The sequence below is a fragment of the Drosophila montana genome, unplaced genomic scaffold (assembly GCF_035044405.1).
Source record: "Drosophila montana isolate Dmon_TW-CO22-7 unplaced genomic scaffold, ASM3504440v1 contig_3200_1, whole genome shotgun sequence".
NCBI classification, from domain to species: domain Eukaryota; kingdom Metazoa; phylum Arthropoda; class Insecta; order Diptera; family Drosophilidae; genus Drosophila; species Drosophila montana.
This window is the reverse complement of record NW_026998080.1, coordinates 6,917-239,670: the sequence shown is the minus strand read 5'-3', so window position 1 is coordinate 239,670 and position 232,754 is coordinate 6,917. Positions and strand designations below refer to the sequence as shown.

The window sequence follows — 232,754 nt, the reverse complement described above, 5'->3', positions numbered from 1 at the left end:
CTAGAAAACCTTCCACTTTGAACTTTCCCCCAAACAATCAAATCAACGTTCGAGTTGGGCTTTTTATACGCACTTTTTTCTTATCAGCTTTCAAGTATTAATTTGGCTTAAGTTTCTTATTTCAATAAAGAAAGGCTAAATACTTTATAAAATCGTTTAGTTTCTTATATTATCTTTAAAGCAAATTAATTAAATAATGAATCCTGAACCAAATGGAAAAAAAAATTAAAATAATAAAGTTTGGTTCACTGTCAGATCTACTACATCAAGATCTAATTCAAAAATCAAGTTACATTAATTTGGGAGAGAATTTGTTTTTTATATATGTACATCAAATCTAAAGTTTGAGGAAAGAGTGCTGGAACTACTAAAAATAGATTTTAATCTTACCAACACTTAAATTTGGCATCTCTTGTTTGTCTAAGCTTTGAGGGAAAATCATAAAAAATGTAATCAAAAACGAAAAACTGTGTTATCAGTAATATCTTATACAGCTTATAGTAATGCAGCTTATAGAGTGCTTACGTTGAGGGGAGTATTTACAATTTAGGGGTTATGGACATTACCGAATAATGTAAAGGATTGAAATAATTCGCCTAGGGTTGTGTCTTTTGGAGACACCTCTCTGCAATGTAAAAATATATATATTTTCCAAAGTTAACCTATATTTAAGTGAATGTTCACAAGTTCCTTACAAAAATTGAAACTACGCAACTATTCTTCTCTATATATAAAGTTATAAAAAGTTCTATATGAAATTATAAAAAATGGGTAGAATTTTTAAAAAGAAGGGAGAATGGTTGAAGGAAGCTGGATGGAAAGACGGGATATTGTGGATTTTCAACACTACAAAATAAATACTAACTATTTTTTTAAGTAAAGATATATATTTTCCTATTTATTTATTTTTAGCTTAGTAAATGAAAAATTTTATTAACTTATAAGAACTTCAACTAAACAGAGAACATAAAACATAAAGAAATGTAACTTTATCAGTTTTAAACAATTCATTATTTATGCTTATGTTTAATCAGTGTACTTTTTGGGAGATTGTTTTGAAACTTTAATGATCTATTGAAAGGGTCGATGCATAATCAGCTCTATGAGTTCCAACAAAAAAGGCAAATGATATCGTAAAGATCTGCCCGCCACATTTATACAGCTTTATCCCTTAATGTCCGCATACAATTTATACAATGAATGGAATTTAAAGTTGTTGAAGAGTTGGGTAAATAATAATTATTATGTGCGTCAGTTGGCTGTAATTATTGTCGCTGTGGTGTGGGTTGTGGCTGAGGGTGTGAGTGTGTTGCTGTGTGTGTATGGTTGTGTGTGCGTGGTTGTGTGTGTGGTTGTGTGTGCTTGTGGCTATGTGTCTGACAATGTATGGCACTTTGGCGGCTATTTTTATGGCCACACAGTTATAACCGTGTCTATTGCCGTTGGTTGGTCGCTAATTAAGTCCGTTTTCTAACTGCCCTCATGCACATTTTGGCTGGGGGTCTCATTAACAGCAAATCCCAAATTAATTGGGTATTAGACACAATGCATTACCGGCTAAGCGAAAAGTGTTGCCATTGTCGCAGGCTAGGCCTAGACTCCAAATCCAGCTCCACTCAGCTATAAAATGCGCAAATGGGGCGTGTCAGCAGCAGCAGCAGCAGCAGCAGCAGGAGCAGGCGCCCATAAAACGAAGCGAATGTATTATAAATAAAAAAGCAAGCCAAAAGCGACTGCCAACTCGCTTATTGATTCTCTGGCAGCAGCAGAAGCCCTGGCAGCCACCCAAGGGCCATTGGCCCATAAAAATATTAATGCAGTAAAAACTGAAATAATTCATATGTTTGGAACACAGCTATCCCGCTCCCTCTCTCTATATGCATATATGTATACTATCTATATGTTTAATATTGAAGAATATTTTTTTATTAAGGCACATTTTGTGCATTGTTGTTGGCTTCCTCTACAAATGCAGATATACATACATATATGCATCAAAGTCAGCAAAAATTCAAGTTTCTGTTTGTATTTCAAAACTGCAGACACCAAAACAAACAACACAAAAGCGAAGTCTAGGACGTGGGGGAGGGATTGAGGGGATGGGGGTGCGGCCCCATAGAGAGACATAAATTGGCATTTTGTCCAGCCGAGGCAGAAAATGTTTTGTTTATTATGGGGTCGCATCTATTTGCCTGTTTGTCCAGGCTCAAAGCTCCTTTTCAGATTTATGCGGCAAAGTTTTGACAACAATTCGCATGCCCTTATTAAATGCAAATTGAAATTTTAAATTCAAGCGAGATACTTTTTCTGAAATGAATTTTTAAAATTTCTATGACTAACAAAATTAATTAATTAATTTAGGCAAATGAGTTTGCAAGATTTGGGAATTATATAAATATATTATAACTAATCGGATTTTAAAATCCAAATGCTTGAACTTTAATAATAGTTTCTCCTTTTAGATATATTTTTCGAAAGCTAAGACAAAGTAACGATAGTTAGTCTAAGCAGAGACACAACAAATTTAAAGGAAAATAAAAACCGAATTTCGAACTTATTTTCTTATGTTCTTACAAGGGCTTTTATAGTTTTTTATTATAGTATTTCAAAAGATTTTGTGGTATATAGTATTTTGACAGATACGTTTTATAATGATCCGAATCTACCGAAAGCAACAAACAGAAAGACATGTCTATGGAAGTTCGGAGTCTTATTGGTTTTTTTTTTATAATAAGGCCCCAATCTTTTATTTATTTTTCTACCTATCTATCTATATATCTATCCATCTATATCTAACTAATCCATCTATCTTTCTATCTATCTACTTATTTATCTTTCTCTTTCTATCTATCAGTTATATAATTTTTTTATTTTTATTAAATTCAAACTAAAAAGAAGATATACCTTCATTTAATATGATTTTCTCAATAGTATATTTCTTTGCAAAAATTTATTTCAACTTCAACACAAATCAATTTTTCTTTTTCTCTTATTTAGTAGAGAGGGTATTAAAAATGCTATTTTTGGCATCTTGCCTTAAACAATTGTAAATGTTTATTCATAAAGCTTTTTCTATGCACAGGGTGGTTTTTCAAAACATTTTTTAAGCTCACAAAAGATTTAATCCCAGCATTTTCGTAAATTTGTAATAAAATATGATTCAAATATTTGTAAAATTCCAAGATTTATTTCCCAGCTAGTATGCCTTGAACTTAGTGTAGAGCAGCTAACTTATCGGTATTTGGATAACCCGCATGCTTATAGGCAAACAATAAGTAGTCGTCAGTCCATGAGCTGCACCTCCCTTCCCCTTCCCTGTGCCCCATTCAAAGATTCTTCCTGCTGTTTTCATTGGTATGCGTAGTATGCACACTTTGGTGTACAAGTAAATGTACTTAGGACATGCTAGCGATTTATTTGACTTCACTCACAAAACTACACACACACCCACACATACACACATCCGGTGGTGTGCGAGAGTGTGTGCTGCAAATTAACCCAGTCACGTACTGCGCTTAGCCGGGCCTAATCAAATAAACGCGCCAAATTAAACAGCAGCCGCAAAAACAACAACAGGCGACAAGTAAATATATGAGTGCGACACCTCGATGCCAGATTGCACAGGCAAATACTAGACGGCTAGAGAGAGAGCGAGAGAGAGAGAGAGAGAGAGAGAGAGAGGGAGAGAGGGAGACATATTTGTATTTGTGAAGTACTTTAGGCAACGCTCAACAGTATGCTAGCATTTTTGCTTCTATATATACCCTGTAAGCTTTGTTTAGATAGGATTTACTAGCTCTTCGAGATATATCACTTGCATGAATGTATCTCGATTTCTTGAAGCGTTTGAGTAAACAAACGTATTCTTAGCGAATTTATTTATTTTGTAGAAGACAAACAGACACAGCTTAGTTATTTTTAGTTCTTTATTCTTCGTCGCCTTTTACTTGCTTATAATTTGCAAGTGGTTAAAGCTGCGGACGGAAAACAAGGCCTTGCCAGTCGAGATTCAATAGCAAAGTCTGCCTTCAAAATCACATAACTTCTGTTGTAACAATTGCTCGTAAATATTATTTTAACTGTAAAATATATATTTAACCTGACTATAATATAAATATATAAAAGTATTAAAGTTCGGCAGCCCAAAAATAATATTTGCTTAATTTTAATGATTTTTAAAAATTATATTTCTAGTATGATTTATACCTTTAACCTTTTACAGGGTATCTGTGCGCTAGTTCGTACAGCTCTGAGTGCCAATTTCAAAGTAACCCATTTTGTTAGTCTTTTTTTTTATGTTGCGTGCCACATTTTGATAAGTTGTTGCAGCTGACGTCATATTAATTATGGTGGCGCACACACAGAAAATGCGATTGGCCTGTGCCAGAGATTCGATCGGGTCGGGACTCAAATTGAGTGGCACGGCATGAGTGTGCTCGCATCGAGTGGCAGCTTGTCCTGTCTGGGGCACACTTGAGTGCCTGCTGCTGCCCAAATGAGCTCAGAGGCAGAGCAGCTGCCGCGTCAGAGTTGCGCCTTGAGCTGTGGCAACATGCGTTGCCAGCTTGTTTACATTTTGTTGCTGTTGTTGCTTTTGTTGCTGCTGTTGTTGATTCTTTTTAAACATTTTTGTTTACCAGACGGGGCAGCACGTGCTGACAGCGCACCCCATCCGCTGCGCCCCAGCCCCAAGTGCTTCCCGTTCTCCGTGCTGTTGTTGTTGTAGTTGTTGTTGTTGTTGGTGCTTTGGGTATGCGGCAGCACCTGGGGCATGCATATTTTATATGGGCGTAAGCTGTTGGCACTGTCTCAGCGTCTGTCTCAAGCCGCCACTAATCGCAATTGTTGAAAGGGGCAGCACGCACATCATTATTTTTAGCTTTTTTTTTTTATCCATTTTACAGATATCTTATTTTCTGCTCTTCTTCTTCTTCTCGAGCTAATTATTTATTTATATACTTTGGCTTATTCCCAAAACTGGCGCATGTTAATTTCAATTTTGATGAGCAACGCAAATATCTCGAGATTTGCAATTTTCAATTTGGACTCTAGATGTGGCATGCGGCATGTGGCATAATCAACAAGTCTCTTTAGCTGCAACAAAAGGCAGCTTAGCTTTTGGCTTAAATATTCACTTTCGCTTTTGCGGTCACAAAATTGTGTCAAATTGTTTTTGTTGCTGTCGAAGCGAAACACTTGAAACTGTTCGTTGAACACTTTGAAAGTCGACGTTTTGATACCCTTAAAGTTAAGAGTAATTGTGGGACAATGATGCAGTTGGGAATTTAAATAAAATATCTCAAATATTTTAAGGCTTAACGGAACAGAACAAGGTCAAACAGAGTTTGTACCTCAAATTATTTAAGATTCTAGACCTTATCTATTCATTCTAGACCTTATCTATTTATAATATTCGAACATTAAAGGATATTCTTAGCATACTTTTAGGTTGATTTTCAATTGCTAAAAATATTAATAATTAAAGGCTGCGATTGCGGATTCCCAGACTTGAAATACTTTTGTCGTATGCAAAACGTAAACCTAGTAGGAATCTTAAGACAAATTTATAGTATAAGATAATAAGAGAAATATTCTTTAAAAGAATTAATCAGTTATTGGCGAAGTCTAGAAAGATCATAAAATTAGGATTTAAGTGCTTGATAAGTTAAAATTGCGTGTTTTTGATATCTTTTAAATTAAATCATGTATTAAATATATAAATAAATATTTTATGTATATATATTTTATATATATTTATATATACTCTATGTAGAGCTTAACTTCTTAAAATAAAATTTTATTTAAGTATGCTTACAATTTTTACTAATATATGACATTTTTTCTGTTTCCAGTATCAATTGTTTTTACGAAATTGGAAACTATAAGCACGCTAGTGCTAAAAAGTGCCGAGAATTAACTCTTTCTATAAATTCGCTGCTGCCTTACCATTCTAATTCGGTAAGTACTTTAATTTGATTAATTATCTGTATTTCAAGGCTAAGTATTATGCTTGGTAAATGCATCGATGAAGAACCTTTAAAAGCGCGAACGTTTTATGCTTTACCTTAAAACCAGATAAAACTAATTCTAAAAGGTCATCTCATTAGACAACCCGTGTGATTAATTTATTTTTCTTTTGAACATTCATTCATGAATAAAAACCATTCAAATTACGTTAAACATTGTGAAAGCATCGCTAAAAGAATTATAACTCAAAAAATACTCCAGTTATAATGATGAAATCTCGTTTGTGAGGTGGTCAAATGCTTTGATTTTGTGTTCTATTTACATCCAGTGCAAAAAGTGGCCTAGCTCGGCATGTACTGAGGATTTTATGTAATAAAACATAATGCGTAGCTTAAAGTTGAAGTCCATGTTGGTATATGAGCTGCCTCACGATTACAACTCAACGAGTACTCGAGCTATGATGACAAAAATTGGTATATGACCTGGTCAAATACCTTGATTGCTATTTACAACAAGTGTAGGAGGTGAGAATTGAGTGGACCAGCTCTGCATGTTCTCAAGATATAATAAATCATTATATGTAGCTCAAAGCTATACTCCAATAGAAAAATCATATTGATATATGAGCTGCCTTACAATTACAACTCAGCTATGAAGCTAAAATTCGGTTCATGCAAAAGGTGCCTCAGCTCTTCAACTACTGAAAATATAATCATGAAACATAATATGTAGCTCAAAGTTGAACTCCTTGAATCGATACAAAGTAAAGTAAAGGGCTCATGAAGCAATCCACCAATCGCGATTTCTTAATGTTTGTATTTCACAAGGTACTCCCGTCCATAGTGATGCAATTTCGTATGTCGGTTAGTGTTCACCTCCATTGTAAAAGTAAATATTATGACAAGTTGTTGTCTGAGGGCTGAGGCAAAAACTGTCTTAATTAAAGCAGACTTGACAAACAGAGTGCTGAAATATCCCTTCTCCGCGGCTGTCAGGCAGTTAATGAGATTGCCAAGAAATAGAGAGAGAGAGAGAGAGAGAGAGAGAGAGAGAGAGAGAGAGACGCGGCTTTCAAATGTTGCTTAAATAAAATACTTTTGTTTATTTGTTTATTGCACAGAAAAGGTTTCGCTTATTGTCTAAACACAGTGACAAATCACACCCAGTTTTTTTATTTTTTTGTTGTTGTCTGAGACTTGTCCATTCATTCGATCATTATTTTGGTTTTTATTTGCTTAATATGCGAAAGTTACGTATATGTGAGTATGTGTGTGCGTTTGGTTCTCATTTTGGGGACACGCCCACATTGCGTGGACGCCCACTGGTGTGCGGGATTATTAGACAAAAGGATGCCGCGTGCGCCGCTTGGCCTTGACAGGATACTCGTAACCCTCAAAGTCATCATCGAGCTCATCCTGCTCATGATAATGATGGCTGTGACTGCTGCGATGATGCTTCTTCGGCTCCTTATGCTCCTTGACCGGCACCGGAATGGGCAGCGGCACTTTCTTTATGACTGTCTTGGTGTGGATATGCGTGTGATGCTTCACCGGCACATGGATGCGAATTCTGCGAATGCGAATGAATTTCTGAATGTGAATGTGAATGGACTTGAGAGAGATTCTGTTTGCGTTTTGGGCCTGGCTACGTTATGTGCTCTGGTTATGGCTGTAGTCTGTGGACATGTCGTTAAAGGCGTGCCCGTTACACTTACTTAAGCTTGTCGTTTGATGGATGGCCGCTTGTCAGGGCAAACATCATGCATGTGATAAACACAAAACTTAATGCCTGCAAAGAAAAGAACAAAATAAGTAAAGGAAGCTAAAAAAATGTATATAAAAAGTTGATTTGGGCATAAGATTCTTTTTTTTGGTAACTGTGCTATAAGATTTTGATGTGCACGTTAGCTGAGTGTGTGTACGAATACATGGGCTTAGTAAATCTGAAAATATTCTATTAAAAATATAAAGTATCGGTACTTTTGTTTCTTAAAGAATATTCTTTGTTGCGCTAAAATATATCTTTTAATATTATTCAATTCTTCATGAAATACATATTGCTTGAAAAGATAACAAGAGTTCATAGTTGGAAATTTTACTTATAATATAAAAGAGTTTTGTTTTTAATTTTATTTATTTAGCTAACAAATAAGTGCTCTAATAGATGCAAAAAAACTGCTTTAATATTTGGTTATTATATATAAAAAATTGTTATTTCTATTATTTTTATTTTTTTTAATTTATATATAAATATTTCTTTATTTGACTATTTAACACAGTGTCAGCAAAGCACATTTACACGAATCCGCTCAAAAAACGTCTCTTCCCACTTCTCAATACTATCCGGCCAGTGTTGAGTAAATAAGCTATAATTATTAACAGCTCGTTTGATATGTTAGAACCATTTCACAGCACTGAAATCATCTGTATATGTATCTGTATCTGTATCTGCATTTGAATCTTTATAAATGTCTGCATCTGTATCTGTATCGGCATCTTTATATGTATCTGTAACTGTCGGTATCATCTATATCTATAGAATCAAGTTACAGGCTACAAATTTGTATGAATAGAGGGTATGCGATCATCACAGATTTCGTTTGTTTCGTTCTGTCTTGGCCTATGTGTGATAAAAAAAGCTTTAGCGTCTATAAACAAAACAATATAATTAGCATAATGCCCGTTGCCATTTCGATGTTTATGTCTATATTAAGCAGAAGCAAATCTGATTTTGATTGCCGCTGCCGCTGCCGCTGCAAGCCCATGTTGTGGGCGGGGCGCGGCAGCAGCTTAAAGGCCAAATCTAGGCGTAATTACAGTATCAAAGAATATCCCGAAATTCCTCGCCCAGCCGCTGACTTTAAAAGGCAGCTAATAGAAATTCTCAACTGTTATCGATTTTGGCCACAATTCGCAGCTCGACTCAAACAGCCGAGGCAGCCCGAGGCTCATTCAATTAGCAGTTTGTTGAGAAGCGTGCGGCAAAATGAAATTGAAATTGAAATTGGGGGAAATTGGAAAATTGCTTTTAAATGTTTTTGCTCATCACTTTCCAACTCATTAAATAGCATGTTGAGCTGTTCGTCTGGCCATCTGGCCAAAGTTTTCTACAGGGCCAAAAGAGCCAAAGCAACAGCTGCCTCAAGTAATTCACTAATAGACCAAGTATTATCCATGCTCGTAATATAAATATTTAAATAGTTTTCTTATACCAAACAATTGGTATGAAAAGTAGCAGAAATTTATATAAACAAATTCAAGTGACACTGGAGAACGCATGTGAATAATTAATTAGGTGTTAAAACTATCTTTGAATGATTATTACAGGGACAATGGAAGCTAAGTGAATAAATAAATTATTAGATAAATTTGACATAGAATGTTTTTTTTTATAATAAGACGAATCGCATGAATAAACACAACAGATGATTGTGTTTTAAGTGACCATGGAGGACAGCTGGGCTATTTGATGAGAGTAGAAAGTCCAGAAAGAACCGATATAAGCACAATTTAATTGAGATAAATGTTGGACAATAATAAGATACAGAGCGCTGTATTTGGCTTATATGACCATAGAGGACAGCTATGAATTGTGATTAATAAGAACAAATTATGTTAACTAGCAAAGATTCGAGATGAGGGTGAAAAATAGAAGATTATGAGGCAATAATTGCTTGTGTATGAATTAATAATGGAAAACGACTTGAATAAGTATAAGAAGAACTTGAATGGCACTTAAAAGAGTTATGTGATGACAAAGTGAAGAACAATTGAGTTACGAACAATTTGAAGTATTTGACTATAAAGAAAAAGTCGGTCCTGGGACAAGGACAATAAGTTATTACAAGCACCAATTAAATAAACTGTATGTTAAATAAGACCATAAAATAACTTAAAGAGCTAGAAGTGGAAACATAATGTAGTCACAAACTAATCAAGATTTAAGTGTTTAAAGTCATGTGGCTTTGATATGATTTATGATATCTGTAAATAAGATAAATGAATGAATATGTGTGTGGTTTTTGACCGCAAATGGCAAAAACTCAAAGCTTGAGGTTGAGCTGGAATGAATTTATGTTTAAAGTCAATAAGACTTGGCGTACTGCCATATCTATTAAACTGAACTAAATAAAGTGTACTTCCGAAATAAAATCTTTAAAATCTTTTTATATATATTGCGTACACTCGCAAACACTTGGCTGCCATTTGAAGCAAAGACCAATTAAATATTTGCCAAACACTTGAGGGCTCTTAAGGGACTGCATAATAAAGGCGTGATAAAATGTCCAAACTGTGCACAAACTGTGTTAAAAATGAATATATATATAAATTAACACTGTGTTCACAAAAATGTTTTTTTGTAACACGCGCGATTGGAGTCAATGAATTTGTGGGCGAACAAAAAGTTGAAATCTTTAATTCATATTTTTATTTTGCTAATGCGGTTTTAAATTGATGCAATTGTGTGTGTGTTTGAGTGTACTTTCTAAGCGGGCTTTTGGTGTGGTTTATTTATTTTTTATTTAATGGCAAATATTTATTCAATTTTTGCATAATTTGTGTGTCCAACGCGTTCGATGAACTCTGCAGTTTGTCGTTGTCGTTGTCGTTGTTGCGGGCAATAAATTAAGTTAGCGCCGCGGGAAAAGTAATTTTTTATTATTGCCACAAGCGAGCCAAAAAAAAAGGATGGTTTTTAATATTTTAACGCGTCTCTTTTTTTTTTTAATTTTATTTCTTTCAGTTTGTTTGCACTTTTTTGTTGTTTTCATTTGCTTTTTATTGAAATGTAATTTTAATTAACACTTACGCCTCGGGGCAAATGCATATTGACACGCCGAACTTTACAACTATGTTGCCAGCTCTTAATTAGTTCTTTTTTTTTTTTTTGTATATATATATACAATTTGTTTTTATTTATTTTTGTTGATCTGATAGTTTTGCTATTCGATTAATTATGTGAATTGTACAGCGCGTGGTTGGTTTTTTAGCAGCGCTCCAGCAGCGTCTAGAGTAGAAATGAAATTGCACTGGGAACTGGCGCTGGTCGCGGCTTAAATATAAAAAAAATCAAAGAAAAAAAATAAATTTGTGCTACAGTGAAACGTGCCACAGCGCGAAATGTTAACTTTAAGCCTCAACTGAGAGTGCAACAGAGCGAGAGGCAGCAATAGTGAGCGAGCGAGATAGCAGGTGTAACAGCAGCAGCAACAACAGCAACAGCAACAACAACAACAACAAATGTAATGACATGAAGTTGCCGAGTTGGAAGTAAATGAAATAAAAACATAATCAACACACACCGGCTGCAAAACTTGACCAGCTTTTGTTGATCAGAGAGGGAGAGTGCGAGAGATGGAGAGGGGGGGGGGGGCGCTGCTCAGCTTGGTGGTTTTGTATGTGCAGAGTGCGACAACAAACGCTGGCGCTAGCGTTGCGGCAAGTGCTTCAAAGCGTGGCATAAACATTGCAACCGCTGCCCGTTTAAGCGACTCACGAATGCGCTGCAATATTTTAGAAGCTTATCAAAGAGACGGCAACAGAGAGCGAGCTTTAAGCAGCGCTTAAAGCTTTTGTGGCAGCTTAATTGTATCCACGGAATACGTAAGGCTTTCAAGCGCTTTTTAAGATGTTATCTTAATAATGTTCATAATGATATTGCGATGACTTAAAAATATAGATGAATTTACATTATACCAAATAATTACTTACAAGACTAATTCCTTAGGTTTGCTTCTATTTTATATTTTATTATAAAACTATTAAAATAAATTCCTTAGGGCTATATATTTTCTATTTATAGACATATTAATGCATAGATATATATATATATATATATATATATAGATTTAAACTTCCAAATAGTGCCAATATCGGACTTTTCTTTGGGATTTTCTATAAAGTTTTAACAGTACCTCGCCAAACTGGTTCCCATTTGCTCTTCATGTAGATAACTTCTGCTCGATAAAATATAGCAACTATTCCAAAAAGTCTATAAAATTCCAACCAAAATGAGTAAAATAGTTCTACAATTATTTAAGTACCAACTTGCAGTATTTGCCTGCAGCTTAAACTCAAAATATTATATTTATTTCTCTTTTAAATGTTTTTCTTGACAATAAGCCGCAGCGGGAATTGTGCAGGGTGCTTAGCTCTTGACTGATAGTGAAAATACAACTCGTATAACAACAATAAAGACAACAATTACAACAACAACAATAGCAACAACAACAACAACGAACGCAAACGCACAGCGGCAATCACATTAGCAAGACAATCTGGAAAATACTCACACAATAAGCAAGAGGCGCACCGAGAGCGATGGGAACCGCCTCGAATACATGCCAACCACATTGTGAAAAGCCGCCAAACATGTAGCCCAGTGGGTGGGGTGGGTATAGGGGAAGTGGGGGGTCTAAGCCGGGCAGGTTGGGGCTCGGCAACTGGCAGCGCCAAAGTCAAAAGCGTAATTGAAGCTTGTGCCTCAGTTAAACGCAGGCGATTATGTCTGCTGGCTTTTCATGGCAAGCCGCGACAGCCGCGACAGCCGCAGACAACAGACAAGCAACAACAACAACAACAATTGGCAGCAGGTTCAACTTGCCACAAGGATTATGCCGCCTGAAGCTGCTTCCTGGTTGCCTCAAAAGCCCGCAACCGAAACTGTAACCGTAACGTTAACCAAAAACCGAAAACTAAACTGAAACTCGACACCGAAAGCCGAACAAAATATTTGATTTTACCAATTGGCTCTTAACGAAGTCATCATAAATTGAGCTGTCTGGCACGTTGAAATATGTCGCCATTTGAGCGGACCAAAAGCCCCCCTCTCCTCCCCCTACCCACTACCTACTCCCCCTCGCCGGAATTGACAGTTTTTGACTGTGGCAATTTAAATGTGCAACGAGCCAGCGACAACGAACAGCAACAAGCAGCAGTCATGATATTGCAATTGAGTTGATTGGCATTGCCATTCTGGCCAGCGGCCTATTACATCTAATCGGTAATCCATCTCATGCAGGAAGCGCCAACAGTAAAAGCAAAGTAATGCTAAAGGCCTAATGAGATAAGGCATTTCATCATTAAAATCATTTGGGATAGGATTTTCATAACCATCTAACAACATGTCGAAAATGCTTAAAAAGAAAGTCACAATTGAACTTATTAGGTTTTGAGTTAAAGAAATTAAATGAACGTCAATCAGATATACGTGCCAGATAAATCTTTAAAAACTCCCAAAAGCTACAATAAATCAAAAGCTTATATAAATATTAAAATTGAGCTTACATATCCTATTTCAAAGCTATCCAACAATATGTCGTAAACTCTTGAAAAAAGCTGCAATTGAGCGTAAAAGGTTTTGAGTACAAGCAATAACTTGACTTAAATCTTAAAGCTTTGGCAACAACTTTCTAGCTCTCGAAAGCAACAAGAAGTTTATGGAAGTATTAAAATTAGTCTTTCTAAAGCTCAAGAAGTTTTGTTCTATTTTATAACTATTGAAGAATATGTCTAAAATGCTCAAAAAGAAGTTCATAATTGAGCTCAAAATATTTTGAGTAATTGCTTGCTTAATTATCCAGCTTTTGAGAGAAATTAACTAAAATACTTACCTCTAATATCACATTAAAGCTGCAAGCAAGCTTAAAGTAGAATATACTGGTTTATTTACAAAGCTATATATTTTGGTTTTGGTCTGTTTTATTTTTAAATCAAAATAGACTTTTAAAAGCACGTGAACGTTCTTAAAGCTTCACTTAAAGCTGTGGTGTGGCTTAAAGCTTTTAAACATTAAAATTAAGATTGAATATGAAATGAACGCACTTAAAGCTCAACTCAAAGCTTTTTTAATATTTGAATCTGGTTTAAGATGTTCTTTTCCTAAATTTAGAATAGGATTTAACGCACATGAATATTTCTGAAAGCTTTTTTATATTACGGTGTGCTTTGAAGCTTTTATAAGTATAAAAAAAAATGTATTGTACATTAAAATCTTTCAAGATCAACTTAGAGCTTTTTAAATATTTTGGTATTATAATTGCTTGTTCAAAAATGTAGAATAAAGCTTGAAAGCACATGCACGTCCTTAAAGCTCAACTTAAAGCTTTTAATATATTTTGGAGTGCTTTTGAGATTTTTTTTTCAATTAAAAGCACATGAACGTGCTCAGTTTCTGCTATTAGGCTGACTAAGATCTTAAAGCCTTGCGCTTCAGCTTTACGCAACTCTTTTTAATTAATGGGCATTTTCTGCAGTTGCAATAAATATAATTTAGTATTAAACCGTTGCTACCAAAGGTGTTTCACGTGCAGTCAATAGAGCACCTAGTGCAACGCGTCTTCAACTGGTTTTGGACGCATTTTCCGGCCACCCGCATTGCATAACAGCAACAGCTAAAAATAATGGCCAAAAACGACACTTGCAGTTGGTCAGCAGCTCATCCATTTGTTAACTGGACGGCAACCAAAACATTTTCCGCACAAGTTAGCAGCTGGAAGACACACAAAAAAAAATGAAAAGAAACGCAACAAGCAAAGCGTTTTCACTTTTCTTCGGCCATGATATAACATTTGTGATATATATAATTGGTGTAAAGATAAATATTTATATGTAATATATACATATTTCTTTAATGATTTATTGGCCAGGCCAACTGGCCTGCAATTGCAGAGTTTTCTGAGTACATTTTTGTTGCTTTTTTGGTATTGTTGGCAATTAAATTGGATGATATAATCGCCGTCAAGTGTTGGCTCTCATAATAGAGTCAAAATCCCAATGCTTGAGTAAACAAATTGCGACCGGTTGCCGTTTACCGGGTCCGACTACGGCTTTTGGCGCCCGGTTGCGCGGCGTATACATAATGGAAGTGTTGCCAAGTGTCAAAAGGAAGAAAATACATATTATTAATTGAACAGCACAGAGCATTGCACCAAAATCGTTTGTTGGCCGGGTCATTAGCAGCAAATTAAGTGAATGTGACAACGAGCAGCAGCAGCAGCAGCAGCGACAGCAGCAGCAGCCACAAAGCAAACAAACAACAAACGGAAACAAAAAGGAAAAACAACGTGCAACATTAACAACTTGCAACAACTTGGCTGAAAGCCTTTCAATCAATCTCAATGTCAATATTTGTGCAATAAAAACTGGCGCAAGGCCAAGGGACGCGCTCGCTCAATCAATTGGCCAAGCGAATTGGCCCATTCGTTGAGGCCACATTTGGCTAACCTGTTGGCCAAGCGGCGCCACAAAGAAATAACACAAGAAATGAGTGAAACGAAAGCCTTTCGCTTTCCAACGAGGGTCTTTTCTAGACTTTTCGCTGATTTGAGCCGAATTTAATTTGAATGCGTAACAATTTGTGGGCCTATTTTGGTTTTTAAGAACTTAATTGGAATTTGTAAGATTTTATAGGCATTTTTATTGTCGCTTGGTTTTAGAGAAGTGCCTCTAGTACTAAATAAAAATAAATTTATGTATAGAAAAACACGTTTATTTCCTTTATTTTTTAAGTTTCTTTTTTATTTATAAAGTTTCTCTTTTAATGCAAACTCAAATGTTGTATTTAGGCATAGGAAATGTTAGCTGCTTGGAAGAGTTTTTCATACCTCTAAGATCTAAATTACGCAGTCATCCTATTTTTTATAAATCTTGTCGCCCAAGCCTCATAAGTCAGGTCAATATCAAAGCTCGTAGTATCGATGCGGTCTTTATTATTTCAACATCGATTACACTCGCTTATTCAGATTTCGATAAATATCTTGCTTTAATCGAACACTTAAGTATTTATTATGAAAATTACAATATTTAAATTTAATTTAATTCTAAATTTTTATACTCTAGCAGAGGTAATTATAATTTTGTCTTGAAACGTGTAACGCATAAGCTTTTTTGGTTTTTCAAAATATATTGAACAAACATGGCTAATAGAAAAGGTTCGGTCTGCAAGGGTATTAAATGTTCGGCGTGCCGAAGATAGCCCTTCTTTCCCGTTTTTATATTTATTTTATTTTATATACCTATTATATTTTAACAAGTTTTACGAAACCTTCTATTAATATTTACATACATGGATACCGTAATTTTGATTTAAAACAGATTTTCGTGAAATATGCAAATTTAAATTAAAATATTTCACATTTGATTGAACTGATTGAGCTGCCCTCGCACGTACACACACACGCACACACAACCGACACACACATATGGTGAGCGTGTGCACTGAGCGTGGCGAAAAAGGATTATCGAATTGTAAGGCCCGGAAACCAATACATCAGCCTGTTGTCTTCATTTCCTTAACCAATAAATTTTCACTTAACTATGTCGGTCGCGAGAGGCATGCAACATACAATAGTTGTTGCTGTTGCATGTGGCAGCAGCATGTTGTCTCCGTGTTCATGTCGCGTTGAATCCGAATCGACCATTGTTTGCCGTTGTTGTTGTTGTTGTTGTTGTTGTTGTTGTTGCCGATGCTTTCTGTGTGTGACACAATTTTCCCGTTTGGCTCGTAAATTCAATTGACGGAAGCGCGTTAAAGTTGCAACAGCTGCGGCTCGCAAAATGTTGCACGGTCCGAAAAACTTGTCGCCAATATATTTATGCATATATATGTATGTGTACATATATTATGCATTTGCATATTGATCAGAGCCAATCAGCTACGCCAGCTCCCAGGCAGCGGCTTGTAATTTATGAACATGTTAAAGACACATTCGTGTCCTGGCCAAATGTGGTTGCCCCCCCACCCCGTCCCGAAAATCTCCTGACCGCCTGTCCTGCTGTTTGGCAAGGCCAGTGGGTAAACTGGTTTTTGCTGAGCCAAGTGGCAAGATATTTGGCAAGTTCAGCAAACTTTTGCTATTGCCACACAACAGCAGAGCGCTGAGCACTTGCCTTGATGGCCATAAATCCAAAGCTCTCTTGGCCACAAGACGTGCTGCACAGAGCACAAAATCTTACAAGATAGACTCCCCTCTACCGCCCCCTCCCACCCTTCTTTCCGCCACCCTCCCCTTAGCATGGACACCTGCAAAAAGCAACTCGGACTAAACCGAAACTAAAGTTTTTCTTCTTTTGGCTGCTCCACTTGCGTTGAAATAAACACCAATAAACACAAAGACACACACTCACACTCTCACACACACACACACACTCACACGCAGACTCTTGGCCACAAATGAACTCAATGCCACTTAGATTTATGGCCAGTCTCCGGTTGTGCGTGTGTATGTGTGTGTGTGTGTTTGTTGTGCTTTAGTTGCGTATGTCCATTTGCGGCTGTCTCTGCTTGTGTGCGTGTGTGTGTGTGTTTGTGGCAAGGTCATTCTGATGAAGTCAGCTAGTAATAGTTTTTTGCTCATATGTTTACCTTTAAGCCGCAACGCAACCAAATGTTAAATCAACTTTGCATTTGTCTTTTTACCTAGTTTTCGGAGCCGGCTCAAACAACAAATTTGTGGTTAAGCTGACAGCATTGAGATAAAGATAATAGATAAAGATAACAATGTTGCATCAATTAAGGCAGAATTGTTTTAAAAGAGAGTCTCAATTTAATAGAGTAATAAATAAAGTGAATGTTTTTTCCTGTATAATATTTAATGAGCGCTAAATTGGTGACGAAAATTTGCTTAGAATTTGTTGTTAAAACTAAAAATCCTAATTGAAAGATTCTGATTAATGTTCTAATAATAATACAAAGTTAAATTAATTTAAATTATATAAAAATACACTTTTTTTATATTAATTTTATTAATAATATCATTATTAATTTTTGAATAGAGTAAATTATTATTTTTATTATTAATATTAATATAATTATTGTCTTTAAATATACAAACATAAATTATTATTATTTTTGATTTTCCTGCAATGTGATCTCCTTTAAAATGCCAATGGACTATCATTGATTAATAAAAATAAAGCTTAATTTATGAGAAAGCGCTTTGAAACTTAAAGCAACAATAAAGCTCACTTACAGCTTAAAGCTTGACTTACCATTTTCCGCTCGATCGAATCCATTCACTTGTCTCATTTAAAAGCTTTAAGAGCTTTACGCTGCAGCAAGCTTTGAGGATACTTACAACCTCATTGAGAGCACGTTGACAGTTTAAAGCCTAGGTTACAAGTTGGATTGGCGTGTCATATTGCGATTATTTCCTTTAATTGAGGCACAAAAGAACTCATTAAAATTGTACGCGGCCTTTTCCGTTTTTCCCATTATTCAATAATGTAGGCGCTGAGCTTTTTGAGTTATTGTTGACTGCTGCCCGACAAGCTGTGAAAATTGAGTCGTTGCGTTGTGACTTTTCAGAATGCAATGAAAATAGCCGCAAGGCATATCGCATGGCAATTCATTTCCCGAATGCCAGCCAGTCAATCAATTGGTCAATCCGCGCGGATTGGCTGCAGTTAATGCGACGATCCATAAATATGGCAGTAAATGCGCATATTAAAGAGCGGACATTAAACAATGCCGTTTTCATAGGCCGCCACAAGCTAATTAATAATTGAAAATGCGCAATAAAAGCATTTTCCACCCCACACCCCTCCCCCTCCCCCTTCCCCTTTAGCCGCACACACCCCTTGCAGTCAGCTGGAAAAACTGCATAATTGAAACGGATTAAAGCAAATACAAACATAATAAAAAACAGAAGAGGCGGCAAAAGATTTTTCACTCATCTTCTTCTTGGTTTTTGTTGTTGTTGTTTTTCCTTGTTTTTCTTTTCTTTGTATAATTCAGATTACACTTTATTGTTAAGAATGAATTGAATTATTTAGTTTTTTTTTGTTTTTGTTATGTTTTGTTTTCCATTTTTCTCTTTAGTTGCTTGCGTTTTATCATTCTTTAAAGTTATCTTCAACTTTCTTTGAATTGGTTTTTATTTTGTTGTTGTTTTGTTGTGATTGGTTTTTAATCATAATAATAATCGTAATAATCATAATAATAATCATAATAATGCAGCATACACATATGTATGCTCTTCTGCCTGCATTTATATATATATACATATATATAGTCCATATATATATATATATATACGATATATGTGTGTGTACTTTGTATATATGCATGTATGTATAGAGACACAGTTTATATAATTCGATTTACCTAAAAAACAATTTACAAATATATAAAAAACGAATTCATCTAGTTAAACTAAATTATGTAAGCATATAAAAAACGATTTATACGTTAAGTATATATACATATATGTATGTATGTATATATGTATATATATATATATATAAATTTTATTGTTTATGCTCTTAAGTTTCATCTTTTTTTTTTCATCTGCTGCGCTTTGTTTTGAGTTTTGCTTATTTTGCTTTTTTCATACCCTGATTAAAAACGTGTGGGGGAAGGGTATAAAAAAGTTGTGCTCACTGCAAATTCTTTTTGCTCGTCTATTTTTTTACTGCTGCTGCTGCTGCTGTCAAACTGTTAGCAATTTTCCTTATATAAGAAAGCAAAAATTGTTTACAACTGCGCAATAAATATTAATTTTTTCCAGTGCTTTATGTATGTAGCTGTGTTTTATTTATGCACGCGTCAAAAAAAGCATTTAAAAAAACATTAAACAAAGCGTAATATGTATAACATGCAGGTGAAATACAAATATTACCAAAATAGACAGCAAAATAGACTGCAAAGAAAAGAAAACGAAGGAAAGAAATAAACAAACAAAATGTTGCGCATACGCCGCGTTGTGCAGGAAACAGGCTGCGTGTGTGTGTGTGTGTGTGGTGTGCCTGTGTTTGTGTGAGAGAGAGTGTTGAAATATTGCAAGGATATTTGATGTTGAAAAACACAGTGCTGACAACTGCTTGGCGAACAGCAAAAGTAAATGCGCTGTCAAACGTAACAAGTACAGTGTGCGCTGCCTACGGTAAACAACGGCTTGGGCCTGTTTAACGGCGAGAAAGAGTTGCTTTGCTTTATGTATGCAGCACATGTTGTTCTGCCTTAGGCAGCGCACACTGTACTAACGCCCTGATGCCTTTAGTAGGTATTGCTTTAGGTATTTGTATTTAAACTAAAGTCAGCTGCCTGCTCATCATTTATAACTGTCAGTTGCAGTTGCTGGACCTATATGTATGTGTGTGTGTGTGGTGTGTGTGTGTGAGTGTGTGTGGCATGTATATATGCAATGTGCAACAGTCGTACTACGACTACACTTAATCATATATCATAATGAATGAATTAATTCAGCTGCTTTCATATGAGTTTTTCCGTTAGTTTTTCTTTCATTTTTTTTTTTTGTATATATTTTCAGTTTTTCTCATTTTATTTTCTCATGTTTATAGGGGGAGTTTCTTGTTGTGTTTTTTTTTATTCTTTTCTTCATCTGCTTCTCGTTTGTTTATATTGTAAATATTGTAACATAATAATATGCCATTATATGCTAAATTTAAATTTAGATTTACTCGTGTTGTTTTTTTCTTTTTTTCTTCTTCTTCTTCTCTCATTTTTATGTTTATTAAAAATTTAACCATTTTTTTTTCTTTGCACTAAAAACTTAGCATAAAAATTTAACAATATATATATTTATTTCTTGTATATATATTTTATATAGATACTTTTTGTTTTTTGTTTGTTTTTTTTCTTTGCTCAACTCAACTTTTAACTTTTGTTGTTGTTCTTCTTGTTGTCTATTTGTTGCTGCTGCTGCTTCTCTTCAGTTGAGTTTTCTTTATTTAACAATATTTTTCTTTCTTTTTGAATTATTTATTTCATGTTCTCTTGCCGGGCTATCGCCTAAAGTTTGCCATTTGAAAGCTGCTCCCTTGCTTTGTATAAATTATAACTAAATTTTATTCGCTATATATATATATATAATATATATATGTATATATGTGGTGTATATATATAAAGTATTTACTTAATTTTTGTTGTGTTTTGTTTGTTTTTCTTTTTCATTTTAAGGCCAAAAATGTCAAACGTAATTTGGTTAATTCACTTATCTCAATTGTTTAAACAAAACGAAAGCAGCCAAACAAATTATTCTAGACGCCGGGCATGAAAGCCGAAAGCCGAAAAGAAAGTGAATTAATTGTGGAATTGCGATTGGTAATTTATTATTTATATATATGTGTTTAATTGTCGCTTTTGCATTTCTCATTGCTGTTGCTTGCATACATTTAATTATAGTTTATATAATTAGTTTATTTAATAATATTTGCCTGCCTGTTGTGGGGAAAAAGGATGCGCTTTTCTTTTGCCTGTCTACCAAAAATTTCATATGCTAATTGCAATTTAGTAAAAAAGTACTATATATATATATATATATATATATGTTGTTTTTGTTTTTGATTCTTGCGGATTGGTAGGAAGCAGCATGAAGGGAGCGGTTCGGAGCGGGGGGAGGAGGGCATTTAAGACACACCAATTATCACCTACTATCCAAAGTTGGTTGTTGTTGTTGTTGTTCTTGTTCTTGTTTAATGCTAGTTTAACTAATGTAAAGTGTGTGTGTGTGTGTGTGAGTGTGTGCAACGTCTTTGTGTAGTCAGTCGTTTAATTTACCAGAAAGAACGAAACATAACTTAACAAACAAATCAAATAATCTAAAACCAAATTGCTTTGTCTTTAAATGTTGTTTTTTTTTCTTTTTTGTGGGCGTGTTGTGGGCGGTTCAGGTGTGAGGAGTGGCGCGGGGAGCTGTCCGGGTTGTGGCGTGCGGTCCATCAGTCTGTTTGGTATTTTTTTCGTATTTTTGTTTTATTTTTTTTTTTTTTTTTTTTTTAATATATGTATTTATTTTGTAATTTTTGTTTGCTTAAAACAATAAACTTGTAACTTGATATTACGTGTAGGCTCATCGCATATAATTTTTCCATTCCTTACTTTCCTTTTACATAATTATTTATTACATGTTTTATTTATTTTGTTTTTTTCGTTTCGTTTTATATGTATTGTATTGTATATCAAAAGTTTTTGTTTTTGTTTTTGTTTTTTGTGTTAGCTAAACTATTAAAGTCTGTTAATGCTTATGTTTTGTTTTTAATTAAATCTACTAAACCTTGGAACCGGAATTTGGGATTTGCTACCATGCTAAAAATATGATTTATGATTAAACGAAAAATTTATTTCAAAAGCTGTTTTCATTTTCTCTTTTTCAACAGAATATTTTTGCATAATTCTGTTTTTGTTGTTGTTGTATGTGCTGTAAGTTTTCGTGTTTGTTTAAAGTTTAACGTAAATATAATTGTAAATATTTGTAATTGCATTAATCATAATTATATAAGAACACATTTTTCCGAGATATTCGATTTTTGTTTTTGTTTTCTTTTTCTTTACATAAATGTTGCATTATGTATACGTAGAATCATATAAAAAATGATAATATTTAAGACATATATATATATATTTAGATATATATATATATATATATATATTGTATATATAATACACATGTTTAGTTTACAACAAAAGGCAGAGACAACCTAGAGGGTTAGCGGTGTGTTTCTTTTTCGGGGGAGGGGTCGGGGGCCGGGTAGTAGGTCGCGCTGGGTTTCTAGGTACAATACAATAAAATCAAGCTGAGCTCAGTTTACAAAATAGATACGCAAATTTTGGTATAGAAACAAGAAAAACCTTTTTCTAGTTTGTTTTTTTTTTCTTCTCTTTTTTGTTTAAGTACTTGGCTAAGGGGCGTGGCTATTTAGCAGTGTTGTAAAACGTATCTAACTGAAAACTGTTGTGTTTCATTATTTTGTTTAGTTTTGTTTTTTTATGTATGTTTTTTCTTTTATCTTGAAAACTTTTGCTAAAATGCATTTTGACTTTTACTTTTTGTATATTTTGTCTATGAAGCGAAAGATTAACTGAGTTACGTTTTATTTGAATTTTCTTCATATTTTATTTACTGTTTTTTTGTTTACTCATTTATTTAGCCTGGTTTTAACTCTGTTTTTTTCTCTTGCCTAGAAAAAAGTATATATAATATTTTTGAAATATTTTTTTTCTTTTTTTTTTTGTTTTGTTTGTAGCTTGCTTTATGTAATTTTAAGTGAGTCCTCGGCCAGGATCACATCCTTGGTTGTATGCTAGCTTAAATGATGATAAAGTTGGTTTTTCCTTTCTGTTGTTGCTTGTTGTTGTTGCTTGTTGTTATTGTTGTTGCTGTTATTGTTGTTGTTGTTGTTGTTGCCGCTTCAGTCCTCCAGCTGCAGCTGATGCACGGGTGATGTTGCAGTTGCCGTTGCCGCTGCCGTTGCCGTTGCCAATATTTCGAGCGGACAGCCGGCAGCAACATCTGCGACAGAACCGGTTGACGTATCCGTAAAAAGCGGCTCTGGTTATGTCAGATCCTGTTGTGAATCTATTGAGAATAGCTCCTTGTATAGCGCTGGGAATACAACATTCGGATGCTGTTGCTTAAATTTGCTCAACGCTTCCATGTGCAAAATCGAAATATCGCTACGAAAACAACAAGATCACAATTAGGTGTCATACATAGAGAGAAAGTTTGCTTTTAGCTAACCGGAAATTGGGTATATTATTGAGGAGCGTGTCCAGCACGGTCACATCGCCCTTGAGCGGCGCATGATTCGTTTCCAGCTCCTGCCGTATTGCATTCATGCTCAGATTGAAAAGCCTCTGTATTTCCGTATTGCCGCGCACTCCATTGCGTTCTAAAAAAGAGTTCATTTCAGTTAATGCGAATCGAATGCATATATTTTTGTTGTAGACTCACCTGGCCAGAGCAGCACTAGACTCTGATATAGCGCCAGTTCGGTTTCAGTCAGTTTAAGTTCGGCTATCGATTTAGCCGTTTGGAAAATGCGCGACACCAGACGCATCTCATCCGAGTCGGATGTGTAGAATGCCTCCTGCGGCAGCATCACATCGCCATACAGCACAGCGTTCTGTGAGAGATCTAGCAATCTGGACATGCGAACAATCGCCAGCTCGAATGAGCCCGTCTTCAGCAATAATATCTGCAAGGAGCGCAATCCGTTTAGTTCAATTCACATATCAAACAGATATTAAGTTCTAGAACTCACCTGATCATCCTGACTGAGGCGCATGAAGCCCGGTATTAGCTTTGCAAATTCGATTATATTCTGTATCATTTGTGTCAGCTTCTCGGCGCAGTCCAGCCAGAGCTCCTCTTGGCCCAGATTTTTGTAATAGAGTATGCGTGATAGATCCTGCAATGAGAGAGTATCAAACATTTAATATGTATAATTAATATAAATATATTTAAAGTATTTTATGGCATATTAAAAACTAATGACCTTTTGTTGTTTATAATAAGACTGATCTTTACCAAAATCTTTTATGCTGCTAAGAACTATCTGCGAACATTATGAGAATTAAATTATAGACTAATCTCTTCTCGCAAATTTACACAGCTTTGTCTAATGGAAGCAAGGATATTTCGGATAGTCTTATCTTTAAAGATATATTAAAGAAAATTTAAGAAAATTGTAATTTTCTTTGATATAGCCTCAAAATAGATTAGATTATTCGAAATATCCTAATTTTATTATTCGCTTCTGCTTGATGTTCTAACTTCGTGTTTCCTATAATTTTTTGCATTTCAGATCAAGAAAATTTCTTCTATATATTAAAAAATAATAATATATATATGCTATATGGAATAACATAGTGTTGAATCTCTTCCCTAAATGGAATATCTATATTTATACCGTTTTAAAGGATTATTTCATGCTTACAATAACAAATCTATCTGTATCCATATATCTGTATCTATCTATCTATATTTCTATCAATCTATCAATCGAATTATCTATTTATCTATATATCTATATATTAATCTATTTATCAATCTATCTATCAATCCATCTATCTATCAATCTATCTATCTATCTATTTGTCATTTTTATTCCTTAAAATCCCTGGTATATCTTTTCATTTGGAAAAGTAAATCTCGATACATTTTGACTCGTTTTCGTTTTGCTGATCCGATGCTGATGCCGAGTGAATCAGAATCAATTTCGAATCGTTTTCATTTCTAATTTAATTCCTATTTTTAATTAGAAATCGTTTTCTCTCCTACTCGATACCAATCGGTAGCTGCTAGCAAGGCTGATACTCTTGCAGTTGGTATTATAATCTTAGCATGAAATGTATATTGCATAGAAGAAGACATCTCCAATCCTATTAAGTATATAGATTCTAAGCCAGCATAAACAGCCTTCCGTCCGTCTGTCTGTTTCTATGCGAACTAGTCTCTCAGGTTAAAAGTTATCGTCCCGAGACTTTGCATAGATACGTCTTTCGGTTGCAGGCAGTATACATGTCGGAACCCGCCGGATCGTTGCTCTATATCATATAGCTGTCGTAGGAATGATCAGTCTAAAAGCAGGTTCAAAGTCCTATCAATATCGGTCAACACTATCGTATAGCTGGAATTTGAAAAACTTCTTTGTTTATAAATATATCTTGACCAAACCCGACATTTACTAGTTTAACAATGTCTACTTTATATGATTGAAATCTTATTAAGTTGGCAGTTCTATATTATATAGCCCAATAAGAAAAAAAGGTAGAATAATAGAATCTTGTATTGATGAAAATATCTCTAGATCTCCGCTTTATAGATCTTGTAAAATCTACCCTCTCAACTACTACGTAAAGATCTCTGTAGTAATCATATGCACTCCACTTCTATTGCCAATTTGATCTGATTACTTTTAGTTGCCCCTTTACACACCTGAGGCTTTCGGAACATGTCATGCACAGATTCCAGTTTGGTATTTGTATTTGCATGCGCCTCCGACAGGGTTTTGATCAGCACCTCGTTGATATCGCCATCCGCTGTGAAATAGAAGTGGGAATACGCATTATTAAACCGACTGCCTAGATGGCTTATTGAAGGAGATCGTGAGATACCATGACTTATAAATTCGGGATCGATCATTGTACTGCGCGGCTCGTAGGTGGTGCTGTCCACATAGTCGGCCGATATATCGTATTGCATGGTCTGCTGCGGCGTCACCGATGCCGAGTAGCCGTAGGGACTGCCGTAGCCGACCTCGTTGCTGGAGTAGCCGCCGCTGTAGCTGTGAAAGAAGGGCAGAAGACCCATAAATACAAGTAGTGTATTCAATATTTGACAAATGTCTGTGTAAGCATCGATACTGCACCTGTTGTAGTTGTTGTGCTGCAGCTGATCGCTGCTAGAGGGCGTTTGTGTGTCGTACACGGAACTATCCGGTGCCGCGTCGCTCTGGGCTCGCATCTGGGCGCGATGGAATCGGACCTCGTCCTCGACCTTCTCGCGCTGCTTCTTGGACATTCTGCCGAATTTTACAGCTGCAAAACACAAAGTTGAAAATTACTTAAGAATCTATCCCAAAGATTGCTTTGCTGTTTGTGTGAACTGCGGTCTTGTGGTCTGCCTGCATCATACCATCACGACTCATTCCCAATTTTAGGCACTTTTGCAGTCTACAGTATTGACAGCGATTCCGATTGACACGGTCCACAACGCATTGCTTGTTGCGCGGACACTGATAGTTAACCACGGAGCTCTGCGATCGCCGGAAGAAGCCCTTGCAGCCCTCACAGGTGATAACGCCGTAATGCACGCCCGATGATTTGTCGCCACAGACTTTGCATGGAATTATTTCAATTTGAGCTGCAAGCAAAAAAAAAGGTTTATTGTTATCAATTAGACATTTTCATCATTTCTTGAAGTAATAGAGCGCAAAACAAGTTGAAATGTGGCCTGGAACTAGTTTGAATATTAATCGATTTTTTATTTAATTGATTTAATGATATGAAGTTCCAATATATAGATTGGGATATTACTTAGATTAGACTTAGACTAAACAATAAATAGTAAAATATTTGAGTAGAAGAACTGTTAGCTCCCAATGAAATTCTCTATATCAAATTTTATGCCTTATGGCTTCGAGTCATCCACAAAGGTTCTTTATTTAAAAAAAATTAGAAAACCTTTTGAAAGGTTGTTCAAAAATAGAATAGAATCACGTAATTTCTGCCAATTATTCGTTATTTAAACAAAATTAGAAAACCTTCTGTTATATCTTATATTAACACGATTATAACTCGGGAAATATATATGCGATGATGGTCAAATTTGGTATACAGCGTGCTTATACAAAGTCTTGATAATATCAGATTAATACTTAGTCAAACTAATAAGTTTTTATGTTCTTAACGAAAAATAGGCAAAGATAAAGCTGCGATATAAATCCATCGAGGTCTCATCTAATATTGTGTAATATCTAATTAAGGATCTTTATTTAAACAAAATTAGAAAACCTTTTGCAGAGGTGCAAGGAAGCGAGAAGAGTTAGGAGATAATCGTATCTTATATTAACACGATCATAGCTCGGGAAATATATGCGCTATAATGTTTAAGTTTGGCATATAGCGTGCTTATATATAGGTATGATAATAACAGATGAAAACTAAATCAAACTCATAATTATTTGAGCCTGATGGCAAACAGAATGAATCTAGGCCTCATATGAAAACATGTAATTTGAGCCTAGTTTTATTTATAATTTTATACGTGTTGTATTTAGTTAGTTTAAGGCATTCCACAAACACGAAACAATGGACAATTGCGACTATTTTGGCGGCGTAAGTTGCCGTCAGGCTAGTGTATTGAAAGATCTCTAGAATAGTTCAGCCCGCAGACCACAATTATCGCCGTCGAGTTCGATGGAGGCGTTGTTATGGGCGCCGATTCGCGCACTAGCTGCAGGACATATGTCTCGAATCGGTCGGCCGACAAGCTGACACGGATCACGGATCATATATACTGTTGCCGGAGCGGGTCCGCCTCCCAGACTCAGACGCTGGCCAACACGGTCGCCTACGCGATGAACTACTACGAGTGCAGCGTGGGCGAGCCGGCGCTGGTCCGCGATGCGGCTGTCCATTTCCGGAACAAGATCTACGAGTCGCGCCAGTCGATGATGGCCAGCATCATAGTCGCCGGCTGGGACAGATGCCACGGCGGCCAGGTGTACAGTGTGCCCATCAGCGGACTCATGGTGCACGAACCCTGCGCCGTTGCCGGCTCCGGCGCGGCCTATATCCAGGGCTTTGTCACCGCCCACTACAGACCCGGCATGCAGCAGGCGGAAACCGTGGAGCTGGTCAAGAGCGCCGTCCAGCTGGCCATCCAGCACGACTGCAGCTCCGGCGGCATCGTCCGAGTTGGCGTCATCAACGAGTACGGCATGGACGCGTGCATCTGCTGCGACAAGGATCCCGAAATGGTCAAGTATGCCAACACAATTCTGTGGAATCTTGAATTCGGCGTTTGGTGATACGTCTCAAATCTTAGCTTGTGTCGATATTATAGATTTTTATATTATCCACCGACGTTTCTCTTAACTAGGGAGTTTACTTGGGAATATTACATATATATTATATAAATATATATATATATATATATATATATATCGATTCTTATGGCCAGATAAACTGTTATTGTTTTTATAAAGCTAACTTGCTGGTCGAAACATTTAAGATCTTTTCCCTATCCAAGCCTAGAAAAAAGATATTAACATCGGGAAATTCGGGTTTTTTTCTCAATTTATAGTATAATCAGAAAATCTCAGCACAATTCTGTGGAATCTTGAATTTGGCGTTTGGTAATACGTTTGAAGTCTAAGCTAGTGCAGATGTAGATTTTTATATTTTCACCTGGGGTTTCTCTTAATTGTTGGACATGGAAATTTGAAGGTTTATTCAGCTGCATGCTTGGGAATACTACATATAATTTTTATATATATTTCGATTCGTATTGCAAGCTAAACTGTTATAGTTTCTTTAGAGCTATCTTTCTGGCCGTTTACCTATCCAAGCCTAGAAGTTTGCTTACATATTGAAAAAGTTTGCAGTATAAACTTTTATAATCTTTTTTTCTATGCGTTCCCATATTTTTACCCATATTGAAGTATATAGTATACAATTTATTTTTTATTTAATTATCAATATCTTTTTGGTTTTCTAAGGTATTATTTATTTGATCATATTCGTATATAATTTCCATTATATAAAACTTCACAAATCACTTATAGAATCCTCTTAAGAACATCTTATTCCTAAAATTACTCAAAACTTTTTGCTTTCTTGCCTTTTCATTTTTGATTTTATTTTATTTCTTTAATTTTAGATAAATTGGAGTCTCAGTAGACCTTTAGTTTCTCTAAGATTTATTTTATATAGGTTGCAAAACATCCTTATAAAATCGAACTAGCACAGCTCAATTTGCAAAACTTGTCGACACACTTAAATGAATCTCATACAAATTTTTTTAGTCACGTTATTTCTAGAGTTAAATATTGTCGGTCATTTATATTTTTAATAATATTCATATAAATCTCTCAAAAACTTGGTACAGTTGCCTCTTCGCAATGCAGTTTATATTCGAAACCTATTTAGATATATCGCATTTAACTCTAAATAAGTTATTAGATAAGTTAATTTGGGAAAAAAAAAAGAAGTAAAACGGGGCTCAAATTGCTTTGTAACATTTTACAGGCTATTCAATTGTGCTCGGAGTTGGGGCAATACTTTGTTCCGGCTGCTGCTACTTGTTGGCCCCGTGGTCGGGGCTAATTCGGGGCCCATTAACTGTAGCCATATGGCCCATAGAGAGCCATGCAAATTGAAGTTCTCGTGGCAAGCGGAATTTGCCACAATGCGCCATTAGGAATATTAGTTGGGTTTAGTAGGTTGTCCATTGTCGTGGCTGAACAATGCCAACGCGCCGAAGAACTAAGTACTTATTACGCAATAAGAATGCAGGCACTGAGAAAAATATATGGTGAATTGTTGTCAACAACAAAGCCTATGAAAAGACAAATTTTAACTGAATGAGTGCTTTTAAAGTGTTCCATAAAACAAATTTTATGTTGTATAGCAAAACTTTATAAAAAGATTTAATTTATTTAGATTTTAAAATCAACTAGCAATTTTGTAAAGTGTATAAACAAAGCTGTCATTTTAGTTTAACTCACATTATAATTATTGTGAGCACACAAAAATTATAATTTTTTGACAAATTAATATTTGAATATTTCCCAAGTTCAATTAAAATTCTAGTCCGTTTTTTCGCTCTGTGTAGCCTGGCATAAAGCGTATTAAGAGTACCTTAAGCCACTTGTTTTGCCTAGACAATGGCACAAGTTGCTGCAGTTCAAGTAAATTGAGTGCATGTGTGTGTGTGTGTGTGTGTGTGTGCGACAGACAGCGACAGCTGTTGGGATTCCCTCGCAGCATGCAACAATCCTTTTCAACGCTGATGATGTAATTTCTTTAGCGGCAAACAAAGAGAGCAGCAGACGCATAAAGACCGTTGATCAACTGCAGCCAAAGACACGCACACGCACACACACACACATACACATACGTACGTGCACAAAAGAGAACTGGTTCTAGGCAGCGCTTTGATGCTGCAGACTGGGCCAAGCAGAGTTGATTATAACCAGCACCCGCGCTGCCAGCCCCCCCGCCCAGCGCACTTGCCTTTATAAGCGAATCCGCACTGCCGCTGTCGCGGTCGCTGCTGCTGCCTGGCACCGCGTATTGTGTAATCTAGCGCTTTGCGTATTTACCCACGAGGATGAAAGATGCGCGCTGAACCGAAAGCAGACAAACACAGACGCAGCCGGCAGCGACGCAGCAGCAGCAGCAGTAGCCGCGCAGCAGCAGCGACGCAGCAGCAGACAGGCGATGTTGTCGTCGCTGTCGCAGTACAAAAATGTGCCAAGCCGCTGACGTCGCTTTATGGTTGCTGCTGCCGCTGCTGCTGCATTGGGAGAAATGTGTGACAGTTGATGAGCGTCAGAGCGAATGAGTAAGAGACGTCTGTGTGCATGTGTGTGTGAAATGTTTTTCAAGTGTCAATGAACTTTTCCAACACGGCAGTAGCACACACCATAATACAAATCATACAACACTCGCACACACACAGACGCACAGGCATCCAACTGATTCTGGTGAGTGCGCGTTGCGAATGAAATAACAAAAACATATTGAAAAGAAAGTGCTGCTCTTTTGCTGCGCTCTCTTTGTTCTTAAGCATTATCGCTCTCTCATTCTCTTAAGCGGCGTGCATGGCGCGCTCTTAATGCCGTGCTCTTTGCCTGCCATTGCAATTGCAGCTTAATAGCAGCGCTCAGTGCAACAGACAGTTTTTGTTGTTTTTGTTTTTTGGCTATTTTCAAATGTGTGTCGTCACCAGCGGGCTGACTGCGACGACAGCGCGCAGGGGGTGGACGAGGCGGCGTTTGGCCGCTGTCAGCGTCGTCGTTAAGTTTTTTTTGTGTTTTGTTTGAGCATCGCTTAAAGCGCTTTAAAGTTGTAATTGTAATGTTCTCAGGCAAATGCGAAAAGCTTTGCGAGCTGTTAACCAAAATAAGTGAACACACACGCAAACAGACACATAACGAAACATACTGACAGACACATTCGTATGACAGTAAATCTTTATCTTTATCGGCTCTGCTGGAGCTGTAAATGTCTTTGCGTGTTTTTGAAGGCGGATAAGCAGAACATACACGTCTATATGTATGTGTGTATGTGCATATACACATACACATGCATGGCTTATGTATGCTTGACAACTTTACCGTTATGCAGGCACATAAATATGCAAAAAAGGTTTTCTTCTTATTGAGCTGCGTGTGCTTTTGTGTTCTAACTGGTAACAGTTAAAGTTTAAGAGCTTTTCAGAACTAATTAAAGAGAAATGCGAAATGCTCTCAGCATATGCATACAAACAACCACGTACATGTCTTTAAATATACATATGTATATAAATATATGTATGTTTGTGTGTGTGTTTATACGCACTTGCATATGAGGAAACAATGGAAAATGATGTTTCCAAATATTTGTTCAATTCAAAATTAAATAGGTAAAAGTACTCGCACTCCCACCTCGTTATTATAGAATGTTATTTACCATGGCACAATGAAAGGCAAATACGACGTTGACATACTTTCAAAATGTGACAAATATTTGCCAAAATTATTTGTCAGCACGAGATATACTTGTATATGTACATATGCCCATATATACAATGTATGTGTATATGTATTTGCCTACATATGTGCAGAATTACCTTTCCGATAACTCCATATACCAGAAGTTTACAATACACAGAAATATAACGGAAATGTTGCCTTTGTTTGATGGAAAAGGCTGGGTTCAAATTATTGCTAAAACTCTTTGTTAAAGTTAAAAAACAAAAATATATAAAACGTTAATAATTCATGGATCATTTAATAGTGCTTAATCGATGTTTTGAAGCTTTCTTCGTGTAACTGTACATAGTACTACATATATTCGACTGAATATATACTATAAGATATAGCCTATAAGATATAGCCTGAAAATGAAGTCTTTCTATGAGAAACGTTCTTCTATTTCAAAATATTTCCAACGAAATGAACATTTACTAGTTTAAATACGATTCCAACATTTGAAAAAAACCTTTTTAACATTTTCCTGCTATATAATAACATTCTCACAGTATATTTCGACTAACATTTTATAGATCTTTTACATATCTTTTTCATAAACAATTTATAGACATATTTCGAAAATCTTCTTTACATATGGCTGAATATTTCTTTATTTAGGATACACATTAACTTATTATTTTATATTATATTTATTTGGTTCTTATTTTATTATTTACTATTTTAATAATTACTATATTATATTTTTTTTTATTTTTATTCTTCATATTTTTCATATTTATAATATGTGTATATGTGCATATTATTCTAGTTATTATATTATTATATTTGTTTTATTAATATTTTATTATATTGATTTATTTTATTATTAGCTATTTATTTATTATATTACATCAGAATTGGCCCATATCAAATTGTATATTTCGGTTCTAATTCATTCAAATTTTTAATATTATGCATTTGAGATCTCACAAAAGATCGTAATATCTGTTGCCCACTCATTAAGTTATTCAAGCCCCCATAAAAATCCATTGATAATTCCAATTGCTCGTTTTTCACAATGAAATTAACGCATGAATTCATGAAGTGCGCAAGAGCGGGAGGGAGGGAGAGGGGGAGAGGGAGAGACGGCAAAACAGCCAAAATAACGCATACGCACCATATGCACAGGCAGCAAAGCAAGTAACAGTTAATTAACTGCTGCTGTTGCTATAAAAAAAACAGCAACAACAGCAACAAAAATTGAAGAAAAATAGCGCGCCGCAAGTGCAAACCGCAATTTGCCAACAAGTTTTCCACGGGCTGCATAAACGATAATTTAAACGCTGTGCAAAAGTGCACAACAAAATAAAATTCTGAATGGGCCAAAAAAAAAAAATAAAATAAAGAGAAAAAAAACGCACACACATGCACACATGGCAAACAAGAAAACGCGAAAATATTTTTGCATATGCAATTTATTTTGCCTGCCAGCGGGATTTCTTGTTGCCCCGTCCCGCTCGCACATGCTGGCTTGCGCCCCGTCCCGCTCTAGCGCCTGGCTGCCGCAATAACCAGAAGTCAAAATTAATATGTTCTTCTTTATTGCAAATGCAGGCAGAATACAAAAAAAATACAAAAAAAAACGTAAACAGAAAAAAAAAACAAACGTACAACGAAAATTAATATGCAGCGACATGTGCGAAAAAAAGTGCGCCGCAAAAGAGATAAAAACAAAAAATAAATAAATACAGAGTAGAGCTGCATGTGATTTGCAGTTTCGGCTGCTGCTGCTGCGATCAAATAAAATAATAATAATAATAATAATAACAACGGCAACAGCAATAGCAAAAACAACAACAGCAAAAAGCAACAACAACAACTGCATAATAGCAGCAGCACCTCGACAGACAGAGCACAGCGAGAGCAACAGAGACGCAGCGTCAAAAGAAGTCGCAGTCGCAGTCGCAGCGCTGCCCTCAGCTGTAGCTGTAGCTGTTGTTATTGCTGTTTCGCTGCTGCCTATTGCACAAGTTGTCACGAAGCAATACGCTCGGGTGGCGCGGCACGAGCGCAACATTCGCATTCGCAAAAGCAGCTTCGTAAGTGGGTCAGCGAGCTGTGGGGTCAATGCACCGCCTGCCAGCCAGCCAGTCAGCCAGCCAGCCAGCCTGAACTCAACTGCTGCGAGAGCGCGCATTGTGGGGAGAGTGAGCTCATAATAATAATAAAACAGCGCCAACTCACAACTTTACACGCACACACACTCACACACAGACGCTGAGCGGCAGGCAGACAGACAGCTTTTATAGCTGCTCTTTGCTTAAACGCGCGCTCTTTGCTTATGCATGTGTGTGTTTGTGTGGAGCGCGCGCTCTTTAACTGTGCTGCGTTCTTTGTGCCCAAGTTAACGTGCACACGTTAAACAAAAAAAAAACAAAAAAAAGTTAAAAACTCGTTTGCCAGCAGCTTTCACAAGTGAAAAGGGTAGGTGGCGGGGGGAGCAGACAGCAGGCAAGCCGGCTGGCGGAAAGAAATACATACATATAAAACAAAATGCCGTTAGAGAGCGGCATTAGCATGTTGTTGGCATGGCTACGTAATGTTGGCGCTTTCTTTTTGCTCACGCGCATTTGCATATGCACACGTGTGTGTGTGTTTGTGAGTGTGTAGTGTGTGTGGTTGAGGAAGACGCCGTTAGAATTTGTAAAGAGCATCAAATTCATTCACGCTGCTCCGCTGCTTTGCTGCTCATTCTTAATACAGTAATAATAATCAGCAGCAGCGGCAGCAACATTATAATAATATAATTTTAATTTACGCTCAGTTATGCCAAAGTCACAGGCCTAACGGTGCTTACCAGTCAATGGCCTTTTCTTTTAGCCTTTTTTGCTCTCTGCTTTTCTCAGTTATTTTTTTTTTTTTTTTTGGTTTTGGCAGCGACGTCGCTGACCAACGCAGGAATTTTTTTGTGTAATGTTTACATTTCGCACTGTTCTGCCCGCTCTCTCTCTCCCCCCCCCCCCCCTCCGACCACTGCTGCCCGCTACGTGCTGTTGGCCGTTGCTTTTGTTGCCAACAAAGATCTGGCTCATACTTTCACACACACACACACACACACGCAGAGAGTGGGAGAGTGAGGGAGAGGGAAACATACATAAATGTTCTTTTGGCCAAAAGTTGATTGACCCACGAAATTCCCGCAACAGCCCGTCAGCAAATGAAAACGAGCAACGCAATCGACAATTTCACAAATGATGTAATTTATAAGCCCCCATCTTAACTGATCTTTTTAGCTGATCTTTTCAGCCAGGCTCAGTTACTTTTTGCCGCCCTCGTTAAGTGCATATTGTAACGGTTAAATTTCAACCTATTTGTTGCTTTGTTTTGCACTTTTTGTTTTGATTGGAGATGAGTGTACCACATGACGTATGCTTCATATTGTTCGAACAGAAAATCACGTATACGCCGCACGTGACAATGAAAGCTGACCAAACTGCTGCATGTAACCGTATTTGTGTGTGTGTGTCTGTGTGTTTGTGTGTGTCTGTGAACAATTTTCGTCACATGATTCATTTGTCAGAAATTTCTCTGTAATTTTTTGCATATATATCGAAATTTTAACTTTATCTTTTCGTTAAGCTTTAAAGGGCATGTGGAGGATGTTTAATGAATATTAATTTCAAAATTGAAGAGTCATTGTAGAAACTTCGGAAGAGGCTGTAGAAACTGTTAACTGCTCTTAAAAGTTGTTAATCTGAGATTTTGGAGGGATTTTCTGGCTTGCACCCGGTATTTTCCATTAAAAGCTAACGAATGGAATTGCTTGAACTGTCTCTGTCTAGATTGATTCGATCTAAGCCTAGGACATTCATCCATTTAACATTTATGAGTTTACACATATATTTCAGTTATATTTCGATATATAAAATAATACTTGTAAAACAATATTTTAATATTAAGACTCTTTAGAAAATTATTTAATATCATTTTATTGCAAATTTCTTTGATGTCTCCTATTTTATTTAGGACTTTAGCCTTTAGCCTTTTGCTCATATATCAATTGTCTTGAAACTTTGCAAAGGTTTGTCTTTCTCTGCAGGCAGTATATATGTCGGAATTGGATCGTACTACTATATCATATAGCTGCAATAGGAACGAACTGTCGAAAAGTAGGTTCTTGCATGGAAAACTTTTTGGTTTACAGTTATTTTGACCAAACTCGGAATTTATTAGTTTTTGCAACTCGTATATATGCAGAATCCTATCAATATCGGATTACTATATCATGTAGCTGTCGTGGGAAAAACTTATTTATTTAACATATCTGGATTAAACTTGGCATTTACTAATCAAGATAGCACTGCTATATAAATCACTCTAAAGGAAGAATAGGTAGATATATAAGTTTTTATATGGCAAAATTTCGTGCTCTGTATTCCAAGATATTTTCACCAAACTCAGCATTTACGAGCTTCATATATCATATATCCGTTATCCCGTAAGACAAATGTCTACAAGGGTATTAAATCTTCGACGGCCCGAAGATATCCTTACTTTTTTCTTTTATATGCATCTACAGTAGAAAGTATTGTAGAAGCCCGTTATTCAAAAGGTATTATTTTTGTACCTTTTATTTTTGTCGGCTTTTTAAGTTCTATATCTATAGGCAGCTTTTCTTAAGCTAGATTTCCATCATTAGCTAATAGCTTTTAAATGTTTTCGCTGTTATTTAAGTCAAAAATAGCTTCATACAAAACAGAAGCATTTTAAACAGATTGTTATCATAATTCTTCTCATACTTATTTAAATATAGTTTATATTTATATTTATATTATTTAAGCTCCAAACTTATTCAGTTCAGTTGTAAAGTTCTGCTTGAGCTCACATAGAATCCAACTGCACCCTAGCTACCATATTTGGTTTCCCGAATACCTGCACGAATTAAGATATCGAATGCGCGTTCTATTTCTATTTCTATTAAAAATCTATAAATAACATAAACCAATATATAATAATCATCTTAAAGGCATTGTGCAAAATATATATTTTAAAAATATTTCGAAATAGTTGTGAATAGTTTTGCGCAGTTATTTGGCGGCAAATGTAAATATGCTGAGTGAAAAGTCTTGAGCACTTTTCCACACAAATGACATCACTTGAAATGCGTTAGAACTTTGAAAAGCCACAAAACCAAAAAAAGAAAACGCTGGAAAAACCCTTTGGCTATGCTAATGCAAGGCGAACGCAACAATGCCAAATGCTTGGCATAGTACAAAGTGCAGAGGCCCATAGATAACATGTGTGTGCGTGTGTGTGTGTGTGCGTGTGTGTGTGTGTGTGTGTGTGTTATGTGTATGCATATTCCCCTAAAAAAAAGTAGGCCTATGCATTATTTATGCACGGCTTCAAATGCAACAGCGTCGACATAAATGAAACTGAACTCGACTCGAAAACAAAACAACAACAACAACAGAAAAAAAAATACCTTGACAACCTCAAAAGCCACACACAAAGCCACGTAAGTTGACTCTTTTTAGCGTTTCTTTGCGCAACTCGCAACAACAACAACAACAACAACTGACAGCAACAACAACAACATTTGCACTTAAACAGCCAATTATTTATGTTTTTTTCTTCGTCTAGAACACAATTTGGCCAAAAACGCAAACGAGATTTTCTTTTTTTTTTCTTAGCCGTATTTTTTTTTCAAGTTCCCAAGTTTTTAACTAACTGAGTAACTAACTAAGTGACTTGTTGTTTGTTTCTTTGGCGCAAAAATTCTTAAAGAAAATCCAATATGCGGCATGGCAAAGTGGCCAAACGAGTTTTTCCAGCCAGCGCCTAATTGATAGCGTTTTTTTTCTTCGTATTTTTTCCATTTTTCTTCTTTTTTTTTTTTTTTGGGCAGACAGAACGAACTGAGGAACAACGCGGCGTATGCGCAATTTTGTTACAATGAATGCCACAGCAGCATCAATTCTTGTTGTTGTTGTTGTTGCAAGAGTAACAAAACGAAAAAAAAAAAACAATTCCGATCTCTCATCCGCCCCGTTGGCCGACGCCGGCGTCGCCGCTGACGTTGCATGCAAATTGTAATCACAAAACAAAAATCGAGTTGCAGAGCCCAAAAGCTACACAAATACATGCACATATATATTCGCTCATGTATGTATGTATGTGCATGTGTATATATATACTATGTACAACATGCATATATACATATATATACTATATGTATGTATATGTATGTGCAAGAGTCTAACAAAAACAACAACAACAACAACTATGTCTATAAAATACACCAACTAAAAGGCATTCATTTTGTTTTTCTGCTGTTGTTGTTGTTGTTGCTGTTGCTGTTGTTGTTGTTGTTTTCGTTGCCATCGCTTCCATCATGCAACTGTGCGCACTAATATCCGTCCTTGGCTCGTCTGTTCAACTTTGTCCCAGTTTTTCGCATTTGTTGGCGGCGCTCGTTCGCCTCTAACTTGTCGGCGAGTTGCATTTTTGTGTGTGCAGCGCACACAAACAACCAAATATACACACACATACACGCAGTCAAAAACACACACACACCAACACAAACAGGCACACAGACACACAGACACACTTTGCGCTCGCAGCTCCAACAAATATATTCGTCTATTTCATTTGGCGCGACTCGCATTACCCAGTCGGGCCCAATGGCATGTTTGGCTGCCTGTTCTTCTACTTCTTCTTCTTCTATTATCACTGATTATATTCCTAATTAAGCTTTAAATTACAGGCATAATACATACAAATGCACTGCGCTGGGAAGTGCTTTTGGCATGCCTTATGCCTAACTAGAGCCCGTAGAATTCTATTTCGAGCTGTTTTAATAATGAAATAAATCCAAATTATTCTGAAAGCATTCTCTTGTCAGGTGTGCATGAAAACTCTTGTAATTTTCACATGCTTTTTCATGTGGCTTACATTTAAAGCTCAGTTTTCATGTGGCTTCACTTTGCAGCTAAGCGAGTGCACTTTAGCCACATCAATAGCTTAACATTTATTAAACTTATTGCAACGGCTTTCTAATTTTCGCTGAAAGAACGCGTTCTGCATGCATTCCTTTGTAATGTCTTAATATTAATGCTTGTTTTTTACATCCCACAAGCAGCTGTAGATTCGTATATTAATTATTATATTATATTATATATAATTACCCCAAAAGAATCTTCATTTCAAGCAGCTAAATTCTAACTGAGGAGCATTTCTCTAAACTCTGGTCCCGCTGGGTGGCTGTGCGGGTCGTGGCTGCATTGTGGGGCATATGCAATCTTTTATTTGCCACCCATACACACAGCTCTAGGTATCTGTGTGTGTGTGTGTGTGTGTGACAAGCTCACGCACATTAAGTTCTATGCGAGAGTTGCATAGATAAGATACGCAGCAGCAGCTGCGGCTGTGGCTGCTGCTGTGGCTGCTGCTGTGGCTGCTGCTGCGTCTCTGGCGTTGCACTATGTGCGGCCCCGTGGGGGCCACTGATGCATTGCATTTGTCTGGCCAGATAATTGCTAGAATAATAATATTGCATATGCATATATCAATTTTATAGCTACTTTTTGTCTGTTTCGCATTTCCAAAGTTTGTTTAGAATACATTTCGACAAGGCAATGTGTTAGGCCTATGAATAAGAAAGAAGTAGAGTAGAGGATAATTAAATCAGCTTGCTCCGGCATTTTGTCCTTCTCTTTCTCCATCTTTCCCGAACATTACATTTTTCAGCTCTGCTTTGTGACGTAGACTTTGTCTTTGTCTTAGTTCGAGCTTTATTTAAGTTAATTCTTTCATTTCACTTTCGTCTCTTTTTTCTTCATTGATCCGTCTGTTATGTATATTCGTGAACGTTTTACTCGCTGCATGTGCTAATACTTGAATTTTCTTTGTATTTGTTTAAATTCGAGCTAGTTTATTCTATTAATTTTCTTTCCGCTCTTTTATCTTTCTTGCTCCTTCCCTTACGTCTATTCGTAAACGTTTCACTGGTTGCTTGTGTTGATACTTGAATTTGCTTTGTATTTGTTTAAGTTTGAGCTAGTTTATTCTATATTCTTTCTTCCTTGCTTCGTCTCCCAAGTTTATTCGTAAACGTTTCACATGAAGCTTGTGCTAAAATTTGTTTTGTGTTTGTCTAACTCGAGCTAGTTCATTCTCTAAATGTTCTGTTATTACTTGAAGCTTTTAATACAGAGAATTCATTAGTGCAGCTCATTCAATAGCCTGCAATAGAGTCTCGCGTTGTAATGCTGTAATCGCTGAGCTCCCAGTTCTTCTCTGTCTGAGCAATAGCATTGAAGTTGTGGCCTTATGACACACATTTGTGGTTAGCTTATCTCATGCCAAGCTAAATACTTCATATATAAACTTGCACTTTTTCTATATATACATGCTATACGCATGAATGTTAAGCCTAAGAAAAATACAACTATAGAGAATTGCGCTAACAGATAAGTGCAATTGACAATCCTCTATCATTAAACAAAGTCTGAACCACTCAAAGATCGAACAGAGAGTCGCCAATTCAAGGAATATCCCTGATATTATCGAGCGAGTATTGTTTTTGCCATTATACTTTTTTGAGAATAGAACTGAAGACTCGTGCGTAGCATGTACACAAATTTCTATCCATCCAATAAGTGAGTAATACAGATAACCCATAGATAGGTATGGCTGTGCTTAGGCTTAGGCATACAGAGAAAACTATATACATACATATGTCTACTGTTGCTTATCTTTACGACAAGTGCTACGAGGCATTAGACAAATATTTCAACGAGTTCAATGACCTTTTCACACTTAAAACTAACATTGTATACCTCAAGTTCTAGTGAACCGGGTAGCCTGACTAAAATGGGTGCTTTGTACGTAATAAGACGTAATAAGTTAGGTATTTATCGAAGTCTTAAAGTTTGCTTGAATAAATATTACGTTAATCTTTTAATTCAAACTGAAGATTTTTATTAATAAGTATCTTTTCCTATTCCCTATATCTTTCTTTATTATAGTTAATTATATTAATTAAGATGTTTTCAGGCCTTAAAAATGGAATCATCCAGTACTTCTAGTAATATCATTTTATAACGATTATCATAGTCAAACTATTTGTAGTGTTTCTTATTTGAAGAAAAGTAAGGAAACTGTAACCCTATAAAGGTTATGTTGTTTTCTTCTTGTAAATAGAAATAGTTTGTCCTTTCGGTTTAACTAGGGTATTCAGTTTTTGATACAATTATATGCCTTACTATGCTTTAAAGTTGATATCTTCATTATAATTACCCGTCGGTAATGTCTGGCCGCAGAACATAATGCAAATTTCCATAATTATCGTGAAAGCAAAAACAATAAAAACTAATGTGGTTTCTGCATTGTTTCTGGGACAAAAGCGAATGAACTCGCCCGAAATAAAAAAAGAACCCCAATAACAAGAATAAAAACCCAAAAAAATCGCTCTATTTGTTTGCAAATAACTCGAACTTTTGAAAAAGAAAAAAAAACTATATTTGCCTGGGCCATAAATCCATTGGAATTTCCATACCAAAAATAAAAAATACAAAAAAACTTTATATTTATGTTTTATGAGGGTGGAAAAGAGAGCGAGAATGTGTCCAGTTTTCCCAGTCGCACAGCCAACACATTACAAGCAGCTGTCAGAATAATGCAAATATTCATGTGTTCTCCTTATTCCAACCCTCGCCCCCCCCCCCCCCCCCCACCCCTTTCGAAAATTTGAGGCATTTGCTTAACATGCGTATGGCGTGTAAATAAAAATCAAATTAGCCGATTAACGGGCCAACGAATGTTGGCCAAAAGGCAAACGACAATCGGCAAAGTCAAGTGGCTTCTGGAGCTTTTGTAAAGCAATTAAAAGCGCAACAGCAAGAAGAAGAAGAAAACGGTAAATGGATATTCACGCAATAATTGACAAAAGCCAAAACACAAACAACGGGCCAAGTGCACTGCGAGGAATTACATATTAAGTGTTAAACAAAACTATCTAATTGCCAGTCTTTTTAAATGTATTATATATATTTACATTACTAGTTAATTATTTCTCAAACTGTTTTCAGCATAATTAAATTTGTTTTCAATTAGAAATTGCTCATATTTTTGGCCAGTGTAGCTCTGAATTCAGCGCCTATTGTTGAAGGCGTGCAAACTAATAACAAAACTAACGCAACTCTCGCTCTCGCCATCTCTGTCACTCTCGCTCTTTGTCTTGAAGCAGCGAAGCTCTTTCACTCGCTGTCTATAAAATTTATGCGTAAATAATAATTTGAGCTGCCGCCGACGCCGCTGCTGCTGCTTCTGCTGCTGCTGGAGGCGCAGGCGGAGGCGTCGCCAAGCCATAGAAAGCATCGCACTGTATGAGTGTGCGTGTGTGTGAAAGCGAATTCGAGTGCTGCCAAGCCGCGCGCCCCACCCACCACTTTCGGCGCCCAGGCTGTCCACTAGCATGTTGTAATATGCGTTGCGATGACGTCGACGCGTCAACGCTCCCGCATAACAACGAGAGACGCTCACACACACACACACACACACACACACATGCATGCACGCACGCAACTCACGCACTCCCTCTCTCTCTCTCTCACTCTCTTTGTGCTTTCTTGTCTGCTTATTTATGTGTTATTGTGTGTGTGTGCTTGCGCCTATGTGCGTGTGGATCTTTTCGGGTGAATGACCGCCGAAAATTAAATTTTTTGTCGATTTTAGACTTTTACTATGTTGACGTTGATGATGATTGTGCCGTTGCTTGCCAGTCTTTTGACGAAGCTCGCGCTCACACAGAAACTCAACGAAGAGAGCAGTAGATTCAGCTATAATGCGCTGCTTTATAGTTTAGAGCGTGCGGCGTTCGCACTATCACGCGTACATTTTATGAATGCGCGGGGAGGTGGGTGGCGGTTGAGCAGCAGGGAGCGACCTGCAAGCTCTGTACGCGTGTGCATGTGTGTGTGTGCCTAGACTACACAATCAGCAAACGCAGCGCAGGCATTTCACTCAGCGGCAGCAGCAACAACAACAAAAACAACAAAAACGTTGAACGACAACTTTTTTTTTTCGTGCGCTCTTTTAATTTTTTTCCGCTGCAAGGGCCTGCCTGCGCGCATGGTGGGCAAGGGACGCGTGCGGGCGGTACGTGCGATCGCCAGCCACTTTCAACAACGAGTCTTTCGCTTTTTTCTGCTCTTTCCTTTTTTTTTTTTGTTAATTTTTTGGCCGCTTTCTGTTTACGCCGCATTTCTTTCACTTTGTACCGTACTATCTGTTTTCTGTTTCTGTTTCACATTTTATTGTCGTCGCACTCTTCTTTTTTCTGTTTTTTTTTTATTTTTATGAAGTACCGAGTGGCAAATGCCGAGCTACGAGTTGCCTGTTGCCTTTTTGGCAAAACTCAAGACAACTCAAAGTGAAAATTTCAATAAAACAAAGTTGCCAACGTTTTTGTTGTTGTTGTCGCTGTTGTTGTTGCGTTTGCTGTCGCGGAAGTCATAAAGGCAAATTGCATGCATATTTCGTTGAGTTTTGCGGGCGCAGCTTGGGTCACAATCCCATCCGCTGCCCCTGCCCTAGCTACCCTCCGCCCCGCCCACTCTTAACTCTTGTGCACACGCAACGTACGCAGCAGCAGCAGCTAAAAACAGTTTAAGTGCCTGCTTTTCGTGGCTTTTAATTGCTCGACTTCTTTTTTTTTGGAAGGTGGATGGTGGGGTGGGGGGGGGTGGATCGAAAAGCAAAGTGAAAATAAGTCACAGCAGAAGAAAAGCTGAATTTTCTTGTCCACGAAATAATACGTGGAACTGTTCTGCATTCAGATGATAAGGTATCTACTAAGGTATATTCTGTACATATATATTCTACATATAATATAGATTACTTTTTGTTTATGCTTAAGCATATACATCAACCCATATATGTATTTAAAAGGACAATGTATGAAGGGAAATCTTTATGAAAATTACATGGTACTGAAATATAAAAATCCCAATAATTTTTTATTACATATTTATTTAAGAGTTACCTTTGTAAATCAGAGTAACTTTTGAAAATATTTCGCAGTACTAAAAAGATAAAATCTCTGTGTCTGGTTAAGAAGGATTTTAGTTAAAAACCAACCAAAGTACCAAGGCCTTGAAAACCCTTCGTCTAATGGGGCTTAACCATTTTATATGATGCTGTTAGAGTGATATCTAAATATATTTAACTAATCTCAAAACTTTAATTAAAATTCTCAATCAGTCCTCTTTTAAAAGTAAAGGCATTTAATCAATATTTTCAGTCAGTTGTATTCTTAATAAACTATATACATGAAACATTTTTGAATACAATCATTGAGTATTGTACAAATCAGAGAGGCTCCAAACGAAGCCAGTCTTTCCTGCATTTTATTTTAATAATAATAATTTTAAATTAATTTGTTACATAGATTTTCATGTTTTAAAGGTGACATGCTCAATGAATCTTATCAGAATGAGTCTGGAAAAAGAATGCGAGTATCTTTTAAGAGATAATATTTGGTAAGTTTTATAGTTTCAAAAATTGCTCTAAATATGTTGCATGTAATTTCTCAGTTCTAACGGACCCATTATATATTATAAGTTTTATGGGACCTGTTTTCCGCATAGTTTATAGTTGGCATACGCTCAAATAAGGACATCAAAAGTCTAATAATAGTGTTTGGGGTTAGAGCACGCAACATTTACGATTGGGCAGGGGTTACGGGTGTTGGGGTTAGGGGATGCGGGGTGCGAGATCTTGGGGTTGAAATGGTCATTTCTTGGCCATTTCCCCAACTAAAGGTTTCTCACTCTCGCTAAACACGGCGTTTGCGGTCTGGCAATTAAGATTTATGACGGGCGTCCTGGCGTTGATATACCCCACCCCCCCCCCCTCCCTCCACCCCACCCCCTCCAAACAAGCAAAAGAACAAAAATCGTACGCATTAACCAACAAAAACCGAAAAGCCTGACAAATGCTCATTATTCATTTTGGGCCGCTGACCCCGTCGTGAGGTCAAAGAACGCAAACCTCGGCTGATAAGAGAGCGCGAGAGAGACGGGGCGAGGCGAGGCGGGGTGGGGTGGGGTGAGGTGGGGTGGCGGGGCAGCGATTTGTGTGCAATAGTTGCAGCAATTGTTATTAATATATTATTAATAATATATGTGCATATATATAAAAACAATTATGTAGATATGGCAAATGCATTGAGCCAAAAATAAACTCAATTTGCCAACGCAATCGAAAGCATCGTGTAATATACAATATAAAAAAAAGAAAAGAAAAAAACCGTCAAAATGAAAAGAAAAATTGCCAACAATTGTGTGTGTGTGTGTGTGTGTGTGTGTATAGCAATTCATATATTTATATAAATTTTAATGTGCAGCCAAAAAAATAAACAATATTTTTTTTGTGTTGGCATTACAATATCGCTTTTTATTGCTGGCGCGCGAATTTTAATTTGCAAGTGCCTCCATGTATGTGTGTGAGTATTTGCACCTATATACAGCTCTATGTGTGTGCTTGTGTGTGTGTGTGTGCGTGTGTGTGTGTGCGTATCTGTGAGTCAGCTATGAGAAAAGGGTCTCTTTTGATTGGAGGCTTATTGAAGGTGAATAGTCAGCAAACTGATTGCCATGTCGAATTAGTTTAATTGTTAATGCAAACGATACACTGCGCGAAAAAGAGACAGCGAGTGAGACAGGGGGAGAGAGAGAGGAGGAGAGAGTTTCGTAATGCGTTGCGTCTTTCTTCATTTACGAATTTCATGGATTTCCCTACAATAATTCCGCTTGAGAAACTCAAGTCTCGAGTGACTTTCACTGCCAACAGCGGACGCGGCAGCAGCTTAATTTATTTCGCCGCTGACCAAGCCAAAGCAAGCCAAACCGAACCGAACCAGCGACCAGCTAACCGACTGACTAACTAACACACAAAAGCCGAAAGAGCATATCGAAATTATATCATTCAAGTCTTGCGGCTGCAATTTGTTTCAGGCCTGCAATATAATTCTCAACTGGGTTTAGCTTCTGAAAGGCCACATACCATATTTGTCAGCTCTAGCTCCGTTAGTTGTCGAGTTTTTGTTTCACATAATACCCTATAATTATTCATTGATAATTTATAGGTTACATAGCCAAGAGCGAGGTTGAGGCTTGGTATTTTCATTAGAGTTGCGAAGTTGTGTGCTGCTGACAGATTCAAAAATACAGGGTATCTTTGGTGCAAGCCATTTTTTTTACAACTAATTACAGAAAGTTGAATTATCATTCGAAATGTTAACAATAATTGCTGATGCGTAAAGTTTTTAAACAAATTACATTTACAGACGTTAAAAATTGTAATAAGAAAACAAAATATCAACCAAAACTTTTCTTCACATTCCTTTTTTTTAATATTTTATTAATATATTTTTAGTGGCTATATAAATTAAAGATTCAAAGCAAAGATTTTCCAATATACATCCTTCAGTTATCGGGAGTATAACAAGAACTTCTAAGGAAAATATTTGCCAAGGTATATTATATATTTACAGGTAGTTTAATATCTTTAAAGCGCATATATAAATTAAAGTTACTTTTAGTAGGAACAGAAGTAAAGATTTTTCAATATGAATATATACAAATTGACCTATCAGGAGTATCGAGAGACCTTCAGATATTCTAAAGGGTATCTGCAGCTCGGAAATTGAAGTGAAAAATCAAAATTTAGCCAAATGAAGATAGCTGTCACTTGAGGCGTAGCTGCTTGGCCCTCAGTTCCGTTAAAAATAAATAATTCCCAACAGTTTACAGTTCGTGGAAATGGCCAAAACGTGCCTAACCGTAGGAATATAGTTGATCCTATATGTAACATATATATAACATATAATCACAAAGCGAGCGAGTACTTATAGAACGCTGAGGTAAACCCCAAAACTTGCAGCTTAAAATCAAGAAAGTATGATATTGGAGACTAGCAAATACCCTGCACCTACTTCAACCTAAAGCTGAAGCAGCTCGAGCTACCTGCTCAAGGGTTGGCAAAGATTTAGACTAGAGCTTTATATTCTTTATGAGAAGCTACATTGCCAATTTGGTAACTCTCTTAAAGCCTAATTTCGATATCGATTTTCATTGATTTCTTGGCAACGGCGCAAGTAATCTCTGGATTGAAACAAGCTCGTGTTCCGCGGGCACTGGGAGGATTTGGCAACAGCAATAAAATTATAGATACTTGATTTGTATATACTATTCGAGAATCTACACAAGTCTCTATTTTCAGAAAAGGTTCAAAATTATTTAAAAACATTTTAGCATTTTTAAAAAATATTTCAAAATGCTTTACAAATAGTTTGCAAAGTTTTTAATAATATTTTAAAATGATTTAAAAATATTTTCAGTAGTATTTTAAAATACTTCTAAAAAAATTTTAAAACTGTTTTAAAAAAATTTTAAAATTTTTGTTGTGTACTTTTAAAATTACTTTGAGATTTTAACTTTATATATTTACTTAGCTCCTTCGTGACTTGAGATCACATATTTAAACAAAACTTGGGCATAATTCAGGGAATTTTTCAAAAGCGACTCGCTTTGGAAAATTGACTTAAAATGTAGTTATAAATTGTAGGGTATGTGGCGCGTGGTTACCTTTGATTGAACCGCTTGAATTGTTTTGTCCCGCCGGCGATTGGACGTTGCTTTGACCGAGGTTGTTGGCGTGTGCTTCCAGTTTCGAAGTGACGCTGCTCCACATGTCAAACATACGTTGCGTATACATAATTAAAAAACGTCTGAGCGCCTGCCACCAAAACTCTGTTTATTGTTTATTGTTTAATGTTGATTGTTTGTTGTTGTTTTGTTGCTTGTCGTCGAATGTTATTTAAATGCAGCACGAGCAACACGCACACACACGCCCAACTACTGCATAGCCAGTTGTGTGTGCGTGTGTGTGTGTGTGTGTGTGTGTATTTGTATCTGTGTGCGTGTATTAGCTGAATACACTTTTTGCAGCAATTTTTTTTTTAGAATTTTGTTAGTTTGGTTTTGTTGTAAAGTAAACGCTTTTGTTTGTTGTTTGTTTGTGGCTGAGCGGGGCGCATACAATTTTTATTGAATTTCTTTTCTTGTTGTTTTTTATTGCACTTTAAGAATTTTTTAATATTTTTAAGTTTTTGTTTTATATGTGAAATTACTAATATCACAGTGGGGGGGGGCAGGGGGCGTGTTTTATTTAGCGCTGCTTTTGCTCTGCTGTTTGCCAATCTTTAAAGTTTATATATATATATATATGTGTGTATATGTATATATCTATTAGCTATATATGTGTGTATATATATATATATATTGGTTTGTGTGTATATATAATGTTCTAACGTTGTCTTCAGGCCTGTAGGTACTATAACTTGTGTGTTGAAATCTGATTAATGCTTAAGATCAGCTGCTGCTGCTTTTTGTTTTTTAATAATTGTTATTATTATTATTATTATTTTGTTGTATGCTATTTAACTATTTAATAAGACACTTGTTCGCGTATATTTTAGATAGAAATTGTTTGGTTTTTATTTTATTTTTAAACTTTAAGCTTTAAAGCAATTTTGTTTGTTGAATAAGTTTTTTTTTTTGTTTTTGGGCGCTTTTTTAGCCCTTTTGCAGCACATGCAAATTTTGGTGGCTGTGCAATTTTAAGCTTTTGTTGTTGTTGTTGCTGCCTTTTGAAGTTTTCGGCTGTTGTTGTTGTTGTTGTTGTTGTTGATTTTTAAGCACTTTCACTGCGACTTTGTTGTTGTTGTTGCTGCTGCTGCTGCGTTTGCTGTGATTTTTATGATGTTGTTTGCTGCTGTTGTTGTTGCTGTTGTTGTTGTTGTTGCTTTTGCTGCTGCTGCTGCTGTTGTTGTTATGCTCATTGTTTTGTCGATTTCTCTGTTTTGTTTGATTCCAAATCAAAATTTCCAAAAATACGAAAATTTCACGACAATTAATTCCGGAAGACATTTAGGCGCATTCTTCAAAACAGCATTTCAAATGAATTTCGTTTATTTCGACTATTATTTATATTTATATATATATATATATATATATATATATTTCTTAATTATATATGGTTTTTCCTCTTTTGTTGTTTATTTAAACACTTTGATGTATAAAATGGTTTGGCCCGTTATATAAATGCTTTTGCTGCGCGTTGTTAGCCATGGCCAATGCATGGCATTCAGCATATTGTTAATTTAGTGGGCGTGGCAAGTTGCCTGCGAATATTTGATATTTTTTCAAAAAATTAATATATGAAACTCAGGAGCACACTTGCGGCCTGTGCGTGTGTGCGTATGTGTGTGTGTGTGCGCGAATGATTTTACCAATAATTGAATTTGCCTTTAAACATCAAACAAGCGACACAGGACATGAAAACTGGGCCGCAACTCCGCTGCCCAAAAAAAAAAAAAAAAAAATACAAAAAAAAAAACAACAACTCCAACGAGGCAAATGCATGAGAATGTAACATGAACATGAAAAATCGATATAGAAATGAGATTTAAGGGTGCCAGACAGCTCGAACAGTAGGGGGTGTGGGGGTGTAGGGGTAGGGGGAACGCCGACTAGTCATAATATAGCTGCGCTGTGGGTGGGGTCTAACTGGGCGGGGGTGGCAACTCTGTCAGACAGGCGCGCCGCCGCCTGCAGAAACGAACATGAAATGCAGTTTACGAAGCGACAGCAACAACAGCGACGCATAAATCACACAACGAAAGCTCTGCACGTGTGTGCGTGAGAGAGAGAGAGAGAACGAGTGGGAGCGCAAGCCATGTGCGTGTGTGTGTGTGCGCGCTTGTAAACACTGAAAAAAGTTCTATGACCCAAAGCTTGCCGGCAAAACGAGCAAACGCAAATGAATATAAAACACATTTTTACTTTTTTTTTTATTTTATTTTAGTGAGGGTGAGCTGCCTAGTTGGGCGGGGTGTAGTCGGGGGTTAGAGCCCTGTGGGGTTAGTTAATAGGAACTTCAAATGCGGAAGCCCAGGCAGAGGCAAGCGAAACGCACACATGCAAATACGTCACCAGTAAAATCGTTGTTGTTGTTGTTGTTGTTTTAGTTGTTGCCGCCGTCACCAAAGCGACAACAACAGAAATTGTGCCAGCAGCGACAACAACAACTGTAACTAAAGCAGCGCCAGCAGTTTTTTTTTTTACCATTTACTATTGTTGTAATGGAGAAATTTACATATAGAAGCGTAGCGAGCAGAACGCCAGCGTCGCAGTGGGCAGCGCTGAGCGCAGCGGCGCAGCGTCAAATAAACTGAAAAGAAAATGAAAATGAATAGCAACAACAACAACAACAATGGGGCATCTGAGGAAGAAGCAGCAGCAGCAGCAGAAGCAGAGCAAAGGCATGAAATTCAAAAATTCTCTCACAACGAGCGCACACGAACACAGCGACAACGAACTTACTAACGGTACTAAGCCGGTCAAGCCCGAAAAAGGGAGGCAGCAACAACAACAGCAACAAGAACAACAACAGCAACAACAACAGCAACAAGAACGACAACAACAGCAAAGGCTGACGACAAAGTTACATGCTGACTGCCAGCGTCGCTGCTAGCGTCGCTGCCCCGCTGTCGCAGTACGTTGACGCCGAAAAAGACCAATGACCTATGCTAGAGCTCTGCACACACACACACACACACACACACACACACACACACACATACAGAAGCACACAGAGACTCAGGCATAGGCGCTGTCGCTGTCGCTGCTAGGCTTTTATTTTATACACTTTTTTTGTACCCCCCTTTTAGCTTGGGTCTGGGGTGGCTCTGGCACACTTATAGACGACACATAGAGTGTGTGCTTAGCAATGTTGTTCTACTAACGGTAATGCAAACAGTTGGCGCTGGGCAAAAGGTAGCGTCTGTGCGAGTGAGTGAAACAGAGAGACAGAGAGAGAGAGAGAGAGAGATAGAGAGAGAGGGAGTGAGAGAGGGGGCATGATAGTGGGCGTAGGCAACGACGTAGACTGAGAGACAGCTCTGCTTTAGGTGCTCTGAACTCAACTGAACTGAACTGAACTGAACTGAAGCTAGCGACCAACTGGGTGACTTACTGTGCAGTTGAGTTACTGTAACTGTTTACTGCCGCTGCCGCTGCGGCTGACTCTGTCTACTGACAGTTTTCTTGGCTTTTGCCTGGCTAAGAAACTGTCTGCTATTATAAATAGAAGCCCAAAAACAACAGCTACAACAACTACAACAACAATAACTGATAATCATAACTGGGCACAATGGGCAACAATTTGCATTGTTTTTTTTTCGTCTGTTTTTTTTCTGTGCAGGGTTGCGGGGCTGGTTGGGGTGGGGGCTGGGGTTGAAAACAAAACAATGTGGCTACATTATGAAAGATTATTACTGTGAACTTTTAACTGTCAGTTGGGGCTGATGATGAAGGCGGCAACAGCAGCAGCAGAAGAAGAAGAAGCAGACAAAGATTTGCAAACAGTTGTGTGTAAGCTTGACAACCCTACAAAACTCACCTAACTCGAAAAGTTTAACAATAATCTAGCAATATTTAAAGAAAGTTGAAGTTTTTTTATGTCATATGATTTTTGTCGATCTCAGGATGAACTCGTTCCTGAAGCATCGGAAATAATGGGCTTACATTATTTTTATTTTTTTTTTCTGAAAAGGTGTAAACCTCTTAAGATCGTGCCTGTTTTTAAAAAGTGTAAAATTCGTTTACAAAACTTGATTCTTGCAAATTTCTTAACTACAAACAATCTTTAAAAGAGGAAAAAGTTAAGTTTAGAATTTAAACTGAGTAGCTAATGGTTTTTGAGTACATCGAGATTTCAAATCCCATTGGCATCGACCTCTAAAAGTCTTTAAATTTAACTTTTTCACAATTTATTTTGTTTAGTATGTGAAAATCTTTCATTCGAAAATGCGATCTTTTCGCAGAAGCGTTCTAATTTGCGAGCGATAACTGTATTAAATTTTTCAACTTTCTAACACTGCATAACAGTGGGAAAAACTTGCTGTTACAGCAACGGGCTTCAATCTTTACGGAGCAATTAAAAGATACGGGCCTATGAGTATTATTATTTGAATACAAGAATGTCAAAAAAATAAGAAGCACGAGAACTGCTTGAACCCTGAGAAAACCTGCATAGTAACAAAAAGACGGCTCCGAGCGAAATGTTGATCTATGGCTTATTAATTATTTATTATATTATATTTATTATTGAAATGAAGATTTATTGTATACAAATTGATTTCTGCTTCTCAAGCCAGCCCACTGTACGAGAATATTGTAGCGAAAGTTTTCTACTAGGTTTTCTCTGAAATGGGGAATACGTTAGGAAGAGATTAGAATGAGGTAGTTCCAATCCTTAATCCGCAAAAACATAATAGAAAAAGTATTCTACTGTTTGCTTTCGGATATAGAGAAAACGAATACGAAGGGGAGAGATTAAAACGAGGTAGGTTCAATACCTGATCCCCATGAATCGAATAGCAGAATTTTTCTACTGTATTCTTTCCAATCTTTAATCCCCAATAATAAAAATAGCAAAAGTTTTTTGCTGTATTTTGTTGGATATAGCCTATGTAAAGCACAATGTAAACGATAATACATAGTATACATATAACAAATATGTAACAAAGGACTCTATTTGATAATATTGGTAAAACCAAAAAGGTTTTGAATTTTAAATATGAAGTAAAGAGAGTCAAAATAAAAAATAAATTAGGTGTTTCCAGATATGTTAGTAGACATGTTGTTGAAGAAGGCCAACTATTAGGAAAAGTTTAATAGTTTATACCTAAAATCATGCTAAGAAATACTACAGTGAACACTCGCAAATAAAATCCCTTCATATTTGGCTATTATTCCAGATTACAAATGTTTGCAATTGCCTGGAAATGCTATTTTTCTTTTAGAAATAAACAATTTTTAAATATTGATATGATATTGATTTCTAAAGAAATTCTCGAAATATGCATTTTCAAAAATAACACTTTTATATCGGATGTGAATGAATGAATGTGAAATGAATGAATGGGAATGGTTAACTCAGATTCTAGTTTCCGGAAAATTCAAGAGTCCAATGAAAACTATCGCCTTAAAGGACAAATTCAATTCGTTGCAAAAATCCTGCCAATAAGTCTCTTATAAATCGACAACTCTCTTAGAAAATCGTCGATATTTTTTTATAGATACAAATGTTGTAAAACTCGAGTAATAAAAAAATATATTAAATAATAAGGCATTTGTTTAAAACAGCTTTTAAGTTGTTCGTAATCCATAGAGATTTTTCTGCGCAAATAATATCCAATAAATTATCCAATTTGTGTGGTGGATTTCACATATTAATTTTATAATCCAATAAATATGTCTTTTTTCAGAAATGATCCTTTATGGCTTTATGCACACGCACACACGCACAGGCGCGCACACGCACAGGCGCGCACACGCACACACACACGCACAGCAATTTATTGCATTACACAATCTATATTTTTGGAGGGTGTGTGTGTGAGTGTGTGGGTGTGTGCAGAAGTGTAGAGGGGTTTGCATTCTCAGCTGCTGCTCCAAAAGTTGTATTTTTTTTTCTGTTTTTTTTTTTTTTGGAGTCTGTACCAATAAATTACGTCACTTGCACTTCCGTTTTTGTTGTTGTTGTAGTTGTTGTTGTTGTTGTTGTCGCATCACGAGACGGCGCAACGACGTTGCAGTAGCGATTGCAGTTGCATTTGTTGCAGTTAGGCACGATTTGGAATTTGAATGCACTTTTTAGATATTTCTACTGCCGCTTCTTGTATATATATATATATATATACAATATATATATTTTTGTTGACTTTTCTTTTTGTTTTGGCTGCAGCTGAAACCGAACCGAACAACTTCACCGATGCCAGCAACAAATTAGCCAGGCATGTTGCAATATTTGAATTTGTTGCTGCCGCTGTGGCTGTGGCTGTTGCATTTGTAATTTTCTATTGCTGCACACGCACCGCACACACAAATCGAGAGACGAACGCACTGGCGGCACACATACACGACGCACACGCACGCACGCACGCACACAGGAGAGCGAGAGACGCGCGTAATAGTTGAAAAGACACACACACACGCACACATACACGAAGAAAATCATATACAATAAGTATAAACAACAACAACAAATAATTAATAATAAAGATACAACGCGCAACGCATCGTAACCGCCGCCGCGATACGCTCAATACGAAGTGTAGCTGAAGACTGCCTCAAAATGTTATCGAGTTCGTTGTCCAAGTGGCGCGCCGCATTGCGGCCTCAGAGTGTGGCAGCAACTCACACAACACACACACACACATACACTCGCATAGTAAAGAGAGAGCGCACGCCAAAGAGCGCGGTAGCCACGTTGCGCTCAGCAACGTCCCCACCGGCCGCACTCCAATCCAGAAACAACAGCCAAAGCACTGTTGATGACGACGGCGACGCCGGCAGCGCTGCTTGCTGAGTGGGTATATGTGTCTCTGTGCCGATGACTTCTTCAATTTTTTTCAGCATTACGCTTTGTGCCGTTCATTCGCTATGGCAACCGCTCCACTGGCGCTTTTCTATGTGCATGCCTACGCGCGTGTGTGTGTGTGTGTGTGTGGGTTGGTGGGGGGAGAGCGTGTGCGTGTAAGAGTGAGCAGCGCGCGCTTTTTACTAATCAGCTGTTGACGTCGCTCTTACATAAAGAGCGTCATTTCAAAGAGAGGGTCGACAGTAAGTGAGAGACCGCGCGCATCAAAGCTTTGCTGCAGGCGGAAAAAGCTGTGTGCCATATTACTATTACAGCATTTGTTGTTTTCATGGCGTTCCTTTTTTTTTTATTTTGTAGCCTTTGTTTTTGTTGCCGATTTTCGTCCATTTCCTTTTTGTGCTGCGCTTCTCTCTGGCACTGCGACTGCCACTGCTACGGCTACTGTCATTTCCATTTGAAATTCCCAATTAGCAGGTCAATTGCTTTTTAGGCCAAACTGTGTGCATTGCAGTCGACTTGTTTCCCTCTCCCTCTCACCCTCTATCCCACTGCCTCTGTCTCTGTCTGTCTGGACTAGTCTGCCTGGCTGCGTGCTTTGTCCATTTCTTCCTGCCGCTGCCGCTCATCCTGTGTGTGCGGCATTTAATTACACTTTTAGCTGACTTTCCTCAACGACTCACTTATGCATGAAAATTGTTTCTAATGGCTCTGCAAATTGCGCATAAATGCATTTTTTATAATGCCACACACACACACACACCTATACATATGCGTGTGTATGCGTGTGTCTTCACTTAAAACATATGCCAGCCCTCTTCACATAAACTATTTCTCCGGCTTAGATGTCTTTTGTGCCAATTTGTGGCTTAGTCATGAATTATGCTTATTGTCATTAAGTTAGCTCAAGGCATATTTAGGAAAATGCTTTTCATGTGAATTTTAAAAGAATATCAGTTTTGTTTTGGGCTTAGAATTGAGTATGTTTTAAAAAGAACAAATATAACAATTCATTTTGAAATATCTCCTGGGCTTTTCATTGATATAAGAAAAGTATGAATACTTTTTTAATTGTTTTGTTTTTATTATTATTAATTTTTTTTTTAATTATTTTTATTTAAATTATTATTATTACTTAAATTATTTTTATTATTTTAATTATTTTTATTATTGTTATTATTATTAATGTTATTCTTCTTATTATTATTCTTTATATATTTTTTTTTATTAGGGCTATGATAGGGACAGACAGAGTCTGGGATTAGATAGTTGAAGAATTCTTCCAAAAGAACTCTAGATTTTTATTTGAAAAACAAGAAAGTTAGGTTAAGAATTTGGAATTTAGTTATTTATTAGTAGCACCAAGAAACCTTGACCTAAATATAGACAGAACCTGATGATCGCCCATTTCTCCAACATTGTAAGACAAACTTAATTGCTAGAAAGCGCATTTCTAGACCCTGCTAGGTCTATCACGAGTAAGGCATTACATATGAAGCACATTTGTATTTATAGCCCAGGATCCTCCTCTCAAAAACCCGGTTTTAAAATATCTGCCATAAGCATACGTAATTTAAATACACAAAACCCAATCAATAACATTTTCAATGCCTTTGCTTTGAACATTTTTGAAGATTTCACTTAACTAACTTTGGTTAATATGTAATATTTAAAAATAAAATGCATTTCTTAAACTCTTGAAAGCCTCGACAAAATGAAGAAAAAAAGTCCCCTAAAAATCGTAAAAAGTAAATTTAAAAAAAAACTGCCAAGGTAAACCAGGGTCAAAGTTCAGCAAACAGAGCCACAGCCAAAAAAAATGCTAATAAAAACTATATATAATATTGAAATTTGTTTCAGGAGACGACACATGCAAAAATCGCACACAATTTCAAATTAAGTCAACCTAAGTATTGAAAACATAAATTAATAAAAATCAAAAAAAAAAAATCAATGATGTTGCAAGCGACTTTCGGTTTGCCAAATTCGAAACGCAGCAAAGCAACAACAATTTCGTAGCTCAAAGTTAATAAATTAATATTTTTTGTGGCTAATTTATGTCTTGTTATTGTTGTAATGCATACAATTAACTCTGCCGCAACTCACTCACGCACACAGATACAGATACAAATGTATCTGTAGCTGTTAAGTATCTGCGTGTGTTATGGGACAGCATAAAACTTTGCATAAACGAAACAAGTAGATGAAACAAAAAAAATAAAACTCCATATTGCGAAATGGCCAACAACGATTGGCAAAAAAAAAAATTATATTGGGTGAAAAAAAACAAAACTTGGATATGATAATGAAACGGCTGCGCTCGATTGGAAAGAAACCTCATGCGGCGCTGGCTAATGGACGGGTACGAGTTACAGGGCCCTTGTGGGGACGAGGGGCGAGAGGGCGGGCGGGGTCCGACAGATTCATGCATGAAATGCAAACGTTGTCTGGCTGAAATTATAATGAACCCATAGCCAAATCATATAGGTAATTCCAATATCAGCAACAATGGGGGACATCTATGCGATCATGCGATAGATGCCCACATATATCTCTACACATATCTATATATATACATATACATATATATATATATATACATATTCGCAAAAGTGATAGTGCGTTCGCCTGAACCTCTCGTAACTCGTCATCCGCATCTCAACTTGGGTTTTGTCTTGTGTAATGCGCTCGCTTCTTCTTCTTCTATTTTTATGGCCAACTTCAGGGTCGCATCTTGTAGATACAAACAAATGTTTAGCCAGTTTAGCTACTAAGTTAGTTAGTTAGTGAAAACATTTAATGAATTCATTTGGCTGTTATTGTGATTTCCTTGCCAAATTAAAGACGCTTAGTAATGCGTCTGATGAGCTACATTTCGCAGCCAAATAAAATATATACAAAATTATTCCAGTCTGTCGTTTTTTATGCTTCACAAATGAGTTTTTATCTTGCAGTTCATAGCTGATGCAAAACTCAGTTACTTTTATGCTAATTTTTGTTACAGAATTTTTCCATTTAAAACAAATCATGTTAAGGCAAATCTGCTTAGCAGTGGGGTGCTCTGTTATTTGATTAAGATACTGTTAAGTTTCCTTGCAGCTGTCTGTTAATTAACAGCTCTAGTTTCTATGTTGTTTATTTTCAGATACTAAATTTAACTAAAGGATAAACAAAAATGGTTCATTTTTTTATGAATAACATAAACACAAATATATTTGGTTTAGAACATATAACTCCTAAACCTAAGACGGTAAAAGAAATGTCCAAAAATTTTCAAAGAGTGTGATATGAAAGCTAAGTTTTCGCAGAATCTTAACCAGGCAAGTAATGAAAAATTGAAAGACAAATAGATGTTGGAAGATTTAGAAGATATATAGAAGATATTCGTTTTGGTTATTTTCTTGTAATTAAATAACGAATTGTTAATATGCTGATAATCATAATATGCTTTATAGTTATAAACTATCTAGCTAACTATTTTAAATATGACTTCTATGGCCTTCGGCCAAAAAAGTCCACACACGAGCTTGGGACTCTAAGACAGATTCGATATATTTTTAACATATTTCACCAATTATCAATTTCATAGAAACATAGTTATATGATATAGTATCGCCATATAACATAATGTGCTTATATTTGCAGCTTTATTAAACTAGTTCTATAGCATATTTTGTTGCTTAAATCATTCGTTAAAAAAGTTGTTCGGACAAGAATTTTATTTTTCTATTCCCATACATAATAAAAACCGTAATAAAGATATTCTATAGGTATAGAAGATTAAGGTCGTGGCTTTACCATTAAGAATGGTTGAAATTTAGTTATTATAAGCCCTTAAGATGGTCTAAGAGATATTGGTGATAAGTTGATGATTAGTTTTGCTGATTAAGTTCCCCATTTTTGTATGAGGCAGTTCTTCATCAATTCGAGCTAAGCTCCGCTAGACTCGTTATCGATCGCTCAATCAACGATTAACGATCAACGATCAGCGCTTTAAATGCAGCTCATCAATTATCGAATGACATAACTGACCAGTTCAAGGGCTAATGAGCCGCAAATATCAACAAAAGCCAGACACGGACAAATGTAGATCAATTTTGGCTCGTTCTTAAAGAATGAAACCCCCTTTTTTGCTGGTTGCAAAGTCTCGTGCCACGCCCATGCGCCTGAGGCAGCGACTGCGACTCATTTGTAGCCCAGCAGAAACTGACAACTGCGAACGCCTCATGCGGCCAAATCAATTTCAAGCTTGGCTAAAAGCATTAACATGTAACTGTTACTGAGACTAATCTACATTTGTTTTAATTTAGAACCATTTAATGTCTTGTTTCTATGTTGTTTCTTTTCAGATACTAAATTTAGCTAAAACCAACAGCAACAGCAGCTTGCAAAGGTCAAAGCCTTCTCTCATGGAATTTAATCAGTCTCTTTATTAATTTAAAGCTTAAAATTCAAATGTAAGTACCAAAACTTTTATTATATTATAATTTAAGTAATGACAATTTTGAACTCTTATTATACGGTATTATATGGACTCTGCGGAGTTCATTAACAGTTTTTATTTATTTAAACAAACTACTTTAACAAAATTCGGTATATTTTTAAAGGATAAACAAAAATGGGTCATTTTTGTAAGAATAATATAAAACTAAATATATTTTGCTTAGAACATATAACTCCTGAACCTAAGACGGCAAAAGAAATGTACAAGAATTTTCAAAAAGTGGGATATGAAAGGCAAAACGATGTTGGAAGATATAGAAGATATATGTTTTGGTTATTTTCTTGTAATTAAATAACGAATTGTTAATATGCTGATAATCATAATATGCTTTATAGTTACAAACTATCCAGCTAACTATTTAAATATGACTTCTATGGCCTTCGGCCAAAAAAGTCCACACACGAGCTTGGGACTCTAATCCGGATTCTATATAGTACCGTACAAAAAAGATATTCTATACACAGATTAAAGTCGCGGCTTTACCGTTTAGAATGGTACAAATTTAGTTAATATAAACCCTTAAGATGATCTAAGAAAGGTTGATGATAAGTTGATGATTAGTTTTGCTGATTAAGTTCCCCATTTTTGTATGAGGCAGTTCTTCATCTATTCGAGCTAAGCTCCGTTAGACTCGTTATCGATCGCTCGATCAACGATTAACGATTAACGATCAGCGCTTTAAATGCAGCTCATCAATCATTGAATGACATAACTGACCAGTTCAAGGGCTTATGAGCCGCAAATATCAACAAAAGCCAGACACGGACAGCTATTTAGGCAAATGTAGATCAATCTTGGCTCGTTCTTAAAGAATGAAATCCCCTTTTTTGTTGGTTGCAAAGTCTCGTGCCACGCCCATGCGCCTGAGGCAGCGACTGCGAATCATTTGTAGACCATCAGAAACTGACAACTGCGAACGCCTCAAGCGGCCAAATCAATTTCAAGCTCGGCCAAAAGCATTATAAAGATACAGTCGGGTTTACAGCACAGACTGGGCAGCCCTGTACCACCCCCCCCCTCCCCGCGCAACCCCCGCACCCCCTCGATGACGCCCCTGGCCAGCTCATTAAGATTGTGAGGAATTGCGAGCTGCCGTTGCGCACAGTTCTATTGTAATCGAGCGAATGTGTGTGTGTGTGTGTGAGAGTAAGTGTGTGTGTGTGTGTGTATGCTTAGACTTCATTCAGCTAACTGTATAGTTTGTAGCTGCGGCTTTTACCGCTAAGGTTCGTGGTACGGTAAAAACTATGAGCCAAGAATGTTTACTGTGTGCATGTGTGTGTGTGTGTACGTGTGTGTGTGTGTGTGTGTGTGTGTGTGAAGCGAAGCGGGCGATGAACAAGTGCTTAGAACTGTGACTCGACAGCCAAAGCAAAGAGTGTGCGAGCGAGAAAGCAAGATACACAGAGAGAGCGATAGAGTGAGACGGGGAAGGGGGAAGGGGGGGCCTGTGTGGCTCATTTGTGCCGCAAGTGAGTCAAAGAGCCGTAAAGCGAATGTGTCGAAGCAGCAAGAATCGCACAAACTAACAGAACCTAATGATAAAGAACACCAACCCGCAGCACTAGCAAGCCCCCCCCTTCCCCCCCCCCCTACCACAAGGTAGCGAGCAACTTTGCGGCTTATTTAGTATGTCAAAACATGTTTTTTTTATTCTATTTGTTTGTCTGTTTTTTTTTTTTCTTTTTTTTTACTGCTGCAACCAACGTCGTCTATGGAAAGTGGGACACAGCCGCAGTCGAGCTGCGGCTCGGTGGCTGCCACAAGAGGTGAATAGCCAATAAATCGACGCTTGTAAATTGAAATTCTTTAGCATGGGGTGTGTGCAACAACAACAACAACAACAACAGCAACACACGCACATACACCTGTTACTACTGTTGCTGTTGTTGTTGTTGTTGTTGCTGCTGCTGCCAGAAGGCATCAATGTGGACGCTGTGTCAGCCTGTTAATTGTGGTCCGAGCCTGGCTGCTTGCGCAATGCCATCATTTGCATGCCCCCAGATGCCAGTCTCCCACTCGCAAGTACAGTAGACACTCATTACAAGTTGCAAGTGGGTGTCAATGAAAACCTTAAAGCCAACTCATCTTTTAACCAAGCTGTAGTTGAGAGGAAACTACGATAATACATTTATTTCTAGGGAATACCCCTTATTTTATATTATTCAGATGCAGATGGTGTCATTTAACACTTTAAAGCTAAAGCATATTAAGAAAAAATTAAATATCTATATTTTTCCCTGAGGAATACCCCTCACTTTAAACATAAAGCTGTTCAATTGAGTTGTAGCACATTGAAAGAAAAAAAATTGTAATATATATAGGGAATACCTCAAAGTTTTTATTAATTTGATGCAGTTGGTGTCAATTAAAACTCGTAAAATAGAGCGAATGCTTTTAATAGCATATAGAGAAGTAATACAAACATATATATTTCCATATAATAGGGTATATGTAATAAGTAAGGGTATATATAATACATTAGGTCTGAAATACGTTCTTACTTTAATGCTCTTCTCAACGTATTATAAACGTTAAAACTCTATGTAAATAAGTTTCCTAATAACATTTCATAGCAAAACTTGCTGCAAGTACACAAAACGTTTGCGAAAGTCAATCAAAGAGGAATCGCAAAAAACGACGTTCAATGAGCATCTGTGCGCAAATTGATATGCAATAGTTATTGATTTGTAGGCAAGATAAAGAAGGTACTTATATATATAAAGAGATATATTGAATGTGCTACCTTCTTAATCAACCAGTCAACGGCTAAACTCTTAACTGGTTTCGGTCTCCCTAAAGCAACACAAAGTGAATGAATTATGTTCCATATGCAATAATTAGCAATATATAAATTAAATTAAAAAAAACCTTCTCAATAAATCTTGAAGGGAGCCTCTTGTACCCACTTTGTGACTTTCAAAGAACTCAACTTTATATATATCTCAAACAGATGTGACACATTTTAAGGAAGATCTGTGGTAGTCGTAGTTTTGTCTAGAAAGAACCCGCAACATTTCCCATAATTCATAATATTGTTTCCCATTGCATCCAAAATCTTACATTTTGTGAGAAAACCTTTTTAGTGAACAGTTCGACTTAACTAAATTTTAATTTGAGTAAACAAGATTTGCCACTCAAAATCATTTTTCCCTATTATCGATTATCGATAATCTTTATCTTTGATCGATAATCTTTATCGTTTTTCGATCAGCGATTGTTTAAGCAGTTGCTCACATTAAAATAATTTTTGATGCGCACATAAAATGCATACAAGAATTATTATGGTTCATCCCAAGCTGATTTCACAGTACTTATGAATATTTACACTGACCTGTCATAGCTCCATTGCTGCTGCTGTCTCTGTCTCTGTCTCTGTCTCTCTCCCTGTCCCTGTCGCGCGTTGCTGTTGCCGCGACCGCAGCCGCAGCAGTTGTGGTTGCTGTTGTTGCTGCCGATGTTGCTGCTGTTGCTGCTGTGGTTGCTGCTGCTGCTGTTGTTGCTGTTGCTGTGGCTGTGGCTGGCTTCTGTGTGGGCAGCAGCGGTGGTGGCGTTCGTTCTCTATGCCGCAGTCGCTCAGTGGGCGTGGCTGGCTTGCGATGGCTGCTGAGGCTGCTGAAGCTGCCGGCACGGGCCAGCGCCGGTGGCTCCGACATGAATTTCGCTTGCATTTGCTGTGGTGCAGCCAGCGCCAAGCGCTTGGGCGCCGGCTCCGACAGCTGCGCCTCCTCCAGCTGCTGCTGCTGCTGCTGTAGGTGCTGCTGCTGTGGCGTCTCTGGCGAGGCGCTGGCTATGATTGTGGCCTCCTCCTCGCCCGTCGTTGTCGTCTCAAAGCACACGTCCAGCAAGGTGGCGCCGCCGCTCGTCTGCAGGCCAGCTATATCCTTGAGATCTATCCAGCTGGCGCCCAGCTTGTCGGCATCGGTCAGCGGCAGGCTGAGCACACGCGTGTCGCCCTCGTCGACAATGTGAAAGGCCTGCGTCGGCTCAATCTTCACGATGATGGGCTGGCTGGCCAGTATCTGTGCGGGCGGCAGATTGCATCTGTTGCTGTTGTTGTTGCTGTTATTGTTGTTGTTGTGTGTGTTGCTGTTGCTGCTGCTGCTGCTGCGGCTGCTGCTGCCCAGCAGGCTGGCCATGTGCTCATCATCGTCGTCCTCCTCAATGGCATCCAGCTTGCCGAGCTGCTGTTCGATCTGCAGGTACGTCGTGGTTGTTGTTGTTGCTGCTGTTGCCGCTGCTGTTGCAATTGTTGCTACAGTGTTGCAGTTGCTGCTGCTGCTGCTGCTGGCCACATCGCAGCCGCCCGTGACGCTGGCCAGGCTGCGTATGGTCGTCACTGGCTCCCGCTCCCGCTCCCGAGCGCGCAGTACATCCAGCTTGAGCACCGTGCACTTGTCCGTCTGCTGGTACTGATGTTGCTGCTGCGGTCGCACGTAGCCAGTTGCTGTTGCTGCTGTTGTTGTTGCGGCTGCTGCATCCGTTAGAAAAGCCAGCGGTGGCGATGTGGCTTTATTCGAGGTGCTCACACAGCGCGTGGGCGTGCCAGTTGACCGAGCCACAATTGTGGTCGCCGCTGGCAGCGGTATTATCGATATCGAGGGCACTTTGCTGCGCAAACTTGCCACGGCTGCCGCTGTGGCAGCATCCGCATCTAGATAGCTGGCGCTTGCAGTTGCCGCAGTTGCTGCCGATGTTGCTGCTGTTGTGGCAACTGTTGCTGCAGTCGCTCGGTTGCTGCCAACGGGCGCTGCCTGCTGTATCAGCAGGAGATCTCTTGGCCTATCCGTTGTGAGGGCCGTTTCTTGGACAATTCGGTGTATGAAGCTAGCAACAATTGCTGCCAGTTGCTGTTGTATTTTAGAGATTGCAGCTGCTCTGCGTTTATTTGCGATTACTTTTGCTATGTTTAAATATATTTTTCAGCATTTTCCGACACATGTTTGGTGTAAAATATTTACCATCACTGGTAATTCTTTTCGTGAATACTTGAATTTTGCAATACTTTGTTTTTACAGTTTTTAACAACAGCCCTTTCCTGTTGTTGGTAGCTGCTGAATACTGTTTTAAGGATCTTTGATATTTTCCAACACTTGTTTTAATGACGTGCAGCTGTAGCTACTGCTAGTTACCGTCTCCGATTGTTGCTGTTGTTTTTTGTGCGTGTTTCTTTTAGAATATTTGTTTTAATTTGGTTTTACAGTTTTCCAACACTTGTTAACGAATACTTTCTAACACTTGCATTGAAGCTAAACCTTTTTGCACACACTTGCTTATTTGTTTTGCGAGTCTTTGTTTTTTTTTATTTTGTTTAGCTTAGGTTTCTGTGTAGAAGCACAACATCGAAATAAATTGAGAAAAATCAGCCTTACAAAAGTGCACTTAAAATCGTTTACAATATAAGTCACACATCTAACTTTGAATTGCTTTCAATTTGATTATAATTACGATTAATAATATGATTATACATTTATGTATTGTGTATATATATGTGAGACTTGGGTGTAGATACACCTGTGTCCAGTTGCAGCCAGTTGTTGCTGTTGCTGTTGCTGTTGTCGTCGCTTGCAATTTTCTGCAGCTTGGAATATGCGTCGTATACTCAATTTTGTGCTTGTTTTTAATTTGATTATTGTTTTATTTTAATTTGTATTTTTTTATATATTTTTTGCACAGTAAATCAGTCGCATTTGTGTTTTTTATTTTGGTATTGTATTTTTGTTGCTGTTGCTGTTGTGGGCCGCTGCCAAAATGCATTTCCATTGTTTAAATACGTCACAATATGTTTAGGTTTTTCATTAGATATCCTGCAACTGACACTGCCTCTGCTCCTGCTGCTGCTGCTGCTGCTGCTGCTGCACCTGTGCCTGTGCCTGCGCCTGGACTAGTGTGTTGCTGCTGTTGGCCGTGTGTATCTGTGGCCGTAACTGGCAAGTGCTGCTGCTGTTGTTGCTGTTGTTGTTATTGCTGCTGTTGCTGCTGTTGTTGTTGTCGTTGTCGTATCCTGGCGCTGCACATGCAACGAGCTGCTGCTGTTGTTGTTGCTGCCGCTGGATGGCTGCAAGGCGCCATTGGAATTCAACGTCAAAATACAAGTGACTGGAAGTGTGTCGCTGTTGCTGCCACTGGCGCTGCCGCTGCCGCTGCCGACGTCGCTGCTGCTGCTGCTACCAGATTTCCACATAGCGGCACGCAACCCTAGCGCCAGTTGTTGCCAGCATTGCAATTGCCACCAACCACCACCAACCCCCGCCAGCAAATACAACAACCAGCAGCTGTGGCTTTAATAATCGATTTTTCAGCGCACACACATGCAAATCGATACACACACGCGCACACACACACACACACGCAAATGCAACGCTTTCGCTTTTCAGTTTCTATTTGATTTTCTTCACTTGTTTAATTTTAATTTGGTTTGAATTAATTTTATATATTTAATTTATATTTAATTGGTATGTTTTATATATATTTATATTTATTTCCACTGCAGCTGCAGGCGCTTGCACAAGTGAATTTTCCACAGGTTTTCCATTGTTTACACACTTTTCACGCACTTTGCTCTCAAGTTCATGTCTTTAATGCAATCTTTTTTAACATATTCCCTCGATATTTGATTTATTTTCGTTTGATTTTCTATTATTTTTGTAGTTCCTTTTTGGTTTGTTAACCGCGTATCCTTTCGAATGCGTCCTTTGCAGGAATGTGTCCCAAATTCAAGTGCGCCACAAACACATTTCGCGCCGCACTTTCCGTTTCGCCACTCAGCTGCTTGGAAAAAGGACTTCTAATGGGAAAAAATCGCAATGCCAGGCTGTATGTGTGCGTGAGTGTGTGTGTGTGTGTGCCGTGTTATATGCAGCCCGAAAATGGGACTCGCTGCGCTGCAAAATAGGGTTAGTAGGCATAATGCCAAGTGCATAGCCAGGAAAAACTGGAAAAGCGCGCGCGGCATTGTTGCGCAGCTTTTCCTACCCTTAAGCAAACTTGCCTTCCACTTCCATATGTGCGCGTGTGTTTGTGTGCGTGCGTGTGTGTGTGTTTTTTTGTTGCCATGGGAAATTCCTGTTGTAGTGTTCTTCAGTGTTGGAAAATTGTTTTGCACGTTGGGGTTGAAACTTTTATATGTTGCGCGCGTAAATTTGAATCTTGAAGCTAGTGCGTTGGGCAATATTTGGTGATATGTAAATGTGCACGACTGAGAGATGCCCTACAATACGTTTTTAAGCTTCTTAAATGTCCAATAATTTAATATTAAATGTAACTAATGCTCTTAACAGCTAATATTTGTAATATGCTCCTTCCAAAGCCCGGTGTATGCTATTGGCGACTCTGGCTTTGCTAGCTCTGTCGCCTCTTCGCTGTTTATAATTCGCAAGTGGTTATAGCTTCGGGCTGAGGACAAGGCCTAGCCAGTCTTGAGTCGGTAGCAAAATCGGATGATGATAAAAGCGGGCGATTCTTGATATAGCTATGCAAACTACCTTCCCTTGGTGTTTCTAACTTGTTGTTGTTAATCGTTGTGACCAACTTGAACCTCTAGCCGCCCAGCTTAAAATTTAGTTAATACTAAACAGATCACTGAAAGCATTTTGTCAAACATATTAACAAAAATAATTGAGAATCCATACTATAACTCTTAAAGCTTGGAGTTCCAGTGTATCTAAGCTCAATTACATTTGTTGATCGTCATTCTTCGGTTTTAATATTGAGAGTAATGAGAGCTAACGTGCTAAGTAACTTTTTGCAGCCTAAACTAAAATAAATAATAAATTTTGATTTACATTGGAAGTACAATACATATTTGAAGCCTAAATATATTGATGATATTTATTTTGATTTGAGGCATAAATAATGAAATATTTCAGAGAAATCAAAGTAAATTCAATGTGTTACATATATTTGAGGCATAAATACATATTTTTGATTTACTTTTGCGGCTCAAAACATATTTGAGGCATAAATTACTTAATGTCTCGGAATAAACAAATTTGAATTCAAAGTGAAATATAATATTTATGGCATGAATAATTTTTAATTTTTGTGCGATTTTAAGTACAATTTCCATGTAAATACGGCGCTTATCGACCCGAAGTCTTGTGCTATATTTAGCTTAATGTGAAACGCAACTAAAAAAAACCCAAAACAAGTCAATTCGTGAGCTGCGAAAAGCCAATAAACTCCAAGCCAAAGAATGGAAATACAGTTGTTGTTGGCGGGGTGGGAAAAAAAAGTGAAGCGAATCTATAAAACTGCTGATTGAAGCTGGGCAGCAGTTAGAGCCACAAATAAGAAAAAAAAAAGACAGAGAAACGAGAACAGCTGAGAGCCCCGTTAAGGAATTGGCCAAGAGGCATTGCGCAACAGACAAATCGCCCTAAAACTGGGGCCCTCTTGTTCAACGGCTTTGACGCATCATTAGCCATATTATCGGGCACTTCTTTAATATTTCATGTTTTCCGTTGCTTAAATCATGTTAGATTTATTTTTTGCTGCCAGCCACGAGGGGGAAGAAGTCCGGGGGGGGGGGGGGTTATCTTGCGCAAGCTAACATCAGGTCTATCAAGCGCTAACTGGTTCTGGCCGTAAGCCTTCAATTTGGCTCAGACGCTGCTTGCAGCTTGGTGGAAGCGCCGTTGGTTCTAACGTCCAAATGTGTGCCTCACCGTTGTAATGATCGCTTGCCCCCGCTTTCCACCTCTTCCACCGATCACGTGCCACTTCATGCTGTTTTTCTTATATTTTTGCTTCTTTTTTTTTACTATTTTTCTTTGGCTTTTTGCCCGCTTTGCGGCTGCTGCTGCTGCTGCTGCTGCAGTAGTTGGTCTTAGCGCGATTCTAACCTGTTTCTGTTCGAGCAGAGAAAAACTTGGAGGCGACTCCGGCACAGGGTAAAAGTCCCGTACGAAAGTCCCAGTTATTCAAGAGGAAAAACCTGTTACACGCAAGTAGAACTCGCTTCGATTGTGGCCAAGAACAAATCACAGACAAAATGAGAAAGACAACAAATACAATGCTGGCAAGAGAGAGAGAGAGAGAGCGAGAGAGTGAGAGAGAGAGAGGGCGGCTAAAACAGCTACCACAACCGAAACACGTTAGTACCGTTGTGTCGGATTCTTTGTTGCGCAACTGTGTTGCAAGATTAGCTGAACGATGGCAGCGGCAGCGGCAGAGGCAGCGGCAGCGACGACTGGTTTATTGCAACGTCGCGACGTCGTCGCCGTCGATGAGGCAACTGCTCGCTGAGCTGCTGCTGGGCGCAGGCGCAGCGACGTCTCCAGCAAACCCGCCCACCGCCCCCTTTCCCATACAAACATTGTTTTTTTTTGATGTTGCAACATCTGCAGCTAGAATCGGAAATGCAGCGCTTGAAAAACAAAGAAAAACTTCAGATAAATGAAAAACCTTGCCCGGGCAATCGCGTGCGTTGAAGCTTGACTGCGTTTTGCATTCAGGCAATTTTTCAAAACTCATATCGAGAACCGTTGTTGCCCCTTTGCTTTTTACAATCAATTAATTTTTTTCGTACATCGTTTTTTTTTTCATAGATAACCAAGGCTAAGACTTGTTGCTGTTGGTTACAAGAAGTATAAAAATTGAATAAAATAGAAATATCACCAGAATTATTTGTGATTTGCAGCGAAACTGGCTCTTAAATACCTGACTGCAGTTAATATCATAATTATTTAATTATTTAATTATGCAGCAATTGCATAATTACAATTACAATTTTTCTATACATTTTATAAGGCCTTGAAATTTAGAAATCATTTGAAGTCTGATTTTCAAGCGTTGTCAGGGAATTTCTATTTATTTTTGTATATTAAAATCGCAGTTTTTGCAATCACAAAAAAATGTTAAAACAACTCAAATGCGTGCTAGTCTAAACAATTTAAAATTTGTAATATTTAAAATAGTTTTTGGCAAAAATTCTAGTGCGAAAACGTATTATCATTTTTATTTTTATTAGTAGTAGTAATTATAATATTAATATTAATATTAATATGATTATAGTAAATATTCTTTTTTTCATTTAAATTATTGTTTTTTTATTGTTATTTCTAATATAACACTCATATCAATATCATATATTAAATATCTCTGGACAAGGGTACGATGTGAAAAATTTGTATGGAAAACAAAGTCTTATTGCAGATATTTTTAACATAAGTTAAGGAATTAAATACGGACCATACTTTCATTTAAATCTAATTATTATTAAGGTGTTTGAGCTCATTTTGTTCGGTTCAGATTCGCCTCAATCTCTTTTATATTCTGTTAAGAACTTTATAAACCAGCTGATTAGGAAATGTAAAGTTGATGAGAAATTAATTTGAAGAAACAAAAATTTGGGTGAAGGAATATATCTGGGATGTATAAGATCGACCGAAAGTAAAATTAAACATTGGCTTAAAATGTAGTATCTTTTGCAGTGTGCCAACTGTAAAACTGTTTTATTAAATAATGATTGCTTAACAAGCTAGACCATCTTAACTTAAGCAACAACAAAAATTATAATTAAATAAAGAAAAGGTGAAGGTTTTATCGTTAAAGCGTGTCGAATTGAAACTTAATTTCAGGATTGGTTATGGTATTACGCAACATGTTGCATTTAAGAAGAAGCGAAGAGCGAACAAGAGAAATCCTTAACATCGATTTGTTAATTTCTGATGTAATATCATTCAATTCACATGTGTGTATTTAAACGGGAGCACTCACCTCTGATGGTGCTGGGCATGTTACATGCGTTCTTTGATCTCATCTAAAAACACTTCATACAGATAAACAGTTATAGCAGAGCTGTAACAGTTAAAATTTAAATGAAAGTCAACAGTTTGGCCGTGAACCTAGCGCGAATTAGAAACGATTCCAGTTCCGATAGCATAGCGGGAGCACATGTCATATATCGATAACGATAGCACTTAATTAGTTCAAGCGTCTGTCGGAACGGAGAACGAAGAACCGGTTCGCGACGAGCACACGAGACGCGAGCTAAGCAAACAGTTTTCAAACGGTAAATTAACAGAACTGGGCGCCCAGCAGCTGCGACGAGTGGCCCAAGAACGAGTGCGCGGATCGCTGATTGGCTGGCTGGCTGGCGAGCGGCGAGAGAACGAATATCGATCGAGTACACTGGACACGCTGGACTGGACGTGTGGACAAACGTTTGAACACTAAATGGCCAGGCGCGGTGCCTGGAATCCGAATCCGCATCCGCAACGTAGTCGGAGTCATCTGCCTGCCCCGTCGGCCACTCAAAACCTGTGCAGAAGGTGGGCCCAAACATGCCGAACGGCAAACGTGCATCGGGCATCGGGCGTCGCGGCCAGCGATCAGCGTCAGTTGCATTTCAAAGAAAGGAGAAAGGAGTTCGCCAACAGCGGCAGTCGAGCTCAGATTCTCAGTCTCAGCATCAGTCAGTCACGCTACACGCCCGCCTGCCTGCCAGCCAGCTTTTGGTCAACACACACACACAAGCACAGGTTTAAAAAGAATTCCTGCTAATTAAATGCATGATCATCGCTCAAAAATACACCCCAGCAACACGAAAGTTACAAGAGTCATTCGCGTATTTCATCAGAGCCAGCTCCAAACGATTCGAGCTGATAGCGTGACACGACAAGTCGTGTTCGTGCCTATTATTATTGACTTTGGACTAACACGAAAATTGTAGGAACATCAATATTAAAAATCAGAAAGTCGCAATTTCGATTTTGAAAAATATAGCTAAAAATCTACTAATAATTATTAATCTTTACAAATAATTTAACATCAAAATCAAAATATCGATAACGATCAAAAGATTTTATTTAAATAATTTATTTTACAATTTCAAATACATTTTAAAATCCAAATTTACGAAATTAAAGACATAATCTCTAAGAATGACATTTTTATGTATATTTTTGTATGTTTGTTAGAAAATTAATCGTTGGCAAGTTAACATTTCTGAATTCTGAATTCTACTGATAACCCTATCGAAAGCAACAATGGGATCCTAGCTAATTATTTCCCTTATCAATATTTTTTTTTATACTGTTATCTGCACAGCTACCGATTACAGTATCGATAGCACTATTTTTCGATTGGTTTCAATATTTCATTAAATTTATGAGACTCCCGTCGATAGTTTTTCTTTTCAATATTTACTTTATTTATACTTAAATCAGAACCTTTTATTGCCAGCCTTTAATTTATAACAGGTATACACACATATAATAAGTATATTCTCCAATATTAAGTAACAGACCCCAACATGTCCTTTTTCGTGTCGTGTCACGACATATCGAAAAGCTGCCATCACTAGCGCGAAACAAAAACTGAGCCAAAACAGAGTCCAATTCAGAGTCAAAGTCGTAGCCGGAGTCCGTGACGTTACGTTGGGGGCCGCGTCATCGCAGCCGTGCACCGCAGCAGGCTCCAGCTGCAGTCATACACTCACACATACAGACACACACACACACACACACACACATGCATGCAAACATACAAAAAAAGCGCACCTTTAACTTTAATCGTTAAATAAACAGGAAGACTTCTACAGCAAACACTCACAATCGCACACACACACACACACACACATACAGCGGGAGAAAACTTATCACAAGTCAGCAGCAGCAGCAGCAGATGAGAAAAAAAAATGAAATAAAACAGGTTGAGAAGTACCGCTAAGCGGGAAGAAACAGCAGCAGCAGCAGCAGCAGCGGCAACGGCAGCGGCAGTAAGAATCAGCAACGACAACGGCAGCGCCAGCAACAAGCCCCACAAGCAAAAAGGTCAACGAACGTTCTTAGCGAAGAAGAATGGAATCAAAACACAAAAACACGAAAAACTGAGCATGCCAGCCAGAAAGAAAGAGCGCAAGAAATGAGGGAGAGAGCGAGAGCGTGAGGCGGTCGCCCGTCATTGGTGGGTGAGCGCGCGCGCACGTCAAAAGAGCGCAAAGAAAGTGCGCGCAGAGAAAGCATATAGAAAAACGATCGTCGAACAGCTTAAGAGAGCGCGCCGAAGAAAGAGCGCCCGTGCTAAGAGAGCGAGCGCGCGTGCAGTTAAACAGTCAAAATTTATGCGGTATGCATTTTGAAAAGTATTTTTATGAAAATCACCCGAACGCAAATGTATTTTTAGCAAGAATTTCTGAAACGCACGGGCAAAACAAAAGTGCAGACAAAGAGAGCGAGGGGAGAGGGAGTTGGAGATGGAGAGCGGCTAAGCGTTGTAACTGTCTCGAGAAAGCCAAAAGAAACTGAAATTCTTGTTTTATTGCTCAATATTTGGTAATACGCACGCACACAATTAAAACTCCATACACAAACACACACACACACACACACAGAGACGTGCAAAAGCCATTGAATGTAGCGGTATATTGACGAAATTTCTGAGACGAGCAACAGGCAAAGCTCATTGACCTCCAGCAGCCGTCAACGTTGCCGCCGTCGACGACGTCGCCGTTGTAACTGTGTAATAAGCTTTTGGAGCTGCGCGCGGGGGCCGTAACAGCTGCAGGGGCTAGAAGTCTGTTTTATGTATTGTGTTTTTTTTGTTGCTGTTGTTTTTGTGTTTGATTTCTTCCGTTCGCTGAAGAGTCGAGCTTTGAGCAATTCAACAGATTTTTATGTCTTCCTGTGCACCTTAAAACGTTGATTAATTAAAAAAACAACAACAACAAAAATGCTTATGCAATTGGTCAGCGTGTGGGCTGCATGTCTTTTGCAATCTATCTCTCTCGCTCTTCCTCTTAGCTGATAAGCTGCCTGCAAACATTGTTATTGGCCAAGCCAAAATCTGGCCGACACTTGAGAGTTTTCCCTAGCGCTTAAGCAAATAGCTGCGGACTATGTTTGCTGCCTTTGCTTCAAATTGCCTGCAACATTGATCCTGTTTCACTGTGCGCAGCTTTGCGCGCGCGTGCGTGTGTGTGTGTGTGTGTGTTTGTAGGTGCCTGTGCGAGTGCCCGCGCCCTGCTCTGATTGGCCAATTGCCTGCTTAGGGCTTCGCTAGGCGAACAGCTGCCATTGGCTGTTGCGCTGCTGCTTCCCAATTCGACATCCTTTCGTTGAGTATCCTCTTCGGCTTGCCTGTTGCTTGCTTTTATACTCTTTGTGAAGAGAGTCGTCGGAATACTATATAATAGAGAGCGACCTCAGGCGTTGAAGAGCACAGCTCTCTCTCTTTGATCCTTTGAATACTATATACAAAACTATTATAAAATAATAATAGATGGGTTTTAAATTATTTTTAGAAACCATTTTGCTGCCTAACTGAATTGCTCTTTGGGCAAATAGGAAATGATTAAATAATTATTAAATTGACACAAAACAAATGTTAGCAAAATTTTAAAGGGCATACACAATTCAACCTGCTGATAACCATATTTTGCCAATGGCAATGGCTTGTGTGGCAGTTGCGATTATTTTCATTCATGCCACAGACACAATTTATTTGAATGGATTGTTGCAACAGGACGAACAATTTTTGGGGTATAAATACGGCCAGTCGAATCACAAAGTTCCTAGTTTCAAACTGATTGCGAAATACGCAATAGCTTAAAATCTAAACGTGTCTGTGAGCTGGTAAAAAAAAAAATATAAAAGGAAAAGAACATTTAAAGTGAAGTAAACTAAGTTGCAAATTCATTTTCATAAAATAACTGATACAAAAATACATTTTCCCGTCTTTGAAAATTTGAAAATTCCTTTAGCTGATAACAAAAGTATTCGGAATGAATAATTTCACGAGAATCTCGTAATAAAATAAAAAGCTTAATTCATTTTATTTATTTTATTCAATTACATTTTTTACACAAAAAAGAAATGTTGCGATAAAAAATCATTTGTTACGCAAAATAAAAGTTGGACATTATTCATAATATGAATCTTAAATGCTGCATTTAAATCACAAACCAACATTAAATATGTACTAAAATATGTTAGATTATATTTTAAATAACTAAAAGTATAGTAGTTTTAGGTATGTGTATATGTACGTTTTATTTGTATTTTAATTAATTGTGAATGCATGACAAAATGCAGTTCAATCAGTTCTGAATAGGTTCAACCGAGTGCATGCGGCAGGTGCGCATTTTGGATGCACCAGATACACGTATTTAGTGTATAGTATATGGTATTTGGTATGGAGTACAATGTCTAAGATCGTCGCGATAGTCATTAAATTGACAGCATTTTGAAACAATAGAATGAAATACCAGCATAAACAATTAAAGAGCGCTCAACATTTAAACGGAATTTTGTTGGCCAATCGGCCAGCTTCGATCTGTCATGTTCGTCTCGTATGGGGCACAATTAGAATTGTTGTTGCTGCATGTTGCAATCGTAATTGGCGGACAATCTGTTAACACACGAAGCGCGTTTCGCGTTTCGCCCTGCTGTTACAAATTGTTGTCATTATAATTATTCGAAATATATTATTTGTTCTCCACCTACTATAAAAGACGAATGCGCCAACTCCGCAAGCCAAACAGTTGCCGAAAAGAATTCACAATATCGTTTCTAAATATTTGTGCAGTCATAATTAAACCCTTTCTACAACAACAACGACGTCGACGACGACCTGTGGCTCATTGAGGTTAATAGAGGCTCTAGGAAATATAGCCTGGCAATTTAGCCCAGCCCTGCACCTTGTGTGCGAGCTGTTTTCACAGCTGGCCACGTTTCCCAGGGAAATGCGCCGTTGTCGTTCCACGGGTTCGCTTTTCATTTCCAATTAGACTGAAGCCCCACAACGTCGGAAGCTAACGTCCAAGTTTTTATACATATTCAGTCAGCGGTCGACGTTCCAATTTGCCATTTCAATTTGACACACAAAACTTGACTAAATCCAAAAACTCTTCCGACAGATAATGGCGCACATGTAGCCCCGATTACCGATTACCCGCAGTCCGAGATACAGTTATAACCAAAAGGCGTTCCGACAAAGCTGACAAAGGATTAGGCCGCTCAGCTAATACCCAGCGATATTTACAACTGCAAACAGCTAACAGCCACACACACAGACACACTCAGACGTCATCGCCATGGACTTTAAGGAGTATCGTCAACGGGGTAAGTGAAGCTCATAAAACGCACAGCGGCAGCTCAGATACATTTGTCGCCATGGCTCAGATACATTTGTATCTTGCAGGCTTAATTTGATTTGCATGCGTTGTGTGCATGTGATTGTGTGTGCGTGTGTGTGTGTGTGTGTGCGTGTGTGTGTCTTGCCTGTGCTAAAAGGATTTGGAATGTGTCCCAACACATTTGCCCAGATCTAGGCAATATATCTCAGCTCGTTAATCTTGATTCAATGAGCTTTCATTTAGTTGCGCTTATTGCTGGAATTATTTTATCTTTTATTTGTTCAATTATTATTTCGAGCTTCAAATATAGTTCTATATATATATTTATGCTATTTATAAAATACATTTCTGCACGTTATCAGATTTGTTAAATCGAGCCTTAAATTGAATTAATTTAGCTTACGACTTATATTTATTCGAAGAAAATAATATAATTTGGGTACAGATATTTAAGATTTCAGAAGTGTTTAATTGAGCCTTGGTGTAAATTAATTTAGCTTCAAATTAATAAGTTTCCATGTCTTGGTAAAACTTGTTAAGGATATAACAAAATATTATTTGAGCAAATTTTTTAAATGATATAATTTTAGAAAAAACTTAAAATTTTTTAGACCTTAGCAATGTTTAATTGAACTCAAATTTAAATTAAATTAACTTCTTCTGTATTTTCTAGCTCTTACTATTTAAACGATATAATTAAATATTAAGTAAATTGACAACTAATGAAATTTTGCTCGTTTTCTCCAGGCAAGGAAATGGTCGACTATATAGCCGACTATTTGGAGAATATACGCGAGCGTCGCGTCTTTCCCGATGTGAGTCCCGGCTATATGCGCCAGCTGCTGCCCGAGTCGGCGCCCGTGGAGGGCGAGCCCTGGCCGAAGATCTTTGGGGACGTGGAGCACATTATCATGTCCGGAGTGACACACTGGCAGTCGCCGCATATGCACGGCTACTTTCCGGCGCTGAACTCGATGCCGTCGCTGCTGGGCGACATGCTGGCGGATGCCATCAATTGCTTGGGCTTCACCTGGGCCAGCTCGCCGGCGTGCACGGAGCTGGAGATTGTTGTGATGAACTGGCTGGGCAAGATGATTGGGCTGCCGGACGAGTTCCTGCACCTGAGCAACAACTGCAAGGGCGGCGGCGTCCTGCAGACAACGGCCAGCGAGGCGACCCTGGTCTGCCTGCTCGCGGGACGCACCCGGGCCATACAGCGCTTCCATGAGCGCAATCCCGGCTACCAGGATGCGGAGATAAATGCCCGCCTCGTGGCCTACTGCTCGGATCAGGCGCACTCAAGCGTGGAGAAGGCCGCCCTGATTGGTGAGTCGTGACGCACTTCTAAGCCGCTTACCGCAGCAGCTAATGTTAACATCCATCCCACCCCCTACCTTACTCCCGTCCACCCGCCCACAGGACTCGTGCGTATGCGCTACATTGAGGCGGACGAGCAGCTGGCCATGCGAGGCAAACTGTTGCGCGAGGCCATCGAGGACGACATTAAGCAGGGCCTGGTCCCATTCTGGGTGAGTCTCGACTTGTCTTCTCTTGTCAAAACTAATTGGCCGCCGTCGTTGCGCAATTAGGCGCTGAGTGGATTTGTGGCCAGCAGCAGCAGCAGCTGTGTCTCCCTCTCTTTCTCTCTCTAACTGGCTCTTTCTCTAGCTGATTCCCTGATTCCCATCGGAGCTAATTAATGTACGTCAGCACTTCAGCGTCATGGCTCTGCGCCCAGCTCATTTTAACTAATAACTGCAGCTGAGAGCGCAGTTAAAACGCGAGCCTGCCAACTCTCTTGTGGTTACGCGCTTTCTACATGATTCGTAAACGTTTAGCTGGCGGCTAAAGCTTTATCCTACATTCTTGTAATGCTTTTGATTTATAGGTCTTCTTTGTCATCCGTAAGCTTTTTATCCTTTTGCTTAGCTCTTTCTGCAGCATTCGTAAACGTTTAACTGGCAGATCAAGGTCTAGTTTCCTTGCTATAAAAGTATTTGATGTTTTATTTATTCTTATCTTAAGCTTTTTTATAGCATTAGTGAAAGTTTTACTGAACATGAAATTCTTGCTTGTTGTTCATAAACTTTATATTCTTTGGTTACGTGTTTTCTACAGCATTCGCAAATATTAACTGACAACTAAAGCTATATTATACTTCTGGCAGCTAAAGCCTTAGCTTCTTATTCTTTCGTACGCTCAGCATTCGTAAATATTTAACTGGCAGCTCAACCTATATCATAATTTTTATAAAAGCTTTTGTCTATTTTATCTGTTTGTCGCTTTTTAAAGCTTACATAAAAGCTTTTGTTTCAATTTATTTCTTTTATTTATTTTTTTTGGTAAAATCACCAAGAGCTTTCTCCTTCTACCGCCTTCTCTCTATCGAATAAAGGCTTTTAGAAAAACTTTTACTTTCAGCTTGGACTATATTTATTATTTTTTATTCACATACAGGTCTGTGCCACGCTCGGCACCACGGGCAGCTGCAGCTTTGACAATCTGGATGAGGTGCGTAGATATTAACCTGTTCCTATATATCCATCAGTCCAGACTCGAGCTGTATTTCCTTCCCAGATTGGCATCGTGTGTCGCGAGTACAACCTGTGGCTGCACGTGGACGCGGCGTATGCGGGCAGCGCCTTCATCTGTCCCGAGTTCCGGACCTGGCTGCGGGGCATCGAGCGCGCCGATTCGCTGGCCTTCAATCCCTCCAAGTGGCTGATGGTGCACTTTGATGCCACGGCAATGTGGGTGCAGGACAGCACCGCGGTGCATCGCACCTTCAACGTGGAGCCCTTGTATCTGCAGCACGAGAACTCCGGGGTGGCCGTCGACTTTATGCACTGGCAGATTCCGCTGAGCCGCCGCTTCCGGGCGCTCAAAGTGTGGTTTGTGCTGAGATCCTTTGGCATCAAGGGCCTGCAGCGCCACATTCGTGAGGGCGTACGCCTGGCGCAGAAGTTCGAGGCGCTGGTCCTCGCCGATCATCGCTTCGAGCTGCCGGCCAAGCGTCATCTGGGCCTGGTCGTGTTCCGCATACGCGGCGACAACGAGATCACCGAGCGGCTGCTCAAGCGCCTGAACTACCGGGGCAACCAGCACTGCGTGCCGTCCTCTCTGAAGGGACAGTACGTGATTCGGTTTACCATCACCTCGACGCACACGACGCTCGACGACATTGTCAAGGACTGGATGGAAATCAAGCAGGTGGCCTCCCAGGTGCTCGACGAGATGAACATCACCATCTCGAATCGCGTCTATCTGAAGGGTAAACACTGGGCCCTTCCCAATTACTGAATGTCCCTTCAACGTTTCGCTTCGTTCCGTTCCGTTTCAGTTCGTTTCTCTTTGTTTTGTTTTATTTTAGTTTACTTTTGTATTAAATTATTGTTTACGTTTCTTTTCCCATTAGCATAAAACACTTTGATCCACCCAGATGCATTATTTTATTCTTGCGGTGCATACTCTGAGGGCTCTCCTCTCAGCGAATACTTGACAAAATGACTTTAAATGCTTGTATCTGTAAGATACAAAATGTATCTTTGTGCTCCGAAGTAACTAAAAAGATTTCAAAGCAATCGCAAATGTTTTGGGTATATTAAATGGTATCTGTATCTTTTAAAAGTAACAAAGTATTGGTAAGAAAACTTTTGTTCGAGTGCTAAAAAATTAATTGACAGATACAAATGTTACCGTGGGGTGTATGAAAGTGTAGACAGGATACAAAAGTATCTAAAGAATGTTCTTGTAAATAAGAAATTGTAAATAAGAAAGGATCTTTCAGGTAGAAGATATAAAACTATCCGTAAGATACAAGAAATATATTAGATAATAGCGAATAATTTAAGATACAAAAGTTATAAGTGTATCTGTAAGATACAAAAGTATCTATAGTACTTCAATGACTCCATAAAAAGCAAAAGTTGCTGTCAGATTCAAAGGAATACGCACAAAATACAAACGTGGACAATTATATAGATATTAAGTAGGTTTAATTTGATAACTATTTTGATTTGATAACTATTTAATTCCTTTATTTGCTTATCAGTTAAATGGATCCAAGCTCAACCTACTAATATATATATATATGAATAATCGAATATTGTAACACAGATACCAAGGAGAAGAGCGAAGCGTTCGGCTCCAGCTTGCTGCTCTCGAATTCGCCGCTGTCGCCAAAGGTGGTGAACGGTTCGTTTGCGGCCATCTTTGATGCGGACGAGTTTCTGGCCAAGACCTATGCGGGAATACGCATTGCGGTAAGTTGAGCTGCAGCTGTGCGAGTTCCGCTAATGATTCAATCGCTCGCAGCACCAGGAATCGCCATCGACGCGTCGCCGGGTGCGCGGCATACTCATGTCCGGCAAACAGTTCTCGCTGGACTCGCACATGGACGTGGCCGTGGTGAGCACCACGCTGGACAGCAACCATGCCGACAACTCGCACGGCCGTGAGCCTGGGCAGCCGGCGGTCGGCCAGGCCAGCATACGCGAGGATGTGGATAGCGAGGAGTCCGCGGCGGAAGGTATGAAGCACAGGTAGCGTAGTCGCCAGTTATTAGTTATATTGCCAGCCAATGCTCGACACAAGCTTCATACGCGAATCCCTCTCCCCTCTCTCTCCCTCTCTCTCTGCCTTGTGTAATGATTTGCCCTTCTCGTCCAGAAACTGAGCTGCTGCAGCTAAACCAGCGACGCGGAAGCAGCCAGACGAGCACCAACACCCAGTCAAGCAACCTTAGTCACAATCACAATCACAACCAGAATCACAACCACAATGCCACGCCCGCCAATCACTTCCGCCCCATTGCATTGTGGACGCCCCAGTCGCCGCCCGAGCTAGGCAGGCTGTTTATGCCCCTTGGGGAGTGTCACATGTACCATGGCAAGCGATTCCTGGAGCCCGTCACCAGCCTCATCGACAACAGTTCCTTTACCAGCAGCATCAATCACATGCCCACGCCCATAACAACGCCCACGGATCCGGTTGGGCCGCTCTTCAGTTTCGAGGACGGCGACTGGCCAGCGAGGACCTTCGGCCAGCTGCTGCTGGAACGATATGCCAACACATCCCCGCGGTCAGCCGACGCCGACTCGTCCACGGACAGCAGCAGCCTGAGCCTGGCCGGAGCTACCACGCCCACACCGAGTCGCCTCAGCAGTCCCAATGACCTGGCCTCGCCGCTGCTCGGTTCGTTTGCATCGCAGTCGCAGTCGCGGTCGGCGTCGCAGTTGCTGCATTCGGCGTTGGGCGCATCAAAGTTCAGTGATTCGGATGCGACTATTTGCTCGGCTGCCTCATCGCTGGAGTCCTTATAAGCATAATAAACTAAATAATATAATTTATATATACTCCATATTCGAATATCTAAACAAAAGCAATCCTTCACTGCTGTGCAATCAATAATCTTAGCTAACGTAGTTCCAATTCGCGTCTATATATATGTATGTATGTATATGTATGTATATATATGTATGTATCTATACCCCTATATGAAACAGCCGCAGATCTCGCTCTAGGCCCATGTATTATATAATATCTAACAAAACTGAAGCGTTGACTCATCCATGTGAGTTGGGATCTGTGCTTAAAGAGAACTAATCGGTAGAGCTGAAAACCAGCCTAACAAAACATAATACTTATATAATACCTATATGATCTAACCATATCCTTTATATATACATAGATGTACATTTATTTTACTCCTCAATGTGATTAAAATTTCGGCGTTAAAGTTAAAAGAAAGGAAATCGATCTACTTAAGAATTTGTACTTAACCCGTTTTACAATGTATCTTTCAGTTTGCATAATCCTTCAGGAGATACATTCTATTCTACATATACATCAAAAACACACACATACACGAACACACACATACACAGCGGCTATACTTCTGCATTTTGCTTAAATGTAAATGAATTCTTCAATTTCGGTGATTATCGGTGCTTATAGTCCGATCTTCATGAAATGTTCAGGGCACAAATGCGACAACCAAGTGTAAATAAATATGAGTGCGCCTGTTGGTAAGTATAAAAAATACTGAAATAATATAACAAGATAATTCACAATTAAGTAAAAGTCAACATTTATCTACAGTACAATTTGAACAGATAATTTGCTTGACAACGATTCATCCGGTGCTGGCTAAGTTTTCTCATTCTTATCCAACAGAGATGGATTGAGCAATCCGATCGCAACCATTGTCCTCGTGCCGAGCTTGAACTGGTGCGCAGAAAAGGAAAGCAAAAAGAGCATGATAAAATGATAGAAGAAGACGATGCTGGGCAGAAGAAAATCTTCGAGGACTAGCTCTTCAAAACGTCCACCAGAAACTGCCTGTGCGTTGTGCAGGACAAACTAAGACAGAGAGATAGAGATAGAGATAGAGAGAGAGAGAGAGAGGGAGAGCGATCAATAGATATCGATGGAACCCAGTCTTTAAGTTAGTAATCACCATAATGACAATAGCGCTGAGCAGGATTTGAACTATGAAACCAAAATACAACGAGGTTTTTATCACGTACATCATGAGTATGAAAATCGAGCCAAAAAAAATGATACTGGAAATAACATGCAGTACGAATGCATTCTTTGTTAGATCGCACTGAAGGGATCGACTTATCAGATATTTAATTCAGGTAATGCTACTTATATACTTACAGGCAAATAAATATTAAGAACAACGCAAACGACGATCAGCAGCGAAGAAAGGAAAATCCACAGGAGTAGTTCCGGCCACAGGGATCTGACGACCAGAGCAGCCATACCAAGAATCCCGAACTCAATCTGAAATTCCATTGCTGGCAACTATCAATTTCTATATACTTCAACTACTTACGGCTAGCACAGTAAGAATCCAATTTAACCACATTATGTTCAGCTGACTAGCGAGTATCAATGCCACTACCAATAGTATGCCGATTGTAAAAAAAAAAAAGCTAATCCCTGGTTTTTGGAATACGCCGCCGACAATGGGCCTGCAGGATGTAAGATATCCTCAGTGAGAAACCGCTTCCGATTACCTAGGGTATCTCAACTTACAACAAGTTGAGAATCAGCCATTGGGCCATCGCTATCCCCAGCCAGATCAGGGATAACAAATAAACGTATAGTATGAATTTCAGACGGTCCCGACTATAGGAGCTCGTGCCTCCATCCATTGTCCCATCAGCTTACGGCTTACTGTATACGGAAATAAATAATTTGTTCATTCATATCTTATCAAACATAACAAAAATCAAACGAAAGTTATTGTAATTAGGATAGCTTGGGCCTCCTTTGAGGCGTCTACTTCAAGGCATGTTTGATAAGTGTCTTGTTTTTGTAAAAATTCGTTTTTTGTCAAAAACTTTTATGTAACGATTCGATTGTTAATTTGTTTGAATGCCAATTGATAGTAGGGTTCCGTACGAATTCAAAAAGTTATAACATTTCAAAATCAGACAATATTTACACGAGATAATTAAAAAAAAATCATAAAAAAGTTTTGATATTCGAACCGACCCCGATTTTAAGAAAAAACGTGGTCGCTTTTCATGGTACCTAGTTGACCTATATATCCTTGGTTATTCCATATCATGGATATAGTCCTAGCGAACCTAAAGGGCAAAGTTCTTGCAAAATGCGAGGAAACAGCGTCCAAAATGTGTATGCTTTTCTATTACACCCGCCACCAGCAACAGTCCCGCCCCCTGGATGGTTTCTAGTTGACTAGCATATCCTTGGTTATACCATACCGTTGATATAGTCCTGGTGAACCTAAAGGACCAAATCCCTGCAAAATGCGCACGGAAACGGTCCAGAAAATGTATGTTTTATGCTTTCAGTACCCATTTTACATAGCTGCACCTTGTGGCTATGCAATGCAATTTTTCATTCAAATTTTAGTTCATCTGCCTACTGGGCATTTCTGTTCGCCTGGTAGTTTTGCCAAATTTTCGTTCAAATCTAACGCCCCATTTGTAGCAGCAGCTGTTAACAGTGGTATGTTAAGTAACAGCAGCAGCTGCTGGTGAACAGTGATCTGTTTATTAACAGCTGCTAATTAACAGTGGTCTGTTAAATTAAAATTTTTTGTGCATCTACCTGCTGGGCATTTCTGTTCGCCTGGTATTTTGGCAGATTTTAAGAAAAATCTCGGCAGCCAGCGGTTGCCAACAGACGTTCCTTTGGAAATAAAAAAACAGGATTTATTCAATTAAATAATTGATTTATTTATGTTTAAATGCACAAATTTGTTGTTTTTTATGTTATTATCTTAATTATTTCTTTTAAAATTATACAAATTGAGCATAAATTATAATATTTGCTTATTTAAACTTAAAATAACTATATCTGGCTTAATTAAAGTCCGATCCTGGAAAAATCTGCCTTGTCACTCGTAAAGGTCCTTAGAGCTCATTGTAGTCGTTAATTTGTCAATCTGAAAAGATAAAAACACATTTAAATTAAACAAGGCAAAAGATATATAGACATTTTATTAAGGAAAAAATTACATAACTCGGTCATGTCCTTGCAGATTTTCAAAGGACATGGTGCGTTAGGATCGTATGGACCCCCTGCATCGATCTGCATCATAAAAATATGGGGTCATCTAAGAATCCCAGGTCTTGTATTTTGACTTGTCAAATTTTAGTCGCGGAGCGCACGGAAATGTGCTGAAAACACATATCCTTAAATATTTCCTAAACTACAAGGACGATCTTAATGAAATTTGACCAGTTGGTAGTCCTGGTTAATACAATTTTTTTGACATATGACTCGCAAGGATACGCCAGGATATAGCCGAGTTATGGCCTATTTTTAGTTAACAAAATTGTCCTTTACACTTTTTTGTCTGAAGGACTTTCGTCCTTTGGGTTGTAAATTTCCTAATGGGAGGGTGAGAACTATCTGCTGGCCAAAGGACATCCCGATAGTCCTTCAAATGGCGAAGTTAGCCCGGAATTTTTCGATTTTAGCTAATTTGGCGACTAACCCCTAGGAAAAAAATCGACGAAATTTTTCGTCGAATCCTGGAAATCCTTGAATGCCAGTCGATAGATCTGCTCACTACGAGTTTAAAAAGGCATATCCTTCCGATATCCTCAAGGATTTGGCCGAGTTGTGGCTAATTGAAAAATGTCCTTTTTAGAAAATTAGCCATATATCGGAAACGGCAAGGACGATTTTGTTGTCCTTTGGACAGTTTATGGTCCTTGTTCATACAATTTGTTAGACACACGACTTGTCAGGATCTGCAAGGATACGGCCGAGTTATGGCTTAGTTCATTTACGAATAAGTTGTACTCATATCTAGGCTGTCTAAAGGACTTTCGCCCTTTCTATAATATTTTTTTTATTGGGGGGATGAGGACTTACGGTTGGCCAATGGACATCATGATCGGCAAGGATACGGCCGATCTACAGCCATTTATCTCTCCCGACAAGAATCTCTTTTCCTCAGCTCCATGAAGGATTTATGTCCTTTCTATAACATGTTATAAGTTGGCAGGACAAGGAGAACATGTTGTTCAAAGGACATCAGAATGGTCCTTAAGGTAGTCAATGTAATGTCCTTTAAAAAGACTATCCAAAAACGTGATGCCAATCGACAATAGCGATCGGATCGATTCCAAAATGGTATATCTTTCCAAAATCGGACATTATTTGGCCGAGATATTTCAAAATCGGGCAGTACCTGAAAAAGAAAAAGTTAAAATAAGCAGTTCATAAAGCAGTTGAACATACATTCGTTAATTGACATTAATTAACATACAACTAAATTTAATTTAAGCCCCTAAGTGTAAAAAAGATCTGAATTAAACCGAAATAATTATTTACTCCTTAAAGGGCTATGCATGAGATGCAAATTAATGAATTACAAATAATCCATTTCAAATGTTGAAACTAGTTACAATTGAACCTGTCAATGGAATTTGAATATCTAACGCTTTGGACATTATTATTAGAGACTTGATACATATGATCGTGTACATTTGCTGGTGGGTGTAATCTGCATGGCTGCATGTCGTACAATTTATATGAAATCAATTTAAAATAAATCAACCGGAGATGTACTGTTGCTTGTGGTGTTTCTGTCGTCTGGAGCCATCGTCGTAGACCCGGCCTGATTAATCGTGGCGATCTTATAGTGGATCTGCATATAGAATGTCAAGAGAAACATGACGCCAAAATCGTAGAAGAGTATGATCGAGGCCAGAAGATAATCATTGACGCGCATTTCCGCAAAGCGACCGCCGTTAATAGTCTGCGCGTGGTACATGACAAACTAGATGGACAGAAAGAGAGAGTAGTAACGATACGTTTGTAATCACGGCACAGTTATCCAATACTCACCGTCAGAATGATGACGCTGACAAATAGCTGGTAGAGGATGAAGGAGTGAGCTGTGAGCGTCAGTAGGTGCAGCATAATCAGGAAGACCGACACAATGAGGAAGACAAAGGATATCACAAACAATATAACAACATCCAGCGTCAGATCGTGCTAAATAATTAGAAAATCAATGATTAGATAAGCAAATACTTGGGAATAGTCGAAGCCACCTACCGGTATTACAGATCCCAATAGTACGAAGATGAAGAGCAGCAGGGCGCAAATCGCAAACCACATGAGAAGTTCCGGCCACGAAGAGTTAGCGACCAGCGCAAACAGGCCCATAACAGCAAACTGTACCTGATCGTTCAGTTAGAGAAGAGCTTCACCTTGTGAATTGAAGGTACTTACGATTAGGATGGTTATAAGCCAATTCACACATGTGACAAAGCGAGCTGCCTCGAAGAATATGAAGAGAAGGGCCAATGTAATTGACAGTGTGAAGCATACGATACTCATCCAATGATAGATCAAGAACGCATCCTTGGCCGAGGGACTGCAGAGAAAGGATTGAAACACGTCAATATACTATATACTGTTTATACTAGAAACTTACACTGAAAGCACGACCAGCCATTGGGCCAGACCCAGCAGGAGCCAGCAAAATGTTATCAGATAGACAATGGCCGCGAATTTCCGACGGGTGCGTTGATAGGTCCCGACACGATCATCCATTATTCGGCAGGTTTATGGCTTATGGGATACATAGACAAAAAATTTATGCGTTGTTATGTATAAAAAAGTTATTAAAATTAAAAATAATTAATATGAGTTGGATATGTGAAGAGTGTGTAAGGCGTGTAATTCAAGGCATGCTTGATGAATTTTTCGAGGCTCTTGTGACCAAAACGATGCTAAACGTAAATAATTCTAAACATTATTCTTGGTAAAGAAGATATTCATGTCAACAAAATTTTTTTTTTTTGTAAATTTGGAAGCTGTTGTTTAAATTCGCTAATGCACATTTACCACATGTTTATATATATATATGTATTCCATTTGCACTTCTAGTAAAAATTTCAATATAGGAGGGCAACGCATTTATTGGCAAGGGCTACTGTGACTCGGGTTCGACAGAGTTGGCATTTGCTTATGTCGTTATATTTTATAATAAAGTTGCGTTAAACTTTTTTTTTAAAATTACATAGTTGCAAGAAAAGAACTTTGATCAATGGATCTCGATGAGCGTGGGAAGGACCAGGCTGCGAGATCCCTGCTGAGGAAAACGTATAAAGTGACCATCATAATGCTTTTAATTGGACAACTCCAGGTCTGCGTTGTAAATGAAATGTGAGCGAAACGTTATCTATCTATCTATCCATCTAAATGTATATATATAATTATTATATATCCTGCAGTTCACTCTTCAAGAAGTTTTTTGTAAAGCATTACTATGTGAGCCTGGCGCAGTTTTTTATAAGCTTTATATCGATACAGCTGTACGTGTTCTTTTATCATGCCATCGAGAAGAAGGCAACGTGGAAAAGGATCTTAATCGGAATCTGGACGGTAAGCGATAAAGAGAGAGAGAGAGAGAGAGAGAGAGAGAGAGAGAAAGAAAGAGAGACTCACCGAAATAAATTAAAGAATTACTATTCCTGCTGCTCTCCAGTTCGAGGTAAACACCATTTCGATCATGAAGCCCTCCAAGAGTTCGCCATACTTGTGTTTTTTAATATCATGGGTGGTCACTTTTTTGATCATGGCCGGAAGTGTGATATATGGCAACATGGCAGTAAAACACCGACGTGGTCTCTTTGCAAGTGGACTCTTCCAACGCCTACCCAGATCTGAGGGCATTTTTTTTCTTACAGATATTTTCCATTTATAGGTGTCACGCCACAATATAATCCGTTGGAGCGAACGTCTCTTTGTGCTGACCTGCTTTGGCATCATTGTCTGCTCCGAGATGAGTCGCACCTCCATCGAGTTTCCCACCCTCCTCATCTACAGCATGATATCGAACATTGTAAGGAGGCAGGCAAGGCATTCAAATCCCAATAACACTGGCTGAATGGAAAGCACACGGAAAGAATTCGAGATTTCCAACTAAACCGAAAGCCTTTACCGTCGTGCCACATTCAGGCAGTGTCATTTGGGATATTTCAGCTGATTAATGCCCGCTTTTGCTGCAGTTTGTGGTCGTCTTTGCTGCCTCGATACGCAAGCCGAACTTCTATCACGTGGATGGCGTTGCCGATCACATACTGATTGGCCAGCTGTACTATCTGAACTTCTATGCCCTGTACATGGGCATCGTGTGGACGCTTTCATCTGGCTTCATATTGGCCGATTGGGATGTACCCCTGGAAGAGTTATTTAAAGCAAAGCGCTAGACCAGATGTCGCCTTGCAGTGTTGTCATGCTTCAAAATGGGTTTACCTCCTTTGTTATTGACCAGGCGCATGCGCCGCAAAGCCCACGAACAGCTGTTCCATACGGGCACAAATATGCACCCACACACGCACACACACATACATCCACAGACGCGGAACTCACGCCCTCAACCTTCCCCTTGCCCCATCATCTAGCGCAGGCAGCCAATGTTCTCGATAGTCGCTGGCAAATGCAAATCAGGAACGTTTCGCTGCCTGCCGCTGGATGCCTCCTCCGCTGAGGGGCTTACGTCACATTCGTCGCGATCCTTGTTAAAATTTGATTTGTGTTTCAATTTAGGTCCTGGTGCATTCGGTTCATCACCGGGTTGTTCTCGTCCATTTCCTCGCGTTTGTCCCCGTCGACGTCGGACTTGTGCTTTTAGTTTTCGTCGCATCAAATCGATAAAAGTTTTACTTTATAACGCACACGCACACACACAACATACAACACAAAATATTTGTAAAAAGAGAAAAATATGTAAATAATAATATTTCACGTAAACTTTTCTACAAAATGTTCGCGATTCTTTTTGGCAAACGTACGTTGTATTACGAGTACAATAATAACGAAATTATATCAATTACATGCCATTTCATATAAGTGTAAATACAAAAGGTTATATATATACACACATATATGTATATATATCTATGTATGTATGTGTGTATGTATATAGTCATATAAAATATGTTCCTGTGCCTGTGCGTGCGCGTGTATGTGTGTGCGTGGCTTTTGGTTAAAACTATTGTTTAATACATGTGCAAAGTGCCTTTAATCTTAGCTGGGCTAAAACGGAAGTTTAAATTCAATTTGTGCGCCGTGTAAGGGAAAACCCCCACATCCACACACACTCAGGCACACATACGCACACACACACACACAAAACACTCGCAGCATACATGTGCGTAGTTTTAAATTACATTTGTTGTTGTTGTTGCAATATTTGTTACAATACATATGTGAAAATTCTGTGTGTGTTTTAACATTTAGGATTAATATATAAATAACAATCTGTAAAGTGTTTTAGTTTAATGCTTTTAGACACAGATTGTGTTTAAGTTTTAGTTTCAGCTTTAAATTTGGTTGTTGCGCTTAAGGCCAGTGCAAAGGCAGCAACTCCTCCGCAAGTATTGCCATTCAAGAGCTGTTCGTTGTGTTTCTCTTTCCTGACGAGCTGCAATGGGGCTCCTAATGGGGCGCCTCGGTAACGGCTTTTGTGGCATGATCCGAGTTGCTGCTGCTGCTGCTGCTTGAGGGCAAAGCGCACACTGTAATTGGCAGGGAAGAGAGTTTCAGATTAGTGCATCAAATAAAGGGCGTGGCGCCTGGTCAAAGGTGTCTCACATATGCATTGGCAGTTATTATGTTGCAGAGTCCGAATCTTAAAATTAACTACACACGATTGTACTTTTAGCAAAGCTATCACGCTTAATTATCTAGTCAAATAAACAGCTAATTAGCACATGGAGCACACGCAACAATTTTCTTTTACCTTTTGCTTAAACTAAATTTGTTCTTTTTGTAACACACAGCACATGTATGTGGGCGTGTGTATGTGTGTGTGTGTGTATATATATGTATACGTTTTTGTATATGTTGCCTTAGAGTTAAGCGCAACAAGTTGCCTTGCCGCATGTGGATACATTTTGTTTTTGTTTTTTTGTTTTTTGTTTATCAATTGTAAAGCGACACTGCAAGTAAAATAAAAATGGATCATTGTTCAAAAAAGTTGCCAATCGGTTCAAGTTAATTGTGCGAACAACTCCCAATCACCCAACCACAACCGAGACCCAAGACCCAGCCAGACAGAAATTAACGAAAACAACATGAAAGCAAACTTATCTCTGACTATAAATTAAAGACTTTTGCAGACATGTGACAAATGTGCATGATACTAAATATTAATCGCAACTCCAGAAGGCATTGAGAATATAATGAAACTTTTAGCTGGTGAGTATTTGATCAAGATAACTCGAGGAACAAAAACCATGTTAACGATCTGATTAAATTGAACTAAAAGATATAGTGATCCGTTGTGCCTAAAGTTTTGCTAATTATTTTTAGTACAATAGAATTTAAATTCGTTAGTTGGATCAATAATTATTATAAGGAACTTTATTGTCGATAGATGTTGTAGGATCATGATAAAAAACTACCAGTTTTTCAGACTATCTATCTATCTATGAGGCTCTTCGGCCATATGATATAGTGGATCGAAATGTGCAACTTTTACAGTAAATATTGTGCATCAAGATGGAATATCAAAACAAATTTTAGGCTTAGAGAATTGTTTATATATGGACAGACGGAGGGTGGGAAATAGTAACTCTATATATATCAATTAATAAACACTATTTAAGTATTTATATTTTGGGCAGGATTTGTAAGCGTTACTTATTTCGTGACAAAATTAATACAAAGATAAGCTAGTTGTTTAGGTGCGTGTGTACTTAAATCTAGAGCTTAGCAATGTGCATGTCATAAATCCTTTAGCAACAAGTGGGTGATTTAAATAGTAATTATTCCTTTTTAAGTAGTTATCACAGGCTTATGGCTAGGATATAATCGTAATTGTACATTTGAGCCTAAGCCTGATGCTGCCAATTAGAAATTGGAAGCATTTGTATTAGATTAGATGAAAGCGCAGGCAGAAAGCATTGAACCAAACCAGAGAGAACAATTGGGTGCCTGTTCTGGCGGACTTACCTATTATAATGATGAGCAAGACGACCGCGATGACGCCCAGAATGATCATCATCTTCATGTTGGCCCACCATTGCTTGCGCTTCAGCTTGCCGGCCTGCTGCTCGAACTGTGAGGCGCCCTGCTCCAGCTGGTCGGCACGTTCGCCCAGCTCCGATAGTTTTTGGTCACGTTCGAGCACCTTCTCGACGTTGACGCGCATTATGCCCACGACCTCGTCCACTTTGGCCTGTGTCTGCTGCAGGCGCTTCTGGGCGGCATTGTTGTTGCTTTTGTTGTTGTTGATTTCGTTGTTATAGTTGTAGGAGGACGAGGCATTCGGCGGCGGCGGAAGTATGGGAAAACTGTATAATATTATATGTGTGGTGGAAGGGAAGCACAAGCGCGTCTCACAGCGCCACGCACGAATGCCAGCCCCGGCTTAAGTGAATGCATTGCACTAATTGACGCAATGACATCACACGCCAAGAACTTCGTCACGACATTGGGTTTCCCGGGCTTGCATTTGTGCGTCGCACTTTTCAATTTTCATTTGGCTGCGGCTCTTCTTGTGAGTTCTACTTACTCATTATTGGAACCGGAAGGTGCGGGCGCCTCGTTGTTCTCCATCTTTGTGCTTGTTTAAATGTATACTAGCTGCAAAAGAAAAAGTAGATATTATAGAGAGCGTTCATTGTTTGAATCAGCGGGTTCTATTCGAATTATTGACTCAGATATACCCTAGCATTCAATCGTAATTATTTTGCTGCAGTTCGAGTAGAAACAAGTTGGTATAAATAAAATAAAACTCCAATCGGAATCCGCCAGCATTAGTCAAATTCGTAATAATATTTACAAAGTAGAAAAAGAGTTGGGGCGAGCTCAAAAAGGAAGTGAGATTGCGATAGTAAGGGCTATTACTAATTAAATATATATCAACATTTTTCAGCCCTTAGATCATCATTCTATGAGATGAAGAATAAGTCCCAAAGGAGTATCAGTTATCCATGTATAAGAAGCAGTCAGTTCTCAGTCCATGCCAAATAAATGCATGCATACGCTATGCATTGCTACGTTCTGATAAGACCCATATGGCTTTCTCTGTTGAGCTCGTTAATCCAATTAGGCATTTATATTAATAAACATATTTGTGTTGGAAATATATCTGGCTCAGGCTATTTCGTAAATAAATCTGTTTAACTATTTGCAATGGGTACAGGGTACAACATATTGTCTACATTAGGAATTTTCTCAGTTCTCAAGATACAAATAAATTAATTGCGGCGAGTGCACACACACACACATGCACATACAATCGCGCACACAATCACATATGTAAGAAGAGAAAGAGGTGCACACACTAAAAAGCTGCGATTAATAAAGTTAAATTCAAACACACACGCACATACCAAACAGAATAACAGCACAATGGCAAGTTGAAGCACATCTTATCTATGCAATATTTTGTCCAGTACGAAATGAATCATACAATTTCCGAACTTGGGCTAGCACAAAAATAGAGATGAGCGCTGCCTAAATCAGTGATTGGTCACACTGCTCTCTGAGTAAAGTTCACACTAGGCGCTGAAGTTGTAAATATTTTAGCTAATTACACACTGTTTGTTAGCGCCCTGCTGCTAATCAGATCTTTAGCCCGTCCACAAACCAAACTAAATGCGTTAGGCTTACCCTTTGAACCGTGACTCTTCACTGTGACTCTGCAAACAGTGAAAAAGCTGCCAGCGCTAGCAGCACCAAAAAAAAACTTGTTGCTCGTCGAATTTTTGCAGCCGCCTGCCAACGCACAATATTTACATTGCGTTGTCGGCCTCGCCCTATTTAACCAAAACACACTCACCTGGAAAATGTTTATTGTACAATTGTTTAGCTGTTTCTGTGCTGTTTGCCTGTTTTATGCTTCGCTTTTAAATTTTTTTGGATTTTGATTAAAAATGTATTAGTAAGGCAACGTTGTGTTTTGTCTGACAATTTCTACAGGCTGAAAAAAATGGTGATTGTTGTGACTGTTGCTGTTAATTAACATAAATGTTAAGCACATTGAGTTAAAATGCGACGCAGTTTTGCGCGCGGCGTCAACTCTTGCATGGCAACGCTGTTTTTGACAGTGTGGCAACTCAGTTAATTTATTTCTTGGCGTCTAATTTAAATTTTGTGTTTTGCAGCAATAATTGCCAAACCTAACATGGAAAATGCATAGCTCGCTGGCCTCCAGGTTACTAGTGCGACTTCTGCTGCTGTTTGCACTGGTTACTGTAGTTTCGATTGTCATTCTTACAAAATGGGGTTTCGATGAGCTGACCGCTCAAACGGACAAGGATTCGCATGCAAATCCCAGCGAGACAAATGGCTACAACTATGCACTGAGCGCGCGAGATGCAGAAATAGAGCGCCTCAAGCACGAGGTGCTCACTCTGCGTGCTCAGCTTGTGCTACTACAGAACAATCGTAGCGGCGGCAACAACAATGGCGTGCCAGGCAAGGTGCCGCTACAGGGCAGTGGATACGCCGCCAGCAGCAGCAGCAGCAACAACAACAACAACAACAACAACACGCAGCTGCACCAGACGGACACCACAATTGCCCCGCTCACGCACCACTACGACTGCAGCAGCTATATACGGAAGCAGGTGGGCGCCGCTGAGATACTGCACGGCCTGCCGCTGAACAATGAGTATGAGATGATACCCTTTAACCATTTCACCTTCACGCGCGTCTATCCCATCGACCTCGGACTGGGCAAACGAGTGGTGGAGAAACCCATTGGCTACCGGCGGCGCGATCTCCTAGAAGCGGTCAACAAGGCACTAGAGAGTCTCAATCGCAATCATACAGCGCGTGCAAGGGCCAAGGGCCTCACAGCGACAGAGCTGGGCCGGTACACGCTGGACGACTTTGTCGAGGGTATCTACCGCACGGAGCCGACAACTGGCAGCCAATACGAGCTCTATTTCCAGAGCATCAAGCACCAGACCAATGTGGTGCGCAAGGCGCTCATCATGCGACCCTTTGCACCGCTGCAGACGGTCCAGCTATCCGAGGTGGCCGCCAGTCCCATCATCCATGTGATACTACCGCTCGCCGGACGTCTGCGCAGCTTTCGCAGCTTTGTGCAGATGTTGGGCAAACTGGCGGATCGGCGCCTGCAGCTGATAGTCGTCTACTTTGGCGAGGCGGGCCTCAAGGAGGCACAGGAGATAGCAACGGGAGCGGAACATGCACACTTTGTATCCCTGAATGAGACATTCAGCCGAGGTGGGTGCCAGATTGGGTTGCCGTCGGACATCTTTTTCTAAATCTTTTCCTTTGCAGCCAAGGCGTTGCGTCTGGGCGCCGAGCACATCCAGCCAGAGGCGGCAAAAGTGACGCAGGATGCGCTGCTCTTCATGTGCGACGTGGACATTGTGTTCACAGCCAAATTTCTGGAGCGCTGTCGCTGGAATGCCGCGCCGGCCAAGAAAGTGAGAACAGGGCACATTTAGGATGAGGAGTTGACTAACTAGTTGTCCTTTTAGGTTTATTATCCCGTCGTGTTTAGCCTGTACAATCCGCACGTGGTGTACACGCTGCAGGGCAAGCCGCTGCCCAGCGAGGAGGAGCAGCTGCTCATCTCGCGGGACACGGGCTTCTGGCGCGACTTTGGCTACGGCATGACGTGCCAGTATCGCTCGGACTTCCTTCAAATACGCGGCTTCGATGAGGAAATCGTTGGTTGGGGCGGCGAGGATGTGATGCTCTATCGCAAATATGTGCGATCCAAAATAAAAATTATACGCGCCACAGATCCGGGCATCTTTCATCGCTGGCATACGAAGGTGAGGCAACCAGAGACACCTTTAAATTGTGGTCTAATACCCGTTTTTTGTACTCTGACAGATCTGCACCGGCTCGCTAAGCGCGGATCAGTATCGCGCCTGCATACGTTCGCGTGCTCTGAACGAGGCATCGCATGCCCAGCTTGGTTTTCTGGCATTTCAGGACGAGATCGCCGCCGCGGGTGCCATGTCCGGCGTGTCAATGGCACACTCGTGATATCTTATGGGAATTGGCCTCTGCTTTCGATATTCAGCCACAATGTGACAATAACTTGTATTTAGCCAATCGTTGACCTAGCATAATTGTTAAATCTGTTTCTTTGCCGCCTAGATACTTAACTTAAATTAACTAAACTACTCGGTACTTGTACTCGTAATCGTCTGCGTAATCGTATGACAAATTGTTCTTCCATGAAGCAAACTAGATGCAATCTTCAACAACAAAAAACAAAAAGACATAATAATTACAATAATAATAATAACAAACACCTAACGAGAACCACATTGTAAACATATTTAGCATATTGTATCATATACTGAACCTATATAAAAGTGCGTCTGCTCGCATTAGATAAACCAAATTAAATGGTTTAATTAAACTTGTCGCCGTTGTAAATTTATAGATGGGCTCGTGTGGACTTGGATATACTCGCGTTGAGTGAATGCCAACGACCTCCCTTTGGGGTTCAGTGCGCATGCAGACCAAGAAGATGACTCCGCCAAAAAAATAGAAAGAAATAGAAAAAAAACAGCCGCAGGAGCAGATGTGGTATTTTTTCACTCTAGCGTAAAGTTCATATGTTATTTTTACTATATGCTACCCTAGCAGGGAGTACTACAACTGTAGCAAGCTGTTTGCAGCGCACAAAGATAATTAAAATGCCTTTCTAGGCGACGTTCATGACCCCAAATATTGCGAATATTATTTTAATATAATTAATTTTGTTCTCTCAGAATCTCTCACATGCTCTGTACCTCTCTTACTTTTAACCCTCTCTCCCTCTTTTTGTATACTCATTAACACTCTTCAATCACTGTATCTCTAATATAACGCCTTTCTATGCAGTTCTCATGAATTCAAGGCTTGCATATTTGTGTGCTTCATTAACTTATCAAAACTGTGTTCTCTTACTATCTCTGAATCCTGGATGCTTGTGAATAGCATTTAGTCTGCTATACCTCAGGTTTTTCACGTATAGATATATAAACTTTGATATATTTTGCATATAAATTTGTTCCATCTGGCGTCTTTTTGAGCACGGACGCTAAACTTCAGAGTTAAACCCTTTTCATGGTCACGGTCGTGGAATTATGTAAGCGCCGAAAAATGAATTTGTTTGGCGCAATTAGCAATGCTAATTTCACGCCTTTAATCCAAGATTTATCCAGCAATAATGAGTCAGAGTTTTCGACACTTGGAAGGAATTCGCTTGACCATTACGCCATGCGAGAAGATGCATTAATTAGCCTCAAATGTGACCTGAGAACAAATAATGACAGGTTGCGCCCCGACAAAACATCCTCCTGTCATTCTCCGAATGCCAAACTGACCATGAAAATCACGAAAACCGTTTCACAGTCAGATTCAGAGTCGAATTCAGATTCAGGCAGCCTGGGGCCCACACACCCAAGGTGTTGCAGGTGAAGTGACAAAACGGTGCCCCAGCCAAATGCCAACACCTCAACCACAAATACCAGAGCTTGGAAGCACGTAGAGCAGCGAGCATCGCGCCCCCCCACACCCCGCTGTCGACAAGCTCCACATCGCGCTTCAGTGCGTCTCTCTGTGAGTTTTTCGGTCTCGGCTTCGGTTCTAGCAAAACGCGCTCCAACGAACTTGGCGGCTATTTCAGATAAATACCCGTGCCCCAGACCTGAGCAGCACATTCGTGATTTCAATTCTGTTGCCAGCGACACGTCAAGCGATAATCCATCTACTCATAAAAAGCGCGCCGAAGGATTCGTGAACCCAGCTACATATAGCTAATACAGTTCAAAGGTGGCACAGCACGTGCCTAAAAAATATATTCGGAAGTGATTTATACACCTTGTGAGCCAGAAAGCAAAATGCGAGTGTTGCAATTGGTGAGTTAAAAATAATTATGAATCGAAAGTTCTTTTTAAATATCTAAAAATATTATAAATTCAGAAATATCATACAAAAATGGTGAACAAAAAATTATAGTCGTATTCAGAAGAGAATTCATATCTATGATTATTCAAATTGGATCAATTGAAAGATACATTTTTTGTAAATATAGTAGCGACAAGTAATAAAAAGTACTTGATATTAACGGGTAAATAGTCGACTGTGTAGAGTATAGGCTGGGGGTTTATACACTAAGCATGAAGTTAAAACCGAAGGTTCCTAGTCTGCTAGGCTTAAACAAATTTAAATACTCTATTTAAATAGCGTGGAATTTGTGTATTCAGTTACAAGATTTTTCCTTCTATATGCAGTCGTTAATCCAACAATGAAGGATACAGAAGGAAAAATCTTGTATTTAAAAACTTGTATCAATGAGAATTTTAAAAGCGTTTCAGGTAAATGCCGTCGCTATTTAGAACAGATATTTTAAGTTTTGCAAACAATTAAAAAAAACTGTTTTGAAGCCACCAAATTCGTTTAAAATTAAATAGTAAATAAATAATAATAAAAATTATAGAATCAACTTATGTTTTAAGTCAAGTTTAGTTTGTAGTTCATTGTTTTTTATAAGATTCAGAAATTTTTCAAAAATCTAAAATTATTAGAAAATATAAATTAGAAACTTTAGAGAACTTGGAAACATTGCAAATTCTATATCAGACAAGTTTTTACATGTTCCAAGAAACCCGGCCCTTTCGTCTAACAAAAGATACGCAGATTAATAAATAAAATTTGGAGAATTCGGATGGATTTTTTTTTAAATATAACAGATCTATTATATTTGTATAAGTATAAGTAGTATATGTATAGCGGAACTCTTAAGTTAGGTTATAAAGTATCAGACTATGCAACTGTTGACCTTGATTTTGTCGTCAGTATTGGCAGTCAGTATTTACCTGATGATTTAGGGATATACCTGGTAAAAATTTATAGACAGGCGAACAAACGATTAGAACTATGCATAGTCCCCCAAATTGCTTATACACATTTAAAAATCTTTGCCTCTAAATAGAACTTCACATATCAAAATAATACTTGCTGACAATCTACACATTTTAAAGGTAGTTCATGTATAGATTTTGCTGACAGAAAACTATGGAATTAATATGCAATTCATATTACTATATAGATCACATGAGATCTCATTAGATAATCATATTGCCCACCTACGCCTTGCGCAATGAGTTTTTGTGGGACTCACATAACTGTTGCTTTATGATGTAATATTTTGTTAAAATTTTAGGAATATTATGTAAATGCGATATTTTGTAGAATTGTCGCCCCGAAATTGCTGATGTTGACCGACAGCCATTTGATATACAGATATATGTTTGGGCTTAAATAGAAAACAAAAAGATAATTATTCTAATAAATTGTGCACACATTCAGCGACAAGTCACGAACTCGAGATCCACCGATTGGCCAGCCAGTCGGTGGTTTTTGGCTAAAGCCAACCCCAGCCAGCGGAAGTTGTTCCTGCTGCTTGGCTAACAAAGCGTGGCGGAGCAGCTCGCCAACATATATTCATGATTAACTCTTTTTTTGTGAAGGGACAGAGAGAGAGAGAGAGGGCGGGGGAGATACAAGTGGTGCTGGTGGTGGTGTGTAGCCGCCCCACAGCGAAGTTTATGATTTGAGCCATGAATGAAAACAAAAAATGATGTCAATGCTATTTTATGCATATGAATATGAGATTTTGGCTGTGCTTTAATTAATTCTACAACTAATATTATTATTATTATGAATGCTTTCTGGCCGAAAATGCTAGCACTTGAGGTGTTGGCCGCCATTTGAGCCCCAAATCTATGCTCTATTATTGCATAATCGAACAGCCAGAGTTAGAGCTAGAGCTCGTCGTCCATTGATCATATTTCACGCTCGCTGGCTCGGAGTGTCCATATTTAATGATGATAATGACGCTGCTGATGATTTCTACATATGGCTTTGTATTTCGAGCAGCACTTTGGCAGTACTTTCGTCAATTATGATTGGAGGCTGTACGTGCGGCTGTGAGGGCTTTGGCCCAGTTGGTCGCTGGACTGTGAAATCTGTTCATAAACAATCGGCTAATGATCACGCAACTCTTCTGACTCTTTGCAGCTGCTCTGCCTGGCCGTTGTTTCGGTCCAGGCCGCTTTCCTAGGACCCGAGCCGCGCAGTGCCACGCCCACGGCCAACGATAAGCAGCTGTCAGCCGGCTCGCCCGCACCTCCGCTGGGCAAGAGTCGTCAGTCGCGCTGCGTGCGCTGCTACGAGGATCGGTATTATGGCGGCGGCACCGATCGCTATGGCAGCAGTGATCGCTATGGCAGCAGCGATCGATATGGCGGCAGCGATCGTGCCGGCTACGGCGGCTACTCGAGTCGCGGCGCCGATGATCCGCGCAGCTCCTGGTACTACTCCTACGATCGGTACGAGGATCGCGCCGGCAGCGGCAGGGATCGTGATTCCGACAGATACTACAGTCGCGACGATCGCTACTCGCCCCGCACCTATGATCGTTACGAGGGGCGTGGCTATGATGATTACTATAGAAGGGGCTCCTCCTCCTCCGCCGGCTACGATCGCGGCTCCGGTTACGATCGCGGCTCCAGCTACGATCGCGGCTACGACAGCAGAGATCGCTACTACGGCGATCGTTACAGTGACAGTTCGCGTGGTGCGTAACGTACGAATTTCCCTAGTTGTAACTTTGGTTTAACCTCCTTTCATTACAGATCGCAACTATGATCGTTCACGTTCCAGCTATGACAGATACGATCCGTACGATCGCTACTATTCAAGGTATGATTTTCGCAACTATCGTCCATGGGATGAGACCTACAGGTATCGCTATCCTGCTATTGCTATTATTACTATTATGTCTAGTGCTTGTTTGTTTTCGTACCAATGTTGTCAATGCTCTCTACTTACATACAACACAACAACAACAACAACAACTACAACAACTACAACAACACGATCACCAACGCCTACAACAACAATGTCTACTAATCACACAAAACACCACAACAACATGAACTCTGGATACTCTACGCCAATTTTGAAATACGGAACTAAATGCACCACTTCACCCACTTCCTGTCCTGTCCTGTTCTGTCCTTAACTGCACCCACGCACCCATCCAATTGCGTCCGCATCCGCTGCGTGCAGGGGTCAGTCGGGCTTCGATAATTCGGGGCGCGGCTATTATTTTGCCGGGGATGACGACGATCGTCGCTCCGGTGCGCAGCCGTACTATGATCGCGAACGCGCCTCGTCGTCCGCGCCCGCCTCGCCCTGCGGCCACCTAGTCAACAACTGCCCCCACGGCGATCGCGGCACAAAGGTCTCCTCCTCGGCCATTGACAGCGACGGCTATCGCGGCGGCCACACCAGCGTCATGGGCAAGCCCATGGGCCAGAGCAGCTGGACATATCTGGGCGATCAGGACAATCAGAGCTCACGCGGCGGCAGCAGCGGCGGCAGCAGCAGCAGCGGCGGTGGCAGCAGCTCGGCGTCTGCTGCTGGCAGTGGCAGCTCAAGTGGGGGTGGCGGCGGCGGCAGCGGTGGCGGTGGCGGCGGAGTTGGTCGGGACAGAGAGCGCGATGCACAGAGGTAAGTTGCAGTGGGTGCAGAGCCAGCCTAATCCGAGAGACACACGAACCTCACCCACTCCTCGAGTCTGTTTAGCTGAGTAGCATGCGACGCTGTACGGAATTGTAAAAATCATTAAGATAGGCTCGCTCTCTTGTCGCCCCTTGTAGCTCTTCCTATGGTGGCCGACCACGCCCTCTAGGCGGCAGTTATCTGTTCGACCGGGACAGCAATGCGGTTCCAGAGAGTCCAAGCGACGCCGCTAACTCAATAGGTGATGGTGGTGGTAATGGGAGCGCCAGCATGCCAGCAGCTGCGGCCCAAACGGCGCCCAAGCCCGACGAGTCCCGGGCCAACGATGAGGGCCAGGACAAAAAGGCAGCGCAGTGACAGGGACAGCAGCCGCAGCAGCCGCCTTGTGGGCGTGGCTTAACATAATCTCTACTATTTATGTGTTTAATTTCTAAGCTAAAATTATAAATATTTATGCCCACGACTTGCATTTTGCTCAATAAACAGCTCAAAAGATTCTCAGAAATTCCATAATTAAATATTTGAATAAAAGATTTAAGGATGTGATGCATTGAAAGAACAGTTTATTTTGTAATATTATTAATTATTGTTTGTTGTCAGCGATGAGCGCAAAAAACTTATGAAATACTTTTAAGAGAAGCCCAGTTTAGAAACAAGACGGAAATCAGTTTGTACTTATTATTATTGTAGACACTTTGGCCCGGAATAAAGGCAATGAATAATAATATTATAAATGAAATTAAAAGATGAATAATAAAGAAAAACGCATAAAAGTAAATGAAGCTGAAACATAAATTTAAAAATTGAAAAATAATCACATAAAACAAAATATGAAAAAAAACCAAACGGGCAAACTATATAAATTAAAAATAAAAACAATAAATATATAATATAAAAAAATTAAAAGCGAATTTAAAAATAAATAATTAATAATCAATTATAAAACAAAACACGAGATAAAACAAAATAATACAGTTAAACAAATAAAAATTCAGATAATAAAATCAGATCAAAAAGAAAACGAAAATGAAACAGACGTTAAAAATAGTGCAAGGCACATAAAAAAGTTGGAAACTAAAGAAACAAATTATTGCAAACAATAAAATAAAAAACAATGGTAATTTAATGAAAAATATTAAAAATAAAATTAGAGCACCGCACACAAAATAAAAAGAACAGAAACTTACCAAATTCTTTGTGGATCTTCATCGGAAATTAACTCGATGAAAACATGATAAACAAATAAAATACAAAAATCATGAAGTTTAATTTTAAAAAATAAATAAAAAAAATATTCAAAATATACAAAATTAATTTAAATTCCAAGTAAAACTGAAAAAACATGAGGTTCTTATAAAACATATATAATCGAAGTAATAAAATATTAAAAACGATCCGACGATAATAAAAATTCAATTAAAACAAAAAAAAATACAACAAATCAAAATGATCGTGTATGAAAAAAAATTCTATATAACGAAACTACTGAATAAAAAAAAAAAAAGTTAAAAACCATGACGTTTTTAATTTAAAAATTAAAGTAATAAAAAATATAAAAGGTACAAAACTAAATAAAAATGCAAGTCAAATTTAAATGATGCTCATATATATAAATCGAAATAAAAATATATTAAACACGTACTAAATAAAATAAAAACTCAACTGAAAATAAAAAGAAAACAAACAAGTTCTTCTTGAAAATCTTTTTGCCAAATTAAATTCAAAATAAAACAATTTTGAAAAAAAAGTAGAAATAGATATAATCGAAAATTAAACATATTTTTTACTATGTGTATGACAATACAGTTTTTTTATATATGAGAAAGCAAATGTAAGAATAAATCATAATATAAAAAAATTATAAACGTAATAAAAGAAAAATATTTTTAATACTTAAATTTCCAAAATAATAATAACTAAAAAATATCATATGATAATATAAAAACTTATAATGCAAATAATGACCAAAAAAAAAGAAGTTTTTAAAAAACGATATTAGGTTTGCATTTGATTAAATGAAATAAAAGAAATTAAATAAATAATATAAATATATAAATTAAATTAAAGAAAATATTGAAATTGAAAACTTACCAATTAAAATTTTAAATAAAGCCAAGAAAAATGAACGAAGTTGAAACCAATAAATTTGAAATAAATAAAATATTGGAAATTAAAACTTACCAACTCAAAATTGCAATCAAAATAAAATTGAAAAGAAATCAAAGCCTAAACATTTGAAAATGAAAACTAACCGTTTTTGACGAACTTAAATCAATAACAAATTCATTTTTATAACAAAAACACGCCTGCTATTGGCAATACACATCGTTAAAAATTTCGCGATTTTACATTTGCTTTTTTTTCTTCTAATTACTTAAATATTAATTAATTTTTTTTGAGTGGAAATTTTTAACAAGAATATTGTTAGACCAACAAATTTATAGCTTTTCTAACGAAAGTCAACGAAAAAACAGCAACAAAACTGAAGAGAAATGTGAAACGAAAAAGGCACAAAAAGTATGCTAAGTGAAGTGGAAGATATTGTCGCAAAGCCTCAGATTGTTATACATTATTATACGGGAAAAATTGTGCGAGGCCGCCAGAAGAAAGCCAATCCATGGCCTCGATCCCTTCGATGGTTGTTTTATTTTTGAACAAAAATCTTGATTATGGGTTTAGCTGATAAAGTTGGTATTTATAATCTTTAGATGTTCTTTTTGGCATTTTACTTTATATAAAAAGCGTAGTCTTGATTTTAGTTGAAATTCCGAATCCTTGGACGTTCTTTTTGGCATTTTACTTTATATAAAAAGCGTAGTCTTGATTTTAGTTGAAATTCCGAATCCTTAGACGTTCTTTTTGACATTTTACTTTATATAAAATGCGATGTCTTGATTTTAGTTGAATATACGAATCTTTATAAAAGAAGCGTAGTCTTGATTTAAAGTTGAATTGATGCGGAGAACATTTAGTTGGTATCTTATCTTCAAGAATATTATTTCAAGAGTTCTATTTATTCAATGATTTTTTGAATTCTTTTGATATGGAGTCATAGAATAGTTTGTGAAGATGCCTTGGAGTTGATAATGCTTCCATGTTCCGGAAATTAATATAATTTTCTTATTTATTTTTTTTGTGTAGCATGTTTTTCTGTTCTCTTGCTAACATTTGAAGAATTGTTTATAGCGTTCCATTTGAGATGATATTTTGCTATGTTCGACTTTAATTTTGTCCAGCTAGAGATGAAGTTTTGCATTGTTATAAAACAATTCAAAGGCATTTGCTCTGCCAGCATACTTACAAGACTTGAGACAGCATTCAACTGGTTTGCACTGCACGTGGTTTATGACTGTACTTTAGAGATTCTCGGCTGGGTTAGCCGCCACCACGAACCGGTGGCGGCTCAGCTGCTTTAATTTAATTTAAAAACTAGAGTTTCTCGAAACTCTTTTTGTACTTCACTTTGTAAGGCGTCAAACAAAACTGTGCCGCAGCGCTGATCTGTTGGAGTATTTATAGCCGGGGCGAAAACCACCACCAAATACGATAAAGGGGCAACCACGTTCCGCTCAACAATTGAAAATACTTTCGCATGAAATGAAAATGTGCGCCCAGAACACGCAGGCGTGCCCCGCTTTGCCGGTGGTCTGCGTGCCGCTGGGTCATAACAGCCGAGGAGGGTTCCAGATATACGGGAATGCATTGAAATGGTAATGTTTATGCTGGTATGCGATCCCAGGAGTCGTGTTGGTGGTGGGTAAATGCCACCACCACAAGACACACACAGACACAGATCTGTGAGAAGTTGTGTGTGTGTCTGGGAACTGTAGCTGCAACCAGTTGATATTTAGTTGAGTGCATATAAATCAGTCAAGATTTACACGAATTAGTTATCCTCGAGACTCGAACAATCTCCTTAACTTTCTCACGCTTGACACCGCCAACTGGAAATTGTAAAAAGGGGCGACTGTTTTCTTCTTCTTTTCTTTGTATTTTGGCAACTATTCATTCTGGTTTCTGGGGTTGGATTTCTGCTGCGCCTGCGTCAGACAGTTGGCTACTGGTGGGCAGCCGCGAGGGACTTTTATGCTGGTTGCCTTGCGACCAGCTACTGTCGCATGCGGGTCACCCTGGGCGGAAAGGCGGCTGGCTACAAGCAATCAATACTCAGGTATTACTCTATTAACTATATTCACAGATAAGCTCGCTGCTGGCATGTCCGTCTGCCGATAAGAACTTTAATCAGTTGACGGCCCGATAACGTGCCCAATTGAATTTGAAGCCGAAACAGGTAAGCAGTTCTCACCTGGCCGTGCAGCGTTTGCAATCATGTCGCATAGCTGAGTTCTTTTTTTTTTTTGTTGCTTCTTTTGAAAATGTTTCGTTTCACGTATCGCCCGAAATTGCAACATTTTCTGTGCCTAGTGATATTTATTTACTTGTATATACTCATCGAGCACTCAGTTCTGCATGTGAGTGTTGCAATTGATTCGTATTTAATTCCCTGCCCCATTGCCACATTATTCATTAAATGGAAAGCTCTCTTTGCTTTTGCGTGCTCTATGGCAACATATTGACAGAGCTAAGTGAAAAATATTTTGCGTGCTTAATGAAATGAAAAATTAATTCAAATGAATCGAGGTAGTCTGCTTTTTATATGGAACTTAGAAAAAAATGGAAAGAAGAAAGAAATATACAAGTATAGCAGAGGCAAAAGCTAAAGGAATGAGCATGGAAAGCGGTCTGCAGCGGTCACAGTGGGCTGCACAGTGGGCCGAGTGCTATCAAAAGCACGTGTTTCTGTTTTAATAGATTTTCAAAATTAAAAGATTAAAAGTCTTCAAATTTAGCTTTTGTTTGTGCTCTGCCCCTAATATCAAATTGGAAAATAAATGTTAACAATAAAAGTTAAATCGAAATAAAGGTCTAATATAATATATAAATATATATATATTGATAAAAAATAAAACAAAATATCACACTAATAAAATGATAATTCTCCCGCTTTTTAAATACCCAACCAAGTGAACCACTTTCGGCCCACTGTGCCGCTTGGCAATGATGAACAACAACAAATTAATTTGGTCTAAAATCTTTTTATATATGAATATTCGTATATATATAATAATAATTTTTCTTTTGGACAGCCCAGACAAATCTATTAAATGTTTTGGAATATATTTTATATATATATTATTCTTTACATTTTTCGTGTATTTTCATTTAAAAATAGCTTAAATTTATAATGCCACGAAATGGTGCTGACTCAAAGAAACACACACACAGACTCACACAGACGGGACACACACACACACACACACAGTCAGTCAGTGGGACACTCCAATTGGAAAACAAAACATACAATTTATAAAGTCGACTCATGTTAAAGTGAAGTGCGTTTACATGCCCCCCCCCCCCCCTCCCGCCACACGCCCACCCGCCCACTCAACCACTCACCCACTCTCACACACAGCAATAGGAAAAGCTGCGTCGGCGTTGACGCTGACTGCGCAGTCGACGTTTGCCGCCTGCTGGCGACGCGTTGACAGAGTCGCCGATGGCGCCAGTTTCATGCGAAACGTACGTTGATTAACTTGTTGCATACGCGTCGCCCGAGTCCTGCCCCAGACACTTGTTGTGACCGTGTGTTTGTGTGTGTCCGTGTGTGTGTGAGTGCGTGGGTGCCATAATCATTTGCGTATTGCGGGCGCCACTAACTGTCCGTCCTGTTGCTTGATCCTGGTCCCTCCGTCTCGATTCCTGCGGCAGGCAAGCGTATGTGCACAAACCACAAACAAACACTCGCAAAAATAATTCACAACTTAACTGAAAGTCGCGTTTAAATTCAATAAAAACTAATTTTTTAGATACAAATGACACAAGCTGAAAGTGGGACCTATACAATTACAAGACGCGAAAACAGAAATCAAAATGTGAAATCAATTTCGAAAAGAAGCTGAATTATAGCATCGCAATTTGTGATAAAAATAAACTAAACTCTTAGTCCGTTTACCAATACTGGAGGATGACACTGATTTATCCCTTGTTCCACACTTGTTCTGCAACACTACAAAGTATCATCAAATGATGAAATCACTGAAAAGCTTTTGAATTGAACGCCAATTCTGCCATCTACTTAACTTGGGATTGCTTCCATTCTCGCTCTGAAGAAGACAGTTTCATAGAGCTTATCAACACTGCAATTAAATGGCCGCTCGTCTATTCCCTGGTTTTTAAACACTACACATTTAAAAACCATGCTTGGGATTTAGATTTAAAAGCTTATTAAATTTAAAAACTCGACTAGTACAAACATATTCTTGCTTTTCGAACACTAGCGAACATACACTTTGCAACACTAATACGCCATTTTCAGGCAGTGTCATTGATCTGCTCCTAAGAAAAGTTTTCTTCTGAAATGATTTTTATGGCCAATATCTTAATTTTGCCAATTGTTTTTACGAGTGTAGCTAAATAGTTGGTTAGTTGACTGAGAATGCCGAGGTCGGGGCTGCCGTCGATGATGACACTGAAAGACGCCCGCGAGCTGTAAACGCCCCCTCGCCCCAGCCCCTGCCCCTGCCGCGCAGCGTGTTATCGTTAATCGATGGTCGCCCATCAACAAAACTGAAAGCAAACAAGCAACAGGAGCCGCTTTGGGGTTGGCTGCGCGTCAGCGTCGACGGCGACGTCGACGTTGAAAATAAATAAGCAGCGCTGCGGTTGGTGGCCGCAGCTGAGGCGACTGTCGACTGGCGACTGCCGATGGCGACTCCTGAACCGCATGACACTTGTAGTCACGAGTAGGCAGCTTGCCGCACAAGTCGCATAACTGTAATTCACACCTGGACGCCGCCGTGGGCAACAGGCAACAGGCATCAGCAGGACAATTGACCAGGTGGTGCTAGGTGCTCGATGCGGCTGCGTGCGGCACTCAAGGTCGAGTGTTCGGTTCGGTCTAATAAAATAATTTAATTAAAAATCAGACACGTACATATAAACATATATAAATATATATACATCTGATAGATATATAAAATTGTTTTTAAAAATGCTGGCGGCGCCGGAGAATCGTTTTCAATATGTTTACTTTACGCTCTCCGGTCTGGTGGCCTGCACCATGTTGATACTCTTCTACATCTCCATGCGCACAACAATTGTGAGTGTGTGTGCGTGTGTGTGCATGTGTGTTTATGTGTGTATTATGTGTGTATTTATTCCCCGCGCCTTTCCCTTTGCAGAATGAACGCCTGCGCGATGATCTCAAGCTGGTGCAGCGCCAACTCTTCTACCCAAAGCCAAATCCGCACTGGAACTACAACAACAGCTGGCGACGCATCGGAAATGCATCGCTTAGGCATGAGATATATGCCGCATATTTCGATGTGCGCACGGATATTATAAGTAAGTCCCCGATATGGGAAGGATAAGGGAATTAAAAAAAAAGACCTCAATTGATCTGAGGCGTCTGAACCGGGATATTAATTAAAGAAAGAGAAATTAACTAGGAATTTAGGAGATGCATTGTACTCTGTTTTTAAAAATAGAAAGGGGTATATTGGTTTTGGGTAAATAGCCTATACGTAAGAACTCAATTTATAGAGATACTTTTTTACACTTATTGCCCACGTCAGACAGAGTTAACATTTTTTGGACACGCCCCCCCCCCCCCCCCCCCTCCTTTTTATCTTCAAAGCTTAGTAATGAAAGCTTAGAATGAAATATCGAACCCAGAGGCCTACAGAATTTACAAAACTTTATATTTTATAGTCTGCCGGAGGGTTACAGTTTTGGCGACACTGTATCCATAAAAAACCCTCCCCTGAAATGTTCATAGTTGTTTTCACTTTGCTTAGCTGTCAAAATCAAATTAGCCCCAATTTCATTTCTATTTAATTTAATATTTTTTTAATGTGACCGTTTGCCTATCTACAAATATAATGTGACCGTTTTATGATACGAACATGAACTATTTCTACATAAATGCAGCTCGCGCTGTGGCCTAAATATGGGCTCTGACGTGAATACTTTGGCCTTTCGCAAAACTTGATTTGAAATCAACTTCTGGCATGACTCACATTCGCGACTTTTCTTTGTGATATGCCAAAAACAAGAATAGATGTGCAAATTTTATTCCCAAAAAAAAAAACTTTCTAACTTGTGTAGAAAACTTAGAATTAATTTAAGAGCGTGACACAGTTAGTTGGAGTATGCTCGTCCCACCACGTCCCACTGCGGGCGTTCATTAAAAGCCATAGAAATGTAATAATAAGTGAAGAATGTTTTTTTTGTTGTTTTGTTGCACAGTTTTCTGTCTAGAAAAGCATATTAAATACTCAGTTTGTCAGTGGTCGAAGTAGAGGGGATAAGAATGTCATCATCAACAATTTATCATCACAATAATATCGAATCATTTAACTGACAAAGCAACTAAAAAATTGATATGCCAGTAATTGTTCGTTAATCTTAAAAAACATACCCGGAACCTCTATACGGTTAATATTTTATACTATAGAATTTTCTGTTGTATTGAATTAATTTATCAAAGGCTTAAATAAGAATAGGAATAAAAATAGAAAATGAAAAAATTTTAAATGAAGAAATTTAAATATATAAAAGAATTTAAGAAAAATAAAATAAAATAAAAAATTATTTTCTGAGCAATATTAAAAAAATTATAATTATATTCTAAATGTATAAGTTGTAACAGACACGTTCGCGGATATTTTGTGTACTGCTTCAGATTACTAATTACTAAAGTATCTAAAATATTTTAAGGGAATAAGATGTTTAAGATATGAAGCGGAAATTGAAATGTATGCCTCTTCTTTCCCTCATGTTAGCCAAAATCTGTTAATCATATGTTAAACTTGATCTGAAGCTTACGCTTTGCACGCTCCTCATGTATCAAGATGCGACTGAGATTGGAATCAGAATATTTGCCTAATTCCCTAAAGTTCTTCTCTGAATAAAAGAAACTTTTCTTGGCAGTGAAATAGAACCGAACTCTCAGCTTTGTTCGAACTCCAAAGCCTTCCAAGTGTGTATATCTGCAGACGTCTTTGATAAGAACACTTCTTAACAGAATAATCTCACCCTTTTGCCCTAAGATATTCATATTTAAATACCCTCTACTCGGCACAGGCGGCGTGAGGCTGGACGAGGAGATGACGGTTGGTTCAGTGCGGATTTTTGCCATTTTGCCGGCGCGTCTGCGCGACTCGAGACTGAGCTGCATTGTGCGCTTCGCGGACTTCACCAGCTACGAGATTGTGGCCGAGGAGGCGGGCGCGATGCACGATGTGCACAACAACACCTTTGCGGCATGGAGCATTATGTGCCCGCTGCATGTGCCAAAAAAGTCACCAGTGCTCCTGCCACAAGCTGTGGCACTCAGCTATGCATCCAATCGGCTGAGTCACCTGAGTCCCAGCTACGTGCAAATCAGGTGAGCTAAGCGAATTGACCAATATATGCCCCAAATGCAGGCTCTACTTTCTGCTTTCAGCTATCCGCGGAACATGTCGGAGCTGTTTGCCAAGTCGCGACGCACGATTTCCGTGTGCGTCGGTCCGCTGCAGGAGAACTACTCGAATGTGCTGCGCCTGGTGGAGTTCGTGGAGATGTACCGACTGCAGGGCGCGACGCACTTCTACTTCTACTACGTGGAGGCCAGCGAGGAGGTACGTCGCGTGCTGGCCCACTACCAGCAGAAGGGCCTGGCCGACGTCTTCGAGTGGAATGTGCAGGCGCATCTCCACGATCTGCACTATGCGGGCATCATGGCGCAGTTCAACGACTGTGTCTATCGCGCCAATGTCGTGGACAATCATCGCTATGCGGCTGTGGTTGATCTGGACGAGGTGATGATGCCCCTGAAGCACAACTCCCTGGCGGACTATCTGCGGCAGTGCGACGAGGGACGCACCTCGGGCTTTGTCTTTCGCAACGTCTTCTTCTACAGGCGCGACAGCAATGACACCTTCAATGCCCCGGCCCACGTCATGAATCGCGTGCTCTACACCCAGTCGAAGGTGCGACGCACCCTCGAGGTGCTGCCCGCTTATGTGCGGAGCAAGGTGGTGGTCAATGCGCGCTCCATTGTGGAAATGGGTAACCATCAGGTGTACCGCTCGGCGCCGGGCTATGTGGATCACATTGTGCACCAGTCGGTCGGCCTGCTCTTCCACTATCGGGACAAGTGCATCAACTGCAAAATGGTGCTAATTGTCGACTATACGGCGCGACGCTTCGGCTCGCTGCTCTTCGATCGCGTCGACGCCACGTGCCTGGAGGTCTTCATGGAGCGGCACGGCATCTGCACGCTGGCGTAGCCGTCGTCCATGCCAGGGGCTGTGCCTTATCGCCCGCGTTAACGCCCACCAAATGAGCGCTAAGCGCTCGACAAATTCCGAGTAGCCAGCGGCCAGTCTTGTGCTATCCATTGTGGCCTCAACAACTACTGCAGCATGCTTAAGTTCTGTTCGACTCGTCGCGGGGGGCAGCAGTCGAAGCCGCCCCCGCTGCCCGCCAAACGTGTGTCCAAAAGTGTATGAGAAGTTTAGTTATTGTAGTACCTAAGTGGAAATGTGTGCGCCTTGTGTTTTTGTTTACATAATAAATTGTGCTTTAAGTTTAGTGTATATAAAAATGATTTGTCTTGGCCTTTGCAGTCCTCGCTGCGTCTGCAGGATGTCGCCTTGAGCGATGCGCAGCTGTTAAACGTGCTCAAGGCGCAGCGTGCGCGAGGTCCTTTAATATTGGCTCTCAGCAGGTGAGCAACAACAGCGACAATAAAAAGCAGCAACCACTAGCGCAGCATTTGCCTAATTAACTGAGCTTGCAGCGCAACAACAACAACAACAGCAACGGCGAAAAGTACAAAGGAAACGGAAATGGACTCTTGCCCACACTGCGGCACGCCATATTTGCAACGCAAAAGTCAAGCATTGCCAAATGGCGCCGCGACGGCAGCAGGTGAGCAGCCAGCAGCGGCTTAACATAGCGATAAGCGAAGCCTCACCTAACAGTGCTGTTAACAGGTTGACATTGAGCTAGTGCTGTTAACAGCCTAATATTAACATCGCTGTTAACCATGTAAATCTGATGTTGTTATTATTATTAACAATGTTAACAGTAGCTTAACATTGAGATAATGTGTTAACAATGCCTAGCAATGCATTGGTGTAACAGCATAACATTGAGCTTAACATGGCGCTTGCTTTATTTAACTTTACGTGTTTTAGGCTCTGCACGCGCTTTTGCATTATATTTGGGTTTTATTATAAAAATATACACATTTTCCCATATATTCAAACATTTTCTTAACGTGGGTTTTCAATCAAGTCTCTTGATAAAAATATAAAACTTGATTATCGGAATTGGGTTGAAATTTAGTGGAAATTTATGTGTGGTGTATGTGTTGTAGCCAAATGATTAACATTCGAGCATTTGCCATGCAGTGCTTGGTACTTATTGCATTACTTAAAATATTAGTATGACGCTCAGATAATAGTTTTATTTCTGGCTGTCCACACGTGAAATTCCATTTCCCATTCAAATCATCATTTTTAATCACAGCTACAAAAAAACGATTAATTCTTTTTGGGTATTCACACAAGCAAGTGTTAAAAAATCTTGTTTGTTGGAATGAAATTCAGTCTAGGAAGAGCTTTAATGAAATTTTAAAATCGTATATATAAATAAATATACTGCAATATCTCTGGAGACATATGCCTCTCAGTTTAAAGCAAATCAAATGCAGGAAAAGAAAAATCAAAATTGACAGCTTTGGCCCGTCCTGTGACTGTCTCTGTTGTCCTCGGCTGTCCTTTGCATTCACAGTCACTTGACAGGCGCTCTCGGACTGCAGCTTCTGCGACAACTAAGTAATGCCTGTCCAGCGGCATTGCGAGTGAGCTCATTATTCATTATTCACATAGCCAGCGCATTGAAGAACCCTCCACACCTCCTACCCTGGCTCGAACGTATTGTCAATAATGTCATAAAGTTGTCGCTGTGCGCTCTGCCGCTGCCCCCTCCTCTGCCTCTTTCCCTAATCCTATGAGTTGAGGGCGCACATTTCAGCACATAAACGAAAACAAACCATAAAAAAAAATATAATATAACAAAAGCTAAAAACAGAAAAACTAGCGCTGGGGCAATAATAACTGTCGTCTGTCTACTTGCTGTCTGACGGTCGTCGAGTTGAGTCCAAGCAGAGCTGACCCCCGACCCCTTTCAGATATGCACATATATATGCCTGGGCGCGGGTACAGTCAGTCACAGAGGGACAGAGGGCAACGGGACACGCCCTTGCCGCTGCCTGTTGGAGCTTGACGACGCGCTGCTGAATGAAAGGGAAGTGGCAGGGGAGGGAGGGAGGGAGGGCAAGTGGATAGCAGCGCCTAAAGCCGGCAGCAGGCAATTTTATATACCCTTTAACCAATCTACCTATTTGGTATATTATATGTAAATAAGTTAAATACTATTTCGTGTTGCTTCTTCAGGTACTTCTAATTTTGAGATGGTGTATTTAAGTATGAATGAAATTTTTGTAAGATATTTTATAATTTGTATTCATGTAGACTTCTTAAGTGAATTTTTGTATTCCAGTCTATTCGTCATACAGTATAGAACATGTTTGTGTGGTAACTTGTAGTGCGGCATTCCCGACTGTTTGTTAAATCTATTTAAGCCCGAGGGTGAGCTATGAGGTTGTTCTCCAGTTCTTAAAAATATTCTCCCGTTCTTACTCGTTCCATTTGCATTTCAAGCAACTCAAATCTATATTTCTATCAATGCCAATATTATGCCGAATACTTAGCAATCTTTCTTATCTAATGCAAATAAAACTTGATATATGGTATGATATTTTCATATTGCCAAACCATAAAAAGAACATAGATAATGCTCGAGGGTGTGCCATAGATTTCATAGGACAATACAAAATATGCAGCTAGCAAAAATTGCTTGACTGATTGATCGATTGATGATCAGCGTACAGCTCAAGCTGTAAGAGCTAGGAAGCTGAACTTTTTGCTGTAGTTAACTTATGTGATTAAAGGACACTCTAAGGCGGGGTTTTTGGAAATTCTATTCGCAACTGTGGAACATTATGCATTGAAAATGTATTTAAGGCTCTTCATGAAGCCTTATTTGAGACGTGTTTAACACTGTTCGATCGAAAATATTTAGTATTTGAGCGACTAATGAAAGTATTATACTCTTGTTATTAAACAACCAAAAACTTCTTGTACAGCCCGTGGAGCTGGCAACCCCACCCGCTATATGCCATCGTTGTCGTCATTATGAGGACTGTGCCCACTTCAGAGACATGTGAGTGTAAGCTGCAGGCCCGTGCCCTAAACCAGATGCGCACATGTACGAGTACCCGTTGTCGTATGAGTACTCGAGTGTGAGTGCGAGTACTCGCAGCTTGTACAACTTGTTGTTTGTTTGGGTTCTTTTGTTTCACTTGGACAGCGCAGCTCGTTGATGGGGAGAGACACAACATGCTCGCCTCCTTTCTCCCCCCTGCACACCCGCCTGCTCCGCACCCCTTTTTGTCGTGTGTGCATCTGTGTGTGAATTTATGCATACAAATTGGAAAATATCGGATCTGTGGTTCGTGCCCGCCAAGCGCAGAGCGCGTCGAAACAAACAAAAACAAAAATAAAAACAAATCGTCAACAAGTCACGCCAAAGCCGGCTACAGAGCAGCTCCCAGCGCCCGAAGCGGACGGCAGAGGCTGAGACTCAAAGCACCCACCACTCGCAGCTGGCGTCGCAGTCGACGCGGGCAGCAACAAGTAAACGTCAAACTAATCAAAAGGCAACGCACAGTGGCAGAATTCTATTATGCAGCGCTCGAAACAACGAGTGTGGAACGAGGACTAGGAATAAATATAGATATGAAAAGAATATGCTAAAAAGGCGAATTTAGACAGTTTGTTTGAGCAGATTATTCATTTGTTTGTTAATGAAGTGCATTTTAAAAGCGTGTAATTTTGAGCATACACTAGAATGATTTCCTATATATTCTTGATGCATTTTATATAGAATAATAAGCTGCAGTCACTGACTTAACTAAAATTTTATTTATGCTCTTAGTTAAATAAGGCTTAAGTCATGAATTTAAATTCTTTGGAGATATTATAAAATTAATATATATACACATATATATAAAAACAAAAATATTATATACGATAATATTTGTCACTTTGAGAAACAAACGAATACTAAAAGAATTTAAGGCAAGTTCGCATACAACTATTCTTATGCCCAAATAATTTATTACTTATATTTATAAATATAAAGCTATTGTTGTGCTCCTAAATACAAACTATAAATTAAATCACAAGATAAAATAATCATTGATCTTATATGCTTAAGCCTTAAGCACTATTAAGCGCTTGCGTGCCACTGTGCCGCACAGACGCTGCTCTGTCGCTGCCAGCGTGCGCTGCGCTGTCGCCAAATACGCCGTTGTTTTGTGCTATACGATACCGTGGGCCCCTGCTATTTAGTTACTACAGAAGTTTTGCCAAGTCAAGTTGTCGTCGTGAGTGCGAGTGCGAGTGTGTGAGTGCGAATACGAGTGCGAATACGCGAGTGAGTGTTATTTTGCACCCACAACAACAACAAAGAATACGATGCTGATCACAGCAACAACAACAACAACAACAATCAGTAAGAACAGTTAAGACGCGCGCGTGAAATTGTTAACAGCCCAAAAGAGATTTTGTCTGGGCGCATCGATAGCTTCCCGCGACCCGCTCCCGCTGCCCGCCCGCTTCCCGTTTACCACTTACCACTTGCAAGTGCGCGTGTGTAAGTGTGTGTTTAGTAAATGTGTGTGCGCGTGTGTGTTGCAGCTTAAGGCGTTACCAGTAAACGTTCACTCTCCGGCCCCGAGCACAACGTGAGTTCATAATTTGTATGCCCCTTGCCATTAATTAACCTTATCAAATTAGAGCGCAAATTGCGAACGCAAAGTTCAGAGTTGAGTTTTTTTTTCTTCTAGTTCCTTTTGAATTCCCCTTTATTCCACTATGCCAATCCATGCTTAACCTAGACAAATCCCCACTGTGCTACGGTAGCACAATACAGATATAACTGTTATAAGGGCGGGTACAAGAAACGCAACGACCTTCGCTTCATTAAATATTTAAATCCAAGTGTGATAAGCACTTATTAAGAAAGACTATTTTTAAGGTAGGCGACTCTACGAAGAGATAGACCGAAATGCGGCTTAATTATGATTGCATATGGCATGATAATATATAATAATAATATTATTATTATAAATATTATATACCCAATAACCGACCGAAAATGGCACAAAATGTGCGCTCCAAATTGTGTTTTGTGTCTGTCGCTCTATTTGTCTATGGATCTAGATAAATGTGTGCGTGTGTTTGTGATTTTAATACGTTTTAAATTATACTGTACCGGGTTGTTCGAGTCGGCTTTTGGTCATAGTTCAATTAATTTTTTAATGACCGGATGCATGGGGTACGGCATGCAAATGAAGTTTTGGGCCAGCGCTTGGGCCACACTCTGGATATTATATTTGAATTTATTATTAGAAATTGTTTTTTAATATTTTCAATTATAAAATTTCACCTGTCACAGACGAATACTTTCAATAAATTGCGCGATTCGCGCATATTAATTATACGCACTGTGCACTGCCAAGAAACCCATTGTAAATGTCTTTGTGCTAAATATTATTTATTATTCTGCCTTTGTTTACGGTGACAACAACAAAAATAACAACGGCATGACACAAATTTTGATAAGACAGCCGGCATTAGTTAAAGTTCTTTCGAGCTATATATAGTATGCATATATACATACGTGGTATATGTCGGAACGAAAGTGAACTTCAGAATTTATTGTCAATAAAAACTGTGTGCGATAGCAACAATAGCGCTTAATTTAGTTTAGAACTAACAAAAAGACAATTGATGATAAGCAACGAGGAATTGTTTATAATTAAGCCACGCTTAATGAACTTGGAAAAACTTATTTAAATATTTAATTTAAGTAGGACTGGCGTTTGCACTCGGACTTAAACTTATTTCTCAAGATATTAAATTCTCAAATTTCTTTAATGCTATTAAAGACGCGTATTTCCAAATACTTTATAAACAACATTTGAATATTCCCAATAAAATAAAATTAATTTTAAAAACTATTTGACGTGATTCACAAGAAAGTAAAGATCTATTCTGAGCATAATAGTGTAATTAGTTTGAACACCCAACAAGTCAAAATAATTGTCATATTTAATATTAATTTTAACAGGAAAACTTACCTTCATCCAGCATAATTAGGAGAGGGAGGCTAATCTTAGCCGAAAGGAATAAAATTGTATTGCACATTATCATTATTCAATTATCGAACGATTATTCCTACGTTAGAGGCAATATTTAATATATTCTCATTTGCCTAAACAAAGGTGTTTAAGTATTAAGTTATCTGAAATGAAACAAAAAGTTAGGAATATAATTTTTTGAACAAAAATCAAGTCATATTTTACAGCCTATTATTATATGCATAAATAATATTAAGGGTTCATTTGGCTGGAAAAGTCAAATGTTCCGCCTGCGGCAATAATAATAATAAAGAAATATACTAAGTTTAATAAACTCACCTTTAAGACCTGCAACTAATTTGCTTAGTAATAGACTTTCGAGTGTTTTTGCTGATGAGGCGAATAAATATTTGATGGCCTTCTGTCTGTATTCAGACTAGTTTCGTGACAAAGTAATCATATCCACACCCTCTCAAAGCCCACGACATCGAAAATGATTATAAAAAATGAATGGCTTTCGAGTTTTCGGCCAAAACTAGAAGTGTGGGCGCTACCTGGGCCCATTAGTTGTTATTATATGCTGGCTATACAAAGGCATTTCGAGAGACGCTCAAATCAAGTGGCATATTGAATTACGTGTAGCACATGCAACTTAATCATTCATTCATGCTTCACGGGCAATTAAGGTGGCTCAGGTACTTAATTAAAGCGACACTTGGCCAAGACATGGAGCTAAGAGCCCCGCCCCGCCCCGCCCCAGGTAACCAGAAACCACAACAATGTCGGAATGTCGACGACAGTTAAAGTGCCACTGGCAAAAAAAGGAAAAAAAAAACTCTTGAATGTTTCTCTCTTTGGGTGCCATTGACCGCTGGCTTATTGTGTATTATGAGCAGGGGGAATATAAACCGAGTCACAGCCAACCCATTGAGTCACTTTCGGGAGTATATCTGGGAAATGTCACAGCTGCAGCCTTTGTTTTGGGGCAGGTAAATTGTAAATGCCTTCGCTTACGTTCTGCCGGAACCCTATCAATACCTTATTACGATTATCGATTGGGTTCGTGCGCCTATCTAAGTAAATTGACGTTTCCTTTTAACACACTCTTATATCGCGACTTGGCCTGGGAGCAACAAATAACAAAGCGTTGCTCGATAAAGTTAAGCATTTGGCACTTAACCAGTTTTGCGGTTCAAGGTCAGCAAATGGAAGAATGGCTAAACGGGAAGAAGCACTCAGGCTTGTACATTGCCATTTCAGTCTCTATATAAAAATGTAAGACACAGAAATGTAATGGTAACAGCCTTTCTATGCGATTTTCATAAGCTTAACTTGTGTGTGAATGATTAAAAGTATATGTTAAGCTTGCTGTCTGTCTTAGCTGAATCCTGACTGTTATTTAAGATATAATTCGCCATTTTCCTTCTGAAATCTGAATCAATTTAATATTTCTTACAAACTTAAGTACTTACAAGATCTTAATTATTTTCGATGTATACCAATATGTATATTCTAGAGAAGTCGATATCGGCCAGATATAAGCCTCCTTTGAGGGTCCCTCTAGCTCTCCATTTTTACTCTCTCTCTTTTTCTCTCTCCAGTTCTCTCCATTTCTAGCTCTATCTCTCTAATGCATTTGGTCCCTAACTCTCTCTGTCAATTGCCATATTTTTGTAAATAATTCTTTATTCTTGCCTTTCTCTGAGATTCTCAACAATTTAAGTGATAGCTACATTCTCTCTTTTTTTCTCATTCATTTGGTCTGTTTCTCTCTCTCTCTCTCTCTCTCTCTCTGAATATACTTCACCCTTCTTATATATGTTTGCTAATAAATCTTTCTTCTTGTCCCATATTTTTCTTACTTTTATTAATCGCCATTCTCTGAGATTCTCAGTTATTTAAGTGATACCTACCTCACCTGGTGATTTTTTAAAACAGTTTTAATTTAGTTTTATTTTGGCAACATTAAAAAACTGAAGAGGGAAGAAGCAGCGCAGCCGCTGAGAAACTTTATAATAATAATAAAAAACTAATTATAATAAAGCTTGGTAATGAAAATACGGATGCGCGTTAGGCCATTTTATAACTCTGTACAGGGTATCTTTTTGTCGAGCACTAACGACTTGTTTTCGTTTCTGCTGGCTATCTATAAGTAGTTTTTGTTATTTGGGTAGCGCCGCTCAGCTGACAGTTGACTTTTATTTGATATTTTTTGGCTTTTGTGTTTCCAGTTTTTGTTTTCAATTTCGCTGTTCGCTTCTGTTGCCAAAAACTGAAATATGTCGCATAAACAATATGCTTTATATGTATTTTGAATTCTGGCATATGATTCAGAGCCCGCAGATAAATGCGTTGTGTGGATTGGTTTTGAATTTTGTTCAAGTTGAACGTGAACCAAATTTGAAATGCAATTAGCATTAATTTGTTATCTATGGAACAAACGATTATTCAAATTCAAATTTAAAATGCTGGGCGTTACCCAAACGCCCATATTTTCAACTTATTAAACATATATTTTTCTAAAACGAAATGGCTTGCAATTATTTTGTGGAGCTCTTGCCATGTGCTAAGAAATTCCCTATTTTTATTCGACGCAAATGCTTGATTAAATATTGATAAAAGTACAGATTGTGTGTACGAAAACTCAACAAACTGGACAAACACACAGGCGTACATATGTTCAGATATAGATATTGCATAGCCTTGTGTATAACGTGTGTTTTTTGTATATTTTTTGCATGTCTGATAAGTTAACATTTTGATTTTCTACTTTTATCAAGTATTTTATTTATGTCTTGCGAGCTTTTTCCTTCATTTTTTTTTATATTTTTATTTATGCGCATGATTTCATTGCTAAGCAAACAGAAAAACCATTTAAAATCAAAGAAACCCGATAAGTTGCCCCCCGTAACTGACGTTTGGCAAAAGTCCCATGCCTGATTAACGAGTGTTAATTGTATTTCTAAGCTCCGAGCGCTCTGAGCGGCCTTTGCGCCGAGATTGGCGAAATCACTTCCAGCTGATGAGTGGTTGAAATTGAAAGCTGTTTCCAGCTTTCGATAGATTGGCAAAATGCCAAAACCTTCTATTGGCAAGCACCAGGTGCTCAGCAAAACAGCTGGGCTTCGTTCTAACAGCAAAAAATAAATAGAATCGAACCTTTTGTATTTTTGGTTAGCACAGCGAACTTTGTATACTCTACAGCGAACAAATATTAAAGTTAGGATTTGCAAAAAAATGTAAATTCCCATATTTATGTTTTTTACCGCTGAGTTATTTAGAAAAGAAAATTAATACCGAATTAATAGATACTACAGAATGTACGGAAACACATAAATATTACGAGAATATTATATTTGAATTATTTAAAATATATTTTAATCATTGGAGAATTTAAGAAAATATAAAAATATATTTTATATAGAAATCAATAAGAAAATGGTCATAAATTAAATAATTTATTTAATTTTAAGAAATTAATGATTATTTAAATTTATTTTGCTTAAAATTGAAACTTGAATTTTACTGAATTTTAATATGATTTATTTAAAATCAATTGTTATAAATTAAAATAATATTATTTAAAACAAAATATTAAGAAAAAAAAGGGCTTTATAAAGTTGTCTACTATGTTGAACTATAAATAAATATAACAAATATAAATAATTAGTATTAAAGCCATTTCAAGTGAGTAGATGCATATGGAACAGGTTATGCCCTTTGTAAGGGTATTTTTCGAAAAGACAAGCTTCCCATTGGTGGATTCGATTGATTTGAGGCAGCAGGAAATCGAACACAAAGAGAGAGGCAACAAAGCGAACGAGCTTGTGAGCGTGTGTGAAAGAGAGGGAGAGACGGCAGAGAATACTACAATAATTAGCTTTTGTTGAGCACAAAACCGCAACAGCAGCAACAACAACAACAACAACAATGGGCAGTTAACAACTTTGGCAAACTTATCGTCGCAGTTCCAGTTGTTTTTGTTTTGCTTTTGTTGTTCTTGTTGTTGGGGCCGGCTCGCTGTCTGTAGAGGAAACGTTGCTGCCGGGTTGCCAGGTGACAAAGTGTTGTTCTCAATTGTTGTTGTTGTTCTCAGTTGTTGTTGTTGTCGGTTGTCGATGGCGCGCTGTGTGAAGCTTGCGAAGCTTCAGTTGCCATTAGAACTTCGACTTTGACGTTGTGCGATCGCGAGCGCGTTCCGACAAAACGAAAGAAAGAAAGAAAACAAAGCAATTACACTGCGCTACACAATACCGTTGTTGGTATACGAAACTGTTGCTATTTATAGCATAACTAAAAGCGTGTGTACTTGTATCTGTGTGTGTTTTTGCTTGTAACTGTAAAAACAAAGTAGGAGCACATTTCGGTCTGACGCAACGCGTCAAAGTTTTTGGCTTTAATGTGTTTGTTTATTTCGCTCCAAGGAGCGTAAAGTAAGGGGCTGTGGTGGGGTAGTGTAATGGGTTCATGGTCTGAGTTTGACCTTGCAGCTAATAGGAAAACTTTAGCGCTTTGCGAAATTGCAATTAGGCGTCATGTTTAACACTCGCAGCGCTGAGATCATTGTTCGATTTTTAGCCACTTAGCAAATTTATTATGCTAAGTTCTAGTTCTGTAGTTCTCCTTGGACAGCAGATAAGACAAGCCGTTGACCAAATGATATATGTATATGTGTGCGCCTTTTCGAGCAGACACAAATCTAGCTGGCCACAGTGTGCGCAGTCGTTGACCCGCCCCACGGGCCCAATTGGGCGCACTCGCCGCATATCGTGTTGTATTTGGGATTCAGAGATTTCGGTGCAGATTCAACATTTCAGTTGGCGCACGTACGCGTTGCACTGAAGAACGCGGCACACAGAAAGCCAAACGACAGTGCACAGTGGGACCGTGCGACTGCGGGACAGTGAGACAGTGGACAGTGTCTTTGATATAAACCGACGAATTTGCAATTAATTGAGCGCTAAGTGCGCCGCTTTGGTTCTTAGTTGCTTTTGTAATTTGCCGCCTGACGTTGACCTCACAGCGCGCGCAGGCAGCGCAGCTCTGACGTCAGCGCTGACGTCGTTGTCGACGTCGACGGCGCTGTTGGTGGGTGGCTGCAGAAATGAGCGCGCGAGCCATAAATTAATTAACTAACTATTTTGTTTGTATTACAACTGTGTGTAAGTGTGTGTGAGCTGTGTAAAAAACAAATAAAGTGAGCAAGAGTGAAAGAAGGAGAGAGGGAGAGAGACAGAGGAAAAGCATGCAGCATGTTGCCCAAATAAATTACGCATACGTAAACAGAAAAACAACAAGCACAACAACAACAACAGCAACTGCAGCACCAAAAGTGTAGGCAAATGAAGAGGCAGCAACAACAAGAACAACAACAGCAAAACAAATGCTTAAAAGCAGCGTTTAAAATCTATGCTAATTAGCAACAAAAACGGCAACAACAACAATAACAAAAACCAAAGCAAAAGAGAATATAAAATCAATAGGCTGTGTTGACTTTAGGCAAGCCCCTGTAATATTAAAAGAAAAAGCGAGAAATTGAAAGAAAATTAAATTTATATTTCTCATGCTTCAATACATGACTGAAAAATAAATGTGTGTTGGAAATAAATCTAAGCTAACTAGCAGCAAGAATAGCAACAAGTACAGGAATATTAATAATCAATTTTTAAAGATTATTTAATCGATTATAATGACTAGAAAAATAAAGCATTTAAAAAATACATATATATATATATTTACTTTTATAGAAAAACAAGATAATGTTTTCTAAACAAAACATAGTTATTAATTTCGTGTTATCTGAAGATATACCTTATTATATATATATTTTATCATATTAAATATAAAGAGGTAGTTTTTTTAAAAAATCAAAATTAAAGACATGCAAAACGTTTTCAAAAGTTGTTCATAATTTCATATGTTCATAGCAAACAAAAGCTAGAACTGAGTTATATATTCTGCATGCATAATAATAAATATAATCGATTAATTCGCAATTAAAATATAATTTAACTAAATAACAAACACAAAAGCTCTTGACAGTGTCACAAGCATATTTCCATAAAAAATAGTTGTTTGTTTAATTCCATTGAATCCACTTTAGCAGCTCTTCAATTTTGATTACATTTTGCATAAAGTGCAGCGATTTTTAATATATCGAACGATATTCGTAGCACAATTTCAACACGGAAAACCTAATTTCGATTCGTCGAAACAAACAGAAACTCGTTTTTATCAGCATTGAAAGATAACTCAAAAATAATATAGAAAATGAAATGCATATCTATTGCAATAAGTGGTAATTGTTGTTGTTGTTATCGATGTTGCGTAAGAAAAAAAACTACTCTAACTCAAGTTGGGTATATGAGTTGAGCGTGCTTTTATAGAGAGTTAACGATGCTATTTAATAGAGTATAATATGATAATGCTCTAGGCAATTTAGAGACCACAAAATAAAAGCAACAGAAGCGAAACCAAATTAAATAAACTGAGTAAGTGCCGAGGGACAGAGACAGAAAAAGTATTAGAATAGTGTGAGAAAGAGAGAGAGGCAGAGCAAGAGGGAGAGTGAGGTCTATAGCCTGATGTTAAGGTGTTTCTTAGACTTTTAATGTCTGTCTAGCAGAGAGGAAATTGCCGTTTTAATAGGTTTTTAATTAGGCAGCAAATGTTAAGTGTGCTCCACTGTGCTTCTCTCCTCATCTGCTTTTAATTGTTGTTTTTAGCTGTGAATTCCCTTAGCCCTCTAGGGTCGTGTCGCACACAGACAACTGCTTCCAACTGTTGCATAATCGCGGTGCACCTCTGTCGTCCCCCCCAGCCCCAATGCAGTTCATTTGCATCACGTGCACATTTCACACTTGTCTGGCACCTGACAGGAACGGGAAAGGCCTTACAGATCTATTTGCGGCCCACGATCAGCATGACGAATTGAATGAAGAAGCAGAAGCAGCTGAGGTAGCCGCAGTCAGAGAAAGTCAAGAAATTGAAATCCATTAAGTACTTTTAAAAATAAATCAACGACTACTAACCGCATGGCCCAGTAGAAGATATATATACAGATATGTATACATATATATACTATACAGATACATATGTGAGCCGGCACACTTGTCAGTCGGAAAAAGTGCTTCAATTTCAACTCGTAAAAATTATTCAAGTGTAGACACCCCAAAAAATCGGGGGAACAGAGAACAGAGATCGGAGACCGGAGACTACAGAACACAAAATTGTAGCAAAGCTAAAAACAAAATCAGAGAAAAAACAAATCGAAAAAGAAATTACGCACGAAAAATATCTTGAAAATGCCATAGATACAGATACACACACGCACACAAACACACTCACTTGACTGCAGTCGCGTGTGTGTGTGCTGTGTGATATTTAAATGCGTTGTAAGCGATTTGTTTGGGCATATTGCCTGAGGTGGGCTGTGGGTGGGCGCGGGAGGGGCGGCCGAAAGTAGCCAAATTGATTCAAGAAATAAACATTCTTTGTGTTTTAATTAAACAACATTTTGAATGACTTTAAATAGACAAAATTGAATGAAATTAAAACAAAAATACAATAGATAATAAATAAAATTCCAGGTTTATAAAGGCGAAAAAAATGTAAAATTAATGAGAAAAATAGCTTAAAATATTATAATACATATTTTTCAAGTTTAATTGAAAATTGATCATAATTTAAACAAACTTGTTAAAATTTTGAAAACTAAAATTTTTGTTCTAAATAAAAATTACATCAGAAAACTATTTGAAAAATTCTTAAATAAATGCCATAAAAATCTACAATTTTAAGAAAATATAAAAAAAAAGTTGAAACGTCTTTTTTAATTTTTTGTTTCAAGTTTTAAAATATATATCAACTTTTAATTACTGTCTTTATAAATCGTAAAAACAGAGTCCACATTTTGAGTTCCGCAAATTTGAATAATTTATTGTCTTTATTATTGAAATGCGATCAGCGGGCAATTAAATTTTTTTCTCAAATGTATTTGAAATAATTAAAAGAAAATATTTGTTTAACCAAATTTCGAGCATGAATATATATTATTAAATAATATATATATTGTGTATATTTCTATTCAATTATTGAATGGCTATTTGTAGCACAAAAGCATTTCAATTTTTGCCTTCCTTTAGCGTAGCAAATTTATTTGTTTATTTCAAAGTTCAAACGTCTCAAAGTTGGGTTCTTCAGTTTTCTGGCATTCATTGCATAAATAAAAACATTAAAATTGCAGAAATTTCAACGTAGCCAAGAATATAATTAAAGATGACATTATTTGCAGCCGAAAAATAGAAGCATTTTCTAAACAACTCAGTTCCGATTTTGTTTATAACCACGAGCAATATACCATATACATATATCTAGATAATATATAAACGTATATATATTTTTTCTGTTTTTATTCTGTTTTTAAATCTTTGCAACATTTTTGTTTGACTTTCGCGTGTGCCTCAAATCCTGAGAACTTGACTTGACTTGGACTTGATTTTGCTTGCCTTGTTGTTTGTTTATGTTTGACTAGCTCCAGAGAGACAACAGCGACAACAACTTTGAATACACTGAACAGCACGTTTGCTTATTTGCTCTGCACTTAACACACACGACTCCTTCAACCGCCACGCCCCTAACCCAGAAGAACTCCCACTACTTGAGGCAAATGTGTTGCGCTCTTTACAATTCTACAGACAGCGCCTCATGTATTTTTAAAATGATCATCAGACGAGCCTCATTATGAATGCCCCATATTGTTGTTGCTGCTCTTGTTGTGGGCATTTTTTTTAGTTTTTCTTGGCGTTTTTTCTATTTTTTGTTTTTTTTTTTGTTCATTACGTGCCTATGTGCAACTGATTTGTGCGGCCCGCCTGGCAGCTGGGAGCAGCCCATGGCCCATTCCTTGGTCGCCAGTCGCCGCCAGCAGAAGAAACGGGAACGCGAGCGCGCAAAACAAGTCGAAAGAAAATCTTGTCAGAAAAATCTGTGAGGAAAAACGAAAATGTCGGGAACACAAATCGGGAACACAAAAGTTGAAAACTAAAACGTAAAAACGTCAAATCGAAAATATTCCTTTTTTTTGCGTGGTTTATATCTATAGATATATAAATATATATATGCGTGATTTATATATATATCTGTATATCAAAATTTGTGCAGCGCCGGACGCGTGTCAAACTTGTGCCGGGCAGCTGAGCGTCGCAGTCGCCGTTGACGTCGCAGCTGGCGTCGCAGCAGATGTCGACGCTGCTTGAAATGCCGGCTCGTCGCTTTGGTTGATCGGCTGACGGCGCCGTATGGTTCAGTTTTTCAGTTTTAGTTGTGTTTCTGCCAGCGACGAGTGACACAGAGAAAGAGAGAAATCTCTAAACGACGTCGACGACGACAAAAGACGACAATAAACGAGCAATAATAAAAAACAAAAGCAAAAAGCACACGAATTAAAGCAATTTTTAGATTTAGCTGATTGAAAGCGGCAACCGCGGCGTATGCGTAATAGCCAGACACAAACTGCAGCAGGCAGGCACAACAAATCAAGCACACACACACACAGACACACACATATACATATATATATATATATATATACAGAGAGACTTTAAGTGTGGGTTCCGTTTCGAGTGCAACAGTTTCCCAGGCTTAGACGCGACGTAGACGATGCCAAATAATCGTAATCGTAATCGCAATCGTAATCGTAATAAGCGCAATAAAAATCAGAACGCAAATCAAAATAAACAACAAGCGGCGGCGGAGGGGACAGCAACAGAGGAGCGAGAACAGCAGGAGGAGGCAGCAGCAACAACTTCATCATCATTAACAGCAGCTAATGATCATCAGCATGATAATAATGCAAATTCTGGCAGCATTTCAAATGGGTCAACCACAGCCGGTGACAGCCTCACAGCTGCTGATGAATCAACCACTCGCATAGCCAGCAGAGAGGAGAGCCAGAAAGAGGCAGAAGAACAGTCTGTGGTGCAACTAGAGGATCAGTCAAAAGATCAGTCCAAAGAGCAGCAGATTGCAGCAAAAGATCGGCTGGAAGATCAGTCTGAAGATCAGGCAGAAGAGAAGCTGGTCGATAAGTTAGAAGATCAGACAGAGGAAAAGCCTGTCCAACATTTGGAAGATCAGCCCGAACATCAGACAAAAGAGAAGCCCATCGATCAGCCTGTGGATCAGCCAAAAGAGAAGCTTGTTCAACAGTTGGAAGATCAGCCCGAATATCAATCTAACGATCAGTTAAAATATCTGTCTGAAGATCAGACAAAAGAGAAGCCCATCGATCAGACAAAAGAGAAGCTCATCGATCAGTCTGTAGATCAGACAAAAGAGAAGCTTGACCAACATTTAGAAGATCAGCCCGGAGCTCAATCCGAAGTGTCTGAAGATCAGACCGAAGAGAAGCTGGTCGAACAGTTAGAAGATCAGACAGAGGAAAACCCTGTCCAACAGTGGGAACGGCAGCCAGGACATCAGTCTGAAGAGCGGCTGGAAGATCCGCCTAAAGATCTTACAGAAGAGAAGCTTGTCGAGCAGTTAGAAGATCAGTCTAAAGCCCATCTGATTGAAGCAAAAGATCCATGTGAAAATCGGACAAAATTCGAACACACTGTGGAGGAGCCGATTGCACAAGCAGAAAATCAGCCACAAGAGAGAATTGAACAGCAGATCGAGCAGGATCTAGTTGAAGATCCAATAATAGAAAAGATTATCGATCAACTAGCAGAACAAGCAGCTGATCAGCCAAAGGAACATCTGATTAAAATTCATTCGGAAGCTCAGTCAGAAGATCTGCAAGAAGATCTCCATAGAGCAAAGAAGGCTTCCGATCAGCCATTAGATCAGTCTGAAGATCAGTTCAAGAAACAGCCGGTGGTTCACATAGTGCCTGTGATAGTTGAAAAGGAAGACAAACACGAAGCAGCCACACAGACGCAATCAGACGCAATGGGTGCCAAAAACGCCAAGCAGCAGCGGGAGCAACCACAGCAACAGATGGAGTTGCCGCAGCAGCAACAGCAGCAACAGGAGCAACAGCAGCAACAGGAGCAACAGCAGCAGGCAGCAAAGCCACCAGGTAGTCCACGTCAGGCCAAGGTGATAGTGCATCGCATAGTGCGCGAGAGCAATGATGAAATAGACGCACCTCAGCAACAGTTGCAGCAGCAGCAGAAGCAGGAGCAGGAGCAACAGTTGCAGCTGCAGCAGCAGCAACAGCTGCAGCAACAGCAGAAGCAGGAGCCACAACAGCAGCAGGAAACACAAACAGATCAACAGTTGCCAGCAGCTGTGCAAGAATTGCTGGCGAACTGTCAGCTGCAACAGCCGCTGGCTCAGCAGCAACAGGCCGAAACACAGCTGCAACAGGTCGTTACACAGCAGCAACAACAGCGTGCACCACAGCAACATGCCACAAAGCAGCCGCTGCAACGCAGCACCAAAGTCATCATACATCAGATACGCCTCGAAACGGATGAGGAGGAACGCGCTCGTAAAGGTAAGCCCACAATTGAGGAGATCAGCAGCACCACAGCAACAGCAACCGCACACAGCACCAACAGCGGCAACAACAGCGGCACCTTGTCCCCGCCGCCGCGTTACCTGGTCGAATCGCCCTCGCCTAAGGCCGTGCAACAGTTTAATAAATTCGCGCGCGATGTGCAAATTCAGGAGCTGGAGCTGAGCAGCGATTGCAGCTCCGGTGAGTTCAATGGGCCGCTGCAGTCGCCCCTCGTATTTGAAGCGGATTCGGAGACGGAGGCGAGCACGCCGACGGCTACGATTGCGCCCGTTGCTGTTTTAGCGTCTTCGGCGGATTTGCCGTCCAGCAGCCGCGCCGAGCAACAGGAGCAGCTGCGCCAGAAGCGCGTCCAGAAACGCAATGCACTCGAATCGCACTTTCTGCCGCAGCTGCTCAGTCCGCGCTATCTGGACAGCATTCTGGAGGAGAATAGCGAGGCAGCAGCAGCGGGCGGCGATCCCAGCCTGAGTCGCAGCGCCTCCGCCTCCTCCTCCGGCAATGATCCGGCGAAGACGCGTTCACCGCTGCCAGCGAAGGCAAACGAAGCGTTTCCGCGCAGCCAACTCGACTTCAGTCGCCGGCACAAGCGTCGCGAGGAGCCGCTGGCTCTCATGCTGGAGACAAAGCTGCTCGATCAGCCCAGTGATTTGGAGAGCTGCTTGCGACTACAGAGTACCTTGTCGCCGCAGTCCGAGGATGCGGAATTGGTTTACCTCAGCTCGTCCGGCTCCAGCAGCGTCTCGGATCTAATGGAACTCGAGCTCGAAGAGGCAGCTGCCCTGGCCAAACGCGCCCTCAGCGACCTGGACACGGATGCCAGCCGGCTGATCAATCGACCCGACGACGACCTCAGCAGCACAACAACCACGGAGCCGATCAGCTCATCCAACGAAACGGAAACCGAGGGCGAGTGCGAGGTTCGTAGCGCAGTACTAACCAACTAACCATAGGAGTAGCAGGAGGTTTAGTTCGAGAGGGAAAAGGGAATCAGGTGAAATAGGTGACAATCAGAAGAGTAACAAATGATGATTAGTTCCATGTGCCTAGGAGGTATATTTAATTAGAAAAGAGTACAAATTATTTTTACTAAGTTTATGAAGAAATTTCCATTCAATAATTCTTCACATTGTTTTCTTCATGATAAGCATATCTTAAGCCAAAATCAAAGTTATAATAAACTATATATAAATTTCAATCCGACTAAATGTCAAATTGGTTTTCGTATGATAACATATCAGCATATATTATATAGCATATTTATTTTAAAGGACTACATTGTTTAACAGCAGCATTTTAAGCAACTTGACAGCTAAGCTGCTTGCAACATCATGTCAAATATTTAGCAGCTAGATGCAAACATTTTAAATATTCCGCCAACGTCAGATAAGAATCTTGAATAAAACATAAATTTGATTTACAAAGACAAAATGCATTGATATCGCCTTTTTAACTTCAAAGGCGATAATACAAATTATTCAAATACATGAATAAAAAGCTAGTCTAAGAAGCTTTAGTTTAGTTTGTTTACATATATATTTCTTACAATATGTTTCTTACTAATGAAACAAAACGCTTTTCCGCTTCGTAAAAACGCATCAGCTTGTTTTCAATAAAAGTTAAAAAAGCGATAAGAAAGCGACAACAAAGCGATAATCGATAGCAGTTATGCGAATCGCATTCTTTTGTGATAACGATTTTTTTTTTATAAGTCAATTGTCAATTGACAGCCAAGTTTGACACCTACTGCTACTGTGTTTAATGTGAATGTCAAAGGCTGCTGTTAGCTTGCATATTTTTCTGCGATGGGTAAATATTAAATGTTGATATAATAATAAATAAAATAATAAATTTGCAGTGTTTTTCAGTATTTTTGGAAACATATTTTGTAGTATTGTATACTGAAAAAAGTTCTTGTGGGCTTTCGGTTAGGAATTATTTAATGTTGGTTGTATTTCTGGGATTAGCAAGAGTTAAGAGAACATTCACTTGGTTGAAGGTCCAAGATCTTTGGCTAGTATTTGGGGTCAGTTGAGTGCGCAATAAACTTAAAGTAGGCCATGTTTATGCTAGAATCACATGCTTATACTATTGTGTAACAATACTTAAACAACAACAACAACACAAATAGCAAGAACCAAAACAAGAACAACAACAATTACAGGTCGAAACGGAAGTGGACACGGAAACGGAGGCAACAACAGCCGCCGACCAATCGAGCCGCGAGAGCACACCTGTTAACGCTCATCCCACGACGGAGCCGACATCGCCGGGCAGCAGTTCGCTATCATCGCTGCTTAGTGCCGTGACGCCGACGCCGACGGCGACGCCAACAGGGACGCCGGCAGCGACGCCCACGCCGGCATTTAATGAGCTGGCAAGAGAAGCGAATCAACATTCGACATTGTTGGCCAACGAATTTGGCCCGAACAAATTGGCCAACAGTTCAACTGCAACCACTTCGCTGGCGGCAACGCGCGAGGAATTCGTTCGCAACATGGAAAAAGTGCGCGAATTGATCGAAATGACGCGACGCGAAAACGGAAACGTTAACGTTAACGTTAACGTTAACGCGAATGTAAACGGAAACGAAAACGAGAACGCGCAAGCTGCTCCGGAGCAGCAGCAGCGGCAGCAGCCAAACGAATTGCGCTGTAGGTTATCACCCACGCCCCCGCCTGTGCCACCGCCCCCCAGCAGCATGCACTATCCCGCAACCAGCACCACCCAGCATCCAATCCTTAACCCGTTGTTGCTCAAGCGTCAAGAGTCGAACGATTCGCACTGTTCGGACAGCACACAGCACAGCCAATGCACGGCCATACACCTGGCCTCGCCACCCCCGCAACAGCAACCCCCCACACCCCCCCTGCGCCAGCAGCAGCAGCATCAGCAACCAGCTATTTACCCTATTTCAGCAGCGGAAACGGAAGCGGAGCGCATTAAGAAATTGCGTTTGCTATGCACCGAGACCTTGGCCTCCATGCCCTATGGCGAGCAGATGCTTGAGGAGCTCGCCAGCGTTGCCCAAAACATAACCGAACAGCAGCAGCAGCAGCAGCAGCAACAGCAGCAGCAGCAGCAGCAGCAATCCGATAACATGCCTTATCCTATGCCACAATTGCCGCACATCGGCGAGCTGCAGCTCTCGCTGGACCAGCCCAGGGGCGAGAAGGATGCCTGGCTGGGTTTGCCCACTCAGAAGGATCCCCAGTTGCTCGTTTGCCTGTCGCCGGCGCAGCGTGCGCTAGCACAGCAGCAACAGTTGCAGCCAGCGGCCGATCAGCTGCTGGACGCACACGAGAAATTCGTGCAGCGACGCGGCTATCACGAGCTGAACGCCGAGCAGGTGCGCGCCATGGACAGCGCACAAATGAATGCCGAGCAGGAGCAGATACTCAAAACGGCGGCCAAGATGCGCGAATTGCGCAAGAGTCTAACGCCCACAGCGACAACGCCGCCGCCGCCGCCGGTGCCTGTGAAGAGCGCCGAGACTGCGGCCAAGGCAAAGAGCCAAGCAGCGCAACAGCAACAGCAGCCGAAGCAGCAACAGCAGCAGGCAGATGACGTAAGCCAAAAGTCAAACACAGCAGCAACAATGCCAGCGACATCATCATTTGAAAATAAACCAACAGCAGCAGCAGCAGCTGATCAGCAGTTGCCGTACGCATTTGACCAGCGCACAGTCGAGCAGCAACAGCAGAGCAAACACAGCAACAGCAACAGCAGCAACAGCAACCGCAACAGCAGCTACATGAGCCACAGCAGCAACATTAAGAGCAGCAGCAACAGGAGCAGCAGCAGCAACAGCAAGTTTCCAGCCAGCATGGAAAGCGAATTGGCGCGCATGTTCCCCAGCATGGCCCAGCAGGGCGACATCTTTGACGAGCAGCGCAAGCGTTTCTCCAACATTGAGCAGAGCGGGCAGCAGAAGCCGCAGCAGAGCAAACGCTACTCCAACATTGAGACCAGCTCCTTTGAGTCCAAGAAGCGTGTGGAGAATGGCCAGGTGATCTACGACTACAGCAACAGCAGTCGCGAGCAGCAGCAGGAGCCTGGCGAGACGCCCACTGTAAATAATAAATTTCCGGTGCAGCAGGTACCGCAGGTGCATCAGATACCTGTGCGGCAGGCGGCGGCGGCGGATGAGGTGGATTGTGCGCCGCCAGTGCCACCGCCGCCGTCAGCGGCTAATATTATGTCAGCAACGAAATTAAATGGCATGGCAAACACTTTCAATGATGACGCACAGCAGCAACAGTTGCTCCCAGAGAGCAGGCAGCACAGAGAGCAGACAACAACAACAACAACAACTGGCAGCAGCACCAAGGTGAACAACAGCAACAGCAGCAGCGGCACTTATGAGGAATTTCGGCAACGTGCCAAAGCAGCGCTCGACGCAATTGCTCAGACCAACGGCAACGGCAATGGGCAACCTTCGACGGGCAATCACTTGGATAATGAAAAGCTCTTCAAGGACTTTGACGCCTTGTCCCAGCAGCTGAATGCCGAGCTGCAAACGGGCCGCGAGCAGCGACAGCAGCGCGACAAATCCGCCTCGCTGTACGATCTCAGTCGCCTCACCAGCAACAACAACAACAGCAACAACAGCTGCCAGCAGGAGCAGCAGAAGCGTGAGCGGCATGCACACATGCAGGAGCTGGAGCGTGAAATTGAACGCTCGGCGAGATCACGCCAGGAGCGGCTGTCCTCGGTGCCGCGTGCCGTCGAGATACCCATTCAACTGGCGCCCGATTACGAACGGACTCGTCGCGCCGAGTCGCTGTGCAATCTGAACGAGACCGTGCGGCCGCACAGCTCCGCGGAGCACTACCGAGTCCCGGCCGAGGCAGTGCAGCAGGATGATTGGGCGCATTATGCCAGCGATTTGGGCTACTCGGAGAATATTGCGCGTCCGTTTGCGCGCGAGGTGGAGATTTGTTATCAGCGCCAGGGCCTGGGCCAGCGGCAGCCGCAGCCTCACTCGATACGCGCTCCACGCCTCTCGGCCAGCACGAACGATCTGTCCAGCAGCAGCTGCTACGATAGCTTTAATGCGTACGGAGGTGCACGCCGGCATGCGCCCATGCTGCAGCAGGCGCCGCAGCAGCAGCGGCCGCACTACGCCAGCTGCTACTCGATGATCGAGCGGGATCCGAATCCCACCTACATTAGCACCACCTCGCGGCGTGGCGTGTCGCCGGCGCCAGTGTCCACGCCCGTCACCCCACCCCAGCCGGGACAGCCGCCGGCGTACGACAGGCAGCGGGAGAGACGCGCCTCGTTGCCGCGCGAGCTGCACGAGCAGCAACTCAAGTATATACTGAGCAAGGAGGAACAGCTGAAGCTGGAATTCGAGCGGCTGCAGCAGGAGCGCCGCCGGCTGATGGAGGAGATGCAACGGGCGCCCACGGTGCTGCAGGCGCCGCCGCCGCGACGCGAGAGCTACCGGCCGGCGCCGAAGCTGCCCACGCTCAGCGAGGATGAGGTGTTCCGCCAGCAAATGGCCGAGGAGTGGATGAACAAGGTGGCGGAGCGCGAGGAGCGGCGCCAGCACAAGATCATCAAGATATCCAAGATCGAGGACGAGCAGCAGCACGCCACCGAGCAGCAGGCGAACATTAGCGATGAGTTTCTCAATCGCGTCAAGGAGCGTCGCCACAAACTGTCCATGCCCGCGGACAGCGACTGGGAGAGCGGAGCCGAGTCGCAGCCAGCGGCGGCCGCAGCGGCGGCGGCAGCGGGCAGCGAATCGGATGCTGAGGCGCCGACGCCCGTGCGCATTCTGGAGGGTCAGGCCGAGGCGAATCTGCGCGAGCTGCCGCGCCATTTGCGCGAATTCGCAAAGTTCAGCAGCTGCGAACAGCTGAAAGGCGACGACCAATCAACTGGTCAAGTGGAGCGGCTCGAGCAGCAGGAGCGCAGCGAGACCGCAACGGACAATTCGCTAAGCAGCGCCAGCAAGAAGTCGACCATTGTGAAGACGTACAAGGTGTCCCGGTTGCCGCCTTCTGTGCAGGGTGAGTTTGCCACGGACAAGCCGAGAGCGACTCAGCCGGCTGCCAATCGTTATCGTTATCGATCGAATACCGCGAGACTCGTTAGTCATAATCTGCAACTAGGCAACGCTTCTGTAACTAGCTCCTGCCGCTCCCAAACGCCTGACACTGGTTGTGGTTCCGCTTCCAAAGGTTCCTGTTCCTCCCACTCCCACTCCAACTCCAATTCCTCCTCTTCACCCCCCAACTCTCCCACCAGCCCAACGCCCATTCCCCGTAGCCCAGTCGATAGCAACAATAATACATCCAATTCATCCTCCAACTCGATTGCTGGCAACATCTTGGGCACCGCTCTGCTACTTGGCCTGACCGTTCTCACGGCCTGGAACAAGTTCAGCTAAATGCTCACTCTTTGTGCACTCTGCGAAAATGTGTATTCTAGATTTTGAGTTCTTCTTGATGAAATTTAAGCCGCGTTCTTATTTTCCGTTTCGCAATGAGATCTCTGCAAAACCAACTATTTTTTGAAATCTTTTTTGAACTAATTAATCCAATTAGTTTTTTTAATATTATATGCATTTTATCGGAAAATTCAGTAAATTGCAACTATCTGAAGCTGGAAGTATTCCAAAAACTAGTTCTTAAATTTCTTTTCCACTGGAACTACTAGTTCTTTTTTATTTCTGAATAAAAGAAAGAAATATTTTTACATAATGAAGCTGGAAATTCGAAAAATTATTTTTCTAAAATTCTTCAATTTCTTTTTCGCTGGAACTAAAAGTTCTTATTGGTTTCTAATTAACAAGAAAGAATATTTTTCACGTTCTGAACTTCAACAACTAACTCACAAAAAAAGTAGTTCTCGAAGTTTTTAATTAAATTTTTTAAGAATTCTTTTGAATGTTCCCAAGCTAATTTAAATGTTTGTTGTTTTTTTTTTTTTTTGGCTGTTCCAAACATTAAAAAAAACATATAAATTAAATTTTATAAATTTGAGGATAAAAAAATAGTTTAAACAATATATTTTATATAAAACAAAACTCAAACATGCGCTTAGAATTTTTTTGTAAACTTCGTTCAAATCTAGGATACACATTTTTTTCTGAGTGTACTTATATATTTTTCAACTCATTGGTGAAAGGTCATTTCGCACATACACTCTCTCATCTTACAAACATATTGTAAATATATGTGTTTATTGTTGTTGTAGCAACTCGTTCGCTCTCTGTCTCTCTCCTTCTCCTTCTCACTCTCACTCGCACTCACACTCTATATCTGTGTGTTTCTCTCTCTGTGTGTGTCGCTCTTTTGTATATCAAATTTCTCTCTATCGCCGCCCTCACACAGACAATGATAAAACAGCAACCAACAACAACAACAACGAAAACACCAACAACTTCAATAGCAACAACAACAACAACAACAACAACAGTACAACAGAAACAACGTCAGCCACGAGTAGCCATATAGAAAACGAATCCAGATCCAAATCGAGCTCTGGCCGAGCACCGCCAGCATCGCCTTCGCCATCGTCTTCGCCATTTTTGGTCAATTTCCATAGAAATTTCGATGAGCTGTTCGCCAGCTCGCCCTTCCGCTCGAAAATCTTCGAGGAGTTCGATAAATATTGGCGCAATTTTGAGCATAAAACCACGTCCGACAGTTTCTGAATATATATATATATAGGAATCAAATACTCTATGTGCACGCCCAGAAACCTTTGTTAATGGAACCGCCAGAAACGCTTTAAACAATTTATATATCCCCCCTCAGCTACCCCGAAATGCCTTCCAGCAGCATGCAGCCTACTTTTAACCAAATGAAAATTGAAATTATGTTTTTGTCCTAGGCAAATGTTTAATAATAAACGAAATTAAAAAACAAAAAATAAAAATAATAATAAAATTGAAAACTATATTTGTGAAAATTAGTTAAATGTTTTTTTGGAAATTAATACAAATAAATCCAATATAGTGTTGTTGAATGTTTAATAAACGATAAATTGATTAACAAACTCAATTGTTATTTAGTCTTTATTATTTTGTACGCATGCCCCACATATTTAAATACATATATATATCTACATATATCCGTTGACCTATTTGATTTGATCTAGTCGTAAGCTGTGTCACAGAGAGATTTGTTTTATGCTAGCGCTTGTAAATGATGCATTGCTTGACCGACTGACTAATCCTGTGAATGTCCTAGATATACAAAGATCGCAAGTAACTAATAATAATAAATCATGCATTGCTCATAATTTAAGGCTCATTCAACTAATCGGATACATTTTTAAATTAATAACTTATACAATTTTGTGGCATTTATTTTGAAATATATGTACCCATTTTTACTTTACGGCTCATACTTTTATCAAAAAGTTTTGAAAGCACATGAAAGCTGCGTGCTTTAAATTGATATTTTCCGTAAGAGTAAAGCTTTAGTTAGTAAGAATCATTCATTCATGCTTCATTTAAAGCAGCTTTCGAAAGCACATTAAAGCTTTTTATCCGTTTAACTGTGTAAACTTAAAAGCTTTCTATATTTTGAATACAATTACTTAAAAAAACTTTTCAGCAGTAGCCCAATGCCTTGTTAAGTAGCTTCAAAATCTTCCCAGATATACTTCCAAGAGAAAGCATCTAAAAATATTAACATGATTAATTATATCTCATAAAAGCTTTAATCTACACTTAGTAGCTACCACAATAAAATCTTCGGATTTCAAATTCCTAAAAGGCAACTTAAAGCTTTCTTAACAGGAGCTTTTAAAGTTTTTTTTTTAAATATTAAATTCTTCTCAGTTCTGCTCTCGCTTTTATTAATGATATATCATTTAATTTCCTCATGCCTTACCCTTCCTAAAGATTATTCCTATGGCCAAGTGTCACATTCAGCTAGAATAATAATTTTCAATGGCATAAATTTATGAGACTCAAATGCAAAGAATTCCACAAAATATTTAACATTTAAAATTAATGCCACTAATTTTTTATAAATTTATTTTGCCGCAATACAATCGTCCATACATTATAATATATAGTATTTATGAAGAGTCTATAAACGAGTGTCATTAGCAAAAGTCTTTTACATGCTCATAACAATAAATATTAAGTTGTTTTTTGCTGATTTCATTTTTTGCAACTCTGCGCTCAAGTGTCCCCCGCAAAAGAGAGAAGCCGATTTAAATTACAAAACCCTCGAGCTATAAGTGCCGCAATATCCCGCGGTTCACGCTGCGCCCGTTCCGATTGCGTCGGCTTATCTGGGGCGCTGCAAGCAATTGCATTGCTAAAGGGGGCACAGCGGGGGGAGCGAATCGCGATTAAACGGAAATTTTAATTAATTCCATTCAATTGGCATGAGAAGGGGCAAGGAGGAAGGGTAGAGGGGAAGCGACAAAACGAACAAGCGATTCGTTTGTTTTGTTTTGCTTGTTGTTGTTGTTGTTGCAGAGAGACAATTGAGCACAGGGTTCCTTAGACTAAGTGCAGCATGTGGCATGCGTCTAGCCGAGAGAGAAAACTAAACGAATGCCAACAATTTTGATAGCCCAAGCAATTAAAAGCGAGCGACCGCAGCAGCAGCAGCAACAGCAACAACAGCAGCAGCAGCTACAGACAGCGACGTCAACGTCAACGCCGACGCCAGCGATGGCAGCGAAGCAGCGTCTACGCCCACAGAAGCAGACGCGGTTTCTGCTATCGCCGCAGCAGCTGCAGCGACAGCGCCAGCGACGCAGCTGGTCCGAGAGCGATCTGCTCAAGGAGATTGACAATGAGCTGCAGCTGGCCAAGGGCTTTCTCTATGCCAACGGTCGGTCAAAGTGCCCCCCCTCCCCACTTTGTGTATATATCCCGCACCACGCCCCCTTCCCCCCGCCCAACAACCTATGTGTTTATGTCTGCCCTCTAAATGTCTGTGGGCCACTTTTTTGGGCCACTTGAAAACGAGCACAGCTGCCAGCTAATTGGCCAAAATTGTAGTTCATTTGAATGTGGCTGTGCTCGTTTTCATAATTCGTTTAATACTCACATTCACATCCACACACTCAAACACTCACAATTATGCCATTTTTATTTTTATAGCCATTTTTGCACCTGCCGCCGCAAAGTATGCAATCATTTTTTGCTATATTCGAAAAACGAAATATTGTGTATACGACATGTGCGACGCGCGAGCGATTTTGGTCATTGCGTGAAAATGTATCTTTATCTAGGCGTTGTTCAACAAATTTATGGCCCACTACATGAGACGATCTTTCACTCTCCCCCACTCTCCCTCTCTCTCCCACTCTCTCTCTGTTGCTCTTTGTGCTCTTTGCGCTCCGGTGTTAAGCAGTTTTTTGGCCGCTTTTCCCACTTGCCAGTCTCTGTTTACGCAAGCATCAGCATTTTTGTTTATGCTGCGTTGGCCCAAAAGGAAAATGGAAAATCAAATTTGTTGAGGGAACATTCAACGAATTTGTTGTTCTTCTTATTTTCGCTGTGCGCTCACACACAAATTGAGTTTCGTTTTTTGAAAGAAAATCCAAGCGACTTGTGCAAGATTTTCGCCTAGCGTAGTCGTCGTCGTGTTTAAGTCGTGTGCGCAACGCGAAGGCGCGTGAAAAATAAAACAAAAAGAAAAGAAATATATATATATATATATATACATATATATATTGAAATCGGTAGCAGCGCCAGCATTTCTATATTTCCACTTGCACACATCACAAAAAAAATTGAGTTCGAGCATAAACAAAAATGGGGCAGGGTTAGTCGAGCGTTTTTCCAAGCAATTAGCTCAGCGCGCTTTTCATTTTCGATTGTTTGTTGTGCAGTGCCCAGCCCTGAATGAAAAGTGTGTCAAAGTGTTTTCCGATAAAGTGAAGTGCAGCCTATTGCAAGTGTTTAACCCATATCAATTTATTATTCATATGCAACCTTTTTGCAGAGCACACACAAAACACAACAATGTTTGCGCCCAAATTTAAAGCACGCGCACCATCGGGCTCAGGTAAAATCTATATATTGTATCTGATGGATGCAGCACTCTGTGTGGCCAGTCGGAAAAGTGTGACACTTGCACTCGCGAACATGACGTTTTCAATGGGTTTTCCGAAAAGCTAAATGCATTTTCTTTGATGATCTTTTGAATTTGTGTGTGTGTGGCAAATGACTGATAAATATATAAATTAATTAGTGCACAGAAAAAGAACACATTTTAATAATTTTTAATAGGAGCTAGTCGCATTTAATATAGAAATTATTTAAAATAAATATGAAGTAGAAGAGTGGAATGTTAAATAAGTTCTCTTGGACAAAATAACATTAAAATCGCACTCTCCCTTCTTATTAAATAATGAGGATTTTTTTCATACAATTCACGGACTTTGGCAAAAGGTATTTGCTCGAAGGGTCTATTCTTATAAATTGAATAAAATTCAATTAAAATTTAATTAAAGTTAAACAAAGCCCAAGTAAGATTTCAATGAAAACCAACAACTGTTACAATAGTTTAGTTTTTTATGATCCATTAAAGTTGTTCAAGATTCTTAGAAATATTTGAAATATTTCTATTCAGTTGTTGATATTGTAAAAAATATTATGGAATAATGTAGTATGATTTGCTACATTTCCGTAATTTTACAATTGCACAAAATTACCATTCCTATTAATATTTTCCAGGCTACTAAAATATTTTGTTTTTAAAATAAATAATTTTATAGAAAAAGTATATTCAGTTCTAAGACATTCCTCTTAAAGTCGAAATATTCATTCAGAAAAATAAGTTCATTTTTATTGTTAAAATTCGTATTTGAATGCTAGCACATTTCCTTTCAATTATTTATGACTACATTCTCTTCGTCGTTTGGAAATTACTTTTGCTTTGTAATATTTTATGTGTGCATAAATATAAATATTTTTAAGGATTCTCTACCTTCATTATTCTTTTGACAATGTTCTACAATTACACTTCGTTGCAAAAACCTCCCAATTTTGAATTATTATTCATTATTATTTACTCAACTTTTATTTCAATTGATTTAAACAATCAATTAAAACATTTCGCCTAGAAACCTACATATGGTTAATTATCTTTTCAGCTTCCAGTTGATTATTATTTTGTTATTTATTTAAGGCCAGTTTCTAATCAACTTTCTTGCCGTTGAGCATTTTGTTATTTGTTGAAATTTATTGGCACTTATTTATAGATTATTTTCCTTTCAGTCAGATCTCGACTTTTCACTTTTCTGATGATGATGATCTTGTCTTTAGCTTGTATATATCATGCTTTTCTTTTGTGAACAAATTGAACTTGATTTTTGCCTTCGCACATGTTTATTTCAAAGATTTCACATTAGTTCGTGTTAATTGTGCTGCCCGAAAATAAAAACAAGTAGAAAATTCCAAACTGGAGCTGGAGGTGCGCATGGTTTTTCTTATCTGCTTCTTCTTTGTGCTAAATATATAAAATGACGTACAATCCAAAAATTTGTTGGCTGAGCAATATTTATTACAAATATATATATATATATATATGAGTGTGCAGCTAGACGCCCACAGTTGCCCGCCAGCCTTTTACAGTATCCATTAAAAATGGAAAATAAACAAAGGGAAAATCCAGATGGCAAACTAAATGAAAAATCCCCGTACACAAAGCAACTTGCCAACTGCCAAATCAATGTCTCAAACATTTTGATGATATCTGTGACGATCCTACGTAGTATAAGCTAATGGGATGGGATCTATGAATGTGATTTTCTTATGGCAATTTCTCAGCTTGTGTGTGGGCGTAACTAATCTATCAAAATGCGTATACGCCCCGTTTGCCGATTTGATTGGCGTCACGATGCGGACATCGTTTATGTCGATCCCCAAGCATTAGACCAGAGTTTACTTATGCAAATGTTATGCTTCTTTCGCATCTTTCACAGCTCTTTTGGGCCGTAAAGGCGCCTTTATTTATTTAAAGAATTAATTTGTGCGCTGTTATTTTTAAATCTACGCCCGCGTTGTTTTTTTATATTTTGGCAGCAAAAGAAAATTCGAAAAAGTTTAAATATTTATTTTTTTTGTGGCGACTTTTAGTGACTAAACATAATTTATAGTTAATATAAATTTAGTTGAACTTGGGCGTCAGCGAAACTTTTGATTATTGATATATTTGCGAGCAGCAAAGAATGATTTAAATAGAATTGAGTTTATTAAGCTTCGTATATTAGGGGTATAATATATATCAGAAGATGACGTTGCGTTGGGGCTTTATTTGTTGAGCATACGTGTTGAAAATATTGGCAAAGATTTATTGTTGAGCTATGTTTTCGTGCGAAACTTTATAGAGCATTTGGAAAAGAAAACTTTAGATTTGAGATGTGACATTACTTAAAGTAATAAAGCTAACCTAAACACCACTTAGATGTAGATGGATTCTATAGAGCTTTCCCAGTCTCTAAATTTTTACCTCAACATTTTAATATATTAATTTTAATAGACCCAGAAATTTATATAATTTCAACAAGATTTCTTCCATTACCTTTGATAATTCATTATAATAGAAGACAAATATAAAACTTTCCGCCTTATTACCTTCTTATATATTTAGGATGTCATTAGAGCTTAACTCTGCATATTATTCATAATTTTTCTCAGCATTTCTCTGACATTTACCTTGAGTTCCCATCAAAATACAAACACGATTGACCTTTACAACCTGCTCAAAAGCCCAACCCTAGATCGTCTCTACCCCTAGCCGAAGTGAACATCAAACTCGTGCCGCTTTCTAAAGGGCGCCCAGAACTGATCAGTCTGTTGTTCAGCACTCCATAAATACTCTACTCACTTAATAATGGCATACCGAATAAATCAATGCGAGAATGGTTCTTAATTTGCCTCGCAGCAGCTAGCAACAATAAAAACAATGCGGCGCACCTAACGCAGGCTGGGTCACAACGCTTCGACGACTGCCAGGTCGCGGCTGGGCACGCCCTCCATCGATAGCTGGCCCCAGCCCAGGCCCAAGCCCAAAGCCAATCGCTATCCCAATCCCCAATCCCATAATAAATGGGCGCACGCACAGGTTGATGTCAGTCCGGCGGACAGCCTCAGTTTCTACTGCAAGGCCATTAGACAAAGGCACTAAAAATATAGTTGTAGTTGTATACCCTGTAAGCGAATAGCGAGCAAAAAGGGTAGTTTGAAGTAAAGAAATGAAATTTAACTTCAGTATTCCAGATAAGCGACATTTTTTCTTTCAGCATTGATTTGTAATGCGTCTTATTTTCGCATGTTATGCACATTTATTGAGATATTGCTATGAAATTTCGTATTTATGCAATTGATATATTTTGTCAAGTATTCTGAATTTTTCTTAAAGATCGTATGACTGTAGATACTATATCATCAAAAAGTTGCAATTTGAGAAAATTTATGGACATGAAAGATATGAAATTTGGTATACTAAAAGTGCTTCTGATAATTTCATACTGATCAGATGATAAATTTATTAGGTATAAGATATTTTATATGTATATAGACTGATTAAAGTAACATGTAAGTTATCCATACCCCTAAAATTTTGTGCGGGGCAATTGAGATACAAGAGCTTACTAGGCAACTACTCTAAAAGTTGTATAATAATAGGTTGCTTCAGAGTCGAGTTGTGCTAGACTATAGACTGATTAAAGCCATATGTGATTCGAACAGGGTAACTGAAATTTGGTAGAAGATATAGCCATGCAATTTGGGATACACATTCAACAGCCTACGAAGCAACTATTCTAAAGGCTTTATAATAATAGGTTGCTTGAGAGCCGAGTTACTATAGATAGTAGGCAATATATACAAGTTATATCAAAAATCATACTCATATTAGTTTCGTACACTCCAGCATTGATTGCAGGGTAACTGCTAGTCTATCAATTGTTTGAAGCATTACCCTACTTATTGTTTTTGCGCTGTTAAACATTTCCTAATTATCCAATCTAGTTAAAATTAAAAGTGCGCTCATTTCAGTGAGAATTCTCGTTAGTTGTTGTTGTTGTCGTCGTCCTCAGTTTCTAAGATGCCCATTCGATATTCCCATTTTCATTTTTGCAAATCAATAAATTTCACATAAATGCGACGAGCTCTGAGTCGATTTCCAAAGTAAATGCGCTTCTTCACGAACGAGCGCGGGCGCTCCCCTTGGAACACACCCAGCAGCAACAGCAGCAGCAGCAGAAACTAAGCCCCTACCCTGCCGTTTCCCTTGCAGCCTGGGCTACTTTTATGAGCATTGTTTTTATTGGCTAAAAAATTTCCATTTGATTTATTCTAAAACGGGTGGAAAGAGCACCGAAACACAGCGGCACCGGAAGTGCCGAGCCAAGCCAGAACTAGCCAACGCACATTTGTCTTTTGTTTTTACTCTCTTTTCAAAAGCGGCCAAAAAGAGTTTTTGCGTTTGCAGAACAAACAAAAAAGGCCAAACACAAAACACAAAACCCAAACCCCAAATGAAATCATTTTGATTGACTCTTTAGCTGGCTCTTTTATAAGTGGGGAGTAGTCTGCAAGTGTGTGTGTTCGGTATTCAGTACTCAGAGTATATGGTATATTTAGTCGCTTACACATCCGTTCCATTTCGCATTGCACGCATAATTGGCGTTCCACTAAAATAAAAAAAAAAATACAAAAAGTCTGCTTTTGTCTCGGAACGGTCTCGTCCAAATCAAATATATCCGATCCGAGTGTGCGCTTCATCGAGCACGGAGCTCTCCCATATTTGATTGCCGCGTAATTGATCTTCTATTTAAAATCGCTGGGAAATCGTTGGCCCTGGCGGGGCATTGGGACGGGGGGGTTGCCCTGCAGTTTGCCTGACTGTGACTGGGTGTGTTGTTCTCTTTCTTTTTTTATTCGTTTTAGTCATTTAGCAGTCGCTTGTGATTTGCGCCTTTTGTTTTCCAGCGCTTTCCCAAAAAGAAAATCGGTAATCGCCGAGTTGGTCTGCTCGACGCCGGCGGGTCACGCAAAATTCAGTCGCTTTGAGCCGCGCGCGGAGTCAGCAACTCGAGAACTTGCAACGGTTAACGCATTCGATCCTATTCTCAGACTTCAACCACTTCCTCATCCTGTCTAGGGTAAATTTCAAGTGTGTGAGTGCAGCAAAATGCGAGTGTTAAGTGAATGACTCACTGAGTGAGGGAAAGGACTGTGATTTTGATTGGCAATGGCAAGACTTTGATTCGGTTGTATAATTCGATTAGGTGCTGATTGAATTAAGACGTCAGCGCATCCACCCACAAATCCAAGAGCAGCAACAACAACAGATTTTTAGCAACAAATCCCAGAGCCAAAACGTATTCTACAGACGCAATATACGTGTCAATGTCTAGCGGCATTCACGCCTAGGGCAGGCAATATCTATACAGATTTAAGTGTATCCAATGCTATAGTTGTATCTGTATATGTGTGTGTGTGCGTGTGTGTGTGTGTGTGTGCGTGTGTGTGTGTGTGTGCTATTACAGGTGGCATATAAATCTGTTGAGTGAAAGATTTTGACTGCAAAAGCAGCGAGGGCTGCTTTAGCGAGGGCTGATTAAACAGATCAAATTTATTTTATTCAAAAAAATCGAATAACAAATATTATTGTATTTAAATTTAATTTTTAATTTATATTTGCATCAACTGAAAATTAGTTTTGAAATTCTTGCGGTGTAAGAAATGATATATAAAATATCTTGATAATACGCAAATAAAACTGATAGGAATATGAGATCGAAAGACCTTCAAGTCAACTTCAGAATATAAATAAGAATGGATTTTTTATAAAGAGGGAGAATGAGAGGATAATAATTATAATTTAATATAATAATTATAGTTAAATATAGTTATTATAATTAAATATAATAATTATAATTAATATAAAACTCATGAATTCAATTTTTTAAATCTCATTGAAGCTTTCGATACTTAAATTGAAATACCGAAGTCCTGCATCTTAAAAAGCATTAATTGAAATTTAAAATCTTTGAAGATGCAATTATTTTGCTTAATTCCGTTATAATTATATATTATAATTATTATAATAAACAATAATAATTATTTTTATAAAATTATAATTATAATGAACTAATTATTAGAACAATAATTATTGTAGTTCATTATAATTATTATATTTAATAAAAATAATTATTTGTGTATTTATATTCATCGGCAATTCTGGCTTATTTTAAAAGTATAAAATTTTCCTGGACAAAGTTTTCTAACTCAAGCCAAAGAATCTTGTATAGATTTTTTTTTTTAACACCTCTGAGTACTTCCACAGTCAGTGTCTACTGTACTTAACAATTGAAACACCTCGTGAGTTTTTTTTTTGTGTGCTCTGTGTCTTTTGATTCAAATATAATTTTATAACAGTCTGCGTTGTATCTGTATCTTTGTATCTGTGAAAGTCTTTGTAAATTCTAAACATGCGCCAAATGCTATGACTCATCCAAGTGTGATTCTGTGTGTGTGTGTGTGTGTGTGAGTGTGTGTATTTGTGTGCGATAGTTTCTTTTTTGGTATTTGTGGCCAAATTTTGAATGGCTGCCAAATGCGGCTTCCTTGGTCGTATTAATTATTGCTGTTCAACGTCGCGATGTTTGTTTGTCAATTTGTCTTCGCTCGGTTTGTTGACTGCAACATTTATTTTGGTTAGAAAACAAGAATAAAAAACTAAGAACGAAAAAAACCTGAGCAGCAGCAGCCGTAAAGCGTTGCGGCAGACGAGCATGAATTTGTTGACAAGTGTAAATGTCAGCACTAGCAGCAGGAAAATAGATATTAGAAAGAATGAAAAAACTCAACTCGATTCGAACTTGCGCCCCTGAAAATGTCATGTGTTGCCCACCGAACCACTGCCCCATCCACAGCACAAGTGTCATTCGAGCCCAAACACTCATTAACCATCATCAACAGGCGTCTGGACACCCAAGAGTCAAACGCCGTACGGCTCCAGCAACGAGCTAGACATCAGCTCCTCGGCGGCGCCCACGCCCCCGCCGCCGCCCACACAGCCCGTGTGGACGCCGCAGCCGTCGCCCGCGCTGAGCGGACGCAAGGAGTTTCGCCCGGTGCGCTTCGAGTCGCCCACATTGCCACGACGCTACACGGCCCAGCAGCAGCAGCAGCAACAACAGCAGCCGACGACGACGACGACGATTCCGCCCTGGTCATATATAAACGGCAACTGCCCGGTGCCTGCACCACGGAGCAGCACCGCGACCACCACAAGCCTGAGCACGCCCACAACGCTCAACTCGAACAATTCGGACTACGCGGAAACCGATTATTCCAATCAATTTGGCCCAGTGGCTGCCAGTGCCAGTGTCTCCGACAAGATCAAAAGTACATACATATATGTGTGGCAATTAGCAATACAATTGCTAGAGCTCAGAAATCTAGGGTATCTCAATTTCATATAGAATTCGTAAAGGTAGCATTTGACTCGAATGACAAGATTACAAACCTTAAAACTCATGACAAGACCAAGTTTATCTATTTACATGAGTTGATAACTTATCTGAGCTGATTATAAGCAAAAGTTAATTAAATATTGTCTATTAATTATTTAATTAATTATACCAGGAATCTGCATACCAAAATTTCAGCTAGTTCGCTCAAAAACTTGCTGAGTTCTGATTATGAATACAGCTTGAGCATATTTTGAAGCAGATATTAGGACTTGCTTGGACGTCTATTCGAAAAATATATGCAAAGATATATATTTATATATATCATATAAATCTGCTAGCATTTGTATATTTAGAAGCTCAAGTAGAAGATAATCAAATTTCTTTTCTTAACAGTAAAGTTCGGCCAAGTAATACCTGATCTATGACAATCCATTACAATATATATATTTTCTGAAACTTTGCTCAATAAGAAAGTGAATGAAAGTAGGGCACTTTAAATTAGTTTATGCTCTTGAGATTTCATGATTCTAAATTGGAGTCATGTGATTTATTCAAGGCACCACGAACAATATATATCTTATATATATAAACAGCAACAATTTCTACTAGCTGCATAAATCATGTACCCTTGCCTTAGCTAGTTGAGGGAGAGCTCTAATCCAAGCCCGATCAAGTTGTGGATTAATTTATATTAGCATGTCAAATTTTATGTAGTAGAAAAAACACTCGTATTTTGCTGCTCAAACGTGATTTGTGTGTCTCTAGTTAATTTATTTGGCTCATAACATTTTTATTCATTTCCTTGCATTGACCTTCCATCATCTAAAGCATTTGAACGCTCGGCTTCCACATCGGAGCTATATAGGCCGTTCGCACGCCGTCAACTGTCCGACACTAGCCGTCCCGTCTATAGGCCCAATGAAGTCAGTAAGTATTAATTGTCGGCCAAATAATATGACCAAATCGAGCGCGTTCTCACGTCGTTGATACACAATCAAAAAGAGAGGCCTGCGTGTTGCAACTTAAATGTTTTACACCCGTTCAAGTTAATTTCCCCCAATCCACACGCCCTTACACTGACCCACACAAAACTAAAATGAAAAACAAAAACTATCTACGGTTTACAGTCTACAAAGTCAAGCACGAGTATATGAGCGAACCGGAAACGGAAAGCGATCGTCCGCGCAAAATGGCACAGTTAGGTCGACGGCAATACGAAGGGATCGGTCCGGTGACCAACGATGGAATGCCCATCATACTGAGATCGGTAAAGAGCAGACACATAATTTGTATACTTTAGTTAGCTCCTTCGATTTTATTATATATTCTGTTATTTCTATTGCCCAATGTGCTGCAGGAGGTCCAGGAGCCGCATCAGCATGAATGGTATAAGCGACTCTATCAGACCATACATAAGCAGAAGAATGGCGGTAAATGTTTTGCCACTCAGATATCAAGAACTCGAAGCATTCTAAATGATGATTGAATCAATTGATTATATTTAAAAAAATAGTTCATTTTCCATTTAAGCTGTCTCCTTTATAATGCTTCAGTTCTGCGCCTGCTGAACTAGTTCTTTAATCCTAACTCTCTGAACTCTTTGAATGTCTTCTATTGTCTACCATATCACCAAAATTTCCCCATCCATACGCTTTCTCTCAAAAAAATATAAAACTGTTTTGTCGAATCGCATACAACAGACGATTTTGTGATACGCTACAAGTGTCCCAGAGGTGATTTTTTAATATATTTCTTAATTCTTAATGTAGTCTATTCAAAATTCAGTCTAAGCTTGCCGCCGCGCTCTTTTTCTCTCTCTCTACACATTTTAATTTTGGCTTTATCGCTCAGCCTGCCTGATTTTTACTCTATTTACTCAAGTTTTCATTAGTTGGCATGCGGAACTTCGATCTTATTTTTTTGATTATGTATTTATTTTTTCATATATTTATGTGCCGTTTAGCTCATTGGAACGCTTTAATTTAGTCTCTACACTAATCCTAACTTACGAACCTACTCATATACTAAGCTTAGAATACAACGCTCTAACATCATGTCTGCTAACACACCAAAACACAACAACAGCAACAACAACAACAGAGATAACAACAACAACAACGACAACAGCAACATCTGTAGTGCTCGTAAATTTCTAACCAAAAAATATATCTCAGGTTTTTCTTTGACTAATCTTTATTTTACCCAAACCCTGCAGCACGTCCCGCGTACAAGAGCAATGGTTATGTCTCAGAGCCCGAGCACAATTACGATTCGGATTACTCGACTGTAAAATATCGTACACCCAATCCTCTACGCGTGCAGTCGGTCTCATCGGCAGTCAATGTGCGCAATCTAAGCCAGGACGATAAGTAAGTAAAGTCTCTGGAATATATGGCCAACTCTAATCATACATTCTCAAATTTCCAGATTGTATGGTACTATGCCCAATCCCATAAAGGCGGCACAGAACTCATACAAGAATCAACCTGGTCGCATCGAGAACTACACAACTGGTCACTCGTCGGTTTCGGAGAAGGAGAAGAAGGAGGCAAGTGGTCCGCCGCAGCATTTAATCACGCACAGAACCTATCGCATTCGGTGCTCCCCGACAAATAATAACCAAACTATTGTGAACTCGATCACGGCTCATGCTAAACATACCCCATTTATTTAATCGCCTCGCTACACTCGCCCATGCTTCAGTCAAATCATTTCCCCCGCATTTCGCTCGACCATTATAATAATCCATTTATGACACGATCTCATAAGCACGCATATTCATAATTGTCATACATACTTCGCGTAGCAATTTTTCTAACTCACAGCAATTATTTTATTATTCACAATTCTAGTGGTGGGACGAAGTGATGGACATCTTTAACGGGGTATGAACGCCAATCTATTTAATTCCTGTTCTAGACAATTAATTTTAGCTATAGATTATTTATTTCCCTTTATTTTACTGCTCACTTTTTCTCTGTTGAGCTGCCCAAAACGTTTTCCGTTCTCAAAGTAACTTCCCTAGTTTATCTAAAAGTTTATCTTATCTATTTCCCGAACCCAATATTTATGCTTAACGCCAAGTGGCTCAGGGAACATACACGCATCCCGCGCATTATAATAGAGTTCGTCGATGATTTTGACAATTGTTCAGTAAGTTATATGGTTATAAATAATCCAGCATAGCCAGACAGCTGCAGGGTATCATTGCGTCCACAAAAAAATAAAGGCACTCGAATTACTAATTTTTGCAGAAATGGAAAACAAAATCAATGCCTTGAAATCGTTTCACTTAAAGAAAGCTTTTGTTAGCACGTTTTAATATGCATTTTTCTTTCTATTACAATCTAGAATTTGGAACAATCGAAATTATCGCCGCTCTACACAGAAGGCAATTTGTCAAGGTATATTACGTTCTATAATCTAAAATCTTTTATCTAAATTCTCTCTATGCCCACACAGAGCTCTGGCCAAGGAATCGGGTTATACCAGCGATTCGAATCTAGTCTTCCGCAAAAAGGAGCTACCCGTAAGCAGTCCGCTGAGTCCCGTGGAGCAGCGACAGGCCTACAAGAGCTTGCAGGCGGGAGGGGAACCGCCTTTGCTGGGCTTCCGTAAGCCAGCGCCCGAGAAACCCAAAGGTGAGCCAGACTCTCTTTGTCTTATGTAGTTAAAAATTAATAACTAAGATTAAGGCGCAGTTTAATTTGTACTAATTCTTTAATTGGTGTTGGTTCTCTCTCCTGCCTTGAGCTCTACTCTTGCAACTATTTAAACCTAACTTGAGTGTACTTTTCTTAACCATTTGGCATATACTATACATATACACACCCACTGCCACACTAGAAGTTGTTATCCGCAAATGCGTCGAGCGTTCTTTGAAGCACTGCAGCACCGGGCACCCTCTATAAAGTCGCTGCGTTAAGATTATCCTAATACGAACTCTATCTATTCTTCCCTTCCTCAAAAATAAAAGAAATTGTGGAAGAATTTGAATTTATTCAGATAACGCCTACGCTAACCAAAATACGCGTGAGCACCAAACCGCTCGAGGAATCCAAGGAAGCGCTAAAGCAAGCAGAGATTAAAGCTGCACCACCTCCTCCTCCTCCCCCACCACCACCGCCTCCGCCACCACCGTCGACAACTTCAGCTGACAAAATGTTTTCGCATTTCTCCAAGAATTTGCCCTCCTTTATACCCCTGAGCAAGAAGCAACAGCAGCAGCGGGAGCAGCAGCTGCAGGAGACGCCTCCTTTGCCACCGAATCGTCGCTCCTCCTGCACGAAGAGCACCGTGCGAGTGGAGAAGATCACGAGCAGCTGCGCCAAGTCGCGTCACGATCAATGCTTTCAGCCGCCCGGCGGCAGCAATACCCTAACCCTGCGCAAGGTCGCCAGCTCACGTCGGGAGCCCATTTGCCGGTCCAAGTCCACCGGAGCGGTGTCCACGCTGCTGGCCACACTGACCGCCACCAAGGAAACGCGCACCAAGGACGGCTGCCTGCTGCGAGTCCACCAGCATCAGCAGCACCAGCAGCACCAGCATCATGCGCGCCTGCGCTCCATAAGTCCCAATCGTCGCCCCCCCGCGCGTCTTTTGGCGCTGCGCCAGTCGAGCCGCAGTCCGGTCGCGTTTGGACGCAGCATTTCCAAGGAGCGCAGCTTTGCCGAGGAGAAGAAGCGTCTGGAGAGCACGCTGCCGCCGAGCCGCACCAATTTCGAGGCGAGCACCAATATCTTGAGGGATCCCTCGCTGAAATCCCCACAGGAAGTGCGCGAGGCGGTGCGCTCCTATGCCACCTGCAAGGCGCAGCATACGATGAGGAGCAAATCGCTGCCACGTTTGCGCCACAGCACCGTCAGCACCACGACGCGGCACACCATGTGCCTGCCACAGGTAAGGCCACAGCAGCTGCTGGACTGCAGTCGGGCGCTGAAGAAGGTGCTGCCCAAGTGCAGCAAGGCGCAGGGTCAGACCGTCAAGGCGATTGCCACGGTGCATCGCAGCGCCTCCCAGGAGAGCCTGCCGCGCAGCAACTCCACCTACTCCATCGACTCGGTGGTACGGCAGGAGTATGTGCCGATAGCACCGCCCAAAACCTATCTGGGCAAGTCGAAGCCCAACAAGCTGCAGACCAGCCGCAGCGAGGGTCATGTGCCGCGCAAGCGTTCGAGCACCACCAAATCCACTTTAACCAAATCCAAACCCACAGCTGCCATTGCACAGCAATCGTACAGTGAAACGGTGCGCGAGAAAACCCACTTCTGGAACGATTACAATGCCAAGCAGGGACAAGCCCAGACGACCCACACGACCCACACGCCCCACTCGCTGCCGCAGCTGATCAATGGCGGCACCAGCGACTACAAATACTGCTCGCTGGTGGAGCCAGCCTATGCTGAGGATGTCTACGATTACACAGCGGAACAGGCGCCAGCCAGATGCATAGAGGATCTCGTCTGGAAGTACGAGAGCAAGGCTCAGCCCGGGCCAGTCAGGCCCGCGGCTGTGACGGACATCGCTCGGCCACAGTCCCCGCACACGGAGCTGGGGCGTCGCTTTTCGCCGACGCGCGAGGTGCGCGTGCCGCAGACGCAGCAGCAGCAGCAGCAGCAGCAGCAGCAGCGGGAGGTGCGCTCCCCCTCGCGGCGGCGCATAGACAGCTTGCGCTCGAGCCAGCGCCAGGACAAGGAGCAGCAGCAGGCGGTGGCACGCGCCAGCAGCCTGAGCAGCGCCGACGATCGCAGCAAGCGGCAGTCGGGTGGTGCAGGTGGTGATGCCAACGGACTCTATCAGTGCGGGGAGCTGGCGCACAGCGCCACCTCGCTGGTTCAGCTGGAGCGGCACAGCCCGAGCTGTCGGTATCGCAACAATTGCGAGCGCTTCACCGAGCTGAATCGCTTCTACAGCACCTTGGAGCGCGTCGGGCAGCTGGAGCGCGCCACCTCGGCGAGCAATTTCCATCCGCTGCGCAAGGATGCGGAGCTGCTGGACTTCGATGAGTGGCGCAAGGTGCGCCTGCACGAACGCGCCGAGAAGGAGCTGCAGTATCTGGTGGGCAAGCTGCAAATGGATCAGCGCGAGCGCGACTTGCACTTTCGCTCCAAGGACGTGAACGAGATCAAGTGGCGGCAGGATGCGGATCAGGCGCTGCATGCCAAGCAGAAATCGGTGGAGGATTTGCGCGAGAATTTCGAGCAGCTGCAGCTGCTGAAGCAACAGGCACGCGCCGAGGCACAGCTGCCGCCCGTGCAGCGTCAATGGCGCCGGAACACGGTGGCGGATCTGGCCAGCAGCCTGGAGGCAGGAGGCCACAGCCGGGAGCCACAGCCGCAGACGGAGCGGCATCTGAGCAACGATCTGGTGAGCACGTTGTCCAAGGATCAAATCAAGAAGATAACACAGCAGCTGAACGAGATCTATGCGGGCAATCGTCAGCCTGGCGCCATGGAGGAACAGTATGTGGTCACCGTAGAGAAGGGCTCAAAGCCCAGCAGCCATGCCAACACGCTGAAGGTGCGCTGCAACTCGAACATCAGCAAGGAGCAGCTGCTCGGTCCGGTGCTGCGCAAGCGGGAGGAGCAACAGGCGCAGACCCTGCCGCGTGCCACGCGCAGCCAATCGCCGGTGGTGGTCGCCCGGGAGACACGCGGCGCCATTGCCGCTAAGAATGCGGAGCTAACGCTAACCAAGCCGCCCGAGGTGCCGCCGCGACCCAAGCCCAAAGGCGACCCGAAGCCAACGAAGGCCGAGCCGGAGCCACAGGCACAGGACAAGGAGAATCCCATTAACCAGAAAATTCAGTACTTTGAGGAGCGCCAGTTCGAGGAGCCGCCCAAGACCATATATCATGCACGCGAGGATAGCTCCCCGGACGAGGCGGAGGTCATGCGGCTCATCGAGCAGAATATGCAGGCGCGCCAGCAGGCCAGGCACAGTCACAGTCACAGCCAGAGTCACAGTCAGAGTCACAGTCACATGGTGCACACGGAGCTGAGCAACTCGCTCACAGATTTGAGCGGCATCTACGGGGAACGTCCGGCAGCACGCGTAAATTTTCACTTGCACAGCCCGCCCGATCGTCCGCCCGAGGACGAGCGGCAGGAAGAACTGCTCAGCTACGAGCATGGTTCACCCGATGGCAGCCTTGAGCTCTACGATGCCTACTATCGCTCCAGGAGTCTGTCGCCCCAGTCGCAGGCCTCGGCCTGCTCCAGCTCCTATCTGCAGCGCGTCTATACGGGCGAGGTGCAGAAGATGAAGCAGCGATTCGAGAGCATCCAGCGGGAGCAGCAAATTAATGAACGGCGTGATTTTTTTGGGCTTAGTACGCTGCGGAAGGCGCGCAGCGATCCTGCACTGAAGACGGGATCAAAAGACGCCTCGGGCAACGCGACGGATGCGTTGCCAGTGCAGCCAGCTGGACAGGATGTCGGCCAGCTGACGCACAAATTCGAGCTGCGAAATGGCGCAACGCCCTCGCCGGAGCGCGGCAGACGCAAGCAGCGCGGCCTACTGATGCCGCACATAGACATCATCAGCAAGACGGCCGAGCTGCTGCCGGCCAAGGCGAGTCCCACGCGCAGCAACAGCTGCTCCAGCCCGGGCCACGTGCAGTCGCTGCGCCAGCGCTACGAATCACCGGAGCCCGCTGGCCAGGCCCAGAGCCTGCCCCAACGCTACTTGTCCACCTCGCTAGCGGATTTGCGTGACGTGCACGAGAGCATATCGCCACATTTGAGCGGCGATTGGGTGGCGCACAGGCATCCGCAGCGCACGCCGGCGCTGCCCAAGAAACCGCAACGGAATCCGGCGTTGCGCGCCAGCTCCAACTCACCGCCGCGTCCGCCCAGGACCCAGCAGCAGCAGCAGCAGCAGACGGCGGACATCTTTGCCAATCAGCCGTTCGATCCGCACAAGCATCGACCCAAGGCGCGCTATGTGCCCGATGGCGCCGATGCGGCAAGCAGCGCTGCCCGGCGCTGCCCGGCCAACAGCTTGGAGCGTCTCAAGCGCCACGCCCTGGCGGTCACATTTAAAGGTAACAGTAGAGCTTGGCAGTGTGGACAGTGGGTGTGTTTTTAGGTTTGCCATCTGGCTGAAGCTTCAATTTTGCCCTCTAATCTGGTAGACGCTTGGTTCTTCTTTCTGGGTTCGGCTTCAAGCTTGGCTTTAAACAATTGGTTTTTCTAGACATTTCGAAATTATATATCCATATTCCTTCCGTATTGCATTGTCATTGTTGGCGCAGATTTTGACTCGAGCGCCGCACCACCAATACCCCCACAGCCGCCGCTCAAGGGCCTGGCCAACTCGAACTCATCCTACGAGCCCTACAGCCCCTACAGCCCCTACAGCAACGGTGATCAAATTGATTCGGGCACAGGTGAGTCTCCAGTTCGCCAACGTTGGGCTTCACAAATCGCTGCTTGCAATTATACTAAAATAACTTGTACTAAAAATCGTTCAACTCCGGTAAAAAAGTTTTCAAATCGTTAATTTATATTTAAATGAGATCTTTTGAAGAGCGTGTTCCCGTCTGTCTCTTAACATAGTTCACTCTAATTGGGTTCACTTGAGCCATAAACTTTTATTTTATTCAATGGGTTCAACTCTTGTTCTACTTTAATTATTTATGAATTTGCCTGATTCGAATTTTTGGGTTCACTCTTCATTTTGGGTTTTAGTGTTTAAGAATTCATGTGTACTAAAACAATCCTAATTTAGGTCCACTCTAATAGTTTTTGTCAATAACTTACATGCTAATAATTGACTGAAATCAATTTTGGTTCACTCTTAAAGTGTCTCTCAATAATTGACTTAGCAACAATTGGGTTCACCCTGATTGGGCTAAAGTATTTGAATTGTGCTGAAAGTGCAGTAAGACATGTACTAAAATTGGGTGTTCTATAAATTATTAATCTTTAATATTAGAGTCTGAAAATGGGTTTCACTTTTCAATTGAATCTTTTACAAATTGATCTAAATATGAAAGTACTAAACGCTCATATATGTACTCTGGGGCTCTTAAGCTTTGATTCCTATTTCTGTTGCATTTAAATTATTTGTGCTAAAAATTCGAATATTTCTACACTCGAATTGTAGTTCATAGTTGGGTGCATTTTAAAAATTAAAGTTAATTAAAATAGCAGTGCTTATTAAATATAAGATAAAACGAGCTGTTCTAAAAGTGTTCTAAACATTTTAGCAGAATATTTTATTATTCCCTGCTTTTATATGTTAAGATATCCATTTATAAAATAGTTGATCTAAAGAGGTTCCCTATATAAAGTAAAGTGGCCTTAAGTTATTATACTACGAAGAGTTCTAAGGCGCTTCTAGAACTTATCTCCAAATAGAAAACGTTTTACGTTTATTTTCCAAATAGAAAATATTTGACGTTTGTCTAATATTTAGTACCTTTCTTCGTTTCCAAACTGACCACAATTTAGTTGTCTGAAGAAAATCTGATCAAACGGCGAATTCGTAGGCAACCCCCTTGGAAAAGTTACTAGTCTACGCCACTGCGTGCTGTTTCACATTCAATGACCTTTGAGAAATTCCGCTTTTAAGAACAAATTTCCGCAATTGCTGCAATAGCATTTTGAAGGTGCGCCGCGTGCATTAGCTAGCCAAATTAATCGATAGCGCCAATAACAACAGAAACAGAAACAGAAACATAAGCCACCAGACGGGCGGACAGCGTTGACCCGCTTAGCACGCGCCACCTGTCCGTGGCACGAGCCCAGCCCGAGACCGAGTCCGAGACCGAGACCGGGACCGAGAAACGGAAATCCACCCCCAGTGCCCGGCGGCACACACGTTGCCATGGCCAAAATGTGGTGGCTAGAAAAAAACAACAAAACCTGGTCGCAGGTGAGTTACCTGTCGCGGCCTTTTTTCCAATTTAGTTAGTTTCACTTTTCCGTGCCAAAAACGTCGCTCGACTCGATTTCCTAATTAAATGCGGCAAAAAATAGAACGCGACGCGCGTCAATTTCCACTTACATAATGCACCACTGAGCGGTGCAAAAAATAGAAAAAATATCCAAATAAATGAGAAAATAATAATAATAAAACGAGGCATGATACATCAAACGCTAGCGCCGCGACGCAGCAACACCTACGCGCTGCAGCATACACCTGGCAACAGCCACCGGAACAGCAGCAGCAACAACAACAACAGCAGCAGCAGCCGCAGCAGACGCAGTCCATCCGCAGCGGGAGGTGGCAATCGCGTGCACTGGCGACAGGCGCATCAAAAGCTGCACAGCAGCTGCAATGATTTAGAGCTGACAGATGACAGGCCACAGCAGCAGCAACAGCAGCAGCAGCGGCAACAGCAGCAGCGGCAGCTTTGGTGGCGCGTGGACAACAACAACTACGATGCCTGGCCGCAGCAGCGTCCGTTGAGCAGCGGCGCCGACAGCGGCAACTGCAGCAAGCTAACGCCCGCCGCGCTGCATCAGAGCGTCTGCGACATGCCCAACTGTGGCAAGCTGCTCTGGCTGCACCGCGAGACAGCAGCGGCGCCCATGGTGCCACCTCTGCCGCCAGCAGCAACAGCAGCAGCAGCAACAACTGCTACAGCAACAAGAACCACAATGAGCTATCACATTGTGGGTCTTCCACACACACCGTTGCCGACGCAGCGGCAGGCATATTTGGCCAATCGGCATGCCATAGGCGCCTCCATGCCGCTGCTCATGTGGCAGCAACAGCAGCAGCAACAGCAACAGCAGCAGCAACAGCAACAGCAGCAGCAACAGCAGCTAAGCGGCAGTCAGTATACGCTCATTTAATATGACTGCCACTGCCCCCACCTCTTTGTAATTTTTGAGGCAAACGAAAGAAAGCCCGCCTGCCACGCCCCCTCGAGACCAAAAACGTTCACTTTCTCATTTGATTAAACGACCTTCCTGTTTGCCGCTTTCTCACGGTTTTTCGCGAAATGCAAAAAAAAACTCGTTATCAAAGTCGCGCGGCGAGAAACACAGAGAGAGAGACTCAGAGAGCAACTGATAGTGAGAGAGTGAGAGCGAGAGAGATTGTCTTCTCTGTCTCTATCGAAGCTTTTGTGATGCAGCTCACGTTTTACACGAGTTCGTGATAAAAAGCAGCACGTAGTTGGGCGCTCTGAGCTTGTGAGGTGCAACGATCTTTAGATGCGAGTCTTGTGACTGGGGAAAAAGTGGAACTTGAAGTACTCAAAATAATATTTAAATATAATCGAGAGATTTTTGTTTATATTTTTTGCTTTCGATTGTGCAAGCTTAAATATCTACAAAATGTAAACCCTGCCAATGTAAAATTGGCACAGATTTAATATCCTGGCAAACATAAACTCTATTTCAATATAATAAAATATTCTTTGTTTAACAAATAGTTAAATAGCTGAATAATAGTTGAAATCAACTTACCCAATAGTTCCAATTGCAGTTTTTTAAAATAATGATCCTATTTTCCGGAGTGAAAGAGAGTTTTCTTTTCGATGAACTTCCATAGAGACCTGAAATAATCAGACATATAATTCCCCATTTATATTATAAAAGCCTTATGTTTACATCAAACAATCATATATAGTTAAGGATCAAGAATATTATATAATACAAAAGATTTGCAGACAAACAGACAGGGAAATATCCTTCCCAAATAGCTTAGACTTATGGGACTGGACTAGATTTTTATTGGAATCTTATATTTGATATTTCAAGTAAATTTTACTCTTCAAATCACTTTCATATATATTTAAAGAGCAACTATTCTTTCCGAAATATAACATTTCTCAGATTTATTTGAGCAAGCTTGCGGATAAGAATAATTTATAATAATAAGCAACATTAAAAAAGTGACCCTTTTTAGTGGCATTTACTTGATAACAATATTTAACACAAGATCTATTGGGCTATACAAAACACATTTAAGTATTTTTTCTATTCAAAACTGACCGTAGCTAATTAACAGTAACAGCAATTAACATGCGCATTAACATGTGTTGTGTCATTGAGAGAACAAATGTTAATGTTAATGTTAAACGTGACTGTTAAATGCCAATGTAGCTGCTTTTGGGATAACATTTATTTTTAAGTATGTAGGTAGTGCTAAAAATATATAAATAATACGTATGCAAATAAGTGAAAAGTAATTCTAAAATATCTAAAATTCCGCTTCAATTAATTGGCCATTGTCTTAACCCACTGCAAGGCAATGTGTCATCAAATTCACGTACACGCGCTTCTCTTATCAGCAGTGCGTGAGGTAATTGCCCCACTGTAAGCACAGTCAAGTAATTCACAGCAATAACAATGAGAAGAAGCAGCAGCTGTAAAGTCTGAATAAACGTGAGATTTGGGGAGGGGCGCCAAAGAAAACGGCATTCGTTGTACGACGATAACTAAACGAATTTACGCGACAAGCTCAAAAAGGGGGGCTTTCAGCTCGGTCTCTCAGTTGCTCAGTCTCTCAGTTTCCCAGTTTCTCAGTTGCTCAGTTTCTCAGTCTTTCAGTTTCATTCATTTTACATTTCAGTTTCAGTTTCAGTTGAGCGCAACGCGTGCTACAGAGCAGTTGGGTACGTGCCGCATTGAGATCGGTTTGTGGAAACGGGTCCGGGTCCGGGTTCGGGTCTGTTCAGCGAATCGAGACTTCTCGCGGTCTTTATCAGGCTGTCAGAAGCCTTCGGAGATTACTATCCGATGAGTTGCCAGCGATTCTGATTGATTGGATGACTAATCACAGGGAGGGTGGGGGGTTGGGGTGTATTTCAAAATGCTTTTAAATAGCTGATTAACCCGCTTAAAAGGCAGCAAAAGCCAAGGAAATGCCGGCATAACTCGACGCGCAAGTGCATACACCTATGCGTGTGTGTGTTGTTGTTGTTGTGTGCAGTGAAAGATGAAAATCGGCAACACTTTCAAAACGCTGCAATTTGCGGCGCCACAAACAAATCAGTGAAAGTGAAAAATCTCTCAAGTGACAATTAAGCTTTTTTTCTTGTACAACAAAAGTTTTGCTTGCTGTGCTTTATGCTTTATGGTTTTTTAAGCATTTTGTCATTGTACAAGCACAACAAATATTTGTGCAGCTGTTGGCTTTCCCCGTACCCCTCCCCCTATTCGACACCTTCAAAATAAGTTACCATGAAATTGTCTTGCGGCAATTACACAAAAGAAAAATTTCTATTTATTTGTGGGTCGGTTATGATCTCCGTTTTGTTCGGCTGCTGCGCAATTCCATTAGAATTCGCTTTGAGACTTTGTTTGATTTCTAATTGCGTTTAACTGGCATTCATATCAGTTGAGCGTTCTATTAATTCGCTCCCAAGTTCATGAGAAACGCGGTCACGTCACATGCAAATGCATGGAAAGACTCCCAACTATGCGGCACAAGGCCAAAGTAAATATATACCACAGCTCTGTCTGTTGTTGGACTTGTAAATCACTTTGGCTAAATGTGTTTTTCGAGTTTCAGTTCGTTAGCAAGTATTTTTAGCTGTTCATTGGAGAGTTTTGCTTGGCTTAAAACCACTTCTCGGGGCTTCAATTGGGTTTAGGTTAATGCTAGCTGTGATTAGTTGAAGATCCGCATTTGCATGACCAATATTTTTCTTTATTTTATGATCATTCCATTTGGTGTCTATCATAAAAAGGAACTCTTATTTTCTGTAATTTATCTATTTTGAGCGTTATATGACAATTTTAAAGCTTATTTGAAAATCTAATAAACAATAATTGTTTTGATTTTGTCCTTATCCCATTAAGAGTCTTTTATTTATCCCTTTTTTCGCTGATTTAAAATTTTAAGCCTATTTGAAAACTTATAATAAGTATTACAGTATTGTTTTTATACTAATCTCAGTAAGAGTTTATCATAAAGCGGAAATCCTTTCTTCTCTGATTTGTAAATTTTAAGCCTTAAAAAAAGCTTAAGCCTTCTTTGATAATGTTATAGATCCCATTATACTTATCCCATTAAGTGTTAATTGTCAAGATGAAGTCTTATATTCTCTGAATTAACTATTCTGAGCCTCAAAGGAAAAGTTCAAACCTTTTTGGAACACTTAATATATACTAGATTTTATACATTTCCCATTCGGAGTTTGCATAAACTCATATTATGAACTCATATTATCTCTAATTAATCTATTTAAAATTTTACACATTTGAAAATTTAATATAATTTCAAAGTTTTGTTTTTATACTAATCCCATTTGGATTTTATCATAAAGAGGAACTCTTTCTATACTTTGACGTCTATTTTAAATTTTTAAAAGAATATCTTTACCCTTATTTTCAATGTTTAATATATGAAATAGTTTTGCATCTTATATACATCCCATTTGGAGCCTATGATGAAGGATTAACCCTAAGTTTATCTGATTTAACTATATTAAATCGGAAATAGAAAATAATTTCCCTTTTGGTAAAATTGTCATAAGATCAAAATCAAATTATTTTATACATATTCTTTTATCCGGAAAATTATTACCAGAGAAATATGTTCGACATTTCAAAATTTAAATTGCTTTTGTTTTTTTTTAAAGCAATATATTCCCAAAATAATAAGGCTCAAAGCCCTTATTCTCTTATACCTCTTTTGACTATTTAAAGATATAGGGGTACTTAATACTAATCAGTTACCCTATAATGCTCATCCGAAAAATGGCTCGTAGATTCCATCTGACGGTCGAGTCTGAAACAATGATTACAATAAATTTATTGTACAATTTTTAAATGACCCATTTTCCAATGATATAGGGGCTCCAATATCATTTGTAGCTAATCATGGGCGTGCTCTTATATAAGCTTATAAAACAAATGAGCCCTTTGAGCACAGCTTGAGCAATAGGCTGCTTTAAGAAATTGTTTCAACAACCACTTCGAGTGGCTGCCCGTCAGTCAGAGAGCCACCCACTCAAAGCCGACGCCCAGTTGGCACCACTTTCGTCTCAATTGGTGGCTCATTTAGCTATCAGTTGATGCTAATGCGCATTAACTTCAATTGCGGCTCAATTTCGATACGATGAGAAACGTTAATTCAATTTGAAGACCGTCTCAGGCTTATATATGCTCATGTATATTATTGTTTTGCTACTTTCCCACTTGGAGTTGGACTTTGTTGGATGGGTTATCTGCAGCTCTGGTCTCTGGGTCTATCTGCTTAGCGAGGCGTGCGCTCATCAGCAGCAGGCAGCAGAGCGTCAGTTAACGTTGTTTATTTGCTTACCAATTGGCAAGCACAGACTACGTACAGATAGAGATAGCTACAGATAGAGATAGCTACAGATACATAGACAGTTACAGATACATAGACAGTTACAGATACAGCTACAGTTACAGATAAGAGCTGAGGCTGGTTTCGTAACATCAGCGGCGACAATTTTTTGCGGTTAGCTCGTCTTACACTTACCCTACGAGTCGTTTCCCCCCATTTGTTTATTATTTTTAGCGTCGTTCATAAATAATATTGAGCCAAGTCTTGAGCTTAAGCCCAGGACTGGAACCAACCACAAAAACTGAGCTAAATCTTAAGATTTTTTGACCATATTACCTGCTATTTACTTATGACATTTCCCGATTTTTATTATGACACAGACGTGAATATACACTTCAAGACACCGATAAGGCATGAGTACAAGCAGAACATATCGGAGGAGGAATTAGCTATACGACAAGCGGAGCATATGCAGAAATTGTATCAGGAGGAGCGCAGACGCAAGTATCTACAGGAGCTGCAGGACATGAATTCGCGACGACACACCGACAATTTCACACCCTCACAGAAATCGCCAATTGCCTTGAATCGTTACGATGATTTCCCCACAGACGTAACGCTCAAATCTCTGGTGGGGCCCAAAACAGTTGCCAGGGCCCTCTACAACTTCCAGGGACAGACCTCCAAGTAAGCAATAAACAAACTTTTAAATCAAATGAATAAAAGTATAATAAAAAAAACTATTCTTCTTAATAGGGAGCTCTCGTTCCGCAAGGGCGACACCATCTACATCAGGCGGCAGATCGATCCCAACTGGTATGAGGGCGAGCACAATGCCATGATTGGACTGCTGCCGGCCAGCTATGTCGAGGTAAATCCCCCACTTATACTTCCAATTGCCACGCCCATTTACTGTCCCATTGCTCTGTTACAGATTGTCAGTCGGGATGGCGCCCGCACGCCTGGCAAGCGTCCATCCGAGGGTCAGGCACGTGCCAAGTACAACTTCCAGGCGCAGTCCGGCGTGGAGCTGTCCCTCAACAAGGGCGAGCTGGTCACACTGACTCGACGCGTCGACGGCAATTGGTTTGAGGGCAAAATAGCCAATCGCAAGGGCATTTTCCCGGTCTCCTATGTGGAGGTAAGTCTGAGCTGTTAATTTTCCATCAATTTGTCACTTCTTTTCCGCAACTAGTTTTCAATATAATTCTTTTCACTTTTTTATACGAAAACTGTGTGTTACTTATGTCCATTTAAATAAGGTTAACTTAAGGAAACAAATCTGCTGTCCTCCATTGTCACTTGTGCACAAATGTTTGTTATATTATTTACTTAACGCTCACATATCCTTTTTGATACCTCAAATTCTTAAGCCATGGGCCTGACAGTTAACAAAATTGTAATTATTCCATATTGTGTCTCTACAGCATGTTAACTTCAAGTACTCGGGTTTTTTAAAGAACCAATGTTTCCTCCAGTCTAGTTTTCTCATTCTGATTACTGATGCCCCCTTTATGCTTTAAATGGACACTGAACAGGATTTTCTGTTTATTATTGTCCATGCAAGTCAGGTCTTTAGAATCCTTTCGATTCCTTTTGCAGAAATCCGTGGCATCTCCAATGCCATCAAGTTTTCTTCTTAAATCTCAACTTTTTCTCTTTGTCGTTTTAGATCACACACATAGTTTGTTTTTTTATACTCATGGTCACCTTAAATAAACTTTGCTTTTTTTTTTTTATCTTAAAGTTCTCAGTTGCATTTTTAGCCTTGCCCAAGCTGTAACTGTAACTTGTTCTCCATCATCACATTAATCTTTGCCTCTTTCGTTAAATTTTTTTTTAAATCACTGTAATTAACACCAACTTTTTATCTATTTTTTGTTGTTTTTTTTTGCAGGTTTTAACCGACATTGGTGCCGAAGATATTGCAGCCAGAACGACAACCGTCATCAACACTCAGAGCACCACGAATCTGCGTCCAAATCTGGACGTGCTGCGCACAAATATCAACAACGAGTTCAATACTCTGACCCAGAACGGAGCACATCCGCCGAATGGTATACTGAAGGAGACCCGCACGCTGCACAAGACAGACGCCCTCCACGTGGACACCAGCTCGGAGCCCTTGACGTGCGTATCGAGCAAATAAAATCAAAGAATCAATTAGTTAATTAATTTCTTGTTTTTTGGATCACAGTTATCGTGCGCTGTACAAATACCGACCACAGAACTCCGATGAGCTGGAGATCTTTGAGGGGGATCTGGTGCAGGTGCTGGAGAAGTGCGACGACGGTTGGTTCGTGGGCACTTCGCAGCGGACGGGCTGCTTTGGCACATTCCCCGGCAACTATGTGGAACGTGCCTGAAAAGTGAAAACTCGAAATGGAGGAAAGAGCATTACGAACCGTTACGATATTTGTCTATTGCCTTGGCAACAAGTGGAGAGAAAGAAAAAAATGAAAGTAAACTATGCAAGAAATTCAACTCTAAACTTAATGAATTTGTAGTCCAAAGCCCAGCCAAGGCAAAAGCAATTATTAATTATTTATATGAATTATAAAACCTTATAATTTCAATTGTTGTTAAAAAAAAAAAACAATATCAGCTGCTTAATTTTGCCGATGTTTCTCTTTTAATTTAAATAATGTACAACTATTTATTTATTTTTAAAGAAATGTTGAAATTATGTTTATTTATAAAAAAAAAATACACAAAAATATTAACCAGAAGTTTGAACCACACAGCCCGCACACACACACACACACACACATACACACATACACACCAAATATCAAAAAGTTGAAGCTAAGATATTTTTTCATATAAACATATTTTTTCGTTTACTTACTAATTTTAACTAGTCACAGCTAATTTCCAAAAAAAAAAAAGTTAATTTGAAAAAAATGCAACAAAAAAATAATCTGAGAAAATATTTATGATTTTTTTGCGTAGAGATCAAAACTGATTTTGCGCCATTTGAAAACGTTGAACACCAAGTGCCTTAAATATAAAATGTTAAAATGACTAAAATGAAAAATAAATAAATAATTAAATTTAATAATTAATGCATAAAAACAAGTGACCTTCTGTTGTGTCGACAATGCTAATAAATTAATGTGCGATTATTATACATTTACATAATATTATTGAAAAAACTAAATTTGTAATTTTATGAGCGTTTATTACACAGACACCTGTTGCAAGCGAATGCGTATTAAGTAAATAAAATAAACAAAACAAAACAGAAAAAAAATAATAATCATAATAAACAAACACCAAAAACAAATAAATTGTTTTCATTTCTAATTATAAATACAATTTATTTATTGTAGGTTGTTTAACAATCAGCTTAAATGTAATTAGTGCAAGGAAAATTGTTTACACGTGACAGCTATCAAGATTAAACGCCTTTTGTGGTTTATTATAAATAATAAAAATGACCATAAATATGAAATATAAATAAGTTACGTTTCTTAATTGAAATTATGTTTATAGGAAGCTTGTCTCATTGTGATTAAATATTTATGGAGCGTTAATTAGCAAAGGAAATGGAATATATGTAAAAATTTCGTATTACAAATATTCGAATATTTATAAAAAGAAAAACAGGAAATGAGAAAGCTTTAATCATGACTTCAGGTTTATTTATTCTTTTGGACTTTAGCTTCAATATTTTTCTTGTAGTTTTTCTATATGTCGTGTATTTGATACTGACAAATACCATGAACCTTATCACAATTTAATAACTCGCATAAACGTTCAGTATATAATTTACATTTTATTACATATATTTTGTACTCGTCTGTTTTTTGAGTACCTTCAAAGAAGGAAGTTTAGCTAAAGCAAGCTTTTACTTAAGTTTCCTTATCCTGCCAGTTATCAGTCGCTTTATATATATAAATATCTTATAACAATTCGCAAGCTCGTATAAACATTGTCACCGATTTTATGGCAACATTTTATAACCAGAAGTTTTCTCGATGTCTGTCACGCATAAACTAATAACTCAGATCACGTTTGTGCCAATTTGCGTTTCCTTTCCTGTTTAAGCTCCCGCTTGACCGCTCGCTGCTCCAGCTCCTCGGTGTACTCGGCGTACATGGCCAGCAGCGCCGGATAGAGCTTGTGATAATGCTGCAGGTCATCCACGGTGACCTGCATATTGTCAAAGGCAATGGCCACGTGCTGCATGTCCTCGCTGCTGGGCAGGCGCGGGCATTTGGCATAGCGCTGCGAGAAGTGGGTCAGGATGATGTGCTTGGCCTCCATATCGCGGCCCTGTTGTATGGCCTGCGAGATGGTGCTGTGCGTCTTGATGCGCGCCTCCTCCTCCAGGTCATCCTCCATGGTGGCCTCGTGTATGAGCACCGTCGAGTTGCGTCCCAGTTCCACCAGATCCGCACAGGGCATTGTATCGCCGCTGTAGGTGACCTTAATGGGCGTCCCCTCGTGCTGCGCCTGCAGCGTGAGGCTGACGCCAAATGCATGCGGGCAATGCCGCACCAGGCAGGTGGCTATCGAGGCAATGCCCAGCTGCTCTAACTGCTCGCCGGCCAGCGGCTGCTCCAGCAACTCGCCATTGCCCACCAGCGTATAGGCATCCGCAATGGGCTCGATTTGACGATTGTAGAACTGCAGCCAGGGTTCGATCTGACGTGGCGCCAGGAGAAGCAAAGGAGATGCCGGCGCCAAACGCTGTCGCTCGCGCAGCAGCCCAATGAGTCCAATATGATGATCCGCATGCAGATGGGAGACATAAACCGCCTGCAGCTGTTGCATGACCTGCCGCGCACGCTCACGTCCGTAGAGACGCACGATCTGGCCGTGGGTGCCTTCGCCGCAGTCGAGCAACATAAACGCCTCCGCGGCGGTCTGGATGAGAATGGAGCTCACGTTGCGGGTTTTATTGGGTATACAGGAGCCCGTGCCGAGGAAAATGATGCGCGGATAGCTGTTGCTCGGTGTCTTCAAAGTATCCTGGATGTCGGCCTGCAGCTGAGCGAGCAGCTCTGTGAAGCCGGGCACCGCGTGTGTCTCCTTGATGTACTCCTCGGGCGTCAGCTTGGCCTCCAGTGTGCGATCCAATCCTGTAGCGTAAAGATTTGCGATTTCGGGATACATTAATCAGGTTCCGTTCAGGATATTTGTTAATCAGATTCCATGAGATGAAGCAAGTGAGGCAGTTCAGGATATTAAAACTAGATTCCATGAAACGCAGTGTGTGAAGCAGGTGATGAATGGAGAAGGCGGATTCGAAGGTGAAGAGAACAAATGTGAGCCCAAGACGAGAGCGAATACAAATTTTGGTAATAGATTCAATAGGATTTTCAAAATAGTTTCCATAAAATTAAAATTTAACGAGCTCTTGAGGAATCCATGAACAAATGAAGGCCAAATTATGGAAAGGAAAAAGTTAAAACTTGCCATTTAAAATGTTGAACCAAGCACTCAAAGTAAAAGCCCAACAAGAACAATTTTTAAAATATGTAAACATAAATTTTTACTTAATAACAAATAACCACAATTTACCCAACTTTTTAAAGATATATTCAAAAATTCACAAATGCATACAAAAATAGGAATATTGATAGAGCAGCAAAATAAAACCCTGAACTCTATAATGAACCCTAAAAGCTGGTGTATATAGAAATAGTATATAGAGTATATTATGGTCTATATATTCTATAGGTATTCTCCTATTTAATACAAAAATTATCTTAGGCAATTCATGTGATATACTTCAAAGTTCCCAAGTGAATATGTGAAGTTTGTTGGATTGTGATATATGATGTGATATGATGTATGATATGTTATGATATGATACGATATGATATGTTATGATATAGATAATTATTTTCACTCACCCTTTTTAGGTCTTAAATGAAAGCTGGTCATGGAAACAACGCCCTGTTCCTCTTGCTGCTTCAGTTCCTTTATGGGCACCTCACTGTCTTCCTTTGTTTCCTCCGACCCGTGTCCGCTTTCCAGCTTTGTTTTCTTGAGGCTGTGGCTAAGCTTCGTGCTCTGCCAGCTCTGTTGCAGCTCTGTGGACTCGGCGAGCAGTGGAAAGATGCGCGGCGCCAGCTGATGCAGCTGATATTGAATGCGATGTGCGGCCGCATAGCCGGAGAAGGGATTCTGCGGCGAGTTGAGATAAATGTGCTGGGTGCCGGGCGAGAAGTTGGCCCCCATAAAGCTGCTATACTGCGCATTGGCTGTCAGCTCGGGCGGACTAAAGTGCACGACGAGCGCCACCTCAGTTAGCTCCGAGGCGGCCAGCTGCTTGTACTGTTCAGCCTGGGCCTGTAAGGAGTTCAGGTACTGCTCGCTGGGCACATCTATGAAGACAAAGGAGAGCGCCGTTTCGCCTGGCTCCGTCACATCTACCGAATGCACCACTTTGCCACAGGGCAGGGTCACATCCTGTCCATTTTTGAGCTGTCCCAGCAGCGGACCCGGCGGCACGCCCGCCTCCACGCACTTGACCAGATTGAGCGCGCCCGGGCGTGGCTTTAGCTTGCATATATAGCTGAGTACGGGCTGCGCCGGCTGCTGCTCGCTGCGCAGCACAACCGGCTGCACGCTCAGTATGGAGTCCTCAAACTGGGCGCCCAGTGTGCTGTCTATTGTCTGCATCTGCAAATTCTTGAGCACCACAAAGCGACGCATGCTCTGGAGCATGGTCTCTAAATGGGGTGGGCCATGCAGGCCCACATTGCGCACGCCCGCATCCTGTATGGTTAGCGCCAGGCCGGGCAGCCCGCCCACTGTCGTCCACGTGTTGCGCGTCACGAAGATGTGCTCCAAACGGGACAGACGCGTCTTGTGCTCGTGCGCCAGCCGCTGCGTGCCCTCGCCGCAGTTGAACAGGTAACGGGACTGGTCGGTGAACAGATAAACAGCGCCGGGTGCTCCGTTGGCGCCTGCGCCCAGCACCTGCAGATTCACAGAGCCCGGCACCACAGAGCTTAACTTTTTGCGCAGCACATTCGGCTGGCGTTCGTATTTAAGTGGCGGCTTTGGCCCACCTGTAGTCTTGGCATCTGTAACTACTTGGCTACTCATCCTGATGCAATTTTCTGTCAGAGTGCGTAGCGTTCCATGCGGCGCGATTCGTTGCAATTTCAACATAGCCAGCCACATTTCGCGTTTACCGTGCGTGAATCAGCTGTTCGGCGGCTAGAGATGGCAAAAGTGCAATGCAGTCAGACAAAAGCTCAATGCTACCATACTTGCCCACGTTTTTTCTAATGGTAGCTGGTAGACGCATATCGATAGTCAGCTGTGGGTTAGACTACCAACATAATATTCGCAGCAGTTACACAACAGTTGGCCAGCCTAAGCGGGTTCAGCAAGCGACTGCTTGTCAGCGCATCAGTTCAACAGCGGCAGAACTGTTTGGGGAACAGAACGTCAATAGCGCTGTCAAACTATCGATTAACGATATGCATAACACATACCAGAGCACGCACGTGGGACTCACCGCGTCTGTTTGTCCGGCTGGAAATCCTCAATAAAAATGGTTTTCTTTACATGCAACATTTGCGGCGAGTCCGTTAAAAAGCCATCAGTGGAGAAGCATTATCAGACAAGATGCCGCGGAAAGACAAAAAACGTGTCGTGCATGGATTGCCTCAAAGATTTCTACGATGAGGAGTACGTTGCGCACATCAAGTGCATCTCGGAGGCACAGAAGTACTCCAACCAGAACTTTGTGCCCAAGGAGCCGAAGAACAAGAACGCCCTGAAACAGGAGAGTTGGATGGACATCATACGCGCCATACTGGACAGCAAAGAGTATGAGTTGACGGCGTCTGTGCGCAGCGCATTCCAGCGACTCCAGAGCGTGGACAACGTGCCCCGCAAGAAGGCAAAGTTCGAGAATTTCGTGGGCAATTGCATGCGCATGCCACGTCAGCACGCAACCCAGGTGTGGGACATACTCGAGAAGGAGCTGAACAAAATGAAGGAAGCCAAGCAGGCGGAACTGGAGGCGGCCAAGGCTGCCAAGGAGGCAGAGGCCGCACAAGAGCAGGAGCAGGAAGCGCCGCCCAAAAAGAAGTCCAAGCTTGAGAATGGCGCAGCGAAAGCAGCTGAGCCAGCAGCAGAACCAGCTGCTGCTGCTGTGTCGGAGGAGGCCAGCGAATTTGATTGGGCTGCACAGCTGCTGAAGCTGGTGTCGAAGCAGCCCGATGGCATTTTCCAGGAGAAGCTCAGGAAGAAGCTGCTGAAGAAGTACACAAAGCACTTGGCCGTCACGGAGCTAAGCGAGAAGCAGGCAAAGAAATTTGACAAACGCTTTGACAAGCAGCTAAAAAAATCGGATGCACTGCAGCTGGAGGGAGATCTGGTCAAGCCCATCTAGCTGCACATTAATCTCTAGCGTAATTTAGCCCGTATGTAAACTATAAACGTTAGAAGCCGATTAAATTTGTAAGCAACTGCCAACTTCTACAACCTGGTTAAATTTTTCCAGATATAGCTCCTTCTTGTAGGCTGGCTCACAGCTGCCTGTGGCTGCCCAATCTTGTGCCGGAATTCTTGCTCTTAACACTTGCCTTTATTACATCTGTAGGTTGTAATAAGGCTTGCAACATGTTGCACACAGCTGCTGCCTCGCTGTCTCTATGCATATTTTAAATGTTGCATGCACTCGCGCAGAAAGTCGCGGGCGACACGGCATTGCGGCGTCTGGTGAAAGCGCTTGGGCGGACACTTCAGGATCATCTCGTTGGCCACGCACTCCAGCACCAGACCCGGATACGGATGACAGCCGTGCGGCGCCAGACGCTTGGCCAGAGACTGCACGCCCTTGTGGCTCAGCAGCGTGAGAGCTGGAGGGGATTCGAAGAGAATTATTGGAGATTCGAATTGAGCTGATGGAGTCACGCACCATGCCTGTCGCACTTGACGTACGTCTCGTAGAGCAGCGCCTCATCCGCTGCGTCGGCCAAGTCATTCTCCAGATGCTCGCGCACGTGCTGCAGATTCAGGGATTGACGATTGGCGGCCAGAAATTCGGTGCTGTTGTACGTGCATTCGGCGGTGCACTGCAAGAGAGGGTATCTATTAGCTAAATAGGGTAAATTTTAAGACAGATTAAGCAGGCTTACATTGGGCTATCTTTAAAAGTATGCAAGCTAGAGGAATAGTCTCAGAGCAAAAGTTAGTCTAATAATAATGCATCAGGCAGGTAAACCTCTACTCTTTAAAAATCAAGCAAAATATGATCTTGCTTTTTCCCACAAATTGCAAAATTCCATATTTCCAGCCTTCAGTTTTAGAGTTACTTTCCCTTCAATCAAAAATTCTCGAATCAATCTTTTCTTTTTCGCTAATAAATGCCGAGTTTGGCCAAGAAATATTTTCTGCCTGCAACAGAAAGACGGACCTTTGCAAAGTTGTAAGACTGAGCGACTAGTTTGTATAGAAACAGACAGACGGACGGACGCACAGACATGGCTCTATCAACTCGGCTGTAGATGCTGATATATATATATGGGTTCGAAGATGTCTTCTTTTATGCGTTACACGTTTCACGACATATTTATACCCTCTACAGGGGTATACAATAAAATGTATGGAGGAACAAATTTTATGTTCTAGACGTCTTGTCCAAAATAATATAATTTGTGCAAAGTTTAATGTTCTGTAAGATCAAAGTTCAGCACTAAATATTTTTTCCTAACTAATACCAACTGTTAACTTAACTTAAATAAGTCAACCAAGGGCCGCCCAAGGATGGGAATTAACTTAACTCTACCAAGCCCTTAGTCTAGTCCTACATAGTTTAGTCTAGGCTATCATTTAATTTGTCCACGTCTGGCTGTGAATCCCCTACCTCTAACCTCTTTCATGCCATTGACCTAAACCTGCATGCCCCGGGGAAAATCCCCCTGCCAACCACTGAGAATACTCACGAACATAAAGATCTGTTCCTCCTGCTCGTTGGTGAAGTGTATCTTGTCGTGCCAGTCCGTTTGGCAGTCGCTGAACTGCGGCGTTTCGTAATGCAGTTCGCAGCAAAAGTCGTGCTGAAAAGTTGAGAAAAGGTAAGACAAGTTGACACCTCACCGCCGCCCCCCCCCCCTCCTCTAGCTTCACCATGGTATCTGTCGCATAGAGCTCACAATCCTCGTCCAGCTGCGGCTTCATGGACACCACTCGAAGCCAGAACAAGGCGCACAACATTTGCCACCACATCGCGAACGTATTTTGGCAACGGCCAACGAAATGCGGCAGTTTTAAAGGCCGCCCCGCGGCGGCTAATTGGGCGTAACTTAAAACAATTAAGAAACTTTTAATAACGTGCTTAATTTAAGTTTTTAATTATTTAGCTCCAAATTATTATTGCTGCAGTAGGGCGGATAATTAAGGTTTTTTTTTTGGCTGTAAGCAAATGTTAGATCTGTGCCGACTATCCTATGCAGCTCCCAAGTGTTTTAGCGTTCCGCTCTAATTCCTGGAACGCAGTGCGACTCCCTAAAGATTAATGATGAAGGCTGGGCAACCATCCGTCAGCGATCAAGCGGCACAGCTACTATATATATATATATAGATAGATCTAGATATATATGCTCGTGACAGACGCGCCCTGCTGCCAAATATAGTAAAAAGGAAAATCACTTTCGAGTTGGACACATCTGATGGGAATGCATGCGGAAGCAACTGGCACATACCACGCCCCCCACTCCCCGCCCTTGCAACCAGCTGCAACTAATTAACCGAGAAATACATCATAAATAGTAGATGATGATCATTATAGTGTATGAAAACCCAAAGACGATCACCATCAGGCGCAGAAGTTCCCATTTGTTTATTTTTACGGAGCAGAGCCCGCAAAGGGAGAGCGACTGCGTCTGCGTCTCCGTTTGCGGCGGCGCTTCACGGTGGCATGCAGCACAGTCACAGCCGCAGCGGAGGCAATCAAGCGGCACGTGCCGCCTCCCGCCCTGAAGTTCAATTCGGCGGAATTGGAACGCGCCTCAGCCTCGGTGTGGCATTATTTTGATCCCCATTTTTTTTTTGGGGTCGCCCTAAAATCGCCACGCCTTGTGGCTATCAACCAAACACACCTAGCATAGCCAAGGAGAGGCTATAAGCTATAATCTTCAGCATAATTAGTTCTATGTGCCATGAGCTCATTAAAAAGTTGGCTTTACTATGACACAGTAAATGCTTTCATGAGATCATCAATAGACTTGTTGGAACACCAAAAACAATCCCAAGGTTTGTCTTCGAAACTGATCTTTGTAATTTTATGACTCTGGAGTGCATATCCTGCCCGAAGATACGATTTATAGTGCAGCAAATATAGCACATGAGAAGTTCTAATAATTTTTCTAAGTATATAAAATTGTTTTTTCTGGTTTTTAAATTTTCGCTTAGCTCAATATTAATTAAATACATTCTAAGAAATTTTATTGAAATTTTAGGCAAAGTTTTTCTGTTTGGTCTTCTAATTTGTAAATTTAGTCTATTGATGAAATTGAAAATTTGCCCTTTCTAGCCCTAAAACAATTCTAAGAAGTCGAATACAGATTTGAATACTGTTGGAAATAGAAAATTACGTATTGAATTCCCAAAAAATCTACATTTTTCCTGGTTAAACATAACTATTATAATTTAATTCTTTTAAATTGATAAATATATATAATTTTTATAGATAGCAAATCCTCTTTAAGAAATAGTCAACATATTAAGTAAAAACTTATTTTCAGTTTGGATAATTTACTTGCGAAAATAGTTTTTGTAATTAACAATGAAACACATTTCTTTCGCCATTCGAAAATTTTTGATATTGAAACGTATTTCATTTGGAAACTTTGTAAAATTTAACGTAAAAACATTCCTATTCAAATTTTAATAAACTTCTTTCTATATTGAAAAATATTTATTTTTTTTTTACATTTTCTCAGTTCGTTTGGATGTTTGCAAAAAAATTCCGATCTTAATGCGTGTGGAACATAAATGTCAACAGCAAAGGGTCATAAATAAACAAGCAAATCGGGAGAAAAAAAAATGGGGGGTCGTTTTGGATCAGTTCTTACATTCTCTCTCTCTCTCTCTCTCTCCCCCTCTCTCTGTCACTCTCTTTTCTCTCACTTACACTCTCTGTTAACTTTGGCCCTCTGGAACGAATCTGCATTGGACTCCATTAGCATTAACAGCATGCATTTGCTGTGGATGCCATTCAGCATGCACTTAACATGCATGTTAACAGTTCCTGAAGACTCCAGGCACGCACACACGCACACTCTTGTGTCTGTTAAATGTAACGGTCGGTCGGTCGGTCGAACCGAACCGAAGAGCATCCCACAGCGCAGAGCTGCGATTCAGTCAAGAATTTGTTGGCAGCGCGTGCGGTTCGCTTTGCTCGGCCGAAGAATCGAATCGAATCGAATTGAATCGAAAGCTAGCGAAGACAGGAGACAAGAGGCGATTGGTGTCGCCGTTCCAAGACACAGTTCCAAAAAGAAAATATATATAGACATAGACATACATATAGTGTAGCTATAGACGATAGATACTCGGTTGTCTGCCGGTTCGTTATTTATAAATTCGATATTTTTGGAACCAAAACGAGTTGCTTACATTACGCGCTCGCGTGTGTGTGTGTGTGTGTGCGAGTGTGTATCCCTGTGTGTGTGAAAATGCTGCTCGCAAAATTGTGAAACGCGCACAGAAAAATAATTAAAACAAGAATTTCTTAAAATTCAATTTAAGAAATTCGCATTTAAATCAAATAAAATTCAAACTTTGCTTTTTGCAATGAAAACTGTTTATCAAAAATTATGCCCGCTGCTGCTGCTGCTGCTGGGTCTGTGTCAGGTCAGAGGTCAATATGAGCATTACCTGGACAGTCTGCGCTCCAACGAGCTCTACGAATATGTCGAGGACAGCGGCAGCATACAATTTCTGGCCAAGGGCAACAGCGAACAGGCGCTGCTGCAATTGGAGCAGCCCATCAGTTTCTATGGCGAGAAATACGAACAGATCTTTGTAAGTACGAGACTATATAGAAGCTATATCTGTTAATATACACAATTTGTGCTGAATGAATTTTTGCATTCGACCGACTGACTGATAAGAACGCAGCGATAAGGCCAGAGGCCTATCAATAGGCCTTATGCACATAGTTGCTTAGTTCAATAGTTTCTCTGTGTGTGTGTGTGTGTGTGTGTGTGTGTGGGTGGGTGTGAGGGGTTGGAGAGATTTATTAATAGCTGAAATCGACATTAATTTTCGGCAAAACATGACAGCCTCCGTCGCATTTCGACACACTAGATTCTGTGTAATCAACGAAATGTTGCTGGGCACAAAACATAAAAGTATCTGAAAGATACATTTCGCTGCTGCGGCCAAAGCGCAAAACCAATTCGCACGCACTCAACCCGAATACCAGAAACACGACAAAAAAAGAATCAGAACAAAAAAAATGAAATATATAATAAAACTCTTGGGGGTGGTCCATGGCAATCTTTTTAGGCACAGACGCTACAATAAATAGCCAACAATCCAACCCATTGATGTTCGCGGCGATGTCGCTAGCCCGCCTTGGCACACACCCAAACTCTTAGCCGCCTTTTTTTTTTTCTGAATACCCTAACTGAGCACATTTCCAATTCGACGAGAAGTGTGTAACAGCTAGAAGCTGGACAAAGGCTATATAAATCTAGCTTATAGCTGATCATATGATAAACGTAAGTGCAACAAGGTGTAGAAACATTTGAAAAAAAAACTCATAATTATTCATCATAGTCTAACTGCTAATGAAGCTAAGTGAAAGATATCTTAAGACAATTTCTTAGTATACAGTTCAATAGAAAAAATGATTAAAGGGCAAAGTTAATATTGAGATAAGTTTTGTAGTAGCCTTGACAAAAGTTAGTCTAATTACTATATCTTCTATATCATATAAATGCCATATGACTCAAATGCAAAGAAAATATCGAGTAAAGTTTTTAGTTTCCACAGGTAACTTGGCAAAAGTGAGTTTCTTTAATGGCATATATATGCCATCATATATATTATATAAATGTCATACATTTTTTTGTATAATTTAATCTAGAATTTATAATTTGATTAAAATAAAGAGAAAATATCGAGAAAAGTTTCTACAAAAAATCATGACAAAAATCAAAGAGCTTTTTATATATAATATTTGATCGAAATCAATGATAGATAGATTTTTTCAAAATTTAATCTAATTTCAATGAATTATCTTTCATATATAAGTTCAGTTCCTGCAACTAAATTATTTTGTTCTCTATCGAAGCACAAATACTAGCTTGAATTGGTCTAAAACTGAGTTTTAATCAGTAAAGCTATTGAAATCTTTGCCTCACTTGAATATTGTATTTATTATTTGTTTCGCAAGGGTATTTATTCGTCGTAAATCCTTCTTGATTCTTTTGCTTGTTGAACATCTAAAAATTATGATCTGCTCTTAGCACGGCGTCGAGGCGAAAGTGTCGCCTATTTTTGTTTTGTTAGTTAATTAACTGAATTTATGTGTCTGACGTCGAAAAATAGCACGCGGCACAAAATGTGTGGCATTATTATGGCCATAGAAATGCATAAATATTCGAGAACTCTTTTGACCAGAAATAACCAAAGCGTCTTTTTTCCAGCTAAAGCACATTATTCAGTTTAATTATTGTTGAACCCATCAATGTTTAATACCCCTTTGGGGGTCTATTAATAGACGTGTCCGAATCTTCACAAGTCAGTAAAATGGAATGAAATTTGGAAATTGAGGTTACGCGCTTGGATTTATTTTAAAATCGAAATTCAGGTGAATGCGAAGCAACAAATGTGTCAATATTTTAATCTCGAAATACGAAAGAGTTTGTCCTGACTGACTGGCGTTTAAATTGGGCCCGACAACCCCTAAAGGCTAGGGAACTACAATTTTTACTAAAGCTAACAACAAGCAGTGGGTCGCCGGTTCAAATCCACTGCCTGAAGTTGGCTCGTTTTTAAGTCAAGAGTTTCCTTTGGTAAAACAAAGATCTGAACGGAAAAAAGGTTCTTTAAAGGGAATTTATGCCTGATCTCTGGATTGTGAAACAAGCTGAGCTGCCTGTAAAACGTTTAAGAATGAGACGAAAAGTAAAATAGAAGAGCGTCAAATGACAACTACTTTAGAGTTATATTTTAAACTGCATCTCAATAATTAAAACAGTCCTGGAAGTGTGTATATAATATGTATACATCTAGAGAATACAATTTTTTTTGTTTTGCCATAAATTCAAGTAAAAAAGTTTTAAAAGAGTTATAGCGAAGGAAATAATGCCTTGGCCTGGGAATTAAAAATATAAAATGTGACTAAAATTGGGAATTTTGAAAAGAGATTCTTAAGCAATAATATACGCATAATTTTTAAAAATGATCCAGTTTTTATAAAGTCTTGTAGTCAGTTAATACTCAGCATATTAAATGAGTTTTTTTTGGCAATAAAAATTTAACCTTAGTTGTCCTGCGCCAATGAAGTGCATTGACCTAAAGATAAAACCATATTTTTTAATATAAATTGCATTTTTTCTGCTTTCTGCTTTTGTTTTATTTAACTTATGTATATATATTTTGTAGCTGTCAAACATTTTTCATAAGAAATCCTAAATAAATAAGCTGATAAAATGCTTAATTACCTGAAATACCACGAGTCTGCACACCTTCGCTTCTTTGTGTAGATTTAACTTGTAGCTATGGCAAATATTTCGACACTTTTCAACCTGCTGAGCTGAAGATGAAGTGCAGCATCCCGCTGTGGTAATTACTAAAAACTGTTTTCGACCACAAAACTATGCGGAGATTGGGACTGGACTAGTGTGAAAACACACCTGTGCTCCAGTTCCGAAAAAATTTCCGAAATATATTTGTTTATTTAGGCAAAATTAATGCACTCGTTGAGTTAAAAATAAAAATGCGCAACGCTGCAAAGTTGTGCAATTGAGAAATGGGAGTTGGAAACGGGGAATGGGCAATGAGAATGTGAATAAAATCCAATTGGCATGCCAATTGGAGTGTAAGAGCTGTGTAAACAGGAGCAGGTCACGCAGCTGGATAGTGTCGGTCTTTTGTTTTTTTCTAGGGCTAATTTTAGAGGCGTGCTGCGGCTGCCGACAGGCAACTCAATTAAGAAAGTCATTAGAGGAGAAAGTGAGAGGGAGAGAGTGAGAGGGAGTTGTCTCTAATGATCATTGAGGCGCGCTTGTTAATGATTTGTTGTTGTTTAGTTTCCGCCAGGCGCATTGGCCGTTAAATGTTAAGTGGCCTGTTGGCACTTCACACAAGAACCGGCTAATTGATGCGCCATATGCACTTCCTTTTTCCACTCCATCCACTTCAAGATACCATTCCTTTCTTGCAGATCAACACGAATGGCATTTTGACATTTAACGTGGAGTTCGCCGAGTACCTGAATCAGCCCTTTCCGCTCGAGTATCCCTCGATAGCGGCCTTCTACTCGAACGTGGACACCAGCAACAGCGGCGACGATAGCTCCATTTCGCTGTTCGAGACGCGCGATCCCGACTCCCTCAACCGTGCCCAGCAGCTGGTGCGTTATGCGTACAGCGATTGGACGGACTTCGAGGCCAGGCAACTGATTGTCGCCACCTGGCGCAATGTGGGCTACTTCAACTCCAAGACGGACAGGCTGAACACCTTCCAGGTGGCCCTCATTGTCGGCGACTCGCAGACATTTGTGCAGTTCATCTACCCACAGGGCGGACTCAACTGGCTGCAGGGCGAGGCCGGCGAGCTCGGCTTGCCCGACATACGCGCCCAGGCGGGCTTCGTTGCCGAAGATGGACGCTATTACAATCTGAATGGTTCCGGCTCGGAGAATGTGAGTTCAACTTTAAACTAACTTACAATTAGCAAGAGCTGAATAAGCGAAATGCATTTTTAAAATATGCTAGAAAATCTTTGAAACTAACTCAATTATTAAATATTATTCTATAAATATCTATTTGACCTCTAAAATTTGTAAAATGCCTTTTAAGATGTCTAGAATTTAATAACATTTTATCTATGCTATCAGCTTTTTCTCTTTGCTTTAAATCAAGTTTAAAGTGGATTTCGGATCAGACAAAAATAATTCTTCTTTATATAAGAAAAGACTCTAGTAAATATATAATTCCTACCTTTCATTTGTGCAGGCACGTTTCCTCAGCGAGAGCACTAATCTGGGCGTGGCCGGCGTCTGGCTTTACCAGGTGGCGCCCCTGAATCCCGGCGAGAATGTGCTGGCGCCCAACAATCTGGAGACACGCACCGAGTCGCCGGCGCTGGCACAAAGCTGCAATGGCAATGGACACCAGTGCGACAGCCATGCCCAGTGCTATGACAAGTCGGAGGGCTATTGCTGTGTCTGCGAGCCCGGCTACTATGGCAACGGACGCTCCTGTCTGGCCAACGATCTGCCGATGCGTGTGACCGGCACACTGACCGGCCAGTTAAATGGCCAAGCTGTGGACGAGGAGGCCAAGCTGCAGTCGTATGTGGTGACCACAGATGCGCGCACCTACACGACCATCAATCCGCTGAGCGCCGAGCAGGCGGCACAGCTGCGCCTGGTGCTGCCGCTGCTGACCACCGTCGGCTGGCTCTTTGCCAAGTCGATCAATGGGGCGGCGAATGGCTATGAGCTGACCGGGGGCAGCTACGAGCACATCTCGCGCATCCAGTACGAGACGGGCGAGCTGCTGCTGGTCAATCAGACCTTCGAGGGATTGAACTACTGGGATCAGCTGTCCGTCAAGATCGAGCTGTCGGGCGCAGTGCCGCAGATATCGCCAAGTGCCACGCTGCATCTGCCGGACTATACGGAAGAGTATCGCTTTGTGCGGCCCGGCGAGCTGCAGTCGCTGCAGTCCCATCAGCTGGAGCTGGTCGAGGAGCAGCGCGTGATTGGCTTCCAGGTGGATCAGCGCATTGTCTACCGGAGCTGCCTGCGCGACGATGATGCTGATCCCACGGACCGCAGTGTACTGCAGAAGGTCTCCAAGATCGCTCTCGATTTCTTTGAGCGGGATCAGGCGCTGCGCACCAGCGCTGTCAGCAAGATCGGCGTCGATGCCGAGTCCAATGCATGCACCGACGGCAGCGTCCAGTGCGGCGACAATGCCGTCTGTGTGCCCTACGAGGATACCTATCGCTGCGACTGCCGACATGGCTATGCCGCCCAGCTGGACGAGCGCGGCTCCGAGCTCTGCATCGATCTGGACGAGTGCGCCCTGGGCACCCATGTCTGCGATGAGAATGCTATCTGCTCCAACAACGAGGGCGGCTTCAGCTGTGTCTGCCTCGAGGGCTACGAGGGCAATGGCTATCGCTGTCTGCGCAACAATTCGGCCGACAATATCGAGTACTCCACTCCGGAGTCGGAGCCACCAGTTGACAGCTCCCAGGGCTATCCCACGGAGGAGGATCAGCAGCAGCAGCAGCCGCCCCGACCACAGGAGCCCAGCCACGAGCAGTCGGGCGAACATGTCGACTATCCACCGAACCAGGGCAATGGACAGCATTTGGATGAGTGCTACGTAAGTGAAAAGATTGCATTTCCATAATTAGAATATGATTTTCTTTAAAGATTTGTTAGAAGATATCCTAGATCAAAGATCTGTAATTTATCCTAGTTCAAAGATCTATAATTTAAAAGATCAAAGATCTATAATATAATATTATTAAAAATAATTTATTTTAAAGATTTGTAACATTGTATTAACAAAAAAGCGCATAATACTATAAAAGAGATCTTGCAAGTAACCTAAACCCGAGCACTCCGCTCGTTAGAACGCTGCTCGACTGCAAAATACCCTGTATCCCTCAAATTATAGTCAAATATCAATACCAGAATGATTTATATTTTGATAATAATCGACATAAATGAAAGGAGAATATATATAACTAAGTTCCTTGCTTTCACACACTATTTACTATTTCTAGAAAAACAGAGTTTCCCATTTTCTCGTATCGAATTTTGCATATTTGTAATTATGTAATACATTAAACCCGCAAATCCAACCCACAAATCTTATAAATCTTTTGATACACCTGCACAGAATTTAGGAATCGATAATTATATTTTTCTTGAGTTCAATGTGGTTTTCAGTTAAAAAAATTTGTTTTTCTTGCAGAGTTGCTCGCCGGACGCGGACTGTTACGAGGGACGTTGCGGCTGTCGCGAGGGCTTCTCCGGAGATGGTTACAGTTGTGCGAATATCTGCGGGCACGATGAGGTGTTCGAGCATGGACGCTGTGTGCCCATATTGCTGGACGAGCACGAGGTGGAGCCGCGCTGCAATATACTGGGCGACTGCACGTGCCCCGAGGGCTACGAGCTGAGCGAGGAGAGTCGCACTTGCCGCTATGCGGGCGGCTACGATGTGGATAATAGCGAGGATCTGTTGCCCTGCGATGTGGACTCCAATTGCCATATCAATGCCCGCTGCTCCTGGTGGGAGCATCAGCTGCGTCACATTTGCACCTGCAACGAGGGCTACAGCGGCGACGGCTACAACTGCGATCCCATCGAGGAGTCCTGCGCAATTGTAATATGCCCTACAGCTGTCTCCGTCAAGATCCAATCTAAACTGAGGTTCGATTCCATTCCAGAAACCCGACATCTGCGACACGCATGCCACCTGCAGCTACAACGAGCAGCTGGGCAAATCCGAGTGCGTCTGCGAGCGTGGCTACACGGGCGACGGACATCGCTGCCAGCTGGCCCCCGAGTGCGACGGCGCGGAGCAGTGCGGCGAGAATGCCCATTGCGACGGAGGCGTCTGCCAGTGCAACGACGCCTACGAGCGGGATGTGAGCGATCGCTGTGTGCCCACCGGACGCTGCGGCAGCGTCTATTGCGGCTCCAATGCCATCTGCAAGTGGGATGTGGCGCTGGGCGTGCAGTTCTGTGACTGCATCGATGGCTATCAGGGCGACGCCTTGGCCGGCTGTCTCAGCATACCCATACCCTGTAATTTGCGCAACAATTGCGGCATTCACGCTACCTGCGAGCCCACCGAGTGAGTAAGAGGTGCCTGTTTACCCTAGCCCCTTCTCATTTCCCATTTCCCATTTGCCCATTCGCTTAGGGATCCTGCGAACTATACGTGCCAGTGCATCGCTGGCTATCGCGGCGATGGCTACGTCTGCATCGAGGAGCAGAACTGCCTAAACAATCCCACCCTATGCGATATGAACGCCAAATGCCACTCGACCAACTCGGGTCTGGTCTGCGTCTGCAATCCAGGTGAGTTCAGCTGTTCCCCTTTCAATCATCGTTTTTCTTGTGTCGCGGCACTCGATCCTCCGGGCACGGCGTGCACGAGTTGATGAACACAAAGCTAAAGATCGCCAGCGCCAGCACCACGTTCAGATACCCATTGTTGCGATCCCAGGTCAGCGGATGCATAAAGAACTCGCGCATCGACTGCAATGTGGTCGTTTTCCTGCGGTACTGCTCCACCCTCTGCACATAGCGACACTGCTGGCTCTGCACCGACCACCTGGTCGGGTTGGCTTTGATGATCGGAGAAGCTGTTTGATTCACGATGCGGATCATGCCCAATCGCGTGACCTTTGTTAGCAAACTTTGTACGGGCTGCATCGTGTTTCTTAGTTTTTTTTTTGTATTTTTTGAAGTTTCTATTACCAAAAAAAAATAATTACGACAAATTTTGTGAAGAAATGAAACCGAATCTGATGTGTGTGTGTGTGTAGTTGCCCAGGTTTTTGGCTAGAATAAAAAAAAAACAGCGCCAACTATGTCTAAAGTCAGCTGTGAATTTGCAGGCACTAAAAAACTGTATAGTACACTTCAGTACTTAGAATTAAAGAACTCTAATTACTTTAGCAATTACTAGTTTTCCTGGGGTAATTACTTTGAATTAACTTTAGTAATCGAGAAATTGGAGCAATTCATAAGCAACAACGACGAATATTGAAATTAAGAAATATTTGCAATTCTCTAATTACCTGTAGTTACTCTGTCAAGTAATTTCTGTCAATTTAATTACTTTCAATTAACTGTATCTAAATACTTATAAACGACAAGCGTTTCTTATATATATAGTACACTTCAGTACTTAGAATTAAATAACTCTAATTACTTTAGCAATTACTAGTTTTCAGGGGGAAATTACTTTGAATTACCTTTTAATAATCGAAAAATTTGAGCAATTCATAAACAACAACGACGAATATTGAAAATAAGAAATATTTGCAATTCTCGAATTACTTTCAATTACTTTGTAAAGTAATTACTTTTAATTACCCGTATCTTAATACTCATATAAGAAAAGCGTTTCTTATATATATAGTACACTTCAGTATTTCGAATTGAAGAACTCTAATTACTTTAGCCATTACTAGTTTCCATGGGGTAATTACTTTGAATTACTTCTAGTAATTAAAAAAATTGAGCAATTCGAGAACAACAACGACGAATATTGAATATTGCAAATATTTTAAATTCTCTCTGTTAAGTAATTACTTTAAATTACCCGTATCTAAATACTCATATAAAAACAAGCGTTTCTTAGTTTTCCTTATGTAGTTACTTAGCTCATGATATTAAGCAAAAATCAGTAGGAACAACACACTGAAGATTAAATACCCTTACAAAAGTAGGGCAAACTATCCTAACGAAAACTCCTTTAAGGCGCAAACTCGGACAGACATTTCCCCTCATATTAATACAAATATAAATCAGGCAACACCTTTTCGCACTCTTTGACCTCAACCAAATAAAGTTAGATAAATCAATGTGTCGGTGAGTCACAAGATATTTAAGCTTTCGAGCTAAGTCTTCCCTCTCTAAAAGCGTTTATTATATTTTTGGAAAAAATAAGTTTCGGTACGGGGCTGTTTGTTGGGTAACTGCTTTTGTCTAAGATTCGATTTATATTAAAAATAGATTCGAATTAAATGGTTGATCCAGTTCAAAACCAATTTGCAGCATTGATTATAATATTTTTAGCAAGGATTGCCATCAAGTCAAAGGATAATTAATTTGTTATCTCACTTATTAATTAATTATTTCTTCAAAATAAAATGATCAATAAAACAAAATTAATAAAAATTTTCAATTAATCGATTATTTAAATATTAAAATTATGAAATTAGAAATAAGAGAATCACCTTCAAATTTCTTAGCATAGTTTCTGTTTGTATTATCCTCGAATTCTATTAAAAGTTTATCATGATCTTTTCCCACACTTTAAATACTATTTGAAACTTACCCATCTAATCATCCATTGTACATTGCAAGGTTTCTATGGCAATGGCTCCGTTTGCTTTGAGCGTCAACAACACGACTCCAATTTCCTGATTGTCAGCCAGGGCGTGGTCATAGTGCGTGTGCCTCTGAATGGACGCGATGTGCAGCCCATCAAGGTGGCCTCGATGGCCATTGGCCTGGACAAGGACTGCGTGGAGGGACGCGTCTACTGGGGCGACATTTCGGCCAAGAAGATCATCAGCGCCAAATACGACGGCACCGATGAGCGCATCTTCATCAGCACAGGTAAAAACCGGAGGATCTTTGAGCTCATAAGCTGGCGCTGATAATGCCATCCATTGCAGACATTGAATCACCCGAGGGCATTGCCATTGATGTCATCTCGCGCCGGCTCTACTGGACGGACTCGGTGAAGGACACCATTGAGGTGGCCAGCCTGGATGATCCTACGTTGCGCGCTGTCATCATTAACAAGCAGCTGGTGAATCCACGTGGCATTGCCGTGGATCCCTACAGAGAGTGAGTGCAGCAAGTGAAACCTTGTGTTGAGTTGTGCTTTAAAACGTTGACTCGCTTTTTTAGGAAACTCTACTGGTCCGACTGGGATCGCTCGAACCCAAAGATAGAGTACTCCGATCTGGATGGCACTGGCCGGGAGCTCTTGCTGGGCGCCGATGCCGTCAAGCTGCCCAACTCGTTGGTGGTGCTCGAGCACAGCGGAGAACTGTGTTATGCGGACGCGGGCACCAAGAAGGTGGAGTGCATCAGTGCACAGAGCCGACAGATACGCACCATATCCCAGGAACTGTCCTATCCCTTCGGGCTGACCTTTACGCAGGATCAATTCTACTGGACCGACTGGACAACGTAGGTGCCATCCACTCTATAAGCTGCAACTCTTTAAATACCTCTCCTCGCCCCTACAGCAAGAAACTGGAGAGCGTGGACAGCGCGGGCGTACGCCAGAAGCCCATACAGACGCCCTTCTTTGGCAGCCACAAGATGTACGGCATGACCGCCGTCGAGCAGAACTGCCCGCAGTACCAGAGCCAGTGCCAGATCAATAACGGCGGCTGCACCGATGCCCGGCTCTGCCTGGTCAACCGGAAGGCGCCCTCCGGCAAGAGCTGCAAGTGCACCAGCGCCTCCGCCAGCTGCAGCGTGGCCACGCCCTACGCCTTTGTAACGCCACGCAAATGAAGCCCAAGTCAGGGACTAAAATTAAATTAATTGAAAATCAAACAACAACAAAAAAAAAACAACTATAAAATTAAAGGAAATACTATTTTTGTATACGCATAACAAAGAAATATAACTAAGAACAGGAATCCAGAACCAAAGCAAAAAGAAAAAAATAATAATTCATAATACGAATCCAACTAATGTGCCATCTTTTGTAAAGCTACTCAATCTAATAAATACAAATATATATATATACATATATGAATGAGGTATACGATTACTTTATAAATATACTTAATGTAGAGCGTATTTATATAAGGTAGGTCGATTTACAAAGAAGTCTATTTAGATCCAAATTTGTATGAAAGCTCTGTGGCTTAAGTCTGTCGAGTCTATATATTTCTTGACCGACATGAAGTATGTTGATCAGACTTCTATCAATTATCTGCCTAATGGAATGACATATATTTTTGTTACAGGCAGATGAAAGCTGCCAGATGTAATAGGATTAGTAGAACAGTACGAATCGACTTCAGACGGTCGGCTAGAATTGTCTCTTATATGTCAGTCAAAGCTGCCAGAATCAATATTATTTTACAATATAATATAAAGTGGGTTTTCATTAAAATTGCATTTTTTTTGTTTGCAGGAATCGGCGTCAGACGGTCGGTCAGATGTTTATCTAATATGTCGGTCAATGCCAGACTCAATATGATTTAACATTGGAATAAAATTGTATTTTCATTAAAATTGTATTTAATTTGCTTATGTGCTGCAGACAGTTTACGAACCAATGCGGCAGACATCTGCATTAAGATTATCAGGCGGTTAGACATATGGCAGATAAATTTGGTCAATTTAAACGTGTTACCATACCAATTGGTGGACTGTCTGTTAAATTAATTAAATTAAGCCGACACGTTTTTTTTCCGAACAGTATATCTGTCAGAATCGTATAAATCGGACTATTACATAAAGCTATAAAAGAAGACATTACGATTTTTAAAAAAAGATTTTATTTAAAAGAAAGTACCAAGTCTTTTGCCTGTCGTGGGCTAAACATTTTTTATATTAAGTAATCTGCAAAAACCTCTCTAACTGAATCTTGTATTGTGTTTTTAAGCTGATATTACAATTATAATTGATAAAAATTTGTGTTTCTCAAAAAAATAAAATGACGAACTAAGTAAACTTTTAAAAGGATTAGTTAAAAATGAAAAGTTCTTTATAGTAACACGTTTGCCACTAAAACATTTGCGGATGAAGGACACCGAAGTTCTTTCGGTTTTGTTCAGTTTTTATCAACTATATATTTTTGAATTTATTGTGAGTTTCAATGTCATGTTTGTCGAGTGCCTTAAAGAGCACAGTTAAATATTACAGCAAAGTTTTATAATCTAAACTTGAATATGCTCTATGCGTAGCATTCAAATCAGTTAAATATAGTAAGTACATTTGGTTTTTAGTTGTTGTTGTTGTTGTTTTTTTAGTTGTTTTTCCTTGTGGTTCTTTGATAACTAATTGTAGGCATGGCCATTTTTGCTTTTTGTACATTGAGACATTTACTAGTTGCTAATTTGGTGACTGCTAAAGATTACCTAGATCTAAATATATATATATATATATTTATATAGATACTATATGTTTTTGTGGGGTGTGCTAGGCTTAGGCTTAGTTAATATCCAAGCGCGCATGTCGCATAGGTTTTCGAGACACTGGAATGCATATATCATGTTTAAGTTCAGCATTTCGAACTGAACCGAGTAAAATTCACTTAGTATAAAACTGTCTGTGCTCTAGATATATATATGTATGTATATATGTGTATGTATGTGTTTCTGTATGTATATGTGCGTGTGGTCGTAGTAGGTACATCGTATGCTTTAGCTATAGGCTAATTAATAAATTTCCTCGTTGCTGGGACGTGACTGGGCTTTCAGAGGTGCCAACCGACTGGATCAACTATATATATATATATATATATGTATATACAGGAAGTGGGTGCTCCTTCTATATATATATGTATATATATCTAATATATCTATGCATATGTGAGTGATACTTTGAATGTGTATAGCTCATTGAATTTGGTACAGTTTCGTTATTAGCTATAGGCTTAGGCTTTGAGCACGGCCCTCAAACCGAACTAGTTATTTATCGACTATATAGTATATATATAATCATCATAGACATTATATCTACAACTAATTTCTGTTGTTTTGCGTTTTAGTTCTAATAGTTTTTATGCAGTTCCATCTTAAGACTAATATATACAACAACTACAACATAGCATAGTTTTTTGTTCGTTTCGTTTTTAAACTTTTTTTTCTTGTTATGTATTGTAAAGCATTAGAGTATACCAAAGCCCTTTCTTTCGAATTTTTATGTTCTGAAAACCGTTCTGTTTTTGGGTTTTACAAAAGATGTGAAAGAAATTTGCGTAAGTGTCTGGTACAAAACATTGATAGCACCTTTCTTATAGTAAAATATTATCTGTTGGGTAAACTATCCGAGTGAGAATTGTGCAAAATATGAAACCTAAGGAAGTAGCTGTGTGCGAACTGTCTATGAATATTGCAGAACTATTTTGGAATGAAATCAAGAAAAACTTTCCTACATCTAGCACTTAAGACTATCGTATATACAATATTTCCTGTCGACTAAAAAGCTGTTTTAAATTTTTATATTTTATTTTTGAGCCTCTTGTTTTGGGGCAACTAATTTTCATTAGAGAGAGATATGCTAGAAATGAATCGATTTTTGTTTATTTTCTTTTTCTTATGGCCTAGATCTAAACTAACACACATTTCCGCACGATCCTATTTACAGCTAAAGTGGTAGATACCTCCATTCATGCCAATATAGTTTAACTACTTTGTTGTTCCCAAAAACACATTTTGCCTCATTTGAATAAAGCATACCGAATTTTGAATATAATTTATTGCTACTCATATACTTAGGTATAGCTATAAGCAAAACGATAAACACATCCGTCTCCCAATATCCGGGCAAATTAGAGGGGGCGGGTCGCGGGTCGCGGATTTGCCTCTATAGGCTATACTAGAATTAATGCATTAGCTGCGAGATACTCACACACACCACAGACACTGACAGGCTGCTTTTGGGTGGGTTGGGTTCTTAGATCATAATAGTTAGAGACGAGCAAGTGATACGATACATTCGTGACACGATATTCGATAATTATTATTTCAATATTATAAATTGATTTGTTTTCTGATAAAAAAAAAAAGAGGAAGAGAATAGTAAAAGAAGTGCAGAAAAATATAAGAACCGGAAAAGAGCAAGAAAACGAAGTGAAAATATTAAACCAATATTTGTTTGTATATAAATAAATTATTTGTGGAATTTACTAAAGTTAAGTTAAGTTTGTATGGTAATAATTGGGGATCTCTTGAAGTGCTTGAAAAATGTTTCTAGAAGTTTGGTTGTCCCATTGAAATTTCGTTGAAGAAGGTAAATAAAGGGCATGACAGTTAATAAATTAAATTCGGAGTTTAAGATTCAGAAAGTCGCAATGACTCTTGGGATGTTTTAGAGGAAGGTCACAGAACCCGTCGAAATTTATGTTAAACTGTTAGCTTGAAATCTAAACTTAAAATGATATTTGTAATATGATTCTGAATTTTATAATAATTGCTATAGTGGTAATAGTGTCGGTTGTGGCTATTATAATATCGATAGCAATGAAGGCAATAAAAAAATATTTGTGTAAATAAACGAAAAGAAAAACTTACATCGCGTGCGTTTGAAAAATAATATCGATGCGTGTTCATGTGCCGTCGTGTCACGAAATATCGGCACGCAATCATCTCTAATTCGTTTATGTAAATAGTTTTGGATTTGGTTTTGGGTTAGCAGCTTGACTTGATAAGCTGCTGCCGCTAGAACTTATCTCTACGTCTGTGTGTGCTGGCCGTATTCTATATCCATTTGTTCTTGGACATCGAGGAGCGGAGTCGACGACCCCACATCAGGTTGTATCATACAATCGTGCCCTGCAGATGCTGCGGCGACGGCGCCTGCGACGACTGCGGCAGCGAGTCCTGCGCCTGCAGCGAGGCGCCCGATGAGGTGCTCGGTCCGGGTCCCAGATCTGCCGTATTTATGGCCAGCGATGAGCTGGCGCCCAGCATGCCGCCGCTGCCGCCGCCGCCAGCGCTGCCCCCAAGCGCTGAGGGATTAATGCCACCCACGCCGCCGCCGCCCAAAACGCAGGGCACGCCCAACATGGGTGTCGGCTCCTCCGGCGGCGTCACCTGCAACGAGATCTGATTCTGTGCGAGAGTTGAGATTTTTGACATTTGTTAAAGTGCTTGCCAGTGTTTCGCTTACCTCCATGCCGATGCTGCCGTTGAGCGATATCTTGATGGGATTGCTGTGATTCGTTGCCTGCATCAGCGTCGTGAAATGGCTGATGCCGATCTCCTCCAGCGACGACTTGCGCCGGCCATGGCTGACGCCCACGCTGGGCAAGCCCTGGCGCAGCGACGAGGAGCGACGCAGCAGTATGTCATTATCGATCTGCAAGTAAAAAAAAAAAGAAGGAAATTTCCAACCAAAATTGGCCGAGATTAGCGGGCAAATTTGTTGAGCAAACGGAATGGAACGGAATAAAATGTTGGCCCAAACAAAATAAACACACACACATATAATACAAATTGGCTACAAGGCATGTTTTTTGGCCCAAAGGCAAAGGCACACACACATATCGAACACATTGAACTCAAGTCCGTGCCGCACTCTTGATGATTTGCTTAAATAATTATTTGCTTTATATTATTCCTATTGTTATTATTCTTTTATCCATTTATTTTTGGTGGGTGCAGCCAACACGAGTAACGGTAACGGTAACGGAAACGGAAACGGAAACGTGATGCGGATTTATCCGTTGCGTGCGTGCGTTATGGTTATGAATGGTTGCTGAACTGGTTGTAGATAGTTGTTGTTGTTCTTGTTGTTGTTGATAGTTCTTGTTGTTGTTGGTCTGGTTGTTGTTGTTGTTGCGGCTGTTGAGTGCTGCGGCTTTTGAAACGCGTCAATTTCGTTAAATGGATTTGCGATTCTCTCAAAACGGAAATGCAACCAAATTTTGATGCTCTACATGGATGTTTTTGTGTGTGTGTGTGTGTGTGTGTGACAATGTGCTTCTTCATCCAACAACTGTGCGGCAATTAGTATGCCCAAGTCTTAAGTGTTATGTTAGCCAATTGGTAATTAGAACAGCAAAGAAAGTGAAATTTTGGTGCACCGAAGCTATTAATACCTTTGCAGAACTATTAAAAATAGATCATTTAAGCTGTTGTTGTCGGATATACTACAAATATATAGAAATATACATGTTTAATTTTTCCAGTATCCCTTGCATACTGGATCGAATTCCCTATAAGAAGCCATAGCTTATTAAATACATTTTTAGAATTTATATAAATTTTCAGAACTCTACCTTTATAATAAAGGCATAAAAATAAATTAAATTTATATAATTAGAGTAAAAAACATACAAATTCTATAATTTACTGACCTCTGATGTCATAAAAAGAAAACCCCATTTAATCTGTAAGCAAATAATTTATGACCCGAAAAAGTTAAGCCCGTCCAAGTTCGCTTTCTTATATCAAAACTTTCTAAGACATAGAATAATTTTTAGGGATACATTTTGAGATTGAGTTTTTAAATTTTATAGTCCAAACGTAATCTTGCGAATTGCTACTACTTTTTCATTTAACCAATTTAATTTCGGAAATTTCTTGGAACCAAGATCATTTACAAATTGATCAATTTTATAACCGTTTAAATTATATGAATTTTATCCAATTTTTACCTCCAAAAGTTTCTGCAAAGGTATGAAAATCAAGAACATGGAAATTTGTATAGCTGCCGTTAGCTGTGTATTTATTCAGCTACAGAGTTGCCCCCGGCATGCTAAACATTCAAATGTGAATGGCAACTCTGTCGATGGCCAAATAAATGCACAGTTATCGGCTTAGATTTGGTACAGTAGTGAACACAAATGGGAAGTGTCGATAAACGTGAACGTAAACGGGAAAGCGGAAATCGTGTAATAAAGGTATATAGAGAGTGGGAGAGAGTGAGTGAGTGATACATAGAGAGAGAGAGAGAGAGAGAGAAAGAGAGGGAGAGAGAGAGAGGGGGGATAGAGAATAATAGCCAACCCGCAATGAGTTACTCCTGCCGCGCTGTGAGCCAACCACCGTCGGACTGTCGGGTAGAGAAAGAGAATTCGATTTAATTTGCTGCATCGGGGGCGTACAGCGCTGCGAGGATCCATACCCGGCCAATGTCTGAACGCTCTGCATTTGCATGGGGTTCAAACCGGCGATGCCGGAGCCGCGGCGCGAACCAGCTCCGACGGCGGTGTTGGGCATATTTGGCATTTGTTGGCCGCATGTGGCGCCCAAATTGATATTCGAACAGAACGAAATGTTCGATTTGCGGCGCGAATTATGTCGCTCGAATGTCTTTTGCGCCGAAAACGGCGACGGGCGCACCAAATAGCTGTGAATTGAATAAACAGAACGGAAGCACATTATTTTTCAATTAAAACATTGTAAACTAATAATATAAGATTTGTAAAAAAAAATTAATTACTTATAGAGACAACAAATATTTCACTTTGATAACTATAACTACATTTTGCCTCGTTTTGAATATAGTTGAACTCGCCTCTAAAACAAATCTATAAAAAATATCTAGAAAAAATGTAATCTGCTTTTTATATATTTACATTTTATCAATTTCGAACCATTTTTGCTTTTCGAGTTTAGTATTTTAACAAATACATGTGTCTCTGAGCTTCATTTGAAACATTTCTTTAATAATGAATAACTTTTGAACCGTACCAACAAAATATATACATACATCGGTTCAAGATTCGAATGATTTACACACTCTAAGGCTTAATTTTGACCCAGATATCTCACATATCTAGAATCTTTATTCTGGTTCGGACCTTGAAATATTGATCAAACTTTCAAATCAGTTCAATTTAATTAAAATAAAATCTATTCCATTTAAATATATTTAATTATCGAAATTAATCAAATTTTATTTATACCTTATATTTGAAGCACTTTAAACTTACAAATTGAAATATTGATCAAACTTTCAAATCAGTTCAATTTAATTAAAATAAAATCTATTCCATTTAAATATATTTAATTATCGAAATTAATCAAATTTTATTTATACCTTATATTTGAAGCACTTTAAACTTACAAATTTATAAATATTTTAGAATATATGTATATATATTAAAACCGTTTTGAACTAAGCAAATTTTAGATAATATAGTTCAGTATAATGCTCGGCTGTTATTTTAAAGATTTAGTTCATAGAAAATCGAGTTGGTTTAAGCCCAATTTGCAGGCTTGGACAATATTATATTAAACTTCTATATGCAACATTAATGGGACAAAAATTTTACAAATTAATCGATTTCATCTAAATACTTTCTGGGAAGTAATTCTGAAACAGTTTGGCAAAAGATTCTTTGAAATTTTTCAAATTGTAAGTAAACAATCTATCTAGGCTCGACGTAAAAATAAATTTCACTTATCTTTATCTGCTGTCTCAAAGGATATAGTCTGGTATAGTAACCGAATGTACTCACATCAGATCGCCCTCCTCCAGCTTAAGATCACAGCTTGGATTGATTATCACATAGGACAGATGGTTGCGCTTCTCGCTGACATCATCATAGTCAATGGTCGGTAGATTCAGTGATTCCATGCGACTGCGCACCAGATTGGCAATTTCGGCTCTTTCGATCTGCTGGGCGTGATTATCGCGCGCCTCGTCCGCCAAATTAATGGAGTACTGCAAGAGATGATGTCCGAAAACCACAATTAGTTCCAAATGAGCTCCACAGTGCCTAAGGATATGTTATTTACACTCAAATGTATCTTTGTTAATGTGTGTGTGTGTGTGAAATTAATGACACTAACGCGTTGATGTACTTATTTTGTGCGCAACTAATGAAACGATCTCGCAGATGCACTTATTTTCGGGCATCCATTTGCAACAGCATGCGTCAAAGCGTTCAAGCCAAACAAAAACTAAAACATAATTTCCCTAAAAACCAAAAGTCACCTACCTCGATGGGCGGGCGACCACGCCTACAATTGTTATGTGTTGTTTCGTGTATGTGAGATACTTACGGATGATCCCTTACGCTCCGAACAGCCGCCCAGACAGTTGACCGACTTCTGGCGCGGACGGTAACTGGCCGAGCCACCACCAGCACCACCAGCACCAGCTGGACCAGCAGCTGGACCACCACCGACGCCACCGCCAGATGAGGGCGGACGATAGGTAACACCTCGCAGCATTTCCGTGCTATCCTTGGTGGAATCGGGCGTGCCGGTTTCCTCATCATACTGTGCACATTTGGGGTCGGATGGTCGGGATGGTTTGTATGCAAATTTCAGTGAATTTTGGTTAAACACAAAATGATTTACATATTTAATTGATTTTTAATTGAAATGGCAGATTGCTCAATTTTATACATGGCTGATGGTATATTGTTTGTTTCGGGCTTTATGCTCATTTAATGTAAACGATGTTATCTTTTTTGTATAAATATATATATATATATATTTTTGTGTGTATATGGCCAAGTTAACATTTAATGTGTTGTAAGTCATGCCGGATAAAAAGGTTTATAACTAAAAGCCAAAACATGTTTTAAATTAATTTTATTTTACGTTTTGTATTTAGCTCACATATTGAATGAAACAAAATTAAATTAATTGAAAAAGCACAGAAAATGAAAAACTATATTTCAAAAGGTGCTTGCAAAGCGCATGTTAATTTTTGATATTGGCAACTAAAAACTTTTAAAGGTAATTGAAATTGCAGCTAAAGTACTAAATGGAGCAGAGTTTCGTGCTATGCAGCGCAATTTTGTAAACGAAGTTTTCGCTTAGTTAATTTGAATCGATTTTCTTCGAATCAGCCACGGTATTTTTTCAATGAGCAACAAAGTTTGGGAGGCATTGCAAATGAAAACATTACACATTTTAAATAAAGGTCACACAGTTTAAATACCCTCACACAAATGGGAAAATAGCAAACTAAACTAACTAAAATATATAAAAGGAGTAGCTTATCCTGTTGTTTAGTAAGGATCAATTTCTAAAAGGGAAACTTACAGACAGACGGAGTAATATGACAAGGGCTTTAAAATATACAAAAGTGCTGCATCATTTTGTTAATCGATAGCTGACGAAATCGATACACAAATAAACGATAAATTCGATGAATCGATAATAGACAAGTCGATAAACAGCAACAAATAGCTCAGTTATGTTTAGTAATCATTTTATACCACAAACATTTATTTCTAAGCCTATCGATAACAAGTATATTATAATCGATAGTTTTGCAACGACTACGTTTAACCCATAAAAACGAATTTGTATTTTTGAAATATTTATACATGTCACAAACAAATCTAAATACCTAAAGCAAGAGTAAAAAAAAAAAGAGAACGCAGCAGAGCTCAGGCAACAGGGCGATGTGTGGTTGGATGGATGGTTGGGGAATGCAGGTGGTTGTCTGTGGCGTGTGGATACGCCTATTGATACTGCTTTTTTTTGTGGCCAGCTATTGCCCTGTGGTGCAGGACGCACAACAAGCAAATGCAATCAGCTAATTAAAGGCCTGCATGCAAGTAAAAAAAAAAAACATGAAAACTAAACAAAACAGAACAACAAGAAATAAGTACGGAGTCATGCAAGCGAAAACCTAACTAACTATACTAAACAGCAACACACACACACACAAACACACACAAACATAAGCACACACACAATCACAACAAGCACAAGAATGGCCTGAGCAATTCAAGGGCTTATGAGGCAGGCAGTTAATAGTGAAAGTTGCATGAGAAATGTATTTTATTTTTAATTTTTGGTATTTTTGTTTATTTTTTGTTAGTTATTTTTTTTAAAAGTTCCTTTTTTTTTGACTAGTCTATTAAATAATATGACTCACTGCGTGCGTGTGCGTTTTTTTCAATAGCTGGTCAAGTCCAATACAAACGCAAATCAATTAGTTTATTTTCTTTTCAACATTTAGACAAATGTTAATGGGTCGTATGCGTAATTTTTCTTATAGTACTTTTTTTTTTGCTCACACAAAATCAATTTTTGGGAAGCGGGAGGGGAGCGCGTATCAATCATATTGTTAGCTAATGTGTGTGTTTATTATATACGAGAGCGAATTAGGCAAAAATGAGCTAAGTATGTGAGGGAGCAGGAGCGAGTGGAAATTTCAACCTTCGACTGGCCATTGAATAAAATATAAAAGTATAAAATCAACTACGAAAGTCTCGTCCTTTTTTGTTTTTTTGGTAAGATATGTACAAAATTAATTGGGAAACTTATACAATTTAGACTAAATCAGCACGCTATGCTTTTTTTTTTTGGGGGGGTAAGGGACTTAAAAATTCTAGATTTTTGTAAGCAAGTAAAAGTTACGTTAATTGAAGAAATCTCGTAAAATCTGTAGCTCTTCAAGTTCAAGTAATAATTGAGAAAAGAGAGTTTGTTATATTGAGTAGCTTGGAGTAGTAGAGTATATAATATACGAGTACTTATAAGTAGTTTATATATATTGAGTAAAATATGCAAATGAAGTTTTTATTTTTTATATATTTGTTTTTTTTTTTTTTTTTAGGAAAATTGGCGTGGACTCGTCTTAAATGCAGTTAGTATCGAAGCGTAAGCGTGTGATTTTAAAAACAATGAACAACAAACTAAAATAAATAAATACGAAAGTAAGAACAAATGTTATGACCGCTAAAAAATTATTTAAAAAAGCAATCATTTAAAGGCTAACTTAAATTATTGTAAATAAATTTCTTTAATTTTTTTGTTGTGTGTGTTCCTAATTTGAAACGAATTTCGATAACTAATCGAAATCAATCGAAATTTATGTGAGCAAGAGACAGAGAATTCGAGACAGACAGAGAAATAGAGACAGGCTGTGTGTGTGTGTGTGTGTATTACGTGTAAGTGAGATGAACAGAAGTTAAAGGCGAAATTCTCTTTTGTTAGTTTGTGCGGCCAATTGATTGGCTAAGTAGACTTTTTTTTTAATTATTGTGTGAAGGGCCCAAAAGTCGAAAGTAAACCTTTTGTTTTAAGCGGTTTTTTCTTATTTTTGTTTCTTTTTTTTTTTTTTGTTTTTGGCTGCATTTGTTTTGGACTCACCGATGGACGCAAGCGCACACAATGCCTGCTGAAGGCGGAGAAGGGTCCCCATCTTTCGACCGGCGAGTTACTCACATGTGAAGTATCCGCATTTGAGGTATCCTGTGTGCGATAAATACCAATCGGTATTTCGCAGGTGGTCGAGCAGAGTTTCTGATACAAGCGCCCATACGTGCGTATCCACATATCATCCTTGGTAATGCGCATCTGTCAGGGAGTTAGATAGAGAGAGAGAGAGAGAGAGAGAGAGTAAGCTAGCTAACAGTTGCTGTCAAGTGGCACCTACCGAGGTGAGAAAACCGCTGCCAGGCGCCTGATCTATGCCCAGCAGCAGGCGCACAAAGGTAATCACATAATCCTTGACAAAGGCCTGGTAGAGCAGCGTGTCCAGCATGGAGGCACTGAAGACGGCGCCAGCGGCAAAGGGCAGCCGAAACATGTAGGAGATGTGCGAACCGCGCTCCTTCTCGCGCTGCAATTAAGTGAGCGACAAATTAACCAATGACAACTGCAGCGAATACACCGCGACGGGCCCCATGTTACCGACCTTTTCCATTTTGCTCAGATGCAGGGCGTATTTGTCGTGTGCCCGGAACTGCATGAAGCGCATATTCGAACTCTGCGACAACTCGGTGATGCTCTTGATGCTCGGAAAGAATCTGTGGTATGTGCGAACATGGAAGAGAAACGAATGGAGAAAGAGAGAGGGAGAGGAAGAAATAGAGGTTGAGAAAGAATTTTGGTTTCGTTGAAAGATAGATAAACAATATTTTTCTCTTTAGAAATACTTTCTTTAATTGCTAACTATGAGAAAAATATTTTTGTTTGACGCAATAAATGGGAAGCTCATAAAACCTATACTCCACGTATAATAGATTACTTAAAGCTCGACTGTGCTTACTCTTAATAAACATTGCCAAGCTTTCAGATGGACTAGACTAAAAAATTGAATGCAAGCTCATTTTTCTCCGAAAAGTTTTATTAGTTAATAGACTTAACCTTGAACGAAAGCACAAATTTAACTACTTGATTAAAGTCTTAATTTCCTGCTTAAAGTTTAATTAGCCAAAAAGCTCGCTAAAAGCTGAAAGCAAAATTTTTTATGCTTGACAATATTCTGCTTTAATTTTTTTTAAAGCTTACTACTATATTTAATTATTGGTTTTGACTTAAGCTTTAAGCTCTCGAAAAGCTGCTACAGAAAGCTTAAAGGTAAATTGGATTTATTAAGTGATTGCAATTGAGCAAACTTAAAGCTTAAAGCTCGTAAAGGTAGATCAAGTTTGACAATGCTTTGAACTTCTCTAGCTAATTAAGTAGATACCTGGGTAAGGGGTTTCTCTATCAAACAGCTTTGTTGAGAGCTTATTTCAATTCTTGAGTACTTTCTCACTTACTTGAACATATTCTGCACAGCGACAATTGTGTTGCAGTCGGAGAGTGAATCCTCCTCGGCTGAATTGGATAGCTCCTTGTTGACCACAACAACACTCTCGGCGAGCGTAATGCCAGCACGCAGCAGATCATCCAGACAGTCAATGGAACCGAGCATCCAATATACCTGCAATAACATTGGAATAAGTAGAGAGCATTAAAGCGTTCACATTTGGCTAACCAGTGGAAAGTAGGAGAGCGCATCGAGAAAAGCGACATCTGGTCGACGCTCCAGCAGCAAAATAATGGGATTCAGCGAGGTCTTGGACCGGAAATGAGCACGCAGCGGTATGATGAAGTTATAGATGCCATTCGAGGCATAGTCCGCGGCCAGAATGATGGTCTTGTTCTGCCACTGATACTCCTTGGCATTGCGATAGCTGCAGTGCTCACAGACCTGTCCAAAAGAATATCAGAAAGTGCATCCAGTTGGTTCAATGAGCGTGGCCTTCGGGGACTGTCACTCACCTGGGCCAGCTGGAGGCAGCAGAGCGGCTTCTTCTCTTTGAGCAGGTAGCAAAGCGTCGGACTGACACCAATGAAAGGTGAAACTGGCGGAAAACCCTTGACAATGCTGGAATGCACAAAATGTGAGCATTGCAATTGTGAAAATGAGCTCAAATGATTGGATGTTCATAAATTTGGTGTTAAGCAACAAAAAAATTAGGTAAGGAAAAGCGTTTAGTACGGTTAGCCAAATGTCAAGTGCGGGAAATGAGCTTAAGGAACAGGCGACTTAGTATTTAACACACAGAATGCTTTAATTTTTGGGTAACATCGAAAAACTTGTGGCTTAAGTCTTAAATGTGTCTTTTATCTACAGGAATGTAGCTACAGGGTTGTCGCTTGTTTTTGAAAATGTGATTTTTACAAAGTTTCTCTTAGGTTCTTAGCATGCAATTAACGTGGAGGAGCATTTTCAGCTGGCTTAACGCACAGCTGCTGCCAATGGCTTCAACTTGGTTAAATTGAACCTGAGACCCGCCCACTTCGATGCCCACCACAATGCTTAATTGCACACAGCTAAAACATTGGAGCTTTGTGGTCGTGGAGGCAACACTCTAAATGAACAACAACAAGAACAACGAAAACAACAAGAGGATAAACAACAACATGAAGCGACAACTTTTTGTATGAATGCAAACGACAAAATGCAACTCAGGGCAAAAGCAAACAAAACCAAAAAGGATGCTCAGCCAAAAGCAGAAACAACAACAACAACAAAGCACAATCAAAGTTGGGCTGGTAAAATAGTCGAAAGGAACGACTATGTCATACGCTGTAAAAAAAAAGTGGACACAAAATGCGCTGCTTATAATGTTAAAGAAAGTCTATACTTTCGAGATCTTATCGAGTAAAATAAAATAATACAGTACGCCCTCGTTTAACGCAACACCCGAATTCCTTACTTGTAGTAATATAATGTAAAATATAATAAATAACATTAAAAATGCCAAGTAGGTTATGGCCGATTATTTGTAATTAGTTTGTTTTAGTTTGTTAATTCGCCTCTTTCGAAAAATATAAATTTGGTATTCATTTGCATTCTGCTAAACCTAATTTTTTCATTTCATGCATTTATTAATTGAATAAAATAAATTTTGCACGCCAAATACAAAGTTCTTCGATTTACACCCCAAGAAAGCAAAAGGCATCACTAATTAAAAGCATGAATCTTGCTCATTATGAATCTCATTAAAACCTAACAATTCGCAATTGACCCAATATTAATGGCTTGCGTTGAGCGAGGGGTCACTGTATTATGTTCACAAGATTTGATATGCCTTTTTGTAGAATGTTTTTAAAATAATTAATACATTTTTTTTGGTTATTAATTTATTTGATGAATTAATTTGCCGTAATTTTACTGTGAAGACATAATTGTGAGCACTTTTTTACCGAAAACAAACTGAAAACTAATTTCAATTACATCGATGGTTCCCGTCTTTAATTGCCGTGCAATTTCTTTAAGATTTTATTCAAGTTATGAAAAATTCTAAATTTGTTGAGAAATGTTAACAAAATCTGTCAATAGCTTAATTTGATAAATACTGCGATATTATTATATTGTCTTGAAAGGAATACATTGAAGATTGCTGCGAATACATTTGAGAGTACATTTTTGCTCTGGCAGACATAGCCTAAATATTATTTGAAACATTATATTCCTTTGTACACCCTATCTGCAATGGGGAATAGCAGACTAATACAAATGGAAAGACGTCTCTATGAAGAGTACAGAAATATATTTGAAAAATATAAATATATACAAATAAATAGCCAAAGTAACGAAATAAGACTAAATCACAGTTGTGAAATATTCCTATATATATATATATTTATCTGAAATTTTAATTCATTCTATTTCTTTTTTAATTTTTAATTTTAGTTTCATTAACTTTGGAAATAAACCAACCCCCGTTCGATAGGAAAAAGGCATGTGTCATGCCCTTCGCCGTAAACTCAGATTTGCAGGGTATGTTTTAGACAAGACTAAAAGCGTCGTAGAGCAACATCAGCAATTCTGAAGTGGTTACGCGCCGCGTCCAAGGTAAACGTTGCAAGTCATTAAAAAATGCCTCGCGGCAGGCAACTAGCGACTGTGGCAGCCAAACAAAACATTGCATAAGCAGCGGCAGCAGCAACAACAACAATAGCAACAACTGCAACAGCAACGATAAGAACTCTTCAACAATGGAACATTCCAAAATGGCAGCACGAGCTGGTTGTGTGTGCCCCGCAGAGGCGCCTCAAATGCGGCAACTTACCCGGAATAGTCGGACGCCCAAACCGGACGCGTCAAACGCCGCGTCTCAACGGAGCTGCTTGACGTGAATGTAAGGGCCGGCGGCAGGGGCGGCGGCGGCGGCGGCGGCGGCTGACCGCCAGCGGTGCACATTTGTGTGCTGAGCGCCAACTGGGCCGCTGCGGCAGCCGTTGTGGTGGTGTTGGTGGTGCTGCTGCTGCTGTCGTGCGAGCAACTGCAGCAGCAGCGCTGCAGCTGACGGCGTCGTGCCGCTAGCACCGCCAGCGCGCCACCGCCCAGGCCCAGGCCCAGGCCCAGCCGCTGACTGGGCGGCAGGGCGCACTCGCTGTCGCAGCTGTAGCTCTTCTTCATGGCGCGCCGGCGCAGCGGTGCGGACCATTCGATTGGCGGCGGCCCTGCCGCAGCATTGGCATTGCAATAGGCGCAGTTGGCGCCACCAACGCTGCCCCGCGGATAGGAGTCCTCCGAGGAGCTCTTGATGAGCGAATAGGTGCGCGATTGTGGAAAGTGCCCGCCCAAGCAACTGCGAGAGTTCTTGGAGTGTAAGTTTTTCAGCGTTTCACTTGAGCAAAAGGGGTCTAGGCTAAGCTAAGGGGATTGTGTGAGTGCTCGCGGAGGGGTGGGGGGGGGGGGGGTGTGAAGGGGGTCATTACAGCTAATACGACATATATCATAAACATACATATACAAGGGGATAGATCAAAGCGATATTTTCAGCATTCTTAACAAATTATTAACTAGAAAAGATTTTGAAATAAGGTTTAACTATATTTAATGGAATATAATTATATAATTGATACAAGAGGCAGTGATAAAATGATCAGTATCATTAAATGTTGTTGGTAATATCGATAATGTTAATAGTGATCATATTGGAGAGTTTTAATGATCGATTGAAAGTTGAAGCAACTTTTTTGTTTTTGCACTCATTTATGATCGATAATTCTAAAGGTACAACAAATCGATAGACCGCATTTGATGTGATGATGATATGGCATCACTTTACTTGATTACAGAGTTGGAATGGTGAAAATATCGCTTAGTCCAACTATATACATACAAATACTAGACTTTAAAGGTTAAGTTCTTATATACATCACAGTTATAGGTACAATCAGAGTGAATACAGATAGAGATTAATCTAGTTGTTGGCTGTGTAATTTGAGAGTTTTCATTGCTCTTTAGAATATTTTTCAGGGGGTGTACACAATACAGTTATGCATATTAGTTGATATCAATACAGGGGGGAAAAAGTGCCTCAGTTATCAATTGGTTAATCAAAAAAAAAAGAAAAGAAAAGAAAAACAAAGTCAGATAACAAATTATGGACTTACGCAATTTTCTCAGAGGGCGAACGCCAGGGCATTTCATCGTCAATCTCGTCGTCGCTCTCGTCGCCCTCCTCGCCATCATCGTTGCCGGCTATGCTAAACGAGGAGGAGGTGAACATATCCGGCACAGGCAATATGGAGGGTCTGCGACTGCCTGTTTGCGGATTAAGGGTTAGTTCGAATAAAATGGAATACAACTTCTGGCTATTTGCTTACCTCTACGCTGATTGAGCACATCGGGACTGAGCAGATTGGGATTGTTGGCATAGGGCACGTCCAGATGATTGCCCGTGGTGGTCAGCGTGGCAGGTGTTATGCTCAGCGAGGTGCCCATGTTGAGACCCACGCCGAGGCCCCCGCTGCCGCTGGAGCCCGGCTGAGCGCCTGCCCCACTGCTGCCAGCTGCCGACCCGCCCATTGTCAGCGGCAGCGTTGTTGTTGTTATTGTGGTCGTTGTTGTTGCCGCCGTCGGCATTTGGGTTGTGCTGACAGTTGTGTCCTTTAGATTTTGCCTCGAGTCCGATATTATCACAGCCGTTGGGTTGTCGCAGGCTAAAGATGTTGTGAAAAGTAAATGCAACAAAGTTGTACAAATTTCTTTCAGTGTTTCGGTGCGCTCAATTTGACCGCAGTGCATTAACGCAAGGAATTAAGCACAAAATTTAACGCTACTTGAACAAAGTTTCGCTTGCTTTACACGAAAATTTACTAATAGTTTAGCCAAACAACAAACAACTTGAGTATAAAAAGCAGAATGACGCACAAGTAGATAGCGAAAAAAGAGAAGGAAGAAAAGAGAGAGAGATAGAATACGACGTGCAAAAGAAGAAAACCTGTCCAACTCATTAAAAGTCCTTGCAATTCAAGACCAAAAACTGTGCAGCTGCCAAAGTTGCGTATTGCCAAGTGGTTAACAGAAACATCGGACGTTCGCTTACTCAGCCAATGACATTAGGCTAAATTGGGTGCCAAATATTGGATTAATCTAAGAGAATATAATTCAAAGCTATTTCAATGAGCTTCAACTTCAAATAGAGCTTTTAAGTGCCTACAGCAAATATGCAGCACAGCTTTAATTAGCTTTTAAATATTTTCAGGAGTAACATTAAGTTTAACAAAATAAAGGGAATCTGTAGCTAATAAGAGAATTAAAAAAAGTGTTTTAATATATTTACAGCCCACAACGGATCATTTTTAAAGCTGTTGTCAATTTTTAAGCTCTATTTTAATATGCAGTAAATGGAAAACATGGAAAATGTACTTATTTATATTTTTCTCTTTGAAAGCATTTATTTAAATATTTTTTAAAATGTAAAATTTTGTTATTTTTATGTGCGTAAATGTGAGTTTAAATGAAGTATTTAGGTTTAGCTTTAAGATTCTCAGTGCTTTTAAAAAGCTTTTTCTACACACACTAGAAAAAGTTCAGTCAAAAATGAAGAGTTGTAATGTGTACCCAGTATAATGAGCTTAAATTGAGTTTGGTTGCATTCAGAACCAGCAAGAAATCAAGCTTAAAGCTTTTATGTACTTTTAAAGCTATTAAAGTAAGAAAAACTCGCAAGGCTATGCAAATATCAAATAGGATTATTTAAGAAGCGATAATTGTATTAAATTAATCACTTGGAAAAGCTTTAAGTCAGAAATATGTTCTTATATTGTTGCTTTTAGTTTTTTTAACAGACGGACTGCGAAACTGTTTGAAAGCCTTACTAACTTTGGCACTGAATAATTAATTGACACAGTTTCGTATGATCTTCCAATTTCAGCTAGTGTCATTCGAGCCTTGAACGCTGCAAGTTTTGGCCAAAAATATTGACTTTCAGTTAACGTTTGTAGTTGGAACTTAATTACGTTTGTTCACAGAAAAGCCCAGACACAAGTTCTTGGCTGGCCTAATGACTCTGCCTCATTTGTTGACGCTTGTTACGCTTTAATTAGTACGAAAGGCGACAGCAACCACATTCATTTCGTGGGCTGGCCATAAGCAACACGCAACAGTTGCTGTCACAGCGCACAACGTTGCGTATACGCGACGTGGGCAACAAATTGTTGCGTGCGCGTTGCGTATAATTTACAATTGACAGGGGAGCAGCGGGACAACGGGAGCGAGACAATATCAACTATCAATAAAGGTGCAACAGAATAAAGAGTCATAATAAAAAATAAATAAAAAAAACACGATGAACGGGTTGCAATATGAGACATGCGATAAAATACGTCGAAAAGAACAACAAGTGCAAAAAGCAAAATGAAGCAAAAGACAAAAATAGCAACGCGGAAGTAACAAAAATTGCTAGACCGGATCTGTATTGGCAAGGTGTGTGTATGTATGTGTGGGTGTGGGTGTGTGTGTGTGTGTGTGTGTGTGTTGGGCTGTGCTGCCTGTCGCTAATGGCTTTCAAATAGCGGAAATGGTTAACGTTGGCGAGTTTCGTTTTGGGCTAAAGGCATTTACAGGCGCTAGGCAAAGGTAAGCAAAACTTAAATGCTAGACAAAAAACAGTTATATATAGGTATTAAGAAAGAGAGAGAGAGCAATATATAAGGTGTAAGAGACAGCGAAAGAGAGACAGAGAGAGAGAGAGAGAGTGAGAGTATTGTTATGTAATGTTATTAAAGGTAGTTGCATAGGTTGCAAAAGGTGATTAGATTTTTGTTTTGCTTCATTTTTAAATCTTTTTGAATGTTAAAAATTGTTGGGTTTGTTCGGTTCATTCCTTAGTTCTTTGAGGTGGAGAGGGGGGTTTAGTTTTTTTTGGTGGGATGGTATTTTTTTTTTTTTTGGAGTCACACTCACGCACAAATAGTGTTGTATAATCACTGTCACATGTTTGTTGTTGCATTTGCGGATACGGATACGGTGGCGGTAACGGTAACGATAACGGTGACGGTGACGGTGACGGTGGCGGATACGGATACGGTTGCAAGTGATGCCGCTCGGTTATGGGCGTGCCGGCGCCAGAGTCGTATGTGGGACTGTGGGGCACACGAACACAAACAGACGGCACTGGTGCAATCGCCGCTTGATTCAAAGCGGTTGCTGTTGTTGTTGTTGATGCTGATGCTGATAATAATGTTGATGATGTGAAAGTCGTGCTAATTGTTGTAGCTGTTGTTCTTGTTGTTGTTGTTTTAGTTGTTGATTGTATTGTTGTTGATGTTGTTGTATTGGCTACACATACATTATACGATATGATATTATATATGTATATTAATATATGGAATGTTATTTGTGTGTGTGTGTGTGTGTGTGTGCGTGTGTGTGTGGGTAGTGTGCGTGCATGTGTGAGTGTGTCAGGTTTTTAGTAGTTATAGTACTCAGCAAAAGTTGTCAGAGTTGTCAAGAAATTGGTTAAATCTGATTTGATGATATGCTTAGTTCTAGTTCTAGATTAACTTTTTGTCTAGACTATTTAGACTTTGGGTGTCTGCATGTATGCATATATGTTTTCGTAGTTATAGTAATATTTAACCCCGTTGCTATAATTAGGTTTTTGTTTTTACTGTATTTCTCAAATATTTTATATCAACTAAAAATCAAAAACAAATTTCATGTGTTTTTAAAAATCATTTCCAATCAATTTTAATGTTTTTTTTTTTAAAATAATTATTTGGCATTCTTTAAATTTGATCAAGCACTTTAGATATTTTTCTTTCATTTTTTTATTTAATTTTAAGACTTATTTAAATCATATTAAGGCCATTTATTTTTTCTCAAACATTTTACTTGGGATGGTTTTTCTGCTTTTAAAATGAATCAATTTAAATATATATTTAATTTTTAATTAATTTAAATAGTTATATTGTTTTCAATTCAAAAATTAAGCATTACTTTTAACACTACTTTATTTTTTTTAAAACAAAAACTTTTTTGGCGAGAAAATGCTTTTATGAAATTGATTTAAATTTCAAATAATTTGATTTTGATATTTAGCTGGTTATTCTATGTAATGTGTGTAAGTATATTAATAATTTTCTATACCCGAAACGTTATAGAAAACAGAATTTGAGTAGAGCTCAAAAGGCAATTATAGAAGAAAAGTTGTAAATAAATAAAGAAGTTAGAGAAGTTCATAGAGAGCCAGAAAAATTGTACAAACATATCAAAGCGGTGGAGTTTTGTTTATTTATTAATTTTTTTTTTTTGAGTCTATTTTTGTTGTGTTAGCTTCGAAACGAGTTTCAGCACAAGATAATTAATTAATGAACAAATAAAATCGTCAACTTTCAAGACAAATTAAATGTTATTAATTAGAGACGGGCACGCGCACACACATTTAAAGCGTTTTGTTTCAGCTTATACTTTTATATTTATTTTTTAATTCAGACAAATTGACAACCGCAACAAAAAGAAATTAAATAAAAGAACTTAGAGGACAGACAAGTAAATTATAAACTTTTCAAGAGCCGAATACGAACGCAACGGATGGCAGCCTCGAAAATCAAGAGCAAAAATTTGTTGCTAAAAAATAAAAATATAAATAAATATATATGGATATATTTTTCATATATATTTTTTGCTTCATTCAAAGTCATTCAAACGTGTGTTTCGTTTTTGTAGTTTATAATTTCTTAAGATGACAACCAACACACACACAGACACACACACGCACATACACACACGCACACACACACTCGCACACATATGCAATTCATACGCTGTATTGTACCCACCAGTTGCTGTATGCGAATGGGTGGTGCCAGCACCACTTCCGGCGGCACCACCATCTTTGCTGGCTGCCGTTGTTGTGTCCGTAGTTTGATTTTGATTAACGACAAATGCCGAATTCTCCTCCTTGGTAATGCTCATATAATAGCACGTGTCATCCTTTTTCATAATGTGCCTGGGTCCTGGATTTAGCAGTATGGTATCCTCATAGAATTCGGGCAGCTCGGCCGGACGCACGCCCACCAAAGCAACACCGTACCTTTTTATTATTATTAATATTATTTTTGGTGCGTGCAAATAAATAAATATGAAAATATATATGAAAATGTAAAGCAATTTTGGCATTTTACATAAATTTGTATTTGAATGGCCGAGGCGTCTAAATAAATATGAGACGAGAGGCGTGCAAGTTGGCATTTATTTATGCCCATCCATCCAACCATCCATCCATCCAGCATAGCTACCGGGCCCCGCCCACCCAAACCTTCAGCCCACCATCTCACCCAGCCCATCATCCCAACATTCAAACGTCAAGCTATTCATTCAAAGCAGTTTTGTTAACTAAAAAGCATTTTGAAGTATCTCCACTTACTTGCGATGCGAATGAAAGCTGGCATAGGTAAAACTTTTGCCCTCGTACTCTCCAAAGAAGCGACTGTCGCCGAGAACAATATGATAAATTTCATTGCCCGAGCATTTGCCATAGAGACGATGCCATTCCTCCGGCGACTGTTGGCCTTCCCTGTGAAGAGCAAAGGAAAAAAAATATAATAATAAAATAAAAGAAGTTTAACATCTTTATGCCAAAAAGGTGAATTAAGTTTCGAGTTTCAATTGTTGAGATTCTTGTCTGACCTCAAGAAATTCACAGCTTCGTCAAGCAACAACTACGCCGTCACGCCCACCGCGCACGCTGTAGATAAAAACCCTAATTAGAATTCTTTACTTAACAAATGCGTCAAGTTTTACGCGGCGTATGATTAATCTGGCTTGCGTGTTGCTCGCGGTCTCAAATTGAAGCCGCAGACAACGCTCGAGCATTTCACTCATTTATTTACTTTTTATTTTTATTTTTAATTTACGCACTTGACGACCGGAAAAATTTGCATAAAACACAGTTTTGCTGTCAGAAACAATTGCGCATTAAATTTAATTAAAACTCGCACTTCAAATTGACGCGACGTTCGCTTATTTCCTTTTTACAAATGCGTCCTTGTGCTATTTCGTATCCACACGTTAAAAATAAATGAATGAACGTTGGAGCTTAAATGCTCTTCAAATTAAATTCTTCTGGAACTTTAAGTGATTCCAATAATTTTGCCAAAAATACTCAGCTTGATTAAATACTAATTTAAAGATTTCAATGTAAAGCTCTTAAAGCAAATGAAAGCTTTAACTAAGGTTGAGTGCTTTATTCTTAAGGCAATAAAGCTCACTTATTGCTAATAAATACTACAAAAAAAGTAATTGATAATATTAACTCATAGGAGCTTTAAGGCACATTAAAGCTTTAAGTTATGTCGGTCTCTCTGAAGCACAATAACGTTACCTGGATTTTTATACATTTCTTTTTCTCACTGAGTACAGCTTAAAGTTCTTAAGCTATGCATGAGCTTAAAGCACATTAAAGCTTTATATTAGGTCTGTTGCTTTATCTTCAGCAAATTACGATGCCTGAATTTGTATAAATCCCTTGTTCTCACCTATTACAGCCTTACGTTCTTAAGCTTTGTATGAGCCTGAAGCACATTAAAGCTTTACTTTACTACGAATGTGATGAAGTAGCCTAGATTGTAATACTTCATGCGTTCTCTATGTTTATGACTGAAAGCTCAACAAGTTGACTTGTATTGGCAATGAAAATTGTCATTTATAAGGCTTGGTTGTAGCGCGTCCTGTTGTTTAGGTAATTTAGTCATTTGTTAGCCTTAATACCCAGTGTAGGGACATCATGAATTTGATGCGTATTGCCAGGTGACACATGCGAGGCGCTGAACTGTGACGCATCGTGGCGGCAAAGCTGCTGACGCATGAAGAGTGAATGTTTTTTTCTAGTTTGCTGGCCATTAACAGTTGACCGGGCATTACACAGGTTATATATAAATGATATGATGGCTGAAATACGTACTGTCCGCGTGATGTGTGCAACAGCAGGGTGACCAGTGTGCTGGCGCCTGGGCAGGTGCAATTGTTGGCCAGCAGCGCGTACTTGAACTCATCCTCGCAGACCACGTGCTCGGCGAACTTCACATGCAGCTTGTGCTCCGGTCTGGCCACAGCGTATTTCCGCAGCATATGCAGTGAATGAACACATGTATATATATATATGTGAAAAAAAAGATTGTATATTTATAAATGTTGGTGGCATTGGTTGTGTGGCACGCACAGCGCGCAAACAGTGAAAGAAATCGAATTAACTGAGGCGTGACAAAGTGGCGCCCCACACACACGCAGACAACTCACCTGAATATCTGCACATATTGCGGCACATTCGGCGCAAAGTCCTTGACGGCCCAGGAGCGCAGGATGGTGTGCTCGTCGGCAGCCGTTTTATCCGCATAGTTGCGAGCTGCCAATATGAAACACGCCTCCGCCTCGTTCATGCGCGCTCGCGCCAAATCGCCATCCTTCAAGCAGGAGCCCTGTCAAATGCCAAATGCCAAACAGAAAACGACAAACGACAAACGGCAAAATGTCAAATGCAATTCAAATCGAATCACAAGTTGTCAAATATTTAACCAACCTGTATGTAGATGACGCGCTGCGCCCAAATGGGCACTTGCAATATCATTCGCATCGTTGTGTCCAGCTCCATGGGACTGAGCAGCACCACATAGAAGTCCTGCAGCAGGGGATGCGCATAGAACTCGTTCAGAAAGTCCATTATCGTATCCGCGTGCAGCGTAGTCGAGCATACAACTACATGCTTCTCGCTCTGAGCCCGATGCGATGAGTAGCTGCCGCCCAATTTCTGGCGCTCCATCCAAGTGAAAGCCAGCTGCTCAAACTGCATATGAAAGTGAAAGGCATAAGATGCACATATTTATAACAAAATATACTTTATCGTACTTTATTGCGCTGTCTGTCCGTCTGCATGAAGCTGACAACTCTACAGCTTGTATATCTACTTGGCATATTTGCTATAAAATTACGCCCAGCCCGCCGTTCAGAGTTCGAAAAAGTTATATCTACAATAGTTTTTGAGAATCCATAAATCTAGTATACCCTTTTTTCAGCTATTTTTCGCGCAGTCAGAAGGTTTTAACTGCCTTGTTTTTTTTAAATAAATATTTGGTATGACTTTCAGATTTCTTATGCAAATTAAAAATAATTAAAATTATTATTATTTATGCTTTAAGAGAACAAGTTTATTTTTTGCTCCTAAAATAATATAAAATAAAATATTTATATGCTTAATTTTTGTTGGTGTTATTTATGGTTTTATTTTTATTTTTAGTTATTTACTTATTTTTTTTAGATATCTAATATACAATTTATTTATTTATTTACTTTATTTTCATTGATATTATTTCTGGTTAAGTGTGTAGATTTTATTTGAGACCCTCAATCGTTTTATATACTTTTTCATTTTATGTAAAGTTATCTAAAATATTTTTAATATATATTCTACAGTTTTATAACATACTAAAAATAAAAGGAACCTTTTAGTTATCGCATAAATCCGTTAGGCTATAATCATTCTTTTTGTAATAACTTTAAAGGTTTATCCATATAAAGTTATGAAAACGGAATATATATTTATTTTTGACTGTATCCTATAGATTTAAAAGCTGCTGATCAAATAAATAATTAAAAATATAAATATTTCAGCACTAACGTTTGTGAAGTTGTGTTCAATTTTCGACCAAATTATTAAAAACAAAAAGAATTTTTAAGTAATCGCATAAATCCATTAGGGTATACAAATATTTGTATGTGTATATCTTGATTATATTTTAAGCCTCAAAGACTCTCATATAAGCTATGTAGATAAATATACAAACTTATTTTTTTTTTGTATGAAGATTATCTGCAGATTGCTGACAAATTGTGTATCGCGAGCGACAGTAGAAAGCCTGAATTTCAGCACAAACGTTTTCAATCAATTTAAATATTTTTGATAACAAGCTTTTAATAAAAAGAAGCTTTTAGTATTCGCATAAATCCATCAGGTTATACAAATATTTTTATAGGTATCGTTTTTAGGTATGCGCCCTGATTGAATTTCAGATCCCGATGCGCTATATAGTATATTTGGCTGTAGATTGATAGATTGCTGACAATATATATTGACAGCGACAGCATTTTGTTTTTAACTCGATTGCAGTTCGTACTGCAGCACTAATATTTTCAATAAATTGTGAGTGCTTTGCTCACGCTCAGGCGCAGGCAAACATCCAACACACACACCGGCACACACACACATGCCAACAATTTGGTCACAATGTTGCTGCTGTTGCTGTTGTTATTGTTATGGCTGGTCATAAATTGTTGGAACGCGTCGCGCACATTGACATGCAGCCCGCGCTTGTTTGACAGCACCGACTGCAGCCGGTCCCCAAAAAGTATGCTATGAAAAGTCGCGCGGGGAAAAAAAACATTTTGATTGATGCTCTTGTTTGGGCAATAGTCAGCCAGTCAGTCAGTATCGGGCCATATAACTTTCCGATGCTACTAACAATTGCTCGTTAATTGTTTGGACCCAGAGGCAAACAAGTGCAGGTCGCGTCGAGTGGGCCCATGACTCATATATATTTAGACAGATTGATGACCAGTAGTCGATGTCGACTCATCTGTTAATAGCCAATTTGATTGATGGACTGCACAGTAGCAAAGTGGGGCGGCTAAGCAGCTTAAAAATGTGTGTGTGTGTGTGTGATCGTGTGTGTGTGTGTATATACAAGCTGAATACAAATATTTGCAGCTAACTGAAGCAGCCTGACTGTGGCCTTAGCACAGATAAGCCCCATTTCGAAAAGGTTCCTCAAAGTGAAGCGGAGAGTATATTCTGTAAAGTAGCCGGACGCAGTCGGGCATTAAATGCATTTACTCACCTGCGTGGGCAGCACAATCAGCGCCACACAAATCATGATGACCATATACAGCTGTGATGGCCAAATGTCCGGCACAAAATCACCGTAGCCAACCGTGGAGAAGGTCACAACCACATAGTAGGTGCTCTGGAATAGATTCAAATGGCGATGCCCGGCGCGCTGAAAGTGCTGTATGCCACAAACACTAAAAGAGAAAGAGATAGAGGTAGTTAGAGAGGGAGAGAACGCAGGAGGGAGACTGTCGCTCATAGTTATAGTTACCTGGTGAAGACCAAGCACAGCAATGTGGCCGACAAAATGGTCAACTGCTGCGACAAAGCCGATTGTGATTTTTGCATGGCGCGATGCAAATCGTTCTACAGAGATGTTGCAGCATTCAAATTGAGAATTATGGTTAAATTAATAATAATAACACACACACACACACAGAGAGAGACACTTACAAACATGTTCTCCAGCGAGCGCTTGGCCAGCCAGCAATTTAGAAAAATTGGTATGAAAAGATTGCGCAGCGGTGGATGCACAATCTACCAGGAAAAAACAATAATCATAAATAGAAATTAGCAAATATCATTTAGTGTTAAATTTGAAGTGTACTTACCGTTAGTGCAAAGGGTATTGTCGTTACTAATTCTAGTATAAAGTGAAATGAGAGTATTTGCTGCCATATGTTGCCCTGTTAACAAAATTAAACGATTAGATCAAAATTTATAAAAGGTACCAAGCGAAAATATATTAAACAATTGGTACGTGACAAAAATTTAAATATATCTAAATTATTTGTTTTTTTTTTTAACGTAAATGTAAATAATGTTTTATGCTTATATTTATTATTTTCTGATTGAATTTAGTTTTTTGTAAATCATTCAAAAAAGTTAACATCAAAATTAAAATTTTCCTAAATCAATCGATAGTTTTTACACAATTATCAAAAATGCTTTTCCTTAAATCGGTTTGTTTGTTATTTCTCTTCGAAAAACATTCAATTTTGTATAAATAAGTAAAAATGAATGGGAAAATATTCCAAAATCAAACGATTAAACAATGTTATCCCATTTTTTTAATTATTGGCCTATTATTATTTTAAAAATGAATAAGAATGTTGTTTATTTAATTTAATGTGAGCTCATTATTATCAACGCTCTATTCAAACAATAAGTATTTTTAAAATTGTATTCAAGAAATATTTTTATTTTAAAATAAAAAATTCTTCACAATAGTCAAAAAGTTACATTTGTTTATTGATTTCATAGTTTCTTCATATAAATATTTGTATATCTCATTTATATATCTTTTTAATAAACATAAACATGTTAGAATGTCTATTCGAAATGAATTTTGTTAACAATTTGGTCACTCACCTTATAGCCTAGATATGTAAGAACCAAAGATTGAGTTAACGAGACCATGGCCAGAAGTAATTGTAGCACCCAGAGCACCGTGGGACGATTCACCCAGAGTATTGCATCCCAGTTAATAATTGGATTCTCCTGGAACTCCTCCTCCGTCAGCTTGGCAGAGATGATAAACTCTGTCTTATTGGCCACTTCGCAGCCATAGCTAGAGTAAGCACACGCAGATAGAGATATATGGAGGATGGGTGGGTGGGTCATAATAAATCTTGTGTGCTATTGCAATTTGAAGTTATTTGCTGTTGGCATTTAGCTTACCATGTTATAAATGTTGGATTTTTATCCAATATCACACGTATTATGTAGAGAACACACGACAGTAACTTAAGGAATAAATCGGCAATTCGTATGCGTAAGCCTTGAACGAGAAAGTAGCACAAACACAAAACGAAATTTGGGTCAGACAACTAAATTACACGAGTTCGTTAGTTTACCTTTTACCTAACTATCTAACCTGCCCGGTTTTCCGGTCAGCGCCTGACTAACTAACTGACTGACTTATTGGGCGAAAAAAAACTCACCCTCATTTGACTGTTTACCAATCTACCTATTTACCTGTTCGACCTGTTTACCTGCACAATTATTTCCTATCCAAATCAATATTTACTCAAGTATATTGAGTATGCTTCTTCTTCTTCTTATGCAATGTCAGTCGTGTGTTTGTTGTTGTTGTTGTTGTTGCTGTTGCTGTTGCTCTGCCTCTTCTTACACCTGTTTTTCCAATTGATTCAATTGTTTGTGCGGCCTACGAAAACTTTAATCGTTTTGCCATAAGTTTATTTACATTCGGTCTGTTTAATTTGGTCAACCTCAGTACAATTCAGTTAGACGTTTGTTGTTTGGTTTAAAAGAGCTACAGTTGTACTTCGCTAAAGTAAACTCACAAGTAAACCAAAAATAAGAGACTAATCCTAGAATATTTGTTATATAGTAAAATAATCCTTAAGTGGGCAACAATCACTTTCTTTCTGCTCTTAAAATTCTTTTAATAAAATATATGCATACAAATTATGAGGAACCGAAACTTTATTTAAATTCTGTTAAAATTCCTTGTAAAATTGTGAAAATACATAACACATATCTGTAGTTACCCCTTGAAACGAAAAGTTAAAAATTTATAGAATAAGTTAAATAAAAGTTTAACTGTAAAATCTGTTTTGAATTCTATCCATACAACGCTTAAGAAAACTTAGCATATAGTTTTAATTATGGTAAATACCAACAGAAAAATTAATGCCGATAGAGAATAGAAAAAGCAGTTAAATCCAAAAAATTGATAAGATATATTTATAAAAATCCCTAAGGTAGCTGAGTTTCTTATAAAGTTATCAAAATTTGAAATATGTCTGCCTTTGGAGAGGTTTAACTGCGGTAAAATTATTTGTATTTAAATCACGTATGAGTTGAACTAAGCTCTTCAATACTTAATGCTAAAAACAGTCCATGTAGGGATGTATCACTGTATTTTTGACTATGTCAAGTAATTTGGAAGCTTAGATTAAGCAGCTAAAAATGTAATTTGAATACTCACTTGAACGCTGATTCTTAATGAAATAGAGTTGCAGTCTTTCTTTGAATGTATTTTCATTCACATAGTACTCCACACGCACTCTGCAAAGATAAAGAATAGAATGGGAATTTATATTTAAAATGAGATTCGATTGGCTGTCGCACACAAAAGCCTCTTACAGAATGCAAAGCGCATTTGGCTTTTTGTGGTAAATAAATTAAGGCATTGTAAAAATCCCCCTGAATAAGCAGTAGTATCAATAAAATGGCAATTTACTTGATGCTGCACTCGACAATTGATGCGCTTACTGATCACATTATACGGAGCACAAGGTGACAGACCAAGTGGCTGAACGGAACAGGATGTTGCCAATGGCAGCTATTTCCCGCTCCGACACTCTCAAATGCCATTCTGTATTCGCTTCTACTTACACTTTTCATGGCATTTCTATTAGGAAGTGGGTGCAACGGGTGCCAAGAAAGTATATATTAAAATGTCAGTAGGTTCTCCTTTTTCTCTGTGTGTGTGTGTGAGAGTGTGAGTGTTGCTGTACGCTGCAGCTGCTTGACAGCGTAAACATTTGACAGCAGCAGCAACAACAACAACAGCAGCAACACCAATGGAAGCAGCAAATTGCAAGTGAGCTGCCAATGACACTTGCTGCTAGCTGGCAAATAAATTTGGATTTACCCTAGGATTAGTCCCAATTAGAAACTTTTGAAATCTCAAAAAGTTCAAAGCTGAAAATAATACTTGCACAAAAATCTGAATATAACCCTAACTTTAGTTTATTGAAGCAACTAACTTTACTTTGACTATCAAAGTAGATTTTAACCATGTAAAACCTAGTTAAGCTATTAGTTACATCTTTAGCCAAATTCATACAGCTTTATAGTGACTACTTAATTTGTCTATATTTAAACAGAGCTTACTTCAAACGAAACGCTACATAGCTTAGCATAGTTTGTATATAAAAGCGCATTAAAGCTGAAGCTTATGTATACCAATATTGCAAAGCTTTAAAAAAGCTGCAGAAGCTTCGGAAAATTAATCCAACATAACCCTATCTTCTTTTTCTGCTTCGAAAGCTCATGATGTTGCAGGCAATATTACTTCTGTTGAGGAATTACAAATATGTTGTGTGCATAAATTGTGACGCTTTTATCTACCTATTGTAACAAGTAATTTAAAGCAGAAAAATTATATTTTCTAAATACAATGCCTTTCCAACAGCTTGCCAACAGATCAGCTCTTGTCATTTTAAGTATTTCAGTTTAAGGTTTCTCTACAATTTGGTCTTGTTCCATAGCCGGATGCATAGTTATTATTTTATTTATTGGCACATCTGTTGCTAGTGCAATATAAACATTGAGCGTGCAACGTGGCGTATGAGCAACAAAATGGAAACGTTTATCTGGCAATTGCGCTGCAGCTGACAACTTGACGGCCCAAACGCAGAATAATAAACTTGCAGTTGATCCAGCTGCAGGCCACAATATATGTAGTTGCATTGCGAGCATCTCGCATCTTGTAGATGCCCAAGCATGTAAATTGCTTCAGCTTTGACCATAATTCACAACTTTCCGAGTGCCTGGCAAACAGCAAAACATTCAAGCAGACTTTACTCAAACACTTGACTGCCCCTCAGAAGTCCGGCGCACTGCGAGTTGGTTGTCTGTCTAGGTCGGGTCTTAAGTAATTAAAGACGACGCAGTCTGGGGGTATTGTGCCGAAAAAAAAGAGAAAATAACACAAAAGTTTATTTGAATACAAAGCACATAAATTGCCAACCTGAAGCTTTGTTTTGTTTGCAGCTAGTTTGTAACACATTATGAACTAGACACAAATACAGCCCGAGAGCTCTGGGGTCCTGTGCATATTCATGTCAAGGTTAATGCACGCACAGATAAACTGAGCCAAGCCGGAATAAATGGCACCCGCGTGGGCCGCAAGTGGCAATGACTGCAGTGCGTGGCACAATATTAACGCTCGCCCCGCTGGTGACCAATCAGTTATGCCACAGCCACTTGGCACAACCGCACAACGTGCCACTGCATACAATCAACTCTGACCTGTGGCTAAAGCCTGTGAACTGCCAGACGGAAATTCGCTGACGGGGTTCATTCCACTCGGCCATTGAACGCGGCACAAGAATAATTTGCAACTGCTTGTAAATTTTGGTGACAGCGGCAACAGCAGCGGCAGCAGCAACTAATGCTTGCAACATTCGCTGTGCCAATCAAAGGGCAACCAGCTGCTGGCAGCGGCAACAGCCAACACATGCAGGATCGTCTTTTTGGCAACCGTCCCACCTTCCCTCTTGGGAGCAAACAATGCCAAAGTTCAGCAGCAGCAATTGAACCCAGGCGACTTTGATGTTCGGCCCCGCAACTTCCCAAAAGAAATGTCAACAAACATTTATATATGGTGCAATGACACTAGCTGCAAGTGTTTGATCACATTTCATTAAAATAAATGCAAGTACTTATTTAGCTAAAGCGAGCAACTTATATTGATTGATAGTTGTAAAAGCTCTTGGCTTTTTCATTATGTGGTACATTTGCTGGAAATAACACGAATTTATTATTTTAATAATAATGTAATCTTTCAGTTTTTAAGAGGGCCTCAGTTAATTTTAAACAACAAGTTATTGAAATCTAAGCATTTTCTGAATTTATTAAAAGTTGCTTTTAATGGATTTTACGATTTCTATAAAAATATATAGTATAAATTAGTTTGTTTTTGAGCTTTCTGTGAGAAACAGAAACATATCTTTAAATAGTATTTGTATGCTTACAAAAACGTAAAATTAAATTTTGACTAAATAAAGCTAAATAAATTTTTATATGCATATGTTGTAGAATTTAATTGCGGAAGTATGTATACCTTTAATTATACGTAATAAAAAAAAAAAAAAATAAAATAACCAAGAAAAAAATAATTACTTTTCTGAGAGCCATAAATTTAATGATGTGTGTTATATATGTGTGATATATATTTCTATTTTTAATCAAACATCTAATTTCTTTATGTGCTGCACATTTTGTGACAAGGTTCTTGATGTATTCTAACCAATCATCTAATATCTACCATATGAAACTTCAGCTTAATTAATTGAATTAGATTAATTGTGTAGATTTTTAGTGTTTATTTGTCATTGCTATAGAATAATGTTGTCTGTCCTTGTTCTCTATAAATTAGTTGCCAGCGACTGTACCTGACTTCTGGCTATAATATATGTAAATTTTCCATTTTCTAATTATTATTTTCTGTGTTTTCCTTTCGAGCTGACCTCACCTCACGCAGCCGTAGATAGTTTGGACTGCATTTCCATGCAGTGGCCATTAAACAATTTCACTATTTGACTTTTATCTCAGCGTTTGGCTGTAATTATGTGCGCACTGAGGCGAGTTTACTGTAAAAGCTCTCAACTTTTTATGGGCCACAATCAATGTGAATGGCTTTGGGCAATCAACGCGTATGCAGCTCCATCGTCAAGCACTTAACGCAAAACCGAAACACTGCTGGATAATTTAAGGAGGACACGCGCTTTTGTTTTATATCCTTTCGAGCTCACTCGAGCATCATCGTTTAATGGTCCAACAACAACACGAAATGCAATAAGCGAGTTGTGTCTCACATATACATCAGGTCAGGCCCTAGCGACGCCCTGTCGCCTTCAAGAGCCACCATTAACCTGGTGAGACAAACTGGCGAGCGTTACTCAATTGGGTTGTGAAGCAACCGCATCGACCCTTTGAGTAGTGGCAAAAACAGCTCGTTTTGAGCCGTTGTTGATGTCCGGCGTATACATAAGACCTTTGTGTTACGGTGCCTTTGTGTGGCCAACGGGCAACTCTCAACGGTACAACAACAACAATAAGAACAAAAGCCGCTTCATTGTTATGCCAGGTATTTCATAGAGGAGCTTTGTTGCGCTTTGATTTTTGGGCCTAGAAAGAAACCACGCTTCGCCAAAATGTGCTTTAAGAAAAATCTCTTTCAAAGTGAAATTTAATCAAGTTTTGTAATCAAATCTGTGTGTTCGTAAACATGGCGCTGTTGCTAATAGAAATGTGAGCCAGCTCTCAGCCTGGCCTAAACGCTCGAAGAAAAAAGGAAAATCACATTTAAAAATCAATAAAAGGTACAAACAATATATATATATATATATATATATATGTATGTAGGTAAAAGCAAAGAGCTGGCAGCCACGCCGCGGGCTCAGCTTTAAATTCAATATCAACATTAAATTTGACGCCCTAATCAAATGATGAGGCAACAAAAACACATTAGCGCGCAATTTGTTGGGCCACAAGGCAAACATTATAATAAGTGCTTCAGCAAGAAGAGCAAAAAAGCAAAAAAACAAGAAAAAGAAGAAAAATACCATCAGTAAATTGATGCCAGGCCTTAAATTCAACACGCAAACTTGATGAGCCAGACACAACTGCATGCAATCATTTTTTAGATGAGTTCTGCACATTACGCATACGCACTGTCGCCTCTCATCAAGCATGCTTACATACATGCATACATTTAGAGAACATATGTAGACAATATACATATATCTCTTGACAAACTGTTGCCACAAACTTTTGCACAGCTTTTTCCAAGTTTAGTTCACTCAATTATTTGTCGATGCTTGTGCAAATATTTGCATAGCATTCAACCATACGTATGCATATTGATTCTATCATAAAAACTTCATATACTATGCACAAGCGGTTGGTGTTTTGTTGCTGTTGTATGTTTGTGCATGAAAATAGAAAAGTTTTTACCAGCCACAGCATATCAATTTTAAAGTACTTTCGGTACTTTTTATGCCAAAATCCAATTAAATTCGACGTCTTTTAAACAAATGAAATAAATTTGTCCATGTTTTTAACTGCACGCATATACAAAACTGCGACAGTTTTCTGCCAACTTTGGTCGTAATCCCCATCGTCACATTAAAATTAATCAAATTAACGCCAAAACTAAGTTAATGTTTTAAAACAATAGATGAAAACTTTTTAGCTTAGCAAAGTCAATTAAATGACAGCATAGCTCTGCGCTGGTCAGCAGTAAAGGGCGGGCTTTCATTTAAATGTATATATATATAAATAAATTTAAGCGTGAAGTTAAATATAAAGCATAACATTTTATAAATAGTGAAAATGCTAAATTTAAATAAATGTTAAAGATAGTTACCAAAAGAGCAAAAGCTTGCCTTAAGAATAGTTGATTCAAAGTAAAGAAAATTTGTTTAAAAATTAAAATTAAAAATGAGTTATGTGAAATACCAAAAATTGATGGACAGTTTATTTAAATGATAGAAGTCTTCAATTATATATTAAAATAGTTAATAAACTTTCAAATAATATTTAAATAACAGCTAAAGTTGACATTCAGCCCAACAAACATTGAGTGCGAATTTGTGTATAATTTTAATTGAATTAAGAGAAATGTATTTAAATTGAATGTGAGAGGTCTCACTGAGCCAAAAGTGACTACTTGAATTTACAGCGCCTAATAAATTGAGTGCACTTCATTTATTTCAGAGCAATTCAAATGATATTGACAATAGATAAACATCCATCGTAATGCCACTCTTGTGTTTATTCCAGTGAAATAAAGTTCTGTTACCCTTTCATTTGAGTTGAAAACGCTTTTAAAAATAAGATACATACATATATATTTCTGTGGAAACCCTTTGAAATCGAACAGACAACAGCTAAGCAATTGTGCTTTGAATTCGTTCGAAATGTATTTACAATAAAATGTGTTAGCTTAAACTAATTTCAATTAGTTTAATTATTTGAATGACTGTTCAACTAAATGGCGCAATAGTTGAAACTGGAGCTGAAAATGTAATTAAAAACTGAACTAAAAATAAATTTGCACAAAACTGAGGTGCTCAGAGTACTTGGCTCAGCTGTAAATTTCTTCACACACACTTGAGACACTATTATTGTCTTTTGTGTTGTGTGCTTTTAGTTGAAATTTGATTAGATTTGATTGCTAATGGCAATCAATTTATGATTGCTACTTAAATGCTTTTCTATTTTCTATTACATTTAGTTGACGCCGCGTCTGAAGAAACGTGGCGCAGTGCTTTAAAAATCAATATAGAACAAAAATTGAATTAGCCACAACGTTGCGTATACGTAATTTGATTTGTTGCACAGCAGAGACAGAGAGAGAGAGAGAGCAGCCTTAGAGTAGTTGCTTTCGCGGATGTATCAACCATTTGGGCAGAGTCCTTTGACAGGACACAATACATACCTGGGTATACGATCGTAGGAGTCCCATGATGATAGACAATTGTAGGACGAGTTGCGACTGTTGCCCGCCATATTGCATAATAGATGATCCATTGGCCAGTCGTTTTCAATTAGATATCACACGCATAAGCCATACACACACACACTTACACACACACATACACCCAGTTGTATGTGTATGAATCTTTTAAGTTTATAACTTTTGATAGACACTAAAATATACGAACTGTGAGCGGGTTTTCGGTAAGTAACAATATTTTTGGCTAATTGAGAATAAACGATATTCGATTGATGTGATGTCTTATGATGTACAGCATTTATAATGCATATGTGTCAAATATACTATTCAAGTGATTTTGAGTGCGCTCAGTTGTTTCAGTTAGTTGCTTTAATAATTGATTCGATTAGTTTCCCTTTAGTTGCAGTCTCTAAACGGAATATTCGATGTAGCCCAAATATACTTTAAGACAGTTGTCTGACAGTTCCGGAGTTTTACTTTAATCAAAATTGATTGCCCGCCTGTAATTAATTTGTTGTTTGAACACGCAATTCAGAACGCAGCGAGGCACCCCGCCACACACACACACACACACACAAACTGTCTCTCGCCCTTACAGATTTCAATATAATTTTTGTCCGTGTGTGTGAATGTGTGTGCGTGTTCCGCGTCAATTGTTTGCACTTTGGACATTTAATAAATTTATTGGCGTCACAGCCTTGCGTCAAATGGGCACGGCGTTGCTGTAAGTATCGAAATGACACTAGTTGAATGGGACTCACAAAGCATGCGATTAATCCTCGCTTCAGCGAGTTTAAGTGTAAAGTAGCAGCATAAAATACTGTTGATTGTAAGAAAACCTCGCTTTGTGCTTACGTCCGCACACAAGCAAAAGCTGTTTAAAGCTTTGAAAGCGCCTTAAAGCTTTAAGCTGGAATAATGCTAATTGGCTTTTACATAAGCAGGAAGTACGCGAGTAAATATCAGCTCTATTTAACTTCTGCCCACATTTAAACATCAGCTTAAGAGTTAGTCAAAGCTTTAGGCGTTGTATTTCTACACTGACGGAAAACAATTAGCTCGCATATTCATTTTAGAGCCTGATTAGTTTCTTTTATGCCCAATTCAAGCTGTGTTATTGTCAACTCTATTTTAAGACTCTTCTTATAAAAACTCATGCCCATTTGAATACGTTTTAATGCTGGATATTATTATCATACAAGGGCTTTATTGTATGTTTACGCAATTTTGAATTGCTTCTTTGGGTAATTTCTGCGCCATTCAGCCACAGGTCACGCACGCTGGCAATTTGTTAAATTGATGATATTAACTCATATTTTAATTACTGCTTAAATCCCATTTGCAGGCCATTCGTTAATTTGGATAAACTCGCTGAGCGTGAAATATGTGAAATGTAATAATGTTTAATTCAATTATAAACAATTTAATTGACATTTAATTGCGTTGGTTTATCAATTTATGCCATCAATGGACCTAAATGCCTTGTTAATATTTTCTTAATTATAACAGCTATTTTCGTGACTTTTCGCATTTCGCTGGCGGAGCACAAAAACAGCCCAGGTAATATTTTCTTTTTATATATTTATCTTTCAGACAAGCCACAAAAATATATTATAATTTTTATTAAAGTACACTTCTCAGATTAAATTTGATTTTCTATTCTCTAAACAGAACATCTATGGTTTCTTTTTATTCTGTGCTATGAATATCTTCCAATTGATGGAAATTTAGAAGTATTTTAGTTAGTTTCTTTTTAAAACGAAAATTGTCGATTCTTTTCAAAATATACAAAATTTAAAGATCTTATTTTTATAATTTCTATTACACGACAACATTCTTTTCTTTTCTCATTTGCCTAAATTTATGAATGGAGCTTTATAAATGGAAAAAGTGCGTGAAACGCTGCCATCTCCAATTTCAAGTGAAATGTGAAAAATGTGTGTAGCATATTTTTGTGGATGCGCCCTAAATAGCTGGAATGTTATAAATATTTAAGAAGCCACAGCAGATACTTTGTTGTTGTCGTTATGTTTTTCGGTGTTAAACGGGGCACGTAATGCAGACAATTTGACGCCGCCCGAGACGACAATGCAAATTATTTGATTTGTCTTGATTTTTGACACTCAGCGCGCGACCACTAAGCGAATTTTGTCTGTACGTGTGTGTCTGTCTGTGTGTGTGTGTGTGTGTTTGTGGGTGGGTGTGTGGCTCAAATGTCAAAGTCAAAGTCATCAGACGTGATTCGCAGATTCAGAGAGCACTTAGAACCCCCTAGAAACAATAGCTACTAAGTGACATATTGATAAATGACTAAAGTACTGTACAATGGCAAAGTCAAATCAAAACGCAAATGCCACACGGACCGGACCACTGCCAATTTGTCCGCTTTGAGACCAGGCCAACAGCAGCTGCTTAAATGGCCAAGCAACATTTTGTGGTTTCGTTGGCGTTTGAGCATAATGGCTTTTGGCTTACGGTTTAAACTGGGTTTAGGGCTAAGGCAAGGATAACTAAGGCTCTTGCAGGGAGTGAGTGCTTTAAGTTGTGCCTGCTGCTCTGTCTTTATATTCAATTTAAATTTGCTGTCTCGGGCAGCTGCAATTTATGGCCATTTACTTGACCCGAGGAGCCGGCTCGAGAGTCCAGCGTCCTTTTCAATTAAAAGAAAAATACAAAATGTTATCGCTGGGCGCTCCTGCCGTGATTTTTGCCAGCAAGGACACGTATCGATTTGCAATTGCCTCATGCATATTTAAGACAAAGCTTTCTGAGCTGCCAATTAAATAACAACAAAAATGACAAGCATGAAAAGAGCGCTGGACTCAAGAAAAACCGTCTATTAATTGAAAAATACCAAATACACAAAAATCGTGACAGAAATAATAGAAAGCGACATTCATTAGGAATCCATTAAAAATTATGATATCAGATATTTTACTTGAAAAGAAGTCAGACAGAAATACGAAATCTAAATAAAAGAAATGTTTAATATACATTTGATTGCACTACGAAGAAGAATCAAAATGCTTTCCACATGATATAGATTCATCATAAATTGTTGAAAGTTTGGCTACAGACTCGAGTTTGAGCTTTGCATTAAATTGTACAAATTGCTTTGCAAAAATAAAAGTAGCTAAACTATTGGAAAGGTCGCCAAAGAACCAACAATAGTCATTCAAAATTAATATGCGTAACCGTTTATTTCCAGGAATTTAAAACTTTGTTAGAAACTTATTTGATATACAATTCTATGGAGTGAATTGAAAAATGAAACAGGGAAAAACTACATACATCGATATATTTATATAGAAATAAAGTAAATTAAATACAAACATAAAATATTATGGCTCACTCTTGTATAAATTATCCGTTTATCTCACGACTAAAACAACATACATCAAATAAATAAATAATCTAAATTTAACCTTCGGCAACTTCTGTAAATTTTATTCGCTTGTTTTAAAATAGAAAAATTAATGAAAATGTATAAATATAAATAAATAAATATGTGATATAAATAATTTAAAATATGCCTATACTTATAGTAGATATATAATAATGTATTCATGAGTCTTAAGCTTTTATATAAAACACTTATTAAGAGGCAGAGCCGTTCATTTAAGCTTATATCTACGGTTTTCACGCATTTTCCAAGCATCATACCCATTGTAAATAATATTGCATTTTGACAGGATTTATCACAACAAAAAGCTGAATGCAATTTGCATATTGTGTACATATATTTTCTTGAGTCATGTCAAGTGCTGAATAATTGACGAATTTCCTGTGATTAATTGAAGCACTTCCAGGTTTTGATAACTCGAGTATGACATGAGTAAGCCCGGCAACTCCCTGTAGCACACAAACACAAACATACTCACACGCGCACATTAAGTATACGCAGCATGTTTATGCTTTATGCTGTTGCCGCGTGTTTAATAGGTGCGTTATGAGTGTGTGTGTGTGTGTGAGAGTGTGCGTGTGTCTGTCTGTCACTAAATGCTAGCATTTAATGGCCATTGTTGTGCTTTCGACACACATGACTGTGCCCCAATTACATTAAGTACCTTTTCATATTTTACACCTTTAGCTAGGCTTATAAGTTAAGTATACGCAGCATAGGCCCCAGGCAGCTGACCCAAATACCCAAATTTGTACAACATGAACGAACACTTAACGCTATTTTTCAGGTTTGTTTCATTTTTCATTTTTCTTCTTTAAAATATGCATCAATTGCCATTTGTTCTCATCGCTCTATGCACTGGTATGATATCAATCATAATGCGACTTGCACTCAGCCAAATTGCAGTTGCATTAAAAATGCATTAAAATAATAGAAAAACACTTGAACAACAAGTGAAGCAATGTTGTTTTTTGCTAAGCGGAAATATACAAGTTTTGTTTGCACAACGTGGCGTATGAGTTATTTCCGAACTATTTTTTCACGACAGTTAATTTTAGAATAAACTCTGTCTCTGTGCTGGTGCGCTCATAGCTCATTAGGTTTATCGATTGGCCCAGTGTCTCACACCCATACACACACACACACACACTCAGTCACATGCTGTCTATCACAACAAGTGTTCAACTTTGCCCAAATGTATGCAAACATTTAAATATTCAACAAATTTTTTGCGGTGCATTGAACTGTAGAGAACGGAGGCTACCAATTCCCTAGTCTATGTACTATATATAGCGCATTTCCATTGTAAACTAGCAAACAAATCAATTTGGCTAGCTTTTGATGGCTGCGCATAAAATTTAAATAATTTTCGAACTGTCTCATTTTATTGTTCAGACTCGGGCCTTTGTTTCGCCTGCCATTTGCATAGACGCCCGAGCAACAATAACAACAACAATAAAATATCTTAATTCAGTCGCATTGTTAACCCATGACCTTTGCAGCTGCCAGCTGCGAACTGACCAAGCGAACTCTGAGAGCTCGCGGAAGTCCAGTCCACAAAGGACGTCACAGTTCGTGGACTCGCACTCGGGTTACTTATTTACTCTTTAGCATTTTCGTATACCATGTGCCCATTCAAATGATTAAAAAGGGTTCCAGAAGGATGCTTTCAAGTCCTCTACAACTCGCTTCAAATTTTGTTTCAGTTGAGTTTAAGTTGATAAGTTTCTCTTTAATTTAATAAATAAAAGTATTTGGATTAGGTAAGACTGGATACAAACAAAATAATCTATTTATAAGTGAATTAAATGGAAATAGAGCTCAAACTGATATTTTCTATCAAATAAGACATTTGTTTTATATTGTATTTCAGAAATCTTGAACTGAAACTAACTTTCTACATTATGAGACAATTTTTTGAGAGGAGGAGGAGATGAATATCTCATAAAGTTAACTCAATTCTATGGATCTGGGCTTCACTCCGAATATGACGCGCGTTAAAGAATTTAAATTTAAAATTTTTATTTGACTGATAATTGAACCTCGTTTTGTTTAGTTCCTACAGGGTATCTGTTAGTCAATAAGGCTCAAGTGCATCATTTTTCATTTGTTTTAGGTTGGAAAATGTGCTCGGAGCTTTTGTTTTATGATTTGTGCATGTACTCAGCTTTATGGCAGGACTTTGTTTTATGTGCAGCACATAAATCTGATAAAGTATTCAAGTAAGCATGATATATATTTCTATATATTTATATATCAGGTTTATATATCCTTTATAGTCTGCCATTTTGATGGGTTTTCATTTCATGTGTTTGCTGCACACTTCCACTGGCCGCGTTGCTCATTGAACTGAACTGAAGTATGATGCATTTCGCTAAGAATTTCCAAATGGCCAAATTAGCATTACGAATAGTTAACAGGAAATATACAGAACGTAACCGCACATTGGTATTTCCCACGCGAACCAGCAAAACGGGCAACAACAACAACAACAACCTGGCCAAGTTGCGTGCCCCACGTCAAATGCTTGGCAGACAGCCAGCCAGGGGCTTGCCGGCTGTGGGTGCGTGGGGGCAAGCGGCGGCACGCCCTGCCTGAAAAAAGTGCGCAACAGTTTAAAGTAGGCGTCAACCGGAGCTGGGCGCGACTCGTGACACAGCCAAAGGAAATGCCTCCCGGTAAAATACATGAGCAAACATTGGTCGCGAACAACTGTTGCTGCCTGGCCTGGCCTGGCCTGGCCTGGCCTGACTTAGCATATATAAGGTCGAGACTCTGGCATCTAATCGTGCGGAAGCAATCGTGGGCTATTAAATGGGCAATTTGCACAAATGACGTCATTATGGCCAACGAGAGGGCTGTAGGCGAATGCCCTCAAAACCAAAAGGAGCAACAGACGCCAAAGCTCTTCTCATAAATCAATGCTCTAAACTTGGCCAAAACCGCACGCGACCTTTCTGAACCGAAAAAAACAACAAGAAAATTACAAAAAAATCAAGTTTGAAGTGCTGCAAACTGAGCAGCTCCGAAGATGCCCTGTAAGGGGCACGAAATTGCAGCTGAAATTTATGTTAATCGAAACTTATCGGTGCGGTTGAGGAATATCGAAAGAAAGAGCTCAATGCAGCTGCAGATGTTGTATATTTACTTGATAGGGTCGAAAAAAACCTTCATTTATCTGTTACAAACAGAAGCACAGAATCATGATGCCCATTACGAAGTGCACAGGGTGTGCGAAATAAAGAATGTGAAAATGTGTAAAGTGCGGACTAAACAACAGCCGAACGAACAGAAGAGAAACTCAAGTAAGCAGCGAATTTATCACTTGAGCAGCTTAATGGCACTTGGACAAACAACAAGGGGGCGAACACACAAAAGCGCATTACAAAGCGTTTAGCGGCAGTCCTTGCTCCTTGGCGTTTCCCCCTTTCCCTTTCGCTTTCCCCGCACCTCCATCTATCATCATTTCCTTTCTTCGCCATTCTTTTGTTTCACTCTGTCAGTTTATATGGCGGCTGTGCGTGCGTTTGACCGTATGTAAAAATGTGAAATGGCCAACATGCATAGGTGAAGTGGCCGCCACGTGAACCTAAGTGATTGTTTATGAGGTGGGGTCGATTCTGGCCCAAATGAAGTCATAAGTGAATAAACAGCGCAGCTCATTGTATAAAAACATCTTTTCCAGCTGGTAGCCTAATTTGGACAAAGCTTTGCATACTTCTTAGGATTAGAAACCACAAACAGAACTAAATGAACATGTTCAAGGCAGTTGGCAACTGATTCTTAATGAAAATCGCACACAATGCATATTTTTTTATCAGGCAGCTTAGTTTGAACAAAGCTTTTTAGACTCCTTAGCAGCTTATAAACCACAAATACAACTAAATGAACATGCTCAAGACAGCTGGGAACTGGTTCTTAGTGAACATTACCTCAGCCAACTAAGCCTTGTGTTCAATTTCAGCAACACATGTGAGCAACTTTTTTCTGAACAATTTATAAACGTTTAACTTGTTTTTATTTAAAATTGAAGTCCTATTTTCTGACGTTCAACGCTAAAACACATTTAAACAACTTTCAAACCGATTCGTTGAAGAAGTTTAGAGCCAGCTTTTGGTAAAAATTATACTGCTGGGATATATTTCAAACAAGCTCAGCTGCAGTTGTATATTTATCCAAATTCTAAATTTTTTTAATGTCTATGTAATCATATTCAAAATTGAGATATTATTGTTGTATACAATTTTTATTTGATTTTATATAATAAAATCTTTTAAAAACTTAACTTGATTAAATTGATATTAAATTGGTATTAAATTGAGATTTTTATTGTTTTATCTAACTTTCAACTGCCAAACCACAAAGCTGAACCATCTAAGTTTGACCTCTTTTTGTTTTCAAATGCCACTTTTTAAATCGGTTCACTTAAGTTAAAATCAACATGGCACAGAAGTTCATTTAAGCTTGACAAAGAATTTGGCAAGCGCCATAAAAGGCCTTAGAAAGAAGAAATGTAAACTAATTTTAATAAAGATATGCCAATGGAATAAAAAGAACACCTTGTATTCGCTTCCAGAATTTTTATATGTCGATAAAGAACTGCAAATACTTCAAATACACGTTTTGTTACCCATGTTTAATAAGCTTTAAAAATACATTTTTAAAATTATTTTTAACCACTTTTCATAAGCTTTTAAAATACTTTTTAGAATTTCTTTTTCTCCTTTGCACGCAGGCAAAAAATCCAATTAAAGAACAGTCCGTCTGTAGCTTAAACCTTATACAGTTTAAATTCTAACTAAAAAATTAAAGAAACACACCAAATTCTTAAATTGAGGCACTTTAATTGACATTTGCTGCTGCCTTTGAAAGCAATTTTGGTTTTAAGATTTTGGCATTAAGACTTCTGTTGTTTATACGAATAAAATTTATGCTAATACAAGTGCGCACATCTTTCAAATTTATGTTTTTTTGTTTTTGCATATTCTCCGGACTCACAGGCTAAAAAGCAATTTGGCAATTTGCATGTGCAAAATTTGTCGTAGTCGTTGTTGTTTTTGTTGTGTTTATCTACACATGAAATTGTTTGTCATTTATGTGCAAAGCGACAACTGAAATGTGTGTGTGTGTGTGTGTGTGTTAGGATTAGAATTATGTGGAAAATTAGCTTATTTGACATTTCAATAAGCAAATATTTGTATAAATACGCAGAACGTGCAAAATATGTGTGTGCTTCACGCCTGACTGCTCGGCTATCTATGTAATTGGGTGCAGCTTTAAGGCGCACGTGTGCTTTGTCTTTGGGTCCTTGAGTGCCCAAAATGGCGAGCTGTCATCGCTAAAACAAAACCCAACTCTTAAAGTGCCACCCGCTCGCCCTCCCATCTCTTTCTCTCTCTTTCTCCCACTTTGTCTGTCTCTGTCTTTGGTATTTATTTATCTGCTCTTGTCAGTTAATTTCCGTTCAAGTAGCCATTAAAACAATCATTGCGGCGCTTAGTCGCCCACACTTACACACACATACACGCACATACGCACACATACGCACACACACGTACACACGCGCATTCTTATTTATGTGACAAGCTTCATTTTTATGTGCCGCCATTAACAGCTTCAGCTTGTTGTCACAGCAGCCATTTAATAATAATAAAATGACTGAATCCAAGTTAAATAACTCAATTATATGGCCCACAGACATTGGCTTGGACCGCGGTTCGCCTTCGGTTAGCTCGACCACGTTCCCAGCCCTTCCCCCAGCTTTGGTTAATTTTTCCCTTGAATAGAATTCAATTTGCCGTCTTTCCTTTCAATTTTCGGCTGCTTTTGCTGTTTCTTTTGCATTTAATCATTGCTGTTTTGGGCTTAAAGCCAAAATCAAGCGACATTTTGTAGCATTTGCTTTGCCATTAATATGTCAGATATACATATATGGTATAGATACATTTGCATGCATATATATATATTTGGTTATTAGTTGACACGTGTCGACAGTTGCCTTAACACAGTTGACTTGCAAAAGTTTTGGATAAGTTTTGAACTTTTAATTCCACCCAAAGTCAATTTATCAGTGAACTCGACACTTCACTCAACATGACAGCCAGTTCAGAAAAGGCTTAAACTGTAACTGAAACAACCAGCCAACTAACTTAATATCCAATTCGCCAAGGTGCCCGAGTGCTTAAGCAAAGTTTCTTTTGTTAACACTTTTCGTAACTGTTTCAGATTTTAAGTAAGATTAATATTGTCATGTATCTGTAAACACTTTTCATTAGGAAAATGTATTTTTAATTTTTGTAGACAGCTCTTTTCAATCGAATATCCCTTTTGACTGGGTCTGATTATTAATTAAATATAATGATTGACTTTATTTGATCACTTTATAAACGCTTTTTGGAATTATAATGATTTTATTATTGAAGTCTTCGTTTTCTTCTTTTTTTTAATATGTATTCATGTGAATTAAAAAAATGACTGCCTTTAACTATTTAAACATCAGTTTATATTGCAGAAAAATGTATTTCATTAACACTTTAATGTTCTTCAATAAGAAAACATTTATACTAATTGCATTAAATTTTTAATAATGATATGAGTACATTTTTTAAAATTTAATAATAATTTACTTGATGTTACTTGATAAATATTTATTTTAACTTTCTTTTTCTATTGTTATTTTCTGTTGTATTGTTCTCTATATAATAAATAAAACAAGTATCTAAGTATTTATTGTTTATATATTTATTTTAATTAAATTTACCCAATAAAGAGGAAGGGTTGATTTATTTAATTATGCTTAATATACTAATTACTTTTACTTTTTTATTTATTTTTCATTTCATGCTAAAATTTCAATAATTATTGCAATTATTTACATCAATCAAGTAATATCAAGCTGTCAAATTCATTAGCATGTTATTTATGTATTATGCCCAGAAATTGATTAATTCTGCCAACACTGTGGTTAATTTTGTAAATTGTAATTCGTATTGGGCACCTTTGAATACCTGTCACAACCGTGAAACACGCTCACAGACACACACACGCATACACACGGAGACACAAATACACAGCCAGAAATGGACAACTATCGCGCGCGATTCGCTTCGACTTTGATCAAATGTTTTGAGATGCGCGCTGGTTGGCTTTTGGGTGCCAAAATTGACGAGGTTCAGGACTTCGCAATTGCTTTCGTCCGCGTCGGCACAGGAATAACGACTGAGGCGAAACGAACTTGGCCCATGATGGAGTTGGCCACGATGAGGCCAGAACTCACCACACAGGCCTCCGCCGTGTGGTGGGCTATAAAACAGCTGCTCGGCCAATTGGCGCCAAAAGCCGGCAAGTCATTTGTTTATATTGCGCGCTAAGAGAGAGCGAAGGATAGCGAGAGAGAGAGAGAGAGAGCGAGAGAGAAAGAGAGAGTTAAATTGAGTTCAGCGAAAGCTCATCAACTAAGAGCGGCAGTTAACATCGTAAGAGAATGGCTGCTGTTAGCCAAAAGCTTGGCGAATAAGTCGAATTGTCGTTGACAGCAGAAATTTCAAAATGGATGCAGTTCGTCAAAGGAAAACCAATAAAGGTCTTATGCAGGTATTTAAATAATTATTTAAATAAACGATTATTTATGATTTCACAAACATAAAGCTATGTGTTTGTGATTTGTACACTAATCTATGATTTTTATATAAAACTCTTTCTTTTTACCACCAAAAACAAAGAAATTTAGGAACTTATTAATATACAAATATTGCTATACGTAATATAATAATAATAAATTAAAAAAATTATTTACGTATCATAATAATATATTAAAAGTATAAGTTAGACTTATTAATGATAATTTACACAAAATGCAATAATAAAAAATTGTTAAGTCGTGTTTCTAATAAATTATTGAGAGAATGTGAAAATAAAAATAATTAATTATTTGTTTTAAAATATATTTTTACATATTGCTAAAGCAATAATTACCGATTTTTGTTTTATGAATCTAAAGAAGAAAATTATATGAATAACCCAACTTAAAGAGATATTGAAAAAGTCAAAATTAACTAGAGCTTCAATTCTCAATGCGACATGTAAAAACTCGTTATTTTATAAATTGCAGAATGGTTAAAACGTCTTGTATTTGTTAACAAATTCTTTTCGAATGGAAAATACATACTCGTAAATATCAGACACGAGTATAGAATTTAATTTTTCACCCTTTTAGTTTTCAGGTTGAATGAGGCAGAAGAAAAGACAAAGATTTAATGCGTAGCAGAAAACTATAACTTGTGTGTTCCAAATGAACACCTTCTGCAAGCTGCACAAGTTTATTTTGTGCTTTGTTAGCATGCCAGGGCACAGGGATTATAAAAAGATGGCCCTAATCAATAAGGTTTCAATTTGTGGTTAAAGGGTAGAACCACCGTCAGACTCACACAGAAAGAAGTGCAATACCTGTTGTCGTCGGGCTTTATAAATGTGTGTATATTAAGGAAAAGGAGCTGAGAGCAGGGCCAAACAGTTTAACCTTTGGCTCGGCTTGACAATGCCATCAATCATTTGGGCCTGGCAGCCATCATTTCGTTTTGTAGGCAATCTCGCAGGCGCTTATCCTTTAACCTGAGTCCTGCCCGCAAAACTACGAGCACATTCAATTACCCAACCAGCAGACTTTTTGAATATACTATGTTAGTCGGGTTGTGTTTGCCTT

General features: G+C 39.5%; 20 protein-coding genes and 2 long non-coding RNA genes across 47 annotated transcripts; 11 read left to right on the top strand and 11 right to left on the bottom strand.

Moving 5' to 3' along the window:
* Positions 1-7,175: 7,175 nt before the first annotated feature.
* Positions 7,176-10,846, bottom strand: LOC135432230 (uncharacterized). The gene is made up of 3 exons (XM_064687798.1): positions 10,777-10,846; positions 7,682-7,755; positions 7,176-7,536 (listed from the first exon to the last, which is right to left on the bottom strand). The coding sequence occupies exons 1-3, from the start codon at positions 10,792-10,794 to the stop codon at positions 7,305-7,307; spliced, it is 324 nt and encodes a 107-aa protein (XP_064543868.1). The 5' UTR covers positions 10,795-10,846; the 3' UTR covers positions 7,176-7,304.
* Positions 10,847-20,200: 9,354 nt separating this feature from the next.
* On the bottom strand, positions 20,201-48,276 carry Hr3 (Hormone receptor 3). Of its 2 annotated transcripts, XM_064686354.1 has the most exons (9): positions 47,540-48,276; positions 26,345-26,572; positions 26,079-26,247; positions 25,825-25,994; positions 25,646-25,749; positions 23,970-24,116; positions 23,660-23,903; positions 23,447-23,597; positions 20,201-23,382 (listed from the first exon to the last, which is right to left on the bottom strand). In XM_064686354.1, exons 1-9 carry the CDS (start codon positions 47,667-47,669, stop codon positions 23,262-23,264), a joined length of 1,464 nt encoding a protein of 487 aa, XP_064542424.1. In that variant the 5' UTR covers positions 47,670-48,276; the 3' UTR covers positions 20,201-23,261. The 2 variants fall into 2 exon arrangements, with proteins under 2 accessions (XP_064542424.1, XP_064542422.1); XM_064686352.1 differs by having other exon boundaries at positions 25,646-25,994.
* LOC135431734 (proteasome subunit beta type-6-like) lies at positions 27,394-28,288 on the top strand. The gene is made up of 2 exons (XM_064687007.1): positions 27,394-27,546; positions 27,603-28,288. Exons 1-2 carry the CDS (start codon positions 27,520-27,522, stop codon positions 28,239-28,241), a joined length of 666 nt encoding a protein of 221 aa, XP_064543077.1. The 5' UTR covers positions 27,394-27,519; the 3' UTR covers positions 28,242-28,288.
* Positions 48,277-48,422: 146 nt separating the features above from the next.
* Positions 48,423-48,962, bottom strand: LOC135431306 (putative uncharacterized protein DDB_G0283779). The gene has a single exon (XM_064686356.1). The coding sequence runs from the start codon at positions 48,881-48,883 to the stop codon at positions 48,530-48,532; it is 354 nt and encodes a 117-aa protein (XP_064542426.1). The 5' UTR covers positions 48,884-48,962; the 3' UTR covers positions 48,423-48,529.
* A 5,755-nt stretch (positions 48,963-54,717) lies between these two features.
* Positions 54,718-55,352, bottom strand: LOC135432178 (uncharacterized). The gene is made up of 2 exons (XR_010436892.1): positions 55,082-55,352; positions 54,718-55,028 (listed from the first exon to the last, which is right to left on the bottom strand). It is a non-coding gene; the product is annotated as an uncharacterized LOC135432178 (long non-coding RNA).
* Positions 55,353-58,747: 3,395 nt separating this feature from the next.
* Positions 58,748-80,706, top strand: Hdc (histidine decarboxylase). Of its 5 annotated transcripts, none has more exons than XM_064686347.1 (9): positions 58,748-58,855; positions 74,762-74,966; positions 75,728-76,306; positions 76,400-76,509; positions 77,438-77,491; positions 77,558-78,251; positions 79,097-79,242; positions 79,295-79,508; positions 79,649-80,705. In XM_064686347.1, exons 2-9 carry the CDS (start codon positions 74,939-74,941, stop codon positions 80,299-80,301), a joined length of 2,478 nt encoding a protein of 825 aa, XP_064542417.1. In that variant the 5' UTR covers positions 58,748-58,855; positions 74,762-74,938; the 3' UTR covers positions 80,302-80,705. The 5 variants fall into 5 exon arrangements, with proteins under 5 accessions (XP_064542417.1, XP_064542420.1, XP_064542421.1 ...); XM_064686350.1 differs by having other exon boundaries at positions 79,295-79,521; positions 79,649-79,788; XM_064686348.1 differs by lacking the exon at positions 58,748-58,855 and adding an exon at positions 74,473-74,490.
* Positions 80,707-81,044: 338 nt separating this feature from the next.
* LOC135431305 (uncharacterized) lies at positions 81,045-82,279 on the bottom strand. The gene is made up of 5 exons (XM_064686355.1): positions 82,025-82,279; positions 81,822-81,960; positions 81,644-81,769; positions 81,438-81,587; positions 81,045-81,340 (listed from the first exon to the last, which is right to left on the bottom strand). The coding sequence occupies exons 1-5, from the start codon at positions 82,141-82,143 to the stop codon at positions 81,128-81,130; spliced, it is 747 nt and encodes a 248-aa protein (XP_064542425.1). The 5' UTR covers positions 82,144-82,279; the 3' UTR covers positions 81,045-81,127.
* Positions 82,280-84,899: 2,620 nt separating this feature from the next.
* LOC135431407 (uncharacterized) lies at positions 84,900-86,156 on the bottom strand. The gene is made up of 5 exons (XM_064686542.1): positions 85,917-86,156; positions 85,712-85,856; positions 85,535-85,660; positions 85,322-85,471; positions 84,900-85,253 (listed from the first exon to the last, which is right to left on the bottom strand). The coding sequence occupies exons 1-5, from the start codon at positions 86,033-86,035 to the stop codon at positions 85,017-85,019; spliced, it is 777 nt and encodes a 258-aa protein (XP_064542612.1). The 5' UTR covers positions 86,036-86,156; the 3' UTR covers positions 84,900-85,016.
* Positions 86,157-86,305: 149 nt separating this feature from the next.
* LOC135431409 (protoheme IX farnesyltransferase) lies at positions 86,306-88,253 on the top strand. Of its 2 annotated transcripts, XM_064686546.1 has the most exons (5): positions 86,306-86,650; positions 86,719-86,869; positions 86,973-87,119; positions 87,192-87,329; positions 87,496-88,253. In XM_064686546.1, the coding sequence occupies exons 1-5, from the start codon at positions 86,532-86,534 to the stop codon at positions 87,694-87,696; spliced, it is 756 nt and encodes a 251-aa protein (XP_064542616.1). In that variant the 5' UTR covers positions 86,306-86,531; the 3' UTR covers positions 87,697-88,253. The 2 variants fall into 2 exon arrangements, with proteins under 2 accessions (XP_064542616.1, XP_064542615.1); XM_064686545.1 differs by lacking the exon at positions 86,306-86,650 and having other exon boundaries at positions 86,735-86,869; positions 86,948-87,119.
* Positions 88,211-92,439, bottom strand: Syb (Vesicle-associated membrane protein synaptobrevin). Of its 3 annotated transcripts, XR_010436788.1 has the most exons (5): positions 92,280-92,439; positions 91,008-91,078; positions 90,446-90,786; positions 89,232-89,430; positions 88,211-89,007 (listed from the first exon to the last, which is right to left on the bottom strand). XR_010436788.1 is itself a non-coding variant. In XM_064686543.1 (4 exons), exons 2-4 carry the CDS (start codon positions 91,049-91,051, stop codon positions 88,928-88,930), a joined length of 465 nt encoding a protein of 154 aa, XP_064542613.1. In that variant the 5' UTR covers positions 91,052-91,078; positions 92,280-92,439; the 3' UTR covers positions 88,211-88,927. The 3 variants fall into 3 exon arrangements, 2 of the variants coding, with proteins under 2 accessions (XP_064542613.1, XP_064542614.1); XM_064686543.1 differs by lacking the exon at positions 89,232-89,430; XM_064686544.1 differs by lacking the exon at positions 89,232-89,430 and having other exon boundaries at positions 90,446-90,711; positions 92,280-92,438.
* Csgalnact (Chondroitin sulfate N-acetylgalactosaminyltransferase) lies at positions 89,431-94,853 on the top strand. Its single transcript, XM_064686541.1, has 5 exons — positions 89,431-89,689; positions 92,605-93,694; positions 93,752-93,900; positions 93,955-94,254; positions 94,316-94,853. The coding sequence occupies exons 2-5, from the start codon at positions 92,632-92,634 to the stop codon at positions 94,469-94,471; spliced, it is 1,668 nt and encodes a 555-aa protein (XP_064542611.1). The 5' UTR covers positions 89,431-89,689; positions 92,605-92,631; the 3' UTR covers positions 94,472-94,853.
* Positions 94,854-98,387: 3,534 nt separating this feature from the next.
* Positions 98,388-100,369, top strand: LOC135432372 (keratin, type I cytoskeletal 9). Its single transcript, XM_064688041.1, has 6 exons — positions 98,388-98,429; positions 98,504-98,664; positions 98,701-99,062; positions 99,121-99,229; positions 99,557-100,000; positions 100,150-100,369. Exons 1-6 carry the CDS (start codon positions 98,388-98,390, stop codon positions 100,367-100,369), a joined length of 1,338 nt encoding a protein of 445 aa, XP_064544111.1.
* A 3,961-nt stretch (positions 100,370-104,330) lies between these two features.
* On the top strand, positions 104,331-110,643 carry LOC135431248 (uncharacterized). Of its 2 annotated transcripts, none has more exons than XM_064686243.1 (4): positions 104,331-104,484; positions 107,254-107,416; positions 109,157-109,460; positions 109,521-110,643. In XM_064686243.1, the coding sequence occupies exons 1-4, from the start codon at positions 104,389-104,391 to the stop codon at positions 110,344-110,346; spliced, it is 1,389 nt and encodes a 462-aa protein (XP_064542313.1). In that variant the 5' UTR covers positions 104,331-104,388; the 3' UTR covers positions 110,347-110,643. The 2 variants fall into 2 exon arrangements, with proteins under 2 accessions (XP_064542313.1, XP_064542312.1); XM_064686242.1 differs by lacking the exon at positions 104,331-104,484 and adding an exon at positions 107,012-107,171.
* Positions 110,644-116,223: 5,580 nt separating this feature from the next.
* On the bottom strand, positions 116,224-168,805 carry RNaseZ (ribonuclease Z). 2 transcript variants are annotated; one of them, XM_064686241.1, is made up of 3 exons: positions 167,361-168,805; positions 157,704-157,792; positions 116,224-116,497 (listed from the first exon to the last, which is right to left on the bottom strand). In XM_064686241.1, exons 1-3 carry the CDS (start codon positions 168,637-168,639, stop codon positions 116,489-116,491), a joined length of 1,377 nt encoding a protein of 458 aa, XP_064542311.1. In that variant the 5' UTR covers positions 168,640-168,805; the 3' UTR covers positions 116,224-116,488. The 2 variants fall into 2 exon arrangements, with proteins under 2 accessions (XP_064542311.1, XP_064542310.1); XM_064686240.1 differs by lacking the exons at positions 116,224-116,497; positions 157,704-157,792 and adding an exon at positions 164,451-166,583 and having other exon boundaries at positions 167,361-168,803.
* On the top strand, positions 120,409-125,711 carry LOC135431253 (uncharacterized). Its single transcript, XR_010436773.1, has 2 exons — positions 120,409-120,634; positions 125,642-125,711. It is a non-coding gene; the product is annotated as an uncharacterized LOC135431253 (long non-coding RNA).
* Positions 125,994-128,953, top strand: LOC135431991 (putative mediator of RNA polymerase II transcription subunit 26). The gene has a single exon (XM_064687428.1). The coding sequence runs from the start codon at positions 125,994-125,996 to the stop codon at positions 128,802-128,804; it is 2,811 nt and encodes a 936-aa protein (XP_064543498.1). The 3' UTR covers positions 128,805-128,953.
* LOC135431242 (sorbin and SH3 domain-containing protein 1-like) lies at positions 130,439-164,268 on the top strand. Of its 7 annotated transcripts, none has more exons than XM_064686224.1 (18): positions 138,539-138,611; positions 138,792-138,854; positions 145,784-146,212; positions 147,109-147,207; positions 147,408-147,547; positions 147,638-147,710; positions 147,981-148,013; positions 148,496-148,649; positions 148,708-148,828; positions 149,133-149,165; positions 149,632-149,684; positions 149,743-149,921; positions 154,535-154,669; positions 161,877-162,183; positions 162,253-162,367; positions 162,431-162,637; positions 163,394-163,626; positions 163,694-164,268. In XM_064686224.1, exons 1-18 carry the CDS (start codon positions 138,602-138,604, stop codon positions 163,860-163,862), a joined length of 2,553 nt encoding a protein of 850 aa, XP_064542294.1. In that variant the 5' UTR covers positions 138,539-138,601; the 3' UTR covers positions 163,863-164,268. The 7 variants fall into 7 exon arrangements, with proteins under 7 accessions (XP_064542293.1, XP_064542294.1, XP_064542296.1 ...); XM_064686225.1 differs by having other exon boundaries at positions 138,568-138,723; XM_064686223.1 differs by lacking the exons at positions 138,539-138,611; positions 138,792-138,854; positions 145,784-146,212; positions 147,109-147,207 and adding exons at positions 130,439-130,511; positions 130,776-133,877; positions 137,409-137,672.
* A 167-nt stretch (positions 168,806-168,972) lies between the features above and the next one.
* On the bottom strand, positions 168,973-178,790 carry Obp46a (Odorant-binding protein 46a). Of its 3 annotated transcripts, none has more exons than XM_064686247.1 (4): positions 178,650-178,790; positions 171,417-171,530; positions 170,390-170,546; positions 168,973-170,330 (listed from the first exon to the last, which is right to left on the bottom strand). In XM_064686247.1, the coding sequence occupies exons 2-4, from the start codon at positions 171,420-171,422 to the stop codon at positions 170,122-170,124; spliced, it is 372 nt and encodes a 123-aa protein (XP_064542317.1). In that variant the 5' UTR covers positions 171,423-171,530; positions 178,650-178,790; the 3' UTR covers positions 168,973-170,121. The 3 variants fall into 3 exon arrangements, with proteins under 3 accessions (XP_064542317.1, XP_064542315.1, XP_064542316.1); XM_064686245.1 differs by lacking the exon at positions 178,650-178,790 and adding an exon at positions 171,601-171,739; XM_064686246.1 differs by lacking the exon at positions 171,417-171,530 and having other exon boundaries at positions 170,390-170,569; positions 178,650-178,754.
* Positions 169,016-169,944, top strand: LOC135431249 (uncharacterized protein C16C10.8). The gene has a single exon (XM_064686244.1). The coding sequence runs from the start codon at positions 169,016-169,018 to the stop codon at positions 169,859-169,861; it is 846 nt and encodes a 281-aa protein (XP_064542314.1). The 3' UTR covers positions 169,862-169,944.
* Positions 173,857-185,063, top strand: Ndg (Nidogen). The gene is made up of 10 exons (XM_064686239.1): positions 173,857-174,498; positions 177,872-178,351; positions 178,665-180,047; positions 180,645-181,058; positions 181,123-181,532; positions 181,602-181,759; positions 183,779-184,033; positions 184,093-184,267; positions 184,331-184,615; positions 184,675-185,063. Exons 1-10 carry the CDS (start codon positions 174,268-174,270, stop codon positions 184,946-184,948), a joined length of 4,065 nt encoding a protein of 1,354 aa, XP_064542309.1. The 5' UTR covers positions 173,857-174,267; the 3' UTR covers positions 184,949-185,063.
* On the bottom strand, positions 180,572-182,229 carry LOC135431252 (uncharacterized). The gene has a single exon (XM_064686248.1). The coding sequence runs from the start codon at positions 182,114-182,116 to the stop codon at positions 181,781-181,783; it is 336 nt and encodes a 111-aa protein (XP_064542318.1). The 5' UTR covers positions 182,117-182,229; the 3' UTR covers positions 180,572-181,780.
* SLO2 (slowpoke 2) lies at positions 183,516-220,734 on the bottom strand. Of its 8 annotated transcripts, XM_064686232.1 has the most exons (30): positions 220,633-220,734; positions 214,387-214,466; positions 213,114-213,213; positions 212,805-213,003; positions 212,045-212,119; positions 211,887-211,970; positions 211,705-211,799; positions 211,444-211,627; positions 209,133-209,396; positions 208,853-209,031; positions 208,518-208,658; positions 206,982-207,131; positions 206,395-206,648; positions 204,518-204,892; positions 201,934-202,269; positions 201,721-201,871; positions 198,088-198,193; positions 197,801-198,016; positions 197,583-197,746; positions 196,733-196,844; positions 196,472-196,657; positions 196,186-196,392; positions 193,129-193,347; positions 192,582-192,787; positions 191,243-191,467; positions 191,125-191,170; positions 189,284-189,472; positions 188,686-189,225; positions 183,750-184,963; positions 183,516-183,693 (listed from the first exon to the last, which is right to left on the bottom strand). In XM_064686232.1, the coding sequence occupies exons 1-28, from the start codon at positions 220,722-220,724 to the stop codon at positions 188,932-188,934; spliced, it is 4,929 nt and encodes a 1,642-aa protein (XP_064542302.1). In that variant the 5' UTR covers positions 220,725-220,734; the 3' UTR covers positions 183,516-183,693; positions 183,750-184,963; positions 188,686-188,931. The 8 variants fall into 8 exon arrangements, with proteins under 8 accessions (XP_064542302.1, XP_064542300.1, XP_064542301.1 ...); XM_064686230.1 differs by having other exon boundaries at positions 191,125-191,467; XM_064686231.1 differs by having other exon boundaries at positions 191,125-191,467; positions 196,472-196,648.
* Positions 220,735-232,754: the final 12,020 nt, after the last annotated feature.

Excerpts from the sequence above, each read along its gene's own strand:
- LOC135431734 (XM_064687007.1), top strand. The coding sequence starts at position 27,520 with ATGGACAATTGCGACTATTTTGGCGGC. Across the intron at positions 27,547-27,602 it reads ATTGCGACTATTTTGGCGGC|ACCACAATTATCGCCGTCGA; the intron begins GTAAGTTGCCGT and ends TTCAGCCCGCAG.
- LOC135431242 (XM_064686223.1), top strand. The coding sequence starts at position 130,841 with ATGCCCTATGGCGAGCAGATGCTTGAGGAGCTCGCCAGCGTTGCCCAA. Across the intron at positions 147,711-147,980 it reads ACATAAGCAGAAGAATGGCG|ACGATTTTGTGATACGCTAC; the intron begins GTAAATGTTTTG and ends CGCATACAACAG. Across the intron at positions 154,670-161,876 it reads TCAAATTGATTCGGGCACAG|ACGTGAATATACACTTCAAG; the intron begins GTGAGTCTCCAG and ends ATTATGACACAG.
- Csgalnact (XM_064686541.1), top strand. The coding sequence starts at position 92,632 with ATGCATAGCTCGCTGGCCTCCAGGTTACTAGTGCGACTTCTGCTGCTG. Across the intron at positions 93,695-93,751 it reads GAATGAGACATTCAGCCGAG|CCAAGGCGTTGCGTCTGGGC; the intron begins GTGGGTGCCAGA and ends TTTCCTTTGCAG. Across the intron at positions 93,901-93,954 it reads ATGCCGCGCCGGCCAAGAAA|GTTTATTATCCCGTCGTGTT; the intron begins GTGAGAACAGGG and ends TTGTCCTTTTAG.
- LOC135431249 (XM_064686244.1), top strand. The coding sequence starts at position 169,016 with ATGGTTTTCTTTACATGCAACATTTGCGGCGAGTCCGTTAAAAAGCCA.
- Hr3 (XM_064686352.1), bottom strand. The coding sequence starts at position 47,669 with ATGTATACGCAACGTATGTTTGACATGTGGAGCAGCGTCACTTCGAAA. Across the intron at positions 26,248-26,344 it reads ATTGGGAATGAGTCGTGATG|CTGTAAAATTCGGCAGAATG; the intron begins GTATGATGCAGG and ends TGTGTTTTGCAG. Across the intron at positions 23,598-23,659 it reads TCTAGTGCTGCTCTGGCCAG|AACGCAATGGAGTGCGCGGC; the intron begins GTGAGTCTACAA and ends ACTCTTTTTTAG.
- Ndg (XM_064686239.1), top strand. The coding sequence starts at position 174,268 with ATGAAAACTGTTTATCAAAAATTATGCCCGCTGCTGCTGCTGCTGCTG. Across the intron at positions 181,059-181,122 it reads TCGAGGAGTCCTGCGCAATT|AAACCCGACATCTGCGACAC; the intron begins GTAATATGCCCT and ends ATTCCATTCCAG. Across the intron at positions 184,034-184,092 it reads GCGCATCTTCATCAGCACAG|ACATTGAATCACCCGAGGGC; the intron begins GTAAAAACCGGA and ends CATCCATTGCAG.
- Syb (XM_064686543.1), bottom strand. The coding sequence starts at position 91,051 with ATGGAGAACAACGAGGCGCCCGCACCTTCCGGTTCCAATAATGA. Across the intron at positions 90,787-91,007 it reads CCTTCCGGTTCCAATAATGA|TTTTCCCATACTTCCGCCGC; the intron begins GTAAGTAGAACT and ends AATATTATACAG. Across the intron at positions 89,008-90,445 it reads CTTGCTCATCATTATAATAG|TGTGCGCTTTGCCCTCAAGC; the intron begins GTAAGTCCGCCA and ends TGCCAATTACAG.
- LOC135431409 (XM_064686546.1), top strand. The coding sequence starts at position 86,532 with ATGGATCTCGATGAGCGTGGGAAGGACCAGGCTGCGAGATCCCTGCTG. Across the intron at positions 86,870-86,972 it reads TCTTAATCGGAATCTGGACG|TTCGAGGTAAACACCATTTC; the intron begins GTAAGCGATAAA and ends GCTGCTCTCCAG. Across the intron at positions 87,330-87,495 it reads ACAGCATGATATCGAACATT|TTTGTGGTCGTCTTTGCTGC; the intron begins GTAAGGAGGCAG and ends CTTTTGCTGCAG.
- LOC135431305 (XM_064686355.1), bottom strand. The coding sequence starts at position 82,143 with ATGGATGGAGGCACGAGCTCCTATAGTCGGGACCGTCTGAAATTCATA. Across the intron at positions 81,961-82,024 it reads TGGCTGATTCTCAACTTGTT|GCCCATTGTCGGCGGCGTAT; the intron begins GTAAGTTGAGAT and ends TACATCCTGCAG. Across the intron at positions 81,588-81,643 it reads TTCTTAATATTTATTTGCCT|TGCGATCTAACAAAGAATGC; the intron begins GTAAGTATATAA and ends CGATCCCTTCAG.
- Hdc (XM_064686347.1), top strand. The coding sequence starts at position 74,939 with ATGGACTTTAAGGAGTATCGTCAACGGG. Across the intron at positions 76,307-76,399 it reads GGAGAAGGCCGCCCTGATTG|GACTCGTGCGTATGCGCTAC; the intron begins GTGAGTCGTGAC and ends ACCCGCCCACAG. Across the intron at positions 78,252-79,096 it reads GAATCGCGTCTATCTGAAGG|ATACCAAGGAGAAGAGCGAA; the intron begins GTAAACACTGGG and ends ATTGTAACACAG.
- Obp46a (XM_064686245.1), bottom strand. The coding sequence starts at position 171,699 with ATGTGGTGGCAAATGTTGTGCGCCTTGTTCTGGCTTCGAGTGGTGTCC. Across the intron at positions 170,547-171,416 it reads AGGAACAGATCTTTATGTTC|TGCACCGCCGAATGCACGTA; the intron begins GTGAGTATTCTC and ends CCTCTCTTGCAG. Across the intron at positions 170,331-170,389 it reads CGTCAAGTGCGACAGGCATG|CTCTCACGCTGCTGAGCCAC; the intron begins GTGCGTGACTCC and ends AATCCCCTCCAG.
- LOC135431252 (XM_064686248.1), bottom strand. The coding sequence starts at position 182,116 with ATGCAGCCCGTACAAAGTTTGCTAACAAAGGTCACGCGATTGGGCATG.
- LOC135432372 (XM_064688041.1), top strand. The coding sequence starts at position 98,388 with ATGATTGGAGGCTGTACGTGCGGCTGTGAGGGCTTTGGCCCA. Across the intron at positions 98,430-98,503 it reads GCTGTGAGGGCTTTGGCCCA|CTGCTCTGCCTGGCCGTTGT; the intron begins GTTGGTCGCTGG and ends GACTCTTTGCAG. Across the intron at positions 100,001-100,149 it reads AGAGAGCGCGATGCACAGAG|CTCTTCCTATGGTGGCCGAC; the intron begins GTAAGTTGCAGT and ends CGCCCCTTGTAG.
- SLO2 (XM_064686230.1), bottom strand. The coding sequence starts at position 220,724 with ATGGATCATCTATTATGCAATATGGCGGGCAACAGTCGCAACTCGTCC. Across the intron at positions 202,270-204,517 it reads TTATACAACACTATTTGTGC|CCTGCGACAACCCAACGGCT; the intron begins GTGAGTGTGACT and ends CAACATCTTTAG. Across the intron at positions 198,017-198,087 it reads GCTGCCTCCAGCTGGCCCAG|GTCTGTGAGCACTGCAGCTA; the intron begins GTGAGTGACAGT and ends TCTTTTGGACAG.
- RNaseZ (XM_064686240.1), bottom strand. The coding sequence starts at position 168,639 with ATGTGGCTGGCTATGTTGAAATTGCAACGAATCGCGCCGCATGGAACG. Across the intron at positions 166,584-167,360 it reads TCATTTAAGACCTAAAAAGG|GATTGGATCGCACACTGGAG; the intron begins GTGAGTGAAAAT and ends TTTACGCTACAG.
- LOC135432230 (XM_064687798.1), bottom strand. Across the intron at positions 7,537-7,681 it reads CCATCAAACGACAAGCTTAA|AATTCGCATCCATGTGCCGG; the intron begins GTAAGTGTAACG and ends TCGCATTCGCAG.
- LOC135431306 (XM_064686356.1), bottom strand. The coding sequence starts at position 48,883 with ATGTCTTCCGGAATTAATTGTCGTGAAATTTTCGTATTTTTGGAAATT.
- LOC135431991 (XM_064687428.1), top strand. The coding sequence starts at position 125,994 with ATGCCAAATAATCGTAATCGTAATCGCAATCGTAATCGTAATAAGCGC.
- LOC135431407 (XM_064686542.1), bottom strand. The coding sequence starts at position 86,035 with ATGGATGATCGTGTCGGGACCTATCAACGCACCCGTCGGAAATTCGCG. Across the intron at positions 85,857-85,916 it reads TGGCTGGTCGTGCTTTCAGT|TCCCTCGGCCAAGGATGCGT; the intron begins GTAAGTTTCTAG and ends CTTTCTCTGCAG. Across the intron at positions 85,661-85,711 it reads GGCTTATAACCATCCTAATC|GTACAGTTTGCTGTTATGGG; the intron begins GTAAGTACCTTC and ends CTGAACGATCAG.
- LOC135431248 (XM_064686242.1), top strand. The coding sequence starts at position 107,064 with ATGCTGGCGGCGCCGGAGAATCGTTTTCAATATGTTTACTTTACGCTC. Across the intron at positions 107,172-107,253 it reads TCTCCATGCGCACAACAATT|AATGAACGCCTGCGCGATGA; the intron begins GTGAGTGTGTGT and ends TTCCCTTTGCAG. Across the intron at positions 109,461-109,520 it reads CCCAGCTACGTGCAAATCAG|CTATCCGCGGAACATGTCGG; the intron begins GTGAGCTAAGCG and ends TTCTGCTTTCAG.